Below are 280,323 nucleotides of genomic sequence, written 5' to 3' on the forward strand. Positions count from 1 at the left end.
TCTGGTGATTGGTTAACCCTCCTGTAAAACCACATCTATGCTTTATGCTGCGCTAACCACCTGCTTATTCTGACTTCAGAAAAACAACCTTTCCTAAAATGTTGAACAGTTTCTTCAACTTTTGTGGCAGACATGGAACTAGTTTTGCATTTATTTTTGTTTTGTGACCTGAAAAAATAAAAATCTAACAACTTTGACATTTCCACTTCCTACTCGATACAGCTGAGGTCAAAAGGATTGTGTTTATGGTGCTGACAGTGTTGAAAACTTGCATTTATCAAATCAGCAGCAACATCTTCCTCCAGAAACAGTCTCCCAGTTTCTGGAGAGACACTTAAGTGTTGAATTTTACCAACAAATCACCACAGACGAAATTCCATTGTAATGGGGTGGAGGCAGAAATCTTGGTGACAGCAGATTAAACCAAAACTATTTGAGAAGTGGTACTAGTGGCTTCTGGTGGATTTGGATGAACTAATCCTTCAATGCTTATTTGTGGCAAAGAATTCTCTGCTTCAGTAGTGAGGCTAACACCAGGATATAAGTGTCCAGTAAAACACAGGCTTCCTTTACCTGGAGATTCATGTCTTTTGGCCATATTCAGAAAGTGTGACCTAACAAGGAGACACAGGTTGGATGGTTGTGAAAGACCAGGAATCCCTTCAAGTCAGTGTCATCCACTCTGCCCTGTAGGTAGGTGTGTGAGTGTGAGAAAGAGCAGGAGTGTGTGTGTGTGTGTGTGTGTGTGTGACTATGGAGACTATAGTTATGCTAGGGGGTGTAACTCTGTGACCCATTCATATGGTTAATAAAACATTCATAGAAGCAGAGGAATGTTATGGTTTTTGTGTGACTGTGCATGCATGTGCAGGCAAACATGTATGTGTGTGTGCATGCATGCATGTGTGAGAGATGGAGAATGTGTGTGTGTGTGTCCTTGTGTCTGTGATGTTGGGCCTCCTGCAGTGACCCCACGGAGTGCACCATTCTGTCCACAAACAAAGGGCCGGCTGTTCGCCCCCCACCCCCCCCCCCCCCCCGACTTCAACCGTGGACTGCTCCAACACCGCCGACCATTCGCCGCCAAGCTAACCAAATATTTCCCTTCCTGCTCTGAATTTGTCTCAATAAATAGTTTTGTGTTTTGGGGTTTTCTTTCTCCTCCGGCTCTTTGCCTTTGATAGACGACTCCTGGACAAACAGGTGGCCACGTAATCTCAGAAGACGGACTTATCTTTTAAACCTTAGGTGAAAAACTGGAGGACAGAGCCTGACTTCTACAATTCTCACCTCATGTGACATCCTGACTTTTGTATGGAAAGAAAAACGATCCCACAGTGCACCGAGAGTATTATTACACGCTTAATTGACATCTGACTGATTCATTTTTGGTTCACGTCTGTCCTCACAGCCCGTGGCGAAGTACAGAGAGACATATTGTGCTTAAGATCTCACTGACTGGCTGAGTATTTTCTCTGAGTGTGGCTCAAACCACTTGACAGGAGGGCTGATCGGTGATTAACGAAAATAAATGGAATATGTGTGTCCGTGTGTGTTTCAACCACTAGCAGGATTGATGTCCTTCCCCAGGTCTGACATTCAGCCTTTGTGCTGTGTCTCTCAATGACCACGTTATTCACCGGCTGAAACATCAATGTCTTACTATGTACGTGGACTAATAGCTAATAGCTTATTATTTTTGAGGTTCACACTCATGTCTTGTGTTTCTGTGCCTCCTATAATTGCCCCCATGGCAGCCTGTTTTTAATACCATAAAAATGTTTGTCAGTTATCCATTTATACAAAACAGTCTCCAGTTAGACGCATTTTACAGACAGTAACAAGTGAGCGTCACTGAAGTAACTGAGTGTGCAGTGTTTGCTGGGAATGCAGAATATTCTAAAGAGAGTGTGATTTGAGCCTCGACTGGTGGTGTTGTGTTTACTCTGACGCCCATGATATTCATTACAGGCTGCGCTGTGTGCTGCTACTTCCTGAACATGTCCCATAGGCCCGTGACCTTCACCTCCACAGCCTGCCCTTAAACCCCATTGGGCTGGAGCCAGGATGGAGGAAATTGCACTGGGAGATTGATTGGCTAAATCCTTTAATTATTCGGATTTCACAATGGGGCCTGAGCGCCTGTGCCTTTGGTAGTTGACTGTGTCAAACACAGATGGGAATGTCTGGCCCTCTTGACACACCACACTGTGTTTTTATTTTATTTTATTCTAAAATTCAAGTGAAATTCAAGGTTTTACTTGAGGTATGGGAATTGCTGCCAGTTTCATAATATTGACGGAAAGCAGAGACGAAATACTCGGGAATGAGCTCGAGTGTTTTAACTGTAAAACAAATCAAAGGGCACTTATTTGTCACTTCCTCCTCACTTCACATGTCTTGTGTTTTTTAACTTGAGCTCTAAGACGGGAAGAATGGACAGAGAGTATTTCTTCAGTGGGATGTGATAATTTTGTGCACCCATGCGTGGCTGTTTTACCAGAATGTGATATGCCCACACACATTCAGTACAATATCCTGCTGAGATTTACATGGGGTTTGTTTCTGTTGGGCTGACTTTAACCCAATGGCCTCAAGGTTCCCAAAAAAAAGGGAGAGAGAGAGAGGCTGTTATCCCAGAGCTCCAGCTCTCTAAAGAAAGCAGATATGTAATACGTGTTGGGAATATGATGGCAGGGTCTTTTCATAGCTTGATGGATCTGTCAGATTGACCCTTGCTCTAATTTGCTTCTGTCGCCATCATTTAGCGTGGCGGTGTGTGATATTTCCCAATAAATTTACCCTCCTTGCAGAGTAATAACTGCGATATCTATTTCCCATTAGTGGGGGGTTCAGGCCTCCTTTCGCTCTCCGAGCTCTAATTGGACGTGACCATTGCCCCGGTGATGTCATGTTAGTGTGTTTCAGGAAGAGAAAAGCCCGGTAGTGGTAAGTGACTGATTACTGAAAGTTATGGAAGTGGAGATTGAAAAGGAACGTGTGGTTATATTTCCAAGTCATGTTGAATCTGTTTGATATTTTATGATTTTGGCAATTGTTGACACAAGAACAAACATTTCTATGGGTCTAATGGGGATCTATTGTGTCTGGTGGTGTTACAGGCATGTCAGCCTACAGAATAAACATACAGTATTACAGCCTGAGAGCCGTGTATATTGTTAGCCCTAGAAAGCCTGCTGTAAGGTCAAGGCCAGAGCAGCGGTGGCCAATCTCACAGGAACGCAGATTCAATTAATATCAGCAAAGGCCCTTTGTTGATAACTTCCTGGTTTTATACAAAGTGAACCATCAGGTTTCAGTGTGTTATTGCTGCCATTCTGACATCAGACTGGAAGACATGGGAGAACTTTACTTTTAATTAACACGGAGAACCGGCACTGCAACATGTTAGGGAGAACGCCGAGACGTTTTAGAAAAAGTATTTATAGGGAGAGCTGTGGTGCTGCAGGGATGCTGTTAAATAAAATGAATCATTCTGAAAAATATTAATATTGCACAATGTAAGAACATGGGAAATAATTAGTAAGCCGATATGTGAATTCTTAACTGTCCGTTATGTAAACAAAAACTAATGTCCACATTACAACTGTAGAGGGGAAAGACAAATTAATTAATAATGTCATGATAATAATAAATGTTTAATGATGGTTTGTGTTACTGTTCACTGCCGCACAGTAAATATAGTCTGTTCTTTTAACAGTGGATTGTGTTGTTAACGTGCTAACTGGCTAACTAGCGTCAAGATGGTCTTCCGGTTCCCTGTTTTGAATGAGGATTACAGACTACCACCATCTGCTGGTGTGGAGAGTTATTTCCTCTCACACAGGCACAGAACGTATGTGTCGGTGAACCATCGGCTGTAGCCTTTGCTGTATGTTCATGTGACACTTTTTTAGCCGAGACACGGCGACGTCAGGCAACGCAGTAGAGGACCTTCGTCACCACTAGCTCTCTGAAGTCAGTTCGGTGTGTCTGGGCCTTAAACCTAACCAAACCAACCCAACCAATGAAGGCAACGCCAATCAGAGGGAGAGTAATGCAGGTCATACTCTCGCCATTCTAGGAAAAAGTTTGCCGCTAAGGACCCCGCAAAGGGGTCTGTCTAATGGTGTGAAATCATTTAAGCCGTGCAGACATGTGACCCTTGATGCGTTGAGCATAAATCAAGTTTTTGTTGTTGTTCTATTTGAAGGTCAAAGGTCACTTTCTTTCATTGTTTCAGGATATCCTCAGCATGAAATCCTTTGCAGTTATGAAGTTGTTCCTTTACTTTTTTCTTGTCCACCCTGTATGTTTCATTCTTCCTTACTTTGATTGTCAACTTTTTCTTTTTCTCTCTTTGTCTTTCTCTGGCTCATATCCGCGTTTTTCTATTTCTCTGCAGGTGACTATATTTTACATGTCTCTCAAAACTGGAATCCCACAACAATCTCCTCATTCCTACTCCACCGTGTGTGTGTGTGTGTGTGTGTGTGTGTATGTATGTGTGTGTGTGTGTGTGTATGTGTGTGTGTGTCCATACAACAACAGAAATGTCAATGATAGATTACCTCTGGATGAAGCTCAACTTTGGGTTTGTGAACAGGAAATGCTAAAAGGGTTGTGATAACTGATATGTCTGCTAGTTGTTAGAGAGCCACAAGCTGGAATGCAGCAGACTGTGTAGAGTTAAGACACTGGCTGCTTAAGTTTCTGACGTGGTTAACCCGAACAATGGTAAATTACCTTACCTTACTTTTACGGTTCAGTGGAGCCCACATCGCTCCATGATCGATGGTCCCAGTCCACCTCATCATAGCCTTTGCATATAAAATCTAAATATTATTTATGAATGGTTTCGGACACAAGCTGTTAACATTCAGTCTCCGTGTAAACTGAAACCTCAGTCTTTCTGATTCACAAGGCATTTTTCTGAAATGAATGGACTTCCCCTCCTGACACGGTGGGAGCAGCGGGGGAGCGGTGTCAGATGTTACAGCGCATGTGTACACACTGAGTGTGTGTGTGTGCTTATGTTGCACTCGTGACCACTTCCAAGGCCATTGCCATTGACCATGAGGTCCTCACATTATGCCTGTTGTGTAACCTCTCGTACGGTCAAACACTGACTCCACAATCCTCCCATTCAACTTAAAAACAACCAAACCATGAGAATCAAAGCAGTCCTAGTGACCTTGAGGCTCTACTATGAAAATTTCAATGCCTGAACACTGAAATGCACACTGCTCCCTCTGCACTCCCCTCTACCTGATGTACCTCAGACATTAGGCAGACACAAATGATAGATTTGAATAGGAGACGTCTGATGTCATGCTTGGCAGCTCAATAAGTCTGGAGCGAGAACAATATTCTGTCCAACAAGTTGTTAGAACAGTGATTCGAATGGAATGGGAAATAAGCTAATTTGTTGGAGTTGAAACACTGTGAATCTGTATGGTTTTTACCTTCTGGATTCAATGAGTATAACTCGATGCCCTCACTATTTTTTAGGAGTGTTGCCCTGGAAAAGTCATTAAATATCAATTAAATCATCGTCAAATGAGCATGTGAAAGTGTCAGCTATGATCTCACCAACACATCCCTTTTAATAGAGTTGTGGGGCCACATTAGGGAGATAAAGCTGTAAGGGGAGCGCAGATTGGGTTATGACAGTGTCAGGGGTGAGACATGTGGCACACACCAGAGTATGTCTGCTAACACCCAGACGTCTGCTGTGCCACACAGAGCTGATTGTTCCACAGCCATGGGCTCTTCCATTCAGGATCGAGCCCTTCTCCGGTCCATCACGGGCCCAGGGAAGACTCCCCGCTCCTGGGGTGACTAATGCTGAATGACAGGCAGACACTGATCAAAGCTGCTCCTGGAAGCCCTCCTGTCACAGTTCGGAGGGGGCAGAGAGGAGGACGATAAGTGGAGAGACAAGAGCAGTATGCCCGGTCTGGACCTGGGCCAAATATCAGGGATCAGACAGCGTGGCTGGACTTTATTAGCTTCATCACAAACAATACACTCTCCACAGTGGACCTCCACCATTGCCAGATTATCTCATCTCTCTTTATAGCGCAGTGGCGCAAAGCCACACCACAGTGGAGTTCTGGAACCATGAGGTGAAGAGATGCCTGGTTAATAGATGCTGAATCTGGCCTTTACACTCTTGTCTGCTATCATCTCCTTACTTTGCTGATGCATCAGACTCATGCCTCTCCAGAGTATTTACCATCGTTGCCGAGCCAAAACGTCTTATCCAAGATACGATTTTTTTTTTTATGCTTTCTAAAATATCCATTTTATTGAGCATAAAAACCACAGATTCAACTCAAAATGCAGCTCTCAGATTCCCATGGAGGTTTTTATGTTAGTTTGATGCATCTTGAAGGCAGCAGGCGAGAAAATCTTTCACAAAACGTAAAACATGTTTGAGTTAAGGTCTTTGGCAGTCGCAGGAAAAATATGTTTGTGCTTTTGAATCTATGTGTGTGTGCGCACATGCATGTTGGTCCACTTAATATCCCCCCTGCATGTCTTCTATTCTCCAAGCAACAGATGAAGTAAACTTCTGTTTGTTTTTTTCTTTAAAACATTTACATTTGTAATATAAAGTAATGTGCAACATGTCATGTTATGTCCCAGGAGCATACTTGTCTCCAATGTTATCCATTCTGACAGGAGCCAAGGAAAACACTTTGCTTGTTGGACTGCAACTCTGAGCTTCTCTCTACCTTTCCCTATCAGTGCACTTGGTGAAACCTGCGAGAAAAATGTCAAAAAATCTTTTTTTCCACACAGGAAACATACTGCTAGCCTTTCATTAATCTGCTGGGCAATGTGTTTCTGGTCAAATACCTTTGCAAGATGGTCTGTTTAAAAAGATAAAGTGGGATTTGCCGTAAACTCAGAAAATCTTTGATTGAACTACTCCTCACCTCTGGCTGAGGACATACGAAATTTCTCAGCTGTATGAGGGAAATCTGGGCTTTTGTGCAATCAACGGCTTGCTGGGACACACTGTGAGGAGAAAATCGCTCCAGGGGGGTTTATGAACTCAATAAGAAAGTTTTATCTTGATTTGACACTTGCTTTGATGCCTGTCTGTTGTTTCCACTACAAGGGCGAGGTTAAGGTATAGGAAGTGCTTTGTGACCTCTATGGTCTGCGCCTCAAGGCAGCCTTTACACTGAGCAGCACCCAGCGCTGGAGCTCAGTGGCATTAATTGCTTGTAGGAGCTCTGCGTCCAGAAAGCCCTTGATGTGATGGATGAATGAAGGGCACAGAGCAGCTCTCTGGGCCCGATTGTGTTTCTCTTCAGTCACCACATTGCCAATACAAACCTGGACAGGCAAAGACAAACAGGAGAAAGGCCAATAAGTCACTCTCTCTCTGAAAAGAACAGACTGTGGTCACAAGCAGTTACATATTGCGTGTTCAGCTCCATTCTACAAACTAATACTTATTTTTATCTGAAGAGCTGAACACATCAGTGTTTTAATGTACTACTCAGTGATTAACACTATTAGTAATCATCAGTGGCAACTGTCTATGTTAGCATTTCTCCAAACAATCACCTTTGCAGCAGCTGAGGCATAGTGGATCCATTTAGTGTATAAACAGGAACTAAAACCATCCCTCATATACGTGTATGTGTAAAGTTGTGGCTGCCCCTCCTCCTGGTTGGCTTCATGGACAGAAGGTAAAAACAGTGCAACATTCTGCTTTGCGTCTCTCATCGTTTCTCAGTATATCATTAGGACTATTTATGCTTATGTAATTATTTCATTTTTTTATGGAGCCAGAGGAATAGTTCAATGCTCAGATATTACATTTGATCTGGAGATCTTCAAACGTGTTCCCATAAATCCTGAAATGCAAATCATAGACCCGGAGGATTGCTGTGGTGCCTTGAGGTCTGAGTGCAGTTTTGATGGGGTGAAATTCAAAAGAATAATCATGGTTTTGGGGAATGAAAACTGAAACCGTAGCCAAGCAGGATCCTCTCTGAAGTGCTTCCGTATGCCTCCTGAGTCAAGAGGCCTATGATTTCATTGTTCAGCCAGTGCAGTATGTGTTCTGAATTCATATCGTTCCTATTATTATCCACCCAAATCCACCTCATTAAGTCAGCATCTCCGTGTTCCACTGAAATTGTTTCAGCGAAGCTCAAAAGTGGCTTGTTTAATTTCAAGCTCCATCCACAACAATAAAACACTGTTATTGTGGCCCCCAGGCCTGCTCCTGAAATAGCACTGCGAGTGTCTGCTTTAATAGCAGCCTCTTTGAAAATAGATCTAGTCCGTTGCTCCGCAGACCACAACAACCAGCTTTAAGAGAATGTGGGGGCTGATCCATATGGAACCAAAATGTGTTCAGGGTGCTCATGCTGCTGGAATCCAAATGTCTCTCTGGTTATGATGTCGTACTGTATATTTATTTGCAAAGATAAGGAAAAAAAAAAAAAAAAAAAAAATCTCATGCAGATAGTTCTGGTTTCATTCACTCAGGTTTTGAGATATCAGCCACTGCAGCCCTGTCTCCTGAAACTTACACTAAACCAGTACACAAAATTTTTTTTGTAGTGCTCAACGCAAATCAAACAGAAATCATTGACAGCATGTTCTTAAGACCATCCAGACTTTACGTGTTGTTTTGGAATATTTCAAAGGTATTTTTTTAATGCTCAGAGTGCCACAAATAACATCCCATTATAGATATCACAAAGAATTAAGGCCCAGACACACCAAACGGACATCAAAGAACGGCCAATGTGCGTTCTGCACGTGCATGAGAGGAAATAACTCTCCATACCAGCAGGCGGCAGTCGCCTGTATTTATCATTCAAGAGGGGAAAGTGGCAGATCGACAGAAAGAATTGAAGATGCTAGTTTGCCAGTTAGTACATGGCACATGTCAAAAGAACAAGTGATATTTACCATGCACTAACACAGTGGTTTCCAACCGGTCCAGCCACGGGGTCCAGATTTCTCATTAGTCATTACTTCAAGGTTTAATACACTCAGCGTCATACTTGTGTTTGGCCATGTCATTGAGCTACTTTACTAGCTGTCACTCACTCTACAGCAGGAAACAGCACTTCAGAATAAAAGCTCTGTGTTTCGGAAATTCACAGCACTTAAAAATAAAGTGTGTGTGTGGGTTTTTTTTTATTACAAACGGCATGCTTGTGAGTCACTTGCGGTCCATTCAGAATGGACACGTGACCCACTTCTGGACCACAACCCACCAGTTGTGAACCACTGCACTAACAAACAGTAACACAAACAATTACGGACCATTTCTGCTAAAGAGTGCAGTGGCTAAAAACATAATTTTACCTCATATAGCTAGTTTTGTTTGCTCTCCTCACTTCCGTTTCTCTTCTTATGCACTGAGCTGAACTGCCAATCAAAGCAATTTCATTCACTGATGGGATCTGATGCCAATTCAACATCCTGAATCAGCCGAAAAAGCTCACAAGGGCCAACTGTGCAGGACAAACTAGTGCAACAGACGCTCACCAACGGCCCTGCATTGACCAATGGTAGGCTGTCGGCTTGGTTTGTCAAAGCCAACGGTGAAAAAAAATTGTTTGTCTTATAATTTGGTCAAACAAGCACTTCAAAATTATTTGAAACGTCAAGCTCAAGGCCGTGGAAAGAATTTACATTCTTCATTACCACCTAACACAAAATGCAGCGTCAAATCATGCTGGAGATTGTGTGGAGAGAAGTATGCACTCTGGGTGGGAACACTTCGGAATGATGTATGGGTAGTTTTGAAAGTGATGATAGGTTATGAAATATCCAAGACATGTACCCTCATACTTTTGGGCAGCGGCTGGACATTGCTGAAGAGATATATGAGGATTCAACAATTTAAATGAAACAAACACACAACCAAAAAGAAAAAAGAGAAGACGGAGACATTTTAGGTTGTAAAAGAATGTTGTTTAACTCACTGGGACGACTTTTGGTTTTTGTTTTGTATCAGCTTTATGGAAACCAATAGTGAGAAAAAGCAAATTATTTAGAGAGGATCAGTCAGTTATAAATGTATGTAAATGAAAATGAATGACGGATAATGTAAAGAAGAAGAAACAAAGAAATGAGGAGGGTAACACTGCTGCAACAGAGTTTGGTGACGGGCCAGAGGGACGGGGTCCACTCCCTCTTGAGTCCTTTAATGTATAAACCCACATGGCACATAGCCAGCTGTTTTGACGGCCCTGAAAAAAGTTGTCTGATTGTTTTTGGACATTGTAGCATCAGTAAATGTGTCTTTTGCTGTTAGTTTGGCCACGGTCACATCTCAAGCAGCTCATAGCCTCCGCAGCATTCCAGTACTATTGTGAATAATCATAGGGCTGTGTGATGAGCACCAGAATGTCTTTCTTCTGAAACCTGGCTGCTGCACAACGCCTGGGAGGAAGGAAGTGGACGTCTTTTTTTTTTTGGACTGTGAGACTTTAAGGAAGATGACAGCTGACAGATGCATCGCTCTTGGTGGCCACTGGTGCTGTTTGAGGACTTGGATTGAATCGGAGGGTGATGCTCATCAACCACTTGTCATTGTCTCCTCTGCAGAGTACAGCTGAGCCCTGTCCAGAGGGCGTGTAGCATTTTTATCAAGAAAACAAGTAACTGTGTCCTTCATTTTCACTTGCCCACATCTTTTATGTTATTCCTGCTCTTCTGCTTGAGAACTTGCTTCTTTCGATAAAGGCTTTCACGGTGGGCGGGTCATCGGGACCATGCGAGTTCCCATGGGAATGGCTGATCTGCCCACTGCTCGAGAAAGGTGATGTAGTTCAGCCGCTCCATTTTCTTGCTTTACCGCAGCAAGTCTCTCACATGACATGACCCACAGTTAATTTGGATTCCTGAAACCCCAAAGCCAGCACTTTATTCTTTCTTTGTGTTTTATGTTCTTTTTTTCTTCTGTGGAGCTGCGACTGAGTGGAGGAGCTTTATCGGCCTTGCTTGCCTGCTGGGGAGATAAAAAACCTGCAGTGTTGGGTCTAATGAGTCCAGCTTGTTGATTTATTCCACCTCGAGATCCAAGTCCTTCACGTCTCTCCAAGTCTGTTTCTTTCATTCTCCTCCTCTCTGGTTAGGTCAGCGGCGCAGGGAGGAGTAGATAAAGTCATTATTTTTTTAAATTTTTTTTAAGCACAGACATTTTCTGTTTCTCCCAAACACACACACTTACATTGGACACTCTCACCAGCTGGCAGCCTCGGACTGTGGAAGAAGAGGGCTTTGTGATTGAGGGCGGCCTGCTGGGCATGCTCTAAACACACCCACAGTGCTTCAGGGGAGAGGAGCTGGGAAAGGAGAGGCCTGAGAGCACACAGAGGCCTCAAAACAGCAGCCAGTGACCCGGCCCGCTGCTAACACTTTACATTATCGCCCCGACACCATTACAATACACAAGGGAAGGAAAGATCTCAGTCACAGGCTTGGACTCTCCTAAGTAGGACCTACTGTAAGAAATAAGAGTTATAAATGTTAAAGGAGGGGCCAAACTGGCTGCCGCAGAAATGGGGCCTGCTGCACAAAGTCAACCGAAGAGAGTTCTGTAAATTGTGTGTGTCATGATTGAGAAGAGAGGGAGAGAAAGAAAGAGAGCGGGGGTTTGAGGTTTGACAGACCTCTATATAACGTGTGGGGCACCTCAACATCTAAAAGTAAAGCCAAATAAACTGTGTGTTGGTGCCAAACGTACAACTGGATTTCAAAAAAGGCTTCATGCATTATTCAAAGATAAAAGAGCACATAACATGTCAGAGGAGAAGGAATAATAAACTCGCTGCAGGAGGAGGACTGAGTGAAGCGGAGAAAGGCCTGTCAGTGGCCTCGAGTGTGTGTGTGTGTGTGTGTGTGTGTTTGTTCAAAGACAGCGGAAGATTGATGAGGCTGTCGTCTTTGGTGGTATCGTGGTATCATGGTAACAGCGTAATAGTGTAATGGAGTGGAGATTTGAGCTGGGATGTAATGGCTGTCAGATGTGGATGTGGCAACGTCCAACAGGTGTGCCTAGCTTATCACCACATATTCTTTCTTTTCAAATTCATTAGTGCCAAGTTTAGACCTACTGCATACACAGAGCCCATACTGACCATCTGATGAATACATGGGCAGAGAGAAAGTGATGTTACTGAACAGACTCATGGATAGCAGTCTGAAAAACCTGGACTGACACCTGCCCCTGTTTCCTTTCTTAAAGTGAACGTCAGCTGAGTAACATCTTAGGCATGATATTAACACAAGTCAGTCATTAGTTGTACCTGTATTCAGTGACATTTAAACTGGGAATAGTGTTAATTACTGCACACTATGTCATTTCATGCTAAAAGGAATACTTCACCTACAAAATGACCACTTGTATATCACTTTCTTCCCCAGTGTTACACTGAATTTGTGAAGAAAACTTCTCACATACATCCATGGTGAACGAAGAATCCAAAAACAGCAAGTAGTCTTGAGAGACACAGCAAAACTATATCAAAATACTCAAACTCTTACACAACTTGTTCTGTATTATCAAGTGTAATTTATCTAGCAGTATACTTAGTGCTTCCCAAACACACGAAACCTTACTATTTGAAGTACTTCTGCATACAAGAAGTGCCCCCGGGCATGTGCGTGGGTTTGAGCTCTGCTTGTGTGTTCTGGTGAGTTGCCCAGGCAAGCTGCGTGTTTGTGTGTGTGACTGAAGTGTTTGTGTGAGATTTTGATGCAGTAAACTGATGTTTTGATACAGTTTTGCTGTTGTTAAATACGCCTACCCCTATAACTTTAATTCATCAAGAATGTTCACCGATTTTGGATTCTTCGTTCACTGTTGAGGCATGCAATACAAACTTCAGGAGCTGAAAGGTTAGTAACTGATATTTGATATTTTGTGTGTGAATAATTCCTTTAAAAATATTGTTTGTCCTAGGAAATATCCATTTTAATGCACATATAATGTGTTTATGGAAACATACAAATGTAAATGTATAGTATTATGTAAACACTTGGTCTAATATTACAATAATGGAGCATCATCAGATAAACAGAGTAAAATTTAGCCTCAAACTGGCGGTTACTCACCAAATGAAATCATGACAAAGCATATATCTTAGTTGTTGCATTACCAGGAGCTGTCTTGTTCGTCTGTGTCAATGCTTTAGTCTAATCCTGTTATTTTGTCAAGTGTTAAATGTGAACTGTTTTGTAAACTGTCACAAATGTAAAGATGTGGTGGACCTCAGGAAGAATAGCTTCTTCAGTGTAGTAGCTAATGGGGATCCTAATAAACTAAAGTAAAGAAAAGTAAACTAAACTAAACTAAAAAAAGGTTATTAGAGTATAAATGAACAAAGATAAATCAGATGCTGCCAGTATATATAAGTCCTGTTTAATGTTTCCCACCAAGGGAGCCTAGACAAAACTGATAAAGACAAGTTACAATAATTTAACCCATTCAAACCTGCTTTAAAACAACATTGATATACTGTACAGTGCTATTGCCTAATGAAGTTGATAGGACTAACATGTTAGCAAACAGTTGCCTATTTTGTCAGACATGCAGCAATAACATTCATTTGAGGTCATCTTTCTGGCCAACGGAAAAATATAAGTCCAGTACTGATTCTGGTTTTACCTCTCGTTTGGTCAACCAACCCCTGAAAAAAGTATCTGGCCACTTAGCTGCTAACAGCTGCTAAAATGCTCCATAGAGCTGAGGGGAACTGCAGTTAGGTGTTTCTTGAATGACCCATTTCACATTAAACAGTCTTTTTTTTTTTTATATAAAAGTATTGATTATTGTTGCTTCAAGACTGAACTAAAGCCTAACATTGCTATAAGGAGCCTGTGACTCATTTAAAAGATTACTGCTTTCAGTGGGAGTTTCGTGTCTAATGATGTAAATGTTGTTGTAGTGGGTTTTTCATGCTGCCAAAAACAAAATTCTGAGAACGGCGCTTGTAATTTGGTGGAGTTGTGGGCGTAAGAATCTCATTTAAAGATATTAAATATGAGAGCAAAATATCAGTTACTGGCAGGTTCACTCCAAAAGTGTCTGTTAAATCCCTCTGAGGGTTATAATTATCCAATCCCAGTAGATGAGTCAGAACCTCTTTCTTACATGTATTCAAATCAGGTGAGAAAAATGTTGCTTTTGTGTAGTTACACGTGACACACACTGCCAGACGATCCATGATATTCCATGACACAGTTAATCCTGCCAGCCGAGATCAGCCAGTGTGTTTTCTGGATGTGTGACATTATGGAAAGTATTAGTGCAGAGATGTTGCACTTCAGCTTTAATACACTTCAGTCCAGAATTGGTCTGTTATGAGCAGCGTATGCCAATCTTTCTGTTTATCTAAAATCCCACGTTTGGAATGAAAATCACCAAAATGCTCCCCTCATCGTTGTCTCCTACCCTGCGAGGTCAGAAGCTGTTGTGTTCCACTACCTCTGGTGGTTTCCATATACTTTTTAAGGCCAACTTTTCTTTTGCTGTGATGTTAAAAATCAAACTGCAAAGGCTTTTTTTCCCCGCCTCACTCGTTAAACGGGGTGCGTCGTTTAAGTTTCCAGCCTGTGTTCTCTCTGGGGTCCTTACCTGGTAAACAGAAGAAACATCGAAATCAGTGGAAAAAGTGCCTCATGGTGTTGGGGAGCACTGCTCCCCTTTGGCCTGCAATTCTGCAGAGGTATAAAACATTACAACCACATCAGCTGGAGACCTCAGACTGAACAACAACAATGAAATAAGGAGTAAAATATGGATCTAATGGGAGTGAGGAGGGATTAATAATGGTGCAACCTTGAAAGTTTTATGCAGTATTTAACGTACAGACACTGATTCACCACTATACTTGAATAAACTGCAGTATGAGCTGAGAGAATGTGTCAGGTGTCTCTTGCACTTTCACTCGGGGTCCTCAGAGGGTGAGAAAGAGTGAAGCTCGGTGCAGCCACACTCCTACGCTGCAGCTATTTGATGTCTTAATAACACCAATGAATCCAAACAACCTGCCGACTTCCTGCACGGTTTCATCTTTGTCCAAGAGAAGCAGAAATTAGCATGCCTCACTCTCTCTGCATGTATGCATGTCACTGTCTATTAGCGTGTGTGAGCGTGGGTGCCCGCGCGGGTGGAGGAAAAGGATGTCGAGGAAAGCCCTGGTGAGGTGTTTTCTCATGGAATCCCCCTCCAAACGCTGCAAGCTCGTTAGAGTTTCCAGCCACTTAAGAGAAACGCTGTTATTTTAATACAAACACACATGCATTCCTGCTCAGTCACATAACAGCCTACACGAATACAAACGTGCCAAACCATACACGACCTTTTTGATGAAAACAAGGTATTAATGTTCTCTAATGCTCTCAATTTTGTCTTGGCTTGTAATTGGATTCCGGCTCAACATAGACCAAAAAAACCGTCTACACAGATCAGACTGTTAAATTATTTGTGCTCTAGAATAGGTTGGTTTAAGTGATGTGATAGAAGAATACTGCGAAGAAAGGCAAATAAAAGCCTCCTTATGTGTTTTACAGCCCCTGTTATAAAGTCTCAGGAACTGAGTGGTCACGGCTCAGTAAGAGTTGCATGGCCACGGTTGATTTCAGAGGTCTGATTGATGCTCTCCAGTAATGATCTCAATGTCCCATGCTGTGAGGTTCACTAATTGTTAAATAGACTGAAATATGGGTTTGTACTTTAGCAGCAGCATGACGGTCTTTTGACCCACGACCATCTGTTAGTTTAAGCAAATGTGAGACTTTCGTGGGATTGTTAGCATCAAAGGATTTGTTAAATGTGTCTTTGCAATGTCTCAGAAGCACCTGCACACATGAATGTGTAAGAAGTTGATGTCTACTATAAAGTTTCCCGCCAAAACTGACTTCTAGCCTCGCTGCTAGTCCCTTAACAATCAGAGACCTGTGCCTCAACTGGCTATAAAGATGCTTGATTGATCATGAATGTGGTAGAAAAAGGAAGATGATGAATTTATCAAAGTGTTTTGGGCTGTCAGCTCATATAGCTTCCTTGATGTGTGTGGGAAAGTGTCAGAAAGTTAGGGTAAGGTCACACTCATGCACCCACGCACCCCCACCCACACACTCACACGTATAAGGAAAAAAGCATAAAAATACACACATTATTGTACACAAGATTTCTACTCAATAAACAGTGATTAATGACCGTCTTTATATAATTCTGATAAATGATGCTTTAAGTAAGAATTAATGATCTCCGTTGTTCTTGCGCACATGCACCTTAATGGCAATTTGCATCCGTAATGCCTCATGTGAGAATAAAGATATTTAGCTGTCAACAGATCCCCGGGTATTAGGGAAGCTTTTGTCTTCCCCTGCTTGTGGTCTCACTTCACAACACCAGAAATAAAAAGAAAACCGCCGCTCTCCTGCACAGATTTGTGTCCGCACACAGCTTCAAAGTAAACATGTTTTCAAATTCTATCCTTCATACAAAGCTGTCACTATACACACATCCCACTGGACATTTACTCAATAGGCCGGTATGCGTGCACATGCAGTCATGATACAAACTCGTGAAAAACACACACATTACAATAGCAACCTGCGCTTAGTTATACACATCTCTATCGTCACCAGTGTCTGGCACGGTCCTGCTGCCCTCTCTTTGTGCTCCAAACAACATCTTCCCGTCCTTAAAGAATGCCTCTGATGGGCCTCTTTGACATGCATTGTTTGTGCAAGAGAATTTAGACCCTCAGCCCCTGGCCTTGGCCCTCATCTGCAATCCAACCATAGGCAGGGCTGCCACTGTGACTAATGCCCCATAGACCTGCCTCTCTGAGTGTGTGTGTGCATACATGTTTGTGTGTGTCGGAGAAAGAGAGAAAGTGTGACTAATGCCCACAGAATGGTATTTATACATTAGGGGGCCATTAGTAGTTTAGACTCCTGGGTGGAGCAGCAGGGAGGGAGACAGGCATTGTCGTGGCCCCCGTCACCCCTATCACAGCCAGCCACCGCCGTCCCTGCAGCACACACGGCCATTTTGAGGATGTTGGAGAAACAAACAACAGCTGCCAGTGCAAAGGGATATGCTAAGTGAACATGCTACTTACTTAGCATCCAAATCAGTATCTGATGCTTTTTTTGTCTGATTTTAGGACAGGTAATTACACGTGCTGCCACAAGGAGTACTGGGAAAGTATCTTTCATGTTTTCATGTTTATATCATGCTCACATTTCCAGGTGAAACTTCCTGTCCCACTGCCACATAACTTTTTTTTGTTGTGTGTGTGTTTTGTTTTTTGTTTTTTTTTTCATTTTTTGTCATTTTTGCCCTAATTTGCACAGCGTTTAAGTGGAAAACACAGATATCCTTCTTATCTTGCACACTTTAGTGTTATGTTGAAGATGTTTCACTGTGCTCTCAGTTTTCACTGTGGGCTACTGGTGTTACAAAGGGTCAGGAAATTTCCAAGGAAAGTAAAGCTTGGGAATTTGGGATTTTTACCTTTTAGGGGGAGAAATACATATAAAACAATAGGCCTCTAGGTCATATCGCATGTTTTAGTGAAAAGTATGCCCATTTAATTCAGCAGCAGCATCCAATCAAACAGGAATTCAGTAAAATGATCACCCTCTGCATACACAGTGCATTCTCCCATCACATATGCAGCTCAAGCTATACTGTCTGAGGCAAGGAACTACAGGCTTTCATGTGAGGTTTGATTATGTTACTGCAGTGTATAGATTTGATATTTTCCCATGATATTTCAGTTACCAGCACATAGAAGCCTAAAGCATAGTATGCAGTTTATAACTTGTGAACATCTCTAGTTTTGCTTGCTAACTGTTACAATGTGGGATGTAGGCTAATGTTGCTTGATTGAGCATGGTAACTGAGGAGTTTTAGGTCATCTATTTCCAGTCATTTGACTTGCAGACATGTTTGTCCTGTTATGTTTTTGTGTCAGGTTCCTCAGCCCAGCACAGATCTGCTGTGTGAACTCCTCCCTATAGAGTCTCCTGACACCGGAGGACTTTGTTACACCATCACTTGTCAGGAGCAGGTCTGGAGTTTGATCCCTGAGGCTGAACTTGTGAGGTACAGAAAAATAAACTCTTTTATCTCCAAATTGTACCCTGAGCACCAAAATCTTATAGACAGGGACAATACCTCTGACTCCTTTTACCTCCTCTCAGATCATTTATGGACATCAAAGGGTGTCACCTCTCCAGTGGTGCCTCCAGGATGTTACAGGCACACATACACATACACAACATAAACACTGACGTTCTTAAAATTTCCTCAGATAACACTTCAGACTGATTACAGTTTATAAGAAGGATTTAAATCCACCAACACTGCATTAATTGTAAGTGTGTTTCCATTCTCAGGACTAGACAGTGCGATGCTAATTAAGGTCTTTGGAAATCCATTGGCAGGAGCAGGTATCTGAACTCATCAAATGCTGTGTCAGGGTCTAGTGAATGGATGATGATCATGTCCCATGGCCTGGAACAGCAGCAGGGTTTTACCTCTCAGAAGGAGTTTTACCTTGCCACAATCACTGAAAATCACAAGTCACAGTTCTTATGAGCAGTGATAGGCCAATGAAAATTTGGATTTCAAATTTGGATGTGATGTGGCTTACGCTCTGGGGAAGATAGTAAATTTGATAGTAAATCCCCTAATACACTTGTCAGTTTACTGTCTAACTTAATGCAAATAAAAAAAATCAAATTCACAATTTTTTTTAGTTTTTTGTATTTTATTTAGTCTCAGCATTAGTATGAGTATAGTTGCATCAATATGAATTGTTACAGTAGCTGCAGACTCTACAAAGAAACAGCTGTAAAATGTATGTTTGCACAGGTAAATCATTGGCCACCCATTAAAAATAATAACACTGCTTTACCAGTTTAATGTTTCCCTTGATACACTGAGCTCCTCTCTTCTGCTGTGCTTCTGCACACATTTATGCATGTTAGTAACTTGGCTTCTTCCCTGGAGTCTTTCTGCTTTCCCTGGATTGTGGTTGTGCCCGCTGCCATGGTCCTGCTGGTCCAGTTTCTCCTCCTTTTTCTTCTTCTTTATACATACTATCATACTATCATAATAGTAATAGGATAATAGGATAATACTACTTATTTTATACAGATAATGTTATACATATACTATAATATACATTTCTGGTATCATTATAGTTAGTTATTATGGCTACCGTTGTTGGTGCTGTGCTTGTCTCTCTGCTCAGCTACAGCTTGATTCTGTTCGAGGTTTCTGCCTGTTAAAAGGAAGTTTTTTCTCACCACAGTTGTCAAGTGCTTCCTCCTGGGGGAATTGCTGGCTCTCTGTAAAATTAAAAGGTATAGTGCTAGACCTGCCTCTGTATGAAAAGAGTCCTGCGATAAATTTTATTATGATTTAGCACAGTACAAATGAAATTGACATGACTTGAATTATATCAAACATGTATCCTGACTGTCTACAGTTAGGAAACTGTGTTTATGTTTGTTTAAACTGACTGGGTTTTGGACAGCATCCATATTTTAAGATCTCCATCTCAATCTTTGAATATCAGGCAACACACAGACTGTGATTTCATCAGTTTGAACATGAGTGCTTGCAACCAAACAAACCATTTCATATCAGATCTACTAGAATGGAGCAAATAAGCTCCGTATTTTCCCGGTGGTACAGTGAAGGACCTGACATAACTACATCGAGCCTAAGAAGGAGAGGGCATAACAGAAAGAAAAAGGTGGCACTGAGGAGATACAAGTATTCACATTACCATTTCTATGTCAGACAAGGAAAACAAAACCTTTCAGTGGAGTAAAGGCCATCTATTCACAAAATACACTCGCCTCCAGGAGTGCATCTAGATAAGGTGTTTGTTTAACACAGAGGAAGTCAGGGAGTCCCCAGTGGAGCTCACTAATGGTTCAAGCAGAGAGAAGCTGTTCAGACACCGATAACAGATGACAAACACGCAAAAATGTGGAGCAACACTGTGCAATAACAACCCCAGGTGGAAAATAAAAACTATTTAAACACATAAAGTCATAATGAAATGAATTCAAGTACTATGATTCAAATAAAAGCCTCGTGACATGAAACTCTTTTTCACATTTAAGTAGTGTTACCCATCATTACAGACTCTGGCTCCAATCTTGACATTTAGTTAAACTTTGCAGAGACATGAAAGGATGTCTCAGAGCATAAATGTTCAAGTGTTTTTGTATTTTGTGTTATGCACAGCAAGGTAGCACACCAAGGCCAAGGTTTGCCCTTCATTGGTGGGCAGTGTTGGAAGACCTCTGTGTGTGTGTGCGTGCATGTGTGTGTGGGTGTGTGTGTGAGACAAGCAGTAATGAAAGGTGTAAAAATACCGTACCGCTCCAAGATAAACCCTCTCTCCCACGGTCTGACATTTACAGAGGGCTGGAGCGTGGGAGTATGTGAGGGGGTTGCCCTGTGAGTGTGCACGCTGCGTGCATGTGTGTTTGTGTGTGTGTGTGTATGAGGTTTCCCTCCACCTAAGAGAAAAGCTCCATTGATGTAAGCTGGTGCTCCTGTCCCCCGTGTCAAGTGTGGACCAGGGTCAGAAGGAAACTCTGGGATTTTCCACAGGTATACAGTTGTGTGTGTGTGTGTTTGCATGTTTCCTGTGTTTGCATAGAAATGTATGACGTTTAAAGTGTGTGATTCATGCGTAATTGAGAGGGGAAATCTGTTTTCATGCTGCAGAGCTTTAGGAAGGGGGATGGATGCCCCTCTGTAGGCCCCATGTCGGCTGAGGATGTCTCACAGTAATGATGAATCATAGTGGGTTGTTGTGTGCGTAGGCTGATCTGACGCCCCTTAACACACACAGCTCTGTAAGGCTTCATTGAAAAACTTACAACATCATTACAGCTTCTTGAAGATTTTTTGATGAATACTGCTATTTGTTTGCGAGGAATGCTTTTTACCTCAAACAAAGGTCTCAGGGGAGTCAGAAAAGGTATTGTAATGTAATGAGTCAGGCCTCTTAGCTCCATCTACTGGTATCCCCACCAACTGGAAATGATCATACAGCCATGAATGGCTCTGATTATATGAGGCAGGTAAAGTAACATATATGACAAAGAGGTTAACACAGAAACAGGGATGTGCATATGAAACAGGGGGCTTGGGTGCCCTCTGCTTGAAATTTTTGAGCACTGAAAACTTAATTTTCTGCATTCTGTCTTTTTTTTTCCCCAACACTTTGTGATTTTTCTGCATCAGTTTATGGTTCAAATGTCTTTAAGTTTGTCAAAATAAAAGTCCATTGCTACTTTCATGTTTTTATTGAGGGGGGCAAATGTACATGTTGTAAATATTGAGGGAGATGTGTGCCCTGTGTCACAGTGAAATTTGATAAGGCAGACATTGTTTGAAATCACTCACTTCGCCTTATGTAACACACAGTCAATAGTTGATTCAGTAGAGTGCATTAAATTGGAAGGATGGTAATGTATGGATCATTGTCATCATCTGTGACAGGTGTTGGACAATTGAAATCTTCACATCTGTAAAAGGCAATGCACTTCTGGATTCAGTGTCACGCACACCATAAAATTGTCCTTTCGACTGGTTGAATTACTCTCAAAATAGGTATACTTATTACAATAATTAACAATAAATGTAGTGCATAGTGAATAGGAAATGGTTTTGGACACAGCCAGGGCTGTAATCACCTATTTAATCAGGGAGGGGGTGGATGGATGGGTGGGTGAGTGAGGAGGGAAGAGGTGCAGAGCATGTAATACTAGAACCAGTAGTAATAATAATGGCAATTTCACAATTACAATTTGATGTCTTTATTCATGATAAAGTCTACATTTGCTACTATTTATTTTGGACAGTGGTGTGTGGTTGCCTTTCATAGCATAGCATTTTTTTTATATATATATTTCTTAACAATATGTCCAAGGCAATGTTTCATTCCCATGTGTTTAAATATCTGCACCAAATGGGGACTAAGCTTTTACTAACATAGAATATTTGCATGTCGCTTGTGTTCATAAAAAAAAAAAGCATAGAGAAAAAAAACATTGAAAAATCTAAGCCTCTCTCTCCTCCAAACTGCCGTGTTTGACATTTTCATATCCAACACAAACAGCCCTTAACCATCATCCTTTGCTCCAGCCTTGTCACCCTTTCCAGCAGGTCCCCGCCAGCGACCTGTCAGGTCAATAAAATATGACCTTTGGCAGTGTACATCTGATAAAGTTCCTCACTTTACGTGGTGACAGCCTGTATTGGAGTAATTTACCGGGCTTCAATAAAGGAGCACTCAGCTCCTTTGCCTCCTCTGGCTCAGTGGTTTGTGACAGGCGGGCAAGTGGAGGAGCAGCCCAGTCAGTGACCCGCCATGGTTGATGTTCATCACAGTGACACTGACCTACTTAACTGCCATCTCTTGGATGTCAAAGAAATCACTGCCTGACATTTAGAGAAAAGCTTGGTCAATATTAGTCAGGCATGACAAATAATAACCTGCGCTCCTGCTGATAACAGCGACCACCGGCTAAATAGAAGAGAAAGGAGAAAAATGACTCTTTACTGGGGAGCGCCCACGTCTTACCCTGCATCTGATTGGTGTTGTCTTTCAGAAGGTAGGTTCATTTGCTTACTGAGTGTGCTCAGAGCATACACACACGCCTAAGTAGAGGCCATCAAGGCTAACGTCTCAACTTGAATCAGACACAGATTGATGGTGGTGAGGCAAAGAAGGCTTCTCCGCCACGTACTTAGTAGGAGGCAAATGTGGGAGGCAGTGACCCGGAGCAAAGGTCTCATCAGTGCCTGTCCCTGTCTGAGGCCCCTCTGCCTGTCAAAGTCATATTTTAATCGCAAACATAATTTGAATTTACACTAATGAATACAAATGACTCCCAGGACTCCACAAGCTGAGAGTAATAAATTATTATCGCTGCTAACAATCGCATTTCTGAAGCCCTTTTTCAATTAGCCGCCCCTGTGGAGATGATCATGGAGGGCCCGCTCAAATGAAGATAAACGACACCCCTCGCAACGGCGTGCGTCTGCTCCTCTGATTTAATAGCTTTCTAATTCAGGAACATCTTCGACGTGACGAGGCGTGAGGCTTTTTTTTTCCTGTTTCCAACCAGAGCTTGATGAGAAAGTCACTTAATTGAAAGCAGGTGTTAATCAACCTTGCTCTGATGTGGCGCGTGATTTAGGAGGGAGTTTGACAAAGAGAAGATCGTCCTTGCCACTCAGTGACACAGACCATTCAGTTCACAAAGGGGGCCTTCTGCTGCACTCTGCAATTTCTGTACTGCTGTCCGTCCTCCATTTAATCACAGATCCCTATCACATGACAAACTGTTTATAACAGTTAACCTCAAGAGACGGTTAAAATAGGATTAAGCACATGAGCACCTCATTCATCCTATGTTTAGCAGATTTTGAATTTATTATTTGTTTCTGGTTACTAAAGTAGTCGTGTGTCACATACCGTTGTTCCCTCCTGTACAGAGCATCAGCAAAACCAAAGTTTATGCCCCCTGACAGGTGCTCATTTACTCTGGCTGCTTGGAGAGGTCACATGATAATTACAGCGAATTATGGCCGTGGAAAAAGGCTTTTCCTGAGTTCTGTCGATGGACTCCAGAGCACACAACCAAACCAAACACCCAAAATACAATATTGTTCAACTTCTCCGGTCTTTGAGAGGGATAAATAAATAGCTCGGTTGCTATTTGCCTCTGATGCAGCTGCATGATTAAAAATAAATCAACGGCAGGCTGACATCTTATTATAGAGAAACATGCTCTGCTATGTTCAGCATCCATTTGCAGCATCCTAACATTATCAGGACCTGGATATTACACTACAGTCAGCTAGCACTTAGGGCGATGTCTGTCTGAGCTTACATAAAACAAGGTCTTGACAAGTATTAGCGTTGTCATTGGTCATTATGGCTCTGGCATCACTTGCTATTGGAGTAAAAGCAAATTCTGAGGTATCATTTACATCATATGTGACAGTCTTTTAGCCTGATCATGTTGTCTGTCTTGTATTAGTTGATGTAAAACAGTTTTTATCCTGCCCTCCTGGCCAGTCTCTTGTTGCAATGAGATTTGCAAAGATCTACAGAACTCAACAACTCGTCTCTTAGCAAATAAAGTGAACACAAACTTGACTCTTTGACACAAAAGATCTGTCTGTGTGGCCTTTGGAAAATCCACTGCTGGATTTACTTACTGAATACATGACTGACATATGGACTTCTAAAACAAAACGATTACAGAACAAGCTGTAACGTGTCATGATGCGGTGGTTAGATTGTCTCGTGTTGTATTTTAACCAGACACAGTAGAACAGACCAGAAAATGACACAAAATCACTCGTTATAACAGTCTCTGAAAATTCAGTCCTTTTCACAAAGCACCGCTGGATGTAATTCCAAACCCCACTCGCAGCTCACCGCAGAAAACCCAATGGCGAGCCCAGCTAACCCTTTACATAACCAACTTAAGATAATTACAAGTGAACATACAAGAGGAGACCGTAATCATAATCGGCTTCCTTTGACAAGTCTGTGGTTTCTGAAAGTCTGGAAAGCCACAAAAGTGACATTCTGCTCAGAGAGGGGATGAATGGCTCTCTGTGTCTCTGTCAGTGGGCTGTCATCACAGAGGAGCCGGTGGGGTCGACTTACAAAGGGCACAACAACTCAGAAAAACACATTAATGCTCATTTATTTTACTGCTTGAAACTCAATCAAATACCACATTTTGGAATATAGACAGAGTTCAGTTCAGTTCCCGTAGTGTCATACAGTAAGTATCTGGAGGATGGGGAATCCTTGAGGAGTGCTTTGGGCTCTTTCACTGGGTTGATTCACTCTCACCACTGTTATAGCATCACTTTTGGCAGCAGCAGGCAGCTGTTTTCAGAAAAAGAGCTCTGAAAACTGATTGTGCGCCACCTTTTCAGCACCAAACAGAAGACAGACACAGTAACCAACTAGCTGGTGGACAAAGTGAATCAGTTAGCAGCTAAAGAGTCAGATATTTTCCTCAGATATATGGATTTAAAACAGATGAATGATGTAAAACCCAGTGGGATACATGAAATACTGTTTCACGTGAAGAGTTTCATGTATTACATGTCAAGTTATCATCCCTCAAGAAAACCTTTTCACATGTGATGATACATTTCTAACATGTGAAACTGTGTTACCAATATAACATCTGCTTTACTGGAAGGATATGTTAATAAAGTATTTCTCAATTGTGAGGCCCTCTCAGAGCAACAAAATTGCCAGAATAAATGTTGGCATTGTACCAAAGATTTGTTACATTCGTACATTCAGTAGCAGATATGTTGAAACTTCACGTTTCTTTACATTTCAGTTTTTAGTTTTATGTTTTATGTTTTATTTATTAGGTTTAGGTTCAAAAACCACTTGGTTAGGGTTAAGAAAGCATTATGCCTTGGTTTAAAATACCCGCTTTTGTCCCTACAAACATGGCTGGAAATGTCCCAAACTCTTGTTAGAAATTACTCGATTTTAACTCCACAAACTCGCCTGAAAATGTTCAGAACTTCTTTAGAAAATACCCAGTTTTGATACCACAAAAATGGTTGGAAATGTTCTGACATGTTATCAAAAAGTACCCACTTTTGCTGCCATTAACATGACTGGAAAAGTCCCGAATTCTTGTAAAAAAATATCTGCTCGTGTACCACAAACTTGCCTGAAAATATCTGTAGAAAATACCTGGTTTTGTTGCGTTAAGCACGACTGGAAATGTCCTGATATCTTTTAAAAACATGTCTGCTTTTGTTGCCACAAACACGACTGGAAATGTCGTGATGTGTTGTCAAAAAGTGGCTGCTTTTGTTGCCATAAATATGATAGAAAATGTCCCAATTTCTGGTTAAAAAATATCAGCTTTTGTCACCAAAAACATGGCTGGCAATTATCTTATGTCTCACTGAAAATAAAAATCGTTGTTTGTTAGTCTTCAATAGTGGTCTGCTGCTGTCCGCTGCTTGATGTAAAACTCACATCATCCACCATCCCTTCCTCCTCGTGATGAGAAACTCAGCTCATATAGATGTAATTTGATCACTTTAGAAATGTTGATTTGATACATATAAAACATACACATGTAACATATCCGTCGTTCACAGAAACATACAATGCTAACAATTCATTCTGGCAACTGTGCTGCTCAGCACCAACCCTTACTGTAGCCAACCTTATCATGAATGCTCTCTGGTCTCTGATGGTTCTCTTTTATCAGCTTCAGTTTAATCTTGCTGCTTTATCAGATAACCCAAGCTGGAATTTATCCCTGTGTTTTTCTGAGAATCTAAATGGCCTATGACGGGGCCTGTTTTGCAAGCATCCTGTAGGGTAATAATTCTCAGCCCTCTTGAGGGGGGGGGGGGGGTAATCATGCTTAACCTCTTCAAACCTAAAAGACCTCTCAGGGGAATCATTATGATAAATGTATGGTGTGCACCCAGACCTTATCTTAACCCACAGAACTTTTATCTTAAATTCTAGTCAGGATCCCAAAGTGTGTGTGCAATGTTTCAGCCATAAAATGTTTGGACGTGACTATTTCACCCTGCGTAAGCTGCAGCTTCAGTGAGGTGTTGAAACAAAAAGATATTCAATATATATGTGTGTAAAAGTGTTGTGCTGTGTGAAATGAAACAAAACATTGAGGTTCAAGTGGTTTTTGCTGCATCAGTCACACACAAAACACAGGATCATTCTTAAAGTCTTACCAAGACTTCAAGGTGAAGTCTGACAGTGAAGGAGGATGGGCTCGACATTAGAAGGGGGTGGAGGGTATGTGTGTGTACGCGCGTGTGTGTGTGTGTGTGTGTGTGTGTGTGTGGAGGTAGTTTGCGGCAGCACATAATTTGTGTGCTATTTTTAATCAGTACACAGTGAATAAGAAAACAGGCTTGTGTCTGTGTTGCACTGTGAGCCCAGCAGAGAGCAGGAGGATTTACCGAGAGCATATGAGCTCATTTCTACACGTTCCTCAGGCCTTTAAATCACACTCTCTGACTGAGCGGCCTCCTGTTAATGACTTTACCACCAACTTTGTTCCCATCTCTTGACATCCTCCTGAGGCTGTTGTCAGGCCTTACTGTATAGAAGATATTCCACTCTGGTCCTTGCTTGGATGCCGCTAATACTGCTGTTATCAGCTCAGATATTCAGTTATCACTCTTCCTTCTTTTCAGTATCACCACTGAGTTGTAGAGCCTGTCAGTAATTCTTCCCTGGTCTTGTGGTTTGAAATTCAAAGGACAACTGTTTAATATAATGATACAACCATAAATGGGAATGGCCCTTGAATAACCGAGTTGCTGTCGTTCCTGCCATAACTTACAGCAATAACAAGGTCTGAGTTGGGGAGCGAGGAGAAAGAGGAGGGTGGGTGACTTGGGGTTTGTGTGTGAGGGGGGCGCTTATAGAGATAGTGCCCAAGGGCAGTGGGAGCAGACAGAGAAAGAGAGAGAGAGAAGGTGAGGGAGTAAATCTGCAGCCGTGGCTTCCCCCAGCATCAGGTTTATATGTGTGCGGAGCGTGCAGTGTGTTTCCAGGGGTTTCCATGCTGTCACAAAGACCCCTGTGAGACCAGCTTATTTACCCTGCAGTAAAACCCGAGAGGGAGTATACCCTGCAGTAAAAGTGGAGAGGGGGCTCAGTGGAATTAGATTTAGGGCCGCCTTCGCCTCTCTGTTCTGTGTGTGCCGTCAGGGAAAACCCGCTCTGCTGCTCTTGCTCCGTTGTTCAAGTAGAGTTATGTTGTGTTCAGAGTCAGGGGCAAAACATGCCGTATAACATGCAAACAAGTTTCAGAATAGTTTTTAATTAAAGAGAGAGGTATTACATTGTTCTCAGATATTGGTTACATAGTGGCTGGTACAGTGACAAGATATTAATTCAGCATAAATAAGCAGTTGTGCAATTAAGGGTTATTACATTTCACAATGCTATTGCATAAGCACTTGCTTGACTGTACAAGATGCATTTTCACAGATGAATGCAAAATGTGCTGTTGTTTGTTCTTTCAAGAATATTTTTTGTCCAAGATCTGAGGGAGAAAACATATCAACAGGATCTCAAAGAGAACATGAACTTGCACATAACAGAGGGTTACCTATCACTGGAAACTGACTGACCAGCATTGATGAAAAGGTGTTGCATACACACTACAGAGGCTGATGGCTCTGCATAGCCATCCACATGGCAAAGGTACAGTACTGCATGTGTCTTACCGACATGCTCCAAAACAGTTTGGAAGATGTTATCGGGTAAGAGGTTGACATTCTGATCTCCCCTTGTTCGGAGAGTATTGCTTTGTTACATTCCACATTTTGATCATGTTCAAGTCATTCAGCCAAACTCCAGGCTCAGACTGCTGTACTTTAAGAGTCTGCATGCAATAAGAGAGCTGGTGTGTGAGATAGCAGCTAAAAGAATAAAGCTTACAAGCAGTTACATCCAAAGGTTGAGGTTCAAACCAGCAGCTATAAATCATCTTTGACCTGTGATTTATTTTTCGGAGATGCAGCTCTGTTGCTTTGTACATCATATACATCTAAAGTGGCAAAATGGAAAGTTTGTAAACCTCATAATATTTTTTGCATTTTTGGCTGAGTTTGTATTAAAATAGCTATGGAATACAGATAAAGGATGTTGCCACATAACAAATTACACCGAAAAGCTCATGAACGAATTATTTAAATGACATTCAAATCAGTTTTGTACATTCTACAAAAAGTCTGTATATTTAGTGTTATGGCCTCGTCCAAATTTTATTAAAAGTGTGAATTGAAAATTTATGAATTCATCCAAACATTTGTTATGCTGAACCATTCTTTATCTGTATCAAGATGTGCAAGTTGTGATTATGCGTAGTAAGACTTTCATAGTGATCGTGTTTTGTATAAAATGGGCCCACAAACAAAAAAAGGTTGACAGGCGGTGTGCAAACTTCACACTGTTTCTACGTTACAATGGAACTAAAAGGTGAGATGTAATCCTCCTCTGGTTTGGATCAACCAAACATTCACCTCAGACTACAAACAGACTGAATGCTGCACGTTCAGTCTAACCACCGCCGGCTGCTCTCAAATCAGTTTCTTGCTCTCCGTCCCCGACCGCTTGTGACAAGTGGCTCGGGGTCAATGTGGAGCAAGCGGTGTGAGTCATTCCAAGGCACTTGATTCTTTTCATTTCTGTAGATGATGAACTGAAAAATCAATGGTGTTCCTTTGCTAATGCCCTTTTCTCCAGGGTACAAATGCACTTAATGAAATGATAGTAACACAATGCTTAATCAAATGCTACTCATCAAGGTTACAAACAGATACTCCCTTTGGTATGATGATCATATGTTCACTTGTGCACTTCGATGACATTACTGACTGCCTGATAAAAGATGTGAATATTACCAGATTTTAAATCCCATGCAACATGACTGTGAAAAATAAATGCCATTTGCAAATTAAAGGACATGGAGAAAAACAAATGAGATACATTCAAATAGTGACACAAAATTTAAAAAAAGTTGCTAGAGACAGAAGGCAAATCACTAAGCCTGAAAAGGCAAAACAACCTCAGTGACCTAAATTAAACATATCACAGCACCGAGAGCACATACAAGAACAAAAAACATTAAAGTTGAAGTAACTAAACAATAGGCCTCCTCAACACAAAGTATCAAAACGGAGAACAGGTTTCTTATTATAGCTAACTCAACTAACTACAGCCAAAGAAAAAGGTATCACCAGTCAATGCTGTGATAGACCGCACATGGTGACTGAAACACAGTCTGTGCTTTACAGGTAGGTGAACCGGAGGTGGAAACATTCAAACTACTTTGTGGTCTTGGGGACTTTCCGGTTGCCACTGGTTGCCGTGAAGCTGTAAAATGGCCTGTAAAACCTCCAACCAGACTTTGTAGCAGAAGAAGTACTGTTCCTGAAATGAGAGAGACAAAGGGCACGTCTAGCTTTTCGGGAACGGTCATTTTTTAAAGCTTGGCCTTTGAACTTTAACCCTTCTGTTGGCACTGACCTTGGTTTGAATCATCCCATGCCGCTGAAGTCTCATCTCTTTTACGACATCGCTCACGTTAATCTGAAGACAGAGACAGAAGGTTGTGAGGCACAACTACAACATATGTGTAAATAGATTATGTCTAATATCAATAACAAAGAGTCTGCAGCCTGCTAGCAGCTCTGTGAGGCTATACTCAGACACAGTGGTGCTTTAAGCTAATTGTTAATGACAGCATGCTAATAATGACGATGCTGACGTTCTTATGTTTAGGAGGTATAACGTTTACCATGTTCATCGTCTTACTTTTAGCCTGTTCACATTTACAAATCATCATCACCTGCTATTGACAAGGGGTGGAACAACACAGTCTGTAAGTAGCTGGCCATTTCACCATAACTCATGGGCTATCTGAAAATTTGTTTTAAATTTTGAACAGCATAGTTACGGTGCCTTAAAAATATATTTAAAAAAAGGTGTTTAAAATGTGCAAATTGAATTATTTCGTCCAGTCTGAAGTGACAATGTCATCATGTCAGGTCAAAGAGCAAGGGTCAGGGTCAGCTAAACTTGGGGACAGATTTGTTATAGCAGGAGCTAATCAATAGCGCAGACAGGCTGAACAGACTGAGAGAAACCAGAAAATTGTCAGGACAGTTTCGGATCTGCTTTTTATATCCATAAAATTCCTTGGACACAAGGGATATCTACTGTGAGGGCGTAGAAATTGGGATCGATTTTTATGGCAGCTAAAAATGGAGCTGATGAAAATCATGAGTGGTTTCCGTGCAGAAACAATTGGATGTCCAAAATATTAGAAATTTTGGCACATGCAGTCCAGAGAGAAATTGTATCTGAGGTTAGGGAGCGCACATTCTTTGGACTAACAGCTGATGGAACCACCGATGTAAATACATCTGAGCAGTTTTACAGTAATCATGTGCATACATTTATGCTGTGCGGTGCTTCTCACTGAAAATATATTCCTGTATGCATGCAGACAATCACAAAACACAAAGTACAGTTTAGGCTGAAGGGAATGCCATTAGCTTTTTAGGAATTTGCACTTGACAAAAAAAAAGATCACAAAAGTAATTACAAATCTGTAGTCTGTGGGGAAAGCAAATATTTGTACTTAAATCCATGACAATCCATAAAATAGAGACAGTTGACACATTTCACTAAAAAGCAAAAATGTCAACCTGCCTCTGGCGCAAGAAGAAAAGTCAGAGAATTAACTAAGTTAGTAGGATCCATCCTATGAGGACCATAAAAGTCAAATGTGCAAAACATCATCCATCTGATATTTGCTGAGATATTTCAGTCTGGACCAAAGTGGTGGACCAGCCGACCAACATGCCACTAGCATGGCTAAAAATACAAAAATATGGTAAACTAATTAGCAAACCAAACAAAATGTCTTCCACTTACAGGCAAATCGTTCTCAATGAGGCTGAGGATAACGTCAGTGCAGATGAAAACTCCTGTACGTCCGATGCCGGCGCTGCAGTGCACAGTGACTGGTCCCTTGTGGTGCACCGCCCTCAGGTAGCGGATGAAACGAACCAGCTGCTCGGAGCTTTTGGGCACTCCGTGGTCAGGCCAGTGTGTGAACTTCAGGTGACGGACGAAATGGGTCTCACCGGTCTGCAACAACAATAAGTTTAAGAATTGTTCCAGTAAACCACAATATTAATGACTTTATAGGAAGACACAAATCTCTTACCTCTGCCTCCACCATGCGGATGATCTTGATGTGGAAGTGCTCCAGGTACTGCTGGTTCTCCAGGTGAAGCTGGTACCTGCCGGTGTCCAGAGGCACGCTCAGCCTCTCTGGCCAGTACTTGTGACATTTGATCCTTCCCCGTTCTACTTCCTGAGTCATCATGGCAATGACGTCGGATTTGTTCTCCCAGATCATCTGCCAGAAGGCCGGCACTGTGGAAGGCAGAGGGCCCTGACAGGAGATGTAGAAGAACTGTTCATCGCCTACTTGCATGCGGATGTAGCTGGCGTTGATGTAGTCCTGGTTGTCTCCAATGGCAACACGGGTTTCATCATCTGTGTAGGAAAAAAAGAGAGGAAAGACCTAAACTTTCTGTGTGTGTGCATGCATCACTGCTTTAATTCATAACTGAAATGAACTAATTACAGCAGCGTCCTCCAACAAAGACCACAGGCAGACATTCCTTACGTTTTCTCGATGCTGGATAAATCCATTCATGCCTTGATCATAAACAACAAACACTGCTACCTTGTTGTTCTGCCAAAAGCATGCAATCTAAGTGTACAGTAAATAAAGCCAAGTAAACAGCCCTGAGGTCTGGAGTCGGGCTCAACAAACCAGTGCTGTGAAGAAGTTTGTTGGTGATGAGAGGGGTGATAGACCGAAGGCAGTCAGGAATGTTTTCTGGGTTGGTCCCCCACCTCCTGCTCGTGAGGTCAAAAAAGCCACAGACTGGAAACCAGACTTTCTAAATAAAATAGTTAAAGGCTACAAGCAAAGGGTCAGATTGGTCAAAAACATGATCATCTTTTTTGGGATCTTTGCACAACCAGCAACAAGGCATTGGTGAGGTGTGGCAGCAATCAGCTGGGGGTCACTATCCTTTTCATCATGCTCATTTATTTTAACTCTGACCCTTTTCACCCCGACACACTGAAGGCTAGAGAAGTAAACACTTCTGTTTGTGTGTACTTGAGTGTGTCTATTTTATAGCTTTTTCACATTCTTCAGTATCATCAGTGTTAACCACAGAGCAAGCATCACACCCCAGGGTGCACGCACACACACACACATCTCTTTTTCATCCTGTCTCTCTGTATTCACCCCCTGAAGTTCATATTATTAATACATCCTCTAATATTATTTTCTCCTGATGCAGCTTCCTTTATTAAAAATATAAATCCCAGATAATTACAAGGTTGGTAACAAATGACACCTTCTTCATCATCACATACTTGGCTGACTCCGAGGAGATTATAAGTGCGGCTCCAGTGAATTACTGATGCTAATGTAGGGAATGATTTGTTGCGCAGACATCACTAAAATGCTGTAAACAAACATCTTCTCCACTCCTTTCACTAAAGTCCTTACAGTCAGCAGCTAAGAAAAGTGCTAACAAACAGGCTCTCCTGTAAATGCCAAGTCTGTGAGTATCCAGGTTTTTACAAGCTTTTGCTCGCCAATAAAAAACTCCAATAGGGGAACATAAAATGAAGCGCATGAGTTTGAACAAATGGAGAAAGTAAAAGTTGAGATTCGGCCAGGAGAAAGTAAAAGTTTACACAAGTCCTCTCTCAGACTTACAGGGTAGGATGTCTCTGTAGCGGTTTTTATCTCTGTTCTCAGGGGCTTTTCCAACCAGGCAGTTGTCAGAGGGCTTCAGATGCTCCAGAGCCTGAAATCACCAACATGAGCACAGTAACAAAAAGAAAATGTTAACATTTAAAATAGTGCAGCTGGATTATTGTATGTCTGTCCATAAAAATAGTCTAAAACTGCAGTGTTTTAATAATCACAGTATGGATGTGTGTATCTGTCTACACCGCTAATTTTCTCTCAGTGTGTCAAAGTGTAGTAAATTATAATAAACTCCTCTGTACGGTTCTTATTGCAGGATCAATGTGGTAAACGGTTAAATGGCACATTAACTGGTCAACATGTAATTTTACCATATGTTAGAGCTGTCAATGATAACTTTTATTAAAATAACTTTTAGTCATATTTGCTGAAAGTGTCACTACATCCAGACTGCAGTGCATGAGACAGATAATCTGTATAAAAAATCATGTTGCTCCTCCTTCTCGTAGTGCTTCTAATGGCATGTGAAAGATCCACCGCGGCTGAATGAAAACAACCAATCAGCTGTGTTAGAGAGTCTCTAACGCAGTTGTCAATCACGTCAGTCACTGCTCGTAAACTGTGGTCAACTGTCAAACTAGGCAGCGCTGCTCAGCTGTAAAATGTTAAAGTTTGTGACCCTACTGCCATGTTAAAAACAGTCAAGCCAAAACCAAACACTGCCCACCAGCTGAAGCAAACGTTCTCATTTTACAGCTAAACAGTACACTAAAATATTTTTCTGTGTAAAGTATTAAATACATATTCAAAACCTCTGTATTTAAAAATAGAGCATATCTTTTTGGGAAAACCTCCAGCTACTCTTAGTCAAGAAGAAAAATACCTATTCAGAATCTTGAGAATCACAGTATTATAACAGATAACCAAAAGGTGGGAAAAAAAGCTGACCCACCAAATGTAATAAAATGGAAAAGTATGATTGAAGAGGTAAAGTTCATGGAGAAAGTGACTCACAAAGGAACAGGGAGGATGTGCTTGAGGAAAGGTGGCTTATAGAGGATGAGAGAATGTAACGATGCTGTCATTGTATTCAATGTATAAAAATGTGTACAGTGTATAAGATAGTAATTAGCCCACATCTTTTTTAACGATTTAGTTATTTTTTTTTTCCTTTTTTTCCCTGTATCGCTATTATACTGTGAATGTATTGGTTGTTTATATCTTTCATATTTTCATTATCTATTTTCCTTTTCACCGACTGAATTTTTTTTTACAAGTGTGATGGATTCTGTCATACCATTAGAAACACTACAAGGGGGCGTCAGTGGCTTAGTGGATAGAGCAGGCGCCCCAAGTACAAGGCTGTTGCGGCAGCAGCCCAGGATCGACTCCCTTGGCCCCTTGCTGCATGTCTCTCCCCTTTCACACTTGTCTGTCCTATCAATTAAAGGCTAAAATGCCCCAAAAATATCTTAAAAAAAAAAGAAACACCACAAGGCAGAGAAACATAATGCTTTTCACTGTCTTGTGTACTACTGTCTTGATATAGTGACAGTTTCAGCAAATACGACAAAAACTTATTTTTATAAAAGTTACCTGCCATACCTTGAAGGCAGTTTTACAACTATAACTAACTATTTTGTCCACAACACATACACACCATGAACTCTTTGACCAGTTCCTGCTGGTCGAGTTGATGCTGCAGAATCTGGATGAGAGCTTTGACCCTGGAGCCTGAGTACTGGCTGGTCTTAGAGGGACTAATGAGAGCTAAACTGGCCAGTTCCTCCTCTGACACTATGGGTGGGCCTGAGGAAACAAAAGAATAGGATAAGAGTAGCTAGTATGTCTCAGTATGGACGCAATTTTCCCTCTGACACATCAGCATAGAGGTAAAGGAATAGACACCTGTTTGGGGTGAGGTCATTTCCCGACTGGTGGCCTCAAATACGTCATCTTCCTCTTCGCTGCTCCAGCCGTCTGACTGGGTTTTCCGGATGTCTTTGCAGGACTGGTCCAAAAGTTTGGTCACAATTTGTTTCCTGGGGGAGTCAGGGGGCAGGGGTGAGACCAGACCATTTTTACTCTTCGGTAGGAGCGGCTGAAATCATGCAAGGCTGAGCTTCCTTTCCCTGCGACTTTTCCACCTAAAATACAGTATAGACAAGAGGCTAAAATATTTTCTACCGTACTTCTTGTTCCGAGGCTACAGAGAATAAAACTAAACACTTCCTAACTGTTAAACTAATTTTGTCTCACTGGGGTTCACGGCCCTTAAGCAACAGCACTTCTCCCAGGGTGGTGTTTTATTTATTACTCTCTGCTGCCTCCTTGTGGCCACAACACTGGAATTCCAGCAGACCAAAACAAAAGAAGAAGCAGCAGGAGGAGGAGGAGGAGGAGGTGGAGAAGGGAGGAAGAGGGAGGATATAAGTAGACAATAAAAGAGGAGAGTAGTTTGGGAAGTTACTACCTGTCAGTAGCTCCATGCAACATGTCAGTGACATTGAGGGATGGGCAGCAAGCTTGATGAGACGGGGTGCTGTTACAGCTCTCCTGTTCCACAGACAGGCAGCCAGAGGACGCAACAGACAGGAGGAGCAAGATGTTAGTAGTAGAGGTTAGTAAAGAGGTAAGGAGGGGTAAGTTGACAGAAGTTTACATCATGTACTTGTGTATGTATGCTTTTTAGTGTGCATGTTACCTGTATCGCAGTGTCATCTGTTACAACAGTCAATCGCCGTGGTGGAGGAGGCGGTGAGGTGATGCACACGCCAGCTGGATTGACCACAGGATCCGAAGTTGCCTCTGAGACAAAGACAGAAAGACAAATATATTTAGTAAGGGCCGTTTCTGAGTCCAAGTCTTTATAAGCCAGTTGTAGGTCAAGATGCAAAGTCTCTGAATGCATTTAAACGTCCAGAGTGTAGGATTTAGGGAGATATATTGGCAGGAATTAAATACAATATAATACGTATGTTTTCTTTAGTGTATAATCACCTGGAAATAAAAATGGTGGTATTTTTATTACCTCAGAATGAGATGTTTATATCTTCATAGGGTAATTGTTTGGTGATTAATCAGATCAAAACTTACATTTAAAAATATATGTCAACCCTTTTGCCAGGAAGTTTCAAGTAATATTAATAGCACATGCACAGCCCTGTATTTCAACACTGTTATCCTTCAAAAAATGCATTATCAAAGGAAAGACAGTTGTACCAGGGGGGCGTTCAACCGGCTTATTCAGCACGACGTCAGGTGAGGAGCAGGCATCAGGGCTGGACACCGGAGCCGGCTGCTCGGCTAAAATAGCCTCAGTCTGAGCAGACATGTTGGGCAGTGTAGGTGACTCGGAGTAGGTCAGGGGCAGGATGTCTCTGCAGATGGTGAGCTGTACAGTGCCCTCAGCTTTACGCAGGATATCCACCACCTTACTGTGGCTGAGCCCGGACACTATCACACCGTTTACCTAGAGTACACACAGTGAGGATTAGGTTTTTTTTCCCCCATGAAGGTTATAATAAAACAGTCAAGATGTCATAGATGTGTGATAGGTTGTCACCTCTAATAGAATATCTCCCACTCTGAGCCGACCGTCCTGCTCAGCTACTCCACCAGAGCAGATTTCCTTCACTCTGAGCATGCTGCCATTGGTTCCCCCGATCAAAGCAAAGCCAAGGCCTCCTCCGTCTGGTTTTGTGAACTCCACCTGCATGATGCAACTCTAAAGGGACAAGAGGAGAAAAGGACAAGAGAGAAACTTTGAGGTCAGTTTCTGTCAGTTTTATTCCAGCGTATTTACAGGAAAACTTTGTGTTCTGCAGGGAAAAAATGCCTCTCTATTGTTAAAGCATGAATCAGGTGTAAAAAAACAAAAGCCTGACAGATATACACACATGCAGACAGTGACCCCCAGGAGAGAATGCATTCGCAGATTGACACACAGTAGACTCAAGTTACAGTGTGTGTTTCAACACTTCAAAAGATGTGCAGGTAAAGAGAAAGAATACACAGAGCGAGCAAGAGGTGACAAAAATAAAGGGGTACACGAGAAACAAATAGCTTTCGGACAAAGATGAATATTATGTTTGGAAACTTACATCATGTTCTTGTGCGATAGAGAGACATCTGAAATTTCCACCGGTCCTACACACAGCTTCAACTGAAAAAAGAGAAGAGTCATCAGTGAATCAGCAGCCAGTGCAGACACAACAACTCCAGTTATTGCATAACAAATTATATCCTCAATTAATATTGATCAAGCCTTTAAAAGCGATGTACAAGCTAAATAAGGGGAAACGTCTGGAGTTCGGCACTAAGCTTCCCTTCTGTACCAATTTCCATCCGTGCAGCCATTTTCAGCCAATGAAATTTCCGAAACAGACACACAGAAAACACACCAACCTCCCACCTCTTCGGCCATTTTGAAAGAGAAGTGTTGATTGGTACGTCTCTTCTATGACAGGTGAACAAGGCTGATCTTTTCAGACTGACCCTCTCCACTGTCCCTTACCGCTGCATACACCGTCACCAGGCAACTGAGCTTCCTGCCCTGTGGACCACTGGCTGTATGGCACTGTGTGTGTGTGAGTGTGTGTGTATGATGGCTACAGCCCTGCAGTCCAATACACCAGTGGAGGGCCTGAGGCTTGCTAATTATTAATCCTGCTGTGAGAGCCCAGGATCTGTCTGTCAGCATTCAGATCACACACACACACGGACACACACAGACACACACACACGCAGCTGCAAAGAGAACTATCTTTCAGCACTGAGCTCCGGCTTCACGCAGACAAAGGCGCAACAAGCAAAAGGGTGAAAGGGAACCAGTTATGGCGCTGAAAGAACATGCGAGAGTTCGGAGGAGAAGAAACTTACCATCTTCAGTAGGAGAGACTTTCTCTGGAGAGACGGGCTCTTCGAAACGGGCGAAGAACTTCCTGTCCTTTTTCCAGTCAAACAGACCTACAAGAGAAAAACTTGTTAATAAATGCGCTACCATAGATTGTGCATGGAAACAATTATTTTACGTAACACATGCTCAATCTAAAAAAAAAATAAAAAATCACTAATTACGTGTCTTCCCAGAACTCAGAACACTTTCTGGTAATGATTGAACTTCTCATCATTGTCAGTTCAGCACAAACATATCTGGTTTCTAAGCAATCCATCAGTGTATATAATAACCTAACCCCCCCTGTTTATGGTCCTTGTGTTAACTCAAGCAGGTGAACCATCCCATAAATCCTTCAGAGGCCCTTACCGTTCCACTTCGCCTTGGGGGTCACCGGCTGGTCTTCTCTGTGACAGACAAACAGTAAAGTCATTCAAAGAGACAAACCTATTTCAGTGTCTATCTTTCAAGCCTAAGATGGCACCTACCTGATGATTTTGAGCTTAACTTTACGAGGGGCGATCTCACAGGCTTTCACTGCATCCTCCAGGGACATTCCCAGGGTGCACCTGCCACAGATGTAGAGGATCTTGTCATTGGGTTGGACGCTGCCCTCCTCGCTGGCTGGGGAGCCTGGCACCACCTCCAGACAGTAGATGCCCTGCCATTTGCTGCCAATGCCTCCTGTCAGCTTTATACCTGGAGAGCACACACACAGATATATTAGATACAATCAGATAATAATGGTGATGTATGTGTGTCTTTAAAATGTGTGAAAATATGTACCCAGCTGTCCTGAAGCTGTCTTGTAGAGAACTACATCAGGCAGGCTGTCACAGGAAGGCGGGGCCACCAGGTTGGTAACTGCCCTCCCCAGGGTCATATTCAATCGTCTCGGGGATGACCTGAGAATTGTCATGGCAACATCATCCGCCACACTGGTAACATCATGTCCATTTACCTAGAAACAAATGACAAAGAACGAATCCCTTACAGCACATATTCTAACAAATGTTTAAAAATGTGCAGAAATGTAACCAGATGTGTGTGTTTGTGCGCACTGTGATGAGCCTGTCTCCGGCCCTGAGTCTTCCGTCTGCCTTGGCTGGGTTGTCCAGTATTTCCTGTATGTAGTAGCAGTTGTCAAGCTTGCTTCGAGAGATGGTGAACCCAAAGCTTCCACTCCTGGACTTGGTCAGGACCACTGTCAGCTCAAACTCTTTAACAAATGCCTGACAGGAAAGAAGCAATGATCTTTTATCTTTTGAACAGCTACAGAAATTCTCCAAATAATTTTAACACCAATGCATCATTTTCATCACTTCATGTTTAAACCTAAACACTTCGTCATAACACTCAAGAAAGAGCAAGAGAGTGTAAGATCACTAACTATGGTATAACAATGGTGAAACATATTTTAGGGGAGGCACTACAGGTTAACAGAGTAAAACTTTTAACTAATAGATATCGCAATCAAACTTACCCAGGTCATTACTAACACTGAACAATTATTTTTTGTCTTACAACTGTTCTGGAATGTTATGTTTAAATATGCAAATAACACATTATCTAATTAAATCTGTGCTAATTTGCATAAATTTCCAGAACAAAAATCTGAACACTGGACAAAACCAGGTTCAAAATTCTTTTTTAATCTGTTGACATATTAGAGTCAAAGGGTTTCAAAGAGGGAATTTTGTATATCTCTTTTTATCATTATAATACTGTCGACAGTCATACAAAAAAATCAATTTTCGCCATATTTTTAGGAATAAAATGTTATATAAAATGATATATGAGCAAACCACTCGATAAAAACATTCAGAATAGAGATAGGAACTAAATTGGAAGGTTTGGTGTATGTAAGTGCTACTGACGTGGAGATTTCTGACTCAGAAAATGAGAATAAAAAATTAATTTTGAAAAAATGGACATAGAGATATGTATTGTAAAATTCATTACATTTTTAGATAAAAAATAAAACTCTACAGGTGATTAGGGTAAAGGTTATAACTAAATGTCACAATGAAACTTCCCCAGTTGATTAATTATTTGTTTCACTAAATTTAAAGTGTTCACGTAATGCATTATCTAACTAAGTATGAGCTTTTTGCATACATTTCTAAAACAGAAATCTGAACTAATATAAACTCCTAAATGTGTATTTTGTATTATTTTCTTTCTACCAGTCTGAAATAAGACATGTTATGGAAGAAAAATTGAGCTGCACAAAGTGTAGTATCTAGTAGTAACCAGCTAACTTTGATAACTGGTTCACTGAGCCAAACCCTGAATATTTTAACCAAACTTTATGGAAATGTTTTCTGTTGGGAGAATAATTTACGGGAGTAAAAAAGTATTTATGATGAAAGTACAGGGAGCCAAGAACACAAAACATCCTGAATGTACCTTTCTTCGACTCTCCTCCTCATCCTCTTCATCCTCGTCATCATCATCATCCTTGTATTCCCTTTCTTTCTTCTCTGGTTCTTCCTTCAGCGGTGTGTGGCTCTGGGCAGCAGGGGGCAGCACTGTGGGTGGCAGCGTCAGGGCAGGTGGACTGGCACAGGGAGGCACAGAGGGCACGACCTGGGCTGTGATGGGGGTCACTGGCGGAGGAGGAGGCTGGGGTGGAGGCACCAAAGGCCTACTGTTCTTGGCCATGGCTTTGTAGTGACTCGGGAGAAGCCCCTGCTGGATCGGGTGGTGCTTGGCTTTCGGTGGCTGGGTTGTGAGCGGCAGGGATGGGTGGGCCAGGGAGCAAGTGGTTGGAGTGTCAGACGATAAACCGAGAGGCGTGATGGTGGTAGTGGAGACGTGGGGGCCGAGGCTTGGATTCTGAGAGCTGAGACTAGAGGAGCTGTTGGAGGTTTGAGAGTGGAGGCCTGGGAGGTTGGTTGCTGGAGTGTGACTGGGCAGACTGGAGGGAAGGCTGTGAGGAGGCTCCAGTGTGGAGCTGATGGTCAGGTACTCTTCATCTGCCATGATAGTCAGTCCATTTCCCATCAGGCAGTAGGTCACACTTCCATCTGCCTCCTCTCTGACTCCACTGCAGATAAACAGACATTACATAATGTATATACAGCACATACAATAATACATTTCTATCTCAAGAATGTAGGACTTAAATTTGCTGTAATGTAATATGTAACACTTTTAATATATTACCTTGCATATACAGAGTTTGAACCAGGCTTAGGACAGACATCCATGAGCATCACAGTTGAGCTCGGTGTCGTTACAACCTCCTCTTCCCCTTCCTTGCTCTTCTTTCCTTCTACTTCCTGTTGTTCCTCTGGGTTCGCAGTGGTTGGTAGTGATTCTGCTGGAGCCGTAGGAGAGCTACAGGCAGGTGTGCCAGCTGATGCTGGAGAGGCAGGTGAGGCCGGCGAGACTGGTGACGGAGGTGATGTAGGTGAGGTGGGCGACGGGGGTGAGCGAGGAGGAGATGGGAGTGTCTGGTTGGCCTGCGCTTCCCTGTCCGGACTCTCCTGGGGCTCCGGGAGTGCTGGAGCTGGAGGAGGTTCTGGGCTTTTCTCGGCTGTGTTTGTTAGATCTTCCTCATGGGTGGGGGGCTGCTTCTGAGCAGATATTTTGGAATCATACTGAAACTTAAGGAGCTGGCTGTAGTCCTCTCCTAGTCTGATATCCAGGGACCGAGAACGAACCTCACGGAAGGATGCAGGACTCTACAGAGTTAGAAATGAGGTCAGTCAGGATTACTGGGTCAAACGTAGGTGACTGTTTCTTTTTAAATGTGCCTTTACTTGCATGCAAGTGAGCTTACCAGTGTGTTGTCATCTGCATCATACAGCACTCCAGGACTTGGTCGGCAGATCAGCAGATGAACTTCAGATGGAGCGCCACGCAGCAGGAACAAAACCCTCTGAAACAACACCAGAAGAAAAAGGTCATTGTAACTCCCTGGCAGTACACAAAAGATTAAATGACACATCAAACACCATGACACAACTAGCTTGCTATTTTCAGTGGTATTAAAGGATTAGTGCAGCAATGACGTGGCTGAGATCTTAAGAAAGGGCAAAGCCACTGGTGCTGCTCTTACACTCACCAGCCCATTCACAATTCAGAAATCACCTACTGTGCTGCTGTTTGTGAAGAGTTTGAACACTTTTTAGGCCGTAGTTAGCACCTTGTAAACCTTTATATTCTTTGACATTTTTAACCACATTGCACTCACTTTTTAGTCTCAGTTTAATATTGGAAAAAAGATCAAGCAAAATTACAACCACAATAAAACCACTAACACTTATAAGCAACAAGCAAGCTCTGTTTATGAATGTGGAAATCTGCTGGTTTTAAATTAAGGATAGGATTAATGATCATTTTGAAGGTCCAGTTTTTAGGATTTAAGGGGATATATTGTCAGAAATGGAATATAATATGATAAGTATGTTTTTGTAAGTTTATAATCACCTGAAAATAAGAATTGTCGTGTTTCCCTTACCTTAGAAAGAGACGCTTATATCTACACAGGGAGTGGGTCTGCCATGTTGCACTGCCACGTTTCTACAGTAGCTAAGAACAGACAGACGCTGGCTCTAGACAGCGCCATTCAAGTTTTAATATTGGCCACTGCAGTTAGCAGCCCCCTCGCAACGAGCCGAACGTCTCAAAAACACTGATTGTAAATGTGAAACTGCTTTATTCAGTGTTTTTACTGGATTAAATCACCTGCTCCGTTTGTTTTGGAGAGGATGAGACCACTGCAGATAGCTGCTTAATGTCTTGATCTTAAGTTATCAGAGAAAGAAGGTGAGCACACATTAGCAGGTGCGAGGCTAGCAGCCCGTATGTGATGAGTCAATGAACTGCATCTAAGAAACACTGATTTATAACATGAAACTGCTTTATTCAGTGTTTTCAGCACACATTTCCCATCCAATAAAATAACGCTATAACAAGAGAAATAAAGTGATCACTACACTAAGATATTTGAAAAACTGGAAAAATGCATCAGTGCAGCAGTGATGACTTGGGTCTGTCTCAACCTTCCATCAGCAGAGTGATCACACTAACAATGACAACACTTTCACAGTCAGCAGTGCATTTCATTTCCACTGGGTGTCCACACCTTATAGGATCACAAAAAGGCGTGTGTGTGACAACCAATCACATCTGTTAAATGAATGTATCATACCTAGCAATGGGATCAACTACACCTCCTCACTAAGATAAAAGTTTCTGTCCGATAAAAACCTCCTGAACAATGAACACTGCAAGAATCCTAACCGGGAGTTCAGGCTGGACACACGAGAGAGGTTTCAGCTGGTTGCAATCTATAACTACTAACACCACTAGATGCCACTAAATCCGAGACACTGCTCTTTTAAATACCCCAAACCCTACCTGGTAGGAGAGGTCCTTTACAGGCTCCCTGTTGACAGACAGAATGACGTCTCCCTCTCGCAGCAGGCCACTTTCTAGCGCCGGTTGACCAGGGAAAAGACGTTTGATGCGGACCACGCTGCCACGGTCTGGTCCTGAGTGCAGCTGCGAGATGTTAAAGCTGAAGCCGAGGCCAGACAAACTCTTCCTCAGCACCACTTCAAGCGTGTTTTCTAGGAACAAGAACAGACGGAGGGGAATCTTGGAGCGTTAATGTGTGTTGCGTAATCTTTAATCTGTAATAGTGTGGGCTGCAATTTGGGACAGTGTGATAAAAAAGGGTTTATCAATCCCCCCAGCATACATATCTTCCTGTGATAAGTATTTATTCTTCTCCAATAACAAAATCGGATCAAGCAGACAATCCTTTTTTCACATTAAGCCTCATATTTCTTTCACCATTTCCAGTGAAGAAAAGAGGGCTTTGTAGAGATGAGGAACTGTTCCTTTAACTAAGCCCAGGCAGTGAACAGGCAGCTTCAAGGTTTCAGTGCACGCTGTCTCGAGGGACTGAGGGAGCGTCAGCCCTGGATGACTTTGACAGCAACCACAATGTAGCTGTCAGATGACTCACAGTCACCTCTGGGCCATGTGTGTAAGTGTGTGTGTGTCTGACACTGTCTATCTTTTTTTTTTTTTCTCCTCCTATGTGAGCATTATGTGCCCCTTCCTCTCGCCTCTCACCATCAGTCACAAAGCTGTAGTCCTTGGCTCGACCACTCAAGGTCGTTTCCATGGAGACTTCAGTCCTGGGGGACTGTGTATGTGATGAAATGTGGGCTAAGAGGGGGCAGGGTGAGTCAGGTCTGGGCTCCAGGATTACTGTGGGCTCCCTTTCCAACAGCAGGCTCACCACCTATGGGAAACAGATGCAGATACAACCCTTTATTTGTACAGTGGTTCATACTTTAAGTTGTGTAATGTACAGTATCATGAGCTACTGTGCTTCTTCCAGATCATATTTATATTCAGCCTTGAATACAGTGCATTGCAAATGTTTCTCTAGATTACTCTTGATAAGGTCAAAGTATCTTAAGGTACCAACATGTCCTTGCAACCTAATAATAAGACTGTGTGATCTGTCACCCTTTTATGGTTCAGCTGGGATAGAAAATAGGACCTGAACTCTGGACTAGTAACGCTGACACTGAATATACACATATGTTACAAATGCAATCATATCAGCAAAAGGGAAAGCATGTTTGTGTGTCATTTTGTTTTACTGCATGCCCATGATTGCATGTGTTTGCGTGCATGTGCGTGTGTGCCTGTGTGTGTGTGTGTGTGTGTGTGTGTGTGTGTGTGTGTATACCTCCCCAGTCTTCTTCAGGCACTCGACAGCTTGGTGGTGAGTCACTCCCCTCAGGTTGGACCCATCAACCTCCAGCAGTCTGTCACCTGTCATATGCACAAACACAAATCTCATCATCATTAGCAACATCAATACATAAACGGTTCGTGTGTGTGTGTGTGTGTGTGTGTGTGTGTGTTTGTGTGTGTACAAGTGGTTGACGGGCATGTCAACAAATCTAAAAGTCGTTCTTGCTCACTGAAGCGTGAACCAAGCAGAGACAGACAGAGACACAGCACGGTGGCCTCAGTGGAAAACTCACATCCATACAAGTTTTAGAGCTTTTATCTTATGAAGCCTGGTTCAATACACATTCAGTTATTTAGTATTTAGTTTAAGGAAGTTGACAATCTCTGCCAAGCTAACAAAAAGGGTGATGTATTTCACAATTTTTTCATCATATCTTCTGATGATTATGCAAAGGGAATAGGAAATTTGTCATTCAAAATAAACCACTTCAAAAGAAAAAACTTCACGACTAGTCACTACTTAATCAGAAGTTGAGTAAACATAACCGTTATCGAACATTTTGTGTTTTTGGCAGCCACCTGACCACATATCGAAATGACAAATAAAAAGATTACCAATCTGAATCCGTCCATCCTGCTCTGCAGCTCCTCCGAGCACCAGACTCTTGATGTAGATGCCTCCATATCTAACATTGGTGTTCATTCCTCCCTTTTGGCAAGAGAGAGAAGTAATGAGTCAATGTCTCGGGCCTCAGATAACCTTAGAAACGTACACTGACTCAGCGTAGAGTTACTGTGCACCGTAGCTTGTTACATTTATCAGATTTATTCCAGGACTCTTATTTTAGACTGCATTAGCCTTTAGCTTGGTGTGCCTAATAATCTGGCAACTGAGTGCATGAGGTAATGCTGTGTAACCAAAGGAAAGCAATTCACTCACAGCAACACTGATGCCAAGACTACCATTGCTTTTCTTCAGCTCTACCACAAACCGCTCCTCAGTTTTCAAACTGATGACAGACGGGGATCTGGAACATGCATCCTGAAACAGAGGAACAAAGAGGTAAAAACTGTTTGAGATTCTTTATCACATTAATCAGAGCACTTAATCCATTTGACAGTTAGCACTGGTTGAACTCTTTTATCAGCTTTGACCTCATGACCATGAAAACAAAGTCCCTTATCTCTAACCTGAGCATCATGTATTCGCACAACAGGAATGTGAAGCCTCCTGCTCTGTTTTGGGGTTGCCATGTTGGACAGATTGATGGCCTCCTCCAGCTCCTCCACGACAGGACGGTACTCAATGCCGCTCAGCGTGGTCTGCGACCCAAAGCTCCTCTCCAACGCCAAACCCAGAGTGCTTTGACTCAAGGAGCTCTTGCTGTCCTTCAGAGACTCTGATAGGAAAACAGCCAGGTGGGATAAAGCACCTCAGTACATGTATAAACTGAATCTGAGACTGTGCATGCAGAGAAGAAAGCATTAAGCAGATCTTACGTTTAGGCTGGGACACAATGAGCTCCACCTCATCAGGGCTGCTCTGTAAGATGGCAGCAGCATCACTGAATGTCACTCCTTCCAAACTCGTCTTGTTTAGAGAGATGAGACGTCCACCTGGAGAAAATAAAGTAAGCATCACATAGTCCTTGTCATAGGTTTCGCAGCCCAATTTTGTCTCCAGCAATGTCATGTTTCATGTTGAAGCCAGCGTCTATGTTTCCAATTCCCACTGTTGGTGCTTCATACCAGGTTTGATTCGTCCATCTTTGTCCGCAGGCCCGTCAGGCACAATGGAAGCAATAAAGATCCCAAGGTCAAGTTTACCCGTATTGTCCTCGCCCACTATCACAAAGCCTGAAACAGGACCAGAGAAGGAAGTGAAGACAAAAGTCTCCCGTAAACAATCAGATCCGTGCTCATTAATTTTACATCAAGTTCACAGCTAAGCCTGCCTTAATAAACTCACCGAAGCCCAGTTTGGGATCTTTCTTTAGGGTCACGCAGACTATCTCTCTCTCTGGTGGGGTCCTGGTTGGTGTATCAACTGCAAAGCACATGAGTTAAATTCATTTATATCATTTGAAAAACCTGGTTTTCATGTTCAGGATCACACAGGGGACAGGTCAAAAATCTAGCAAAGGGTTAGTTCACATAAACAGGATAACACATTCACACATATGGGTAATTTCCCAATGACACATCTGCACTTCTTTTTTTTACTTTGGAGCCCCAAACACACAGGGAAAACATTCTTACTTCTTTGCATGACAGTGTTAACCAGTGAGCCACAATGCCATCCAAATCTGACCGTACAGACAGGTGACAAATTAAAGAAAAAGCCTCCATAAATGGGTAGAGAAACAAAACAAATGCAGATGTAGAGTATGAAAATGTGAATCATATGTTAGGGCCTTCACAGTCAAGACAACTAAACACCAGGGGGAGATTTTTTTAGCAACATGTGCTCTCTAACACAGCTATAAAAATTTGAAATATCTTCTACGCCATGGATGATTAAAGCCGCCCAAGAGGCTCATGGTGGCCATACTCAGGGACTGTGTAAAAACAAAAGTCAGCAAACATCCTATTTTTTGTATCTAATTGTTCTCTGACTGTCCTCATCATTCTGAAATCATAACACAACGAATGATGAGGATGATGCTGCCTCCTAAAAAGAGGCAAAAAATGTCTAATGTTGCTATTTTGAAGATACATAACATAGGTAGGGTAAGAGTTTGGCATACATAGCATCACAAATTCTGAAAACTATTTGTGTTATACTATGTTTAAATGGAGTTTACAGAGCGAATGTTTAACTGACAAATCTGCTACATCTAAATCCATGTCATAATCTGGGCTGCTCTGACTGCAAATTAAGGATCCCCGAGTAAATGTGGTCTTCAATAACTGTATATTAGGCCAACAGAAGAGCAATTATCCAATCATATACCATAAAGATGTTGGTTTATCTTTGTCACCACTCTGTGTGTTCACAAAAAAAGTAGGCATATTCACCTCGTATGGAGGAAGAGGCGTCTGAGTCCTGCTTCTGTAGCGACACACTGGACATCATTCTGGGAATCGGCTCTGGAGTGCTACAACACATGTGGACAGTCGTATTACATAGCTGTTTCCTTGATGTTAACATAGACTGTGATTTTGTATGATGAATATGTTAATATCATCACAGACTACCTCCAGCACTGTTGCTCTTTCATGTCCCTGGGGTCTCCTGTGTCAGTGAGCTCCTTGTTCATTTCTCTGCTCATCTCCCTCCTCATCTCCCTCTGCTGGCGCAGCCTCGCTTCCAGTTTGGCAGTCAGGTTGTCACAGGACTTGGAAAGAGAGTCTGGCTGACCGGGTGCTAAACCGACGTGGTTCAGCATGCCCTCTGAGCAGGACATCCGCTTCAGGTTCAAATTACGACCCCGATAGACATCTATGTTTTCGTCTGGAGAAACAGATGTGATATTTATTCTCTATCCTGTTTGACTAAAACCTTTGTGAGCTTTCTTTTAATGGGCATCAGTGTTAGCAAAGTATTAACTCTACATTATCACTAAAACATGCCCACCTGGTATCATGGTGTGGTTTAGCTGTCGTGATGTCATCTCACTGTGAAACTTGTGCTGTGCCGAGCAGAGGTTCAGGAGGTACTGTGCTATTTTTGAGCTCTCTGTTACAAAAGTGTGCTTTTTCCCACTGGGCCCTCCACACTCTATGATCAGCTTACGCCGCTAAAAGGCAGACAGAAGTTAATGTTCATTTACCCTGAGCTTTGTAACAAAATAATCTGCACAAAGTGATACCTCATTTAGCAAAATCTGACTGAATGGCACTTTACCCCAGTGGATATGGTGTCGGTCTCCCTCCAGAGGAAGCGTCTGGTGACAGTGCGGAGGTGGTTCTTCATCTCGTACACAATTATTCCTTTGGAACAGACCCCAAAAACCAGCTCTCCCACCACTGGCCTTTTCTCTCTCCCCACACGGTGGAACATGACCCCATACTCTGATAACTGCTGGGCAATCTAAGTGGGACATCATTTTACAGTTTAAATTGTAGTCATTTATTTTAACAGTCATTTAGACTTAAAAGAAGTGGGACAGTATCATTAAATGTGTGTGAGTGGATAAACTGGTAGTCTGGATACCTTTAGATACTCTGTTTCTGCCTCTTCGGGCAGCATCTGGGCATGACTTGCATGTAGTCTTGGCAACTCCTCCTTGACGTTGGGCAGGGCCAGCTTCTCTAGCATCCTCTTAGACACATAATGTTCTGGCTGGTAGTAATTTTTACCATACAGCTGAAAAGACACACAATAGAACCAACTGCTGTAACACACACTGAGAGATGATGCTGGTATTTACAGACATAAGGTGAATATTTTTCATTTTGCCCTAGGTACCTCTGGCATGTAATCCCCAAACTCAGCCTGCAGAGCGAGAGCAGCCAGAAACAAGCCTGTCTCCTCATTACAGTATAGCCTGTCCTCCAAGATATCCTTACGCAGCTGTAAGTAGTACTGGTGACGGGTCAGTCTGTGCCTAGGAGACAAAAACATTAAGTAACGTTTTTTTAAACAATGTAATACTGTAAATGAATTTTCTACATATCAGGTAAAGCTGCGGTGTGTAGGATTTAGTGACATCTAGTGCTGAAGTTGCAGAACTGAAACTTCTCCTGTGTGTCAAATGTGTAGAACTACAGAGGCTGAGAGGAAATGTGAATGACCCAATCTAGACCCAGTGCTCCCAGAGTACATGGGAGGAAACTCTCTTCAGATGAAGACATAAACGGCTCATCTAAGGTTACGAAAACACAACAATTCTTAATTTCAGGGGCCATATGCACAAAGCTTCCTAGTGCTAAGAGTTTCAGTAGTGATGAAATTCTAAGAAAATTCTTAGAACTGTGATGTTTTCTTAGAATTTCCCCTTAAAGTTAAGACTAGGTCCTTGTAAAGATAAAAGTTATTCACATCTTAGTCCTCAAAAGAGTGCCTAAGGTGAAAAACTGTTAGGAGCAGGCAGGAGGACTTTTAAGAGGTTTAAGAGTTTTTCATTTAGAGGAGAAAATGGTGGAAAGACAGAGGTACGATAAATATTCTCCAAACTCTGCATGACAGTGAGTAAATGAATAAATAAATGCCACATATTAGATCGTGCAGGGATAAATTTGTGGTCGATCTCATTAAGAATATGCACATATTTCCCCACCTAACTCAATAATGTCATAACGCCAGAAATAAAATGATCGCAATACTAAGATATTTGAAAAACTGGAAAAATGCAACAGTGCAGCAGTGATGACTTGTGTCTGTCTCAATCTTCCATCAGCTGAGTGATCACACTAACAATGACAACACTTTCACAGTCAGCAATTCATTTCATTTCCACTGGGTGTCCACATGTTATAGGCTCACAAAAGGGTGTGTCTGTGACAACCAATCGCATTTGGTAAAAGAATACGTCACACCTAGCAACAAGGTCAACTACACCTCCTCACTAAGATACAGGTTTCTGTCCCTTCCTCGCTCAGAGTTGCTCGGAGAACTTTCCTAAATCATTCCTAAGCTCTCTGAGAGTATTCTCAGTTTATGAATACAGCCCCAGGTGTTTACATACTAATAAAATCATAGATATGAATATTATATTCATAACATTTCTGACCATAGAGGACCCCAAAATCTACACACTGGACATTCAAACACCAGCACTGTACTTACAAAATGAAGGACATATCATCAACAAAAAATTTGACTCGAAGAAACACCAAAAAGGATAACGTCTGCCCTTTTTTCCAACTGTCAGGCGCAACTTTGGAGATTTTTGTTTCATGGTCCAAAAAGAAATATTCATCATCTGCAGAATGAGAAAGAAAAGCGAGGGTATAAAATCACAAGTTGGACTATTAATATTTTGAAATCAATTTATATTTTGGATGCTGCAATGCGATTTAAAATCAGTGCATCCTGATAGGTTAGGCCCCATATTACATGTCACTCTTACCGTCTAAAAAGGCAAGACCAAAGTAGAAGTGTTCCACCAAGTTTGCGTGAGCCACCACCATGTCGAACACATCTCTCCCTTTGGACTTAATGTCACAACGAACCACCACGTACTGTCCGTTAGGCAGCACTATAGTCACTTCTCTCTGAGATGAACATGAACGGCCCTTCCTGGACTGTGGCAGACACGCACAAACACACACACACACACACACACACACACACACGGACATAAAAACAGACAGACACGCTCACATGCATGCACGTAAATATACAAATACTGTGCATGCCGATATGCAAACAGACAAAGTTTAGCATGCAAGAAAAGACAAATTCAAATAGAGTGAAAACACAGCAGCTTACATTTATGCTGAGCCGAAGCAGATGAGATGCAAAGAACTTACCACAATAGATCCTGGAAGCTCGAGAACGATGTGCTGTTCGTCTGGCATTCTGACAAATTCAGGACCCAAAGCCTTAAAAAAAAACAAACATTTATAATAATCTCTTTAAGCAGCAACACATCCAACTGACTTTGGTGCTCTGCTGTGTGCTCTCAACTAAATACTGTATACCACCCTCTCCATGATATTGTGGCAAAGCTGCTCGTAGTACAGATACACAACACACACCTTTAGCTAATGTTCTACAAAACATTTCCCTTGCATTTATGCCACTAAACATACATTTTTAAAAATCCCCGATCTTACCTTAGCCTTCCTCTGGCTCAGGCTGAGCGAGGACTCACTGAAGGTAATGGAAGGACTGTGAGACCTGCCGGATGTCTTGGGAGAGATGTCGTGGAGGGGGCTCCTACCAAGCCAACTGCAGTTGCTGTCCCTGTGACGGACCCCACGAGGGAGTCTGAAGGGGGAGAGAGAGGGAGCGGGGAAGGACAGGTTGTGTAATAGTTGTGCGGACAAGTTGGAAAAGTCAAACTCCGAGACAATGTCATGTCCCTCCCAAAGTCACTGCAGACAATGAAGGAGCATGAAAGGAGGAGGATTTATTTGTGTTGACAAGCATGCAAAGCTAGGTCTAATAGTTGAAGAATCTTTTTCCTGACTGCGGTATTAGTGGTGATGATGTGTGTGCATGCATGCATATAGCTCATACCTGTCTAAAGAAGATTGATACAACGGTGTGGGAGAGCTCCTTGGTCTTTGCCTCCACGGTCTCTGAGGTAAACTCCCTATAAAACAGACATAAAAGAGCACTTGCTTTGTCACAACAGGCATCTCACTGCTGGAAAACACATTAAAGAAAAGCTAGTGATGAATTTTGCATCTGCACACCAATGTTAGGGATTTTGACAGTAGGTCAGAATTCCTGCTTTCTACCATATGACTTCTTTTTCAATACCTGACTTGGAGTCCGAGTCCGTTGAGTATCTTCTCCCTTCAGGACTGCCTTCGCTGAAGTCTGAATGTGGCCCTCTCTTTCCTGTCAACCAGGTAAGAAATGAAAGATGACAGCAATGTATGATTCCTGTCCGTCTCTGCTCTGGGCTCCCAGGAGACTCTGAGACGTTGGGACAGAAATGAGGCTAGCGGAGGGTTTAGCCTGAAAGCATCCACGCTCTGTATTTGATTATTGGCTCTCACTGGAGCCTAATCCAGGGTTTGCTTTAGGTTAAGATTTTAATCCTGTTTATCCACAGAACCTATTTTACACCACAAAGACTCCATAAGGTAAATGAATCCATTTCAGATCTTTGCTGTAGATGCAAAACTGAGACAAGTAATTACTCACATGTTCTGGAAATGTAATAAACTAAACATTAATGGGGTTCAATATTGGAGATTCTTAAAAAGGTTACTCGGTTTGAGATTCCCTTTTCACCTAAACTAGCTTTAAAAAGCGACAGATCTGACATTCCTCTTCCCAGAAAAAAAACAAGGTGTGGTTTATCAAAGTGGCCATGACTGCTGGTAATGAATGTATTGTTTATTTATAGAAAAGTGCAGATCCTCCCCTATCTCCATGTGGCTTAAAGAAATTTGCTCATACACGGCATCAGAAAAAAATATGTTCAATCATAAAAGGAAACCACATGTCTTTGATAAATGCTGGTCTTGTTTAGGAGCTGCATGGGAAATATTTCAGTCTTTGTGGGTTGATGACAGGATATGTTTGACATATGCATCTGTATAGACATATAGTTGGATTTCTGTGTATCAATGTGTGTATATTTTGTTGTTGTCTGGGGATGGGGTGCGGGGCTGGTCTTGTGGGATTATTACATTATTGTATTTTCTTTATCTTTGATATTTCAACTCAGCGTTTTCACCTGCAGACTGCACTGTTAGAGGGAAAAAAATCCATAAATTGTATAAAATAAATCCTTTTAATCTTGTGGGCCTGTGTACCATCTTGAGTCAAAATAGCAATGACTGAAAATACACACTGTAAATATGTTCACATAGGGTCAAAGGTCAGCTTGATTTATGATGTCAAAATGAATAGCAGCAATATGATACTCCCCTACAATACACATATTTTATTTTGCCACAGAACCCCAGACATTTTAAATCAGCTGCATTTAAAACTTAAGACACAGTTCTGATTTTTTGAAGTGGGGTTGTACGGGGGACTCAGTCATAGTCAGTGTATTGCATACAGCAGATGTCAGTCGGCACGCTGCCCATTTGGAGAAGCAGGCCGGAGTCCAACATGGACACTAAGCAATGTACTGCTGTTGATGGTTCAGCAACAAAACATATTATAGCCACCCAAAAAAAGTCCCACCTAAAAAAAAAAATCAGTATCAGTTTAAGTGTGTGCCATATTGAGAGTATTTTTAATTCTTTAAATTTTTGTCAGACAGCCCGTTCTGACAGGAAAGCTGTCAACAGCTTCAGTTCCCCATCTATACTCTTGTCAAAGCCACCAGACTCCACTGACAAAAACAGTCATTTTAGATCGCTGGACACGGGAGCTGCTAGTCTACCAATGCTTCAGTCAGTTAGTTAGTTTGTCTTATTTTATGACATGGTGAATCCAAACTAACTCTTTCAAATGCCGAAGTCACCCAATAATACAAACTAAATGACTGATTGAGGTGGACGTTGAGGCAGAGATACACCAGCAGCTCCTGTGTTCCGCAATGTTAAATCACTGTTATTCTCAATGGAGTCTGGCTTTGAAGAGAGCAATATAACAGCTTCATTTTCCCGTTGGAAATCACTGTCTGACATAAATGTAAAGCATGTTTTTTGTTGGCTAAATTACATTTTATTGCTGACCACTCCACAGAAAGTAGATTGCTTTGCGTTCATGTTGGACTCCTGCCTGCTTCTTCAAGCTGGGAGCGTGCCGACTGACATCTACTGTCTCTGGATAAGTACCCCGTACAACCCCACTTCAAAAAATCTGAAGTATCGCTTTACTGATGCATAGGTCAGTAATACAAGATCTGCATGTTTGTCAAAGGCCCTTTTTCCTGTTTATTTCATGCTTATGTTCAGCAAGATTTCATGTCTGCTTTATCCTCTGTTATGCGATGGTTTGGCTGCATTTATAGCCCAGCTTGTTTAATAAGACTCTAGTTTATCAGGACTCTAACATGCATGCTCACCATGAAGTCTCTCTCTTATCATCTGGCTCCTGCCACTCAAAGGGACATGACTGTCTGGCAGAGAGCCGTGATCCATCTGGAGGAAAAAAAAACCCTACCACGGTCAGTATGCAGATTGTGCTTTAAAAATTGTGACACATGTACAATGAAATGGCCTGCAGAGAAGCTAAGAAGCTTACAGACAGGTACATGCTGTAGATATATATCTAGACTCACTGATTCGTGAAAAACCTCCTCCACCAGCTGTTGGATCACTTTAGTGGGCGATGGCAGGATGGTGGCTTTATGCTGAGATTCGCAGGCCTCCAGGATGGAGTTGAGAGTCACCCTGCGGTGGGCCAGGTCCTCACACATGCTGAGCAGGAGGCTGTTTAGATGGTCACTCAACTGGACTGGCTGAGTGATGAGAGTGGAAAGTCATTACAATAGCTGCGGTGCGAGAGTGTGATGATACTGAATCAAAAATGACAGCGTTGTATCAGAGGCTCCCACCTGATTTTGAGGTAGGTGAAAATCAACTGACCAGTAGAGAGTCATACCCAGTGAATACACCAGCATCTGTGCAACAAAATGAAATGGTTAATGACAAGATAGGTTGGACTTGCCAACCAAATCTCACCATAACTAAACCACCTAACTGAGCGTCAATCATTACCATTGCATAAACAGAAATTATACAAACTACATGTGGGATTTGGGATTTAAAATGCATGACTAAGCTGACACACAACACCTTGGGGTCGAGCAAAGACAGCCATATGCTAAATTATATATCATCTGATAAAATGAAAGGGAATGGACATAGGACGCAATAATCAAATTATGATGAAAAACTTAATTAATAATATGTCTTCACTTCATTCTTCTTTCAAATAATTTACAGAGGTTGTCTTAGGAATTTCTAAACAAACAATCTAAGCATAATTTAAAGGAGCTCTGCATGATATTTAGAACGTAGGTTGTCTGTACACAGCTCTCAACATGGAGGTGGCTGTGCTGGCGGCTAGTGGCTAACAGTGCTAACAGTGACAACAGAGCTGACTGGGGTTGAACCGCAGGGCCGGCGGTACTCTTCTGCAACAACGCCACCCCAATATCAGGTGTAACTGCCGTATGAGTGCAGGGTAGAATGGCAGTGTTTAGCTAGCCATTGGGATACACACACAGGAGTCACATGCACTTAAATGCATGCACGTTTAAACCATCTAACTACAACAACTTCAGTCTCTGCTCAGGATTCCATCACTCCACTGTTTTCTTCTTCTTCTTTCATTACAAATGGTTGTTTGCTGCTATTTTAATACTCTGAATATCATATTGAGCTCCTTTAATATGTCAATCATGTAAAATACTCTTTGAACAGACTGTAAATGACCAATCAGTTAAGATAAAAGCAACAATGGTTTTGATTTACATAATGGCTGAGGATACAGCATGTTGTTTTGTACTATGCAGGGAGTGACAATTCCTGCTGCTTTCAAACATTACCATAAGACACATTGTGATAGGGGATATGAAGCATTTATTAAGTCAGATTACTTATGCCCTAAACTTAATTTGTTTATTTATGAGTTACTTCAGAGTCTTTTCAGCTCAGTGTTAACAAATCAGGACTTTAAGTGCAAACTTCAGAGCAGTTGTTCCTTTGCTCAGCCACTAGATGGCGTGCTGGCACCTCAGTCGTCCTTCAACTCTTGACATCCTGAGATTTTACACTCCAAGGAAAGAGACACATGAGGAAATGACTGCAGAGTTTAAAGTTACAGATAATATATATTTTTAGAAAGGGCAAAATGAACTAATACTATTCAGTGTTCTGCCATCAATGTCCATGTATAGCTGTTAGGACAGGTCTGAGGATGTATGCACTGACCCTCTCTATGGCAGGTTTGGTTGAGCTGGCACGGCCCTGCAGCATCTCTGGAGCAGTGAAGGTGGATACCTCATCTGATAGGCCACAATTCTTAAATGCTAAGGTACCAGTGGCTGACAGCAGCAAGGAGGTGGGGCTTATGATGTTACACATATTGTTGTGACCTGAAAAAAAAAAAAAAAAAGTGGGAAGTCAGTAATATGTATGATGATGCTGCTGCTGATACATTTCTATAGTAAAGTCAGAGTGAAACAGAAATACTGCAGGATACATTCACGTGTTTGTTACATGTACACTGCAGTAACATAACAGTATGGTGATAGCATTAAGACAGGATGAATGTGCACCTACAATGAGAGGAGGTTATCTAAAATGCTTTACCCTCATAAGAGACATCCACTAAAGACTCTGCAGTGCCCAGCAGCAGGGACCAGACCTCCTCCTCCAGCAGAGGTCCCCCTCGTGCCTCCAGTACTTCAGCTAATGTAACAAATGTGCTGCTCATCCTGCACACATTCCAAGCACGCACCTGAGGAGGTGCACACACACATACATAGAAAACACACACATACAAACCAGAAACACTTGTTAGAGCTTTTGTTCAAGGTCATTCTGAAGAGAGGTTTCATTTTTCTGGCTTTTGCTCTGTATTCAAATCAAACATCTACATCTGAATATCTTACATGTCTTTCAACACTCATTAAAACTATAAACTGCATTAGTAGGATGATTTTCTTTGCTGGCTGTCAAGCTAGTTATCCTCTGAATTATTCCCCCACCACCCTCACTGCACATTCGCCTTCACATCCCTCCGTGAGGGTATTACTGTGGTTGTCAAAGCCTGTCACCAGTATTTTGTCTTCAGAGACAGTTATGAGAGATAGATCTGAGGAAAAAGACAGTTCTCTGCACTGGACTGCGATTAGATTATCTTACTCCATTAGACTCACTGCTTCTCGCTCTGTCTCTGCCCCTCCCCATTTCCTAATAAGCTTTCTTCTGACCAGAGGGCTGTTCTGAGGGAGCTGTGTTTCTGGCACCAAAGCAACTGTGTCATCATGATGCCATGTTAGTTTGTTGTCACCTGCTGTGTTGGTATTACTACAACTATATACAGCTGAGAATGTGGTAGAAACCAGGCAGACAGACAGACAGGGGATGCTGTAGGAAATACAAAGATGCTTTCTCACTTTGAACATTACTCACAGTCATTTCATGCATCAATTATATAAAATGTTTAATTCATATTATTTTGACTACATTATGGATTTAGTTCTTTCTTTTCTCTTTAGACACACATTAGATGAGGTAGATACATTAAAACTGAATAAACTACACAGTTAAGTATCAATGCTTTCCAATAAAGTGCCTTATTTTTAAATAAATTGTACATTGCTTTAAATCTGGGTGGATCAAAACACCCGATTAGACTTGACCTGAAAGTGCCATCATTTTTGGAAGATTCCAGTAAAAACTAGCACACATATTTCCATTTGTATCTGTCCCAAAGGGCAGAAATCACTGCAACACACTGATGTTTAAAAAGTCTGAGAAAGCTTTTACTGCACGCCCAACCTCAGAGAAAAGTGTTGACATGAGAATATACTGTAAGTAAAAACTGAAATGCTGTTTTCTTCCAGGTTTAACTGCATCTTCTCAAACAAATTTTAAAAAATCAAATCATTATTGATGCATGGTAACATTTTTTTCCTCTAAATGTTTCAGAGCAGTGACACAAGAGGCTACTCACACAGCTAACCACACAGTGCACTGAACGAAGCAACATGCCTCCACTAACACAAACCAACCCAATTACTCTAGGCCTGATTATCCCGCACTTAAACTGAATTTATCCTCGGCTTGTGACACCCACTGTCGACTGAATTCAAGGAAAGTTGCACAAGATTAAACGTGTGGCTAAAAACAAAAACACCAATGCAACCGTGACGTCACGAGGTCACCTAAAAAATGCACAAGGTCATTTAAATCAGTGTTTAAACTATAGTATTGAAGAGAAGTATAAAATAATCCTACTGCATCCCTGCATGCCGGTTTGTCGTTATGATGAAGGGATTGAAGAGGAAAGTAGGAACCCTGCCAGGTGCACCCACCCGTCCACTGTAGAGCACAAACTTTCACAGCTGTACTCCCTCAAAGTGGTCTGTCTACAGGTGTAAAGCTACTGTTGTGACTGCTGCAGGGACCAACACAGCAACCTGGCTATTGCTTGCTACTTAAATGAACACCATTGTCATGTGTTGCTAGATTTCTGGGGGGAAAACATAAAGAAACTGTGCTTTGCATATAACAACATGGCTTTTACCTGAACCATGTTGACTGGCGAGACCATGTGTGACCTCTCCTGCCCTCTCTCCACATTAACATCAAACTTTTGCATCCTATTACAGCATCTGCATCTGAAGATCTCTCTTCTGCAATTGCAGGATATGTTTTGCTGTCCAAATCCAGCTCCTTTAGTATCTAATAATCTGATAACATGTCCAGCTCACACAGTTTTTTCCTCCTGAGTGTAAAGGCATCTTTATTCTCCTATTGATTATGTTCGACTATTATCCTGTTACATACAAACCACTCCAGTGATCCATTAAGCAGACACCCACATGATGTAGGCACAGACAGAGGAGAAGCTGTACTGTATCCTTGGGAATTTGGGACAACATGCTTCATCAGGATCTAGGTCTCTTACAGCCTTCTTTCTCACTACACTGACAATGAATTCCCACGCTTATGTGCCATGACAAAGTATGATAGTGTGCACCTACAGTGCTCAGAGTCCTGGTTATGTAGCCACAGCATAAGCAGCCAAACAACACCTTTCACCAAGATGATTTTGTCGTCACAGGCCTGAATATGAAGGCTATACTATGCATTACTCTTAAAGGTAAATCTCATTACAGCCCTGTGGATGTATAGCAAGGGCTGGTGCCTAAAGTGAATGACTTTACATGTGAAATCTGAGAAGAAATGTCTGTAAACATGAAGACAAGCACATCATTTCAGCAAAGTGTCAAACAGCAGCACTGTAGGAAGGAGGGAGATGATACAGAATAGCTCCACATTACCTGGTACCATATGTAACCTATGTCAGCGGTCTGATCCTTTGTATTATCTTCAGTGCTGCCACCGCGGATCCAAAATAATCCCTGTGATCATCGCATTGCTGTTTTGACGTCCTCTCGGTAAACGCTGCTCCGCTCTGGCAGGTAAATCATCAATGACATTAACTATACATGGTGCCCCATTCATTTGCTCTATCGCCACCAGCACCACGCTGAAGATCTGAAAAGTTTTTTGCTGTAATTGGGGCTATTCTTAGCGTCTCGCCTTTAAACACATAATTGGATTAGCCTCGCGGTTTGACAGCGACAGGTCAGAGCCACCAATAGCGGGTGGCGTGAGATCAGCTACACCGATTTAACTAAATCCGTCTGACGCCCAAAGGTGCGGTGGATCCCCGGCGGTAGGTGCGCTACAGAGAAGCCTGGAAAAGACGAACGACCTCGGCCAGACGAGTGGATTGTAGCCTGCTGCTGTCGGGCTGCTCCCCCACGATGATCATAACACTGCGGGCTCTCTTCGAACAAGGGGTAAGAAACCGTAGTAGCCGTGTGTTGCAGCGGGAGTCGGTGCTGGGACGTGTATCCATGCCGCTTATTGCGCGCAGCTTGTCTCTGCAGGCCCCGGGGTATCTGCGCAGGGACAAGGATAAATAGCAAGCATCCCGGGCTGTCAGGTGGGTGCAGGGAGAATTTAAACTACTCAGCGCTAAGTTAACGTAATTTTACCTAATGTCCTTACTCAGTCACATGCCTTCGCAGAGCATGGCTCCGTGCATACAGCCGTTGTTGTAGTGTGTAGAAACTGATGCATGAACTCCAGACGGTACCCTGAATACTATGCTACAGACTCCTGCAGAGCCTGTGTATGTCATAGTCCACAAATGATCCCACAGTTTCATATGGAAAGGAGATAAGATCCACGGGCTGACAGAAGATACCTATTGTCTGATGACAGTGATCATGCAAATAATATCCTTCAGTTGTTGTATAGGTGTGTATGATCACTGCAGCATCACTGTTTACCATGGAAACAGACAAAACCTGGCCTATGTGCCCATTGGATCCTGCACGAACACAAACTAACCAGCTGACTAACTAACTTACTAACTTATTTACTTACTTACCTTCTTTGTTAGGACATGGGACTGTTAAAGGGGAACTACACCCATTTTCAAAAGTCATACATGTTATTCCTATGGTCTAAGACAGTCCAAAAACATGTGTAAAGATGAATAACTCTCTTCCAAATCCAAAAACTAGAGTGCTAGAACTTAAATTTGTCATGTCATTGGATATAATGTCTGAAGCTGCTCTGTAGATGATGAATTGAGAAAGATGTTCTAGATGACACTGACTATATGGGTACATTTTCTGTTTCAGATCTGACAACACTACAATAGAATAAAGCTCATTCGGGTCTAAAAAAGAAAACAAACTTTGTGTTGGTCCAAAAAATCAGTCTTGTCTGTAGAGCCACCCCAGATGTTATACTCTATGACATAACAAGTTTAAGACTTACTTCTTTTCAGGGATGCATGATAATATCGTATGTCATTGGTATTGGCTGATATCGGCTTTAAAATGAACAGAATTGGCCAACATGTTTTTTCTTATTTTGTACAATGAATATATGATATATGCATTGGAAAGTATTTCATGTCTTCATGTGCCGGTGGGCAATCACAATAAAAATGTGCATGCATGCTACTTCCATATCCTAGAGAACACAGTGTAGCTCCAACCACTGTCACATTTTATTGTCAGCTGTAATGGAACAGAATACAGCAAACTTAACAGCAACTACAAACTACTCAGTCCAGCATGCTGGGAAATGTGGGCGTCACTACAATATAATAATAATTCCTCTACAGAAGAAACTTGATGATCATTAAAATTAGGTAAAAAAGTGGATATATTGATATCTGTATCAGTCATCGGCCAGATAAGATGTTACATATCGGCATTGGATATTGGCAAAAAATCCAATATCATGCATCCCTACTTCTCTTGTTTTTGGCTGTGAGAGTAGCTAATGTATTGTAAAGTATTGATGGAGCTTTCCTGGCCATGGATATAACATGTTGGAATTCTTACTTTAGGTGAAGTTCCCCTTTAATACCACTCAAGATTTATGCATGGTATTTTGTCTGTTCACCAAGTGATCAAAGCCTGATTAAAACGCTCCTGATGTAAGAAACCTCTTCAGAAGACAGTGATAACTCAGATCATCTGTTAGTCCGCAAATATACAGAAGACCTGTCAGTCATAAAAACAGGTTTCTAACACCAAGACTATTTGTTTCCAAATTCTAAAAGGCATTCAAATACTCATGTACACCAACCTACTGGCCTAATTTAAGTAGACCTGAAGAGGAAAGACTAATTTAACCATTGACTCTTCTGCTTGAAGCTGTGTGCCTGTGTTTCACTGTATGCCCTTTATGTGGACATTAGACTGTCCTTCCATTTACCTACGTGAAGGACTTTGCAGTAAGGACAGTTTGTGGGGCGACATGGGCATCAGTTTTCAAAGCATTCAAGTGTTAGTTACAGAAAAAAAATGTGAATAACGTTTTCACCTGCAGTGACCCATAAACCATTCAGCCTGGCACTTCCTTTCAGCATACTCTTTATTGTCACCAGAAAAAGACATTTTATGAAATATAAAGCAAGAAAATAATGCAGTCTTGTATTCCACTCTTCATTACAGCAGTATTGGAAATGCCCTTTTCATTTAACAGAACTTGTAATGTGCTGTTGGACTGAAAATGGCCAATATCTCAGTATCTGTCATGTAGTATGGAGTTTTTATTTTCAGTGAAGCCAGTGTCAGCCCTCTACAGTACAAATAACCTATACTGCAGACATAAAGAGCATTAAATAACATCTAATTCATCATGTTTTAAACGGAAGTGGGCCAGTTTATGTATGTACATAGATAGATAGATAGATAGATAGATAGATAGATAGATAGATAGATAGATAGATCAAGCAAGCAAAAGAGGCCTGAGTACAGCTGGTATGAGAAAAACAAACACGCATAACTAAAGGACACACCATCAGAGACAATAACAGGCATAATTAAATAGATTTGGAGATGGTTTGTATTATATCAGTTGGTCTTATTATATTGATAAAGGTGGAGAGCATTGTTTTACACATTGGTAAATAAAAATCCTCCATAGGTGTTCAGCTGGGTTTATGACTGTAAACGCCTCAGTGTTTTATTCATGTAGTTTTCATACTCACCAAACCATTCAGTGAGATCCGGTGCACAGACGCATCCGCATCTGAATTCTTCCTCCACTCTTTTATTCAGCTTTTTTCCTTTAATTCGCCCCCATATCTGTAGATAGACAGGCGGAAGGATGGATAGATGGAGGAGGTGGTGAAGTGGTGGGTGTGTCTCTGTGGATGAGTGACGTACTGCTGGGACGCATGCCCCGTGCGCACTGCGCGTCCTGGCCCTGTCAGTAGTAGCCAGATGGAAACGTAGGCAAGTGAATTTGGTGAGGTCATGTATTTTTAAGCCGCACAACGGAATAAATCATCCTTCACCGGCGGCATAAACAAATAGTGCGGAACATCTCGCCGCCGATCGGACCGCGGGGGGATCGATAGGTTCATTTGATGACAGAGGTAAGATGAGGATTCGCACCTCTGCTCCTCAGACGTGCTTATTGTTTGGCCGTGGGGGAGGGTCGTATGTCGCTATGTGCATACTGCTTTACCGACTAGACTATTGTTAAAGGGTGTTAAAATGTACCTCCGTGTGTTACTCACCGAAACACTCCCTGTTCTTGTCGTTACAAAGCGATACGTCCTTACATGGCGTATAGATCGCTCATAGATAGCGGCAGCGGCTCGTATCCACACCGACTGCGCACTGTGTTTCACAAACAGGCCCTGTCATATTACGATACGGCTGTCATGATCGCTGCTATAATGTCTTCTCCTGTTGTGTCCGGCGTATTGTGGCGACGATTTCAGCGAGCATGCACGGATCTGTTCTGATGCAGCGCGTCTTTACAGTCAGCCAGCTGCCTTTGGTTTCGGCAAGACAAGACGAGGGGTCGTGTGGCCAAGGTTAACACGCTGACATGGAGTTAAAATAAATAACGGGTCGATAGTGGTCTTCCACTCAGTCTCTGCTGTCAATCTGAGCCTGAGAGATGGAGGAAGGTCTTCTGTGTCTCTGTCTGTCTCCATCCTGCTGACAGTTTGCATGTATGGAGTAGGGAAAAGGTCAGTTTAGGATTGGGCATATATGAGGACATAATGTGGCAGAAGGTGTCTTATCCATGAGGTGTAAAGGACATTATAATGCATATGTGCAGGGGTGTAGGTTTAGGGGGGTTTAGGGGTCCTCTGACAGCAAATTTGAGCATCAAACACTTACGTTCCTGCATTCTGGTGAATTACTATGCACCAATTTATGGCTTTTCTGCATCAATTTCTGCTGTTAATGTATTTTTTCATGTTTTTATTTGGGTACACAAATGCACATGTTCTAAATATTGAGGGGAACATGTCCCTTGCGCCCCCCGAAATCTACACCCATGCATGTATATGGCTGAGATTGCATTTTTCTCATCTGCTTGAGAACATGCAATGGTATTCCACCCATGGAAACAATATACAGTATTACTGTTTAGCGTGTTTATATTAGTTGTGTGACCTTAGTATAATATGTGTTATCTGCCGTTGCTAGGAAATGATCTGTCCTTTAAGTATGTGCTTCAGAAGCCGTTCATTAAATCATTACGCTGAAGCAGCTTGTTTAGAGAAAACAGAGGTTAAGTCATTAGAGGGCAGTGCGCTCGAGGAATGACCCCCGCTAAAGTTTCTGCTTTTGCAGGATTCACAGGACATCTAGATGTGTTACTGCTCCCTGCCTTCAAATCCATCCACGAGGTCCAGACCTCTTAGGTGCTGCTGAGACTACTGATGTGGCCGCTGCTGCATTCCCTGTAAATACTGCAGCCGACACATAACTGCAATCTAATAGTGTGCCATTGATTTCAGAGGTATTTGTCGATGCAGCATGTAGTTGTGAGCATCAATACTAGTTATTTCACAGTGGGAGCAGTAATATTAACACTGTGTGTGACTAAATGGGAGTTTAGGGGATCAAATCAGACTGAGAATCTCTCCCTGCACCAACTTGACCCTAATTATCCTCATGGATTGCCATTATTGCTATAATGACCTTATCTCAGAGCAAGAGATAACTGAATATACCACCGACAGCACCGCTCACACACTGCAATGCCATTCATAACTGAGACAAGCATAATTGTCTTCCCTGTCTGAAATATAAAAAGAGGCGGCAAGTCTATTTCCATGTTGTGAGGGAGGTGGATGTTATGTACGTCTTTGTGACGTTGGAGGAACAGAAGGAGAGCTGACTCATTTTATTCTGGCAATTATATCCCTCATATGGACAGTGTGTCGGCAGAGTGGAAGAACGGGGAGGGTGATTATGTTGCTTATATAAGAATTGAGGGACGGGAGAGGAAGCCGATGTTTGCCTTTTTTAGATTTGAGGTGGTTTTGTTCTAATGAAACATGTTCCGGAACATCATGCACACAAATTGGCGTCTCGGTGTTGAGTCTTATCTGGGCTCACAGCCGCGTGGTGCAACTTGACCCAGTTAACATGTGCCTGTGGAAGACCCACTTGTAGAACTGGGCTGGAGTCCTGGGCTGGGCTACAAACTCACAGGAATTATCACCGGGCTTGGTTTTCCAGTGTGACAGAGTCAGTGTGAGCGTCAGGTTTCATATGATGGAGTAGACCTCGCCATGGCCTGCTGTTCTGCCACCACTGCTGATGATATCAAATCTTCCATCCTGGTGTGTTTGCTGGGTTGCTGAGATAAGGAACTGCAGTGCTTACCTCAAGTGTGAAATTCAGCAGTGTCTTTTCTCCCATACTCCTAATCTGCTTTCCGGGGAGCAGGGATTTTCATTTGGCTTCATAACTTTTGGCCGGTCTGCTGGTATCTGTGGTGTCTAGTCCTGGCACTACAAAATATTTAAACGTGTGCCCGTCTTTGTTTACACAGAGGACATTTTTGGATGCACAGAGAGCAGTAATTGAAGATTTCGCCATGAACAAAAACAAGAGAGAAAGAGAGTTCTACAGCATAGACGTTGGGGACTCGACGTTCACAGTACTGAAGCGATACCAGAATCTAAGACCCATCGGCTCAGGAGCACAGGGAATCGTCTGGTGAGTGTTGAAACGGCTTCTTGCTGAAATATGGGTCACTGATTCCAATACGTCACCAGAAATTTCATGACAAGGAAAGAATATTTCATTCAAAGACATTACAGTATAAATCCATAAAAACTGTATTTTTTTCTGATAACAAAAGCAGAGGAGTTTAGACTACTGAGGTGACACATCCCTAATCTGTAATGTCTCATACTTATTAAGATACATTTGTGACCATATTTTGAAACGATTTGCTGACTCTCTTCCTCAGCTCTGCTTACGACCAAATCCTTGAACGAAATGTTGCCATCAAGAAGCTGAGTCGGCCGTTTCAAAATCAAACCCATGCCAAGAGGGCCTTCAGAGAGCTAGTCCTAATGAAATGTGTCAATCACAAAAATGTAAGTATGCAAATATATTTCAGTCACATGAGCAGTGGGTGATGTGGCATTTTAGAATGGCAGAATGTTAATGGCGTTTGTGTTCTTAAACGTGTGTGTGACTCAAATTGAGCTTTGATGTGACGTGTAAACGACATGCCAACATAATTGTGATGCCTATCATTTTATACTCGCAGATCATCGGCCTATTAAATGTATTCACACCACAAAAATCATTAGAAGAATTCCAAGATGTGTAAGTAACTACATGTGAAGTGTGGATGTACATTTATGAAATCATAATACTCCCTCCTGTGTGTTTGCTAAAATGCTTTTTCGTCCACTTGTTCCTGCTCCGTCAGATACTTGGTGATGGAGTTGATGGATGCCAACCTGTGCCAGGTCATTCAGATGGAGCTTGACCACGAGAGGCTGTCCTATCTGCTGTATCAGATGCTGTGTGGTATCAAACACCTCCATGCTGCCGGCATCATTCACAGGGTAAGCAGCTGGCTGTGACTGCACAGGGTAATGCCAGGCCAGTGTACTGAAGAGGAACTGTTAAACCCTCTGTGACACCTGACACTAAAGTGTAAGGGCAAATGGTCAACTGGCACAATATTAGATGATGAATATAGTCTTTTAATTACCAACAAACCCTCTTGAAAATATATTGGAGATATAAAACATCTATAAAAAGATATTGATGGGAAAATATTAACATTTATGTCAGTTCTTTGACTGCAAAATCCAAATCCTTAATGAAATGTCCTTGAGCTAGGTAATTAATTTTTAGCGGCTCTTCTGAAGCTGACCTCTGACCTCCATCTTGAATATTATTTTCCCACACTGATCAAGCAGGTGTAAAGTGTGTGCATGGGCTGTAATTTATAATCCCAGAGAGACTGTGACAGGTGAAAACTGCAGTAGCATTAGAAACACGCAGCCCGGTGTGGCTGTCACGACAAATGATATTATGGCAATAAAGTTTTTAATCGCTGATAGTAACTCGATAACTGCTACTTAAAAATATTAAAGGAATACTTCACCCCTCAAATGACCATTTTCCCTTTTAGTTACTCACCCTGTGTTATGTTTAATATGTGAAGAAGAGTCAGGGTTTTTTTTTTTTTTTTGCATGCCTGCATAGAACGAAGAATCCAAAAACAGAAAATTCTTGATGAATTTAAGTTATAGGGGTCCAAATTTAACAACAGCAAAACTATATTAAATTGTCCATTTACAAATTCTCACACAACTAATTTATGTAGTCGTATGCTCAGTACTTCCCAAACAGACAGCCCTTTATTAACACAGAACTAAACTAAAGATGAAACTTGTCTATGCTGCCTTCAAAGCCCGACTCCTTTGATAAAAACAGTAAATTTAGATGGCTGAACACGGGAGCTGCTGGTCTACCGCTGCCTCAGTTGTTCATTTGTTTGTGTTATTGTATGACTTTGGTGTTTAAAAGGTCAGTTTGCAATGACCAAAGTCAAATAATAACAAGATCTTTTTCAGTTTTTGGATTCTTTGTTTCCTGGATGCTTGCGAGAAAAAAGTTTTCCTCACACAAGGGGGATAATTGGTACACAAATGCTCGTTTTGGGGAGTGACGTATTCTTTTAAGCAAAGGCCTTTTAAGGGAATGTTACATCTTCAACAAGACATTATTCCTCGTTAGAACGAAGAAGCAGCAAACCCCCCAAAAATCAATATTGTTAAATGCCACTGCCTGATTCATCTGAAATCTGTAAACTTAAAATGCTTTGCTACTCTCAAACAAAGCACCTCAATAAGCAATTTGTACTGCAGAGATTCGTGACATGGACAAAAAGTAGTTTTTAAAAAAATAGCTGCTGCAGGCTGTCAGCTGGATTTTAGTCTCAATGGATAATTTAGTACACTATAAGTGTGTGAAGGTGTATTTATCTGCAGAGGCTCTGCTATCTGCCTGTATTTATGCCTCTGCTGCAGGGATAGCTGTAGCCAGAGGCATTAAGTTTTCATGTGTGTCCGTCCATCTATGTGATTTCATTTATACACATCTGTCCCATTCTTGTGAACGCCATATCTCAAGAACGCCTTGAGGGAATTTCTTCAAATTTGGCACAAATGTCCACTTGACTCAACAATGAACTGATTACATTTTGGTGGTCATAGCTTAAAGGTCAAGGTCACTGTGACTTTGCATCTGTCTCATTTTTGTGAACGTGATATCTCAAGAAGACCTTGAGGGAGCTAACTGAAATTTGGCACACACGTCCACTTGGTCTCAAGAATCAAACAGATTAAAATTTGGTGGTCAGAGGTCAAAGGCCAAGGTCACTGTGACTTCACAAAACATGTTTTTGGCCGTAACTCAGTAATTCATGTGCTACTAATGACAACATTTCTCACAAACATCTAATAAGATAAATGATGAAGGGATAACATTTCATATCCCAAAGGTCCAAGGTCAACTTCACTTTTACTTAATAATACTTTGCAAAAACACTTTTCTGGCTATTACTCCGTGTCATATCTCAGGAACAGAAGGGGAGACATTTGGTCAGATACTGAACTGATGTGTGTGAAGCATCCATGTTTTCACAGACATTAAAGTAAACTGTAACTTGACTAGTTCACAGAGACATACAACCACAGGGTGGTAATTCTGGTTTCTTCTTATATTGCTGTGTTTGGGTCATTCCTTGGCACAGTGTGCAGATGAAATCGGGACTTTATAAAAAGGTAGTGACCTTGAGAAGCCTGCATCCATGAGGAAGCTATGAAAGTTAGGGACCCAGCGCCCGAAAAACGCAAATATAGCGAGGAGAAAGCTCAAAATTAATCTCAAAGTTAATCTGGGGTTTGCCCTCTCTTTCATTTTGGTGATGATACTGTCCACAAACAATGAGCTTTAAATTCCTGCATAGTGTACTTCTAAAGAGAAATTTATGTCATTGGGTCTTACTGACAAAATTAACATTTAAAAAAAAATAACATTTTGGTTTGTGTTCCCCTTTAGGACCTCAAGCCCAGTAACATAGTTGTGAAGTCAGATTGTACACTGAAGATTTTGGACTTTGGCTTGGCTCGAACAGCTGCCACGGGCCTCCTGATGACACCATATGTGGTTACACGCTACTACAGAGCACCTGAGGTTATCCTGGGAATGGGCTACCAAGCCAATGGTTAGTAATTATCTATACACTCTATCTGTCAACCCTTGGTAATTTTAGTGTTAAACTGTAGAGCACCATACACTGTTTCCCTTTAAAGCATTTGTGTTAGATCTATTATAAGCTGTATACAGGGACCTGAAGATAAATCTTGCTGTTAACACTGTGTAAGCCGCATGGTGCTTCTGCACATGATGAGACTTTGTTGTAAGAAACTGCTCGCTAACTGGCCTCCTCCGTGTAACTAACCTGTTGTTGTGCATTCCTCTCACCTTTTGTCGGCTTTGTTCCACTTCGCTAGTGGACATATGGTCTGTGGGCTGCATACTGGCGGAAATGGTTCGCCATAAAATCCTCTTCCCAGGAAGGGACTGTATCCTTGGTTCTTTTTAAAATTCTCCCTCACGCTGTTAATCTTAACAGTCTTTGTGAAGTGTTTGTGCTTCATGCTGTGCAGACTGTCAGATTTTTCCCTGGTCGATTGTTTGCTTGAATGCAGTATTGTGTGCCAGGCTGTGGGGGTTTCTTAAAAAACCCCAGTGTAACATGCTTTATGTGAAGCTTTCTGGCTGTCATGGGCAGTAATGATGTCAGTTTTCATTTTTATCTGCTGGCTGCATTGCTTTCTCTGTCTCTCATATATCTGGCTGATGCTGCATGTTCTTCATTTTCATTCCACACATCATCACACCACTGTCATTCTGCCTGCATTCTTCTCACTTTGTTTGTGCTTTTGTTTTTTTTTTCATCTCACCATTGTGTTTGCACGTCCACCTCCCTGTCATCTAAACGTCCACCTCCAGTGGATGTATGGTCTGTGGGATGCATAGTGGCCGAGATGATCAGGGGAAGCGTGTTGTTCCCCGGCACTGATCGTATCCTTCCCCATCATCGATTGATCACTGTGTCATCACTTCATTCTGCGTGAAGAGATCCAACACCGTTCTGAGAGTTCCCCTCTGTCACTTTGCTATCCATTTTTATATTTTCCACCCGACAACATGAACTCCATCATCGCTCTGCTGCACCCACCTATTGTGAGAATGTCAAGCCAAACCAGACAGTGAAGGGCAGTAGTTACAGAGATTATGTGTAATAGTTATGCATTAGCTGCGCTGAAAGGGAGTGAGAGGCATCATCATGATAGATGATGTGATCTCAGTATGTGCGTGTGTGTGGAATATGTAAGTAGAGCTATTGGTGTGTGCACCTCTGAATAAAGTTAAATGTCACTCTGCCCTCATGGTGTGTTACCGTATGTGTGTGGGAGTGAATGGTGTGTGTTTCCTTAACATTTACACTTCAGACATCGACCAGTGGAACAAGGTAATCGAGCAGCTAGGCACTCCATCTCAGGACTTTCTAATGAAGCTGAACCAGTCAGTAAGAACGTATGTAGAAAACAGGCCACGCTATGCCGGGTACAGCTTTGAGAAGCTCTTCCCAGACGTGCTCTTCCCTGCCGACTCTGACCACAACAAACTGAAAGGTAGTGTTTGGGTGTGCTGTCATATCATACAAAATTCCCTTATCAAACCACATCTGTAGACTTGTGATTAATAGCCGAGCATCTTATCTATCAGTTGTCTCTCCCCTCAGCGAGCCAAGCCAGAGATCTCTTATCCAAGATGTTGGTGATTGATGCCTCCAAGCGCATCTCTGTAGACGAGGCCCTGCAGCACCCCTACATAAACGTTTGGTACGACCCGGCTGAAGTGGAAGCGGTAAGTCGATCGCTGATCGCAGCACATGATTCTTAAATGGGTCACATTAGATTTTAATTACATCACTTGAAGTGGAAAGTTGGCATGGCTCTTGGACCACCAGTGTGCCATTCAAGCCATTTTCTCTTTCTCAGCCGCCTCCGAAGGTCCTGGACAAACAGCTGGATGAGAGGGAGCATACCGTGGAAGAGTGGAAAGGTTAGACAGCATACTAAGATTCTCAACAGCACACGCAACACTTTGCTTTTAGGTTTCAGTGTATTATCTATCCTCTGGTTCCTGAGGCAGCACAGCAGTTTCCTAAGTGGTTTCATTTAGTAATGTTAAATGAATAGTCTGAGAATTTTTTTTAAAATTTAGTTCGATGTCCATATTGTTTTACCACTTTAAAAAACTACACCTTAAAGATCAAGAAGTTAAACAGCTGTTTAATTTAGCATCTAATCTAATTTTGTGCAAATCTGTGTTTACACTGAAATAGAACTGGTCAGCTGGTCAGAGTCTATGATTAGCAGTTCACCGGTGATGACATGATTATTTTCTATTCATGGAAAGCACAAAAATAAACCATGTCTAAAGAAATCCAGCGGGGCAGCCAGTGAATGTGTAAATACGCAGACCATCGGTAACAGACATTGTTGCCTGAGGAACTCTGTGTCTCCACTGTAGCTGCCAGAGGGTGCATTGCATTTACTTGAAATCCCCTTTTAAAGCCTCCCAGTTAGTGTTTTCCACTGTGGGCAACCTGATTCGGAGGAGCATGGGAGGACTTCAGATTGTGTGTAAATATCACTTTCAGTTGTGCAGCAGGATGAGCTCATCCTAACCCCTGCCAGGTGATAATGACCCCTCACTCATTTTTAGAAGGGTCACACCAGCACAGCCTGCCCAAGTTAGAAACACGATGCTGTTTGGACTGTACAGTATGCAATACACTCTGACTGTACAGAAAAAGTGCATCGCATACCAAGATACATGCATCGGTGGTTTCTCTCTGTATCTTCTGCCTGACTTAACCGTCTTCTCTTCTTCCACTTGAAGGGCTAATTTATAAGGAAGTGAGTGAATGGGAGGAGTGGACAAGAAATGGAGTGATAAGAGGACAGCCGCCTCCTTTAGGTGAGTAATCATTATAACTCAGGGAGATAAGAAGAGGTGGGAAGGATGAATTGCAGTGAATCAATAGACACATGATGGGTATTTATGAAAAACATCACAAGGTTTTGTTTCACGAGATCTGATGCATAATCATACAGTATCATATGACTCTATAATGTAAAACTGCTAATGTTTATTTTTTTTTAAATCCCTTTATTCACCATTCAGTGCAAACACATTTAGACAATGTGGATGAACTAACAAATACAAAAATGTAAAACAGATGCACAGATTTTACTGATTTACAAAACATAAACATAAAAGGACACATGTAAGTATCGAGACAGAATGTGAAGAAAGAACATGGAAATAAAATAATTTAAAACAAGAAACTAAATTGAAAATAAAGAAGAAGACAAGGAGAAGGCGAACGGAAAAGCTAAACTGCTAATCCTTTGTATTTTATACAATATTCACTGAATACTTCATATATGCATGTATGATTTAGGGCTGCACAATTGTCTTTTTTATTGTCATTTCGATATCAACTGGCACTTTAAACACATTGGGAAAGAGTTTGAATATAGTAACAAGGTATTAAAATACTGTTTTGTCTGATATGTACAATGCTGTTAACTCTCTGGCCAATCAGACAGAACCCTTGCTGTAAGGCATTTTTTTATTGGGCAGGATCTGCATGCATGCCAGTGAGATTTTTTTAGACTAGTGCTGCAGTCCTACAGGAGGAGAGTGTGACAAGCTGAGTACAGATGAAAGTGTGAATGCCAGACAGGAAGTGAAATAGCACATCCACCGTCTAGCAATATTTTGGAGATGATGTGGCACGAGCACAAGTAATGTGCAAGTCTGAGTCAAGAACTGATTGCACTTTAATACCTGTTTTTATATAGCAAGTGATATCATTATATTGATATTCAACAGTGTTTTTGCATATCATATATTTTCCTCATATTGTGCAGCCCTAATATGACTGCAAGTTTAAGGAAGACATCTACAGTAGGTTAAATCTGGGAAAAATGTGGTTTTAATATGTCATTTTAAGCAATGTAAGCAGTGTATTAGGGTCATAATGAGACATGAGAACAAAGATAAAATGTTTTATTAAGTAGAATTATTGTAAGAGTGCAGTGTTTTCACAGCGAAAAAAAATTATAAAGTTACACTAAAATTATGTATAACAGAGCTTTCATACAGCTCTGCACACACATTACTCTTGGATGGATTACTCGCGAATGCAGCATCGCACAGAAATGCCACGCATATCACATGAAAGCAGAGCTTTCCAGTGATACCACACACATCATTGTGCTGTCATCCCATCATGCTATAAATCCAGATTAATTGTCTACAAAATAAAAACCTGACAAATTTCTTTACAATCCATTATACAGATCTTGTTATCAGTCACTTCATATAGTGAGGAATATCGTATCTTACCACGTCTTAGGCTTGCGTGTGTTTCTCCCTGTCTATCCACATTTGTAGTCCGGCTTTCAAGATGCAAATATCTCCATATTGTCCAGTTGACACTCCATCAAACTTTGTATGACAAGATCAGCCACTTCACCTTTGCGCACCCAGACAACTGTAGCCTAATTTTGCATGCTGACAGGGCCGTAGTCACCCTATACATTGAGGGGGACACTTGCCCCCCGCCCCCGCCCCCCCCCCCCCCCCCCCCCCAATATATAACTGAAACTGAAAAACAAATATTGTCTTGGAGGACATCATTGCACTTGGTTGACTATTTTCCTATGATCTTAGATGTAAATATTGCATGTTTCTTTCAAATAAAACACATTTTTGACTTGTGAATGAGTCAATGGAATTTCTTGCAATAATGAAAAAATGCTGGCAATCATGTCCGCCTGGCACAAACCACATGTTTTGGACAGCTATGAAGTGACAGAATGCCCCACCATCATGGTTCTTATATTGCCAGATTCCAGAGAGTCCCCCCTCTTCATATATGGCAGAATATGTCAACTTCCAACTTGCTATGGTGAGATACATGTAAAAATGTAAGAATTTAGTCACACGGATTTGTTTTTTTCATTGATATAAAAATTTATATAAAATACAGGCACATAGTAGGACATGAAATGATGGCAAATCTGGTTAGCCCAGATTGTCCTGAAAAAAACAAGATATAGCATGTGTATGTAGCCTTTACAATGACTGTGATATGAGCTTAAAAGTAAAGGCAGTAAAAATACCCCAAAAACGCCTAGGGCCCATAGGGTTAACTAGACATCTTTTGATCTGAAAATGACCAAATCTGGAAGTTTAAAGTTTAAAGGGATGGTTCAGATTTTTTGAAGTGGGGCACTTATCTGTAGTCAGTGTATTACTTGCAGTAGATGGCAGCTGGCACGCCCCCAGTTTGGAGAAACACGCAGGAGTTGTGACACACAAGCTGAGCTATGTACTGCTATGGATGGGGGGAAGCAGAAAAACTTATTTTAGCCACCAAAAAAAAAAAAAAAAAAAAAAAAAGTATCAGTCTAAGTTGAAGCTATATTGAGAATATTTTCACTTCTTTACTCTGCCAGACAGCCTTTTCCTTTGGCGCTACATTTTCTCAACCACAGAACTTCCATATTCCTGCGCATAAGCATAACTGTGCCGCAGACTGTGTGACACAGTAGGTCAGCTGTATGAGTCAGACTTTTAGCGGTTTATTGAGGAGACAACACATACAAGAAAATTTAAAAAATGAGTCTTTATGACAGGGATGGCGAAATGCCTTCACAGTAACAAGAGAATACCATTGTGAACCAGAGCATTCAGAGGAAGACATTTTGCAGAGGGACACTGAATGCACCGAAAGAGAGAAATGTGTAAAGATATGAAAGTTCCACAGTTGAGAAAAGGTAGTGCCTTTAAAAAATGCCAACTATCGTTTTAAGGCACTGACTCAGCAGCTAACCCAGGCAGTATCTGTGTATTTGAATGAAACCTATGCGTTGACGTGTGTTTTTCGCAGCACAGGTGCAGCAGTGATCGACAGCCCCCCTCAGCCCACGTCCTCCTCCTCTTCGGCCAACGATGTCTCGTCCATGTCCACAGAGCCCACTGACCCGAGCAGTGACCCCACCATGACCTCTGAAACAGACAGCAGCTTGGACAGCCACACCTCTCTGGGTGCGCTGGCCTGCTGCAGATAACGCACACATACAATACACACACGCCGGCACACAAAAAGCAAACCTTTCCTCATCAGTGTGTGTGTGATGGGAGAGGGGTTTAAGGCCAACCGAACTTCTCATGTTAGTTTGTAGAGCCGCGCTTTTAATGTACAGTTTGTTTTTATTTCCCCTCCCCCCTCTACTGCTGTAAATGATTGTGGTTTGAAAATGTATCATTATTACTGTATTTTTGCTGCAAAGAATCAGAGTATGTTTTGATGTGAATCTGTGATGTATGTTATGAAAGAGAGGGATTTGACTGTACTTTACACATTGCTGTTTTTTTAGCTACTGCTACACAGTGGAAGACCACACTGTCGGCACTGCAATATTATGTTGAGTATATTTTTTGAATTGTTCATTTGGCATTTTTGTATTGTTTTTGGGACATTTGAATGACTCTACACCAACTCTCTTTTTAACTGTAGACTTTTAGCGCACTTCATCTTGGATCCAATTGAAAATGATTTTATTTTGATATCATCTTTCTTGTAGAAAGCGTCCCTTGGTGTATCCAAGTTTCTTAGTATTACGTCACCTCTGATTGTGTGCATCTTGACAAGCAGTCAAATGGTCTGTTGCCCTGACACTGACTTTCTTTTTTACTATAGCATACTGTAAACTGACTGTATTTTAACTTTAGTTACTTAGATGTAATTTGTAGGCGATGGTCTGTTGGATGAGGAAGAACAGGGTGAATGTAAGAGAACTGAGATGTGAGGAGCCAGTGACTCTTAGCGCTGTAACAATTTCATAGAGGCCACTCCACTGGCTAGAATGAGTTCTGTATGTGGGGACTGTCACCAGAGACTAAGTCTAAATTAGTCACTTTACCCTTTTGTCAGGTTCGTTCAGACGTTATTCACAGCTGTCTGATATTTAACATGTTTAATTTAAGTGCCCTTAACTCAGTTCAGTGATTTTCAGTCCTCTCCGTTGCAGATGCTCCTCTCTCCTGTGGTGCGTCTTTCTGAGTTCTACCTCACACGTGCACACACACTCAAACACACGTTTTTTGAAGATACGGTATCATGGCACACATTATTTGAAAGAAATGCGAAAAAGAAGATCCATTTTTTAATTGTATTTGCATTATTTATTTATTTATTTCAAGCTAGGAGGCGTCTATTGTATGTAATGTACATTTCATTCAGAATTACTATTTATATGCATTTTGTTTCATTTTTTTTTTGTTTTCTGTGCAATATAATTCATAGATTAGTATAGTCAGTGATTGATCTGTACATTTTACTGTAGATGTATGTATGTTTTCTGAGAGTCAGGAAAAAGGCATTTGCTACCTGCCATGGTAACCTTTGGATGTATTTGATGGCTCAAATTCCCAACCTGTCCCTTTGCCCTTTTCATGGTTGGGCACTCCAGGCAGTAACCCCCCCCCCCCAGCATCAGCTCCCAGAATGCACTTTGGAGATTGTGACGCATATCCTGACCCTCTCTGGGCCACGCCTCAACTGACTGTTGTGGCTTCCTCTTTTAGTCGTTTTCCTCTCCTCCCATCTCCTCAAAAATAGAAACGATAGAATAGACTACGCATGAGTTTTCTCTGAGCACATCTGGTTTTAGTGCAGGTATATTTAGAGGAAAGACGGGAAAGCCATTCAGCACTACTGGGGTGATGCTGCAGTCTTCTGATGGTTTGACAGCGAACACTGGCAGCAAAGAGTTAAACCTGTTGTGGTGTGATTTGATCAAGCCAGTTGTGTGAAGTTTAGCCTTTGGATCTGAAATTGCCTCACTAACAGACCAATTATATACATCAGAAATGGAAACTGTCTACCTTCAACTCCAGCAAATAAAAGAGTTGAATTTTAATGTCTCATTGTTCTTTTTTTCCTGTCAAGTCAACATTTTTTTCAAGACTATGAGTTTTAAGGGGGACTGAACAGGGTGTGTATGGGAAAACTATACCTCATATCATCAATAAGGCTTTTTCTGCTTTCTTAAAGAGGAATTTAGTCAATAAATAATCAGCTACATGACCTATGATTTAACATGGTAAGGAATGGTAAAATGCTTGCTTGGTCCAGAGGAGTTCTCGTTTGGCACCGGCACTGGTCAGTGTAGGCACAAGACGGCTGTACTAAAGAGGACACGATGGCAAATAGTACTGCACTAGAGGTATTTGGTCTTAAAAGCTTTGGGGCTGGCTGGTCTTCCCAGTATTCAAGCTCCTCCTCCTCTGATGGACCAGATGAAGGCAGGTTGGTCTGGTCTAGTTGGTCTGTGTTCCCCCTGTGGTCAGATCTCCGAGGGTTTTGAAGAACTCCTCCATCTCTTTCTGGAGGAGAACGTTTCGGTTCTCTGCGTCTTGATGTGCCCGCTCCGAGTTCCTGAGTCGGATCTCCAGCATGTGGAACTTCTTCTTCTCCTGGTCCAGCTCCTCCTCGAGGCGGTTTACCTGGAACTGGTACTTAGAACAGGATTCCTCCAACCTCAAAAAAGAGAAGAGGAGGTTATAAATAACAACTTGTGGTGATTTTAATGAGTGATTTGACAGGAAATGATGAGTGACTCATACTTACTTGCGAATGCAAGTTTCGTAGCTCATCCTCTGCTTCTTCAGCTCCTGCTTGAGCTCAGTCAGCATGTTGGAGAGACCTTCATTTGTTCCTGTGAGATCATCCTCAGCACCGCTTGGACTTTGATCCAGAGTACTTGTACTGTCCCTGGCCTCTGTGGGTTTCTCTTGACCCTGCTCTAATTTTACTGCCTTGTCGGTTCCCTCTGGCTCGGCCAGCGAGATCTCAAAGGACGTCCAGATGGAGGAGGTGTCAGCAGGCAGGCTTAGACTAGATGGGGCAACATTGTCATAGGCAGACAGTCTGTGGGATTGGAGGAGGGCTCTATGAGACAGAGGCATTTGAGAGGAGTCGTCATCAGAGTCTCTCTGTGTGTCCTTAAGAGTGGTCTCTTTAAGGGAAAGGGTCGAATCCTTTAGATTAGAGTCTTTAAGTCTTTCACCAGATGAGGTTGTACGCCTGTGAACTCGGAGGGACGACAAGCCGTTCATCAACCAGTTACTTCCACCAGCTGCCGACACATCACCTGCCGACCCCCCTATTTTCCCCCTGGGCCCCCCAGATGCTGTACCACCTTTGAAGGAGCACCTCCAGGAGGGCAGGGCTTTAGACTGTTTACTGGGGCTAACAGCTACTTCACTTCCACCTTTCCCTTCAGTTTTGCTATCTGCTTTTCCATCCACTTCTGACTGACCTTTGCCCTTCCCTTCAATTTGACCATCCTCAACCTTCTCCGAGGTTGTAACAGGGCTTGGTGCAATCAGCTTACTGTCGGAAGAAGGGGTGGAAGGTTGGGGCTCTTCTTTGGGGGTTTTGGAGCCTGTACCTGAGGAAGGTGGGGTGTCAGTGTCTTCCTGTGAGACCCATTCCACTTTGCACCGCTGAATAGGGCTCAGCTGCTGCTGCGGAGGAATATTGGCCTCAGTTTCTGGCTCCTCCCGTTGGTAAAGTCGGGCGTGCTCACTGATCAACACAGTCATGAGGTGCTGCACCTGTGAACTTCCTGTGGAAGACATATACACATAAGTATTTACCTGCCTGAAATGTTTCATGGCATTGTACATTGAACTATATTGGAAAGCAAATATAGTCTGCAGGTCAAGGAGACAATTCACCCCAAATCAGAAATACATATTTTTCCTCTCCTCTTATGTGCTATTTATCAGTCTAGATTGTTTTGGTTTGAGTGTCTGAATGTTGGAGACATCAGCCGTAGAGAAGTCTGCTGTCTCTTGAATATATTGAAACCAGATGGCACTCAGCTTGTGGTAGTTAAAGTGCCAAAAAAAAGACATTAAAACAAACTCAACAGCAATGTCTCATTCCAGAAATTATGACCTGGTTACTCAACATAATCCACAGATGCAGATCTATTTTCTTTCTATGGAACTACAGCTGCCCACCATATCACTTCACAGAGGGAAGTGTGGATCTACTTATGGATGAGAGGCTCGAAACAGCGCAAGATATAAATATTAATGCCATCCTCTTCAGCTGAGCTGTAATGTTAGCTAGCTCAGTGGTGCTAGCTAGTCTAGCAGTAGATGCATGCTTTCTTCTGCAAGATGAAACAGTTGACAGGGTTGATCGGTAGACAGGAAATAGTTCCTACATTAAACTGCTCACAACACAATCTGTGGATTATATGAAGTAACCAGGTTATGATTTCTGTAAAGACACATTGCTGTTGAGTTTTTCGAATGTATTTTTTGGTGCTTTGAGCACCTCAAGCAGAGTGCCATCTAGTTCCATTGTATTCAAGAGAAGGAAGACATCTGTATGGCCAATATCTTCAACTCAAACCAAAACTAGATTAATAAATAGCAGGTAAGAGGATAAAAATATATAATATATATTTTATTTTGGGGTGGCCTGTCTCACTAACATATGTTGACATTGTCACCAACCCTCCATCATGGTTACTGGATCCTCAACTCTGGGTCGAAGGATATTGGGTCCAAACACAGTAGCCAGATTCTGAACACTCATCTTATTCTCATTGGAGTGAGATTGAACCTCATCCAGAAACCTGACAAGAAAGTAGCAAAAGCAGAACTTGTGTAAAATCATCCCTCGTTCTGTTCCTGTCTAGTAAAATTCAAACTAATGAAAAGGAGGACTGAATCATGATTCTGGCTGGTGTGTGGGTTCAGCTGATGATATTTAAATAGATGCAGAAGGCAGAGAAGACATGCAATTATACACACTCAGAGTCTATCAATGTGATGTCACTTCCCCTGATGACGAGGGTGTGGGTGTAATGAATGTTATTTCTCTTGTGTGACAGGCCGACAAATCCTCAATCATCAAACAGTGAATGTGACATAGCAGCAACAAAAAACCCCATCACAGTCATATCTGTGGGCTCAGCAACCACTGAAATATACAGCAGACAACAGGGCGGTGATGACTTACTTGCAGATGTATGTGAGGAGGTTGTAGTTGACCTGAGGAAGGGATTTCACCTGTTTGCCAAGCTCTACAATACCCTTGAAGAAAAATAAGACATGTTTATTGTCAAGGCAATAGGAACAGGAAATACACAAGTGAAATGTTAAGCAGACATGTAATTACCATTGCTTTGTCCTTGGTAAGAAGTGGAGCACAGGAGAGAAACTGTGTGTATTTGGAGAATGGGATTATAGGCTCCGGCAGCTCCCGTATGTACAGCTTTAGTAGCGATGCCACTGTGTGGACATCTGTGGTACTGTAAGAAACAAAGAGTAGACATACAGTTACGAACAGATGATTGCTTGGCATGCTATTGTAGATAAAATGCCCCCTCCCATTGCATCACCTGTCAAATACTGGCTTCTCGCCACGGTCAAATGCATCCTGCAGCTCTCGAACATGATTGGTCTGTCCAGGGGCCCTGAAAAGACCCTCCTCCTGGAGCCCATGTTCGCGTATGAAACACACGCACTGTTCGACCAACACAGGGACCAGCCGCTGAGGGCCACACTGGGCCTCGTATAACATTGTCTCCTCTAGGTGCTGCCCAAAGACACCTGCAGCCATACAGAAAATTAAATCAGGTCATTAGTAGCACAAAATGTTTCCTTGTGTGTACCCAAGAAGTTTACGTCCCCTCTTTAAAGCATTAATAATATATTTGCTCAATTTTTGTTGTGTTTGCGTGAATGTTTAATAATCACACCTCCTCCAAGCGGAGCCCATATGACTCTACGTATAGCTCTGACCCACTCCTCCATGTCACTCTGAGAGTTGGCCATCAGCAGGAATGATTCGTGGCTTATGCCTGTTCGATCCTTTTCTCCAGCTCCCCCTGAAAACACAAACATATTTCATTACTTTCTGGATCAATAGGACAAAATGACTAACACACCTCAAAGCCACTGTGCTTCAAATATGTGAATACACTCACAGAGCAGATATCACTTTTAAAGACACTTTGCTGATCACACAAACTGTATCATCTGCGAAGAAGTCGCTTTTACCAACTAGAACTCTCAGTATTTCCAGTGCAACCTTATTAGCTCCAGCACCCCTGTAAAGTACAAAGAGGCAGCCATGCAGCTCTGCCTCCCTGCCTCTCCTTCCTCTGGCTGCACACAGCTTGATACCACCCGCTTTGACATTTTAGTTTGACATTCTAGTTTATTTTCAGTTTAGCTTTGATTACACTTTGTGAAATTCTCTCCCTTTCAGTGACTTTTTAATCGCTTGCTTCTGAAGAGGTGGAAGCATTACTCAGTTACAGATGGAGATAAAAGCAGCAAAGCCACCATTCATAAAAATGTTTTTAGTGATGAAATCCTTCCTATAAATGCAATCCAAAAGACACAGATTTTTGCGAGTGGGTTTGGTAGGGGTTGCTATCAGTACCTGCATTCATTACTACGTCCTGCATTGTGGTGCATAGTGTGTTGTGTGTGAGAGAAATGACCCAGAAAGCGTAGTGTTCCCTGTGGACACCAGCAAATGCACCATGCCTCTCACCATGTCTCTTTTGTCTTTCTGTCCAGGACCTTTTCCTCAGCAACTGTTATGAGACCATACTGGTGTGTTTGCATGTTTTACCTCATTTGCTACAAATTACACATCGTTTGCATGACTGCCAACCATTTTCCAAAGCACAGTGTTGTCTTTTAGATTCTGAATGGGTTTTTCTTAATTTACAAGCAGCTATTGGTCTCCATTTTATTGTATGGTGACGGCCTTATGGTGAACTGAGGGTAATATATCAGAATAAGCATCATATCTTTTTTCACGACCATCAAAATTGAGTTTAATGCTGCTGTGAGATGATTTGAAACCAGCAGCTGCCTGGGATGAGGAAAACATTCATGTTCCAGATCATTGCACATCACTGCATGTGTTAGTCAACAATTCTGCATAGTTCATTATTTAAAAAGTGATCACAGATCAATATCAAACTGCAGAATTGCAGAGCTGCAATACGTTTAAAATGTGCTGCCTGAATTATCAATATAATATTGACTCAGGTAGCCCCCTGTCTACATAGTAAATGAGTTAAAACATCTGTAAACACTGGAATGGTCCTTAAAGATGCATAAACATACAAAAACACAGAAAGGCCACATGCATAATTAAAAACACTAAACTGCTACAGCCTAAATGTTTTACACCCACAGCAGAGAACACATGTGATAATGATGCAGTGTGTTCCATTTGGCCCGACGCAGCCCTGCAGTAGCTGCTAAATCTGCTGACATTCATGTAATTCTAAACACAGGTAATGTGCTGTACATTCAGTGAGGAAGAGCTTACTTTACTTTTTATGCTCCACCAAAAGCTGAGACAATGCAGCAGAACAGAGAGAGAGATGACATACCAGTGTTGTCAGACATGATAGGTGAAAATGTCACAAGTGTGTTTCTATTAATTTTTTTTTTGTTTTCTCTACAGGACCTTTGATACAATACACAAAGACCCTGTTAATCTGGGCAACACAGAGAGTCGCAGAGGGAGACTTGTGGCGTTACAGTATTTCTACAATACATCCCCCTCATTGATGATCAAAGTTTAAAAAATGTACTTACTACAATCATTAATGGAAACATCCCCAGGATAAATTCTCAGGATGTTACTCAACCTGCTGCAGTAATCACCCATGTTGAACTTCTGCCCTCAGTAGAACTGAGCAGTGGTGACCCTTACGAAGACCGGGTGCTTGCACGTGAACCTATGCTGATACAACCCAAGATGCTAGTCCATGAGATTCATACAGAGACACTACCATCACAGCCAGTAACTAAGCAAATTGTATCATGTCTTCCAACTTCTTTCTTTCTTTCTTTCTTTCTTTCTTTCTTCTTCTGATCTCTCTACTGTACATACTGTCCACTGTTCGGACTGTAATCATGCCAACCCCACGCTGTCAACAGCAGAAATGAATGAAGCTGTTGTTGTACCCTCGGACACACGACCGTGGAAATCACATCCTTTATGCTGTTCTGCATATTTCATGCATGCGTTGCGGCCTGTGACTCATATGTAGCTATTGGTTTACTTCTGTTTTCCATCCATCACTTTGATTCTGTGGCGGCGAGGTTTACGCAGTAGAAATTACCTGCTGTGTGTATGGTATGATCATAATTTCAAGCAACACAGAGAGATGCCATTTTGGATTAACAACAAACCTGGTATCAGGTTAACGTTCTAGTGGTTGTGGTATATGCCCTGATGTTGATGATTTAGGTTTCATCACCCTCTGTGGCACTCTTAGTCAGACTCCAGCTTTAATCTTGATGTCTTTTTTGCAAAACAACATTATAAGTTTTGGTACTGGTGAGAAGTTATATCAGATGTGCTTCATCACCTCAGGATTTAGTCTAACATACAGCTTTTAAAAAAAATCTTGTCTTGGATGACACTTAGTAATAAACAGATGGCTCAGCATCACTTGAACAAGCCTTACTTACTGACTCGCTTCCTTGCACACCAAGTCGTCTGTGCCAACTCACCTGGAACGATTTCAAACGGGTGACGACCAGGCTCATCCTGATTGGCAGGCAGCTCATTGACCTGACTGCCCTGAAGAGGAATACAACCCTGCGAGAGAAAGGAGAGGAAGGTGTGAGACAGACAGATAGAAAGAAAGACTGACAGGCGGCCAGGCATGAGGAAAACACCTGTACTAACGGTATTCAAGGGCCAAACAAGAAATCAATTAGTGGTTCTGGACTTGGACGTGTAGTGCATGTTAAACATTATAGAGTTCTGAGTACACTGAGCTCTGGGCATCTGTCCAACAGAGGGAGGTAATGATGATGGAGGGAGGGATGACTCAGGGAAACATCTCTTCATCTATTTATCCCTGTGGAGCTTCCTGTACTGTGCATTTCTGATCCTTCCAGCATAGATAGGCTCAAAGGTCATCTACTAAGTGCTTACAGCAGAACCACAGGGCAGCTAGTTACCACATTATCGGTGTGTGTCAGGGCAATAACAACACACTATAACATTAATGGAGAGTATGGGGTTGTCTTAAAGGAACACTCCACCCACAAAATGATCATTTGTATATCAGTTACTCACCTCATGTTATCTTAAATTCATGACGAAAACTTTGTTTTTCTCGCATTCCTCCATGGTGAACGAAGAATCAAAATACAGAGAAAATTCTTGATGAATTGGAGTGAATGGGGGCCACAATTAACAACAGCAAAACTATATTAAAAAATCTGTTTACAAACTCTTGTACAATTTGTGCAGTATCATTCAAATCTCATTTATCCAGTTGTATGCTGAGTACTTCCCAAACCCATGCATTTACGCCAAAACCTTCTGATTTAAAACATTACTGCATGAGTATTCTGCTCGTAAATTCCATTATTGGAGTTAAAACACACACACACACACTTGCCCAGGTGGGTTACTTTTCCATGTGAGACTGATGCTTAAATGTGAGAGTTTGTTAACGTATGTTTGGATATAGCTTTGTTGTCCCGATCCAACCCGAATTTCAATAATTTTCTCCATTTTTGGATTCCTTGTTTACCTTAGAGGCTTGTGAGAAAAACATTGTCCTCAGTGTAACCCGAGGTAAGTAATTCATATACAAATGATAATTTTGTGTGTTTTCCTTCAAAAAAAAAAAAAAAAAGATAACAGCATGTAGCTTTAAAAGTCACTGTCACATAATGCAGAGAAGTGCTACATTTTACTAGAGGGCTACAACATGTATTTTACTGCCTGATTTAAAGGAATCAATAAGCCGTTTACACAGTTGGATAGCACAATGGATCGACTGGCCCGGAGGGAAAACACTAACCAGACAAATTCATGAAGCTTGAATATGTATCAGGCTTCCAACCAGAATTAATCCGAGCGCACAGCAGTGCAGCCTCCTGGGGCACCAGGTGACATCTGGTAACTGTCTTGTACATGTGTTATTCTGTGAGCGTCACCTGTGCCTTAGTTTCATCCTGGTCCTTGTAGAAATACAGAGCTTCGGTCCTCAGGACAAACCATCGCAGCTGCCAGTTTTTCATGATACTCCGCTGTCTCTTCAGCCAGCCTGCCTTCAGTGCTTTCTCCTGATCCAGAGGAGAGCAGGGCCTGGAGACCCGAGACAACTCTCCGAGCACCATGCTCTTGGACCGTGCTACATGAGCATAAGAATAAAAGAAAGACAGAGTGAGATAAAGGCATACAGTTACATGAAGACAGAGGATTCATGTTATTTTAGGATTTTCTGTCTATGTTGTTTTGCCATTATTCTAAAAATTCACCCACAGACGATCCTGAATCATTATTCACAGAAGTCTCTCTTGGGTTCAGCTAAGCCCACAGGCTTGACCATGCATCCAGATTTCCTCATAAGTCAATCTACCAAGGCATGTCCTCCATTTTGCAGCGCAGACATCCTGCTTTAACATGAAATCTATCTCTCTATTCCATTACATTTTATTATGTGCTTCAGATATTAATGAGGGCATTTATCATTTCTAATTTCATTGCGGTGCAGAGAAGAGTTTTGCTTTGGATCAGGTTGCATTTTAACTGCTACAGACCGATTACAAGCCTGGATTATAGTATATTAGCATAGGTATGCCAAAGGTATAGAGCAAAAACAGCGACAGTAGAGTGATCCCTGGGGAGTCAGGGAGAGGGAGAGAGAGGGAGAGAGATAAACAGACGGCAGATGGAGAGGAGAGAGAAATCAATGGCGTCTTTTTTTCCTGTTAATTGCATCTTGCTTTCTGCTGAGGACAGCAGTGAAGGTATCTGCAAGGGCCTGGACTGAAATCTCTCTCCTGCTTCCTCTCTTTCTCTCTCGCTTATCAGCTCTCTGTCTGGACTCCTCTTTTCATTTCTCCCCTTTCTGGATGTCCTTCATTTGCAGAGTCATGATTGCTGGGAAGGGACAAGACCAGAGACCACGTGAAACAGTCATTAACAAAACTGTACGCTGACAGCAGGAGCAGGCAGAGCAGGAGCTATAAATACAGCGGACGTGGCCGTGTCTTGTACAAAAAGAGGCAGGAAATCTCAAAGAGGAACTGCTTTGTTTTTTTAAATCTACTGTCAGCAAAGAACTGTTAGTGTACACGGATCAAAGTGTTGCCCTTTCAGGAAATAATGTTACTCAAAGTGCATCACCTCATATTTAATAACATAATAAACTATGACATTATTAGTGATAATCAGTGTTGGAAGAAGTATTCAGATCTTGTACTTACAACCCATATAATGCCACACTTTGAAAATTACAGGTAAAAGCTCTGCATTCAAAATTTTAGATTAGTAAAATATTAAAATATTATCAAGAGAATGTATTTTAAGGGACAGTTCACCCAAAAATCAAAAATGCATATTTTCCTCTCACCTGTAGTGCTGTTTATCAGTCTAGATTGTGTGGTGTAAGTGTCTGAGTGTTGGAGATATCAGCTGTAGAGATGTCTGCCTTCTCTTGAATATAATGGAACTAGATGGCACTCGGCTTGTGGTGCTCAAAGCACCAAAAAACACATCTGAAAAACTCAACATCAATGTCTCTTTCCAGAAATCATGACCTGGTTACTCAAAATAATCATCAAAATTTGTTGTAAGCAATTTCATGTAGTAACTATTTTCTTTCTATTGAACTACACCCACCCACTGTATCACAGAAGGAAGTGTGCATCTACTGCTAGCTCACCTAGCACCACTGAGCTAGCTAACATCACAGCTCAGCCGAGGACGATGCCATTAATGTTTACATCTTGTGCTGCCACAATGCAAACCTCTCATCCATGAGTTGAAGCATGCCTTATTAAAATACATGAAAAAAACCTATACAGCAGTGGCTACGGTTACATGATAGCTTCTCATTTGGAATGAAATAAATCTGAATGAAATCATTCGGAATTAAAGTCTTTCCAGGTAGTTTACATGGGAAATATTCATTTCGAATGAGGGTTTACATGGGAAATCAGTTCAATCGCCTTTATTCAGGTCTGCGCAAGGTTTGGGGCAGGGAAGGTTTCTGATTGGATAGGGGGCGGGGTAGATGTTACGTGTTTACGTTTACCGGAAGAAAACACTGTATAGTCCTCGCTCCGGATAACAAGATGCTTGACGACGCCATTCTTAGTGCCTTTTTCGGGCGTGTTTTGCTTATATTCTTGAAGCAGCAGTACGACAACAACCTTGTTCTGCTAATACTTTGTCTGTTGAGGAGGAGAAGGGAGGTAGAAGACCGTGCTGTGGCGAATGGAAACCGGTGAGTGCAACAAGTCCGACTGCTCTATCTCAGCCTGTTGCTATGCAGCCCGTTGCTATGCGCGCTATATACGTCATCGCGCCAGAAGGGCAAGGAAACGAGCATGCGCAGAAAGACCGGAATGAACTTAAAGAGGAATGAGTGTATACATGTACACACAATTCTTTCATTCGGAATGACAAACGGAATAAACCACCCCCTTTAATCGGATTTAATTTTCAATCGGAATGACAGTTTTTCAATCGGAATGACCGTTTACATGACCACTTTTAATCGGAATGGCCTTTCATTCCGATTAAAAGTGGAATTAAACTGTGCATGTAAACGTACTGATTGTCTCTTTCCAGAAATCATGACCTGCTTAGTTGACATAATCCACAGACCTTGTTGTGAGCAGTTTCATGTAGGAACTATTTAATTTCTACTGAACTACACTCCCCCAGCCTTATCACTTTGCAGAAGGAAGTGTGCGTCAACTCATGGACGAGAAGTAAATATTTTCATGTAAACATTAATGGCAGCGTCCTCAGCTAGCTCAGTGGTGCTAGGTAGACTAGCAGTAGATGCATGCAGTCCATATCTCCAACACTCAGCAACTCACACCAAAACAATCTAGATAAATAAACACAGGTAAAAGGAAAAATATGTTTTTGGATTTTGGGGTGAACTGTCCCTTTAAAGTAGCCTCTCAAAAGTAAAAGTACTAATAATGCAAAGAAAAGCACCTGTGACCATTTCATGAGTGTATATTATATCAATGAGTTATTTATATTGATTCAATGTGTACACATCATATTACTGTTGTAGTCGGGTAACGTGGAGCTAATTTTCACCATCATGTGTGCTTTTGGGTAGATTAATCTCTAACAGTGCATAATGTTTTATAAACTGATCATATATTTTGAATGCAATATCTTAATCTATAAAGAAAGTAGTGAATAAAGTTGTAAAATGAATGTAGTGGAGTAAGAAGTACAATATTACCCTCTGAACTGTACTGTGGTAGAGGCATACAGTACAGAACAGTACCTCAAATGTGTACTTAGTAATATTCCAGCACTTGTTATGTACAGTATGAAAATGGCCCCAGTCAGTGTTACATTACATCATAACCACATTAATTATTAACGATGCATTACTGTAGCATTTGGCTGTTATGTTTGGTCGCAGTGGAGCAAATTTTAACTACATTATTTACTGTTGGGTAATTTAATCTAACAGAGTGCATCACATTTACAATATTAATCTGTAAAGTAGTTATAGCTGTCAAATGAAAAGGAATAAAAAGCAGTTTTTCCATCTGAAATGTAGTGATGTACAACATTTAAAACACAATGACTTGGACATAATAACCTACTGTACACTACAAGTTTGTACTGTACTTGACTACATGTACTAAGGTCCTTTCCATCACCACTAGTAAAACTTTTAGATATTAAATTCTGCAATTTACTTCATATTAAGAATTAAATTATTCAGCTAATATCTGTATGATTTATCATTGATCATTCATAATCACACACATATTCATGGGCTTTTTTTTTACTATCATATAAATGAGATCATGTTTATATTTTCTGATGAATATGGTGCAGCATCAAACCTTCAGATTGGACAAAGTCTCATTAGTAAAATCTTTAGGAAATTATAAAATGTCATGAAGTCTTAATGGTAATTTTGCGCCTATGGTGTCTCAACATAATCATTTCTTGACAAAAGCACTGTATTATTCATTCAAACGTCCTCATATTGGCAGTTTTTCAGCCACACGGATAATGACAGAAGCCTCAACCACATCCGAGGTTTACCAGTAACTTCCTGTAAGTCCCTACACCACTTAACTACTTTAGGATTCTGCTCCGATATCTCGGCTTCTGAGTGCAGATCCAGCTCTGTGATGCTGTATGATGCTGCATAAAAGGGTCAGAGGCGAGCAGAGCTGGGAATCTAATCAAAGGAGAATACCATTACAGCAAATGAGAGATGGCAAGCGCACAAAACGTGGCAAGCAAAGTGAAGTGGCTACTGCATTCTCCAACTGTGCTCAAGGAGAAGGACGAGGCACCTCTCCTTCCCATCATCTTTTATGGCCTTACTTTTACTGCTGGTTTAGAATAAGACGGCTGCCAGGTGAGAAATAAAACAACAGCATGCCTAAACACACACACAAGGAAGGATTCTTGGAGCTGCTGCTAGCCAATACATTACTCTGGGATGTCCATTTTCATAGAAAGATGTGAAAGACACTCTCCTGTCAGGGTGGAAATGCCACTGTAACAGCAATTTTGTGGATAATCTTCCCTATAACCCAATACTAATCCATTTCTTTGAGATAAGCTGGCAACTGTCACAACTCCCCAGGTCACCTGACACAGCGTGTGTCGGTTGTCTATAGCAACCACCTGCTACGAGAAGTATTTATACTCCGCATCATGATGATCTGCAGTGCCAGGGGTTGTTCCTGTGATTTACAGCTTCCTTATTCATCTTCACGCAGTCATGTGAGAGGCATGTATGTGCGGCATCCCGACTTCACTGGTCACAAGTGGGTTTTACCCAGTGTTAGAGGAACTATGTTTGACAGTCAGCTGTTGTGATTTACAGGAGCGGAGAGCCCTGCATTCCTTTCGCCACCTCTGATCTAGAGTCACCTGTCAAAACCACGCCAACCCAGAACTAACCCAATAAACCCTGAGCAAATAGAGATGTGGTCATGTGCTCAGGTGTGAACATGTCAGGATGCGGGCCATTGTTGGAGGGTGGATTATCCTACCAGCAGCCATGTTCACTACAACCCACAGTATCTCCACCAGGATCAAATCTTCCAGGAATGAGGAGAGTATAATCAGGAGACATGAGGGATTACATCACTCCGTAGTAGAGCCTGTTAACTCTCAATGAGCATTGGACACAGAAGATAAAGCCTCAACGCTTGAAATCATGCAAGAAAACTCAGGTCATTGCTGATTGTCACAGGGATGCAGAATGACACCGGTGCTACTAACATGGCGCTGTTCCCCCCTTTTTGATGTCATTATCAATGAAAGCACTGACAACAATATTGATGTTACATTATTGCAAAGACAGCAGGACAAATGGAGCTCTGCAGAGACAGCAAGAGAAAAAGACAGAAAAGAGAGAAGGCTGCAGAGAGAAAGAAGCAAGAAAGCATGGAAAGGCAGAAAAGAGATGAAGGGATGGAGGAAAGGGGAGTGTGCTTACCCCGGCGTGCCTGTTTTATCTTGGGGCTCAGCATGGTTACCGTTGCTGTGCTGCTCCCTCTCACAGAGACATGACTGCATCCCTCTGTTCACACACTATTCCTCAAACACACACACACTCACACTCAGAGGCTCTCGCTGCTGCCTCGCCCTGTTACTCCTCATCCTCTCCGAGCATCTCTCTCCCCGGCTCACTGTCTAGCACTTGGACACTGTCTCTGTCTGATTTCACACACGCACACTTACAAGCACTTAACCACACACTCTCCTCTGCCTCCCCTCCTTTCTTTCGTCTCACTCCCCCTGTCTGTCCCACTGGCCCGGCGTGCTGTTGTTCTCACATACCTAGAGCCCTGCCCACTCCCTCTCTCTCTCCCCTCTCCTCTCCTGTCTGTCTCTCTGCCTCCTGCTGCACACTCTCAGTATCAATTTCTCACCGTCTATAAATATGTCTGGCTGTGTGTCCTCTGTCTTGTCACCCATTTCTTTACATTGGCTCCTGCATCGCTCCACAGTCTTCACAATCCCTCCAGCTGTTTGCTCATGGAGATTTGATTATGGTCTCCTCTGTACCTGAAGTACAACCTCAGATCAATACATTTGATTTAACTGACACCATCCTGGCCATTAAATGTTTGATGCAGAGCACATATTGTCTGCACCTATAAGCCATTGCAGATGTGTAATACATTTGGGTGGACACGTGTGAAAAACTGACAAAACTCCACTGCACAGCGCTCATATTGAGTAACCCGAGTCATTCAGGCTCAGGATTTATAGTCCGAGGGGAAATGCCACATCGCTCAGTCACTCAGCAATCTGTAGGATGAAAGCCACAACACTCAAGGGTGTGATGTTCTTGTTTCTATTCAGCCTGGTTGGGTTGTGTTGGGTGTGATAAAGCAGATAAATGCTGGATGAGAGTAAAATGCAGTACAGGGACACTGCTGACTGAGCTTTCTCATAGGGAAAAATAACCTACTTCGCTCACACGTAACAATCAATGAAAAAGGTTCCTGCCATACACTGCTTTAATAAAGGCTTTATAAAGGAGTGACAGTAGAGGCATAACTATGGGGATTTAATTCTTTACATTTTCAAAACTACCCTGACTCCTAGATATGGTAGAGAAATGGTGTGGGGCCAGATAAATACCCTAAAATTAGAGCTTAACTTTATATGAGAGCTCAGATAGCCAGGAAGTTGGACTCTATGAAAGGGTGTTGCGAGATCCATTTCATGATCCATTAAATGTAATTTTCACGCTTTTGTTCATTTATGGTTACATCCTCTCTCCCCTTCTCCCTACACTCATATTTCGAGTGTACAAGTAATTAATTCCCCTAAAAGGGACAAAATACACAATAAACAAAGCTAAATTTGACTTTGACTGATAGAATTATTCCTTCTTTTTTCCCCAAATTTCAAGAAATACTGCGATAATATCATTATTGTGAACTCTTTTGGCCATGCTATAATCGTGTAGTAAAACTCTGATATCATGCCAGTCCTAATCGTACACGACACAATAGGTCATCACCTTTCTTGATAAAATGATCATTGCTCTAAAACATAAAAAGACAGAGCTTTACCTGCCAATTCCTTTGGTTTGTCACTGGCGAGAGGAGTCCTGGATGATCTCATGACAGTGAACCCGTCTGCACAGTGTGTCCCTCTGCACTGGGGCCATCTCTAGAGCCACAACACACACACACACACACACACACACACACACACAGGCACACACACAAGCACACTCCGAGTCTAAACAACGGCAATACTGAAATCTCAGTCCTCTGCTTAATTGATAATCACCAAGAACCAAATCAAATGACATTCACATACCCAAAGAGAAGGAACTACTATAGCTGCCATCAGTAACACAGCAATGACGTGAGCCTGAAGAATGCTGATGTGAACAGACTCTGATAGAAGGAAGGAAATAAAGACAGTCATGCGAGTATTACTTGCCATGTCATCTCAGATGGGCAGACCAGACGACTCTGAGTCTGGAGCCTGACTCTCCGTGCTGCATAAGAACGCATCAAACAGTCCCAAGCAGCTGCTGTGATAGAAGCGGCTTTACACAGAAATAAAACACAGCTGTGCGATGCTCTCCTGCTGTCCTGCTCTTTTGAATTTTTTTTAAGTCTGTCTCTTTCTAAGGAAGTGAGCTGCCCTGATGGAGAAGTGAAAACTGCTGACTTCTATGTAAAAAATATTATGGGTTTCTCCCTCAGCTTTTTTTACTGTACATTTTTCCCACTCACAACGGAGTAAAAATCAGTGCTCTGGCTGTTAGTGATCCGACTATGTAAATTGAGAGGGAAGGGCACAAGCTTTGAATTTAAAAAGCTTTTCAATGCCAGTCTCTCTCCAGCTACACAGTCAGTGATGGAAAGTATCTAAAGACATTTACTCTAGTACTCAAGCATGATTTTAACACATATGGACTTGAGTATTTCAATTTTATGCTACTTTACACTTCTACCCTCCTAATGACGCAGGCCCGTCGTTAGGAGGGGTCAAAGGGCACAGATGACCCCAGCCCAAGGCCCAGGGGCGTCCATGCAAAAGTCTATGCACCACTGGTGTGGGTGTGGCTGAATTTTGAAAATTTAGTCCCCCTGTTCTGTAATGAATTGCTTTTAAAAGTCCTTTTACGATGCATTTCTTTTGCATCTTGTCTTGATGCTTTTGATGTTTTATGTGAAGTACTTTGAAATGCTTTGTTGCTGAAATGTGCAGTATAAGTACATTTGATTTGCCATGCCTTGTTCATATTTCCTAGTGGCTGGCCTGGCAATGAGGTTGCAGAACTGAAATTTCTCCCGTGTGCAAAACTTTTCGGAGAACTACGGTGGCCGACACAAAAACTCGAATGACTCTATCTAGAACCAGTGTTTGATTTGTCAATTCTGGGCCACTGTGGAAACAACATGGCCGACTCCAGAAGAGGCCCCACTCCATATATGGATATAAATGGCTCATTCTAAGGTGACGAAAACAAATCTTAGTTTCAAGTAATCCAAACATAATTATGAATATTATGTTCCATTCCTGCCAATAGATCCTACAAGTCCTACATGCTGGGCCTTTAAAAGTCCAGTGTGAAGAATAGTTCTATCTTCATTACCTTAGAATGAGCCATTTATATCTACATACGGAGCAGGTCCTCCTCCGTTCGACCTGCCATTTTGCACATTAGCCCAGAGTAGACAAACCAAACACTGGCTCTGGAGAGGGCCTTCTGTGTTTTCACGCTACCTGTAGGCCACCGTAGTTCTGAAAAGGGAGGGGTGTGCAGAGGGGAATTCAGTTGATTGCAATAAGCAACCTCATTGCTAGATGTCACTAAATGCTGCTAACTATCTCAGTTCTTCGTCTTCCACTGTACAGTTAGATAAAAAGAGAGTCTCTATCCAGTCTTCTTAAATGGCAGATTTCTGTGATGTTTTTTATTAAGCATATTTTTCCTACAGCATAAAAAACATTACGGCACACATGAGGTATCATCCTGGAAACAAAAAAAGATAAAATACATTAGTACATCTTAAAATATATTTAAATATCGACAAGTGGCAGCCATTAAATACAATAACACTGACCCAGAGATGGAGAAGTACAGTAAAAGCACTCACACCACTCCATATGCATGACAGGCAGTTCAGTAGACACTAAATAATACCATGTGATGTAGCCGCTCACATAGTCCAGACACACCAGCCTCTGAGGGGTGTGGGGAACATCATCTACAATCGAGAAATATGGTCCTGAGGGACACAAAGGAAATGAGTCTGTTTAATTGAAGGCATGAAAAGAGCATGTCTCATTAGTGAGAGCAGAGGAAGTGTCATGGCCCGAATGACTGGGAGCAGGTCGGAGAGGTAATGTCATTATGTTAGGAACAAAGTCTTGCAGTGTGCCTGCTCTTAACCATTATCATACTAATGCTAATGTTAAATGGGTACACAAATCTTCACAGCTTTGAGCAATGCTTTACATCATGACACTTTTATTCAGAACAATGGTGTTAAAAAAAGCACGCTGATGTGGAATATAAAAACAGATAGGAATGTAAGCTTTCACTCAGAGGCATTCCCTGCTAAAACACAGTTTTGGAAATATCCAACACTTAACACAGAACAATGTAAACCAACAAGTTAATTATTAGAACATTGTTACCTTAAAAGTATTCAGTGAGGTCTCTAAAAACTAGTTGAACATTTAAACTCTTAGTGGTAGTTATCCTGCTAGCCACTGCTGACGAATCAACACTACAGCCTACTGTATATTAAAATAGAATATTGAGATATCACCAAATTCTACATTCAAGTACAACATGTTATATGGCATTAGAGAGTTATTGAATCTAAGGACATTATCACAAGGTTGAGTGCACACCAAAGACTCTGTAAACTGGGAAGGAAGTGAGCGATGAAACAACAGCCGGACACAAGACAGTTTTAAATGTCTATGGCAGTTTTGTCCTCTCTTGTTTGTACGCTGCCAACCCGTCTGCGACCCTCCAGCAGAAACGACAGCACGATAACCCATCGCTGTATTAGTGACCTCTGCCGCACTGAGCTCTCACACTGTCTGAAGTAGGTGGTCGTTCCCGTTGCAACGGCATCAAACTGCTCGGTCAGTAGCCACACCTCCCAAAGTAGTGTCAACGCATTCATAACCATCATGACCACGACCCAGAACTCCTCCCCCAACAACGTGAGCCATGATGACAAGCTGTGACTGCCCGCAGACATCTTGTCATACAAGGAATTTGCTGCCGTGAAAACAAAAAGAATGTGGGCAATCACCATGGAGAGAATGAAGAGGAGGAAGAGGCGGTGGTTACCCCGGCCGACACACCGGTTGAGGAAAAGGCAGTGGTGGTCATAGTCTTTAATGCACACGTCACATAACTTGCAGTGTTTTGTGTAGTCGGGCTGAAACAACTACGAGGAAAGCAAAGACAGGGTGGGGAGAAGAGCAACATTCTTGTTATATGATGTAGCCCATCAACGAGAAAATGTGCATCTTTAAAGTCTGAGTAGGTAACTTTACTGGGCTGACTGCCGGCAACGTTTACGATGGAACGGTAACTTGTAATGTAACTCAATGCATGAGTTGATGACCTGAATCCATCAACACACCTTAAAAACCAATGTGACAACTTTGACCATCATTTAAATTTTTATTGTCTCTCTTGGATGACATATCCTTTTACTAATGAGTGGATTTTCAAGTGTTTATGTATTTTAATTTTGACTGGATTATGTGAACTGCATTTATTCTAATCCTCACTTGGAGAAAAAAACAGCATCACAGAGCATCACTCCTGTGGATTCCTGCAACACTAAACCCCTGAGCTTGCCTGAGAAGGATTAATGCACAAATCCACTATTTTAAAATATCCCACGGAGAGAGACTCTCACTGCAACCTGTTTAATATTGTTCTGGAAATGTTGGTGTGCAATCTCATTCAGTGGACGATAAACAAGGTGCAGACTTTGCTGTGTGTCACTGGAGATGAGGAAGACGGAGGAGTGAGTGACAACAACCCCGCCCACATTAAAGGGTACTGTTTGCAGTGGAAACGGTATACTGTAGGTACTATGTCTGAAAGGTTACTTTTGGTTCCAAAGGTACCATACCGAAAGTGTTCAGTGGAGATGGGGCTATAGTGACAGTGATAGCAAGCTTTTGGTCGCCTACGCTGTTGTTGGCAGTGCAGTGTGTGCACAACCAGTTACTGACACTGCATTAGAGACTCCTCTTGGCTCTGATTGGTTGTTTTCATTCAGGCTCAGTGAATTCTTGCAGATCAAGCATTAAGAGGAACCTTTTTTTTTCACAGAGGATCAGTCTCATGTACTACTGTCAGAATATAGTAATGCTTCAGCAAATGTAAAAGGTTTTTTTTTGTTAGAAAAATTACCTACTGTGGCTTTAACTTTACCAGCAGCTTCTTTAGAAGCATACTGTGGGTTCTGTGTTTTATTTTCTACCTTTCAGAGACCTACTGCATTTGCATTACTGCTTTTAATTTCACTATTAGATGAAAATCAACTGGCAGAGAATTAATTACACATGAAATTATCACATTCATTGTGACATGTGAGATTTTGAAGGGGAGGACCATGTAAAGGGACGCACCGAGAGGAGAAGGGCTATACTTACATTTATCTAGATTCAGAAACTTATAACCAGATAGATAACAAGATACATTAGGTAGACGTGGGGGTATGCCAAACACTAGTATAAATGTCTTACCTCACAGTATGGACAGAACCTGTGAGGGCTCTGGTTGTTCTCCACCAGGTCAGCGATACAGGAGAACCGAGGGTTTGCATCTGCTCTGTGCAGTGTCCCAGGGTCCTGAGTTAGAACCTTACAGAACAAACCGAGCACTAGGGAGAAATGGACCATGGACACCTGGACCAGAGCACTGGTTGGCCACACACATTCAAAAGGTTAAGGATGAACCCTTGTCATTTAATATACTGAATCTTAGAGTACCCTTGCCTTTACTGTGTATGTCTGAGTGAGCAGGACAAATAGGAGAGCACTGGCCAGTTTAAAATGTTCATAAGAAAGCTTGAGGCGAGTCCAAAATACTAATGTATTCTTAAGGGCGCATTAATGTGCTTATCAAATGTCACTGCACTATGCCCTTTAAAGTCTGATATTCATGGAGTACAAGTGGAAATTGGTGAAACTGGAGGAAAGGTCAAAGGGAAACAACCTCTACGGACTAATCAGAAGTCATTTCCTGAAAATCCAACATTACTTTTAAAACACCTTATCTTATTAATGGATAGTGAAAAGGCAACCAGATGGCGTTGGTGGAGGGAGACAAAGCAAGAATAGAAAGAAACGGAAATTATTTAATAGGTGATTAATTATTCACACAATATTATCACATGTGTATATTTTATTCTATCGATATTTCATTTTTAAATATCACGTTCACGTTAATATTGATATATCACTACACCTCAAAATATGGCCTTTTGTTGAGATACTATTCTCCGAACCAGAGTGACCAACCAACATTGAGGTTCTTATGCCATACTGCTAACAGGGCAAAAAAAGCCAGATGATACAAAAGCATGCATGGACATTAGACTTAACGTGTGCTACATTCGTGAAGGATATTAGGCATTATTTTCCCATAGAAGCAGAGCAGAGAGTGGAACAAACCTGCTATGAGGGTTCCCAAGTAGACCGGGTTAGGTAACCTGAGAGGAAGACAGATGAGATTTAACAAACAGTGAAATATGCTGACTTACTAATAAATATTTCACATGTACAACATTTTTTATACAACCTTTGATATGTGGTCATGCGGTGGTACTGCGTAAAGATGCTTCTGGCCAGCCAGGGGAAGAGCAAACCACAGGTTAGCCCCCCATAGCCTCCCAACATGGCTGCTATGAGCAGGATGGCAGCCCCGCTCAGGGTCGGAAAAAACAGTGTCCAGTAATACAAAACTAGAGAAAAAGACAAACACACAAAGATGTGTGAGAATCTCAACACATAAATGCACATTCAGCATTTGTTACAGCTCTGTTATGATCATCGCCATTGTCGTCATCATAATCATTACCCTTGTTTTCATCCCTATATGAATGATCATAACTCCAGAGTAATATTCACCATGAGACTCTCTGGGCTTGTGGTGTATAGGCTCATTAATGTACCGACTCAGTAGCTTGGTGAGTTGCTGATGTCTGGAGAAAAACACACAGTATAGCAATGTTTTAATCAGCATCAGGATCCCAAGAGACAAAAGTAATCATGAAATGTGAACATACTGGATATCTATAGGTACTGAGGGGTGTGACTGTCTCCATGCAGTGCTCTGCTAGTCAGTGTTTTTTTCCAGAGATTTCTAAACACAGCAGAATCACCTAAATGTTTTCCCCTGTTTGCTGAGGTCCAGTGGTGTGAGGCCGCTGTGGTTCTTCACATAGAGCATCCCGCACCCTGTTCTCTGCAGCAGTGTCCAGCACACCTCCACTCCGCCCCTCTCTGCTGCAACGTGAAGCGCTGTTGCTCCCTGCTGGTCGGCTGCATCCACAGCACATCTCTGAAACAAAAAAAAACACAACATCTTGAAGCAGCTGTACACCACAAGCCGGTCACATCTGCACTGGGCATGATAAGATTTAACTGATCTTTTGCCCAAGTACGGATGCAAATCTTGTAACTGTAAATGTTGTGTTGGGTGTGCACTGAGCTTATTTGCTGAAAATGTCTTCCTACAGTTTTTGAGTGGTTAATAATAGTGACCATATTGTAAATGTGTGGGATTATGACCCAAAACAGTGGGCTAAAAGAGCTACATGCAGCTAAAAGTTAAGTTGCAGTACACTGTTGCTTGTTAATTCTCAGTGGGTGCAGCAGTAATAGCTACACTTTCAAATCCTCTTCATTAGACTCAGTATTAACATCAAAAACATTTTAATGTAGATTTAAAACTTAAAGATAAAGTTTAATCCTACTGTGGGCCAACTGGAGCGAGTCAGTAAGTAAGTGAGTGAGAATAAAGATTGTATCATACCTGGTCTCTGAGCAAATACCGGACCACCTCTGTGTTGCCCGTGGATGCAGCCAGGTGAAGCGGTGTCACCTGGTGCATATCTGTATCTGTGAACCGGAACATTCCTGTCTCCCACAAATAGTGCACTGCAACACTGGCAAAGATAACTAACAGTTAGTGCATGCGTTGTATATTAGGTGTGACTGTGCAGCCAAACAAATACAAGACAAAAACAACTTTCATCCCTCTGTCAGTGAGTCTCCTGAACCCAGGACATAAGGAGGATGTGCATTAGACATGTATGAATGCAATGTATGTTTGCACTTTATGCCGCATTTTATGTCTGTTCCTGCACTATGCACTATTTTTATGTGGCAACCTTTAACTCCAAGACAAATTGCCCTGGGGACAAATAATCTTGAACTATTTGTGATGTGTTCCTCCACTCACATGCTGCCCCCACTGACTGCATGATGCAGCGATGTTTTCTGCTGCAGGTCTATGAGGCGCAAATCAGCTCCATACTGCATCATCTGGTGTATGATATAGATGTTCCCCTGCCTGATGGGAAAAGCACAAACTGTTATCACACAAGATGAAGCGCAGAGCAAAATGAATCATCCTCACATCTTGGCATTGTCACCTCAAGAATCCAGGCATGTTGGAGACCTAAATATACACCAACTGCTCACCTGCAGGCAAAATGAAAGGCTGTCTGTCCTGCATCACACGTCAGGTTAGGGTCAGCTCCATTAGTGAGGAAAAGGTCAACCAGGCCGCGGTTCCCATGGAGGGCAGCGTAGTGGAGCGGGCTGAAGCCACCCCAGCCTGTGTGAAGACAAACACACGCACATCACAGTCAGATCTGCAGTTTTTGTGACTAACAATATAAGCCTGACGTAAATGCACGGTCTGTCAGCCTGTTGATCGCTGAAACTCTCTGGAGCTGGGGTTTGGGTTCCCTTTGGCACAATGTGACTTTGTGCTGTGTTGTCACAGGATCTGTCCATCTCGATCTGTGCCAGAGGAGCTGCAGCAGGGTTCGGTTTCCCTTTGGCATTGTAACAAAATCACAGGAGACACTGGAGCACCATAAAGTGTAAAGTGGTCCTTTGAGGATAACATAATGTCAAACTGGAAAACTATGTGCACAGACAGATTTCATAAGGCAAAGTGTGAATTACACATATATGACATGTTGTATGTAACAGGTTTGTTCACTTGGAGAACAATATCCATCAGCAGTTTTCTGGCTTTAACTGAGAAAAACAGGAAATAGCATCACTGACAGTTAAAGGCTCAAAACTGTGCATGCAGTCAGGAAGTGGTGACCTGTGGTTTCACAAATATGCTGCAAATAAAAGAGCAACACTGACCAGATCAATATTCTTATTGCATCTTATTCCACCTTACCTTTTTGCTTGAGAACTGATCGGTCATTTTGCACGAACTGTATACACTGTTCAATATTTCCTCTCTGTATACAGTCAAATATGTCTCCACCGCTGACGGCGCACACAGGCATCGGATGCATGATCATGGGTGCACAGCTTCGGCCTGCCTGCTGTCACTCCCACTGACACAAACTGCAGCGGAAACAAAAATCACCTCCCCGGACGAAGCGCTACAACATCATAATGTAAGGTGAGACGGGGGATCATCTTTCGCTGCAGAGTAACGGGCAGCTTTCATTGTGCTAAACTGATTGAGGAGGCAGACCACGCCCTGGACACCTGATTGGCTGCGTTGAGTCACATGACCGCTGATGCGACTCGCGTCAACAAAACACGTGGTGCCTATAAATAAGGTAACACCTTAGAAATGAATTAGCAGTGTGTCATCATACAGTCAGAAAAATAAGGGGTTGGGATTTTAAAAAAAACATTTATTCATAAAGACCTCTGAAATGGGAGCTGTTGTGGCTCGCGCGGGATAAACGTCACTGTATCCACTGCACGTGCTGTCAGCTTATAAAGTTAGTTGACACTGCGGAAACAATGAGAGCACCATAGTGACGTTATCAGCTCCAGGCAACACCGAGCAGGCCTGCACATGCAGAGGGAATAAAGTGGCTTGACAATTGGGTTAACGTGCCATGGAGCTCGTGAGTTGTTTGACTTAAGGTGATGGTGTTTCCTGGTGGAGGTAAAGGTGAAACAGAAGGTGTAACGTTACAGAAACTTGTGTTTACTTCTTGTTATTTAATTCTACAGTCTCTTTTCTTTGTGGACATTTTGATATTTCACACTAGGTGAAGATGAATGATAGCTGTGTTCAATTTCAGTGCCCAAATAAGCCACTGAGATAACATGCACTATACAAACACAGGAAATCCAGTTAGGGACTGTGCTTAACTTATCAGGGGAGGGGGGTGGCTCAGGTTTGACCTTGACTCTCTCCTAAGCTACAAATAGTTTTCTTTAAACTCTCCAGATTGACAGGGGAAAAATACACGACCCTCCCTCCACCACAACTAACTATATTTTTTCATCACCAAATGTAGGCAGCCTACAAGACTACATCATGTGTGAGGCGTTCAAGGACCATCAGAATTTGAAAACCTGACAATAATTTCTGTTTTTACGGTATCTAGCTATGATATAAATTGTGCAACTCTGTTGATTCTTAAATAAAACATGCCTTTAAAGCCTGCCAGTAGATTTCTGGTTCAGAGGCCTTTTAAAATAAATAAAAAAATACAACCATTTAAAGTTGTATGTCCCTCCCCAAAGTCAAAATAAAAAACACAAGTCCCTCCCCAGTGCTTAAACATAATTTGACATGCCTCCCCAATTTGGCACCACCCCTCCGCCCTAACAAGTAATGAACAGTCCCTTAACAACTAGCATGGCTGCATCATCTATGTCACTGGTTACACCTCTACTTTTCCTGCTGAAATGTTTTAAGGTTGTCTGTTTCTGGAACATTTTTGTCTCTCAGTATCTGGCTGTTGTTATATTTCTATATCATTAAAATCCACAAGATGGCGCTGTTTAGCTAAATTATGTTAGCACTGCTTTGATGGTTCTATGTTACCAGTACAAATCAGTGACTCTAATCAATGAAACAAGCAGTAGTTTTCCAGTTTCATTGCATTTACACTTAGTGGTGTACTGGATGTCATATTGGGTATACCTACCTCTTCTTTCTGGCCATTTACAGTATACCCACCTATCAGCCGAAAGCCATTGGAAGACATAGGAGAGTACCTACTTTTCCTCTGAAACCTACCATCTAGCTCATAATACCCCACCTCATCAACTACTACTACTACACCACTGGTTACACTCCATAGGCATTTAAACAACACTCACCCACTCTTTATGACTGAAGGCCTAATACCTGTACCAAATGTAAAAAACAGAAAACAATTTAAAAAAAAAAATCAACTAAATATATTTCCACTAAATTGATCAGTTTTTCATTACATACTAACCAAATCAGTTTGTTTCCTGATTCTGTGAAAGGTTTGTTTACCTCTTAGACGCAGTAAAACTGCCTGTCTTTCTAGTTATTTTCAGCAGACAAGCACAAACACAATTTGTTCTTAATCATTTCACCGACAAGTCAAAACCTCTCTCTCTCCACCTAAACCTGTTATTACATGCCGTGTTTGCCAGCTTCTTTGGTTAATCATGGGATCGTGTCACTGTGATTCATATTATTCCAGTCCAACATGACACGTCTATAAAAAGCAAAGGGACTCTTCTTTGAGCCATTGTGGGAGGGCCTCATCCAACCAGCTAAACAACAGTTTTTCACTTCTGCTTCTCTAAGGAAGTAAGAAGGCACATGACCTGGGCCAGCTGATTTGAGTTGCTCTGCTTGTTCAAAGTTCAGTCTGCCTGATGCAGATTAGTGAGGGGTGGGTAGTTGTACAGAGAGGGTCGGCACAGTGGGTGCTAGTCATATCTTAGCAGGTCTCCACTTGTCACTCCTCATGACATGGGAATGGAGACAGACCACTTATTCAGTTCAGAATAACACAGCACAGATGACAGCTTCCTCTTAGCTTGGAAAATCCCAGATGGCTCTCACACAAGTACAGGTAAGAGGACTAAACTGTGTGTTGCATGAATAATTCTTCTGTGTAAATGTGGCAGAACTTCACTTTAACATACTTGATTGTATGTCACTGTCAGCAGAGGGGTGAGGTATGTGTTGCTTGCATTTCACAAGTAAATAATGACTTTGTGTGCCCTTGCGCCTTCTTGCTATCTCACACACTGCACACAGCACACTCACATGAGGAAAACATCAAAGTATTGTATAAGAATTTCTAAGGAATGTGAGCAGCCTTTCCCGTCACTTACCATCATAACTGATTCTACTGGCCCTGGCTTATCAGTTTAGCAATCCGCCTCTTCCAACGCCCCTCATTGTACACCATGAATGTGTGACACTAAAACAAAGTGCTAAAAATAATACCACTGTAATGAGGAAACAATGTTCTAGTCAAAGCCCCAGTCGTACAGTAACGTGTGCTTGAAGCAGTGTGACACTTATTAGTAGCCTACTGTGTGAAGGAGGTAGAGGAATTTTATTTCACATGATGCATAACGTTTGCAATATTTGCAAGACTGAAAGGGACAGAACACACTGGGGTTTTGATTTTGTCAGGACAAAAGGTCACTATGTTTTGCATATGTGCACCTCCGGTTGTCACATACTTTCACTTATAAGTGCGAGGACTGATTTGGTATTCTCAAAGTGCTTCACAATTACTGTTGAGTAAGTATTGCACAGGAGAAGAGGAAGGAATGCGAACAAAAGGTGTAAATCATCAGTGGTAACCTGTTGCAATAGTGGATTTACAGCATGAAAAGCTTTTAACATTTCCTTCTGTTATGTGCTTCTGATTACTGAAAATTGGGCATGAGTTAAACTGCTCAGATCACTCACAGGGGTTGGTAACCAGTTAATAAAATGGCACATGACGGCCTGTGGTCTGCTCTTCTATCTGATGATTTCTCAATGCAGACAGTGTGCTGTGTGGCTAAACGGAGGAGGGCTTGGATAAATTTGTTTGAGGAAGTGAGGCAATCTTAGGAAATGTGATTAAACAGTATTTGGGATGTTATGTAAACTCAGAGTATCTATAAAAAGATGGAACAATCTGAGGATTTCTCACTTCTGGCTCTTTTTTTTTTTACCCTCCAGGACCAGCTTGCTAAAGGGGAAAGGATCAATAAGGAAACTGGAGAGCTGAGTGCTTCAGGGGAGTTATCTGTCTCTGTGGAGTTGAAGGTGGAGAAAGTGGAGGGCTCTTGTGGGAACCCTCAACTCTCACAAGTGCTCAGAGAACAACTCCAAGCACTGGGAGTTCATGCATGCTCAAGCCCTGACCACAGGACTGACCATGTTCCTTTGGAGCAGAGAGAGGAGCATCTCATCAAAGTCCTGCCTCTCTACATACAGGTATGGACCACTGGGACAAGAATATGTGCCGATGGTATTTATCTCTGTTCATCTTATTCATCTGTTCATCATTTTCAGACTTACATTAGCAGTTTATTAATCAGTATTTTGGTTAAAGCTTTTCTATTGTAAATCTCTTCCATCAAATAAATAGAGACCAAAAACTTGGGAATCATTAAAGGGATACTTTGCCGATTTTCAGCACGCTTTGTATATATAAATGAACTATGGAACTTCCCTCCATCTTGCAGTGACCAGATCTCCCTGCTCACTTGCCAGTAAAAATGTGCTGGATGTTGAGTTTCGGGATTTTCGCTGGCTCTAAGACTGTGGCTCAAGCTATAGATTGTACTTCCTCATTTTTGTACGCCTGCCGCCACCATGGATACAAAGTGTATAGAAGTGGATCGAGAGAGAGGGGAAGACCAAACTCAAATTAAACTGCAAAACTTGGCAGTGCTAGTCAAATATAAACCACGATTCTGTTACTGTATTGCCTGTTTTGTGCCCTAAAATGTTCTCATAAGCATGTTTTAGTGTGCTGTTTAGCTGAGAGTTTATGAAGAGGGAGTGGGTGCCATACTGTTTCCTGTATTGTGAAAAAACAAAGGCTGAAAAACTGAGATTAAACGGTAAAACTAAGCAGCACTGATCAAATACAGTCTGTTTCTTGGCCATTTTTTTTAGAAACATAGTTTAGCTAACTGTTTAACTGTAATAAGAGATCGTTTGTTACCAGCCGGCTGCCATATGGCTTTTGGACGCAATATGGCAGCAGCGGGAGTGTTTATTGGTCCGATGTGGCACAATGCATTCTGGTAATTGTAGGTTTTCTACCTCTTGAGCAAAAGGTTCCACAGCCCTTTTTCCTCTGTTTTCTGTGGTCATGTAGCACCAGTTTTAAAAGTATTACCATCTTTCTCCTGCATAGACAACCCAGCATTGTGAAAAGACCATGTTTCCACCAGCAAACTACTTCTTTAATGGATCACGACAGGATAATTTAAAGTGGAGCCACAGTCTGAATTAATACCCATCCATGAAAAAAGGTTAAATGGATACCTCAAGACACTGTGGTTTCCAAAACTGCTTCAGACCACTTGAGTGAAACAACATGAGTCGGCAGTCAGATGTTTGGCCCTCAGCTGCATCACTGTCCTTTGAATGAATGTGTGTGTGGTTTCCTAGTAAAACAATACGGTTTGCTGAACTGTCCCATGAAATACAAAAGCGCTTCAGATTCGCCGCTTCGGGCATCGATTTGATTAAGTGGAAGAAGAGGAATTTCTCATTCTCAGTGCCTGAATTGCATCACAGTTATGAAAGGAAAAAAAACTCTGCACTATTTTGACCCGTGCACACTCGGTGTAAATTCCGTCACTGATCTGTGTGTGTGTAACACCATTGATCGGGCTCACAGCTGCAGACGTAATCACTCTTTGGTTTGTGTGTGGTGCTGGTGTATGTATAAGCCTCATGACCAGAGATTTGAACAGAATGTAGGGCCTCACTAAAGAACAGCAAACTCAGTGAAATGTGATATCCTCTTATGGAACTGGAAAGAGCAGACAGTATGCGCTGGCTTCTATTATTTATAGTGTAGTGAACTCAAAGCAGTATATTTTCACCTATAGTATGGTTATATTCTTTTACTGCATCTCATAAGTATTTCCACGCCAAAACTGTTTAAAATTCATATTACAAACACATTCAGACACCATTTTCACTCACAAATGCCCTTTGCAGTACATCATCACATTTCGTTTTGTCAGTATACCACTACAGGCAGTATCTTAATCTGATGGACTCTCCTCTCTGATCCCAGGTCTGTGAGGATGGTGGAAGACTCGAAGATCTGAACATGAAGGGGCTTGCAGCTCTCACCGCCGATACTGTCATCCATGACATCCACGACAGACTGACAGAAAGGCCTGCAGGTATGAACAACTGCTCATATCACTGCGAATACTGCAAAAGATTTTTTTCCCAGGTGGTGGGACTTTCTACCTCCTCTATCTACTTCTGCATTTTCAGGGTGCTGTTCCAGTAGTTTTTAAAAATGTTACTCGTGTCAGGTTACTGAAAACAGAACACTGAAGCACATACAATCTGTTCACAAAAATGTGGAAACAAGCAATATGTAGTTCCTTTCTTGAGGCTTGGATGCCTTATCGGGTGTATTTATTTTTCTGAAGGTATAAAAGAGAAAGCTTTTTTTTTTTAGGGAAGTAGATGCTTCTGGTTTTTGATGCAGCTCTGGTTTGGGTTTAGGTTTAATAAGTGGGACTTTTCTTTCTTGTTTTAAGGCTCAGTTGGTCTTTTTAGGGGTGCACCACTGTCATATTAAAATCATTTTCCAGGAACACTTGCATAGCACATAAATTTACACATGCCAAAAAAGAAACAGAATGTAAATGAACTTCCTGAAAATAGAAATGAAACTTTCATACAACTACTGTCCGCCCTAATTCTATTTAGGGATACACTTTGCTTTCTATGTGAATTCTGGTGCACTTGACTGAGATGTGAATTAAGATTTGTACTGATTTCTGTGACAGTAAATGCTGAAAAGAAGCAGCTACAGTATGTTGACAGTGTTGTTCTTTGGTTGACTTCGGCTTTTTTTTCTGTTTTCAGAGCAAGCTCGTGGCGAGGTGGTGCGGTTCTTCCAAAGGCATGATACGAAGGAGACAAACTGTGAAGCGAAAGACAATAAAGGATGGCTGCTGTTAAAGTCTCTGCTGCTGCTGACAGCAGACAGCTCAGTGAGTGAGGATTAAGTTTTGAAGTCAAAGTCAAAGTTGTAAAATCGACAGCCTCTCTATATTTAATGGGAGTCACTCATTCGTGGGGAACTTACCCTTGTGTATGTGAAGTCCTTGACTGCCGTAGGATGTTGGAAAATACCACGTTATGTTTGTGATATTGATAATCACCAGTGGTTAGTATTGTTGAATCACAGCAAGAGGGTTCCAGGTTTGAGTTTTCATGTTCTCTCCGTCTCAGCGTGGGTTTTCTCTGCTTCTCTTTTTCTTTACTCCGGCTTCTTCCGCAGTCCAAAGACATGCAGATTAGGTTAATTAGTGGCTCTAAATTGCCCGTAGGTGTGATTGTGAGTGTGAGTGGTTGTCTGTCTCTGTGTGTCAACCCTGTGATAGTCTGGCTGTCATAAAATATGCTTTTCTAGATTCATGTCATTTTTAAATGAAAAACACTAATGTGTGTGTGTGTGTGTGTGTGTGTGTGTGTGTGTGTGTGTTTGTAGGATATATTATCCTGCATAAACCCAGGGCTCCCTGCTGCTTTGGTGAAATGTCTGTACCTGCTAGTGTGCCTTCCAGCACAAAAGGAGAACGTGGCCATAGAGGAGACCTTTCAGGAGCCACTAACGCAGGTCAGTTGAGACTATGGCCTCATTTTATGCTTTTGTTTACCCTTTTTCTCCTCGTCATCATGCAAGCTCTACTTGCCTTTTTCATTGTATTTTGGTCTCACTCTAAACTTCTTCCTTATGCTTGTTTCCAGGTGCTCCTACAGCTCTGCAGGCAGCCAGTCAATGTGGAGAGCCTGGTGGAAACTCAGGAGCTGCAGTGTCTTATCATTGGCCTCACATCACTATGGGACCAGACCAGCGCCACATGGAGACACCAGGCCTCCCGTGTCCTCAAGGCGGTCTCTGCTGTAGCAACAAGCAACACTGTCCCATGCTTGCAAGGTGAGGTAACTCAAAACTAATGGGATGAGTAACATTTCTCTGTATCTCATAGTCATTTCATTGTTCTGATTTCTAGTTAGAATAGACTATTTTCCAACACATAAAGTTAAATACAACAGAAAATGGGCTGCACAGAAATTGGATGATTAGATTTTATTAGGGGAAGTTATTTCTGCAGACAGACAGACATCTTTATTCCAGTAATGGGTTGATTACACAGAGACACAGGAGCATACATTCCAGCAGAGAGACATACTGCAAGTATGTCACATGATGCCTCTTTCAGCACGGATAATTCACTTAAATGTTCCGGTACACACAAGTTTACTTTGATTTGTTCTGGACACCAAGAAATTATCAGTATTTCCAGCATGATTTTTTTATGCCTCTGTGCCAGTGACAGCTATAGCTGGAGGCGTTATGTTTTTGGGTTGTCTGTCTGTTCCATTCTCGTGAATGTGATTGTCAGGTACACTTTGAGGGGGTTTCTTCAAATTTGGCACAAACTTCCAATTGGACTTAACAAATAGCTCATCAGAGTTTGATGGTCAAAGGTCACTGTGACCTCAGAACACACATTTGTAGCCATAACTCAAGAATTCATAGACTAATTATAAAAGTTGGATAGAATTATGAAGTGATTACATTTTATAATCAAAAGGCCAAATGTCAGCTTCACTGTTCATCACAAAACACTTTCCTGGTCTCTATTCAACATTATAACTCAGGAACAGGAGGGAAAACATTTGGTCAGATACTGAAGTGGTGACATTAATCTTGATGTGTGTGTGTGAAGCATCCACATGTTGGAATTTGTAGCTTCTTTGCAGCAACATCCACATTTGAAGCACTGTGTACTGTCATGGTGACAACGTTGTGTTCCTTCCTGTTCCCCTGGTAGTCCACCACAAGCTCATTGGCTGATATTGAGTGTCAGGTGATTGTTGTTGCACCATGTGACAAAGCTCCTCTGTACTCCTCTGTAGAAATAATCTCTAAGTGAAGACAGCTGGAAATAATTAATTGTAATCATACTAACTTCCATTTCACCAAAAAATACACTTTATACATTTTATTAAATTCCTTAACCACCACCATTTACTATGAGTCCGAACACACATGGATGTAAACTGCATCTTAACTAGTTGGCGGAGGCATACAATGTTGAGGATGAGAGTGAAAAGTCTTTAGAGGAGTGTTCTTGAAGCAATACTTCATTGAGAGAATACATAAAACTTTGAGTGTGCGGACACATTCTACTTCACTAACCAAGAACACTGTCTTTTCCTCATAAGGCAAGAACTGTGTGCGCATCTGCATCCAGAACCTTTTGCACATCAGTGCTGATGTCTCAGGACAGCTGCTAGCTGAGGTGGCCGTTGCTGTGTTCAGCTTCATCAGAGACACCTATCCTCTCAACCCAGCCCTCTTCGTGGAGTTTGACACCAACAACGGCTACAAGGCCTTTGAGAACATCCTGAAACGGTGAGATTAAAGGACAGGAGCGGAAGAAGAATCACATGAATCAAAGAGTATGCTTAGAGATGATGTACTTGATTAAAGAAATGAAAAGGCATCAAAAGAATTAGATTTTTGTCCTCATGGTCTTTTTAAGGGCAATAATAAAAAGACATTCTTTGAAATTAAGTGGAATTTAATGATGTGAATATACAGCCCCTTCAAAGGGAGTCATTATTTATCAAAATGTAATTTGTCTGCTTTTAGATCTCTGTTATTAATTTAACTTTACCTCTTTTTTGCCTCTCATCATGATACCATCACAAGCTGTGAGGACGGTATTCCTGTGGATCAGTTCCAGCCTGTGGAGGAGTTGCTAGCTCTCATTGCGTCTTTCACCCTGCTTGGCAAAACTGAGCTGAAAGTAGCTCTTTGTGTCACAAACCCCCAGCCTCCAGCCTTTAAGTTTGACCCACCACTCACCAAAGGTAGGTCAGCTCCTCACTGACCACCCCTCCCTAATTATCTCTTAACAGTTAATTGTACCATGAGGATACACTCTGAAACATCCCCTCCAAATTCATACTCCAAACTATCTAATTATCACCACATGCATGGCTCAGCAAAGATAAGTTTAGCGAGGGGAATAGGCCCCCCAAATGACCACACAGTTCATCCCTCCTTTGCACTTTTGCCCTCATATAACCCGCCCGAACCGCTCCACTCCCTTTTCCCTGATTTCCCACACACCCTGACTCCCCATTCCCCCACTGCTACCCCGCTGCAGTGCACAACACCCCTCAGGTTAACAGGAAGCTGAGGTGATTATGTCTGGGATGATGAAGTGGAGGCTTCCCCTCTAACTCTGTTAGGATGCTCCACATCCATTCACCACTGGCCTACAGCAACCAGCCATCTATCATAGATGCACACACACCTCCATCCAACACTCATAAATAGAGTGTCCATAATAAACACACACACACCCATCCAATTATACACACAGAGACACACTCAGCACCCATCCATCACATCAAGGAGTAGATCTCTTTCCAGCAGAGGGACCAGGGACTGTTTTGTGCTGATCTTATTTGGTTCTGATGCAATTTTGATTATGCGTGAAAATGAATCCTATTACTAACCAGGTATATATTTATTCACAACAAACACAAGCGTGTTTTTACTCTCACATCTAAGACCACCTCTAAATGTTTTGACAATGCAGCAAACAAACTCTATCAAGGCGGATTATGCTGCTTTTCTTTTGCCTTCATGCATGTTGTGTTGTTTGTTTTCAATCTATCTATGTACGCATAACTCGATTGGCTTATGGGATTCAGCCTCTGATCTGTGTTAAAGGTTGTTTATAATTTATTGGTTTTCCTTTTCCTATGAAATTGACTGTCTGACCTTGCTAGAGCAAAATCTGATAAATTGAGCTTTAAATTTTAAAACATCTTTTGGCTAAATTGACCTCAGGCTGATATTGTTTTGTAGTATGTCATAGACTGTTACACAAATACATTGTCTCCCAGTTCAACAAACATGCATACTATATTCTTTTCAATATGACTCATTTTAAAGGACTGAAACTTCCTTTGACAAGTTAAGTGTACTGACACTTTTTCTCCGTCTCCAGGTTCAGCAGTTAAAAACCTGCCTGCCTTCCACCTGCTGCAGGCCTCCTTGCTGCGTTCTCAGGATTCTCTGTTGTGCTGCCAGCTTCTTCGAACCGTGCAGACGATATGGGAGAGGGATCCAGCCAATTTCTTCCTGTTGGAGTGGACTGTCCAGTCGATGGCCCAGCTGGCTGCCTGTGTGTGTTGTAAGCCAAGACCTGTCCAAAAACTGTTCTTCTCACTGCTAGAGATGGTACGGACTTTTAACGCTGACCCTTGTGCAAACTTTTTCTTTGATACAACATGCATTCAAGGTCTGATTAAATGTTGTGTTACAGGTGATATTTAAGCTGAACTACATCCCCCATGAGACCTTGCGGGCACTGCTGGGTGTGCTGAAGCAGAGCTGGGCTGGGACACTAGCTGGAAGAGTGGCGGGGGTAGAGTTTGCAGTGGTGGCGCTCAAGTGTTTTCACAGGTGAGCAGGTACAAGTTGATACACATATTACTCAGGATTGTTCAGGTTTCCTTCTCAATTCACAGCAAACTTATAAAGATACATTTTCAAGTCCCCCTCCAGATATGTTTTCAAAGTATGTGAAAATACTCTGCTGTGATTAGTATTTTGTTTGAAGTAGGTTTTCCCACATAAAGAAATTTAAAAACCCCTGAAAAGGGGCTGAAGGCAGATCCACTCTTTCTCCCTCATTGAGATATTCTGGATCTGGCCTCCACCCTGCCCAACACTGCTGCTTGCAGTAAGTTTTGCTTTCTGCTTTTTTCCATTGCTGCCTGCACCAGGTTGAGTGGTGACAGAGCAGCGTACATCAAAATGTCAAGTGTTAGCATTAGAGGAAACATTAAGATTCAGCCATTCATGTTTGAGCCTTAGTCAGACAGACTCAGATGAGACACAGCCTTAATGGTTGTGAAACCAACAATAATATCTGCTATGATGGTTCACTTTTGGTAGATTGAGGAAGGAAGCTTCAGGGTTTACATCCAAAAACTGCACAATCTACCACATTTGCTGTCAAAACTTTCACTATGTGACTCTGCTCTCTGTTCCGACAGTCTTCTCTGCGCTGGAAGTTTCAAGTTTCTTTACTGTTTGTTGTATTGAAGTCTGTTCCCCTGTGGATTTGTGTTTCCTGTATTAGACGGCGATTAGCTTTTGTATTAGTGACACACCTAATTTAGTTTGCCTGGAGTACATTTCAGTCTCAGATTTGAGGAAATTTCACCCCCTTCAGTTGAGGAATGTTAAAAACACCTCCCCAGTGACAAATTTAACAGATACAAGTCAGTAATTGTAGGGGACAGAAGCATAAGTGTGAGTGGAGGCGGTCTTTAAATAACAAGTAGTTAAAAATATGCCCTTCTCCAAATGTCGTTACAACAGCTCGGTTAATCTTATCAGATGCACACAGAACAGGTAAGACAGGATCAAGTTGGCATTTTGTGTTTTTTTTTTTCAAAAGTAATGACAAACGCCACAGGTGACAAGTGCTAGAACAGCAGTGCTTTGTGCGTCCTCCATGTAGGCTGAATCAGGTCTATTTTCTCTGCACTGCAGGTTGACAGCGCACAGTGGCATGCTATCTGAGGTGCTGAGTGACTTGGGCCTGCTGGAGCTGCTGCTCAACGAACTTCGCCGGAGAGCTAAAATCCTCAGGAAGGCTGGAGTTGTCTCTTCCCTTCAAAAAAGTATGAACCAACATATTGATTTCCTCAACCTCTGATGTAATCATGATTATACAACTCCTAAATACAGCACTGAGCAGCACATTCAGTCATGACTCAGTGCTTTAAATTTCAAAATGAGTCATTTTGAAATGAAACTGTTGCAGACCTTTGTGCTTTGGGCCTGCAAGTATAGATCAGAAGCCAGATTTCAATCTTGTACCTTTACTCTGTAATTTGCATCTTAAGTTGTCGTGCTCCTTAGATCCCCAGCAGCTGCCAAGTGTGGAGGACAGTGAGAGACTGCTCACTACCTGTATGCTTCAAGTTGTGTCGACCCTAACTTTGCGTTCAATTAAAAACACAGGTATACACATTCACTTCTTTTCATGTCAATTTTTTAAAATTGAATTTCTTACTCTTTCACCAACTGCAGTCTTTATTTGTTTAAGGCTATAAACTGCTGTTTTACACCTCATTGTTGCACGTGTGTTACAGTTTCAGTGCGAGACCTTGGTATGGTTCCCTACATAAAAATCTTCTTGGATGAGGATCAGTATCGAGGTCCCACTCTGAGCATTTTGGAGCAGCTAGCTGAAATTAATCCTGAGGAGTTTATGAGCACCGCCATTGGAGCCCTCTGCTCCTCTACACAGCAGGAACTTGGTTTGAAGCGGGATCTTTTGCAGGTACTTACATTTTACACGCTCCCACAGACACAGACATCAGCACACACACACACACAGGTGCAGAAACACTCTGATATGCGGTGATATCAGCCGAAGAAAACGTGGCCTCCACTCTCCATCAAATCATAACAAATTGTAATGCACTTAAAATATAATAAGCTAGTGAATTTATTTTCTTAGCATGTGGGACCCTGATTACATTATAGACAAATGCAGATTGATTTGCTAAAACAGGTTTAGCTGTTAACTCTGGACCGATTCGATTAGGCCAGCAGCCTTGTGCTGTGGCACTCTGAAGATTACCACCTCTATCAGATCAGTGAATGGGACACAGATCTGATTAAGTCTAACTAAGTTACACACCCACTGTATGTGTCCGTTTTTATAGATGGCAGCAAGAGGAGCACTTACTTGCAGATATTGTGTGTGTTCAGTGTGCGTGTACACTTGTGATTGTTTGTGAATGCATGCAGAAGCTTTGTGTGTGTGTGTGGGTGTGTGTGTGCGCACGTGCAAGTGTGTGTGTTCTTTGTACTAACATGGTTAAAGCAGGTGGCAATCAGATTGGGTACGACCTGGGTTGGCAAGTGTTAAGAGCCATTGTGATTACTCCAGTTTCAGTTAATCACATTTCCCTCTGCGTTCTGCCTCACACATTACCTACCTGATGGATTAGGTCTCCAAATTGAATAAAGTTAATGTGATTTTGTTCACCTCCAAAAACTAGTTACCAGAAATGATTTATGATATATCTATACATTTCATCTATTTTTCATGACATTGTTTTAATTGACTAGGGAGATGCTTTTAAACACTGCGACTCCGAGCAAAGCTTAGTGTCTATCAAAATATAATCTTGCTAAGAAACTGCTTTGTCATATGTGTGATTAGACTTACATGTGTTTGGTGATTCCACATGCTTACTGTCTGTCTGACCCCTCACTTCTACATTTCAGTCCATGTTGAAGGTGCTGGAGAGCCCCAACAGCTGGGACGCCTTCAGGAGAGCAGGAGGCTTCACAGGGCTGCTGTCTCTGGTGATCGACATGGAGGGAGCTCTGTCTGACCCTCCTCAGGGAGAACTATGGAAGTCCCTTGGGCACCAACCGCTGCTGGACCTCCTCCTCCTCACTCTCCACATTCTGGCCTTGGCTGTGCATCTTCACACAGTGAATGCACACCATTTTGAGACTGGTGGTTTTTATGAAAGGCTGGCAGAGGCTCTGCTCCAGCTGGGCTGTTTCCACACAGAAGGTCCAGAGATGGACAGGTTCGATGGAGAAGAGGGCTCCTGTCTCAAGACCGCAGAGGACAACCAGTCTCCTGGGAAGACTTTCCACCAGTTTGTTGAGTTAGCAGGGGCCCCTGGAGCTCCCTCCTCTCCCTTCACCACGTCACAGCCCAATCTGCCTGTCAATCTTCGGACTTGTATAAGGCTGCTCTCCTATCTCGACCAGTTTGCCACAGGGACCTACTCTTCTTTGGAGTTAAACTTAGGACAAGAGCCCAAGGATGGGTGTGACAGAGATAAAGAGAAAGTGTATTCAGGGTCCTCTGCTGTCCACTTGGGATCAGGTCCGCAGTCTCTGGAGGACACACCGGGAAGATCCAGAACCACAGCACCCAGTATTTCCACAGTCTGCTCAGAGTCTCAGTACAGGTGGATATTTGTAAATATTTCGAGGTGGTGGAAACAATATTCCTGCCAGAAGAATTTCCTCTCCATTCATATCTTTTTCCCCACAATGTGTTTATTGATTTTTTTAAAGAGACCAGATGGACAACACATTAACATTTGGTCAATACAATATTGATAAAGTGAAGGTGCAAGTAGTAAGCAAGGTAGAAATGATACAAAACCAAGACTAAGGACATAAAAGTAATTAATAAAATATAGAAATATATTATATATTGGTCATTTAGGAATATTTGGGAAGTCCAGCTCTTGTATGTACTCAAAAAGAGGGGTCCCATAGCTTGCAAAATGTTCTCAGGTAGCCCTGTATCATGCATTTAATTCTTTCCAGTTTGACAAAATTAAGTACTTCCCTTAATTTATATAGTATGTGAAGCAGGATTTGGAGATTTTCACTTAAACAATACCAAGCGTCTGGCCCACAGGGTGCAAATGTCTGCCTCTAGGCACAAAAGTGGTACTGTGGGTGGAGTTACTGCATTCATATCTAAACTGTGGTGAATGAATGGGGTCTATATTTGATCTCCAAAGTATATGTTTTTGTTTTTCCCTTTGCTTACAGTAGGTTCACCAGCGACCATATTATTCTTCATCCAGGAGCAATCCGCGTTATTATGACTCTCCTTCCATCTGTGTTTACTCCCAAGGACCCACAGGTACCTTTCTATGCTGAACATGTTACACTCCCTACTGTTACACAGTTGTTAATACATGAGTGATATGAGACACATTTCTTTCCCTTTTTTCTAGCTCTCAATGGAGGTCCAGTTCTCACTGGCGCACCACATCCAGGCCATGGTTAAATCTGAGCGAAACCGCCAGATAGTGTGCGAGGGAGGGCTGGTCTCTACACTCCTAGCCCACTGTCGGAGCATGTTGATGGCTCCAAACCACCCGTTACATCTACCTGTTACTCGTATCCTGGAGAAGCTCTCCTCGCAGGCCATCTCACACTCAGATTTCAGGTAAAACATACTCAGTCTTTGAGGTTCACGTGCGTTTCTTTATTGCACTGAAGATGAAAAGACTTTTAACTTTAAATATTTGTGCTACAATTTTTCTGTTCTGTGTTTTTTACTTTTTTTCCCCTCTCAGAGCATTCCTGTGTTTAGGGGACCCGCTCATGTGCTTGGCAGAAAAGACAGCCATGCAATCACAACTAGAATGTCCCCCTCTGATCAAAGCTCCTGTTTCAAATGGTATGGACTTTTAGTATTGTTTTTATATTTGTTCTTTACTGATGCTTGTTAGTTTCAGTCCTCTTGAGGTTTAATTTGGTCTTTGTCTACACCAGGTCACAGTACAGAGACAGATGCCTCATCGGGATCTTCGGTAAAGACACTGAAGCGGACCTTCAGCTTGTTACAGTCTTCGGCTCGCAGTGAATCCTCAGTTGGTACAGCAATACCTGTCCACCAGATCATCAGTCTGGTTTCCATGACATCACCACGCACTTTCAGGCCGCACAGAGTCTCGTCTTCGCCAGCCTTTGTAGAGTTCGACATGAGTGAGAGTGGATATGGGTGAGTCCTTGTTTTCCTGGATCTCTGTGTAGCCCTGCAGTATCAAGACTAGACGAGATGGAACTTAATTATGTAACATATAGGACTGCAACTAAGGATTATTTTCATTGTCGGTTACCCAGTCGATTATTTTTTCCAATTAGTTGATAGTTGTTTGATTTATAAAATGTCAGAAAAAGGTGAAAATGTGTGTTTCCTAAGATCAAGATGACGTCCTCAAATGTCTTGTTTCATCCAAAACCTTAATATATTCAGTTTACTTTCATAGAGGAGTAAAGAAACAGAAAACTGTCACATTTAAGAAGCTGGAATCAGAGATTTTTGACCTTTTCACTTAAAAATTTCCTCAAACCGACGAATCGATCATCAATTTAGTTGGTAATTAGTTTAAAAGTTGTCAACTAATGGGTTAATCGTTGCAACTTTAATACTGTTTGTGCTGCAGAAATGATGATGTGACGATATGCTTTGCAGCTGCCTGTTCCTGCCGTCTCTGGCCACGGTGAAAGGAGTCACCGCTGATTCAATCGCAACAGGTGGAATTGGAGGAGGTAAACGATGAGTTTAGATATTTGATGCTCACATATTTGATGCTAAATAAAGCTGAATAAAATATCTCATCATCTCTATCTCATGTTCTAGACTGCCGGGGTTTCCCCCCTACAGCTGGTCTCTCATTTTCCTGCTGGTTCCAGATCAACCGGTTCAGCTCAGCCTGTGATTCCCACCCAATCCGTCTACTGTCAGTGGTCCGCCACATGTCCCGGACTGAACAACAATACATCTGTCTGTCTGTTACCTTATCAGCATATGATGGCTGTCTGGTCATCTCCACAGAGGAGGAAGCATTTACGTACCTGGGTGAGAGCAATAAAAGTTTGGTCAATATTTGCCAATATTTGGTTGAAGACAGTGGGTGAGTTTGTTTAGCCAAGTAGTTTTCTTTCTAGCTCTCAAAAGTGTCAGCTACTGCACAAAGCATCACACCATGAGTTTATACTGCAGAGATTGACTGGATGTTTTCCTCCATGTTTGTTGAACAGATATGATGGAGCCAGAAGTGTGCACTCCTACTTCTTTAGCCACATCACTGAGGTTCCGCTGCTCCAGCATGCTGGTCCCGGGTCAGTGGCACCACCTGGCTGTGGTCATGGCCAAAGACGTGAAGAAGAGCTGTCTGGCTTCAGCCTACTTCAACGGCAAGGCAGTGGGGACAGGAAAGGTATGACAGGAGGAGGGAAACTGAGGAGTTGATGATAAATAGGATTTTAAGTCCAATGTGGCGTTTATGTATTCATGCATCATAGCCTCTGCATTCTCTGTCAGATGAAGTACATTCAGCCGTTCCCCGGTCAGTACGTCTCCATGGACCCTGCAGCTGTGATCGATGTGTACGGTCTGATAGGAACACCGCCTCTCTGGAAGGAACATGCTGCTCTAGTGTGGCGAGTGGGTCCATCGTACCTGTTTGAGGAAGCTTTGAGCCCTGAAGCTGTGGGTGTCATATACACACAAGGCACCGCCTACCAGGGCAACTTCCTGGCTCTGTGCAACACAGGTGAGTCAAGATCTTGTGCAAGAATTCCACAACATTTCTACAGTATGTATTTCGTTTACTTACAGTAGGTCATCCTGGATAAGAGCACACATGCCCAATCTGTAATTATATTTTGTCATGGTTTGAGTATGACCCAAGAATGAGGTTGTTTCTAGATGTCTTGGAATGTAGCTTTGATCAGTCAGTGTTTTGGTTAGCTTTTTTTTCTGTCATTTTGTCCTCCCAACATGCCATGGCATGCAGTAAATCATATTGTCACGGAGCTCAAGCATGCATGCATGATTTTCTCTGCAAAACAGGAAATTTGCTTTGATACAGGGGACTTTATATACTGACGCAGAACAACTATGCTTATGTGTTATGTGAGGTCAGTGTTGACAGAAATATTTTGTAATTAATACACCAATTACTTGCAGTCTTCTTAATAGATAGTGATGATTATGGTTGAACATTACATTTGACTTTTGTAAGGCAGTTCTGCTTTACCTACTTGCATTGTCTCACCTCTCTGTTTGTGTCCAGGTCATGATCCAGATGCTGAGTCTGTCCCTCTCAGGCTGGTTCCTGAGGAGAGGATCTCATTTGGCATCAACCCAGCAATTTCCACACTAACAACTGTGGTGCAGATAAGAGGGGATTACAATGAGGTGGACTGCAGACTGATTGCTAAAGAGGTAAGAGCAGTCCATGTTGAACTTATGTGTTTGTTGTTTTGATACAGAGTAGCAATCCTTGTGTGTAATTACAGATGGGGATAACATCTCGGGATCAATTCACCCCTGTGTTCTTGGCTCGAAACATCAGCCAGCACCTGAGCGGTACGGCTCGCACCATAGGAGCAGCCCTGGTTGGACATTTTGGTGAATGAAGTATTATTTTTACAAAGTTTTTGTGCTTTAGTCGATTCTTGCAGGCACATTTGGTAAGCTCATGACTCTTGTCCTGTAAGGTGTGCGTACATTCACCCCCAGAAGTGCATCCAATGGCTTCCTGTACGTCGGTGGGCCTGCAGTTGTTCTCAGTTTAGTTGCAATGGCGCCAGATGATAGCTCTCTGTATGCAGCTGTAAAAGTTCTTCTCTCCGTGCTGGAGACCAACTCTGCCATGCAGCAGGAAATGAACCGCATCAACGGATACAAGGTGTGTTTGACCTTGTAAAATCACTGGAGTTGCTACACAAACATCAAAATCTGCTGCCTTACTGTTGTGACCTGTCCTTATATAATTTGCTCTCCTTGTAGCTGCTAGCTTTCCTGCTGAAGATGAAGCACAATCTAGTCAGCTACAGAACCTTTCAGTTGGTTCTGTATCTGTCGAAGTCAGTGGAGCTGTGCTGCGGGTCGGGTTGCCTACAGAACACACCGGCTTTCCAGGCCCTGTTGTGTGACCTGGAGGTAAGCATCCAAATTGTAGCATAGAAATTCAGTAGATCATTTTTTTGTCCACCTGGTATTTATTTGGAAAGTTTTTAAAAGAATCCATCACACAAAAACATTAACGTTTGTATGTTAATTACCCACCCTGTTAAATTGATAAAGAAAACTTTGCCCCAGTGAACGAAGAATCCAAAAACAAAGAAAATTCATGACAAGTTGAAGTCATGAAAACAACAGAACTATATCAAATCATACATTTACACTACAACTCTTATATAACTTGTTCAATATAATCCAAGCCTCATTTACACAGTCGTATGCTCAGTACTTCCCAAACACATGCGTTTTCACAACATTAACAACATTACTATTTAAAACACTTCCACATAATCAATCTGATGCAGAGATGAGAGTGTGCCTGCACTGTTTATGCTCAAGTTTTTTAAATACTCACATTTTTTTTTAAAATGAATGTGTTTGGGAAGCACTGAGCATACAACTAGATAAATCGGACTTGGATTAAACTGCACGAGTTGTGTGAAAACTTGTAAACAGATGTTTTGATATTGTTTTACTGCTGTTGAACGCGGCCCTCAATGACTTCAATTCATCAAAATTTTACTCAGTTTGTGGATTCTTTGTTCACCATGGAAGAATGTGAGAAAAGTTTTCTTTAGAAATTCAGCGTAACGCGGGGTGAGTAATTGATACACAACAATCCTTTGTGAGCTAAAGTATTTCTTGAAGTGTATCTGGAGGCAAATTGTAAACATTGTGTTGCTCTCTGTGTTTTCAGGTGTGGCAGAACACATCAGACAATCTGGACCTTTCAGTTCTGAACCACTTTGCTGAAATCCTGACCTCCTCGAGGTAATTTCCACAGCTATCAGCGTGTGACCAGACATGTTGTTTTAATCCAATTCATTATTAACTCACATGGCCAACGAGCGAGATTACACAACAAAGGGGGTCTTGTTCAGGACTGGCAACAGACTTTATCGGCTGCTCTGTCAACATCTGCAGCAGCCTGTCATCAATATCACAGAAGTGTACGACTGAAATAGTCGAGGGAGTGTTCAAGAGAATCAGTCACAGAGGCTGAAGAGAAGAGCATGACTGAACGTGTGCATGGATTGTTGAATTAGATTTTCTGTCCGTGGGAACAGATTGTGATTGATATTAATGCTCTCTCTGTTTCTCTCTCTGTGTTCTCAGCAGTGACAGCAGTGACAGCAGGAATGCAGCGGTCATGCACAGTATGGGCCTGCTACCAAAGCTGCTGTTTGAGCTTTCTGATCCTGCGGTGACTGTTCAGAAGGTTAAAATCATTGCTTGTGTCATCACATTGCTCCTAAAAGCTCAGTTCACCCCTCTGGACATAAGCAGGTACAGTCATGGAGTATAGTTTCCACATAGATATATGACATCAGTTAAGTTTTTAGGAATGCTTTTAGGAAAAATATGTCCTTTTATTTGGTCAGACTTGGGCTGTTCCTGGTCTACACACTCCCTCCTCTCAGTGACATGAAAGAAGGCAGTGAGACATTTGACAGTGATCTTTCACAGGATACGCCAGGTACACCATTTAACACACAGCCATATCTTTCACAGCACATGACATGTCTCATGAATGACACAAGTTGTTACCCGCGCTGACCCACAGTTGTCTTATCTGCTCTGTAGCTCAGAGCTCTGATCCAGCCAGCCTCATCTGGATCCGCAACCAGCTGTTGCTCTCTGTTTGCGAAATCCTCGACTCAGACAGCCTTCTAATAAACGAGTGAGTGGCATCTGTTACTACTTAGCTGAACCAAAACTGGAATGAAAACATATTTCCACAGTATTTCATGTGCCATAACTAGTTTACTAAATGAGTCTGTCATGTTCTTATTCCCCACTAGCGGGCAGAAGGCCATATTCGATGTTCTGGGCAGTGACTGGTTCCTGCTCTTCCTTCAGCCCCACCTTCACCCCTCCACCTTGAGACTGGGTCTCATCCTGCTCACACACTTTCTGTCGAGTCCCAGTCAGCAGCGCAGCTTCAGAGAGGGGGTAATCCCAGCGACATTCATAGAGGGCATGGAGGAGCCATTTGCTGTCTTGGGTACATTAAGTTGATTATTTTCACACATTGGAACAAGGATTTAATTCAATGTAGTTATTTTGCCTGTTTCATTGACATTATATTGGGATTATATGAAGTTATTTTGATACACTGATGTAATGTGAACATTTATTAGGCCAGATAAAGTGATTATATAAGTGATTAAGTACTTTTTAATTTTTAGGAAATATTTGGGTTTTTTGTTTGACATCTACATGCAGTTTAGTGCAATGAAAAACAGTTAGCAGTTAACATCATGATTTGCATACATAAACTTGTTCATGACTGAAATTAAAATGATAGTTTTAGTGATGTGATGCTGATATTAGACATATTGAACATTTTAAAATTACAGTTATTTAAGATTAAAAGTAATAATCTTGAATATTTTGATTAAAATAAACGTCTGACGCCGAATTAGGTAACACAATGGTGACTGAGCCGATGGTCCACTTATGAATGCCCTTACATTTACAGTAATACACACTGGCTGTCTGGGGCAACATTCCTGGGAAAAATCACAAGCAGTGCACAGTCATTAATAATCCACTCTCTCACACATGCACGCACACACCCTATCTATGCTGTGGTAACTCTTTCATCTCGCCAGCTGCAGGTCTCATAAAACGAGCTGATAGAAATAAATTCACCAGCCTGGTTTCCAGCCTTTTAGTCTGCCGACAATCACGCAGTGAAATTTCCGCTTATCGCCATAGGTGCTGCCAAAGAGAATGAAATGGAGATCTTCAAGATTATAACTTAAAAGTTATTAGGATATTACGAGTCTTTTACTTTCATCTAAAATCAACTTCTCTTTTTGATTTCTTACCTCCTCATCAGACAACCTTCGAGCCCATTCCTGGTCTTACGAGTGCCTCAGCACCACGTGTCCAGGCTTTGATGTTCTGCAGGGGCTGCTGATCAGACACACTCACCTGCCTCAGGTATTTGAAGCCGTGGCTGCTCTGCTGCTGGGGAAGAAGGCCAGTTACTCTGCAAAGGGAAAGGTGGGTGATTATTCATCTTGTAAATCATCTCCGTCATCATCCCTGTCACAGTGCTCTCATCATGTTGCTGTCTACAGGTGCATGTGGATGATGTCCTGCAGTCACTGATTGACAGCCAAGCAGAGTCTCCTGCTCAGCAGCTCTGTGTCGAAGCTGCAGCTATACTGCTGGAATTAGTCAAAGTCATCATCACTCAGGTAAGGACGCAATCACCTTACATACTCAGTATTTGTCACAACAAATTGATAATGCATAACGCCTATTTTAATGTCTATTTTTCAACAGCCTGTTCCTCCAGCAAAGCACATGTCAGGCACTGATGCATCATGGGAGTTGCAGCTCCCATCAAGTGTGATGCAGTTCCTTTGTCTTCTCCATAACCTCCAGCCCAGAGACCCACTGTGGGTCTCACCAGAGTTCCTTCACACACTCGCTGGAGTTGTGTACCCTGTGGATGTTTCAGAGGTTTGTGTGTTACTTTTTATTTATAAAACTGTAACATTTCTCATATCTCTGGTCTCATTCACTGGTTTGTTCACTTCTGTCAGGGCGGGGTTGAGCCTTGCGTAACGAGTAAAGGTGAGGACACATTCAAGGGTCATCCGAACAGGAAGCCGGTGTGCGACTTCATCCGTATTCTGCTGATGGACAGTCTTCTTAATGTGTCTGCCAGCACCAACATACATCCTCTCGTTCTGCTGCTGGAGGTGAATGCACACACATGCATAAAGATAAACAATTATTTACTGCATTTTGTTATTTTACAGATCACACTCATATATAGACTTACATGCAACACATACACAATATTGCCCAAATGCATTTCCTCTGATAAAAGGCTCTTCAGTATTCTATAATACTGCAAAACTCTTGTTTCTCCAGAAGGTGCCACTCTTTGCTCAGCTACCAAAAAAGGCAGACTCAGGGTACTGTCTATAATATGATTCACCACTAGGAGGGAGAGAACAGCAGTAGGCCCACAGATCCACAGATTTTTGTTAAGGTGTTTCCAGCTACACAATCTTAACCTGCATGCACACACACCAGCACCAACACTTATACTTGAGACAACATTAGACAAGGTGTTCCCCTCACTGTCAAGCATAACTGAAGTAAGCGCGGCCACGTATCAAAATATTCATCCATTTGTTGTTTATCAGTTTGAATCATGTTTTTCTCTTTAACTAATAAAATGCTTACATGTCACAGTTTTCCCCTGACGGTGCGTCACTGGAGCAGAGACAGAGTTTCCAGACTGAGCTGCTGGAGTTGATCATGGACATCATCCACATGCTCAGCAACGAGGAGGAAAACAATACTCATCTCAACACGCAAGGTAGAATTACTCATAGCTCAAAGAAGCCAGATAGTGCAGATGCAAAATAAATAAGTAAATAAAAATAATTTTAAAAAGTAAATGAATAAATGAATCTCACCTGAATGTACACCTTTTTATTTGATCACTCAGACTGCAAGGGTCAGACGCCTGAGGGACAGATGGGCACATTGATGGAGAATGTGGTGCTCTTCAGTAAGACTCTGCTGCAGAAACTTTACGGCGGAACGTTCATGGGAGACTCTGAGAGTTTGATCAACTTCCTTGCAGATCAGATTGTGGTGGTGAGATGAACACACAGAGAGACATGTACACAAACTAACATACACACACACACCTAATATAGATATTTAAAATAGGAAAAAAGTAGTTTCACCATTAATATTGAAATTCAAAAACCTCCGATTTCTGTAAATTGAAGCATTGTAGTCTTGTAGTCGTGACCACCAAATCAAAACCAAGAGTGTATCAAGTTCGAGACCAGAGCAAGACTTTAAGGGGTTAAGACAAAACCAAGACCAAAGAAAAGCAAGGTCGAGCTGAGAGTAAGACCAGACCAGTATGAGTCCCAACTGTATGACACACAATAAAATGTGGAACACGTGAAACCGTAGGCGCTACTCAAATTGATCTGAAAGATCCACATTTTGATAAAAACAGCCACAGAAAACAAATTAAGATTCCTTTTCATTCACCTTTTGATTGCCATACTGTGTGTCTTAGTGTACCATAAGAAATGTCTTGATAAAATAATGAGAAGGCATTGCAGAGGTAAACTTTATGCATGGGGAGAGAGAGAACAAATACAAATGGTAAGGAGCTGAAATCATCAACACATCTTTATTGCACAGCCAATTTAGTGATATCCCTGCATTTCTGGTTTTGAAATAAAATCCTGAGTCGTCTTTGTCTGAGACAGAGACAAGACAGAGTAAAAAGACCTTCAAAGAGCGGTCTACAGATTGTTCTTGAGCACTACAACACTGAACTGAAGCTAAAAATAATCTTTTAATTGTCAGGGTAGGAGATGAATAAAAAACTGCCCACTGGTCGCTCATTTATTCCAGTTTTACACTAACTGATGCACTCCTGTACACTTCCAGGCTCTGGAGAAGGGCCAGACTCAGAAAGAGAGGACGGTGTCGGCCCTCTACTCGTGCACCAATAAAGCCCTGCTTTATCTCCTGTCTCAACCAAGACACTCCCAAGAAGAAAAGGATGGAGTTGTCAGGACGTTACAGGCTATCATGGAACGCTGGGATGTTGTCATGGCAACTTACAACTCAAACGTGAACTTCATCACATGCCTTCTTCATTGTCTGTTACTGATACGATCGGGCAGGTAATTGTGAAACCAAAACACACACACAAACATGTTGAAACCAGGATTTATCTGTAATTTAAGCAATTACACTATTTTTTGTAGCTACCCTGAAGGTTTTGGATATGGGGCCCAAAAAGCGGCCCCCAGGAAAGGTTCATCCCCTCAGTTTGCTCCAAGAAACAAGCATTCTGCAAGCCTCAGCAATGGAGCAGACGTTACCAAAGGTATGTGGGCTAGTATGTGAGGGTTTATTTACATTAATCACTTTAGCTGATATTTTTACCGAAGTCTGTGGAGGTTTACTGGGTCACTAGAGAGTTCAAATGTGTGTCTGTGTTCCAGATGACAAAGAGCTAGTGTCCTTAGCGGAGGCCTGCTGGTCAAAGGTCATGACGGAGAGGCAGCACACACTTGAAGAAACCTATAAGATAGAGATCTCAGCGAGCCCCACAGCGGAGACAGGGCCTGTCAGCATGACTGACATCAGCCCTCTGTGGGAGGAGACGGCACACAAAACCTGGCTGCTGCACATAGGTTAGCTCTCCCATGCTAATAACTGCAGGAGAAGAAGATGCCTGAATGTTAGCTGTGTGTTCTAAAATTTTGTTTGCCTTGTCAGAGTCTCAGAGGAAGAAGTTAGCCTGTGGCTCTCCGAAGAAGTTTGATATGATCAGTAACGCTGTTCGCTCAGCTTTGGGCAGACTGGGCAAAGAGTCAGGAACAGTAGAGGTAAATACACACTCACGTTCCCTTAATGTTTGTTTTTCTGGCACAGGACAGGATAGACAAATTTGTACGATTGTGACTGCAGTCCCCTTTGAGGAGTGTGGGGTTGTTACCTTTTCCCAGATGCCCCAGCATCCCAGAGCGCTGTGCCCAAAAACTCGTCCCAAAGTCACTGCTGTGTTTGTGCTGTGGGCCGTCCAGCCCTGTGGGGGTGTTTGATTATTTCTTTAAATGGATTTGGATTATCACAGCTGATTGCCCCTGAGTGGGCATAGTAATTGATATCTGTTAGGCCTATCCATGGGAACACTCACTACAACACACTGTTTGCTGCTGAAGGTTAAAGACGCGTTTATTGTTGTTTTTCCCCCCGAAACACGTGGCCCACATCATTAGTTCCCCCACAACGCTTAAGACGTCGAGCCATCTGGAGCAGGGAGCGGGGACATATTACTCAGGCACACAGGCATGAAATTACCGCGTCTGTGTGTCTGTCTCACCCCCACAAAGAGTGTGCGTTCTTGTTTGTGCACTCCGCTTGCCGACAGAAATCGGGTTGGCAATTATAGTGGTACCAATCTGATGAAAACATTATTCATTTGATGTTATTCTTTATCATATCAGTCTTTGACAGGCTATCAGAGAGGGTGATGAATTGTTTTTTCCGTCTGAGAGGCAGGGAAGAAGAGGGAGGGATGTTTGGCTTCTCCCACTCTGCCGTGTGTTGCACCACTTCGCTCTGAGTAGGTTGCAGCATGCAGTGAGCGTTCGAAAAATGATACTCAAATCATCAGTAGTGGTCAGCCAGTCCGTTCACTGTCCATTCATCTTCATGAAGAAACAAGTGAGTCATTAATTAATTTCTGGATCATCAACTTATGACCTTTAGCTGGCAAGTCATGAGCTTATGGGGAGTCTCTTCTCAGTCACTGGATCCATAGTAATGCATTTCTACAGAGCATAGTTTCCAAGTCTCAGATAACTACTTTTATGAAACCAAAAAAAGAGTTTTAAAGCCGACTGTAGGTAATGAATGAGAATACAGAGACTGATAGTCAGACTGTGTCCTCAGTCAAGCTTCAGTGCAATTCTTCTAGAGATTTATTTCATCAGCGAATGCAGTTTCCATAATCATATCTGTGTCCTCATATTAGAAAGATAATTAACAGCACTAATGATCACGTTAAGTTCATTACACATTCACTGCCAGCCCAGAATGAAGTTGACATTATGTTGCCTTATCATCAAAGGTGGCGTATTGTTGGGAAGTCATTAAAATGGAAATGAGTGTGATGTTCTGATGTTAATTGCAGAGGGAAGAGATGAGTTATGTATTTAATGCAGCATTTAAAAAGCCAATGAGGTTCCTATCTGCTAAATAGGGTAATTAATGCTATATATTACTTATGTTTGTCCAAATGAAGGAATGAAATTAGGAGATGATGACGCCGACTTGCTGTTTATCTGTCGCAACACGGCTCTAGTTCGCAAACTTCATTATTACACTCTTTTTTGTCTGTAATATTTCTATAATCTCCCCTCAAATTACTCCTTTATTTCTTTCGCTGCACAACTTCTCATTTGGATAGGCAGTCAGTCATTTAGAGAAACAGTTTTCATTCTCCAGAGGGCTTGTCAAAGTTTGTTGTCAACTTTTACGCATGGGTTTATTCTGAAATAATGCAGAAATTTTGCATCTCTTGTATTACAGAAGTAGTTGTGTTTTTTTTATTGTACTTGAAATCAATTATTGCATTAATGGGGTTATTGCGCAAAACACAGAATTAGCATCTGTAAATAAGACTAGATATAAAGAGTTACTGCATGTTCATTCAGTCAATTAAATGGCTTTCCTGGGTCAGCTGTGAGGATGGACACATGTTGTTTCACTAGTCTCTCAGCGAGCACTGCTGTGATGATGGGCTTAATGAAGCAGTTAACAGTCAGAATATGATCCCAGTGTGTCTGCTGAACATGAGCATCCTGCAGTGTCAACACGGCTCTGTTTTGGGTTTTTCTATTTTTTCTTTCCTTTTCTCTTTTAATCGACATGCACTCACACACAGTAAAGGCGCACACACACTAGCCTTGCCCTTGACTGTGGCATGGCTCAGTGATATTAATGTTTATGTTAATTAGATCACACCAACAAATGATTACATTTCCAGACAGGGTTATTGTAAGACTGTAGCCACTAGCTTATTTTGCCCAGTGAATGCAATTTAGAACAGATGTAATTGTATGAATGCATTGTAATTGCATGAGGAAACAACAATACCATTATGAATATACAATCTCTGTGAACATGATGTGTGTTGTGTGTTTACAATATGAGCTAGAGGAAGAGCGATTGTGCTGTCCGCTCTTTTCATTTGCACCCATCAGGTTACTCTCCTTTTGTTGCAGGAGTTTTTGTCCTACATGGAGTCACATCGGCAGAGGGGCCACGGCATGTTTGAGAATATGAGGACAAACCACTTACAGGTTTGACAGAAATGTGACCGTGAAAGGACTGAAATAAATGTAATTAAAAAGCCAAAATTGGATCTGTAATAATGTTTATCTCGGTCTCATCTATTCCCTCTGCCCGGGCCTGTTTCTGCATCCCAGTTAAGAGCCAGCGAGTGGGAGCGAGTGAGCTCCAAGTGGCTGCATGTGGAGGCCGAGCTGCTGAGGGAGAGAGCTGTGTTCGGACCCGGCCCTGGGGTGCTGATCAGCCGAGACTGGGTGCAAGATGCTGCTGAAGGACCCAACAGGACTAGATCACGCATCCGCAGGAAGGCTCTGAGACGATCCAAATGGGTATAGCCTCTTAAGTTAGAGTGGGATCTGTGGAGCAGGGTCCTATATAGTGTTCAACTTTAATAATGCTTTATGTTGTTACAACAGGTGCTGGGAACGCTGTGTCTGGGTTTAAGGACTGGCATGTCTGAGGAGAACAAAACAAGAACAGAAAGTGACGCAGGTATAGAACAGTGTTTCTGATTATTTCTTAAATTGTACTTTTGCCAGAATAGAGATCTGCAGGAATGAGTCCTGAAATATGTAAATGAGTTTGCATTTTTGCACTTCCAGTTCCCTCGTCTCAATGTCAGTGGGTTTTTTGAATTAGTTTTTGGTTAGATGCCTGAAATAAGGTCTGTGGTTAACACAAGCTTTTAGATGTCTTTAAAAAAGGCTGTTGCTAACAAGTGGCTAAATTACACGACAGAACAGCATCACACTGCTTTGTCGTGGCGATGCTGAAGTGGTGCGACTGTAGTATAGTTCGTTAGCCTAATACTAGCTCTTTACTTCTGGTTATTGCATTTAGGCTTCAAAAATCATAAAATTGGAGTTCATCTGTGAGGCTTATCTTGCTGAATAAAACTTATAAGGACTGTAAACCAGTGTACCCTTGGTGGGTCCTGAGTCCATTCTGAATCGACCACAAGTGACTCGCAAATGTGTCAATTTTGTAAAAACGTATTTTGAAGTACAGTGAATTTCTGGAAGTGAAGTACCATTTCCTGCTACAGAGTATGTGACTAATGGACAGCTATATAACACAGACAACAAGCTAACCCAGTGACTTGGCCAAAAGCAAGTATGACGATGAGTCCATTAAACTGTGTGGACCTTGAACAAATATGAGAAATCTGCACCCCGTGGCTGGACTAGTTGGGAATCACTGTCATAAACTTTTGTTTGCCACAGAGCGTATTTTCTGCAATTAAACAAAACTCAATGGAAAAATTCCATTACCCTTTTCCACCAACATGGAACAGGTTTTGTTCCGATTCCTGCACCTAATTATGAACAGTTTGGAGCATTTCGACCAACAGGTGAATTGGTTCGCAACCTCAAAAGTTGGTTCCCAGCTGGAACCAAAAAATAGCAGGTTTTCCTTGACCCAAAGTGTGAACCGTGATGACATCAGTGGGTGTGTCATATTCCACAGGTTAGAAAGAGAGGACGGAGTCTTGCACGTAATACTGTTCTATGTCTTCTCATCATTAATAGTTGGTCCACACACTATCTGTAATAACAGGGCAAAAGCTCACAGGTAGAATGTGATCTGCCATATTAGTACTGCTGTTTACTCATATTGTGCATTGTGCAGCGGCCTCCATTGACGACACATCCTTGATTACAATGGTTCAGCTCAAACAGGTGGAAACACTGGCTGGTTTGTTAGATAGCACCAAAGTTCCAAGAATCCTGAATGAAACTTGAGCTCATATGGTGTAAAACGGTGTATATGTGGGTGTTGGATGTAAGATCAGTAGGAAAATTTGTCTCCAATGTAACAGAGCCAAAGATCCTGTGTGAAGTCGGAGCAGAGGCAAAAGAGGATGAAGAGGAGGGAGGAAAGGACTGTGACCATCTGACGTTCTTCCCTGTCCTGAATGAGACAACTGCTGTCACCGAGGGTGCACTTGACCCCATCACCCCCGACCCCTGCTCCCACACACGCGACTGCCACGACATATGTATCATCCTGCAGGAGCTGTGCCCTGGAGAGGAGGTACTGTAGTGCAGGACGGTGTGTTGGTATGCTGGGTTAAAAACAACATGCCTCCTTCTCACCCTGCTAATATTCACAATCATAATTATCTGATGTAGACTAAGGGATTCCAATAGCCCAGCGCTGCTATCAGAATTTCATCTTTCCTCATTAGTGTAATGTTTTAATGTCGAGGCCCAGCTCAGCTCTTCTCATTCTTCCAGCGAGTTAGAAACCAAGGCACATGTTGACAGGGACTCTCATCACTCCGGCAACCAGCCGCGGCTTTTAATGTTTCTGACAGAAGTATTAATAAAAACAGTAGGAGGTGATGCAAGCTGTCTTACATCCGCTTAGTAAGTGTGTGATGTGTGCAAGTGTGTCCTGTTGTCTTGCAGTGGTTCAGTGTGTGAGTCCTGCTGAGCTTCCTGTCAAATGAACACAGTCATTAGCTCTGAAAAATGCACACACACACACTCATCGGACTAACACACACACGCAGAAACACACAAAGGGAGACCCACTCATAATTAGCTTGCCAGCGCCAATAGTGTGATTATGACAGTAATGTGTGTGGGGAGAAATCAATGGTCTGACATTAGGCTCTCAGTCAATAAAAGTCCTCCTTTTCTCTCCTTCTTCCCATCATCAGCTAAATCACCCACAGACTGATAACGCATATCTGTCCATTGCACAGTAAGAAGATAAGGAAACAAGTTTATTGTTATGTATTTAATCTTTGATAACAATAAATGTGTTTTTTTTCTGAAATCTAGTCATTGTTAGGGACAGTCAGCCTGACGCCAGTTTGTATTCACTGGTGGAATACTGCCATAAAATCTGACCATGATATAGCTCAATGCAAGATTTCTGTGCCACGTAGCTGAGACTCACCTTCTTAAATGCTTTCACGTGACAAGTGATATTATCCATCATTGCGTCGCTCTATGTGTCCATTCATACAAGAGGTTCTGATCACTTAGCAGGTTTCCCATTGTGTGTTTGGCAGTGATTAATTCTCCTAATAATGGCCAGGCAATGCTTCCTCCTCCTCCACCAAGTGTGTGACTGTGTCTGGGGGTAGGGAATCTGATTTGATTAGTATAAATTGTGAGGGGCCTGCGGGTATGTTGGGGGGCCCCATATGGTTTTTGGGCGCCGTGTCCCAGAGGGCCTGCGGAGGGGCCAACACAGGGAGACGGCCAGGTGCACACACTCACTGTGAAATGAGGGGAGACAATAGAATTAGCCACACATTATCACAATGCAGTTAGCATTAGCTACAACCGGCGCTGAAAGCAGCATGTGGGTCCATTTTGGCGCAGGATGAAACACACAGTCACACCGCTCCCCATCAATCAGCTCTGATAATGAAGTGTTCAACTGTGTCTTTTTAATAATGATTAGAATATGTGATTAAAATGATCAATCAAGTCAAGCCTGAAGTGCCTGCGTGGCTGCCATGTCATGTCCCGGGAGAGAGGAGTGCTGATGTGTATGGCGCCGCTCACAATGGGCTTAATGTATCTCTCTCTCTGTCTCTGTAGGTAAAGGCTAAGATGTGTGTAGTGACAGTGAGTGGCCTCAGAGTGACGGAGGGGGTGTTGTTGTTTGGGAAGGAGAGCCTGCTCTTGTGTGAGGGATTCACTCTGAGTCCTGGTGGAGATGTTTGCTGCAGGAAACACCACCCCAGCAGGTACAGCTGTGTGTGCCGTACAGTCGTGTGCACTGCAGTTACAGCAAAACGTAATGAGTATACATTAGCTTCTCAGTTGCCCCAGTCAGTCATTTGTCATCCCCTGTGTCCCTTTCTTTCTCTGACAGTGTGAGGGATTCCTTTATGTCCACTGTGCTGAGCAAAGAGCTGCCACCAGCCCGCTGCAGACGCTGGGCCTATGAGGACATCAAGGATGCCCGCTTCATGCGATTCCTTTTAGAGGTCAGACACCCTAATGCTCCCACAGAAGCCTTGAATTAACATGCATCTGACATTTAGATTGTGTCTACACAGGCTTTAGTTGGAATACATTCACACTGGATGTAAATGTTTGTCTCTGAGCACTTGCATGTGCATTTTAGTTGCTCTTGCAGTTGTTTTCAACTAGTTGTGTCTCTCTGTTTCTATCAGGACAATGCTATCGAGGTCTTCATGAAAAACGGACTCTCAGCCTTTCTGGTATTCCTGAATAAAGACCATGTCTCTGCATATAAAAGGTACGACATCTAAACAAACTAAATGTTAAACAATGCATTTTTATTTTCAGCTTTATGATGACTCTGATTCTTGCTTTTTCCTCTCTCTTTCTCCCTGCAGGTTGTGTTCGGTAGTGTCAGCATTAAAAGGCAGAGGGGTTGCTGAGGTCATTGCTAATGCCAGGTAAGTGTCATACGCTACGCTAGAATGGAGCCGATTTTGGGCTCAGTTCCCCTCTCCTGACAAACGTTAGCACAGCCCCATTTTTTTGACGGTTCTAAAGATGATCTTTCTTCTAGTGTGAGATATGATAAAGAGCTATCTTGGCAGAAAGAAATATTATGCAATAAGTATGTTTTCTTTGGTGTACAATCACCAAAAAACGAGAACCATTGTGTTTTCGTTACCTTAGAATGAGATGTTTCTATTTACATAGGGAGTGGGTCCTTGTCCATGGAGATTGGCGTGTCTCTACAGTAGCCCAGAACGGACAAACCAAACATTGCCTCAAGATATGGCTGTTTGCGTTTTTGCATCAGACGCCATAGTTAGCAGCCCCTCCATGACAAGCAGTGTTACAAAAACACAGATTTTTTTTAACGTGAAACTGCTTTATTCAGTGTTTATACTGGTTTAAATCACCTGGTCCACTTGTTTTGGAGAGGAAGAGACCTTTTGAACAATTACTGGGTAATTCAGCTCCCAGTAAAAACCTCCTGAGCAATTAACACTGAAGGAATTCTAACCGGGAGAAGTTTCAGCTGGTTGCAATCTGCAATCCTTACCACTTCAAGCCACTAAATCCCCTTAAATTTACACACCAGACCTTTAAGAGTGTTTTCTACATCACCCAATCTTCTCCGTAGTTCATCCTGGGCACACTAATTTCAAATTGCAAATATTCAACATGTTCAGTATTTAATATTTATATATATTTTTTTTAATAATTGTTTTGGCTTTTTGCCTTTATTAGATATGATAGATAGACATTAAGTGGGGAGATAGAGAGGGGACAACATGCAGCAAAGGGCCACAGGTCAGACTCTGAGCTGGGCTGCTGCTAAGGACTCCTGCAAAGGACTCCTGCTAAGGCTCACTCTCTATCAAGTGAACTATCGGTGCCCCAGGTCTCAGACGGCTATAATACAATATGAAATGGGATTCAACTCAGAACAAATCTCTTGCAATAATGTTTGATTGTGAGAGATTTGCAAATTTTCACGTTTTGAGAGTAGGGACTATGGCTGTGGGTGAAAGGAATCTGTCAGTGTGTGGTGTGCTGTTTTGGCCAAATCATAGCTGTCCACACACTATAAGAACAAAGGGGTAAATTTATTATTACGTGTCGTTATGTAAAGGGTCTCACATTTTCAACATCAGTCAGGATTTGAAAAATCTTTTATTGTGGGCCACTTTTTATGCACAGTCATCCAAGAGCAACAGTTACAAGTAATTACTCATTTTGTTTCACCAACTGAGACAAAATACATCAAGGAAATAGCTGCGTGGACATACAGTAATGTATTATGCAGATATTATTAAAGTTTTAGAGCTGCCTAAAAGTGGCATTCATTCTATTTGTTCTGTAGTTAAGAACACTTTTGTGGCTCTGTTTGGTCATTTGATTAGCTTGTGTTCCACCTTCCTTACTCTCCACACGTCTTGACTGACTATAGCCACTGAGTTTGGCGCCATCAGGCCTTGATAAGTCCTTATCCTTTTTTCCTCAAATCTGTCACCACCTCCCTCTCCTCCTCCTCCTCCTCCTCCTCTTGTAGGCCTTTCCCTCTGCTCTTTACATCTCTTGAGGCATGTCCTACACAGGCTGCTTTCATGGACCAAATAGCCATCTTCCTCTGATTTTGATTTTCCCTGCTGCATCCCCTCGACATCCCCCTGAACATACGATAGAGGATTTCGTGTGATGTTCAGCTTGGTGAGGTTGCGCAGGACTTTCAGGAACTCTGGTAGACTGATGAAGAGGTTATCAAACAGACCTAATTCTTGGAGACTATCCAGAGCCATCATAGTGGAGGGCAGGGTGTCCAGCTGGTTCATCCCCAGATTGAGACTCTTCAGGCTGGTGAGAAGACCCAGTGTGGAGGGCAAACCTGCAGAGATTAGCCTGTTGTTTGAGAGGTTGAGGTAGGTCAGTCCCACCAGGTTGCCAATGGATTCGGGCAGAGACTCCAGCTTGTTGCTGTGTAGATCCAGCCATCTGAGTGACGCAAAGTTGCCGATGTTATCTGGGAGTTTCTGTATCAGGTTGCGGCTGAGATCCAGCTCGTCCACATTGGTCAGTTTTAGGAGACACTTTGGGAAGATGGTTATCCCCATGTTACTAAGGGTGAGTCGGCGCCGTCCATCTGGGGTCATTCGTATTGCCTTTTTGGCAATCTTGAGGGTCAGCTTTGTCCCTTTGGCTCCCTTCCCCTTGGGCATGGTACTGCAACACAGAGAATTACTGAACGGCACAATTTAAAATTTCAGATCAGTGTCACTTTTGCCCCCAAGAGGCTGATTTCTAATAATTTATCTAATCTACACCAACACGTAGTACTATAGCAAATAAATGTGTTGTGTGTATGTTTACGTGTAAGTATGTGTGTGTAAGGCTGATGTGATTTATTCAGATACACGGGCTTATGTATGGCCTGGGGCAGGAGGGAAAGCATGCTCTCTGAAGTATGAGAGCTTGAGCTGTGTGTGTGTGTGTGTATATGTGCGTGTGTGTGTGTGTGTGTATGTCTCTGTGAGTGCACGTGCGTGTGTCTGCAGTGTTATGTCTGCACTAGTGCGTGCTCACCCAGTGTTGCCCATGGGGGTATTTAAGAGCACGACTCTCTAATTAAGGCTAATGCAGGGGAACAATAGGAGAGAGGCGACACTGGGTAATACAGCAAAAACAAATGAGTGCTGATGCTCCCTCACCATTCAACTGATTGAGCTGTTTGGCTCCTTTCAGGCAAGGAAGGTGTGTGTGTGTGTCTGTGTGTGTGTTCGGTACATTCACATGCAAGTGTATTGACAGACATGAATGTACTAAAATACAGTACATGTGCGCGTGCACAAAGAGTCAAATCAGGACTTTGATAAATGATAGTTGGGGAGTGTTGGGAGTGTGATGAGGGCTCCGCTCTTCTCCCCTCCCTGTCTAAAAGAGCAAGGTGTGTGTCTGTTTGTGTCTGTGTTACACCCCAAGGCCCTCTCTCGCCTCATTCATCATCCTCAGGATGAGAGAGGTTATCCACTGGTGCTTGTTCCCATTATAACCTCCTATAGAAAACTATTGCATGAAATTATTGCCTGCAATTAGATAACACATACTGGGCCAAATGCAATGATTGATTTAGTGTAGTTTTACAAAATAATTTGGTCAGGAGTTATTGGACGAGGGGAGGAGTTATTGGATACACTTCAAGTAGCCCCTCGTTCTCTGAACCCAGTTACTGTTTGCATCATTATTTCATTTTTCAGTGGGTATCCTGCTGGGTTCTTGTTTGTATTTTTAACAGAAATGAAAATATATGTACTCACCATTTTTTATTTCCTTTTTTCCTGAGTTGATGTTAATTGATTGATGAGATTGTCTTCAGTTTTAAAAACACACCAACAGCTTTAGCTCCTGTGAACCAGCCATTCAGCTCGAAGCCTCTTGCCCTTGTAACAAAAAACTCTCCTTCGGTGAAGTTATAACGTTATAGCACAGCAACAAAGCATAAAAACTCTTTAAAACATTTCTGATGTAGTCAGCATGTACAAGTTGTTCTGATAATACTTGGTAATCCTAGCGCCAAATCCAGAGGAAAGATCAGGAATGCACCGCTTGTGTATATCAGCATTTCCCAAGCCTCCCTACACCGAACAGGGAAAGTCAAGGTTCCTTGTTTAATGTCGTTACTAAGCAACTGGGGTGCTTGGCGCCAGGACTTTATTGCCATGTTACTGGCCACAGAGGGAAAAGAGATTTCAGGAGCAGTTGAATGCTTTCTTAATTTAGATTAAACAAGTTTAGATAGGTGAAACATGACTAAAATATGTGAAAACAAATGTTCAGCAACGTTGCCGTTTAGTATAAATGTTTATATGTTTACCCAAACACATGCTTGTAAATTTATTGAAAACTAGGTATTTTAATTGAGCAGTTTTTGTACTTAGCAGATTGTTAGAAACAAGACTTTAAAGTCTGTTTGAATGTCCTGGTAAAAGATGACCTTACAACAGTCTTTGAACAAACACCTAACACCGACTAAATGAAAAAACAGCTGGAGGAGAAAGTGTTTGTCTTAGCTATGAAGCAGGAAGTCTTTACATTTTTCTTGGACATCAGCAAACCGCTATGTGACAAAAATTCGAAAGACAGGTGTTCCTTGTTTAACCAGTAATCATTAACTTCATCATGTCTTTTCAAAACACTGCACAAAGAAAACATTACTTCCTCGTTTAGATGTCTCACTCTGCTGTTGGAGTCAGTCAGACAAGTTACACTTTTACTCAAAGTAAATTTCCACACAACCTACAGATGGCAACATGTGCTACTTCCTCCACATCTACACTCACTATTTATGCTACAAACTGTAGCTCACCTCGGTCCCATAACGGCTCCTACAGCTATGTACACACTCACTTACCTCTGCTTTGCTGCTTAATCTCTGCTGTGCTACATTTCAACATGGGTTGCTAGGCAACAGAGCAAGCAAAGAACTTTGTGCTGGTAGGCACTGCTCAGCGATCAGACTCTGATGCTAATTCAAGTTTTTTTTTTTTTATTGTGCTTTAGGAAGACTCCTGTGGTTGAAAAGGCAGCCCTTGTTAAATGGCAGGTAACGTAATAAACACAACCATTTGTCAGAGTTGTTTTCAGATTAGCTTTTTTCTCCTTTGATATCAATGCAAACTGCCGAAATGTTGATTTCAACTATATTCCTGTGTTGTGAAAGGTGGTTATCTACTTCATATTACTCTTCTCTGTCCTCCAGAGAGGGGAAATAAGTAACTTTGAGTATCTGATGCATCTGAACACCATCGCTGGGAGGACATACAATGACCTGATGCAGTATCCAGTCTTCCCCTGGGTCTTAGCTGACTACCAGTCAGATGTAAGCCCACACACAGGGACATCTTTTTCTTTAAAATCCATATTGTAGGTGATAAACGTGGTTTGATTAATCCCTGTCCTTGATAGACGCTCGATCTGTCGAATCCTGCGACCTTCCGTGACCTGTCTAAGCCGATGGGAGCTCAGACAGAAAAAAGGAGACAGATGTTCATCCAAAGATATGAAGAAGTTGAGAACATTGAGGGTGAAGGTAAATGTATTCAGCTCTTCACTTTTAATTCTTATTTTTTGCTGGTCACTGTACTTTTTATTAAAACATTTTTGCTCTACAGGAGATTTGTCAACACAGTGTCACTACTGTACTCACTACTCCTCAGCCATCATCGTCGCCTCTTTCCTTGTCAGGATGGAGCCGTTTTCACACACCTTCCAGACACTGCAGGTTGGTTATTGTTGGTCATTTTTATGCCCTTAAAATGAATGAGCTGGTATCAGATAAAATTCGATGGCCCACAGTGAGGACGCTGGGAGGAAAAATGTGCCCAAGAAACATTCAGTTGCTAGACAAAAAATACTTCACTGCAAGGCACAAAGGAGGTCTGAACAGTGAAGGCTCCAAATCTCTTTTTAAGGCAATATTTCAATTCCTCAGGCTGCTGTTATTGACCAGTTTCCACAAAAAAATTCTTAAGTTCAGAATAGCATAGCATCAAAATGGAAGATTTTTTCAAGGTGAACCCTTTCTAATGGTTTGTACCATGACATTAAATGTATCTATCACAAAAGCAAAAGTATAATACTCATATGTGTAGATTTTGCCAGTGACACGTCCCCCTCAGTATTAAAAGCTTTCATTTGGCCCTCCCAATAACAACATGAAAGTAGTAGCAGAGGACTTTTATTTTGATGACATTAAAGACATTGAAAACATTTATGCATTAAAAAAAATCAAGTGTTTGATGCTCAAAATTGCCTGGGGAGGAACCCCCAAACCCTCAGTTTCATATGTGTCCCCTCTAATATTGATGCAAACCCCACACCCTTGATAATACTAAACAGTTAGGCTGTATAACTACTCATTCTGATGTCACCATATCACAGTAAATGTCTTATCAGGACATCAGAAGGTCAGTCATTAAAGCAGAATGATAGAGATGAATACAGTAAGTTGCAGTGATAGCAAACAGGATGAAGCGTTTTCGAATCCATAGCCTTTAATCAGATCTTGAAGTTGTGTGTTGATGCATCAAAGAAAATCTGAACCACAAATCTGCAGCACAAGATTTCAGTGCTACCCACATCTTAGTGGCTCAAATACAAGGCTTATCTAGCAGATTGGAGTCTCACACACATGAATACATGCATATAAATTACACGGAGACACTTTACAGTAAATGATAAATGTATAAAGTTATAATGTCGGTCAGATTCTGAGTGTAACCCCTGCTGATCACTGCAGGTGTGGTGTGGATTTTTCTAAAGAAATGGAAGTTCAGTTTGTTGTGTATCAGTCTGTTTCCACTAATCCACAGGCCCTGCAAACCCACTGCTCCAGATGCCCATCCACATTCATCATTTTTACTCTCAAACATTATCTTGCTAATAATCTGACTCTAACAGGAGCTATTTTCAGCACTCCAGATCCTGTTTAAATGCTGTTTTTGGTATGAAAGCAGATTATAGGGAAATTTCAATATATATGCAAATAATTACAGAAAGCATCCAAAAAAACCCAATGCAAATAGCCACACATGTTACCAATTTACAATACAGCGTCCAATTGATTATAATGAAAAGGCATGCATATTTGATAGTCAGAATAAAGCAATGAAGATGTTAGTCTGGTGAATTACAGTGCCTTTTTGTCTTCTGAAGCGAATAACGGGCGTGTGGTAATATCCATAACTGGATTTACATCTCTAACCGAGTTTACCAGTATATATGTTATTTTCATTCATTGAGGTAATTGTTTTACTCTAAATTACATTCTCTCTCGTGAGATTTCCATCATAGATTATGGAATTTTACAGAAAGATGAAAAGCTTCCTTCAAATAGTAGCAAATATTTCCTGCTTACATAACACAATGAAGAATATAAAATGTGGTTCACTGCACTGAATCGAGCAGACTACTGTATTAATAATGCCTGGTACAAAGTTTGGTTGAATGATGTGCCGAGGGGTGTGACAGTGCTGCTTCTCTCGTCCCCGCAGGGAGGGTTTGATATCGCAGAGCGGATGTTTTACAGTGTAAAGAAGGAGTGGGAGTCGGCCTCCAGAGACAACACAGGGGACGTCAGAGAGCTGATCCCAGAGTTCTTCTACCTGCCGGACTTCCTGCTCAACTCCAACCACATCCAGCTGGGTCAGCTTAAAGATTATCCTCTGTGTAGCTAAATGAATGACTATGAATCTGAAGATATTTGCCTTGTACAAGCACTATTGTTAGTTTCTTATTGTCAACAAATCCCATCAAAAGACCCAAACCAACAATGCTTTAATTTATCTCTCAGCACTGTCCGACTTCCCTGCCCTTCCCTGTCTGTAGCTTTAAATCTCAGGTCCATTTGTTTCCAGAAGACATAAATCTTTAAAACCTGATGTTTATTGCAACAAGGGAACAAATCACCCAGTGCAATAGTGTGACTCACTGATGTGTTTTTAATAGTTTTTGGACAACAATAGAGGTGTGATGCACAAAGGAACAAGCTATATTTTCCTCTGGCTACATAGTCAATATTTGCTGGCACAATCAATTTATTTTGGTTTTGTTCTTTGAAAGTAATGTGGTGGCAATAAATGATACAATAGCCTTATTCTTTAAAGGAACACGGTTGAGTTTCCTTATAAAAAAGTCACAAAATACACAAAAATATTCTATGTTTTTTAAATTACCAAAACACACTGTGTTTATTGTAGAACCCTAACAAATGTGTGGAATTCATAGACTTAAAAAAAAATGGATGTAGGCACTGTGACTTCACCTTTTGGCTTGTGGACTCCTGTTTTGAAGTGTCAAGTTCGGCATTTTGACCATTGCCATCTTTGATTTTTGGAGATAGAAGTTACCATATTCAGACGAAATGCTGGACCTGTGGAGGGGTCCGCAGTCCATCGCCAGCCTGCCTCTCAAAGCAGCCACTCCCCTAATTATGCATAGTCATAAGCCTTAATAAAATTTAAACAAGTGAGTTATATAAAATGATCCCATTATACATTTGTTATGAACGGGTAAATTAGCTACAGAGACCAAAACTGTTTTTTGAGCCAGGCTGTTTATTTCTGCTGTCAAGTTGGGCATTTCAACATGAATGTCTATAAGGATTGACTCTCTTTTGGAGCCAGCCTCAAGTAGCACTTGTGTGTTGACTTTCAGCCCCAGCAGTTGCTGCTGCTCGTTGCAATGCATTTCCTTTTACAGAAAACATTTGAGTGTGAACCTGCATTGTTTACATCAGGTAGTGGGGTGTTGATTGAATTACTCAGGTGCCTGTTGGGCACACAAATGACAAACAAAACAGGGAACCACAAATCAAAACATTGCTCCATAGTGTCACCAGTGGCAAAAAAGAAACTCCGCAGGGTGTCTTTAAACTCCTGTTAAGGATGAAACACAGTGATGTGTGATGTGACCCAGCATGCTGTATGTCCTGTATATCCATATCTCTATAGGCTATATGGAGGATGGTACCGCTCTGGGAGATGTGGAGCTGCCTCCATGGGCGAAAGGTGACCCGCAAGAGTTCATTAGAATCCATCGAGAGGTCAGTGACCCCCGACCTTACCAGGCTTGTCTGTTGCAATCGGCCGGTCTGGCCTATTACATTCAGCAACTTTTCCCATGAGACCTAATAATGTTTGCCAATACCAGCTGATGTATATACACAGAAGATGCACTGTTTTAGTATCTCAAACAAGTATCTGCTGTAATCCTCGCACTGTAATAGTGTTGGTTGCAGTCAGTCTGTTTGGCTTCATTCTTTCTGCCACAGTATAAGAGACAGATCTTATTCATAACAGCCATTCATTATGTTCTCTAAAGGCCATCTCGTCACACTGAGTCTGGTTCAGTTAACGTCTTTTAGTACTGACTGTTTTCTAATATAATGACCAGTTGTTGTTCTTATCAATAAAATCTATGACAAGGCGTTTATCTGAAGTTTAGATGACAGACAGTGAAGGACAACAAGCCTATTTAACATCATTCAGGGCAGGAACAAGACTCTATTTTTCATAATGGCATTATTTCTGCCAGCTGTTTATGGGCTGAATATGTTCTCTCTTTTCCCTGTGTGGGGTTATTGTATATCTCCGTTCTTTTTTCTCTCTGTTGGTCTGATTTCTTCAGTGTGACCCTCCCTTTTCCCATTCCTGGGGCATCTATGATGGTTATCACTCTGTAATCTACTGAACTACTCATATTGCCCACCATTCTCATAAAATTAGTGACTTTAGAAGATTGTTTTTTTTCTCTTCCATAGACAAATTAACTCAGGACAATATATCCTTGTTATGATGTTTTTTTTTTTTTTTCAGGTTTCTGTTGTTCCGGGATGGGTTTATTAAGATTGCAAGGATACACATGCTGGTCATAATGCCCACTTTTCCTTATTAACTCTTCAAAACCAATCTCCGGCTAATTCTACCCAAATCATTCTTTAATTCAAACATGAAGATATGCTCATAACACAGCTGTGCAGCTTCCTGCTCTTCTAGTTCTCTAAATTGACTTTTGGAAGAAATCACACTGTACCTGGGTAATTTGATTGGTTGTGCATTCCTGTAGAAGTTTCCTGTGTTTCTAAACTCATATTAACAGTTTGACTGATGGTTTTGGTCCCACTGTAATAACAATGAGCACTGCACAGCGCTGTATTTTCAGACTGCACAGTGCATGTAGAGTAGTTTTGTAATATTACTTGACGAGGTGGTCGTAGTTTATACTACAATCTTCTGTCTCCCTTAGGCTTTGGAAAGTGACTATGTGAGTGCAAACCTCCACCTGTGGATTGACCTGATTTTCGGGTATCGGCAACAAGGCCCTGCTGCTGTAGAGAGTGTGAACACGTTCCACCCTTACTTCTACGCTAACAGAAGCCACCAGGATGCTAAGGACCCCCTCATCAAGAGCACGATCTTGGGATACATCAGCAACTTTGGCCAGGTTCCCAAACAGGTAGAAAGAGTGAGCTAAGTGGGGAAGTGCAAAAAGTATATAATTTCATGTAAGTGCATCATATTGTTTTGGAAAATAATCTTTGCTTGTGAATTCTCTTTGTCTTTCCCATAGCTCTTCACCAAGCCACATCCGCCTCGCAGTGGAACTAAGAAGGAAGGATCATCACCAGCTCATCCGACTCCATTTTTCTTCAAACTGGACAAAGTGAAGACCACCGTGCAGCCGTTCAGAGGTACAACTACACAATAAAAGAGGAGCTCAGACAGCAAATAAGAACTTCATTTTTAAGAAACAGTTCACCTCAAAAACAAAAATTCATAATTTCCTATTAGCTGTAGTGCTATTTTCCAATCTAACTTGTTTTGGTGTGAGTTGTCAAGTTTCGGAGATATCAGCCACACAGATGTCTGCCTTCTGTATTATGATGGAAGAAGATGATATTTGGCTTGTGGTGCTCTAAATGCCATGACAATATATTTGAAAAACTCAACAGCAATATTAATGGTAAATGGACCTGCACTTGTACGCCACCTTTCTAGTTTTCCAATCACTCAAAGCGCTGTAACACTTCATGTCACATTCACCCATTCACACACTGGTGGCCGAGGCTACCATACAAGATGCCGCCTGCTACTCATCTTAAACACACTCGCACACTGATGAAACAGCCATCGAGACCACCTTTCCAGAAAACATAACCTGGTTACTCAAGATAATCCACAGACCTTGTTGTTAGATGTTTCATGTAGGAACTTTTTTCTTTCTACAGAACTACACCAACCAACCATATAATCACACGGATAAAGTGTGCATCTATTTATTGACGAGAGGCTAGTGCTCATAATAGTGGGATATGTAAACATTAATTGTGTCCTCCTCAGCAGAGCTGTTGGTGGGTGTAGTTCAGAAGAATGCAGATAGTTCCTTCATGAAACTGCTCACAAGGTCTGTGGATTAGCTTGAGTAACTGGGTCATGATTTCTGGAGAGAGACATTGCTGTTGAGTTTTTCAAAGGTATTTTTTGGGGCTTTGAGCACCACAAGCTGAGTGCCATCTAGTTCCATCATATTCAAGAGAAGCAGACATCTCTACAAACGATGTCTCCAACACTTGGCAACTCGTACGTTAGACAGAAAAAGTGTACTTTCGATTTTGGGGTGGACTGTCCCTTTAAGGAATCGTTCACCATTTTGGGAAATACCCTTTTTTTTTTGCTTTCTTTCCAAAAGTTAAAAGGAAAGATTCAAACGCTAAATATGAACCCATTTTTCTTTTTTTACACATTAAACAAGTGAGCTACAGCATGTTAATTCGTGAGCTTTTTTTTTTTTAACCTCTGGACAAAGGCAGGCTAGCTGTGTCCACCTACTTCCAGTCTTTATGCTGAGCTAAGCTAATCAGCTGCTGACTATATATTTAGCATACTCTCAGCCAAAGTGACTATTCCTTATATGAAGGTATAAAAATAAAGCAAATCATAGTATAGCCTTACAACAGATATTTCCAAATAACTAAATAAACATATATATATTTCTGCTGAGTAAACTAAATTCATCCATACACGTAATAGTCATCTGCATTTTGTCACCTTTTTTATTGTTCCCCCTTTATATTGTTTCACACCATTTGGTGTCAATTATTATATACAAGATGTGGCCAGGTCTCAGGGGGATCGTTGAAACAGAGCGAGAATGTCCATAGATTAATTTACAGTATGGAGTAGAAAGAGCTATCTGTTAGAGCTACAATATGGAGATGACTCTTCCGCTGAGCCCTACTTAATAATCTGAATATCCCTACAGGCCCACTGAGGGAGAGGAGATGAATCTGCGAATGCTCAGGGAGAGATTCCTGCATATTACATTTCATATTAAATCTTAGAGTGTCTGATCTGATCAATAAGCAGATAGAGATGAATAGGAGGAAGAATGCTAAGACTGGTGCAGACACAACCTCTTTCTGGGGATTTTAGAAGCAGAACGGCCAATAGGATATAATGATTTCTGCCTGTTCCTTCATGAATAGGTCAATTACAGGCACAATTACAGCCCCTCTCTCTCACTGCCTCACCCTCACACACACACACACACACACACACACACACACACACACAGACACACGGACAACTTGTGCTGTCCAGGATGCAGGTGTCCCCCCAGGACGGAGCCTTGGCTTGTTTTAACCTGGGAATAGCTGTTTTAATTGCCCAGTTTTCTGTGGTCAATTTAATGAAATTCTTTACAAGTTTACTGAGCTACCAAACTCTTTAATGTGATGTTTCTGAAGAGCCATTACCTTTATTTGGCCGGGCGAGTTTATTCAGGTACACAAAAGGCAGAATGAGGTCACTTTCTCTCGCTTTTACACCATAACTTTTTTATGGTTTAACAGACAATTTAAAAAAAACTCCCTCTTACTTTCTTACACAACTTCTTCCTGATGGTGCCCCGCTCTCAGTAACACTGTAAAACTTCCTGCAGAGCTGCCAAGGGGCCCCGTAGGTCAGATACTGTGTCTGGAAAAAGAGGTCATGGTCCTGGAGAGAAACCGTCTCCTCTTGTCACCTCTGCTGGGCTGCTTCTTCAGCTGGGGCTTCCCTGACAACAGCTGTGCCTTTGGAAACTATTCTACAGAAAAGGTACGTATGTCACTCTGTACAGTAGATCAGATTTACATTGTTTGTTTGCTGCACAACCTTCCAGCTCCAACCAGATGCATGAATCAAACTGCAGTGAGACAACTGCAAATCCTATGCAGGTCCACAAAGTATGGATTTGTTTTTAGAATAAAGAATTGGATTGATAAATTAATAAAACTTAAACAATGCACATTTCACTCCCTTTTATTAATTAGGTAGTGCTCAGTATCAGTGTTACACACACTTATAGAGACTGAATTTTCCCAATTCAATCACATGCATGTGAAGCGTCTAACTGGATGTGGGTCGAGCCACACACACAGTCAGCTAATCAGTATCAGCTGGCTCTTACATCACTAGTCACGCTCAATCAAAACAATGAGGCGATCTTTATGATCTGCCAAGCTTTCACCCACTTCAGAGTGCCACACACCGCTGTGTTTGCTGTGTCAACTGATTTCTTGACAACTATTTAAAACCCCGTACTTCCCATGCCTGGCAATGCCATCTCTTGCCCTACACACTCTGTGTATCTGATATCACAGTGATGTCTTGGATTCTGTTTTGTATGGCCTTTTTTTCAGGCCCATTTCCAGAATTCATACACATTATTCCAATGGTCTAAGACAGTCCAACAATATTAATTAACATGAACAACTCCCAAATCCAAAACTGGCGTGCTGAAACTCAAATTTATGATGTCATCAAGTATAAAGTCCTGGAAAACACCAGAGACAATGAAGTGGAAAGATGTTTTTCTCATTTAGTGTTTCAAAGAACTGTTTCATTTCATGCTTGAAGTGGCGAATATTGTGTTTCCTTTCAGACAATTTACAGACCATTAGGATATAAAACTGACCTTATAAAATGAGGAGATTTAAAATAAAAAAACACGATCTCTGTCCAGATCATTCTGCCCATACTTAAGAAAACATGGGTCGCGGGTTTGCTGGAGCCTATCCCAGCTGACACTGGGCGGGAGGCAGGATACACCCTGGACAGGGCTGACACATAGAGACAGACAACCATTCACGCTCAGATTCACACCTCGGGCAATTTAGAGTCACCAGTTAACCTAATGTGCATGTTTTTCGACTGTTGGAGGAAGCCGGAGAACCCAGAGAAAACCAATGCTGACATGGGGACAACATGCAGACTGTGACATGGGGGGTCCCGGCCAGCCGGTGGATTCAAACCTGGAACCCTCTTGCTGTGAGGCAACAGTGCTAACCACTGCCCCACAGTGCCGCCCCTGTATCAAAAACATGCTCTGGATTGATCCAGAAGAATTTAACATGAATGTATTCATAAAATAAATGTATAATTGTATTTGTGGCACCATTACAGAATACACAGGAGTCAGAAAGATCAATTGTGAAAGATGTTGACGCTCCAAACTCTTGATGACATCACAAGTTTTAGACTTCTTTTCTTGGGTTTCCGGCCTTTAAAGTGAAAAATTAATATTAAAATAATCTAACACATTAAAAGATAGTATTTAAACTACCATCAAAATTACCTTTACAACTACGAGTCTACATTATGAAAGCATTAAATATGCTAAACTGCTAAAGCGTATCCATAAACTCAGTCCATCATATACACAAAGTAATAATTGTCTACTTATGTATGTCTGTCACCAGACCTTTGCTGTATGTGAGAGTTTGTGTGACTGGGGGGAGACGTTGTGCGCTGCCTGTCCCAACCCTGCAACCATCGTCACTGCAGGAACCAGCACTGTGGTGTGTGTGTGGGATGTAGCTGTCAGCAAGGACAAACTCACTCACATGAAGCTCCGACAGGTTTGGCTACATGTCTGTTTGCAACAGAGATTTAACAATAACATCCAGAATGTAATTGCTCACACATAAACACACAATAACACTGGTCCAAATTTTCTTCACAGCCGTTATACGGCCACACAGATTCAGTGACGTGCCTAGCTGTGTCCGAGGTCCACAGCATGATAGTGAGTGGCTCCCGTGACCTCACCTGTATCCTGTGGGATATGGAGGAGCTCAGCTACGTCACCCAGTTAACAGGACACACGAACAGTGTCTCTGCACTGGCTGTCAATGAACTTACTGTAAGTCCACCTTCTTTATTTCCTTCTTTGTAATTCTCTACCTTAACTACTTTCAAAATCTCACTTTCTTTCTCTCTGTATCATTTCTGGCCCGCTGTCATTATGTTGTTCCCCATAATTCAGCTCACAGCATGAGGAAGAGAGGACTCTGCCTGCTGACAGCATGCATATCCTCTTTGTGTGTGTTTTGCCTTTTTTGTGCTTTGTGTGTATCTTTGCCAATCATGGGCGTCAACATCATGTTACTCTGTCCAAGGGCGAGATTGCGTCATGTGCGGGACCTCTGCTCTACCTGTGGACCATGAAGGGTCAGCTGCTGACCTGCACTGACACTTCCTGCGGGCCTCGGGCAGACATCCTGTGTGTCAGCTTCACACAGCGAGACCAGTGGGATGCCAGGAATGTAATCATCACGGGCTGTGCAGACGGCATCATACGGGTGAGTTTTTTTATGCATGTAATAATGTGTGTATGAGAGTGAATGTGTGGCATGACCAAATCATCTCGAAACAGAAGCACCAAATCATGACGTAATTAGACCAAAAACCTTCTGTGTCTATTGTTCGTGAATGTTTTACCATGACCCAAATTTTTCACAGAGGTCTCCTCCTCTCCAAAAGAAATAAACCAGGTGATTAAAACCAATAAAAACACTTACACGTTACAAATTACGGTTCATCCTACAATGTTTGGCATGTTGCAGACTTGCCAGTAGCCCAGCACCCACTAATGTGTGACAACCTTTTTTTCTCTGATAAATTAAGATCCAGAAGTCCAGGAGGTTTATACCGGGAACCAAATTATCTGCACAGGTCTCTTCCCCTCCAAAACCAACAGACCCGGTGATTTAAACTTGTAAAAGTCTGTTTTTTGCTGACGCTCTTGATGCGGAGGGGCCTTGAACGACAGTGGCCGACACAAAAACACAAATGGTTTGTCTTTACCAGGCTACTGTAGAAACATGGCGGTGCAACATGGCAATCTCCTTAGACAAGGACCAGCTCCCTATGTAGATGTAAATAGCTGATTGTAAGGTAACAAAAACACAACTAATTCTTATTTTCAGGTGATTATACTCTGAGGAAAACATACTTATTATATTATATTCCATTTCTGCCGATATAGCCTCCTAAGTCATACACACTGGACCTTTAAATTAGTTTTTTTTTTTTTTTTTAAATAAACGTTTATTCTGAGTGTATTCATCTCCACAATCTTCAGAAACTGCCCTATCTGGGAGAAAATTCAATGTGCAGTATTAGCTGCAAAATATGTTGACTGTTCCCATAAATTAAGATAAATCTCTGTGGTAAATGTCGCTGGAGGTTACATCTGTTAAAAAAAAAAAAAAGTGTATTTAGAATATATTTTTTATCTCCTAATTATCTATTTGATACTCTTGTATAAAGTGTTAATCAGTAATAGGTCATTTAGCTTTTGGTGCCAATAAATTGAATTTAAATGTCGGTCCGTAAAGTCACTGTCCGGCAGCTCTTTGTAGGACTAATGGATCAGCGGGAGGCTTTGGTTTTATACAGTATACTGTATTCAAATATGGCAGTCATTACTTTGGTATTAGCCTCGCAGGTAGCAGCTTAGATGTCCATCAAGGTATTAATAACAGCATATGGGTTGTGTGTGTCACTGTTGTTGTGTAGGATTAATATAAGCACATACTGCCTCTCTGCAATCAAAGCTGCAAACTCTAAATTGGGCTTCACTTGGGAGTGGGTGCCCGTGCCACATGCACAGCACACACACACACACACACACAAATGGTATTATTACTTTATTATTACCTTGAGTTATGGGGTGTGTGCGCGCACGCTGGTGCTTATGTGAGTGTGTTTGTTATTATGTTGAATTATGTCTGATTTTGCTACTCGTTATGTGTCTCTCATACAGATATGGAAGACAGAGTACACCAGAACACAATTACCTGGCCCTCCAGAAGAGCCTGTGTCCCCAGGGCAAGACCGAGCTGAGAGAGACGGTAATGTTACTGGCAGTAGGATGGGATATGCATATAGGTATTGTATTTCTAACAACACGGATGATGGGAGTGGCTGACAGTAGCAAAACTGTGAGTCTGACTAAGATGCAGCTGCACCAAAGGAAATGATTCTTGTGTTTTGTGTTTCAAAAAGAAAAACCCATCGCTATCTAATTAGATAAATCCTTAAGTGTGAGATGATTATTTTTAACCGCTCATCTCGGAGCTAGACAGTGTTGTTTCCAGATGAGAGCTTGTAATGCTTACCCCATCCCTCACTAGCATTAGGGCTAGCAGGAATTATGTTGTTATAAAGTTATTAAACATAGAGGCAGTAAACACTGATGAGTAATTCTGCTGACGTGTGTGTGCGTGTATAATTTAGAAAGCAATAATACCCAGATCCAATTTGGCATACGTTGGTTACAGCCTCGCGTCACCTCATAGGAGTATTATGCCTGGCAAATTACATTGAGACGAGTCTTTACGTAACATTGAAGCATTTATATTCGAGGGATTTTTCTCCCTTTAACGGCCTGCTGACCGCAGATAAACACTGCGTTAATGCACATTTTCATTTTTCGTGGGGAGCGCTGGGTCAGGGTTACAGACAGGCTGGACACCTGCCCTGTGATTTAGTAATAAATGGGGGTTGATGTACTCTTGTGATGTATCCACAGTGAGCAGCTCATGCGAGGTTAAAGGCTGGAAGAGACATCTGGTATTGTGTCAAGAGCTGGACAGAAGTCAGGCTGTGTCGCAACGCCGCAGCAAGAATAATCCGGCCATCACAGCGCTGGCCATGTCCAGGTACAGTAAATACAATGCACCTGCTCACAGCACAGAGAGGAGGGACTGAGTTTACATTTGCACACTACAATTAATTAATTGTTCTTAAGATAAACATTTCATTCTATTTTAAAACTAATATATTTGTGGAACTAACTGATTGGAAATCAGCTCACCCACTCTGACTCACATCATATATGTATTATATTGTGCTTTATAGCTTCACTGATTGATTTTCACATAACCTAAACACACTGTGTTCTGTGTAGGAGCCATGCTACTCTGTTGGCGGGCGATGCCTGGGGCAGAGTTTTCACCTGGACGTGTGAATGAGAAATGGCAGACTTTAAACACAATCGTGCCTCCAGCCATCATTTCCACACAGCCCTTATCCTCCCAAAGAGACTCTGACACAGAAAATCCATCAGTGTCTCAGGTCTGACACCAGCTGAGCATTGACACCTGATGTATTTCAGATCAGGTGTGTGTGTGCATTAAGGGCAAACTGTTACAATATTTGGTACATTCAAGCCTCAGACAATATAGATTATTCTGTCTCCTACATAGATATTTAATTCTGTATGTTACATTGTAAATACTGAATTTCAATGACTTTGAATAAAACTATTGAGAGTTATTTGTAAAAATCTTCTCATGAGTGTCTGTGATTTGGATTAAGACTAAAATCTTGGGTGGCCAGGATTTTATTTTATTGCATTATCATGTGTGCGGTCGTGTGTGTGCATGTGTGTTATGTGTTTTGTGTGTCTGCAGCTGATCTAGCAAACTACTGAGCCAAATAGCCTAATATTTTGTGTGCATGTGTATGACTGTATGCTCGAGGATTTCTTGTGGATGTGGTGATTCATCGATTTTTATTAAAAAATCCTCTTTTTTTTAAAAATTATTTTATACTGTCATTAACTGCTGACTTCTTGCTCCTCTTAAGCAGCAGGTAGGGGCCAAAAGATTTCCAGAAATCATCTTGCTAAATACAACAAGCCTTACCTTCTGTTGCAGGCTACATTTTGGCCTTCGTCACGGCTCAAAAACTGACACGTATAGAAAAGTTTGGTCTCATTTTGAGTCAGAGCTTCTGGAGATTAATTCCATACCTGATGTGATCCACTAGGCACATTAGGAGATGAATAAATCACGTTTTTTTTTGTTGTTGTGTTTGCTGCCATGGTGATTATAATGGAGCCAGGAGGGACCATTGCACCAGCCGCAGTTCTCAGTGGTCAGGCAGTGGGTTTGTTCGTCCACCACACAGCGTCATACCACACCAGGAGCATTTGAGAAGCAGAGCGTTTTGCCTGCTCAATTTTGTAGACATGCAGGTTTTGTTGATTTAGTCATTTTTCATAATATTTGTTCTTTTACCACAAGTAAGTAAGCAGGCTGTGTAGTTAAATGGTTTCTTTTCTGCCTTTATTTTAACTGTTTATTGTTGTTATTTCCTACTTGTGCTGTAGCCTACAGACAAAGTAACTGTCGTTAGCAGTCCAGTTATGAACGACAGGGATCAAAGATTCGTGGCTGTGTTAGATTATTAACAGCATTCATTCTCTTCATTCTCATAATTACATGATAGACTTTATATTTTACATACAGTGCCTGTTAGTAAGAGAAATTGATCTGCTCTGTACAACGCACTGCAGCTCTGTGAAAATCAGACAAGGTGTGTATTTTTATTAGCGTCTGGATACTTCTGAAACATACTGCACTGCTTCTGATGGAATTAAAAGAATTGTCTAGAGTGACCACGAACAGCTCAGGGGGGGCCGCCTGGCAGAACTCTGCACTCAACTGAGTGTACTTTTCTACTTTCATCTGGGATTCATAAAGGTGAAACCAGGAGAACACTGGCTGAAATTCCCCAGAACTGCTGGGTAATTTTTGCCTTAGGAATGTGATGGGGAAAACAAGCATCTAAATACTCGCCTCAAAACAATCTTTTAAATTGACCCTTGCTGCTCCAGCATAGCTAACAAGGGGCCGCAGCAGAAGCTTGTGTTTAAACTAGGTAGCTTCAAACTGAAAGCGGGGGAAATTGTGTGAACGCGGCTCTTTAATAGTATTGCAGAGCTGGAGCCGTTCATTTCTCACAAGCTGCACAACATCCATGATCATAAAAAGCACAGTGTGCAGACGTCAGCATTTTGTGCTATGAGGGTCACAGTGTTTTGCTTTGGTACATGTCTGTGGTATGAATAATTCCGGATGTTTTGCTGGTCGTGAATCGTTTACTGAGCTATCTTTGTTGTTTTACACAATGTGTTTTCAATCTCCTTTGTAATGTGGTATTTATGAGTAGTTGAACATTTGGCTGCTTTGCCATTTGTTGGACGTTATCCTCCTCAAGTTTACTGTGACCATGTCAAATGTGTGTGTGTTGTGGGTGATGTTAAATGTGTCTGGGCCTTGTTGAGGTATCCTTTCTGCTTGTCACAGCTTTTTGTGTGTGTTTATGGTTAACTGAGGACAAATGCCTTTTTAGCCTCATCAAACTGTTCAATCTCTGTGTAATCACTGTAGGGCCCCGACAACACACTCCTGGGTATATCTGACCTATTTGTAGAGAGACGTTATGAAATTTAACCCCTTCTAAACATTGATCTTAATCTAATCAATGGAAAAATGCAATGCTGACTGTCTTGCATCCATGCACTGATATTCCGATAAATAAGCTAGCTTTTAAAAAGATGTTAGATTGCCAAGATTGTGGAGACTTGCTCTCTTTCTGTGTCTGCCTTTCCTGCTTGTTCTCTCATGCACACGCACCACTCCTCTCTATCATAAAGGAAGAGGTCTCTCTCTTTAACCTTTGTGTGTGTGGCTAATTGTGCTAAGTGGAGTAGCTTAATAGAGTGGAAAATAGTCCTCATAATTTTCCCAGAGAGCGAGCAATGACCTTCTCTAAAGCTAACGGCCATCTCCATTCTCTCTACACCGCTGGTTTTATGATATGAAATGTCAAACCACTGGGTTCCTCAGAATAATTAAATCAAATAAATTATTGCACCTAGGCAGAACCATCTTGTAGCCTAACCCAATTATAATGCACTGTAAAGCTAATTATTAACCATGATTACAATTAGTCTAATTTGAATAAATGTAGTCATTAGCGGGTTCATCCTAGTCAGTGAGTCTGAACTGTGGGGGATGATGGTCTCTCTCTCTCTCCATCTCTCCCACTCACAGAGAGAAGGGTGTGTGGATGTGCATCATTCTCTTTCTCCATGCACCTCTATCTTCATCCCATTTTTCACACACTGACCTTCACAAAATGGCCCACACCCTTCACCTTTCTTGGGTACTTGAGCATAATGTGTGCTGCTTCCAGGATTCATATTTGCTGTTTATGTCTGTGCCGTGTTGATTGGACTTTGAAAGCAGAAACAGAAGTCTCACTGTTCTGTTGCTTTTTTGTATGTTCTTGTTAGAAAAGCTAAATCTGGTCTAAACAGTGACATTACAGCAGACCCTTCTTAGGGTAGATACGAAGCAATAATTATATTTTGAGAAACAGGCTTATTTGCTTACTTAGCGAGAGTTAGATGAGAGATTGATGGCACTTTCAAGCCTGTCTGGAAAATATGAAGCTACAACCATGGACTATATTTAAAAAATGGACATATCCCACGTGACATCATTTCATTGGTTTGTGGACTCCCGTTTTAAAGCCTCAAGTTTGGAGTTTTGGCCATCGCCTTCTTGGATTTTTGGAGCCAGAAGTGACCATATTTAGATGAGTGGCTGGATCTGTGGAGGAGTGAGGACAGATCTGACTTAGAGCCCTAAGACAATGTCCACAGACAGCCTGTCACTCAAAGCAGCCACGCCCTTTGTTATGCCTTAATGAATTTAAAAGGTTGGTTTATATAGAAATTAAGCCCCTTAATTTGTCATGAAGGAGGAAATTAGCTTTGGAGATCAAACTGTTTTTGTACCAAGCTGTAAACATGTTTATTTCTGCTGTAAAGTTTGGCACCAGAACTGGGGACTGACTTCCTTTTTGGAGCCACACTCAAGTGGCCATTAGGGGCGCAAAAGTTTTTGGCACTTCCGTGTTGGCCTTATTTTTCAGCCCTGGACATTGCCACTTGGCTACAACCTGCAGCTGGTTAGCTTATCTTAGCATAAAGACTGGAGACAGGGGGAAACAACTAGTCTAGCTCTGTTCAAAAGTAACCAAATCCCTCTACCAGCACCACTGAAACCACTGCAGCTGTTTGTAATAATGTGCTGGTTTCATCTTTTGTTGTGTAAAACAGATTTTTCTTGTGACCCCAGACAGCTCTGACAAATGCAGTCCTCTCCACTTTGAAGAACATTTATATGACTCAAAGACAGTCAGACCCGGGCATATATTTATTATTTGGTGTATTAGTACTGTAAATATAAATGCAGTTGAAGAGTGTTACAGTGCCTTACGATACTGCAGTAAGAGAGCCTGTACAACAGTTTCTTTCCACACAGTCTCCTGAGTTTATACAGAATAGTTAACAGTAAGAGCGTTCTTATAAACATCTGGCTCACAGGCCGACGATGCCAACAAACAAAACAACAGAATTATAAGACCCAAAAACTGCTGTGCTGGAATGGAACTGCGCTGAGGAAACAAAACCCTCATTTACCGACAGTTGTAGCGTACTTACAGCCAAAAAACAAATGCTAAATGCCATACTGATAGTTCATAAATATAGTCCTTTGGTTGCCACTTAGTTCAGTTGCCCTCACCGGGAGGTACCATGACATCCATGTGTCCAGAGCTGCTGTGTTTACAGCTGTTTTTCCTGGAAGAGGATCTGAGCGTACACAGTGTCTGGGCTGGAGGGAGTGGGGTCAGGGCTGGTGGTGGCTGGGGACTCTGGCCTCGGTCTGACCAGCTCCAGTTCTGCATATGTCAGACTATCATCCTGTGGTACTCGAGGCTGAAGGAGGGAGGGAAAGAGCAGGAGAAACTTGAAGGAATTTAACCCAGAGATAAGGCAGAAGAGGAAATATGCTCTATGTATAAAAATGTATAGTGAGCACAGATATCTCTGTGTATCGGGAGCAAATGCATCCCGCCTGCATTTAATCTTTTTCAGCAAACAGTAGTACTACTCTGCTTTCCACGGTAAACATGCCCTAAGTGCTGTTCAGCTGCAGAAAGTATGTGTTTACAGGACCTCTTGGAACATCCAGTTTATTCTGCAAATATTTTCTACAATAGGAGTCCTATCCAACATCCTCAGATCCTCCTAGTTGCGCTAATCTAATCAACATGTTCATGTAAAAGAAGCGCTCACATCTCCAGAGCTTCCTCTCACGACACAATCGCAAGAACGGCGCCAGTAGAAATACTGATGATCCTTAGTTTGAGTAGTTTTCTTCTGTATGTACTTGTTTGACATTTTTATTGTAGATATAAAACCAATGGAGCACTCTAAATAAATAATTGTGTTTGAGAAGCAATAAAGCTAAATAGAATTATCAAGCTCATAACTGAATGAAGAGACGGCAATAAACTCCTGTAGACAATCATGCAGTCGTGAAACAAATTCCCTCTTGCATGTATCTCAATAACAACTCTGCGCTTGAAAAAAACACCTTTTGAGAATGTTAATAAATACATTTTAACAGATATATTAAATGCATGTGTTTTAGAAATGTAGGAGAAGTAGACAGAGGTGTTTGTATGATGGGTGAGAATGAGGGCACTCACAGGGGCAGAGCTCCTGAGTTGAGTCTTTAACCTTCTGGGCTTCTGAGGTCTCTTTGCAGCAACAGGCACTGAAAAGCAGACACAACCTTAACTGACTGGGAACAACAGCCAAGAGGAATAAACTCACAAACATGACTGTGGTCGAAGGAAGTAATCGTCCCTCACAACCACTTCATATTAAACCCACGGAAGAGATTGATACATCATTTTCAGCATCAGTGTTGATTTGACCTCAGACAATACACTCAGCAGGATCTAACCCAAATACAGTATAAAGTTTCACTCTGTAGTCTCCCAGTCTCTTTCACGCTGTGCTGTTTTTGTCCTGGAAATTGAATCACGCCAGAGATATCATTTTCTGCTTTTGTGCTTGCTGGACACCTTCATTTACTGTTTTCTTTACCCACTAACTCCTGTTCTTGGGGCTGGAGCCTCTCTCCGCCCCCCTGCGACTCTGATGACTCCAGTGTGTTTGAAACTTGAGAGGAAAGACAAGGACTGCCACTCTGTCTGCCCCTGACAAAATAGATTAGACTGTGGAAAAATATCTGATGTTTCAATTCAGAATAAAGTTTACTGTGTGAGATAACAGCCCAATAAATTGGCCACCGGATACTTTAACCTCTCCAGGCCTATGAAAATCTTTTACATGAAGGTACTATTTTGGTTAAACTGCTCATAAGTCATGTCCACACTGAGGCCATAACCTGTGATGTGGGGTCACAAGTAGACTTTATTTTAAAAGGTCACAAGCCAAAAAGGTGAGATCCACTGAAGGATTTAATTTCTCCCAGAGGTTACATCCTGCCCTCAATGTGTCACGTTACCTTTGGCTGGTATGTGTGGTGGTGGCTCCTCGGGTAGTTTAGGTGGTGTTATTATTGCACGTCGGTCAGTTTTCTGTCTTGTGTCTTTCCTTTGGGCTCGTGGGGAGGAACTGGAGGAGCTGCTGGAGCTGGTGACAGTTTCTCCCGAGCTGCAGGGAACAGAGGAGAGTTTTTAAAGTTTTAATTACAGCTGCACCCAGTGGTAATTTAGATTATCAGTTAATCTTTTGATCATTTCTGCAATTTATCAATTGATAATATAGTGTATTGAAAATAGCTTGTTTTTTTTCAATCAGCAATCCATAACCAAATGATTTTAACTGAAAATTATATAAAACTGAGCAAAGTAGCAAACACTCACTTCTGAGAAGGTAGAACCAGCATGTGAATCTTTAAAGATTCAGTTATCAAAAGTATTGATTGATTTTATGTCAGCTGACTGACTAACCATTTATTTGTTTCAACACTAGCTTTATTGTCATCTTTTGTTTTGAATTTGTCACATGAAAATTGTTGCACACGAGTCATTTACGATACGGATTCTTGCATATACACAGCTGTATATAGTATCTAGGTTGACGCAGGTGACACTTCCACCTCAATATTTAGACTGTGCATTTGTCCACCCTAAGTAGCAGAGGACATTTATTTTGACAAAAGTAAAGACATTAACACCATAAGCTGATGCAGAAAAGGCATGTATCGGTGCATTAAAAATGATCAGAGTGCAGGAAATTAAGTGTTTGATACTCTGATACTCCAAATTTTCTGGTGGAGGACCCTTAACCCCCCTGTTTCATATGTGTTTTCCCCTTTGTTGAAACAAAACCTACACCCTTGCATATACAAACGGCAGTTAACCAAACTATATACACATCACCGTTGTCATGCAAATAAATAAATACATAAATAAATAAATTTTAGAAAAGGAAAAAAAGAAAAAGGGTGTATAGGTGACACGTGTAAGAAAATGTGGGTTTAAAAGAGAACCAACAAGGGTGTCTCTCACCTCTGTCTACCATACTTGCCTGCGCATTATGAAGTACAGCTGATGATCGTTCTATGAGAGCAATATCCTTAAAATAATTCAGTCATTCTTTTATCGATGGAGGCTCAGGGGAGGGCAGTGAGTGTATTATGGTCTTCTCGGCAGCAGTTAAACCTGCAAATATGACTTTTCAGAGGGCTAACAGGGTGTTACATTGAGGTCGGAGTCAGAGTTGAATGAAAGCAATGTGGACTGTTTAGGAAATGGGAATTCCAGGTTATTTTCAAGGCACTTGGCCACATTAGCATTCCCATAAAACATGAAGGTATGTGACAACAGTATCCTGACTACATTTAAGTTTGAACTATCAATGAGCTTTATTTTTACGAGATCAAATGGTGGGAAATTTCTGCACAAACTTATAGTGAATGAGCTTATGTGCTTTTTTTAATGATGAATTAGATAGATATGCTGGCCCAAATATTGTCTCAGTAAAGTTCAAGGCCATATCCTTCAAGGTCATGATTTCAGTCACCCCCATAGTTTTTCAACACTAGTTTTATTATTAAAATAATTAAATACATTAAAGATCTTTACCTGCTTTCTGGACACTTGACCAGAAGGTAACTCGCTGTGGAGGAAGTAGCAGAAGAAAAATTATGTTGATTTAACAGCAAAGTCGTCTGGTTATGTTTTGAACAGGAAAACTGAAACATAAAGTTTTAAGTGTGAAGTTACTGTAGGACAACCAATGATGCTTTTACCTTTGAGCCTGTGTCTTCTGTGAAAGTACTGGCCGATGAGAACCAGAGTGAACAGGAAGATGGAGAGCAGGCCCAGTGAGCAAATCAGCACAGCGCACAGATACACATCTATAAAACAAACAGGAAAAAGCATCAGAATGGTGGCATTATCAAAGTAAGACTTGTATGGTGAAGTGAAAACAGAGGAGATGGAAACAGTACCTGCAAATAAACGCCACAGTCCTGCACTGCTACCATCATCAGGAGTGAAGTGCACTGGAAAAAAATGTAAAAAAAAGTCAGCAGAAATAGTAAGTTGAGGGTAGAAAACTGCCCAGACTGAGAATCTTTATAAATTGCTGTTGTCTGAGGGCAAAGACCCAACGCAGCAGACAGCCTCAGTGGTTTCCAGAAATATCAAAACTGCTCTCATGAAGGGAGATTCTGCAGCAGCATCAGCCAAACCCACCACACACACACACACACACACACACACACACACACACACACACCACAAACACACACACACCACAAACACACACGCACACACAGGCCCGGTTGTATTGCTGTTCTTGGACTGTGTTTGGGGGGTTCCCCATCCCACTGCTCTGCATCTCCACTTCCTTTTGTTGGTCGCTTCACAATCGTTTCATGTTGCAATTTCCTTTGTGAGCTTATTAGTGTGAAAAGAGAAGGAATAAGGAAGTTGTTGTCAGTGTGTGTCAATGAATGATGGGTTGTGTGTAGGTCAGGGGTATTTAGCAAGAGGTTGAGGAGAGTGAACAGAGGTTATGTACATAAATTACTTAGTCTCTGCTCCCCGTAATGAGTTTTTAATATGTCTTTTAAACACCAGTTGATAAACATATTAATAAGAAATGATAAGATATTAACTCTAATTGACTTCTAGCCTGTTTCCAGACCGCTGAACTGCCTGCAAAAATTGTCACGTGGTCTCGGCCGCTCAGTCTGAATATCACGTTAATTAATGTCAGGGAGCAACATGATGGCTTTTGTGTTGCCAGTGAACATGAAAAACTGTATCAGATGAAGGTGATCAGTTTTATAACACAGCATGACATGTATTTTTCAAAATACTGCTCTAATTGATTACATCTTTACACAATATTTTTTCTCTAGAGAACGTACACAGTCCAAGAAACAAGACTTAAAAAAAATAGTTTGATTATAGACGTAACAGTGAGGCTTTAAGGCTGTTTTTTCTAAATCTTTTGTTTGACACTTGCTAATTCACTGCTATTGTAATTACAAAGGGCCAATCTATGCTGTTTCATTGGACTGGATCAAATTGTATGGTGTCCCTGTTATTTTGTCCACCCACACTTCTTACCACTAAATTAAAAGTAATGACAGACTTCTAGAGTAGACACACTGTAGTTGAAACTCATCTGACGAGGTGACAGGCTACATCCAACAGGCATCTCTTGACAATGTGAGCAATTAACAGTCAATGCAAGTAAACCACATATGTGACCTTTACACTGTGGTTAACCACATGCTAAGCCTCACATCTGATGGGTTCACGCAGCCTAGGGTTAACAGGGCTGGGAGCTGTTAAACACTCTCTACAGATGTGTGTATACAAGCTCAAGTTTGTGCACAAAATGTATACCGCACATGTATTCATGAAAAGCTGAAAACATAAGGTACGGATTTAAAATCATCTGCTTTCCCCCATCAGTCCAGCTGTGAAGACAGGACGCAGGGTGGGGGGGTCCGCCACAACTTCACCTTCTTCCAAGGTGCATGCAGAAGGGAAATAAGTCCAAAGAGGTTGGTATAAAGACTGCAAGACCAACGTGTGTTCGGACTGTGGCCAGAATCAGGACGCTGAAACATGAACCATCTGTTAAAACCAGCAGGATTAGAGACCTGAAGTCAGAGAGCAGGGCTTAAAAAGATTTACTTTAATTTAACCGTGCAGACTGTCTGCTCCTTTTTCCAGTTTAGAAAAGCATCAGAATTCACTCGACCATGATGTCTGAAGATCTGAAGTTGGGATTTAGAGATGTAGGAGAAGACAAACCATCTTCTCTCCGTGCAAAATCTTCTGAATAAAATGATCTGAGTGGGGTGTGGCCTTTGCCCTGCAGACTGAAATCTGCAGACTGAGGGGTTCCCTGGATTACAGTTACAACTCTGTCGTTTTCTCTTTGTTTACCCTTATAATGTCAGCTCTTGTGTTTCTGGTTCTGTGGTCAATGCATGTCGGAGATGCCTGAGGTTGTGTGGCTTCCTTAGTGGGACATTGCCCTGAATATAGGGCAGGGCGTTGTCTGATGGCTCCGTCCGATTCAAGCCTCGACAGTTTTCTGGCATAAAATTAGTGAAAGGTAAACTGTGCAACTGTGTCAGGTGTCGTCGCACTTGTAGCACAGTACATCAGCATCTAAACTTTCTATTGAACCCCTTTATCCAGTGCATCCCACAGAGACAGACATCTTCCCTGCAGATCAATCGTTAAAAAGTTAAATCAGATTAAGGATCGTTCTGCAAAAGAAATATTTATTACTGCATGTGATTTAAATTAGTTCCTAACCTGATTTGTTCAAGTTGTTTGTTACATATTGGCACCGATTAAATAAGTTCCACCGCAGCCGAGTTCTCCAGTGAATTTTCTCCTGAGGCTTGCATAAAAGTAAACCCAGAATGCTGACGTCATGTATTTCAGAGTTTTTGAACGTACGTAGCCAGCTCAGCAACACTCTCCTTTTTACTCCTCACACTCATACACAGAGAGTGATATTGTTAAGTGTGGTTTGGCTGTGTGAGCTCATTGTTTTGAGATGGAAATGCCAGAGGATTGGGGTCACACTCAAACACACATACAGGCACCACTTACAGCAAAGCGCAGCTAGAGTCAGAAAATACATGCTACACATTTCTATCTGGCCTTTGTCCTTTAATAAAAACTGTTGCTCCTCCTTTGTTTGGTCATTTCCATTGCCAGATAACATGGACAGCATGTCTCAGCTGAGTTTGTGCGGCTGTAAGGGAATTCCTCGGAAAGGAATATTCCATGGAAAACATTTTCAGGGTAATTACACCAGAAGTCCCCTTTGTGTTTAATCCTCTTTTGTCAGTTACCAGGGTTGCACAAAGGTATGAAAAAAAGTAAAAAAGTAAAAGACTTTGTTCATTTCATGTCAAAGGCCAAATAGTGACAACACAATGCACAGTTTTACTGTTTTGCCAGGTGGTCATGAGAGATAGATTTGGTTTTTTTTTTAACCACCTGCTTCAACCAAGAGGAGGTTAAATTGGTGTTAAATAAATTCCCTCACATTTGATCTGGAAAAGGTGAAGAAGTTAATGCAATCAGACTCCCTATTGTGCAAGAAATTGTGCAATACTTTATTTTGTTTCACAGCCTAATTCACCTCTGGCTTGCCTTATATCAGGGGACACCACCCTAACGCTTTAACATCTTGTTCAAGAACACACACAGAGAGAGAAAGGGTCTCAAACTCCTGCCCGCTCGGCTAACATGCTTAATTTGAAAAAGCAAATAAAGAAAAACAGCACTTTAACCCGCAGTCAGCCAAAATTGGGGCCTGGACCCATGGAAGAATTACTGAGCAAGCCTACAGGGCACAGGCCCAGGGGCCCAATGTGTAAGGGGGACCTCCTGCCCCTAACCTGCAAAATTTCACTTAAATTATCACATGCTGACCAAGGAGGGATTCAAAATGACCACAAAGCAATGCAAAGGAGCTGCAGAGAGGCACAACATCACTACAAAAAGGGGCAAAACAACCACAAAGAGACACAAAACAACCAAATAAGACTCAAAAGTACTTGAGAGGCACAAAACCACAAAAAAGATGCATTATGACAACAAAGAGATGCAAAACAGTGACACAAAAAGAAGATTAACAGCTATACAGTGTATGTACTCCCATACAGGAGATATGGGGGGCCTTTTGCATGCCTGTGCCCAGGGGCCCATTATCTGATAATCCAGCCCGGCCCTGCCAACGAACAAATGTGAAATTGAGAGAAGGCCATCTTTAATTACCTGTCACTTGTGTGGTGCTGGTGCCATTGGATGATGCCCTCCATGTGTTTCTGTGTTTGCGAATCTCTTGAACTCTGCAGGTGTAGAAACCCTGGTCAGTCCCCGTCATATTGAGAATCCGCAGCCGGTACACCTCTCCCTCCGTTTCCTCATACAGACGGAACTTCATCTGGGGGAAGCGACGAGTGTAGTTCCCATACATCTTCATTTTCTTGATGCCAATCTTTGCAATGAGAAACTGAGGGGGCTCCAGTGCAGGAGGAGAGGGGGATGGAGGGGAGGGAGGAGGCGCCAGAGTCGGAGCAGCAAGAGGAGAAAAGAACCAGCGTAGGATGAGGACACTGCCGCTCCTCTTCCTCTGAGATACCAGGCAGGAGAGCGTCAAGTTGTCTTTCTGTGTTACCATGACAACAGGCCCAGGGGTCACTGTCACATTCAGGCCATGACATACCTCTGTTGACAAAAGACATAAGCAGAACAAGTGGTTAGTGCAGTCATTTTTGGTTATGTTGAATTTGAAACACAGCACATATGTGTTCTTGTTGTGTTGTTAACATTTTTGTATGTTATCCATGTTCTGTTTTATGGCAGAATAAAATGAAACCAAACCATAAAACATTTGCTTTTCCAAACATAAGGACACTCTGTGATCTGGTAGCTTGTGTGACCCCTCCCTGCAGTTAAATTAGTAATTAACTAGAGCTGCTAATGAGCCCCACATGGGAGAAAGTCTGAGTTCATTTTTGCAAGATGTTTGATTTCCTGCCAATTAAACATAATTGTAGCATTTAGACAAAGTACGTTTATGTGCACACCCACAAAGGCTGCTTGGATTTATGGTGTTATAGCTCAAACTATCACTGGTTCTACTTATATATGTCATTTCATCACTGAAGGAGAATTCAGTCTGCAACAGCTAGAAACCTAAGAGGACTGAGAATCAGAAAACATAGTCTGTGTGCCCCATTTTTACTTCCCTGGAGGTACTTTTATTCTGCTGCCAGCTGGGTCAAGCCTTTTTAGGAGAGACACTGAGTCTGGACACAATATGTATGATCAGACAGGCAAGGAGAATCTACAGGTGGGAAACATTCATCTTCAGTACGGCACAGCCCGAAACAGGCAAGGAGAAACACGACAAGATAACAGGGACCATCTGGGCCCCAGTGCTGTCTTCTTTTTTTGTTGTTTTGTTTGTTGCTGTGTTAGTTGGGGAATCTCCCTCAGGGTCTGTCCTACACTATTTAATGTGACAACAAAAGCAGCGACAGTGACTCAAGCCAAACACAAATCTCAACATAACCAAAAGATTATAGGGCAGGAAATATGAGTTGTAGGTCCACTGTATGGCAGTTTGTAGAATGCAAAATATACTGAGGTTTTCTCTAATCACAGGGAACAAACTTTCTTAACTCCACAGCTGGTGTAATTTTAAACAAAGCTATAGTCAACCAGTTTGCAAAAGCAACGTCAATATTGCCAATAATGTAATATAACTTAATGCACTTGCAACTTTTGGTCATTTTCGAGACAGTGACTATTAGGAGGTGTCTTTCCTGTATGTTTGACATTATTTTCACACTCCATAATAAACTCAAAATGCATGGTTTCACAGTGGTGCATGTTAGATGATCGATCAAATTACTCCTTTTGACACACTCTCCTTCTTTCTTGCCTGCTTGATCGCTTTCTCACTGGTTTATATTGTTGTAAACAAGGTGAACTTACCTGTGACCAGAGCCTTAGTCAGGACAAGGACCACTATAGAGAAGTACATTTTCCACAGTCAGCGAATCCATAAACCCAGACAACTACACAGCACTTACACAAGCAGCTACATTCAAAACAGAGCCTGACTGGACAACCCACCAGAGCCCTTACCCACCATTAACTCTTCTCCTCTTTCTCCTCTTTTCTGTGTAATATGAAACAGTAAATGCTCTGTTTCCACTTAGAAACTCCCACTCACTCTCCCAGTACTCTCCCTCTCTCTCTCTCTCTCTCTGTTTCTCTCTCTCTCTGACTGTCTCTCCCTAGCTCTCTCTTTTTCTCTGTGTGTCCTGCAAAACGTAGGAAATGTCATTTCCTGTGTTCCTGTGAGGAGTCTTGGACTGAAGCCCAAAGCCCCAGAACTCGAAAGCGATGGTCAGGTCTCGTTGTTTGTGTGTGTGCGTCTGCGTGCGCCTGTCACATTGTGTGTCATTTGAAGGAGCATACACAGCAAAGCGCTGAACATGCATTTCCATCACCCAAGTTACTCTCAGAGTCCTGGGGTACTCCTCATCTGACGTCTTTCAATAAACTTTCAAGTGTTGATGTTCATAAATGTGATGTTTTTGTCTGCATGCATGCGTACATGCATTTATGTGTGCATGTGTTGCGTGCGTGTGTGTGTGGGACCTCTCCCTGTCTGGCTGCTGGACAGAGTGGCATGGGCTTGTCTCTGGCTGTGGTTGTCAGACTGTCCCAGTGGTATGAAGCCTGCTGCTTTATTGGGCAGGCTAAACTGCTGAGGCAGGGCTTCTGCTGGCGCTTCGAGCTCTGCCAAAGCCAAATGGATTTACACAACAGATTTAACCCTTCAGATTGTATGTAGGATTCTCTGGAAAAGCCTGGATTCTTCAGAAAACGGACGTACTGGGTTGAAACGGTGGTTACATCTACTCTAACCTTGACAAAATAATTTGTTTTGAAAAGATAGTAATTGCAAGCTGTTGTAAAAGTTGTAACAATTAAGGGTCATGTGTAAAAGTGCCAGAATTATAGTTGGTGACTGTGTGAGAAACATTATGACTTCTAAACTAGATCTTTTATTTGGGGTTTCCCCTCAAGTTTTCCTTTACATAAGTCTCAAGTTCAAGTCTTTGCTCTAGTAGAGGAATCGCTCTCCTCTGCCCTGCAGTGGTCAAAGCAGGTTACTGCTTCTCAGGGGATCAACAATATTTACAATGAACTGATGAGTATATGAAGGCAGACCGTGTATGTTATATCTGTATTGGTGAATCAAGGCAAATCAAAGCAAAGACACTTTCATACCATTATTCCTATCATTGGATCCCATAGGTGCACTAGACAAAGACATGCACACAAATGTCATTAACAAAATGTTATTTTCTCTTTTGTGTTCATTAACTCTCTCAGGACATATAACTGTGCTCTTTCAATAACACTTTGTAATTGCCTTATACACTCAGTAAAAAGACTCTTCATTTTGAGTCATTCAGACCCAGGGTACATTTCAAGAGTGGGAACAGGATGACAGTGGCAGTAATATTATATTGTTATTACAGCCCTCTGAGTAGTAAAATGAAATCAACCTGGGGCAGCAGTCTTTTATATTTCCTTTTTTATTTATTTATAACCTTTACAGTGTGAAGACAGTCATCGTGGTGAGAAATTATTTGGCTGATTGAACGAAGTGTGTTTTTATTGCCTGAAGAAGTCCATGTCACACAATTCTGAATCACAGCAACACAGAAACATTCTCACAAACTTCCAACTTTAAAAATGGACTACTGTATGAAATTAAACCTTAAAAACAGCAATGATCACATCACCATGTTTTCACTTTGACACAGTGGTTGAATACACAAACTATGCTTTACACCATCTGCAGATATTTGATTGACGCTGTGGGTTTAACAATATTTCATGCATCACAAAATGCCAAAAGAAGGATTTCTCCTAAAGAAAAAAGAATGAAAACTTAAGCAGGCCTGCCAGTGTTCATAGTAGAAACCAGTGTTTCTCTAAACTACTAAACACCACAGACACACTGTTGCCATTTATATAATAACATATTTCTAGGTTTAGGAGGCAACGGGATACTGATCATACTGTATACACAAGAAACATACCTTAGCTTCTCACATTCAAAAGTCAAATGGAATGGTGAACTTCTCCGTAACACAAAAAAAAATAGCTCAACAGTTAATCTTCAAAATCAACAGCAGTAATTTAACAGCATCTCAGTGGGGCTTTTTAAAACTACAAACCAAAAACATTCTGAGACTATTCTCATTTACAAACACTTAAAATACTGCATATCATCATCCATTCATACTGTGCTTTTGGGTATCTTTATTTTATCAAACACTTTATTTGTCTACTCGTCTGTTTTAGAACATCAACCCCGTTTGAGTAAAAGCTACCAGTCTCACCAGTCAGACACCTCCATAAAGTCCTCCAGTTCACCCATGGTTATTATATCACGGGACTGATATCGTGAGTGGGCTGAGCTTTCATTTTCATAAATGGAGCTTCCTGCAAGCTGGCTGTTTGTGTCACACTCTGGGAACGACTCATATGTGCCATGTGTGTTGTAAACTCTGTTATATGTTTTGTCCTTATCATTAACTGTGTCCATGTATGGAGTCTTCTCCGGGCTGTAGCGATGCACTTCAGAGTTCTGTCCCGTTTCAGGGGCTGGATATCCGTAGATGTGGCTCTCCCTGACAGGCTGTTGGTCCTGGTGGGGAGTCACTGGGGCTGATGACCTGTGGTGGGGCACAGAGTTGATAGCAGGAGGTTGGTAGCCTTGGGGATAGCCATGGTTGCCTTGATAAAGCACGAGGGGCTTGCCAGCTGGAGATGCCTGGGATTGTTGCTGAAGCTTGACCTGCATGTGGGGTTGGAGCTGAGGTTGTGGGTACGTCTGCTGCGGCTGGGGTCGGGAGGTGCTCTGGCCAGACTCGCGTACATTCAGCTGAACATACTTTCCTGTCTCTGGGTCAAAGAAAGTCTTTGTTTTCACTTGAACTGGCACGTCCACCACGAAATACTGACCAGAGCCGAGGTCCTGCAGCACCTTACGCTGGGTCAGTGGGTAGGCCTGGGGATAGCTTGTCTCTACATGGTACTGTGTCACTGGAGCTGGGTGGTTGGCATGATGGAGAGTGGGAGAAGAGGGAATATGAGCAACTGTTTTAGGTGCAGCAGCGTGGGAAGCAGGGCCAGCAGCATTAGCCGGGGCAACAGGGAGGGAAACAGGAGCAGTAGCATGAGGTGAAGCAACTGCGAGTGAGATAGGGCCAGTGGCGTGAGGGGAAGCATAGAAAGAGCTGTGAGAAGATTGGTGCTCTGTGTGTGATGAAGGCAAGCTAGACCCCAATGTTGGAGCATGAGCGAGGGAGACAGGTGAGGAAAAATGGGGGGAAGCCACAGCTTGGCGGCTAGAGGAGCGTACCTCAGTGGAGGAAGAGGAGGAGGAAGGAATACTGGAGCCTTCTTGAGGAGATTTCTCAACTCCAGCAGGGCTGTCTGCAGCAGTTTTGGATAACTCCTTTCTGATTCTCCGAGTAGTCAGCCTTTGAGCCCTGCGCAGGGCTTTCTCACTTTTTGGAGGAACAGTTGGAGGCTTGCCCAAAGAACGGGAGACATCACTGCTGAAGCTACAGGCTGATTCTGGCCTGTCATAATCATACATGCCTCGTACATCTGCCAGGTCTGCTGCACTGGTGGCAAAACTCTCCACATCCTCCGACATGTTGCTGATGACAGAGCGGGAGTCATCTTCATCAAAAACGATGCTCCTCCTGGAGTAAGGCCTGTGCTGCAGGAGAGGGGCCAAGTTATCCTGTGATGAGTATGTTGGCTGAAACGTAGAAGACTCTTTGATAGCAGCAAGTCTATTCAGCCCTGTGTCAGGATACACAGGAGTTCCAGCGCTGCGTCTCATTATCTCTTGCTCCTCCTCTCCTCTCTCAGACCCCCTGTCCATGGGTGAACCAACCCGGAAATCCTCTCCGAAGTTCTTGTGGAAGCGTGGTTTGACTGATTTGGTGAAAGAGGAACCTCTGAAGGTGTTATCCTTCACCCTGAACATTGAGGGCTTGACTCCCAGAGCAGGAGAGGAGGTGTTGGAGCGGGGCAGAGATGGAGCTGGAGATGCTGGGGCATGTGGCCGATGAGGCCTTGTGTAGGATCCCGAGTCTTCAGTTGATCCAGGCCCTGATGGATTGTGTCTTTGTTGGGAGGGTAAAGGGGAACATAGCTGTCTCTCTCTGGGTTTCCTCTCTGATTCTGTCGAGGTGATGGCATAGTACTGGAGAGCATCTGTCCCCTGTGCTGCTCGTTTTTGCTCTTCCAACTGAATGGCTTTCTCCTTTTCTCTGTGAATTGCTAACTTTTCCTCTTCTCTCTTTTTCGCCCTGATCTCATCCTCTCTTTGAGCTGACATTTGTTCTCGTGCCACTCTCTTCTCCTCCGCTTTAAGTGCTGCCTTGTTCTTCTCTAGGAGTATGTTCCTCTCCTCTTTGACTTGTTTTTCTTCTAGTTGTTTTAGAATTGTCTTTTCTTTTTCAGCAGCTCTCCTCTCCTCCTCCTCCTTCTGAGTTTTCATCCGTTCCTTTCTCTGTCTCTGCTCTTCAATCTTCTGCTCCTGGATCTTTCTGATCATTTCCCTCTCTGAACTTTGAGCAGCTTTCTCCTCCTCTCTCTGTTTCTTTTTCTCCTCAACATCAGCAAGGATCTTCTCTTCTATCTGTTTAGCACGCCTTTGCACCTCAATCAGAGCAGCTTGCCTTTGTTCCTCGGTCAGAGCTGCCCTGCTTTGCTTCTCCTCCTTAGCAGCTCTCCTTTGCTGCTCCTCTTGAGCTCTCCGTTGCTTCTCCTCTTGAGCAGCTCTCCTCTGTTGCTCCTCTTGTGCTGCTCTCCTTTGTTGCGCTTCCTGTGCTGCTATTCTTTGCTGCCCCTCTTGTGCAGCTCTCCTCTGCTGCTCTTGTGCAGCTCTCCTTTGTTGTTCCTCCTGTGCAATTCTCCTCTGTCGCTCCTCTTGTGCAGCTCTCCTCTTCTGCTCCTCTTGTGCAGCTCTCCTTTGTTGTTCCTCTTGTGCAACTCTCCTCTTCTGCTCCTCTTGTGCAGCTCTCTTCTGCTGCTCCTCCTGGGCAACTCTCCTCTGTTGCTCCTCTTGTGCAGCTCTTCTCTGTTGCTCCTCTTGTGCAACCCTCCTCTGCTGCTCTTGTGCAGCTCTCCTCTGCTGCTCCTCTTGTGCAGCTTTCCTCTGTTGCTCCTCTTGTGCAGCTTTCCTCTGCTGCTCCTCTTGCGCAGCTTTCCTCTGTTGCTCCTCTTGTGCAGCTCTCCTCTGCTCCTCTTGTGCAGCTCTTCTCTGTTGCTCCTCTTGTGCAACCCTCCTCTGTTGCTCCTCTTGTGCAGCTTTCCTCTGTTGCTCCTCTTGTGCAACTCTCTTTTGCTCCTCTTGTGCAGCTCTTCTCTGTTGCTCCTCTTGTGCAGCTTTCCTCTGCTGCTCCTCTTGTGCAGCTCTCTCCTGCTCTCGCTGTTTCACCCTCTTCCTTTCTTCATTCACTTTTATCCGCTCCTCTTCCTCTCTCAGTTTTGCTCTACACTCCTCCTCAATCTTTATTCTCTTCTTCTCCTCGGTTTCTTTCATTCTCCTTTCTTGTTCTCTTTGCTTTGCTCTCATCTCCTCTTCTTTTTGAGCAGCTCTTTCTTCCTCTGCTCTTCTTTCTGCTTCTCTCTGTTTTTCCCGCCTCTCCTTGATCTTAATAGCAATAGCCTCTCGCTCTTTTGCTCTCCTCTCTTCTTCTCTCTGAGCGGCTCTCCTCTCTTCTTCAGCCAGGGAAGCTCTCCTCTCCTCTATCATCTGTTTTACTCTCAGATCCTCTGCTCTTTTCTCCTCTTCTATCTTAGAAACTTGTTTTTTCTCCACCTGCTTTGCTCTACGTTGCTGTTTTGCTCCTGTTTCTTCATGCTGACTTGCAGTCCTTTCTTGTCTCTGCTTCTCTGTTTTCTCTTCTCCTATCTTAGTTGCTGTGCTCTCCTCTGTGTTACTCACTTGCCCTACGAGTTTTTCATGTGGATTGGAGTTATCAAGTGGCTTTAGGTGTTGTGTCACAGAAGTGCCTCTTGGCGTGTTGACTGCAGAAGATGAAGTTGTTGCTTGCAGGGGAGGATTGTTTGGCTGATGAATACTTTGTTCTACCTGACAAACTTTGTGGGTATCAGTTTGAAGCACTTGCTCTTCATGTCTCTGGGTCTTAAGATGATTTGTTGGTGACTTGTGTCTTTCTTTGACATGTTGTGCATGTTTTGCCCCAGTGTCTAATACACCTTCATTGGCTTTGGCATCTAACAGCATTTTCTCTTGTCTTTCTTTGTCTCCCAGTTTGAACATCCCCGTCCGCTGGTGTTCTTTGTCCGTAATAGGAAATACTAAGGGCTTGGGCTCTTTGTTCACTTTGGAGCTGACCTCTGTCTTAGTTGGCAAACTTTTCTCTTTCACAGAGAGGTCTGGTGGGTCAACAGTGAATACTGGACGTCTGCTATGACGAGTCTTTATTAGTGGAAAGAATCCCTCCTTTTTGTTAGGTGGGAATTCCTGAATTGTGTTTGCCTCATCCTCTGAAACAATTACTTTTAACCTGGCATAGTCTGCAATAGCTGATATCTCCGGTATTGTGGATACCCTTTCTTTGGGTTTTGTTTTAACTTCAGCTTTTTCTTTAACTGTATTTTCTCTTGTCGGGTGTGAATTTCGGTCTTTCTGTCTTTCCCTTGCTGATAAACTGGAATGGTTCTCTGTGTGATGTTTTCTGATAAGAATAGCTTGACCTGCCTCCGTCTTCTCATTTTTATTACTCTGTCTCTCACTGGGACCATCACTCTGTTTTGAAGCCAGATTATCATCTGTTTCCCTGTTTTTCCTTTTCATGTTCTCTTCTTGAACGCCTACTGAGCCTGATTCCAGTGTTTTCCTTATACTTTCATCCAAAATAAAGACTTCATTTTTTCCCACAGTGCATGATTCATTGCTGATAGCTGCCTTGTTTGGTAGTAATCCTGGAAGTTCCCTTTCCTTTGAAACAGCATCTGGCTTATCGCCTACATTTGTACGATTGGATGGTTCATCAATTGTTTCTTCTACCCCTTGCACTTGAAAGTAGTCTCCCTCCATTGGTCGTATCTTCGATTCATCCACTGATTTCCTGCTTTTAGTTACTTTTTCAGGCTTTCTATTTTCAGCTTGAGTGTTCTCACTGGTTGCGCTCATGCTGCTCTGTTGACTGCTGGTTTTCAGTGAATCTGACAGATTTCTCACACTGGACAACATGCCTTGCACCCCCAAGTTGTCTTCCAAACTGTCTTTCATCGCCTTCTCCCTGCTGGATGAAGTGAGATCTTTGCTTCTGTCTTCATTGTTTAAAGTGCTCACCTTTTCTTCATGACTAGGTGATGCAACTTGTTTAGGTTCATTTGCTGCAGCTACATCAGAAGGGACAGTGGTGACATGATGTTTTCCCGCCATCTTCAGGTCATCCTTCTCTGTCACTGTTGGCACAACTCTGATGGCAATGCCACCTATATGCATCTCACCGTCCACTGGATCATTTTCTCCACTGTGTGTTTCGTTATACTGATGTTTTGGAGATTCGTGTGTGTTTTCATTCTCAGTTATATGGGTAGATGGACTGGGTGTATCAAATGGCTTTGGTGGTCTTAAATCACATCTCTTTTCTTCCACTAGGGGTGCACTCTTGTCATCTGTGTTCCTGCTATTGGATGGATTTATGACTGTTGACATATCTTCTTTCACTGATGGCTGGATGTCATGTTTTATCAGAGTTCTAGCATCAGCTCTGTTTGGATTATTCATGTCGTTGATTGCTGTGTTCACCACTTTGGCCATAAAGTTCTCATTGGTTTCTGCTGCTGGTCTTGTTTGTGGGTTTTTCTCTTTGGTAGTGGTCTTTATTTCATCTGTCTTTATGCCATTTGCTGGGATTTCTTTTGGTGTTTCATTTGAGCAGTCTTTCGTTTCACATTCTATTATGTCCTCTTTGTAGAGAAGGGGTTGAGTTTCAGCCAACACTTTATTTTTAGCAGGTACAGTGACTGTGGGGGGCACACCTTTTTCAGCCAGTGGCTCTTGGAGTTGTGTTACCCTTTGGGGTCTTGCATTTATAGAAAAACTCCCCTGCTGGAGATCAGTCCTTTTGACAGTGACATTTTCAGACACATTGTTCTGTGTTGCCTCTGGTGTTGACATTTCTTGTATGTTTTCAGGAGGATCATTCACACCACCTTCAGTTTGATCTTCCTTCACTGTAGAATAAGTGTTCTGCACAGCTATATCCTTTGGCTGTACAATGCCAGCTTCCCTTGAAGACGTATTTACTTTACTTACATCCAAGCTTGAGCTGGGATGATGTTTATCTGGCTCTGAGTTACTGCACTCCTTCTCTTTTGCATTCATTTGTTCTTGAGTGCTGTTATTCCCCTGACCAGTGTTGACAGATGTCTTTCTTTCTCGTACAGTTACCATTATTCCTGTGATTTGCAAGCTGTCATCATCCACCGGGGTATCATTCTGACTTAAGACCAGATTTAGTGAAGGTGCTGACTCCTCGTGAACTGTGTCATCTTTACTTGCACCCTTTTCTGCTGTCATTTGTTTGGAGCTTTCAGCTTTGTCCAGAGCTGTAGCTTGTGATGGAGCCTCTTTCCTTTTGTTGAGATGGTCAGTGTTTACAGCAGGATTGTCTTTAAGTTCCTCTTTCTGCTTTCCAGAGTTTTCGACATGATTTGCTTCCTGTTTGTCTTGCATGTTCTTGGTCGCCTTCTCTTTACTTTGTATTGGCGAATTAATTCCAGATTGATTCTGTTTCTTTTGATTTCCTGCCATTTCGTCTGAGCTCATTGTATGACTTCCTGTCTGTTTTGTTTCTGCGGGTGGTTTTGGCACCTTGTCATTGCTCTTCATTTGTTCTTTGGGAACTTGCTTCTGTGGATGATCTACTAACTGAGTTGTGGTTGCTACAGACTTGACTGGTATTGTAGCAGAACTGGGAGGTATGACAGACTTGACTGGTTCCATCTGTATTCCTGAAGGCTCTGTCTGGTGCTTTGGTGTTATATTACTTGACATTGTGCTTTCATGTTTTTTAGACACTTCCTGTGATGGTGGCCTTTGTCGTATATTACTGCTCTGACTACCTGCTAACATCTTGGTAGAATTTTTGGACATAAACCCATCTCGAACAGCAAAGCCCTTTTCTTTAATAGCTGAAATCTCTTTTTCAGCATGAGCTTTTATCTTGGAAGTCAGAATCTCCTGCTTGGTCTGTGCTCTCTCTTTATGGGACAATGCTTTGGGAGGAGTAAAATGCTGCTCTTTACCTGGACCTACGCTGTGCTCAGTTGACTTGGGTTTTCTTTCAAGGGAGATAGGTTTGGGCAAATCAGAGTCCCTTTGCTGTGTCACATCAGTGTGTTTCAGAGGGTCACGTTTTTCCAACTTTTCAACCCTGTCATCCTTCAGTTTGTCAGTGACAGGGTCACTATTTGCTCTTTTATCTACATTGGTAGATAAATCATTACCACTGGATAATTTGAATTCTTTTAATGATTCACTGTAAACATACTGACTTTCTGTCACTTCATTGAATTTAAAGTTGCCTACTTCCTCCTTATTTTCTGTGTTAGTTATTGCAGATTTGCTTGTAAGACTAGATTTATCTTTTGATTTTTCATTATTCATTGTCTCAACTTTATCTAGAGATAAAGCCGGTGTTTCACTGCCATCATTTGACGAAACATTTCCTGCAGCTGATGCTTTGTTTCCTTTTGGCGAAGTTGTATCAATAAAACCATATTTCTCTCTAAGATGCTCATAATCATCAGCCCCTCTGTTAGCTTGATCTGTACTTTGCCTGCTAACAACTGATTCTTCCCTCTGTTGATGGATTTGCTTTGCCTGGTCTTGATCTTTGTGCTCTTCATTTTTACTGGCATTTACCTTTGAAGGAACATCTGTCTTACTCGCATTCTCTTTTGTGAGAACTATATTTCTGATTTTGTCTTTTTGCTCTCCTTTCATTTTCTCCTTTATTTTAGCCAGTTCTGCTTTAGCTTTAGCTAACTCTGTCTTGACTCTCTCAACTTTATCTGGCTCACTTTTGACCTGTTGTGTCATTGTGAGTTTTGCTGCAGGTTTAGCTGCCCTGTCCAGCATGTTCTCTGTTTTTGTTAGCTGTCCTTTAGCTAACTGCAATTTGGTTTGTTCCCACTTTGCTTGCTCTGCCTGTCTCTCTTTGGCTTTACTCAGCAGTGTTGATAGTTGCTCTTCATTAACTCGACCCGCATGAATTGAATCTTTCTCAGCTTTCTCTTGTTTAACATGCTCGGCTTGAATGTGGTTTGCTTTGACCTTTCCCACCTCTAGTATCTTAGCTTTTTCCTGTTCTGCTTTAGCTTGTTGCTCTTGTATCTGCTCTAATTTTGCTTGTTCTGCTTTTCTGCGCTCTGCTTCAGCCTGTTCTGCTTTAACCTTTTCTGTTCTGATTTGTTCGGCCTTCATCCTCTCCCTTTCAACTTGTTCTGCTCGAACCTGTTCTTCCTCAGTTTGCTCTGCTTTGATCCCTTCTCTTCTTGCCTGTTCGGTTTTAACTTGCCCTGTTCTTGCCTGCCCAGCCTGCTCAGTCTTTGCCTGTTTAGTTTTTATGTTTTCTTCTTTTGGCCTCTGGTCTGCAGCTTGTTCTGCTTTGACCTGCTCACCCTGCTCCTCTTTCAAGTGCTTGACTCCCGTTTCCTCTGTATTGTTTCTTTGCTCTTCTGTTACTCTCTGTTCTCTGATTTGCTTTGCCTGTGTCTCTTCCTCTCTGGCGTGTTCTGGTTGTTTTTCTGTGGACTTTTCTGTCCGTTCCTCTTTTATTTTCTCCTCTTTAATGTGTTCTGCTTCGGCCTGGTTTACTCTCTCGTGCTCTGTTAGTTCTTCTTTGGCCTGTTCTGGTTTGACTTTCTCTGAGCCAGTCTGCCCTGCTAAAATTAACCTAGCCGACTCTCCTTTGGGCTGCTCCACTTGAGCCCAGTGCTGACCCTTTGCCAGCTCTGCTTGGGCGTGTTGTGCTTTTATATGCTCTGCCATGGCTGGTTCAGTTCTGGCCATGACCTCAGCAGACTGTCTGTCTTTTACCTGATTTGCCAGTGAGGGGCCAGACGTATTATCAGGGTTGGATAATGAACTTTTCTGCATATTATGTTCAAACAGTGGTTTAACTTCTACTGGTTGCAGACTTTGCGTTTCACACATCTTTGGAATTGGCGTATGTTGTTTTCTCTGGCTTGTTTCTTGTGTGATCATACTTTTGTCTTTATTAGAGTACAACATGTGTTGATTTCTGTACTCTTGATCAGTATATCTGTTATAGTTCTGTGTCAAATAGTTATCTTTCATTTCATTTTCCTTATTGAGTCTGTAATACTGTTGAAGGACATGTTTGTCCTGAAAAGCTCCAGGTTGCTGTTGTCCATAATATGCTGGATTGTCTGTAGCGTCATTACTAAATGGAGGATATTGTGGGATTTGGTTTGACATGTTGGGATTGACCACCCCAGCTGTTTTATGAGAAGATGTTCCAACTCCAAAACTCTCCCTTGACTCTATTTTCTCAAGCTCTGTATTTATACTTTGCTGATTTCCCCCTCTGTATTTGTCTCTCTGTAAATTTAGTTCCTCCTTTATCATAGCTGCTCTTTGGTAAGCCTGTGCATGTTGGTCTTTTTCCGCTAAGGCTGTTATCTCTTGTTTCCATGGAGAGGCAGCTGCTTTCAGACTGAGATTTTCTGTGTCTTGACTGTTAGTCTGTCTCCACCTATCCTGTGAGGACAAATTACTGTAATCATGTTTGTTGTCTTTGAGCTGCTGATATCTATCCACCTTTGTGAATTCCCTTCCCACTGTTTCATTAAAATGTTGCTCAGCATTTGCCTTACTTATTAAATATTCTCTGGGTTGATTGTTGTCAGCATTTAGCCGCTGTGTTTCTGCCACTGTGTAAGACGGTTTAAGCCAGTATGCATCTCCTCCCAGAGTCTCTGCATTATCGATCATGCCTTGCTTATAGGGAGTAAATGACGATAGGTCTTCATGGAGGTTATGTCCATTAGCCAGCTGATTGCCAGCATAATTTTCAGGTATGAAACCAGTGAACCCAGGTTGATGAACCATCTCACTTTGCATGTGAGCTGTCTGGTAATCACTTGAAGGGTATTCTGAATATTGGCCTACATGTGCAGGATAAGAATTTGGTGCTGTAAGTGCCAATCCAGGGCTTTGATACTGGTTCACATACTGATGTGAAGCCGCATTTGTCCTGTTGAATTCCTCCACGTGGGGAAACTGAAAGTCTGGATCTGGAAAGTCAGGGATGTCTATTACAGTGTCTCTTGGCTCCTGGATAGACGGCTGCTTGTTCTTCTCCAGTGTTTCCAAGCCTTTAAATTTAGTAGGACTGTAGGTGCTTTTCACTCTTTTCCTATTGTCTTTGAGATTGAAGAGTAGGCTTGTGGCTCTGGATTTGTAGTTTGACATCCTGACATCAGGAGTGGCTCCCCTGCTTTCTGCTCGCACTGGAGCATGTTCTACAGGTTGAGGGGAGGCTGCATACTGCCGGACCTCTGATGTCTCTACTTCCTGTTGTGGATGGACTAATGGTGTGAGCAACTGGCTGATGCTGAAGGGAGTTGTGTTATTGCTGACAACATTCGGTGCCACTGTTTCTGCATTGTTGCCAAAGGGAATAAAATTATCATTGCTACAAAACACTCCTTGTTGATTTTCTATCATCCCTGTTGTGATACCTTGCTCTGTCATCATTTTGAGTTTTTGCTGGAGGGCTTTGACGGAGCTGATGGTGTCCTGGACATGTCGAGACATGTCGCTGGAAGGTGATGCAGTTGATGGCCGTTGAGAGTGGAGCCTGTTAGATCCCAAGCTCTGCGTCCGCTTCCTGTGGGGGTAATGTCCTGTTAATTCTGACTCACAACGCTTCTCCACGGCTGCAGCTCTCTGCAGCACTGTGGATGTTGAGGTGGGGCGCGGAAGAGAGGGAGGGACCGCAGGGGCCAAGTTATTCCTTTGGTGTCTGATGCCTCTCTCATCAAACCTATAGGGAGCCTGTGGTTGGGCCTCCAGTGAAAGCTCCCTGTACATTGGTGTCTCATACCATTTAGGGAACTCTGAACAGTGCATAAACCCTGAGACTTCTCCTCTGTGAAAGGGAAAATGGTTATGGTCCCTCCATACCTTGAAGGGACTAAACTCACTGTGAATAAAGAAGTTAGAGTTACAGTTGACCTGCGCGGACATGCTGTGTTTACTGTGGGAAGATCTCATGAAGGAAGATGCAGAATTCATGTGAGGTACTGCTGCTACTTCAGAGGAGTAGAAGTTGGTGTCTTGAGATGAGAATGGGCCAGCTGGGGGGAAATGACCACTGTTAAAGTTCTGCTGGTAAGATGTAGAGAACTCAGAAAGTTCCCTTTGGATACTCATCAGAGCTGATTTGTCCCAGCTTGGTTCATCATTCCACTCTCTGAGTTTACCATCCATCCCTGCTCCATCCCTTTGTCCCTCTGAGTTAAAAGCTCTGATCAGAGAGGAAACTCTGGAGCGGCTTCTGCGTTGCTGCGAACTCAACTCTGTGGCTCCATTGCTGAGGAAAGACAGCTGTTCTTCCCTCAGAGATGCCTCATTTTGAGAGGTTTCCACAAAGGAGTGCTGGAATGTGGCAGAAACCCTCCCCTGTGTCCTTTCCCCATAAACCTCCCACTGTGGATCTCTCTGGATCTCAGCCCCATACATTCCTCCATGGATCCAGTCCTGTCCGTACTGCTGCATCCTGAGACTGAAGCTCTCATGTGCTGCTCTCTTAAGTTCCTCCCTCTCCCTGTCCTCTCTGTCTCTGTCCATGCCACTCTGGCCAAAGGCCAGCTGTCTGTCTCTCTGGATGCAGGGAGAAGATGAACCCAGGTCTGAGTCATTGTAAACAGCCTCATCTCCAATGCAGAGACTCCTGAATGCTCGATCTGTCAGACTGCTGACCTCACGGTCAGTCTCATCCAGAAAGGACCCACCGCTGGAGGTGTCACTGTAGCCTCCATCACTGTGCTTTCGATGTCCGCCACTCTTTCGGCCTGAGCGGCGCTTCTCAACTGATGTCATGATGCAGGATGGCTAGCAAAGAGCACTGTGCTCAGTTGTTCAGTCATTCATGCAATCCCAGATCTCAAAATTATACACTGTCTGCTGCTGGAGCTACAGGACCCAGAGTTTGGGGCCCTCAGTCAGGATCTTCTACAGCAAGTAGCTCCTAAGACATGGTGCCTTTTAGTTGGCCTCTGTCCAAAAATATCCTGGAATTTCTTCTTTTCCTGCAGGAGAAAAGAAAGGAGAATTAGCCTGGACCTGAACATGCACTCACACAACCATTCATCTTAAAATAAAGAGCTTTATAATAGTGTTTGCATGATGTGTGCGATGTATTTCAACCTTGATCAAAGGCCTTGCTCTGATGTGAGATCATTTAAAAACCTGTAACTCATTTGGTGTTGTACTTATTTTATGATAGCTGGCCTTGATAAGAAGCTTTTTTCCCTTTGCATTAAGCAACAATGTACTGTATGTGGTTCTTAAAACAGCTCTGCAAATCCTTCTACTCAGTCACTATGACCTTCAGAGACATGTTGTGAATAAAACTACACTGTTGCTAGGCACAGTAAAGACAGCCTCACGTGAGTTATTTTGGGAAAGCAGGGCGCATCGGTACCAACTTAGATGACCACACACACAGACACACGCACACACACTCATGGACACAATTGACATTGGTTTAACCATAATCAGAGGTTTTAAGTAACGAACACAAAATGTCACATTATCATAGTGTTAATTATAATCGGAAGTTAGACAAGTCAGACCAGCAGGTTCGACTTCCACCAAGTTGTTTCTCTTTTGAACAGAAGAGTCAGTAAGTCTGGTGACGACCAGTAAGCTGACACATTACACTGAAAACTAATCTTGTGGTGAAACCCCTTTGGTTTTACTACAGTACAGACAGCAGGTGAAAAGCAGTTTAAATATCCTTACGTAGAAGCGCAGCTAAATTAAGATTTCAGAGGTAAAATTAGAAAGTTTATTGCTGGTATAAGTACATAATCTCTCATCGTAAATGTTCCAGTGTGACATTTAAATTAGTAAAAGCCAACTGTGTTTAAAGGTCTAGTGTGTGGGATTTAGTGGCATCTAGTGTCTGAAGTTGCAGATTGCAGCCAACTGAAACTTCTCCTGCGTGCCAAGTGTGTATAGGAGAACTTGGTGGCGGATGAAAATGTGAATGGCCCTGTGTAGAGACAGTGTTTGATTAGTTCAACCTGGGCTAATGTAGAAACATGGTGGTCTCTGTGGAAGAGGACCCACCTGATATAAATGGCTCATTCTGAGGGACTGAAAACACAGTTCTTATTTTCTGGTGATTGTACACTAAAGAAAACATGCTTATTATATGATATTTCTGCCCCTAAATTATACACACTGGACCTTTAAATTAGACTACTTGAAAACATTGTCATTACCAAAATGACCAATGTATAAAATAAAAATTATATAAAGTATAAAACAATTAGCAGAGTTAAATAATAAGGTAATTTCTGTGCAAATCTTTTTTTTTTTTTCATAAATAAAATCCGTGTTTTCTGGTCTGTAAATCTGATACAGCAAAGGTCATGGGTGAGTGCTGTGACATGTGTGTATCTGTTGACGTCATAGCTTTTTCTAGCCTTGTTTCTCTCACTCATCACCAGTAAGCTGGCTGCGCATTGCTCATGGAGGGCCTTCAAAACTACACTTGTAATAAACTGGATTTAAAATGTAAAAATGATACAATGCAAAACATACTTAAAAAATAAAACTTGTGATTAAAAATAATGCTCAACATCTCAGTAATAAAATGTTCTTTCATCCAACCTAGGGCCCTCTTATAGCCTTCTCATCACACACTCCCTCCGTTGTGCTTTTAAATAAAAAGTTTGCACATTTAAATGCAACAAGGTGACGTCATGGGTATTTTCTGGTTAAATTAACTGCAGCTGCCGGGCAGCCGTCACCTTGCTCAAAATATCCAGTAGTTCATTAATATCTTCTGACCTGGAGGCTGTCCATGTCATATGAATCTACAGAACAGTTACACACCGCACCTCTGTACTGCTCGGATAAGTCACTATCACGTGAAACTGGTGCAGAAATGAAAGGAAGTTTAAATATGTCATGCAACACCTTTCTCCTGAAACAAAACAACAACTTAGGTAAGGGCATGCCTTTTATGATAACATTCACTTTCAGCATCCTAAGAAAATGTTCAAAAGACAAGAATCTTCAAACATCAGAAAGTAGCATTCAAAACTCATGCATGGTTAAGAGTAACTGACCCTAATTTGAGTCCTTTTCTGCAGCACTAATCTCATGTCAAACTGTCAGGGTGATTTCTGTTAATTCTTGCATGTGACAGGTTTATTTTTGTCCAGTGACGGGCCTCCAACTCTAAAACCTGACACCAAAGAGGCCTCATTTTCCGAGGCACTGTGGCCCAAACCAAGACTGACCGGCAGCAAATGTGTCAAATCTGAGAGCAGAGGGGGTATGACTAAATGTTTATAAATGTCAGCAACTGTCAGTGGAATAAAATAAAATTCTGCCAGTCAATACCTTTAAAGCAGAGATTTTTTTTCATATGTTTTCATTTATCTACATGAAAATGTCCACTCTTACACTTAAATTCACTAAAAAATGACAGTGCATGCATGTGTGAAAGGTTAAGTATATCTCTTGTTTCTGAGGTTTTTATTCTATATCATTCTTAAAGTGTCCCTTCTTCAGCACGAACAAGAATATAGAGTGAGCTGTTGTCTTACCTTCCAGTTTTATAATCCATAACGTGGGCCTTATCGTAAAACGCTCCCCAAAAAGGCCTTGCTGATCTGATCCTGCCCTCTCACCCCACACAAGCCCTCTCTGGCACCTCTGACTCTTCCTATTGACAACAATCCAAAGCAAAAACCTCTATGTAGTCCACAGTCAGGTCTTTGAGCATCTGACCAGAGGCGGGCAGCGGGGCTTGGGGCTGGTGACCAGACAGAAATAGAGGAGTTGTCCCAAAGAGAGTGTCCACCATGGGGGGACAGAATGAGGGCTTGAGCTCGCATGCAGATCTGTGAGATCCTTTGGTGTCGAGTGTCACACGGATGAAACAAACAGCCTCTCAACTATTTATAAATCTGGACGGCTAACTGTCGACCATTAGCAGCGAGAGTTAATAGTCACAAAGTGTTACAACTGGCTGAGGAGGTTGTGGGGTCAAAACCAGGAGAAAAACCTAATATCCTAAAGGTGTGTTATTATTGTGGGTGTTGGGTAGAGGCGGGAATGTAGTTTGGGTGCCCCTCTGGGAGATATAAATAGCTCATTTGCCTCACGCTAGAGTGCCACCCTCTTCGTTGAACAGACCTGCCAAGTACTATATGGAGTGTCAACAAGTGGCTTCTGGTCACCACCTGCTATCATCACCATAGGCTCAAATATAGCCCTCTATTGACCATGAGACCATATGACAGAGAGGTTTCAGCAGATTTATTTTTCATTTTTAAGAAGTTTTTTCATTTAAGGTTAAAGTTTTTTTATTCAATGGCACACATCTGAGATGTTTGTGGATTTCACACTCAACTATGGAAGTCTAATCTCCCTCGCTACAGCCTCACTCACCCCCCAGCTGAAAAGGCCATAAGGCAGAGGAAGGGGAGGAACTGTACCTCCCCCTTTCACCCCCGATTCTCCCTCCCCTCCGACAGCCCGCTGCTATAATAGGAGATTGCTGTAGCAGATAGTTTCCTGGGATTCTTGGCGGGTGCAGGGCTGGTCTGGCGGGATGATGGACACACACACATGGGCCCTAATGGAGACGCACTCCTCCATGTATGCCCACCCACACACACACACACACACAGATGGTTTTGCATACAGCTCACTAAACTTCGGGAAAGGCTGAAGTAATCCCTTTTTACCTAATCTCTTTCCTCCCCTCTAAACAATCCCTGTGGCAGATCTTCCCATAAGTGACATAGGCATTTTTTATTTTCATTTTTTTTGACATTCAAAAAAATTTAACATAAGAGTAATGGAGTGTATGTGGAGAGCATTAAAGAGAAAACGAAAAGCCTTCCAGGGTGCAGTACAAAAACAAGAAGATGAAATTTGCTAATTAGCACATACAGTATGCTCTTATTGTTTATTGTTCATTATCATTGTTTGTAGCTATGTTGTTTATTTGTTTTGATTTCTCATAAAACTCTTGTTCTTCTTAGTAATAAATACAATTAATATAGAAGATATAATAATAAAAATGATAATGATAATAGGCCTAATTCATTCATTCATTCATTATCCATAGCCGCTTATCCTGGCAAAGGGTTGTGGGGAGCTAACCCTAGCCCTAAACCTAACCCTTGTTGTATGGTCTTTTTTTTGGGGGGGGGGGGGGGGGGGAGCTCACCAAGGACACCAAATGTGCTAGGTCCAGCACTGCCACATCCACCTACATCACACATTTTGACTTGTGGAGGCAGGAAAAGCGCAGGTGGAATTAATAACAGTAACAATAGCCCCATCCCATTTAGGTGAGCCAGTTCTATGATGCTTATTGTGCACACTCACTCACTGACATTGGCTTACTAAGACTTCATGGAATGGAGCCATAAAACTGCTTTGCATGACAAGTCAAAATGTCTATCTCATCCACCATTTTCCTCTCCACCCTGAACTCCATGTCAGTCAGTTACATCCATAAAACTACCATAAGATAATCAGTTTCACATATCTGAAAAATTCTCATCCAGAATTTTCAACTTTCTGCTATCTTATCTTGTTGTGCTTCTTACTTTTGGGCCTTCATATTCAGCACTTGTTGAAAAAATTGTTTTGATTAGTAAAATTCAATTTACAAGAACGTCCATCAGCAAAAATGACTCAGTGTGTGTTTATCTAAAATGTTCAATTTCCCCACTGAAGTTTGAAATGAAGGCTGCTGTGGAGTCTGGACAAGTTCCCTGCTCACTCAGTCCCTCTAGTGGACAAACCGAGAACAGGCGTCCAGTCCCATTTTGGTCTGTGATGTTTGATACATATCTTTTGTTTTCTTTTGCACAGTGAAACTCTCCAACTTTACTTCAACAAATAGTTTCATTGTGGAGCTACTGAGGACTGTAAGCATTGATCACAAACGCTGAGGATGCTCTTCCCTGTGCTGAGTAAGGAGGAGTGGATCTGTGGTTGTGTGGCAGACAGCAGACAGGCACATTACTTGCTGCATTAAGATATGCTTTGTTTGTATTATCTCCATTCAGAAATGAGCTTAATTGATTCTAATTGATTGGGTTATTGATCAGGTCTGTTGCAGGAATGAAAAGCAGAGATGATACAGTAGTGGGGTGTTTTTGGCCCCTCAGTGGACCGGCCCTGAATGCACCGTATGTCTGATTTTGGAAGCTGGGTCCTTGAATAGTAAAAATTTTAGGTGCTGCACCCAATGTCAAGCAAAAGAATTGTATGTATGTGCCAGTCGTTCTTAAGCACACTGTCTCTTTCTGTGTGCCTTATATTGTCTGTGGATGGGTGCATGTGCACAACGTTTCCCTGTTTCAGGACATATTTCCCCACATCCCTGCAAAAATATTTCATTACTGCAACAAAAGAAGCCCATTAACTGCACTGTAAGAACAGAGTTCAACTGCTGTCCCCCATATTCACCATGTTTGTCTGCTTTTCTGGCCGCTCTCCAGCTAATTTGATATAACAATGCTCCACAAAACCGCCTCGGGACTTTTTTTAGGTGACAGAAAATTATCAATGATGCCACATGCACAGCTGAATGTCAACACCAACTTGACTTGTTTATGAAATATTAAAGCAGTGAATTATGGGCACCATGCAGAACTTAATGATGATCGGAGTCATTATAACTTCAGCATCCTTTGTTTTGGCTAATGATTAAATTCCACAACTACTGTATTCAATTTTGGAGAAATTGAATGTGTTTTTCACGTCTTTTGTATGAGTTGGCTGGATTGTGTTGTACATATTGGTACATTTTTGGAAAAAGAGCTGATTTGTATAAGGATATTGTGTTATCATTAGCTGCCATGTCAGGGGGCTTAACATCTTTGCTCTGGAGCTCTCTTAAAGAAAATCATTATATTAGGACATGATGTTTTTGGTAATATTATTTGTGCCATGAATAGATACAACAGAGTACCTGCTATATAATATTATAATACCAAATATATAAAAATAAGCCATAATAGGTTCTGATTTTGAACCTTTATTTTAGCTGCATTTTGTCATTTCTGTTTCAAAAGCATGAATTTATTTGTATGGGTGGTGTGTGTTGTTTTCTCATAGGGAAATATAGTGTTCCAATAAAAAAAAAAAAATCAAATCTTAAAAAGTGTAAATGTCACAAGAAGGTGACTCACAGTGAGTGAAAGCGTCACTTTATTGGAATATTTGCAGGGTACTTACAACATGCACACATAATGGTGTTAAAAAAAAAAAAAAAAAAGAGGACGTGAGTGCTCTGTACTCTGTGTACAACCTGGCACGACTTCTGACATTATCTCCCTCTTCCATGTCACCAGGGTGTCGCCTCATCAATTATTGAACCAGTACTTCATGGTAATACATAATTTCTTATCAATTATTCATGATAATGTGTGTGTAGTTTACTTAATTGTGTTATTGACTATCAAAAGTAATTTCCTGAAAATCCTCAAGGACGCAAATTGAATCAGCCCAACTACTGGTTGTGAGCTCTGCGGTTAAGTATTCGCAATCTGATCAGCTGATCCTTTATTCAAGAGTCATCCTGGTGAAGAGATATTTAGGAATAATAAATCAACACATGTATTGCCTGTGATAAACTACTGTGCGAAGAGCCCTGAGGTGATGAGAGATGATATTTTTTCAAAATGTAAATCCAACATTAATAAATAGCATATATCATGTTTAATGGGGTTTATTAAAAAAATGCTCACAGAGAGGAAGAGAGGGAGGAAGAGGGTGAGCGTTCCTAAAAGTAAATAAATAATAAGAGTCACGATTGCTCTCCTCTCCCGGCTTTAAGGGAAACTGATAAATAATGTATCACAACAGATGGCTGGAGCGCGAGGCAACAGGAGAGGAACATGAGCGACTACATCTTTAATTGTTTTAAAGAACATGTCACAACAGGACTGGTGTGTTCCCTGTCTGCTGGCGCCACAGATGTGCTAACAGAGTGGAGGGGACAACTACCGCTCTGTCACTGGGTCTGCCTCAGCCTACGTGAGCATACTGTATTCTGGCACATGTACACATTTACACTGAAAATGGCTGATTATTATTAAAGTGCACTTTCACTTTAAAAATCAAAAGAATGAGAGATTGTTTGAGCCCGTTAATGAGCTGATGGCATAAACATTATATTGCCAAAATCCGCCCAAATCCTCACTGTCCTGCCATCAGTTCTACACTTACAGTTTACATGCATTAACATTCACAATGTAAGCATCCGTCCTCTTTATGAAAATGAGAGGAACTGTACCAGGATTACTTAAATTCACATTATCAAATAGGTTTTAGTTGCACACATGTTGTATCTATGTTAGTCCATCAAATAGAGTCCAAGAGTGTGTGACGACAGATATAGATCCAAAACCACACTTGTGCTTCTATGGGGATAACAAGGCCCCAAATATTCAGCATTTCTCACAAACAATAATAATTTACTGTCAAATAAATATTTCAATGTTTGCATCCACACACTGTGATATCAGTAAAGTCTTTCCCAGGCTGTTTCTGGAGTCAGTCAGTAGTTGTGCTTGGTTGTTCGTAGGACCAGAGTAGAGTAATAACAGGCACGATCACACAGATTTAGAGTATCAGTACGTCCACGTTTAAGTCCAGCGCTTCACTTTTTCTCCAGTGATTCCTTGGAGCAGTGAGGGTTTTTGTCAGGACTGCTTCCCAGGACTGAGACCTTGGCAGCCGGGCTGGGACTGGAGGTGTCCCCCCCTCTCCCCACGGTGACGGGCACCTCGATGGCAGAGCCCACCGTGGGCCTCGCCACCCCAGCTGCGCCCATGCCGACTCCAGACAGGACTCCCACGCCGGAGCTGGGCCCTGTCGCCGTGCCGAGCAGGTTGGCAGACTGCAGCACGGCCTCCGAGTGCTCGCGGGCCTTCATGCGGAGGGCGGCCACGCTGGCTGTGCGGTTGCCCTGACAACCGTAGGGCGGCAGGAAGGACAAGCCCATGGGGTCAGAGACACAGCAGGAGCACAAGCCATTACCTGAAAGATAACCACAGTAGGAGATGTGTTGAAGACTACTAGAAATCTCATTTTCATCATCACATCATCATCATCATCACCATCTCTATTTGCCAGGTAATGAGAACCATATTTACCTTTCAGTGTGGCGACCTGCGAGAGGGCCTGGGCGTAGGTGGCAGAGTTGAGGAGTGTGCCTGGTATACATGATGGGAAGAACGGACCACTTGGACCCACTGTCCTGTTGATACTGGAGAAAACAGATTTTGAGTGACAAATTGTTCTACTGATCCTGCATTTCTGGAAGTATGTTCAGCTTTTCTGACAACAATGTGCACTGCAGAGCTGCTTTTCTCTGTGGCTTTGATTGTTTCATAATCAATCTAATTGGAAGAGTTTATTAAGGCTGCCGTGTAATCTACAGAAATGATCTGGATGGCTGTCAGAGTTTTGTGGTGGCAGTTATCGATGGAAAGGATATTGCCTCTTATTCATTTCAATCATCCACCAGCCTGCAAATCTGGACCAGCAACCTTTCTGCCACCATTAGGACACTGTTTCCCTACAATAAAAGCTACAACAGTCATCTGTCTTTTCTCACCTCTGTTGCATCTCCAGTGGTTCTTTCTGCTTCCTGCTGTGGTCCACTGGGGACTGAGAGTTGATGCTGCGAGATGGAGGAGTGCCGTCACTCATCTGCTCTTTCCCTCCTTCAGGGTCTGCGCTCCCTCGCTCCGTCTTCCTCCACTTTGCTCTGCGGTTCTGAAACCAAACCTGCATTAAAAAAAAAACAACAACGAGAAGACAATTAAATTAAATCACCAATTAAAGCTGGAAAATGGCTGCATTTCCTGACACATTAGCAGTTGGCATCCATTTATTTTATTTATTGAATTTAGCTTCATACCCATGCTAAATTGATTCTAACCAAGTTCTTAATATCTTCTTTTCACAGACAGACAAATGCAAACTTAAAGCATGCATGTGACATTTTCCTAAATGCTCTATTTGCTTTGATTTGTCTTGTACATCAAGAGGTGTTTGAATGTGTCACATGAGCGCTCTAATTTCCCACAGTCCCTATACTTATCCCCAAAACTTCACCATCCACACAGCTGAGAACATATAGCCAAGTTCTGGTATCTTAATCGAATGAAGGTCACTGCCTATAACAACATTTAATTGAGCAATTTTTCATTATCATATTTTAATGACTTCCCACTGACAGTTGTGCTGCCCGAGAGAGAGGCAGCTATGATGAAGTCGTTTATTTCCCTATTTAGTGATTGTTTGACAACATCAGATTCGATTAGGACTTGGTTCTAGCAGGCATTAATCATGATGTGTGAATGGAGGTTAGAGTCGGTGTGCATGTGCTCTGCATCCCTCCTATTGTAGCGGAGGTATAAATGATGTCAACAGCCAAACAAAACACTTGCATTCATTCGGCATAAAGAAAGGACAACATTTTGGTGGCAGGACAACAATACAACCAATGGACTTATCTCACCCCTGCACCTTCCAGCTAGAAGTCGCGCCCCCCCCACACACACACCCGTCTCTGAATGGGCTATAATTGCTCCATTAATCTCAATTTGCAGCGTGCTCTTAATGCGGGGGAGGCCCATTGACACTTTACAAAAAGGGGGGCAATAACACTACAACAGAAAGGAAATTTATTTTCTAATAATAATGTAAGTTTAATATCCCTGCATACTGCGGCGGATTCATGTTCAGATTTAATAATAGGAATGTGGTAATCGGATTAGGAGGGGAATAATTTGTTTACAATCCCTAATTTACAGCGCTGGATTCCATTATCAACCCCGCCATTGGGTTTAAGCGATAGTAAGATGACCCTGGGGAACAAAAGGCAAACTATTATATTTCCCACAATTAGATCTGTGCGCACAACAAAACCCAAAAGCAAATCTGGAATGCAGGAAATTACATACAGGACACATAACTTAATTACATCTGGCCAAGTTTATAACCGCGCATATGTGCAGGGCAGGACCGGAATATAAATTGCCAAATTTAAGGTGCGTGTGTGAGGTTTTTTTGGTGTGTGTTTGTGCTTTAAAGTGTGTGTGTATGACAGAGAGAGAGAGAGAGAGAAGGAGAGTTTTGGAGGCTGCAGGCTTTGCCCTCTTTTTTTAAAGCACACACCGTTTTCTGTCTGCGTAACTGGGAAAGGATCTGCATGGATGATGTATTCCTACCTTTGAGACGCGGACAAATTAGTGAGGAACATTATCGCTGGTTAATTATGAATGACCGATTAATCAAGCTAATCTAATATTCACCATTATGTTGATGTTATTAAAGTACATCGCCGGAATGACAGAGTGGCTTAATTTACCCTCTCTTGCATGGTCAAACGTGCGCAGGACACATTACGCTGCTGCAGCCTACCTGCACCCTGGCCTCGGTCAGGTTGATCTTCATGGCCAGCTCCTCCCGGGTGAACACGTCCGGGTAGTGAGTCTGGGCGAAGACGGCCTCCAGTGCCTCCAACTGCATGGACACAAAACACAAGATTGAGTTTTAATAACTTTATTTTCTATTGATCTATTTATTTGTATCTGTTTATTCATGCTTCTCTTTCTTTCTCTTCCTTTATATTATCATCAGATATGCTGGTTAAAACCCCCCTCGCTTGTACACTGACAGAGATAACAGACTATCAGCTGTAAAAAGACGAAAATAATCTTACATATTAGCCTAACATCTAATTGCCTGCAAAGAGAGGGCAATTTACAGTTATGCCCACGCATGATCTTCAAAAGGACAGATAGGAAATTCTTGCATATTTATTTTCATATGTGTGAAGCAATGTTGATTTTTTCTTCTTATAGGTCGTTATCGCATCAGACCAATTATAAAAGTTTTATTTTTGTGTCTGTGATAAAAACATTCAAGTCCTTCATTTTGAAAACTTTGCAAAGTGTTTTATTCTTTATCTGGTTTTAGTTTAGTAGCCCTATCTGTTTCTCTTTAAGTGAAGCTCAATTTTATTTCATATAACTGATATTTTTGTCCTGGAAAATAATTACCTGTTGCAAAGTAAATGTTGTTCTGTTTCTGCGCTGTTTTCTACGTAGAAATCCATCATCAAAATCAGCCGGGGCGTGGTTCCCAAAGCCGCTTGAATTCACTGTAAAAAAAAAGAAAGTTTATTAGAGAGAATTCAGTCACTCAATAAAATTAGATAAATTCAATATTTGTGTTTAATTTAGTTCATTAAATGTGTTTTATAAAAGGAAAGCTTACATCTTAAAAAAGGAAACGCAGAAACAAACTATAATTTTTGGCCAAAGCAGACAAGATCTCTGGCACATTTTGTATTTCCATTAGTTGCATGAAACATTGATGCTGGGTGTCTGAGGGGAACCATGACGGACTAAGAGCCATGACACCCAACATCTGTGCCCGGGACAAAACGCCCCCTCTGCCCCGGGGCCAAACCACCAGCGCTTTTCACCAAAACAGCCAGCAGACTGACATAGCAGAGGGAAAATCAGACTTAACCCTTTAAATCCACCTTTGAATTTGTGTGTAAGAGAAATAAATCGCTCGTTTAGATGCTGTTGGAGATGCATAATGCAGCCAACTCAATTTTGGAACATGGAAAATATCTGTTTTTATCGTCTTGTTAAGGCGATCACGAACTGCGGGTTTAAATCTTTTTATTCATAACTGCATAAAATTAACTTTTTTCTTTTATAAGCATGTGTCATTTTCATTATTAATTAATAATGATCATAAAAAAAGAAAAAAGAAAACAGTTCAGGCCTATATTCTCGGTCCTCCTCCAACAACAACACACACTTTGTGCGCGCAAGTGCGCGTCACAAAAACTTTTCACACTCTGGCTTTAAGAACATATCAAAAATAACTCGCAGCTGAATGAAATCAGGTGAAAACGATGCTGTAAACACACAAGAGAGGAAACTTACATGTGTTGGAGCGACAGCACTCTCCGTCCAGCTGAGGCGGACAGTGAAAGTAGAACATTCTGGCGCGTCTCCGAGCTGCGAACCTGGAACAGAGACAAAAGTTTCAGCCCAAAGCCTCTACACCGTGTGCGATTCAGATCTGTGTTGGAAAAATTAACACGTTAAATGGTCCTGAGGAAAGGCGGAGCCGTGCGAGACTTAGAAAGATTCAAAGTTGATGTGAGAGAGCATCCTACCTGCAGTGAGGATGCTGATGTGAGTGACTTCCCGCTCTGGAGAGAAGTGGCTGCTGCACTTCCACTGACTCTCTGACTCTCTGTCTGGGAGTGTCCACACTCGCTCCCCCCCCCCCCCCCCCCTCTTTCTCCCTGCCACACACACACACACACACACACACACACACACTGTCTCTCTCTGGGAGTGTCCAGATGTCTCTATAACTGTATAACTGTCTACAGAGTGTTAAGGCTTTCAGCTAGTGTCGCAGAATCTCACGCCTAATTGGTCCTAATCGGATTATCACGGCTTTGTCTCTCTCACCCCCAACCCCTGGTGTGTGTGTGTGTGTGTGTGTGTGTGTGTGTGTGTGTGTGTGTGTGTGTGTGTGGCAAAGAAAGACAGAGAGAGAGAGGCAGAGAGGGGAGATGTACCGAGGGTGGCAAACGGCAGCTCTGCTCTGGTGCCAAAAAAATTCATCACAAGTGATTGTTATTCCAGAGTCAAGCATATTCCCTAACCATAAACATGCACACATACCCGCTGCACTTTTTATTTGGTTCTTTCATATATTAAAAAAAGGAGGATGACTGCTTTTGGGTTTTAGATTGACTGTCGGGTGGGTTAATTGCTCGTCAGGGTGTGTTAGGGGGTCCACTTTACAAGGGGTTGCGCATGTAGAACACTCACAAGGCCAAATTTTTGATTTTGTTCACAGCAAGGGGTCCTGCGATTTATTTCGCTTCCTCAGATAAATGATCTGCTGCGGGACCCTTTCAATTAGTTTTAAAGCGCATCTGGGACGGCAGAGCGCAGACGCCATGCGTCTCTGAGGTGGAGGCAAAATGAGGCTTCGAGAAGCAGCTGAAATTTAGAAGAGGAGTGCGGGATTGGACTAAACCACATAAAGTGCAGAAAATCCCTTCTAATGGCGCGTAATTGGTTCTGTAATATCATTACAGGCGGATAATGGCCAGTTACAGGGCCCCGCGCTATTAAGGGTTTCCCTGGCGTGCAGCGTTTATGTTATTAAAGGGGGAATATAATGATATTTTAGTTATTAAATGCGCGTAATTAATTTATGCACCACTGAAAATAAAGTTGTTATTATGACCTCGGCGAGGTGCGTGGAGAAAATTGAAATCAAATAACGGTTGATAACTTTATCCCAATATTTGGTCTAGACAACTCTGACAAGAGTGCAGGCCTGAAGTGTGTGTGTGTGTGTGTGTGTGTGTGTGTGTGTGTGTCTGCTTCCTGTCAGCGGCTTTCCCCTCCATCCTCTGATGGTTGCTTAAGTGACTTAATGAAATCACACTCATCTTCCTCGGTTAGAAACACTTTTACAAGTTAACTTTAAACAGGTTTGGCAGATTTTGGGCTCCCATGTTTCGATGATTTCTACGGTCATGTACCAGATTTCATTTCAGGACCCTGGTCAGCACCAAACCTTCACAGGCAAATAAAACTGCAAAAAACAAATTAAATTCAAATGTCAGTATCTACCATTACTGATCATCTCCTTTAAAATATCATTATTTTTTACATTGTCTCAGATTAATTCAATAAATCTTCCTTTAATCCTGTTTAAATAACCAAACTAGGAAAAAAAACAATCAGCTTAAGAGGTTTATTTCTTACAATTAATGCAAGACAGCATCAATATTTTTTTATTTATATAAAACAAAGCAGATAAATTGCTGCTTTTGCCATTTTTTCCACAAATAATCAGAGGTAGGTCACAGTTTAAGAAAAGTTAGTCATCACAAAACCAACCAAACCCGGTGGTGATTTGGTCATATTTACAAAATGACACACTTACTCCCCTATTAAATTTCATAGAAATGTGACAAGTGAGACAAACTGAAAGCATAAAACACATCTCAGAGTAAGTCATTACTCGGGGTTATACAGTTTTAACTTTCTGGCAAATACAAAACCAGTGAATTCAAGTATAACCAGGGACAATCAATCAACAGGACAGAAGCAACAACACGTGGACAAGCCCAAATCTCAAACAAACAGTGCGACAGATTAGACTTCTTTAACTGATAATAATATGAGTTTATCTGCTAAAATGGCATTCCTACAGTATGGGCTTTCAATAGCTGATGCAATCTACCGTCTAGCTCTGACAGATAGATATCTCAATTTGACAGAATAAACTAAGAATAAAGAAAGACAAGTAAACAATAAGAAGTTGTTGGCTTAATCTCAACAGACTCATAACTGACAAGTATTAAAATCTGCATCACAGTTAAGTCTTTGTTCCGCTTTCAACTGTGCTTCACTCAGCGGAAGCTCTCCTTCAGTCTCCACATGCCCTCCTGACCAGATGTCCTCTGGAAGTCACAGATGCTCCTGAGCAGCTCTCTGAAAACAGGCGCCTGACTCTCAGTCAGTCTTGGTTTGAAATACTCCAGCACTTCCTGGGTGGTGGCCTGTCCGTCCACATTGGCCTGGAAGGCTATGAAGTTGCGCACATCCACCAACAGCTCATCATGCTCCGTGGGCGGAGCCGGGGGGGAGCTCCTTACTGGAGCCCCGGAGCCGTCCTCCTCTTCTTCTGCGTCTTCTCTCTGGCTGGAGGGTGTGCTGAAGTGATTCCGGGCTTTCATCTTGGCCAGCAGGGAGGAGGAGGAGAGCGGGGCGGAGGCTGAGTCACCTTCCATCCCTTCTCCGCTGAAATGAGCGCCCGAACCAGGCTTCTTTGACACAGACTTCTTTACAATAGCAGCATCCTAAAGAGAGAAGCAGATGACACAAAATTTCATCACAAATTCATAACATATGCCAAACCATCTATCTGTTCATAATAACACTGCTGTTACCTTGCATTTGCATGGATTGGGGGCAGATTGAACAGAAGGTGCAACCAGGAGAGAATTATTCTTTTGTCCAAACCGTTTCCTGAAAGAGCGGACAAGGGAAAGACTGAGATGTTTGGTTCACATAGGTGGAGCTCTAAACAAACCTAAGTGTGTCAGTGAGACTGTGTACCTTGCAGGTGGAGGAGGGGGTCTATTTAAGGCCAGCCTACACTGCTGGCGAGAAACCTTAAGCGCTTTCAGGGCATCTTTAGCCACCCTATTAGCTTCTGCCTCCACTAGAACATAGTCAGGGTTAGAGGACTCCATGATGGTGTCATGCTGCATCACGCTGTGGATACCTGAAGGAAAAAAAGAGTCAACAAAGCAGTTTATTGTTTTGCAAGAATTTCTAAATAAACTATGTCTGACAAGGCTGATGGGGTTTATGCACAAAAAGCCTACCAGATTTTTTGAAGAGCTTTGCCAAAACGTAATCGTCTGATTTCTTCTGTGCCTCATCTTCATCCTCCGCTTTCTCATAGGTCTTTTTCTTCACCAAATGAGAGATGCGATGGCCTTCAAACCGAGAATCTTTGGAGTGTTTACGCCTCTTATGTTTGTGTTTGTCCGAGTCAGCTGAGTCGCAGTGCTTCCTCTTTTCCCTGTGTTTCTGTGGGCTTGTCAGGGCAGAGTCTTTGTCTGTGTGTTGGTGAGAACTGGATGAGTTTGAGTTTTTAACTGCTGGCTTGGCTGCGTCCCAGTCTCTGTTATTTTGTCCTGTACGCTGTGTATTTGCTGAAATATTTGGCTGTGCATCCAGGCCATTTCGGTCGGTGCTTTGACTGTCTGTTAGGCCATTTGGTTTACCCGGAGAGTTTTTACTGCACTGAGAAGTGTTTCCATCTCTTAATGCAGGAATGTTTGCTGCAGACTGTCGGCTGTCTGCACTGGTTTCATTCTGGTTTGCCGAGGAGTGTTTGTGTTTATTACTGCTATGGTTTACCGTGTGTGATGGCCTTGGCCTCTGAGGCTTCTTAGGTGCCTTGACATCAGAGCCTGTACCTGTATGACAATCAAAACAATACCTGTTAGGTCAATTATTACAAACTTATTTTTAAAAAGAGATTCAGATAATCTAATAATTGGACAATAAAACATTTCAAAATAAAAGACAAACAAGAAAAATGTGCAGACCTGCAAATATGGCACTGGTCTCTGTTCCCTGAGCTCCATCGGGGTCAGCCAGAGTGAAGAGCTCATAAATGTCATTCGACTTGAAGAACCGTCTTTGTTTGGGGTCCTTCAGAACGCGGTTGGTCAGAAACTGTTTGAAGATTTGCCTGAATTACAAAATACAGAATTAGATATGCGTGTGTAATTTGTTATTTTACCTCAGCAGGCAACCCCCGATCATCTGTCACCACAGAGTAGTCTGGCTGATGGATGAGAAAATTAGTTAACCGCACTACTGTATGTATCAAAATAGAATCCCTGCAGTTCTTCCAACTTGCTTTTTTAGAGCACTTTGCAGACCCAAGCCAAACAGAGCAACAGTTTAGAAGTCCTAGATTGGCCATTTAATAATGCAGGAAAGCTTTTCAATTACTGAGAACTGGGATAGTGCAGGTAGTAATACAGCAGTGATGTGAGCAATTAGTCATGTCATTACCACTATTCACGAACATGTGAAAGATAACTAAAATGCGAGACTGCGTTAAAGAAAACACAAAAGCCAGTGTGTTTTTTTAAAACCTCTTTTTAATTGAGTTCTGTGATTAAATATTGCGTGTGTGTGAAGTGCTTAGGGCCGAACATAAAAAGAAAAACGGCAATCTGACCTGTGGTAGATTTTCTCCTCGATGGTCCCTGCAGTCAGCAGTCTGTAGACTGTCACTTGCTGCGTCTGACCGATCCTCCATGCTCGCTCCCGAGCCTATGAAAAAACACAATATATTCAAATTAATGATTAAGTAAATAATCTGAAACACACAGTCAAGGTTTTTAGACTTAAAGTACACAAGGACAAAATAGGGAGACACAGGAAAAGCTGCAACTGGAAATGTAGGTAATTTAAAGATGCAAATAACACATGTAGAATAATAAATCCCCTGAGAAATAATGCGCCGTGTAAATGTTTTATTTTGTACTACTGAGTGTGTGTATCTGTCTAACCTGTGTGTCGGTACTGGGGTTCCAGTCTGGGTCATAGATGATGACTCTGTTGGCTCCAGTCAGATTGACTCCCAGACCTCCAACTTTAGTGGTCAACAAGAAGATAAAAATGGATTTGTCCTGTAAGAAAATAATGTCAGTGATTAACAAACATCTTGTCCACATTTTAAACTTGGGGTATAATCATATAAACAAATTACATTAGATAATTCTGAGGCCATAACATCCTGTTCTCTTAAACTAAAGCCTATTTAAAGAGAATCAAACAGCTTAATCTAAACTTGGCTTTCGTAACTGGTAATCTGAGCACACTTCTTTATTAGTTATAATTTAAAAATCTATTTGCTGACAGAAACAATAAGGTACATCCATTCCGAACAACAGATTGTCATCAATTAGCTTTTCCACCTCAGGGTGCGCAGGGTTCAACTGAAGCATCCCGTCCCTCAGGACAGGATTTTCATGGGAAACACTTAGAGCCATTAGGGATGAATAATCCTTACCTCGTTGTAGCGAGCGATGAGGGGCTGTCGGGAAGCTATTGTGGTAGTGCCGTCCATTTTCAGGTATGAGTAGTTATTCTCCATCGTGAATACCTCCAAGATGTCCAACATCTGGAGAGGAGATAAAGACGGCAAAGAGACAGTGAGAAAAAGGCAGACGAGGAGAGAAACATAAAGAGGAAAAGAAGGGCTGAGGGTTGGATTATCTCTAAAAGGATTAGAGAGATTAATATTACATGGACAGAGATACCGACAGGGAGGGTCTCAGGTTCCCTCTGAGGTATAATCTCATTGGTATTGACTACAACAGCTGGGGCCTCGCTTACATACACACTCTCTCTCTCTCTCTCACACACATACACACACACCGCTAGCCAGCAGCAAATAAAGAGACAACATTTACAAGTGGCATGACAATTTAGGATATTAATTTGAAGTAGGAGTGGGTGAAAATCAGTAATTACAATATTTCTGACCAAATACCTTTATCAATACTGTGAATATATTTAGTTTACTATTTGTGCTTCCACCAAATATTTACACAACAGTAATGTGGATATTAAAACTAAATAAGTAAAGACAAAACAGCAGAGCAGCTAGAACAGTCTGCTAAGTTCAGTAAATGACATCACTTTAATGCAGGTTTTAAAAGCAGGAACAGCAGTAATGATATATTGGTGTACAAAATCTAATACAATATCTAGTCTCATATCACGAAGTCTATTTAATATTGATATATTGCCCAGCCCTAATTTAAAGCAGGAAAGAAATGGCATGTGTAGCCTAAACAAAAATTAATCAGAGTGCATTTATAGCTTTTTTGCATATGATGTAAGACACAGGTATGCTGTCCAAATAGTGGGTAGGCAACTGGAGGCAAGGACCACCAACACTGCACAAATGCCTATGATTTGCGCTCTTTATGGCTGTTCCTATCGATTAAACTGGGGAAAAACAAAGGCTACTTTGAGTCCAAAAAATAGTAGGGGTAATGGGGAAAAGGAAAAAACATGTCACTGAAAAACAGCGGCAGATGACGTTCAAAAACCCCCATCTTCGGTCTAGAAGAGCAGAGTCAACTAATCTCAAACATAAACATGAAGTGTTGTGTTAAACATGCCTCGAGTAAGATGCAGTTACAATGTACTGTGACAACTTCCCCATGTTTTTAGCCACAACCCAGATTTTTAACAGCATTTCACCAGACCACTGGAAATGGTTGATCCGTTAGGTAGAAAACAGCACCGAAAAGTTAGCTAACATTACCTTGTAACATTAGTCTGACAGCAGTGCATCCATGCACAGGGTTAAAATATAAAAGACAGGTATACTCAAGCAATTACTAAACCAGCCAAAAAGAGAGCAGTTGTTTCAGTTGTGGCACACTATTTAGTTACAGTTACAGTTACTTGACTCTTGTACATTTCATCAGCTCACTGTGTAATGTTAGTAACGTTAGGAGGTCTAGAAGACGAGGTCATCCAGACCTTTTATGTAGTCCCTTTCCTGTATATCCAGTTCACACGGTTTACAGATTCATCAGTTCCTGTCCCCCATCTGAATTTTGTGGGTAATTACAGTTACGCGACTGTAAAGAAGCTATACAAGCCATGCACAAGAAATATCCGTTTCATTGCTATCTGTTGCTTGGACAACAGCATTTGTCCCTGTTTACTTCCTGTCAGCTGCTGCCTTAACAAACACTCCCAATAGAAAATACAAAGGGACTTTGTTTATGTTGTCAGGTTTGAAACAGTCTACATATTAACAGCTATTTTAGCAAAGGGATTGATGGGCAAACAAAAAGCCAGAACAACTTGTTCCTCACCTGTCTTGACTGAGTGAAGAGCAGGACTCTGTGGCCCTGTTTGAACCAGAGGCGCAGCAGAGACTCCACCACGATCAGCTTGCCCGAGCGTTTCCAATAGCCAAAGTGTTCCTCCTTAGTTAGCTGGTCCTCTGGGACTCCCCTCAGTATCCGAGGGCCGCCCGAGAAAAGGTCGGGGTGGTTACAGATCTTGCGTAGAGCTATCAAACCAGAGAACACCTAAACAGCACAAAAAAGAGGAACATTTTTAAATACCGTTAGTTTCATGAGCGAAGAGTTGGTGCCAGGTGACAAACCTGGTAAAAAAAACACAAAGCTTGGTATATTTACAACATTTTACAGCGTTGCCCCTTTAAACAAATAAACAAATTTACTTTAGTCTACAAGAATTAGTTACATAATTTATTTACGGACAATAAAGGCCGTGTTTCTTGATGAAGGCCGAACGGTCACTGCATTAGTAATGGTGGTTAATGGACCAAGAGTGACCACTGAATATGTCTATAAGAGCGTGTGTGTGTGTGTGTGTGTGTGCGCGCGCACAATCTGCTGTGGTCACCCCTGGCTCTCCAACCACGTCCATTTGGTCAGTGGTGATAAATGGTCGAGTCTCTCTCTCTCAAGGGTCTAGCTAATGTGAGAAGACACTGCACAGCTTCCTTAAAGAGAGCATCTTAAAGAATACTAAAGTCAAGCTATTAGGGGTTTAACAAAATTTACATTTAATTCCACCGATGCTACTTCAAGGTGTTCTTTAAGTGTAAAGGAGTGCATAAAAATACACACAAATGCCTGTGAGTGAGAGAGGTGAACTGATATTCATCAATTAGGAGGTTAAATAATGAATAAGGCAAGTCCGGTTCCTGGAAGTCTTCTCCTTGACTGAGAGTTTTGCTCTTCTTGTCCTTATAATGTAGCATGGGTCAACGCAAAGAGCCCAAATGGAGGAAGCATAAAACAAACACCGTGAACCCACTTTAACTATGAAAGAGAGGCTTACCTGCATGTCCCCGTTAAGTATCTGGTAGACCTCTTTGGAATCTAGGAAGGTCTGATAAACCTGCCGCTGGTCCTCTGTTAATCTGCAAAACAGAACCTACACACACACACACACACACAAACATACAAAAACACACACACACAGAGAAGTGTAAGAGTGTGTACTAAGCAGTGAACATCCGCTTTAAAGCCCCTTGATGAAGTGCAGTGTGTGTGAAGAGAAATTAGAGGGAAGCAACGTGTTTTTGGAGCCACTGCTGTCCCCAGGGACTGACTTAATGAGCTGAAGTGGACTGAGGAGTCAACCAGCGTCAGCCGCATGGACAGACCAGGGACCAGCCACCTTAATGAATACCTGCTCCTTTTACTTTACCAGGACTTTATTAGCTGGCTTCACCTGACAAGGGCCATGCACATTCATCAAATACTCCTTAGACGTGGCACATACAGTCACATCCAATCAGATAAACACCTCCCCAGTTAAGAGAAGCAGGCGTGAGAGGCTGTTCAATACTTAGACAGAACAGGGTCAAATGTCTTAGTATGATGAATACCTGTTCATTTTTGTCAGGTAAGGAGAGGTTGGCCTTGACGTCTGCTTTCATTCTTCTGAGCAGGTAAGGATTTATGGTGTCTCTCAGCACGCATGCACACTTAAATGCTGTTTGGACCTGAAAAACAACACAAACAAACTGCTTTAAAACAATAGCAACAGAGTGTCAGGCAACCGCATCCACGATCCCACCTGTCACTGTGGATGTTTCCTGAGGCATGATTGTTGTTTTAGCGCTCTCTCATCACCTCCCTTGCATTGCTGTCCCTTTCAGTAGTACGAGCCATTAAGCATTGATCAGAGTGCTGTTGGTCTCGAGGGACAGAGCCCTCTTCTTTCATCAGTACTACTCGCCAGCTCCATTGGAAGCAGAGGGGGAGCTTCGGTCCCACCCTGCACTACGAGCCCCGCTGCAAAATGCCCTGCTACACTTCATCCAGAGTCAGTGCTAAAGGCCATTTAGCCTTTTAAACATTAACTCAGTGGGGGTCCGCAGAGGGATCAAAGACACCCTCGGCAAAGCCGGAGGGGACAATATCATGGAGAGATTTAAGGCTCAATGGAGGTCAGAGTGGAAAAGAAGAAGAGCAGGGCAGCAGATGATCCAGTGATCTCTGCACAAGCTGCTGAGTGGATTCACATGGGGATGCAAACGCATGCTTCAGTAATGGATCCTGCATCCACATCCAGCCCCACCCCATTCTGCATACGTTGTTACATACATCTAGTTGTGCATGCACATGAACATCAGCCGAGGGCCTGATCTGCTGTTCTGAGAATTTCGAGAGGAGGATAAGGCAGCAGAGCTTAGCCCTCTCTGACCATTTAATAACATTAATAATTAGTAAAGGTTTTTATTATCGACAGCGGAAGAAGCATCAATAGCCAGCTTAAATAATTAAATCCATACAGTCAGTGGGTTATTAACGATTGAGCACTAATGACAAAGGGCTACAATTTAGCTCACTGGCTCTCCACTTTAGCCCTTCCCTCTCTCTCACACACACTAGGGATGTACTGAAGTTCCTTTGCATGGACCTACATTATCCTGCTCTGCACTTAATGGCTCTGTTGCTCTATAATCTCTCCTTCTGACTTGCCTTCATCTAGCTCTCCAAAATTGGGCCTACATGCGTGTGTTGCTAGTGCTGTCAAGTGACACTTTAGCCGTCCATTGCTCCCTCACTATGCTACAGTTATAGGTTTGCTTATCGGGTTGTTGTATGTATGCTATGCATCCTTGTCTTCTCTTTTCATTAAATTCAATCCATAAATTAAATAAGCATTATAACCTTTTGTGCTATCCTATTCTATTTTTTAATCATTGTTAATCTACTTTGTTTTAATTTGAAATGAAAATGGTCAATTATAGAATTATAAAACCCAAAGTACACGATAAAGCACAATGACAGCTTCATGCTCAGTCTTTGCACCTGCTTCTGCTTTGCTCTTAACTTTTAAAAATGTGTCCCAAGTCTAAAATAGCAGGACATTTCTTAATGGATTTATCATATAACTAGTCTTTGTAGTTCAAAAATGAGATGCAGAGTCTAACAAATCCTGACTGTGCATTTGTGTGTGTTCCAGTACCTGTACAGGCGAGGCATTGCTGTATCCTCCCATGGTGATCGGCACAGAGAACTGCTCCATAAAGACGGGTAATGTCCCCAGTTTGCCGGGGAAGACAAAGTCAAACAGAGACCACAGCTCCTTCAAGTTGTTCTGCATGGGAGAGCCTGACAGGATGAACCTGTGGGGAGTGCGAAACTAGAGAGAAGGAGGAAACAATGTATGTTATATATTCCTAATGATGTCCTAGCATACTTGTTATTGTTCTAAGTATAAATGGAGTAAACGACATATTCTAATGGTAGGAGTGTGGAAAGGGCGGACCTTGATAACTGATACAAATGAAAAGGCATGTATTACTTTTTCAACTTTAAATGTATTTACATGTAAAGGTCGTTACTGTTTGCATGCTCTAAGTGTTGTGGTAAAAATGTGTGTGCTCATGAATGTGTCTGTGTTTGAAACAATACCTGTTTGCAGGCAGTGGTAACTCCAGCATTTGGATTCCTGATCTTATGGCCCTCATCCAGTATAATATAGTGCCAGTCATAGCGCTGCAAGATGTCTTGCATATTCCTCACAGCTGAATATGAGGTTATCAAGATCCCATGACACGCCGCTATCTCTGGAATAAGCTTTTGCTGCAACAGAGGACAAAAAAACATGATCAGTACAGGTTTTTGTCAGTGCAATTCCTAACTATCTCTGGTAGCTTGAGTGTCGAAGTAGGGCATCTACTTTAATATGGTTTGAGGAGAGAGGTGAAGAGGGGAGAAGGTTAGGAGATAATGCTGCATAAACAGACCTCTAGTGCCCCCCAGAGGAAAAATAGACCCTGTAGAAAACTTTCTAACTAAATTAGGAATATGAAAATCACACACACATGAACACATAATTACCTTGTTGCTGGTGAACGAGCCGGTTTCATGCAGAACAGCCACTCTGAAAGGAGGCCACCAGGTGTGGAACTCCTTTACCCACTGGTGCATGACTGTGGCCGGGCACACGATGACTGTCGGACCAAGACCAACATACCTACAACCAAACACACAGTACAGAGGTGTTTAACTGCAAACCTGTGATAAAGATAGGTAACAAGGGAAGTCAGGGTTCATTTAAATTTGGATAACCTCAGCAAATTTCATTAGCAAATTAAAGTCATCATTTCTACACCAAATTCTAGAACATTGTCAAATGTGTCATGGATGTGTCAAATGTGTCATGCATTCAAGCATAAGGTAAACAGAGAGAGCCGAATGCCTGTGTACAATAATGTACATTTACCTCCACTGCCCCATAAACTCTCTGTGAATGAATCTAAGAAGGTGCATGGACACACGCTCAGCTTCTCTGTGAAGATTTACAAGTGCTTTGTCAAACACAGACGTACACACGCACGCATAAAGATACACTAATGGGCTGGTATGAACCTCTGCCTGGTGGAAGCTATTGATACTTGGCCATAATTGAGTTTGCAAGCAATCAATTTGTGGGCGTCTATAGTAGACAGAGTATTGACCATCCACCTCCTAAATGCATGTGTGTCGTTTGTGCAGTAAAACCAGATTATCACTTCCACTGCGTCACGTTTTCCATGGTTGATTTGTTGTGACACAGCTGCTCATGAGTCTGAAATTCATTATAAGAGTTCATGAAAATGCTCACTTTACTCTAACACACTCTCTCTCTCAAGCACGCAAACACACACACACAAACAGAGTGTCAGTGTTCTCTCTGATGTCTGCAGTAAGAAAGTGAAGAGTCTGATAATTGAAACATGTTTAATAATTCAGATGAACACTCTCAAGCAGAAATCCCCCTAATCAAATATTCATACCATACAGACACACAGTCTCTGGTCACAGTTTGTTGTTGTTGTGTGTGTGTGTGTGTGTGTGTGTGTGTTTACCTGTAGTTGGATCCTCTCGTCCTCAGTTTGCTGTAGCTCAGTCCAGCCAGGAAGCTGATGATCTGGATGGTTTTGCCCAATCCCATCTCATCTCCCAGGATGCCACCTGCCTGCTGACAGTGGAGTTCCCACATCCACCGCACACCTGTCTGCTGGTACCTGATGATGTGATATACACACATGTAAAAACTAACAACACCTGTGCATGACGGCAACTGTGGACACTGAAGTGCTCACATGACAGGGTGGTCTGGTATTTACGCTGTATTTCAATTGAAATCTGGTTCAATTGTGCTTGCCAGTAAGTGTCAATCCCTGCTAGTTAACGCTTAAAAGTCTTATGAAAGAACAAATGACTTTCCAATGAAAGCTTTTGAGCTATAGCAGCACTAAGTGTATCACTTTTATAATGTCTTGATCCAATAATCTTTGATTAATCATTAAATTTCTGGGCAAAGGTTCCTGGAAGCAGAGGGTGCGTCATAGACCAAGACACCAGAGAAAGTACACAGATATTTTTCATACACAAATTGTTTTACAGCTATTAGTCACATCCTATCACTTTGTTAATTGGCAGTTATAAACATCTGTGACCGACAGCGAGGATAATAGATAATTCCCAATGTTGGACATTGAACTTACTTGTAAAGTTTTTTCCAGAGGAAACCAGGCACTTTGAAGCCTTCATCAAATTCTTCATCACTGTCGTCTGTAAACTCGCCTCTTTCTCTCTTCTCCTCTCTTTCTCGAAGACGCTGTCGCTTCCACCTCCTGGCGGGAGAATGAGTACATAATAATAGAGTAAAACTAGCGGTTAAAAAATGATTCTCTATTTTACTGTGAAGCTCTTGGGTGGGCTTCAGTCAATACTAGTGAACACAACTCGCTGAAGGAGAAGTCAAAGAACAAAGACCTGCCTCATCTTCAAGCTGACATTGTTCGCTGTCAGTTCTTCAGCGTTGAGTGACAATATTTTAGTCTTAACTTCAAGTGATTGACATTGTGCTATACATGCGAACATTGACATTATTTGGTAATCCAAGCTTGATAAAGTGAGAGATATTTCAAATGAATTCAGTTTCATGATGGATCTGCCTCTGGCATTAGCCCTGTGATAGACTAGTGACCTGTGTACCCCACAGCTCGAACCCAGAAACAGGGTGAGCAGGTATACCGAATGTATGGATATGCCATTTGCACCTCTTGCACCCACTGATTTATTTTAAGACTTGCCTACACAGGTGTATGGATAGCAAATGTTTTGAGTTGTGGGTATTTCCCTTGAGCGGTGAAACATCTACAGCAAAAAGGGAAATGTAAAGGAGAACAATTTTAATGGTGCAGGAGAGAGGGCAGTTAGAGGCACAGTCGTCGCGCAGCAAATGAAGATTGATACAGACAATTAGTAGTGCGAGTTCCCCAGAAAGGTGTGAGGTGGAGAGGATAAGAATCCATCTTCATTTGGGCCTGGTCCTGTCACCCTGCCACGAAACTGGTCCTTTAGCTGGGCCTGGGAGACCACACTCTCTAATTAAGTCAAGACTAAGCATTGGTTCAGTTAATTACACTTTTCTGCCCCCACTCCACCCCCCCCCCCCACCCAACTACAAATACCGCCTGCTCTAATAATATCATTCCTCATATAAGCTAGCCTCACCATCCATGCCGTGTCTATGCTGTTGAATTGACATTCAATCACTGTAGTGTAGAAAAAGGACACATGCCAACACAATTTATTTGGCAGCTATAAATATGAAATCTCATTAGGGCTGCTCTTCCATTAATTTGAGCATTAGAGTGAGTGAGTGTATAAAACCATGTGCAGGAGGATAATTAGGCCAGTGTGAGAGCAGAGAGAGAAGAAGAGCAGGGAGTGAATTTGCTTAGTCAAGAAACAGCTGCCAATCTCATCTGGGATTAACTCTCCTTCTGCACTATGGAGCCAGCAGAAAGCGACTGCTTTTCTCCTTAACTAAAGGGAATAACAATAGCACATTTGCACCACTGCCATTGCAAATATGATGCAAAGTTAAAGGCTAAATCTGGTGTTTGTTGAGCATGTCATTTACAGGCGCCGATGTATGCATTCTCTTTAGAAGAAGACTTCCTGATGAAAACTTTCGGCACCTTTGCATCCAACCATAACTCCAAGAAGAAATCTACTGTTCACACACTGTAAACAAATAACAAAACTGGGGGGCAACATAACCAATCATTTATATAAGTTTACAGCAGGAAGTAGATGATCATACCTTATTCTCTGTCTGTAGTACTTCACATCTCCATCATCTTTGTTTTTCTTGTTTTTGCCCTTCACGCCCTCCTCTCCATCTGAACTCTCAGGGTAGTATTCTTCCTCGCTCTCCTCTCTTTTCTTTATTTTCTTCCTCGCTTTCTTCTCACTTTTTTGCTTGTATGGTTTCAACTCATATTCCTCATCATCATCCTCCCCAAAGCCCTCCTCCATGGCTTCTCTTTCCTCCTGGTCAGGATCTATGCCTTCGTCACTGGGCAGGTACTCTGATGCCTCGCTGTCTGTCTCCTCTCCCTCAATGTGACGCTTCTTCTTTGGCTTAGGGAGCTGTGGCTCAGCCTTGGGCCGAGCCTTCGGATGGGCCTTCAGAGCAGTTATCTGGAGTTTTCGCATGCGCTTCTTCATTTTTTTATCCTTGGAAGAGGAAACTTTTTTGTTGGTTTTCCCCCTGGCCTCTACACCAGGGCTGAGTCCAGAGCTCATCTTCTTCTTAAGAAGAGGGAGTCTCTTCCTCTCAGTAGCAATCTTGGCCTGGTCCGCCAAGTACAGGTCAAAGGCAGAGTTCTCAGCAAGCATAACTTTTCGAGGTTCCTTTTTTTCCTCCTTCTGCGGGATTCGGGTTCCAAAAGGAGTCATGTGACCTTTCCGGATTAACTCCTCCCATTCGGTCTCCTGAGCGGGCATGAGCATGCTGCCCAGTGTGGACGGCCCGGCTTCTGGTACAACACACACATCCGGCAGGGTTAGAACTGTTGAGATAACCACTAGCAGCATTATGGAGCAGTGCTTTTATCAGCAGGTCCCTGTTTTGTTTGTGTCTTGTGCACACATGTGTATGAAGACTCATATGTGCAATCAAGTTTGAACAGACTTTTTTTTTTTTGTCTTTTTTTTTGTTTCAAGTGTTTGAGCTGAAAGGAAGGAAATATAATGATCACATTTATTAGGCCTTAAGGATGCACACAATACACTTTGGAAAAAAAACACTACATGTAAAACCTAACTGCTTTTGTTTACACGAAAACTCCACAGTGTGGAGTTTACTTCATATGTGCAGCTATATCAACATTTGTTTGATGAACAATGAACTGATCAGGAATTTTCTTAAGAAGGTTAAATCAGCACTGAATGGCATTTGGCTGCAAAACTGCTTTTCAGCTACATAGCCACAACCATCTGTGTTGTCGAGTTGGTTTCTATACAGTACATGTTCAGCTCTACCAAAACATAGCATAATGTCCGTGTCAAACAGAACTGGTTATGTGTTAGACATCATGAAGCAAAGTGTGAGTAAAAATTATTACAGTAACAAATTAATGCAGTTCTGTATCCTTTTTTAGACAACATTACACAAATGTCAAATGTCTATTGACAGCTGTTTGGGAGAGATTAGTGTTGTATATTATGGGTCTCTTAGATTTAGACAATAGGTGTACTGGTAGTCACTTCTGACACACCCATCAATGAGGAGCCAGCAGCTGTTGCAAGAAAAACACCAAAGGAGAGTTAAGTGTAAAAATATTTTTGCACAAATTTGTGACAGTCTTCCTATTACAGCTCATCTTTCAAAATGTTTGACATATAAATTGGTGGGTGTGTCAGGGTGATATCTGCTGAAGATATAACATATATGAACATCGACAGCCATCACGGCACTGTAGAGTTTATTTTTAAACACCCGATATTTATTCAAGCCTTTGCTTACAATCATCTCTGACAATTCCTTAAATAAGAAATGCCACAGAATAGCCTTCTTGGCCACCGTAACTGCAATTGGTATGAATGCTTTGCATTGTTTCCATTTCTGCTTTGTTTTGTTACACTTTGGGCAGTGATGAACATGACCCTGGTTTCACATCATCTATAAAAAGCAGGGGACCGCCACATTTACGCCTCATGTGACTCAGTATTAAATCCCCTCATTAATGAGTGGAAACTGCTTTCTGTAAGTACACTGAAGGGAGTCACAGGTTAAAAGACACCTTACCTTCCTCTTCATCATCACCCTCTGCCAGAAGCTCAGCCTCCACCCTTGCAACATCCTCTCCTCCCAGAATGGCCTGAAGTCGCTTTTGTTTGGCTTTGACTTTCTTTAGCTGTTTCTCCTGAATTAAAAGGTGTTGTCATCATTTTGACAGTCACTATCAATGTTATGTTAATGTGACATTATCATGTAAATCTACAAGTTTAATCAAAAAGTTTGTCATATTTAGTATTTTACCTTATTTTCTTTCTGTCGTTTGACAGATTCAATCTTCCTACTGATATCTTTACTGGAGGCAGCATAGGGAGACAGCTGCTCAATAATCTTGTTTATTTGTTTCAGAGATGCTGTGACGGACCTGAAACACAAACCACAAAAAAAAGGAAGATCAATCAACGGCTTCAAGGTTTGTTGTTATTTTGAAATCAAAAGACATTTGTGAAGATACTGTAGATTTGAATGTGCTTGTTAAACTTTATATGCTTTGTTTTATAGTTTCTTTATCAGAGCTTAATGATTAATTGGCATCTGATCAGAAGTCAAAAGTGCTACAGCTGGTAAGTCCCACTACTAAGCAAAAATTATTTTTAAAGCCAAAAGAAAAACATGTATCTCAGTATGATTTTAACATTTTATCAAACACAAAACTAAATGATACTTATATCATTCAGACTGTGTAGTCTTAAATTGTAAGACATTTACAGGAACACTCCAACACAGCACACATATTTGCTAAAAGGGAAACCATCTTAGGGCTTTATATTAATGCAGTTATTGTCCTTTACCTGACATCATCGAGCACAGACTGGTACTCCTTCTCTGCCTCTGCTTTAGCAGCAGCATGACTGGCCTCCTGGATTGCCTCGTCCACTTGCTGCAAGACACCTTGCTCAAGGACATCCTGGTCATACACAGCCACACCAAGGCCCTGGAGTTCATCAGCTCCAGAACTGGCAGATGCTGCTTGGATACGCTGTCGGTCAATCTGCAGCAAGGCTCCAGACCTCTTACCACCTGCACCACACCACAGACGACAATACAATGTTATGTTAATCAGGAATCAGTTTGACAGCTCAAACCTTTTCATGAAGTTCAGCATGAGTCTCTTTTGGGGCAAGAATTGCATTGCTTACCACTGCTGCCCTCCCCAGGTCCAGTGTTGACAGGATAGGCTGAAGCAGCCTCGGAGCCCTGACTGTTATCAGGGAAAGAGTTGACAGCTGAGCCCCCTGTGGCCCCATCTTCCTCAGACCCTCCCGGGGTGAGGGCGGCACTGGCAGGGCTGGAGAGAGAGGAGGGCACCTGGTCCTCTGAACCGTCTACAGGCATTGCGATACAGCTGTAAACAGAGTCAGTCAAGTGTGTCATTCAAATGTCAATCTGCTGATGTATGTCTCTTCTAAGCCCTGGCTTTACTTTAATTGTTGTGGGTTAACTTAATACTGAATCCAAAGAAATCTCGTTCACTGTTGACTAAATTAACTATGTCGTTAGCAATAACGTTAGCTGTTATCTTAACGGTTATATGACTTCAAGCTAATTATCCTATAAGAGTTAACTTAAGTTTAGAAAGGGGAAATTAATATTTATAATACCTGGTCTATGTGAAGAATATACTACATGACGTAAGGCAAACCGTTATAACATTGACATAAAGTTGAGTTGGGGACATTTAAAGTCTCCCACAGCTGTCCATTGTTTACGTGGCTAGGCTAGCATGCTAAGCTAACAGTGAGCCGAACATCATCAGCTGTGTTGGCAACCGGCAGCGAGTCGGTTTGTATTAAACCACCAAGAAATACACATTCACACGACGGAAGTTAACGCTACTATGTTGTTGGCTGTCTGGTACATTAAACCGTGAGTAGAAGAGATATTGACAGACATTACTTACAAAACGTGCAGTTACACAACACAACTGCTTTGGTTTATGTCATGTTGCTGTGAAAGCTTCCTGGTTTCCGGTGCCAGAGAAGGCTTTGTGCTGTTTGTTCAATGGCTACCTTGTTGGACAGCGCCCTCTGCTGGTGCATAGCTGCGCACTGCTCTGGTCCTCTAGGTGGCGCCATAACACCACTTATTTCAGTGGAGACTAGAGGCGCTCACTGAGCCACCCCCAGTCCACAGAAACAATTTGACATGTAACCAAGGGCGAAGATTTCTTTCAAACATTGGTGGGAACACATGAAGCTGGGGTCCTCTCAGCGTCAAACAATCCATTTCCTGCATTCTGGTGAAGTGTTATGCACCAATTTATGGTGGAAATGTCTTCATTTATGGAAAGGAAATCACAACATTCAGGTGATAGGTGACAATTCAGTTCTAGGCTATAATGGAATATGATGCAGTAAGGCTTTCTGTATTGTTCAAATATATATTTCAGCATCATCCCACATATCTGTGCTCTGAGAAGTTGAGAATTCAGTCACAGTAGGCTATTTAAGAAAAAGTTGTAATGCCCCATAGTCCATGGTGCATTATATTATTGGTCTGCAGCTTTGGCAGTATTCCTTTCAAACCGTCTGACAGACACAGAACCCTGTTTGGGACTCTCTCTGGATGAGGCAAAGTTTAAGCGGCACTGCGTTGCTCTTCATCAGAGGTGGGATACTGATACTTACTGAAAATACTACTGATCAGGTATCATATGTGATCATTCCGCATTCAAGAATAAAATGCACTTTCCCCAAGTGAATCAATACGAGATGCCATTTGTCCCGTTATTTTTGTGCACAGAACTGTTAGAATGGCAATAATGGAAACTAGTTTGCTCAGTTATTGGTAGGGACAAGTATGTCCTCCCAAAATATTGATAGGGACATACACTGTCCATATGCAAACCTATGCCCTTGCATGTAACCTGTTGTGTTTGCAGTGTTAGGGAGTAGTTCAATCACTAGTTTGGCTACAATTTGCAGTAGTTGGGCTGCAGTTACACCACATTCAAATCTCAGGAGCTTTTTCAGGAGATACCTACTTTGGGACTTGTAGTTTTTTGTAGTTAATTACAGACTACATATTCATGTTATTCTCACAATGTGTTTTTTTTTTTCATGCAGTATGGCACAATGCCACAGCTCATTGGCCATGGTTATCATTTAATGACAGTCACCAGCAATTTCACTGAAGCCACCTCTGGTTTGCAACCTATATGTCTAATTGAATACTATGAATTTCCCTTAAAGTTTATTATTTTCCTTATTCCACCCTAACAATCCCCCCTTACTCTCTTCTTTAAACACATCCCTGTGCTGCCTAGGTGAGGACTGGCCTGCTCTCATCCCTAAATCAAACACCTATGCTTTATTCAGTGCCAGTTCAGTTCTACCCATGACAATATGAGAAGTCAGGATGTCATTGTGATCACTTCCCATTTTGTAATTTGATGGTGGTTTAACTACATTTTAGTACATTGGCAAACTAGTTTTTAATGTTGTTTCCCCAACACTGTGTGTTTGTGTTTTGCATAATCAGTTGGGGAACCACTTAGATGTTATGTGTTAAAGAGGGAGCAAGAGAGTTTCTATGTTGCAATCAGTGTGCAGTCTAGCCAGACCTTGCATAATGGCAACATCCAATAAGCCACTTCAAAAAACGTCTATTCCACAGCAAGACATGAATCCCTTTTTAATGTAGTTTGGTTCAGACAGGAAAGCCAGGGCTTCATGGATGTCACAAACATTAGCAGTGCCAACTCTATGCATCTCAGAGGAAGTTTGTTTCCAGTGTCTTGCAACAATAAACGAAGGGCTTAATTAAAATATCTCCCCCGTCTTGCACTGCTGTGCCTGAGCAAAGGCCGGCAATCTTTCCAAACACTGCTATTTGTATAAGCAGACATATCTATATTGGGGCGGATACTGCTGTCAGTCTTGGCTCAGAAAGTGTAGGAAGATGGAGACACTGGTCTATTTTATTTGCTTAACTAGTAAATGTGGGTCACCTTCAGTGTAACGTCTCCAAAGACACTGGAGAGGATTCGAATTTAAAAAGTACTGAACTAAAAGGAAAGTGTGTCACTGTAAAACGTAGGCCCTGACTATGGTTTAATCAAAACCTGCAGTGTGCAGAGCTCTGATCAGGTAGCCAACACACACAATGTTTTCTTTGTTGGTTTTGGTCTGGCGAGCAGATACAAAGGCCCACAGACAGGAGTTAAAATAAGTCAAATAAACTATATCAAGCTGTTGACGAATCACCTATGGTGGGAAATAAACTGATACATTCACATGATGTTGTGACTGTGAGGTTGAGCTGCAGAGAGGAATGTAAACCTTTCGTCTGTCTTCGCCCTCCATCTTTTGCTTATTCAAGTAATTCTTGACAACTTTTATCACAGGAGAGGAGGAGGAGATAATATGCATGTATAAGGCTGTGTTTTCTGCACATCATAATTTAAAGAAAAGTAGTTGTTGGACCACACCAGGTTCACAGGATTTAGTGGGTGGCAAAGCTGTCCATCTTAACTTAATGTGTGAGCAGGCATTCACGCGCTCATATGAGACAAATCCTGCTTCTTTGTATGCAAGGGGTGAGTAGATTTATGGGGTGTAGGAGGGCAGATTGCAAATCACAGTGGGTGCCGTGGTGTGATGTTAACACTGCTGCTCTGTGCTGCTTAGCATCCTGACAGTGGAATAACAAATGGAGCGAGATTTAAAGAGAGAACATTATGTGTTTAGTTAGCATGTGCAAAGCATGGTGGGTTCTTTTCAGAGACTTTCTGTAGAGTTATGGACCTACAACAGGCTGAGTGTTTATGTGCATAGAGGGGGAAGTGAGGTAACACAAGACATAGTAGCACACGTCCACAGGTACATGCTGTAGACTTCTCTGTGTGGTGATGGAGTGGGAAGTTGTTTTATTATCCATTATCTCCATGCTACGATAAAGGGTGTTTTAGTCTGAGTGGCCTTCAGCAGATGCCTTGAACATGACAAATGTCTCAAGGATGAAATCATTTTACTAGGAATTTTGTAAGAGAGGAGTTTTATTTCTTACATCCATGGTCTACAACAGGGTTGTTCTTTTTTCACCTCAGATGTGCCAGTTACTTATTAGGTCTTGGATGTTTCTCAAAACATGATTCGCCTTGTTACTGAAATGAATTATGATAAATTGTTTGAGGATGGTCTTCAGGCTCTACTCTGTCCTTGTTAACAGCACTGTTGAATCTCATTTGGACCTCATCCTTGCACTTTTACATTTTAAACATTCCAACTATGACGTTTTGTTTTTTTTGTACTGAAATCTCCTGTGTTTTGTGGTGTGTGCCCCAGTGAAAAGTGAAACATAAGTATTTCTTATGTGGTCATTTTCCGCCTCAAAATTTAGACATGCAATTTGATTCTTTTCAGAGCAGTTGCATGGATTTGATGTTTTTCTGGCTTTTAACTCCACTCCAGTAAAATTCCACCGCTGACGGGCATTTTGTTTCCCTCACAGTTCACACACAAGCAAATTAAGAAAGTTGTTATTGAGCTGGGGTTTTCTTCTTGTTTTTGAAATATTAAATTTGTTGGATTTTTTTCATTACAAAATGATTGAATTACAAAATGTGGTTCGCCAACAACTTATTGTTTCTTTTGTAACGGATCATAACAGTCCAGGTCTAGCAGCAGTGGAAAGGTATGAGTGTCTTATTAATATTAAATTGTTTTTGCCTGTGGTTAGACTGAAATTACCATAAGCTGTTTTCAATTCACAGGTTAAGTGTTGGTTGCTGTTTACTTTACACTGTTTTATCTGTGTTTTAGTAGATTAAAAATAGTTTTTCCTTTTTTAGTGCTGCAGCTGGTGTTGGTCTCGGGTCATGTGAGCGACTGGTGCAGTGGGAGTTCACCTGTTGAGGTTTGGTGATGTCATTTAATTTTTACTGTTGCACTGATTGTAGTTTGGGTGTTTTTCTATTGGAGGAAAAAAAAAAAGGTTTGTCTTGTGTTTAGTGTCACTTGCAGTGCATGAGCCTGCTGATTGGTGCACCACACCCTTGCAGCAAGAGGCTTCAACATTTAACTGCTTTTATAGAACTGCTGCTAGTGACCCTCAGTGTCATAAACCAGCCTATTATGGCACTTTGACACTTTTGTCGGGTGTCACATTCTCAAGGAACTTCTTTTTACATGCAAAAATGTGTTTTTTCCAAATATATAATTAGATGGAAAGCTGGCGAGGGAATGCATGACTTTGTGGAATACAGTAATGTGGGTATGCAAACATGCATGCATACGTTATGGGCCGCAGAGAGGAGGGGGTACTGTATACCCTGCTGCCACATGTAATAGTAAACACATTGTTTAATCATTGCATTTCTACCTGTGATGTCTGCAATTTTGTGCAGTTAAGCAGAACACTTGGTTTTTATATTGGGTTGAGTGAAAGCCTTCAGGGTTTAAGTGGGAAGAGACAAGAAGTTTTTCATAAGCCGCAGACTGGTTAATAAATTAACATGAGTAAAGCACCATCATGTCTATATTATGTCAATTCAAGCCATGTTGTAATTTACATGTGTGTGGCCATAGTGACAGTGCTAATGTCTCCCATGTGTTCCCCCTGTCCCATTTAGTATACGTTTGTGTGTGTGTGTGTGTGTGTGTGTGTGTGTGTGTATCTGATAGTAATTAGGGGTGGGCTGGGTTCTTATCCGGGTGCACGAGACCTCTGACATGCTACAGTAGATGCGTAATGCATCTGTTTGTGATTTCACTCAGCAGCAGGTGTGTGTTTATGTATGTTTGTGCACACATAACCACACAGCAACCATTTACTACTGTGCTCGTATAAACATCTTGACGTAAATTAGCTTCCGAGGTGGACCGTCCAAAATGTGGAGGGCAAGGAAATGAGTTTTAATCGTTATCCTTCTATAAAAGGTTTTAAAGCGATTCTTAGAGTGCACAGGAAAACACCTGCGTGCAACCCGGTGTTGACCAGGATGGAGCTTGTTTTTCACACATCTACCTCCTCCAGGTCAGGTTTTGTCGACACATTACTGGGTTCACACAGAACTGTGTATTTAGCAGCCCTCAAACACAGCTTGAACAAACCCCATCAGACAGAATCAGGACGAGGCCTGTGTGGTACAGTGACACGTCACATGAAACCACCAGAACCACAATGTGGATTCAGTTTACTGTATGTGCACATGCGTGTTTATGTGTGTGTGTGTTTGTGTTTCAGTGTGTGAGAGCCAGCCTCCAGTGATAAATATAGTCTTTTCTAAGATGTGGCTTGGAGGACTCCAGCCAGTGATAGCTGTAGACCACAACAATGGGATCAGGACTGTTTGGGAGATACACAGTGGCAGCAGTGCCTTGACACAGAGCACAGCCTGAAACACGAGCTGACACAGGCAGAGAGAATACAGTGCAACAGATGTACAAATGGCGACATTGGTGACTTTCCATCCAAAGTCCCAGTGGTTTTTTTTCCACTTTTAATGGGATCTGTTTTCCAGTGTTGGTTCACAAATTGTTAGAACATTAAATATGCAGTTGCCAAGATGACAATAGATGCACTCTAGATCAAGGTTATGATAGTTCACCAAAACTAAACTGAAGAATCAAAACATCTGTGATAAAAAAGGGGAAAAGATGATAAAAAAAATGGATGTGAAAAATAATAGAATAAAATTAAATTCAGGTAAAACTGCAGGCTCAGGCAAGATACAGATATCTCCTATCTTCTATTATCTCCTATGTAGAGATATTTTTCTGGGAATTACTATCTCTTACGTAAACAAATTCTCCTATGTAGGAGATAATATCCCCTAGATGCAGAAATGACTGGGAGATAATATATGCTTAAACCTAGGTTTTGGCTAACATTGCCCACAAAAATAAATAAATATATTAATAAATAAAAATTCACATAGCCTCTTAGGGCCTCTGTAGTATACACCCAAATAAATAAATAAATAAATACATTTTAAAAAAAATCACTTCTGTAGTATACCACCTATATTGTTAAAAATAAATACATATAAATAAATAAATAAAAATTCACATGGCCTCTTAGGACTTCTGTAGTATACCACCCATATTATTGAATTAATAAATAAATAAATAACTGAAACAAGCAAACCTACTCTGGAAACTATCTGAAACAAAAACTGAACTGAAAAACGGAATTAAACATTGACAAAACTGAAGAACTGAAAAAAAAAAAGAAGTTTGATTCTGTAAGGGAATCAACATAGTACTCAAACATGTTTCCAGTTTTGTGTGTTTGAATGTGTGTAATCACACTCAAACTGGTGTATGGCCACTTGCTGTGCTTCCCTCCGATGTTTGTCTGCAAATACAGTGAAGTTATCATCCTCTCCCTCTCCACCTCTCATCCCACTTCTCTTGAGGCCTTTTTCTGTCGTTACACTGTTTGATATCTTCATTCTAACAATAAATTGTAGAAGTGTGTGAAGGGCTTTCTCTTAAACCACACAAAAATCAAGACTCAAGGTAAATGAATACTGACAACTTCCATCATCCGAGTTTGGACCTATAATATTCACTTATTCACTGCCACAGCTAAAATGTTTCCAAATGTCAAATGCAATAGTGCTCAGTTTCTCTGACTTATTTGGCTGTAAGCAGTGATTTTCCATGCCTTTCAACGCTAGCAGTCAGAGTCAGATTCCTCACATTTCTCTGTGCCGCTACCCTGTAGTGCTATATAGGTTTGATGCTTTTTTGGCCCACATGGGTTAGATCTTTAGAGAACATTTGAACAGCTCTATTGTTTGTTGTGTGTTTGTTCTTTCCGTATAATTAGAAACATGTGTACCATCTTCGGAAATGTGCGCTGAACACACAAAACTTTAACCAGGGGACCTCTGCACACCAGGGACCTTGCCCACTGGGCAATTAGCTTTATGGGCATATAACAGATTTGCAGTAAACTCAAGTAGTAGAGAAGGAATCAGTGGTGATGACGTGCTGAAATAAATTGCTGAAGTAATCATACTAAGGCTCAAAAGGGGACAGACAATAATGCGGAGAGATAAACTTGTTATTTAAAATCTGGCGTGTCAAAGCTTATTTCAGGGAAGATGATGAAAAGATTATGATTTATAGAGTGAATCAAAGTTTAGACAAGAGGGTCAAGGCCGAGAGAGTCAGCGAGTAACACAAAGCCGGGTGTTAAAGGTTATGTCAAGATCCAAGTTCAAAACTCTCTCTTCCTGTCAGAATATTGAGAAATACTTTGGATGTTCTGGGAACAGGAAGCAACTCAACACTTCTTGCCAACTCTACACTTACATGATGTACAGTAGGTTGAACCCCCGCAGTGTTTAATGATGGTGTCAAGTAAAGTGGGTAAGTAAAAGGATGTTGCCGATGACATAAATAAATCACTTACAGAAAAAAATGGCCGTTTCACAGAAATGTGGTATTTCACAGCTAATACATTTTGAGTATCCCACTGCCAAACATTTGTCTTTTATTTTACCAACACGTTTAGGGAGCTTTCATGCAGTTCACTTGAATTTTTTAAGTTATTTTTTTACAGCTTTTTTGCCTTTAATTGATAGGACAGTTGTTTTAGTGCAAAAGGGGGAGAAAGAAGGAAGAATGACATGCTGCAAAGGGCCGTAGTCGAACTCGCAGCCGCTGCAGCGTGGACAAATCTCTCAGTTGAAAATTTAGTTGTTGATGATGCTGTTTGGTGAAAACATGCCCAAATACTCACTCTTTATGAGCTACATAAGATGGCCCGGTCTTGTTTATTGTTGTAAAACAGTGAAGATCATGCATGTGTGTTTGTTTAAACACATTTAAAGGGACATTGTGTAACATTTTCAGTTGTTTATTGGCAAAAATTGATGTCTGCATTCATAAATATGTAATCATTGGTGCACTATTACCTCCACCAATAATCTGACTTATTCTCGTAAAAGAAGATGTAGTCGGCTGGGGGGGCTCCATAACGTTTTGCCATCTTGAGAATACATCCACCAGCAAGGGACATACGTTTTCGTTGAGAGCCAGGCCAGCGCTGGGTGATTGAGAAGCCAAAGAAGAGGAGCAAGAGGTGTTTTGCTACTACCCCGGCACTACTGCAGCTTAACAAAGTCCCACTCTTTGAGCATAATGCAGGATCGTGCATATACAGCATCACGGGAGACGGAATCCTCGTTGCCAAGAAAGCACAAAAGGGAATCAAAAAGGCAGCGTGACCGGCGAATTCAAAAAACAAGGGTCAACATCGAGGTAGCCTTTCCCAGGTGGAAAGACCTGCTGAAGGAGAAAGGCAATGCAATCACAGGCCAGCGCTGTTAGCGTCGCTGGCTGCTAACAGCTGTTAGCCGCTGTCAGCGGTGCAGTGATGTGAGGAGAGGGATGAGGTGTGTGAGGTTGAGCCACTTGTCAGTTGTCAGAAGACAAGATGTGATTGGTTTGTTTTGATTTACACCCGCCCCAACAGTCCTACGTTGTAAACATAGCCAGCATGGTGAGGAGGGGGTTTGTCAGCTCGAGTCACGTGCGTCTGTGTAGGAGCCTGAATGAATACTCCATGAAGTATCGGATGACATGGTTTCATCAATGTTATCATAGCTTTTTGGTACACAGCGGCTACCGTTTAAATGCAATATAATGATTTCAATGTTAGATGGAAGAAATTCCTACACACTGTGGCTGTAATGGGTTTCACAAGATCAGAAGTTAAGGGATAACAGTTAACACTTAAGCAATAACGAGAGCAATATATAACATTACATTTATTTGGTAGATGCAATTTGAAATTCAGTGTCTTTCTCAAGAACATGTGGACTGAAGGAGCTGGGGATCAAACCACAAACCCTGTGATTAGACAAAAAGACAGACAGTTATTGGACATGAAGAATGTCAGATGTCATGATTATTTTAATCTAATAGAAACTGGTATTTTGATTTTATTGTCCAGTTGTAAGATGATTTGTGGGCGTGCAGTACATTTTTATGTCTGCCAGTGTGTCTGCCGGAGAAAACTCAACTAAAGCCACACACTGATAAGAGGCAGAGGGCTTTGTGTGTCTCGGGACCTTGGCCTCAAGGGAACCCTTTGTCCACCATTCCCTCCGTCTGCCTCTCTTTGACACTCGGCTGATTTACCACAGACCTATGGAGTGTGGTGCGGGGACGATAGGCTGCTCGGGCAGTCAGAGTTTTGAGCGGTTGATTTACTCCAGGGTAGGATCACAGGGTGTTGAGCCCTGGCAGGGCGCCCCTCATGGTGGAGGAGCTGCGACCAGGCCCCCATCTGCTCTGCCCTGGGAGTCATAAATTAGCCAAAAGCTTTGTTAACCGCTCACTCTGCTGCTCCCGCTCTTGTGCCACACTTATCCTTTATCCCTATCGGCTTGGCCCCTGTCCTCACTCAGCATGATTAGAAACACACCGCACGCCACGCAGCCAGGAGCAAACAGTGCTACAGGGTATGTACTGTAGCAGTGGCTGCACTCAGGGCGATAACAGGAAGGCCTAACCGGCTTCCTGGCTGTTCCCAACGGACTGAGAAGCAGAGAAACTGCATCACTCTTCACACTTGCAGCACGCAGCTCGACTTTAAAATAATGGACTCCAGATACCTTCAATTTAATCTCTAAAACATATATAATTGTATGTGAATAATCCATTTTTTAATCTGCTGTTAGAGCGATCTGATGAAAAAACTGACCAGGGAAACAAAATGCAAGAACAAGATTATCTGATTTCTTTAGTAGACCAAATCAAACATGCTGACGTCTTCTGAGACCCATTTTTAATCGAGCAGTCAGAAGTATTTCCAGCTGAACAAAGATATCATGTGTGGGAGGCAATGACCAATCTTGTTAAACAACCCAGTGCGTAGAAGAATACATGAAGTGCTACTCCAAATCCTTTTTCACAGAACATCAAATCCCAGCTCAGTGGTGACTTACTAGGGTTGTTAATGAGTATTTTCTCTCAGTTTCTTATGAAGTCCTTCCTCTGGCGTGCTAGTTGTGGTTTCTAGACTTTCGACAGAGACTTGGCATATCTACTGCACACCAGGCTCTCATTACAAATGTTATGTGTCTCATCAATGCATAAAAAGTACATTGGATCAGTCTGCTGCTGTTTTAAGATTGAGAGGAATTGAGGTTGTGACCATCACATGACCCTTTATTGAAGAGACTGAGGCAACTGCACACCTCTTGCCAGGTTTGCACATGACTTCAGCACAGCAGATTTATGTATATACACCAAAGACGTATCCAGATAAATGAGCGGTATTGCTGGGAAAGTGAAAGGCCAACTCTGGAATAGATAAAGTGCCATGCCTGAGAGCCAAGAGTCTATTAGCTGCCCTGCAACCCAATCTGATATCAGCTCTGGGCCGACATATCAGCAGAGGAGTTGTGTCAGTGAGGAGAAATAAATGATTTCTGTGTTTTACAGGTCAGCAGGGAGCATTCAGACCTGGAGGAGAGAAAGGGAATGAACAAATATAGAAACCATAAAATGCCTACTATTCTTCTCCATCTTATTGTGTCTTTGTGCATCCTCTTTCTTCCACCACATCCTCTGTACCGCCAGTTCACACTTAAATACAAAGAAGTGATCCAACCATGGAAAATACAGTTCCCTGCTGCTGCCAGCCATGTCCCCTTCCTCTCTTTACCCACAACTGTCCTTCCTTCCTGGATCCTTTCACTCAGCTCTGTTGGCTTCCTGTAACAGAGAAGGATTAATTGAAAAAGTGGGCAGCTCATTGACTGCAGAAGCTGGGGACCCAGGGGCTGCGGCCTGGGTGACTTTTGGAGTATATTTTTCTGAATGAAAACCTGAATCGTATAACTGCATTTTTTTCTCAAAAGTTGTACTCGAAACGAGCCAAACGATATTGGTTGCCAACTCCCACTGAATTTTGATCTCAGTGTGCTTGTCTCAAGTGTGTACGTGCATGGCTCTGCACACCTGTCTTTGTCTGTATAAGATATTTATCTCTGAGTGCTGACTCTTGACAAAAATGAATATGATGTTGATTTACATGTAGACTTGTGGCAGTCTGTATTTGATTGTGAACTGGATTTTTGTCATTCATTATTGTTTCATCTTTACATTTATGTGTAAATAAGATTGCTGTAAGATTGTGTAAATTTTAGTGCTGGATCAGAGGGGTTAATCTGAGCATGTGTATGCTAATATATGTGTGTGTTCATCATGTGTGTGTCAGACTAAAAAAAGTGTTCTGTGACATTACTTAATACTCATCAGTAATGTCTGTTTCAATACATAAACCCACCACCTCAGCAGCCACAGTAATTTTCACAGCCAGCACCCACATTGTGTAAGTAGCAAATGTACTTGCACCCATCTGTGTGCCTATGGGTGTGTCGGTCTTAAAGTGTGAAAGGGAGAGAGAGAGAAAGGGGATGACATGCAGCAAAGGGCCATGGGCTGGACTCGAACCCAGACCGCTGCGGCAACAGCCTTATACATGGGGCGCCAGCTCTATCCACTAAACCACCGACACACCGCATGACATTTGTTTATTTATTAATTTGCAAATATAAATATAAATCAAAACAAATACATTTACATATCTCTCTTGGTAGAGAGGAAGATAAGGAAATGTGCAGGTGAGGTTAGAACCCCAAAAGGCTTATAGAGTGACCTCACCTTGACCTAACAATAATTTAAGCAAAGAAAATAAATAATATTAGCATACCTTGTGTGAGGTAGTGAGATAGTATTTGTGCAGTGACATTACTGCTCTTACTGCATTACTCTCAACAGAAAACTGCTAGCCTCTCCAATTTGCCGAATATGCCATGTAAATAGCAGGAAGGAATATGGGAGATGACGCTATAGCCCATTTTAGACAGGAATTGTGCAAATTTGCAGGAAGCCCAATCAGTCTTTTTTCAGCATTGGCAGTATAAAAACAAAATTGGGGAGTGCAGCGAAATGCCGCTAGCCTACTTTTGATACAGAATGCGCCTTTTTCGGGGCAACGGGGGGCATGAACAAGTAAGAAAACATGTAGCTCAGCATGTGACGTAAACAGCCTTGATCCAAGGGAAGCCGCGGCTAGTCAATCCTTCAGCGATTCTCTCATAAGTTGGCCGGTTATTTGACAATTAATGGCCTCTTCGTTTGCGAGGACAAGGAGGGCGCGCAGTTCTTTGTCTCCCCAGTTGCTCATCTTTACAGTGTCTGTCAGGTTTGTGTTTCCCTCTTGCTACTAGTACTAGCTGCTCATTCCTGCTATCAGCTGTTTCCTGTTTATCCATCGCCATTGGGTCGCACGTGCGGCGTCATCAACAGCTCCTCCCACAAGTCATCAACAGCCCCTCCCGTTGTGGAGGGCCGCCTCGGTCTGTTTAAACCAAAAAGGTCTCGCCAATATGGGCACCTCGGATCAACTTGCCAATCCGGCTCTGTGTGTCTAAACGCTCGCAGCTTGCCGGCAAAATGGCCCAACATTCGCCGAAAATCTGGCAGTGTACTGAATTCATGTTATGCCCAAAACACCCTTGTGATTAAATAAGGGACTAAATACAACCCCTTTGCCCTTTTTGCTTTACTTTGCATCCACATTATACGCTGTTTAACTACCAAAAGTGGAGTTGAGCACGCCCTAAATGCACTTGCGCTATGCACTTCAAATCATGTGATATAGATCATTTAAACAGAGCCCCAAGTGGGAAATAAGTGATGACTGAAAGGGAATACTTTTGCTGTAAAAGCCTATACATTGTTTTTTTAGGAAAATCCCACACATGCCTTTAACACACAGAGAGTGGTATCAGTCTTCTCTTTTAACTTGACGTCAACAAGAGCCTTAGGGTCACATGTAAGCTCCTCCATTGTTCATCATCAGAAGAACCCTGCTTGTTTATTGTTCTGTAAGGAATCATTATTTTTGCCACTGTTGAGATTAATGATGTTATTTAGTTGTTTTCTGTCATCTTAGTTATCTTTAATCTCAGTTTTTAAGAGAGTGCTGAACTTTCTCATGTCAGACTCCACGACTCCAGCACCCACTCACTATTGGCCTGAAGTCTAAGTTTAGTGACGAGTGCTTAAGGTCAGTCCATTTTTATTGTCACTTTTCAGCACAGGGCATTGTGTTTCCTGTCAGGGCTTTTTTTTATTGTCTAGAGCGAGGTTTGCCTCGCTGTGTAATATCCTGAGGGGAGCAATGATCCAGGTTAATGGAGATCTTGTTATCTTGCCACATGTTTGTGATGACCTGGGGTCTGTTCAGAGTGGACATGTAGGGGAACTCCTCGCCGAGGACAGCGATACATGGTGTCTCGAAAAACAGGAAATTTGGGCCCAAAGGAAGAATGCAACACATCTTCATAAACTGTAAACAAAGTGATTATTGGAAGATGTTGGCAAGATTTCTGCTGCATTTCAATACTTCAGGAACTGAATGACTAATGACTTAAGTGTTTTGATACATTGGGAAACTGTTTTTGCTTTTTGTGAAACGCAACTTTGGTATTGAAGGTAACACTTCCTTTGTCTTTATGCATTTTCTTTGATATTTCTATCATGGCAGATATTTGGAAAGCCCACAGTGATGAACTTTACAGACCTCCTGGTCTCAATCACTGTGGTTTACCTGCTGATGTGATTTTGATAAAAGGAAACAGTGAGGGTGATACTGAGAAGAGGAAATGTTCTAGGCATTTTCATTCAGCAAAGTCAGCTTATTTCATTACAAATAAATGGTCTAATGTCATCCAAATGTTCCCTGCACTGTCAGGTGGATGTAAACGAGAGTGCAGACTTCCATAGAAGGAAACAGAGAGGAACAAGCTCGTCAAGCTTAAAGTGAGAGTGAAGCCAAGAACTAAAATAGTTTTGGACACAATCCGAAAACTAGAAAAGTGCACTTAATGCAGGTCTCCACCAGGTGTTTCTGGGGGCATGTGGCTGGGGAGCAGGGAGTGCAGGTAAGACTGTGTGTCCTGCGCGTATGCATGAGAGTGGTATGAAGGGGAGACAACATGCAGGTTACATTATCGAGGTGTAACCAGAGTAGACTGGCTATATGGAGATGGATGTATTGTCCAATAAAACCCTTTCCAACTCCCTCTCCTCTCCCAAACAATGAAGACCTAAATTTCACTCTTGTCACTCCCAGCTCCCTTACAGTCAAGATGGCGGTTAGGATAAACAAAAACAGGGATTTATTTATTTGTTTAAACCCCCAGGAACAGCACCGGGTTTTGAAGCCAATTTGGCATGGTGGTTAAACCGTGGAATTACAACTTCTGAGTCCCTCCTGTGATGTAACTGGGCCCAAAAAGTTTTTTTTCCCCACATAGACTCACATTGTAAGAGATGTCTGCAGTGGATATTTCTTATTTCAAAGGGCACAAACCCCACAAAATAATTTGTTTCACTATCTGGATTTGATCCATTGAATCAGACAATATTTCGAAAGTCTGGCATTATTAAATCACTTTATTCCCAAACAGGTTAGAAGAGAGCTGAACGGGAGGTTAGATGCTCGGCCAAGGGAAGTCCCTACTGTGCTAGCTCTATGGCTCCAGTGATGCCTAATATCCGGGCAATTTTATACCCTGGAAGTTTAACTGCTATGGCTCCTCAGGCCACTGAGCAACTTTCACAGGAATAACCAGGGATCCTCTACAACTCTATCCAGTTGTTTATACATCTATGGTATATTGCCTAACTTAAGTGGATCAAAACGTATCAGATGCAGATGCTCGGGTTCATCAGAGACCAAATTTTGCTTCGGTTGTCAGTTTTTGAGCCAAGACAAAAGCCAAAATGTGGCCTGCAACAGACAAGGTATGGCTTATTTTCAGTCTAACTGATTGCTGGAAATGTTTCTTGCTATGTGACTTTGTTGATCACTTTTGGCCCCTTTTAGCCAGTTGAGAGGAGTCAGGTGTCAGCAGTCAATAAAGATACAAAAGTCAATCAAATAGATCTTTTTCAAATAATTGTAAACCCCTGCAACCATGAGAGGTCCTTGAGCATACAGTCATGAATGAATACCAAAAATATTAGGCTGTTGGGTCCAGTAGTGTGTGAGATTTGCTGCGGACCGACAGATACACACACATACCAAACGCATCAATTCCTCTAGGCTGATGCTCGACGACAATAGTTAAACTTTTAGCTATTTGGGTAACCATCCTTAAGTCGTACAAGTTTGGTTTCATCCATCAACACTGATGCAAATTATAAAGAATCAGGTTCAGAATGAAGAACAGAAACCACCCTTCATCTCACCTAAAAATGACTGGATACTTATTCAGCATAATCTTCAATTACCATTAAGTTTGTTTATGTTATAAAATGCTGGTACATCAATTAAAATGACTCAGGACAATGTTCATTTAACATGTCAGTTTATAAAATTGTATTCTATTTAGCTCAATTTATAATTTTTAACAATTTGTCAGTATTTTCCCCTTGATCATATGAACCCTTTTATCTAAATAATTAATGATAACAGTTGTGTCAGCCTAAAAACTCAAGTCACAGATGTTTCCTTACTGTTCCCAACATATCTTGTTCTTTTTGTTAAAAGATTTAAAAAGTCTGTACTCACACAACAAGAGTCAAAGGCGCTGTCATCAAAAAGCGAAGCACTGCAGGGGGGAAGGCTTTGTAGAGAGGCTGTGTTGCTTTATTTATTTTCTGTATCCTCTTGTTGATGCCTTCAACATCTGCAAACAGAGAATCTGATATTCAAGAAGGATGGCACAGTTTGAGAGTACTCTGTCAATGTCATTTGTTGTTGTTTTCTATGTCTTCATAGAGGGCACATGCCAGAGCGTTCAAACAAACTGCCTCAAATAAGGAACACTTCAAGCACGTTTCTATTTGTAGCTCAGTTAGGTAGCAACCATACAATAAATTAATAAATAAATGGCTACCGATTCCATTGAGTCAGTGCTCATGCAGCCCCCTTTCAGAAAACATTTATTATCATTACTTGATCTGTGTTACTCACAGTTGCCCTGCATCAACATAACTGTGTGAGGTCTCACCTGTTCATCAGCTCGGATGCTTTGCTTCACATGGAAATGTGCTTAACTGACAATCACCAGTAAAAAGCAGCTGATTTAACATTACTAACATCTGTTGTTTGGATGCAAAACATTTTAGTAAAGATAACCACTTTTTGGCTCCCAGAGAAATGAAACACAGATGTTCCATTTCTACTTTGTGTTTTTGTCCAGTATGATCTAACACATCCTTTTCATTGTGTTTGTCAGTTAATAACAGAAAGCAATCCTCTGCTGGCGCATTGCTTCAGAGAGCTGGCACAAAGACTTCATGTGTCGTCCAACATCAACTTCCTCCCTCAAGGGAAACACTGCCACTGCTTGATGCCCATTGAAAAACCACACCCGAAAACATGTCATAATGAAAAAATGCTGATGCTGAATTAGTGACATGTCAAATAAGTTGGAAATTTGCCATTTGGGATAGAATGCAATTAGGCCTGGAAAAAAAAAGACTGTGTGGGATAAGCATGTAGAACGCATTTTGAATCAAAACTTTTAAAAGAATAGTTCAGCTTTTTAGCTTTATTTGTTTTCTGGCAGAGAGTTAGATGAGACTTTCACAGTTGTCTATTAAAGATTATTTTGCATTACATTTACCTCTTATAAGTCAGAGGTTGCATGATGTCACACCCAAGTTGATTGCATTCCAGTACACCAAGTCAGAAAACCAAGATGCTGTTAGCAATACTAGGTTAGCCATAGCTAACAATATCAGCTGATAACAGTGCATTATGCTGTATTCTGAGCATATAAACACCGTTGCAACATGTCCAAAGATGGCTGTATTTAATGGGGCACAAATAAGACAGAAGTACTAATAAACAGTAAATCACTGCAGCTTTCACTACTGTTGATGCACTGAGCAGCCATTTTGGATTTTGAGGTTGGGATCAGTGAGGACCCTTCAACTTCGAGTTGGAAATCCGACTCCAGGGGGCATTCTAGTTGAAATTTCTGACAGAGAACTCAGAAATTCCAGCTTCCCAGTGCAATTGAATGCACCACGAGGCTACAGCAGCCAGTTAGCTTAGCTTAGCACAAAGACTTGAAAATAGGGGAAATGACTGGCCTGCCTACCAGGACCTCACAGGCTCTGAAATTAACATGGTTTGTCTAATCTGCACAAAAACCAAAGTGTAAAAATAATAATTCACCGCTTTATGGGGGGTAATGTGCCTGAGACTTCAGGAAGTTACTGCTTTCTGCCAAAAAATAGTCTGACATGCTCCCTTTTAGAAAAACTTAAGCACCATTTTAAAAATGTCAGTACTCTGAAATGTGGGATAAAAAAACTACATCATGATCTCTCAAATTAAAATATAGCATCACTGACATATCACTGTTACATCATCGCTCACATTCATGTATAATAAACATAGATAAGGATAATATATGAAATTGCATCAGTGACAGTGTCTTCTCATTAATACCTCCCTCTTAAAGGATTAACGTTATCTATGATGAGGAATTTTCACACTTGTGGGGCAGCAACAACCTCCTCTCGCTCCCCTCCCCTCCAGGTATTCAGATTTCCCGTGGCAATGTTGTTGACTCAGCTGGGGTCAGTCAAGTGCTGCTGTTAGAAAGGCCCTCTCATTTGTCCTGCTGTTATCCACCAACAGCTTTTAAACCCTCTTAAACCCTGCTTTATTATCCTTAACACTCACTGAGGGCCACACTGTGCCTTCCTGTCTTGCTCCCTCTTCTCCTCCAATGCCCTCTCCCTCGGGCTCCTGCTGCGTCTCCTTCTCAGCTTCCCTTCTTCTCTTTTTCTCTCTTCAAATATATAAAGTCTATCTTTTTTGCTTGAATGCACAAGTGTCTGTGATTTCAGAGCCCCTCTGAGAGGTTAGAGGTCAGTGGGGTTTTCAGGGTCCTGCTTTGCCAGGTTTCTCCGAAGGGGCTGATGGTCCTGAGACTAAACATCTAAACATCCTCTCTAATGCAAACGGCTTGTACCAGCCTCAAGGTTCAAGTAGTGTTTGTGTTCATTATAACAAGCCAGGCATAATGCTAATAAGGTTGCAATGTGCCATGCAGTCCAGCTGTCAGAGGAAAATGTTGGCAATGTGTGTTTCTGCAAACCACAGATACGTTACCATCGTAGGTTAAGTAGGCTACATATCATATCAACATTTGATATGAGCTGACTTTGTAACTGGGAGGGTTAGGGAATGGTGGATGGCGTGACACCTAGGCGAGATGGCTACCAAGCTGCAGACCTCTCCTCATTGTGTTTTAGCAACACATTGGCATCATTGTCAGCCATGATTTTGGCACCAAAACCAAGTGTTTTAAGCCAAAACATCATCTTTTCCTAACCATAACCAAGTGTTTTTTGTGCCTAAACATAACCACATATGAACTATAGTGTTGTTGAAACATAAAGAAACATAAACATAGTAATGTATAAATATATCAGTGATTTGCAGAAACGGACAATGCCAACATTTATTCTGGCAATTCGTTATGTGTTATCATGACACAACTCTTTACTTTTTATGATGGGTTTCACTAGCACCCCATATCCCACAATATATATTGATTCTGCAATTTATTGAGCTGAAATCATCTTCTAAAAACCAGATGTAGCAGGACCCTGCCAATGTAACTCTCAGACCACAGCTACATGCTTGTTTAAACAGTCCCCAAACCCTGCAATGAAATCTATTTTCAATGCAAATCTAGTTTCCCTTCCTCCGGAGTGGTTGGTCACTCTGCATGCATGAGCTGTCGACACATCAAGCAAATTAAATTTAGTCTAAGTGGAGCATTTTTGTGTGACATGATCTAAATGCTTCAGAATTTCCTTTAGGAGCAGGATGATGTATGTTAAGTGTTATTTTAATTGGCACAGTTATGAAACTGACCTTCAAAAGTATTGTTGGTCAAACCATAGCTCCCGCAGTGCCATGTGATCCACTGTGACTGGTAGTTATCACTTCTCATGGGAGTTTACTGGTTGTCTTAATATGATCACAGTTTATATTTGTTTCACCAGCATCAGTGACTGACCGCCATCTGCAGGTGATGTTCAATTGAGTTATGATCAGTGGCTGCTGGTGATTCTTCAAGAATGAGACTTTAGTGACTGATAACAGCTTCTGTCATTGAGAAAGACAAATAAACATCCACCCCAGCAACCCCGTGGGTGCATCTGAAAACAGATCCTCTCTCCCACCCGGAGCTAAAATAACAAACTCAATATCTGTTTTAACAGATACCGCGCTTCCCCCCGAGAGCTCATTCCTCTGGAGGAACGGTGAGTCCTGTTCCTGTGTTCTCCACAGTCATAACTGCAGATATCACAGACTACATGAGGAGTTAGCACAATACAACACATATGGACATGTGGCTTTGTAATGTGGCTTTAATGGGCGACAGCATGTTACACTTTGAAGTTGTGCAGGTCATTTGCGGAGCAGGAACATATATGTTTCAGAGATCTGTCAGCTTCAATTTTGGCACCTGATTTTCATTTAGTTTGAGTCTCACTGTCTGAATGAAGCTTGAGACAAGCAATGAAAACATCTGATGGCAATTAATGCAACAGTATTCCTCTAGTGAACATCTAGGTCCATAGTAAACATGCATCACAGCCTTTGGTGAACAGTAGATGGTCAACAGCCTAACATCACAGTAATCCTGTACCTATTCAAACCAAGGCCCTGAAAAGCCTCATATGATTTTGAAATTACACCCCCCTGTATTTTGTGTGGGTACATTCACATGAGATACAAGAAGTCTGTATCTTACTCAAATTTACAGGTATTATCCCCCAGATATGATGCACACAGTCATTTTACTACCTGGCGCACAGTGTTAACCTTTTTTTTCTTTCTTCTTTCTCAAATTAACAGAAATTATTCTGGCACACATTGTCACATGTCATCCATCTCATCATCTTTGGAGATTGGAGACTCATCAGATAGATTTGAGCAGAAAAAAGATGTGGAGAAAACAACAACAAAAAAAAACTTGCACTAATATTATCACATGACTTCTTTGTTTGGTAAAACATAATAGGTAATTTGTGGAGGAAATTTTACTTGACCAGTTACGGACATGACAGATTTGTTCAGGAATTATTACTGGTCCCCAGATAAATATGGCTATAATTATGTTTTCAGGGATTAATTTTTTATTTCTCTTTCAACTGCAGAATATGGTTGCCATTTTACATACATTTTTTTTAAGTTTTTATAATGAAATCAACACTGGTGTGTGTTGACGAATATGGAGCTCAGTGTTAGCCATTGATATATAGCCAGAGATATCTGCTGATCCATGCCGACAAACTGATTAAGTGAAACAAAAACATAACCTCTCTGGTGGAGGTACAAATATTTTCCCAGAACATGAGAAACCTAAACAGGTTCCTATCCCTTGGACGTAAGCCTCTGCAGTGCAGTCTTTCACTTGCACTTCCTCCAAGTTAGACTTTGGTTTTCATGCTGACTGTGGTGTAAATGCATTCCTTTTTTACGGTGTGCCTTAATCCTCAGGGTCTGTGGTTGTCTACTGGCCCACTGCTGTGTGTGTGGGTGGTGGGTGGATGGGTGCTGGGTATTTCCAGCACAAAATGAAACAAGGACAATTCTGAAAAAGTCTGCCAAATACTCATCCTTTAACACCGCTCTCAATTTCCAGTAACACTGACAATGTTTTCATTCACAGCATCTCTTATCCGTATCAGTTTTGAACATGATAACACACTGTATCTACATTTCTGATACGGCTAAATTTCCCAAGTACTGTATTTCAGAAACTACATTTGTTCTTGTAAAAGATAGAGGTCATACTAAAAATGTTTTGCAATCTAATCATCTTGAGCAGAAGACCAAACAGAAAGTAGCTGGAATTCAGTTTGAGGAGCATCACTGATAAAATTTGTCTGAGAGCCAATTACACCATTTGTGTTTCTGTAAACATTTACTCTATAGTAATGTTCTGTGATGAAAGTATCCTTAGTCACACATATGATCTTCATTTCCTTTGCTTATGTATACATGTTCATGTTGTTTGATAGAATCCTAATATTTACATATGAATACGGAAATGAGATGGCTGCATCTTATTTTCAGCCATGCACGCTGCTCTATAATGGCAGTGCTCATCTGTCAGTCCTCTCTGGTCCAGAGGATGAATCCTAGTAGTGACTTTGGTGATCCTCTGACTTTTCCTCACATGCCAACATGATGTTCACACCTGCTATTTTAAGTGAAATATCTCCACATCTGTTGGCTTGATTACCATTAAATGTATTACACACATACATGTTTGCATCAGTATGAATCAAAAAAAGCTTTGGTGCACCCCAGCCTCTTCATCTCTTTGCATCATGCAGGCAAAATTCATCCAGCACCTTGGTTTATGACCAAATACTTGCACAAATTTTAACATTCCCCTCAGCCCCTGCTGTACTTTGTGTTTCAACCCAATCAGCAGAATAAATGTAGGTATTGTAAGTGCAAACCATGGATATGTTACATTTGTACTTTTCATATGTGGTGGATATGTTGAAACTTTGCGTTTCTTAATGTTTCAATTTTCAGTTTTAGTTTCAGTTGTGACTATGGTTAATGCATAGTTAGGTTCAGACACAAAGTTTGGCTGCGACAAACAAGGCTGGAAATGTCCCGACATGTTGTTAAAAATTACCGTTTTTTGTTGTTTGTTGACCTTGATCAGTGGTCTGCTGCTGTGTCACACCATCCACCATCCCCTCCTCCTCCTGGTGAGAAAATCAGCTTGTGTAATCTTAACTCCATCACTTTTGAAACATTGATATGATACTTATTAAACATACAGATGTGATATTTCTATGGTAAACCTGTCAACCTGTGACACACTTCTTACAAGCAACTCGCAAAAAGAGCATGCTCAGACTTGCAAACATAATTTCTGCTAACCCCTTGCATGTTTTAAATGGAAAATACTAACTATTTGCAACGGGCTGAAAAATTCATATATACATCAGTCTATCCTGTTGCTAAACCAAAATCAGTGTGCTACTAATTAAGATCTGAATGTGAGGATATTATATGATGTGTTTTGTGGGTATGTGTTTGTGTAATTGTATGTCTATCTGTGTGTGAACTTCTTGAGCAGAGCTGTCTGCAAAATGAATTTCAGTGCAAACTGACAAAGTTGTGTTTTATCGTTGTGGCGACAGGGCTGTGTGTCTAGTGCCAAATGTTAAGGTGCTAACACTAAGATGGTGAACATAACAAACAGTATACCTGCTAAACATCAGCATATTAGCATTGTTGTTTTGAGCATGTCTGCATGCTGACATTAGCATTTAGCTCAAAGCATCTCTGTGCCTGCAGCCTCACAGAGCTGCTAGGATATCTATAGACATAGGCCTCTCCATGTAGTTTGAGACACAACATGCTAATTATTGTGCATTTTTATCTCTAGATCAGCAACAAACATTTTCAAAATGCACCAGCCTGAGAACTATGATGACTTTCTCTAAGCTATGTGAGAAATGCCATGCTTTACTGGACACAAAGTGCTGGGAAAAAATCCATAACAGTAAGACTTGGATTGGCTTTCACACGGGTCTACTAAAACAACTTTTTTTCCAGAGCTAAAAAGATTTATGAGCAAAAAGAATCCGGACAAAATCAGTCTTAATGATGCAATCAGACACATGTCCCTGATGAGCCATCAGAATTTAGGTAAACTTGTAGATTTGGTCTGTTTACAGTTCCTGTTTGTGCAACACCAATTGGAATCGGTTTCACATTCATAAGCACTACCGTATGTACACTGAGAGCCTGAGTAATGAGTTTGTAAGAAATAGCACTGAGAGCAATTTTCAGGTCCATCCCAGGGGCTGGACAGGCAGAATAACGTGGATGTAACCTTAAGCATTTTTCTGGACCGCAGTGTAATTACTGAATGGGACTGCAATAACTGCTTCAATCTCTGGAGTGAAATTAACAGACCTGAGAAGGTGTGAGATGCTCTTTCACCCCAGAGGAAATTACACACAATGCAGCCACTCATCGCTCTCTGACACAAACACACACACATGCACACACCATTAGTTACACTGTATTTTCCATATACAGTGTAGGAAAAGGAAGCATGATTCTTCTTCTCTGTCACTGTCCTTGTAGCTCTAAGTCTGTCGGCTGCATTGTTTCATTCCCTGATTCTTTTTCCTCTTTTCTCTCATTTATTCTCTCTTTACTTTAAAGTCTAATTCTGTCTGTCATATATGATGAAAAGAAGGACAGATGCTCGCTCCTTGCCTTCCTCCACGTCTCACGTACTTCTGCCCTACATCTTTAAATTATTAGGCTGGTTTTCTCTGTTTTCATTACTGACACTGACATCTTTTCAATGTCTTTTAACATTAATGTTAAAGGAGGTATGTTTCGCCCGAGAACTCAATGTTCTTTTATATCCATTAAAAAATGTTGGAGGTGATTCTTGTGTGAAGGACGAGCATGTGAATCATGTGATGAGCTGCCCTGATCCACATTGTAAATGAACCCATCTTTTCTCAGCAGCTATGCTCTTTAACTTTGCAGGACAGGGGTGGCGACAAAGATATGCAATAAAATCTGTCAGCTCATTTTTTTATATGCACATAAAAAGAGTTTTTGTCGCTTTTGGCTCTTTTGTTTTCAATTATGTTTTGATAAATATTAACCACAGCTTTCTCTGTTGTGTCAGGGGTATTGTGTTTGAAATTTCATTCATGGCATGTTGACAACAGACATTTTCTTATTAACTCTTGATGGTTGGATGCAAGTAATAAAAACCCTACAGGGGGGTCGGTGGCTCAGATGAGCGATTGTGTATTGAGCTAACCATCAAACACGGGTGCAGAGATGTATGTCACTGCAGTGCTTTTTACAAGGCTCAATGGAACTCCTACTGCTCTGCGAGAACAGAGAGATTTGTCCGCAACTGTGAAAACTACAGACCATCTGATGGTGGGAGGGTCTCTGTTAGCATGCATGTGGGTGTATGTGTGTATGTCAGGAAACGAGATTGTCATTGCTGGCATGATTGTTTTTGTAAGTGACCTTGGAAAGCAGGCAGTGAGTTTGCAGAAGCATGGTGGTAGTTTTGACGGAGATACAAACAGGACATTGCTTCACTTGGACAGAGGAAAGCTGCAGATTTAGCTCAACAAGAAATGTTGTTTTCTGTCATTTGCAAAATGTATTTATAACAATGATCTGCGTAGTAGCTAGAGTCAGAAGCCAATTAGCTTAGCTTAATATAAAGGCTGGAAACAGGGCGAAACAGCTGGCAGGGCCGTGTCCGGGGGGCATAAATATAGACACACAGGCAGTGCAGTTGCACTGGGGTCCATGGGGTTGGCAGGGGCCCTTGCGAATGATTCAGATTGCCACCTCGGAACAACACATGCATGTTGATGATGTTGATGTTGCCTAACGTCTAGTCTCAATTTGATTATGTGACGATACAATACAATAGCTATTTTAGGTGCAAAATCTGTCAAGACTGACAAGCTGAGCAGCAAGCAGTCCAGCAAGCAGTCATGCCTTTTAAACATAAAAGCAGCAGTGAGAAAGGAAAAGAGAGAAATGAACAGGAGGGAAAAAGTAGCAAAGCGCCCTTAATTAAATTCCTTTGGCTTTTTTATAAACAGTTGCCAGTGGTGTGTGTGTGTGCACCTTAGTAACTAGTGTACACTAGGGCCCGTCACAATAGCATGCCCTGGGGCCCTTGGTAACTACCTTATGCCACTGCTGTGTCCAAAGGTAGCAAAATCCTCTGACTAAGCCCCTTTGAGCTCACTAGTTAAGACTGTATCTTTTATTAACTGTACAAAAACTGAAGTGCAAAAATTACAAGTTTTATAGGAGGTAATGTGCCTGACATTTTTTTGGGGCAGGACTAGTAACTTCCAGCTTGTTCTCATTACCAGGGCATCAAATACTGACGCTGATATCAAAGCCAAAGGCACCATTTGGCGTCTTTATGAGACACACCAGGCTTTCAGCTAACACATATGTAAACCCATCCACAGCAGTCCTTGATGATAAGAGCAATGGACATAGTATAGAGTGAGAAAGTCAGCTTAGGATGGATGTAAGAAAGTCCATGTAGAGCAGGAGGGAGTTGGACTGGATGGGTCAAAGAAAACAGGACTTTCACCAAGACGACTACAGTTTGTGTTCCTTGGTGTGGACTGCTGGTCCTGCTGCCTCTCACTGTAGGATTTTTGTTGTCTTGTCTGCTTGTTTTCATTGAAATAAATCCCATGGATTTGATTGTTTTAAAGGTGTTTATGTGGTTATTATTGGGTCAGTGATGGAGTTTTGTTAACCCCATAAGGCCGCCTAAGGGTGGGGCGTAACACTTGGGAAACCAAAAGTCACTGCTGAAGTTATGATATTTACGTGTGGGTGTCGCGCACTGATGATTCCTGTTAAACTATGTAAAACTATTCCTGTAAGAGACTATTGCGAACAACAGCAAAGTGCTCTGTGACTCATGAGATAGATTCATAAGTAAAATTGTCACATGCTGTGAAAGATTTGGTATTTCTCCAGAGGTTCTTCAGTTGTTTAGATCTTGGGTCCCACCACTTGTACTTTGCGTCTACTGTGCAATTTTTGCAACTGAGTCTCCAAATTAGGCCAACACTCCAGGCTCAGATCACAAGAAACACTCAGCACCACTGTGGCTTCTTCAGCTGTGGTTTGTAGAGAAAAGGACACTAAAGAAAGGACACTGCGGCTCATTTTAAATACATGTGACAGTTTGAGTTTGAGAGGGAACAGAAACATCACAATTCAACCTCATGTTGCAGGTGCAGAGACATCTTCAGTTACACCCAGAGAGTCAGGATTCACTGAATGGGATTCACATGTTGGCTGCTTTGTCAGCTATGTTCAAGTTTCAGGCTAGAAAGCATGGGGTCACTGCGTGAGTGTGTCTGGGGGAGTAAATGTAGTAAAAACAAAAGCACTATGATCTACGAGGGTTATCTGATGCCAGCATTAAAACAGACTTTATGACTGTTATATGTGAACCACTTTATGGAAGCTGAAGATCGAAATTTACCCTTTAAGGTTTGGTTCAGATCAATCAAAAATGAATTTTCATTTATAACAAAACAATAATTTTATATGACCTATGTTCCCCCGCTGTGCTTTGTTAGATTTTATTTATTTTAAAACAATAATATTTTTATGGGACCTTTTTCCTTGGTAGAAAGTTCGTCCATTGAAAACTTCTCCTACTGTGCTTTGTGGATCATTCAGAGTAACAGAAACACTAATTCTGGAAGACATGCTGCTGTTGAATTTTTCTAACATTATTTCTTAGTGCTGTAATCACCACAAAATAGATTCCATTCGCCTACATTGTACTGGAACAGAGAAATCTCAGAGACAATCATCTCAAAACCAGGACAAAGGAAACCAAAACTGTGTAAATACAATGAGAAGTGCCTTGAGTGATAAAAAATATTGTTGTATTTAACCTAAACTACCTTTCCAGCATATTTCATGCTAAATAAAGTATTTAGAGAACCAGCATTAATTCAAACCATGTGTGAGTAAGAGACACAAACACACAAACCAGAAAGTAACCTCTAGACAAAGAGAACTGTAACTCCTTTAAACTTCAAGTTAAAACTGATTAAATGTATCCAAACCCATTGTTGTAGTGACAGAGTCTTGGTTATATCTGTATAAATAGCCTCTTAACTAATTATTAAAGTTCAAGAGAGGATTTTTTCAGCTCTAAATGTGTCAAGTGTCTGTAGCTTGTTAACAAAGCTCCAGCTGCAGCTGTCAGATGTCACAGATTTTTCCTTTTATGGGTTTTGCATTATCTCCCAGCTTGTTTCTTTCCTCTTTTTTGGTATCACTGCATGTATGGTTTTTGTTTGGTCTCTGTGCCAATGTACACAATCTTGATACATGGGGACAAAAATGGAAATATTTATTTTGAGGAGGCAGTGATGTTCCATACATTTAAGATTAGTCCTGTAGAAACAGTGAAAAACTGCAGGCTGATTTGTGAGCTTTCTATAAAGAGGCCAAAGGAAGAAAAACACTCCTCTGCAGCCTCTTTAAGACAAGAGCCATAGCAGATTAGTCTCTGTCGTATCCAGCTTCTTTTCGCTGGCCTGCAAGGCAGTGTTGTAATACTAAAGTTCAGGCTCTCAACTAAACTTGGACGCAGTTTTCATAAGCTGTACAACCTGGACTTGTCACAAAGACGCCCAGTGGAATATTATTACCTAAGCCAAGGAGGTTATGTTTTCGCCTCAGTTTGTTTGTCTGTCTGTCTTTCAGCAGAATTACAGAAAAACTATTGGCAAAACTTTCATGAAACTTGGATAAAGGGTGTAGCCTAGGCCAAAAAAGAAACCATTACATTTTGAAGTGGAACTGAACCACAGAGCAGAAACAAACATTTTTTTTCCACGTTTGTTAACATTGCAAGATAGGGCATTTGGCCTTGGCGAAGGTGGCGCTCTCCAAGTGCCCTTCTATTAACCTCCACCGAGGAGGTTATGTTCTTGGTTCAGTTTGTTTGTTTTATTTTTGTCATTGGACAAAATTAAATTTGTTATGGTCATGACAGTAATATTTTTATTCTGCTATTAACAGGCAGTAGCCAAACACTATTCCTCTGTACTGGAGCCAACTGTAAACGGCTGACTTACAAGACCTCCTCTATGTATCACACAATTCATACCAGATTGATAGAGAATTCCTTTCAGTCTGCGTATTAGAAAGCCTTTGTTCTAGTGGCTTTGATGTGTTTTATGTAAACTGCAGCAGACAACTGGTTTGTCTGCGAGGTTGCACTCTCCTGTAACAATAGATGGGATTCCAGGAAGGCTTTGTTAAGTTGGCCAGATGGAGGGAAACAAATGCACTGGGCAGACTGCAAGGTGGATGGTGTTTAAATAGTCCTCAGTGCTCATGACTTCAGCTTCACAGCTTTACTTCACTTCCTTGGTGTAATTGGATTTCCGACAAACTGAGCGGAGGGCACTCCAGGGCACATTGTGAAACACCGGAGAGAAGCTGGAGCTGGGATCCATTTGATGTGAGATCATGTTTGAATGTTGCACCTCTGGTCCTTCAGCCAGAGTGGGCCAGGATTCCTCTGGATAAGCACTGGCAAGGCCTGAGATATAAATGGCGATAGAAATACTGAACTTCTGGCATAGATGTACTGTGAAGAATATTGTGAAATGTAAATATTATGCTCTATTATTTACTGATGTCCTCTTATCAGTACTTAAGGTTGGATTTATTGTTTCTTCACAACTGTTAAATATATTAAAAGCTGCCTTTCTCCTCTCAGAAAATAATTTTCATGGTCATAACTAACCACACTTGTCATATTAAAGGATCATTTTATGATAGATATGACAGACAAATCACATATTTAAAATCTCGCCAAAACAAACCTTTATTTGGACCAGGGCTGGCCAAATTACGTACAGTGCAGTGTATTAGAAATATGCTAAAGCCATATTCAAGTTTATTTTTAAAAATTTGCTGAGGGCAATTTAAAAACAGGCAGCACTGTATGTACATTGTACAGCCTAATTTAAACATGTTTCGGTCATCTAAAAAGAAATAAAAAAAAACATTTACTTCAGTAACCATGGCAGCAGACCTGAAATGTAATATGTGGACTCACCATTAAACTACTGTAATGTCTAACCATAAACTGTTTAGTAGTGTTGCATAACAAGAAAGTGAATTTTCTCTGGTAAATTGGCTTTTCTGGTCCAGAAACACTGATTTTCTTGCCATGTAAGTGGTTGAAAACTATGCATTTACTGTTGTTTGGTTTCGTGATAATTTTATGTATATGGCCCACAATCAAAGAAGTCTGGCCACACCTGATTTAGTCCATTCTCAGGCTGTTCTAATGCACTGGGCGTATGCTTTCTTAGGGAAAGTAATGCCCCAAAATTTGTACATATCCAACATAATCATGAACCAGTAATGTGTGTATAACCTACATATCTGGGAAGGCCGCGATCACGTGACCAATGCGCTGATAGGAGTAAAGAAGGAAGTGGTCCCCAAGGAGCCAGGCTGGGGTGGTGGATGGGTCACAAAACACAGGACTTTACCCAGGAGACCTGTGTTAGAAACTGTGTAAACTGTGAGTAAACTGCGAGTCATTTTAAGTTACGTTGTCACCATGTTTCTTTTCCTAAACCTAACCTACGTAACTTTATGTTAAGTACTTAATATCATTCATGGGGCACAAATTTGTAGGATGTCATACAAACTGCTGTATATGGATACGTTGCCAATCTACACATGCACAGGTCAAATATATTCACCACAGAGCCATGTCTTTTGGATTACATACTGAGCTTTCTTTATAATACCATAGGTTTTGTGTAAATTGAATTTGTGCCTGTACCATAGCACTATGTTGGGAAAATGTACTTTTCACATGGTTAAGTTCTTTTAAGATTAAAATCTTTGTCAAATTTGAAATAAGGTCAAAGCAACATGACTAACTTCCTGATCAAAAACACACAATCCCAAATATTTGTGTATCAGTTACATTAAAATGCTACTCATGTATTGTGGGTGAAATTACCGTTTCTACGCTTTGTTTAAATGTTTGAGGATGAACAATGTTTGTGGATGGTATTAGGGCATCAGACCTCCATGTCAGTCGCATCTGGACAGCGTGCTCAGGCACTGAGTCACGCTGCAGCCCAACAGAAGGGTCTCTATAGTGATCGGCCTCATGGTAAAAAAAAACACACTCTGTGGTACTGGAGATGAGGCGAGTACAGTATATCAGTTTCATCTCCAGATAATGGTGTAATTGTCTCTTTCTTCTTATGGTTAGTCACATCCTTAATGGAGGGTCTTTTTTCCCTCTCTTTGGGTGTCACATGGCACTCAGAGCTACATATGGGGAGACATTAAACACAGCCTTCATGGGGACACCCGGGTGGATCAACCAGTTAGGATGTGGGTGATAATCCTGAGAGGAATGGAGATGAAGGGAAACAGTGTGTGATATGCGGGTGAGGTTTAAAGATGGTGGAGTTTCAGCTTCTCTGGGCCCCACAGACCGAGGCCTCCTACTGTCCCCTGAGAGTGTGACTCCTTTGTGTCTCAGCCATACCTAAGATCCAGAGTCTGCCGCAGTTCTCCTGAGCTTGAAAACAGAATCACACTAAAGGAATTTGAACCATAGCTGGTATTATCGTGCGGATGAGGGCCCCTATGTCCATGTAAACATCTGTGTGAAGATGGATGGTGTTGGGACTCATAACCTTGGCAAAATTAGCACATGAAAGGTAGAGAGACTGCAGGAGGGCTATTTTAACCGCTCATATGGGCCCCTCTATTAGTCTCCCATTCACTCTCAAACAGACACACGCATGCTGCTGTTATTACACACTGCATGTTGGTTACTTTCAACATCCGTCGCAGTGACTAACTCTTCCGAGACAATCGGCTGAGTAATTTTGTCATAATTGTGATTAATGTTCTGGCGGGTCACTGGCAGTGTTAAGGCAATTAACAACACTCAGTGCCCCCCTTCACACAATCAACAAGTCATTTGCAAATCATTACTTGGGATTTTTCGAAGCGAGAGTGTGCACTCGTGGAAATGTGCTACAGGTCATCTGATACAAGAACAGCTACGACTCTGCTAATGTCTCCCCTGGGGAGTGTGATTTTGGTCCACACGATGCCCCAGGGCAGTGGCCTGGTCCGGGACAGGGGGGTAAATAAGCAGCAGGAGGGGAGCTGTGGTTGAGAGAGAGCAGGAGCTGTGGATACACACACGCACACACACACACACAAACACACACACACACTAATGCACATTTCAAACCATCTTTTTTCCCATCTTTATTTTCTTGACTCGCTTCAGAGTCTAAAGCTGGGTGCCAAGGAATTTGGGACAACCCTTCAACCGGAAAAACTGAAGATCAATCCCACATGACAACCAAGTGTCTGCCCTGCAGTAGCTGACCCTGTGCTCAGAGCTAATTGCTGAGAGGGCGAAACAGAAGATGTTAAGTTTTCCTTTAGGGGATTAAAAGTGGATGCAAAACTAGTCCATTCCCTGTTATCAGTAGGCTTTAAAAAGATACACGGATGTCAGAGAGTTTACCACAACAATAAATATGTTTTTCCTCAAGTGTGGATGTACATTCGACCAGATAACAGAGGTGTGGACATGAGTCACATGACTTGATGACTTTAGACTTGATTTGACAAAATCAAAAAAGACTAGCAACTCAAGAGGATTCTAACACCAATGATTTGTGACTTCACATGGACTTAAGCCTTTTGACTTGAAATACTTGATACCTTCTCCAAAGCCCAAAGATTAAGAAGTATATTATTTAAAAAGTTTGCCGCAAATCAATTCATTTCCCTTTATTTCTTGAATCAACAAACGTTAAAGCTATTCATTCCAAGCAAGGTGACACTTAATTCCCCAGATGATCCACTTTGGTTGAACCAATCCAACAGCATCCAGTTGAGTTGCAGGAGAGAACCATGAAGAGCTTAGTTAAGTTACTGAGTACAATTGGAAAAATTGATACCGAAGATAATGACAAAAACTGTGATTGGTGGTTGAAAAATGAATTGCAGTATTTAAAACGTTCAGGTTTAAAATTACAGGCAGACACACAACAACTTCCAACAAAACCTTTTAACATATCAATACGAATTTTAAAAAGCATTCATTCTGTGAATAGGGAATTATGACTTGTTTAAGACTCGAAACTCAAAATTTAGGACTTCGTACTTGTCAGTGTTGTGTTTGGACTTCACTCAGGAAAGCTTGTCTTGACTCAGGACTTGAATACAAAGACTTGATACTAACATGTGGCTTGCAAAATGCTGGCTTGGTCCCACCTCGGCCAAATAAGACATACAAACCAGAGAGCATTCTCATGGTTCACAAGCAAACATAATCAGACCTCCAGTGGATCACAAAGCACTGAGGAACACCAGATCTGTGTGCACTCACATCGTCACCCTGCCAGTTCAAACAATTCCAAAATTTCAGATCACAGCTGCTCAGTAACAGACCTGATAGTTTTCATTTCCATCGAGGAGATTATTGTTGTTTTGTAACATTTTACTCCTCCGTGGTCAAAACCACACTGACAAAGGAGTGTCTGCGTTTTGACCACCTAAAATGCTCCGGAGGGCAATTTTCATGATCCCTTGACATTGCGGGTGGTGACAAACTATATGGGCCTTTAAATTGCTGTGTTCAGCTGCCAGCATGGCTGGAGGTACTGAGCCAAGTTAATAGTCTTGGAGCAGAGTTAGGAAGTGACATCACACATGTGTACATACTCACTGATACACACACATATACACACCGACTAACATTAAAACTGACCCTAGGTTAACTTTACCACCTTGTAGTTTTTATTAAAAACTGGCCTGACCGGGGAGAGGAATGTCCGCTGGGACCTTCTTGAAGTGGCTTTACATGACCCCTGTTACCTTCTCATGCACACGTGTACGCACACACAGACACAAAAAAATCATATTTTCATGCTCAGCATTTCATGATGAATAACCACTAAGTGGAGTTTCACTGGCTGCACATCTGGGAGCCCTTACAGCTAAAGATGGAGGGAACATACTGTAAGTTAAATGAGCACATACGTCCTGCGCATCCCTTATTTCGATGTCACTCTTTGCATTTCACATGACAATTCTTTATTCGTCTGTCAAGGTGTCAGTTTTTTGTCTGACATTGCGGTTGAACTCCAAACCCCAGCAGGGTTTTGAAGGCGATGCTGCATATAATTTTCATATGTCCTCTTGTGTTTTGTACATTCCCCGGCCTCTGAATGAATCAGTCCAGCGCTGGCTGTACAGTTCATACCAAGGTGCTGAGTAGCCTTCTGGTTTAATTTTTTTTCTGAATATTTCACAATATCATAAAACACAGACCTGAATCAACCTTTTAAACTCAGTTTTTGAATTAAAAGGGATTTTCTTCTCCTCCAGAGGGACAGTGAGTCACAGCCATTTAGTTCTCTTAGGTTTGGTGATGAATGTGTGAAACACGTTGGGGGAGCAGATGTGTGGTGTGTTGATTTAGGCTTGGTGCCCAGCTTGCCTCAAGTACCAACATGACACTGAGGAAGATCTGTCATGTATATGTGCTAATAATTCATTTAATCATGTTGTTCTGTTACACACAAGTAAACTTGAAGTGCAGCGCCATTAGTGCTTTTACACACCTCATTTACTTTCCAAGGCCTCTTGTTTAATCTACACTTTGTTCTCTCTATATATTTAAATGAGCTGTTGTGATTCTCAGACACATTTTACATGAATGAGCTAATCTTATAAGCAGTGTAATGTTTTCAGACATTTCTTGCATTTTTACCCCACGTTTTCCTTTAACAGGTAAATGTAATATGCACATAAAACACAACTTAAACTACACCTCAGGCTTCATGGCACCAGTTACAGTCCCTGCATGGTTTAACTGGTGGGTGTTGGCAGTGATCCCAAGAACACATTGACTTAACTATAACAAACAACTGCTTTTCATTAGAGGACATGTCATACTTGTATGTTTTTGAACAACCCACATAGAGCAGTGACAATGTAGATAATTACTAACCTGGTCTTATAGAACTATGTGAAATGACCATGACCTCTGAACACTACTTTATGTAGTGGTGGCACATATTGTGTTGAAATTACATGTGGCACCATGGAAACAATGCCACTGGAAAGTCAAGGAGGATCCTTCCCAGAAATTCAACGACAGAAATCCCCAGGTTCAACGACATGATGAATATTATGACTCCAAGAGCAAGAAAGTCCACATAGGGAGGGGATCAGGGTGGGTGGTTTTGGATGGATGAAAGAAACACCCAACATTCACCTGGGAGACTGTTGCTTGTTTTCCTTGTGAAACTAAAAGTCAGTTGACTTCTTGTAACTTGACATTCTTTTTGTAGTTATGTCATGCACATGACATACATTTATGGCGTTCTTACATCCCGTATGTAACAAAGCACGTTATTATAATCAAAAACAGTCTCTTTCTAAACCTAACCAAGCAGTATTGGTGCTTAAAACCTTACATGCAGCCACCACATACAATACGCGCCACAACCACATAATGCAGTGTTCAGAGGTCATCGTCATTTCAAATATATCTGTGAGATCACACTGATAAGTAAATGATAAAATATTGATGATTGAAGGCAAATGACTTGTGAGCAATTTTAAGTTTAATTGAAATATGCTCAGTGCACAAATGGTTTACTCAGAGTACAAATAGTTCACACTTAAAGATATGAGGATGTGTCCTCTGTGTGATAAAAATGTCACATGAGACAAGCTGCCCAATCTTCACATTGCACGGGAGGAAAATACTTGTTGCTACCTGCTGATGCCTGCAGTGATATCAGGTTAACACAATCAGTCCATACAGTGATTTAATCTTAGTAATTTCCACTCCGAATTTGCACACCAGAGCTAAATCAATGGCTTTATCTCACACGAGCAGTGCTGCTGATTCCGCTTTAATCCCGCTTTAACTGGAGTTCAAAGCTAATCAGCAAACACAGCGAAAAGGGTCGAGGACTGCCACTCACAGGCCTTTATCTCTCCCTGATGTTTCAATCAGCGGACCACTCTCATCACAGAAACTACTGTGCTCCGCATCACATAATGCCCTCAGAGGGAAGTGAAAAGTTCATCCCTTTTAGCCCTAATGTTTTCCTAATGGTCGCTTGTTGAGTTAATAGTTAAATAACAGGCAGAATCATTGTCCTTGCCTTTTATTTGCCCTTGTGAGTAAAGCTAAACACATGTTCACACATCAAAGTCTTTAGACAGACCTTCTGACCTACTCATACAGTAAGAGCTGTGTGTGTTGGCTCTGGAAAACCTTGATTTACACCAAATACAAAGAGTCACTCAACTGAACTGTGTGTACATGTGCATCTGTGGCTGCATATTTACGACGATAAAGGCTTGTAACATGTTGAGGAAAGCATATATTAAAAATAATAACCATAACATTTTAAAGATTTCCTTTTTTACTGACCAGCTTCACAATAAAACACTGACTGGATGACCCAATTGTGAGAGTACAGTTCCTTCATTTAAATGTTTAGATTTAATATATAAATGCATACAAGAGTACAAAAATAAAACATTTGTATAATATTAATTTTACACGTGACAAGGAGATTTAAATGGATAGGTGGAGAGATTTCCCAGGCGTTAAATGCAGTTACACATTCAATGATCAGAGATAACAGAATGGAAACAGCCTGATTAACATAGAAAAGGCAAAAGACAGAATTTAATGATCAGACTTAGTGAGTAATAGTAAATGTCGTTAAAATACATCAGATATAAAGTGCATTGCTATCTGCATGACAGTTGTAGGTAGTCCCATCTATGTACATCTATTTATTGTCAGTAATACTACTTCTACATTTTCTACTGTGGCTCTCAGTTTAACATAGTGTGGTAACAAACTGCAATACACCCTTCATTGAAATGGACATTCATACTATGGGTTTATTTTAATCAGAATCCCGCTGACATAAGTTCTTTTTTTCAGTTCGAAAAGACATCTAACTGTAATTTGTGAGTGCCACCATTTAGTTCCTAACATCTCTTGCTAAGCGTCATAGCTTTATGATTCCAGTAAATTTCGTCTCATTGGTCGCCCAATTAAAACAGTTTGGTATCCAGATGTTCAGCTTTTTCTCTACGAACGGAAAAAAGCAGGCATGTTTGGTAACACACGGTCGCATAATCACAGCCACAGAACAGCTCAGGAAATGCTCGAGCTCTTCTGGCATCCTAATTTCCATCACAAAAACATTGTAATAGCCATTTTTACTAGGATCTTTTATACATCTTATATTCAGTCTGGGGGTAGCTGGCAGCCATTGAAATTCCACGGTGCCAATTAACTTGAAACATGAGTTACGACCTGGCAAAGTCTGCGACTCGGCTTGTTTTTGAGAGGAGACGCGACACATTGTTGTTCATTTTATACAATTTAAAATCAGAGATGGTGAGGATATGCAGATCCCATGATTGGGATTAGATGTAATGAATCTGTATTCTGCTGTCTTAGCAGAAAACACAACTCTGCGACTCGCAAGTGGGATGTTAACTCCTGTTTGTTGTGAAGAAAATCCACTCGCTGACCTACATCCCCCCTTAAACACTTTGACCCCGGGGTCGATCCTTTCTCCTAAATGACAGAGAGGCCAGAGGGACAAGAGAATCTCCAAAAATAGCTCTCTACTGTTGATGCCCATTAACAAAAAAAAGTATATACATTATAGTTAGAAAAACATACACTCACAGATATAATTGCACTTTGCACTAATAACGTCTACATCTCTATAAGTGATGAGAGCGGTGACGGTGAAGACTGCGACAGGGCTGGTGAGCTGGTGTTCACGGTGAAAAGTTGTAGATTCATTCCATGCAAAAGGCCGCAGCGTAGCGGCCGGGATAAGTGCTGTTCAACATACCAGATGATCTCATATCACATGTTACATAGCTGTGATGGTTCAAACCCTCAGTGATGGCTCAGGAGGATATCTGCAGGAGATTTTAGTTGCTCTGTTTGGATTTCTTCATCCTGGTGGAAAAAAAGCAAATTCATTGTGTGTTTTATACCACAACATTTTCCCACCAAAATTTACATTCATTTGGACAAACATTTGACTGTGAAGACATAACTAGTTAACACCATGTTGAAAATGAATGAGTATTTGTTCAGGCATGATTAGATGTCAGGATTATAAAGAGAAGGTGCCAAATTCAGGACACATTTGGTCCCAGCATTCTCAGCAAAAACAAAAACAGCTGCTTCAACTTTACTGGGCCAAAATGTTTTTTGACCTCTAATCAAGAACTTAACAACTTGAATTAATCCTGCGTTCAGTTTCAGCTGGTTAATCAGCCCCCTTTAAGCCCATAAGCCAGTTGGAAATCTCTGACTCCAAACCTTTGAGTCAATTACTTGTTGACAGGTTGAGTTTTTCTTTCCAAGAAAATTGTTTTGTAATTTTTGGCTTCATTGCTAGTAAATGAGAAACGTAACCCTGTCATCGTTCATCTAAAGATGTAATTTTTGCAGAACATTAATTTGCAGCAGCTACAGAGTGATAAACACATACCCCTGCACGTACTGTATATTACCAGGATAAACACTTGAACTTGGGTGGGCAGTTTAATTATTGACATTGGAATAACATTCTGTAAATACTGAGCCACATTTCAACTGGTGAAAACAGTAATCACGGTCTCATTTACTTGACTAAAGAGTAGCATAATGCATGACTTACAATGGTGTGTCTTTAGACACATTGTAAATAGGTTTGTCCCTCTATGTGTAATTGGAAACACATTAGGTCTGATCCATTTTAAACGACCGCTGTCTACTCTTTACATTGGGCTGTTTTGTTATGCAGAGGACCGTTCACACCTTGACGAGTCAAGAGCTCTGCAATCATGCTCGAGACAGACAGTCTCCCAGGGTGTGGGAGGGTATTGAGTGTGTATGTCACAGGATGGAGCATCAACATCCTCAGTGATAGCAGCAGGCTATTTAGTTTTCTTCATGGGGAAAGAAAGGAAATTCACTTTTCTTTTGCATCCCCAAACTCTTTATCGGTCTCCATAGTGCAGAAGAGTTTGTTTCATGCAACCTCTACAGGGGTGCTTCATCCTTAGAAGCATATGACTGCACAGAGTTCAGGATGGCAACTTGATCCCTTCTACAAACTCTATGGTGCCAACGTTTTTCAGAGAAGTGTCTCCTTCCTCTGGGCAGGAAGCAGACAGTTGATGTTGGCAGTGATTTTTAGCCCTCTCAGTCTGAGACAAACTATGCATGTTGTTGCATTAAAGTCACATTAAGTGACCAAAAAGCACTTCTATTATATTAAACCCATACTGAGCTGAAAACACATTAAAACTGTGTCTTGCATAAACAGTAATGATCAGGGATTAACTCATAACAACAGTCTTGTTAGAGCAGATTAAACATGGTTTTGAAGTTTGTGTTTTATCTGACATCAAACCCGCAGTTTGTGTGTGAAAGTAGAAACAGTTTCTACTCGCACTTTGTCATGTTTCAGCATGTCTCAAGTTTGCGCTCCAGTATAAATTGAGCAATTAAAAGCTGTCACTTTCACAATAGTCCATTGATCGATGTCCAAATGGGCCTTTTGCCTCCCTACTTTCAATTTCAATAGTGTGGAACTGATTTTACAGTGCTGCCGATGAGTTATTTGTTAAAGTTTGACAACTGACAGCAGCTGACAGACCCACATATTGCAGCAAACACACAATCCACAACCAAAATCAGTCTGATTTGATGCAGCTTACTTGTTAATGGCGTTCTTCAGGTACTGCTGCAGCCACCGGATCTCCGGGTTCACACACACCTCTTTGTTTGTCTTCAGCTTGGCACTGATAGAAAAAGGGAGATTTCAGCATGTGTCAGTTATGCCTCAGTTGAAGATGAAAGGTTGAATTATGCAAAGCCAGTGACATCAGGTGTCTTCACACATTCTCATTAAACAGAATGAATTAACACGGCTTTGTCGGTTTTTCACAGTGGTGACCAATCAGCCTCATATGTGATGCTGCTGCAGCTTAAGAACATGTGCATTCATGCAGCCCAAAGTTGAGTTTTGTGTTTCACCCTTGACTGAACTGCCTAATTAATGTGTTGTAAAGATTTGAGTACATAAGAGTGGAGCAGTCAATCCGTCAACATGTGGCTACGTTCTAAATCCAGCATAACCTTGTGGTTATTTACAGAATGGGTCAAGACTGGATCATATGTCTCTATGTGGGAGATCATGCCTCCTTTGGCGCACACGTCCTGTTTTTATGTAACAGAAATCTGTTTTTCTCTCTTCCTGTTGTGGATTTCTTGAACCTGCCAATTATAATTCCCCTGCATTTAATTGTTCCTGAAGTTTTCCTGTCTATTGTAACCGACTGCACCATGCTTGTGTTTCTCCTCACTTTAACTCGTAAATTCACTCCACACGAGGCCGTAAGAATGAATGAGATCAAACCCAAAAGGTTGTACGCACAGCACAAGGAGGCACAGCTGCGTGACAAGCAAATGAGAAGAAAACCCATTTACAAAACCCACAATTATTGCTTTCCTGTCGAAAACAAAACTGCATCCAATTTCCACCTCGCTTTCACGTTCACTCATACTCAACTGGAGCACTTCCTGTGGATGCGTCAGCGAGGCCTGTGGTAAATGCTTTTCTGTGCATGTGTGTGAAAGCGAGTGGCAGAGGGGCGTGTGTGTACACACGCATGCACAACTCTTTTCTCTGGCCTGCCACCTCTCTGAGATTGATGGTGAGAAATGTCCAACAAGGAGGAAACCTGTCTGACGTTTTAAGGACAGGGTGGAAAACACGTGATTCTCTGAGGTTGTGAGGGTGTGCATTGAAAAAGAGAATACTCACATCACTTGGAAGGGGCAGTTGGGCGTGTGGATGAATCTGAGCTCCCTGATGTAGCTTCGTGGGAGGCTGTTGACTGTTGAGCGGCAGTGGCATCTCTCCACCAGACTGATGGGCTTTGCTGAGGAAGAGAAGGAGAGATGAGTATCACTTACCAACCCAGCAATACGTGTTTAAAAAGAGCAATAAAAAAAAGATTAGATAAAGGTGTTGATCTCCTGTGGAAGCTGGGGTGCTGCTAGATATATTTTTTTTGAATATAAAGAAAATTAAACATCATCACAACAGTCAAATGAGCTGAAAATGATGGGAAACTCATAAATCCATGTATAACATCCTCTTTGACGGTTCAACAAGTTAAAGCAGCATGCAAAGCAGCTAAAGCTTCTGAAATCTGCAAAACGCCCATGCAGTGTACTGTACATCCTCCAATATCATTCATCTTTTGCAGGGTTGCAGGAGGATGGAGCAAAAATGTACCAACATTAAATCAAGATTTCATGTTTAAGCTTTACATGTTTTTCTTGCTTGCCCCACAGAACACACACAGAGGTTGGAGACATTTACATCAGCACTTCTACACCCACCAACACTAAGCTCTTTCAGTCATACACATGTGTACTGTGTGGTCCTGATGGATGTGCATAGCTACTTTCCATTACAGCCTCAGCTTTCAGAAGATTTTTGCAGTAGATAAATGTGGAAAAATAAATAGGACTGTGTTTGCTTTTTTATCATGAAAGCTACATGACATAACTCAGAGTTAATCAGGCTTCCAGCAGTGTTGAAAAAATGCATGGAGTTATTATCTTAAGGTGGAAGTACACTCAGAATAAATAAGGACATGAGCAAAACAAAATAATGACTTTTTTAAAAAGGGAAACTGAGGTCACACAAACAGATGGTGAGAAACACCGCTATAGATTAAACTCTATGCTAATTATTTTTTACACATGATCCCGCGGTATTACCATGATAAAGGGCGCAACACCTTCAAGTTGGGTGACTGATGTCGCCATGTAGACTAGCTGTGGCTTTGTCTTATAGCTGCCTCATTTGGGCGTAATTAAACGAAAACAAAAGAGCAGAACAAATACACACTCTGAACGGTGATCCGACTGGGAATGTCTACTGCTGGAGCCACATGTGTTGCCTGTTGGTGCTTTACGCACGGCGGAAATGTTTTCCCCAACTCCAAATCAAGCCCATGCATCCAATAAACTACATTTGTGCAATGAAAACTATATTTTTTATAAGAATTAAGAGGCTGGCATTTAATTTAGGCAACATTTGCACATTAATTGTATGTAATTGGAATTTTGCACTTGAATGAAATTATTTCAGTTTAATTAGATTTGTTGTGAAAAATTAGACTTAACCATGACATTTCAGGAATGATTAGTATAAACATGACATAATAAATGCAAGCATTTACCAGGGTTATATCTGCGGTCTACTATTATGTATTATATTGCGAAAAGATAGGCTAATTGTGGAATGGAAAGGCGCTTATTTAAACATTCTTCTCTCCTGATGCACTTTTAAAATGAAACTTTCTAGATAACAATATGATGCATCCTGGCAATTAAAAAGCTCTTATAACTTGCAGATAACCACTCAATTTTACACAGATCGCTGCAGATCGCTGCAGGGAAAAGTCTAGTTAAACTGAATCAACAACACACAGTAAACCACAAAATAGCTTCATACCTTGTGCTGGAGGCGTATATGTCACCACCATGAGCGCAGCCACGACTGCCAGCAGCTTCATATCCATTGTACGATAATGCCACAAAGATTTTTTGATCCTGCTCTGAGTAAAGTCCAGAGAATCTGTGACAGACGGGACCGCGCCGGAGTGTTAAATTGCGCACCAGTGTCAAGCCAGCAAGAAAAAACAGATGATACTTCCGGTCATGCATAGCAAAATAAAAGCGATAAAGGGCACATGCTTCTTTTCAACGACTATTTAACAAGTGATATCATGACCAAATTACAAACGAACCAAAAAAGTAAGATTTGTATTTCTAAAAAATATACTTTTCGCAATATGTAAGTGATTGAGAACTCACAATGTTTGTTTTATGATTTTAGGTTTGTTTTTTTATGCTTTTATTTTGTATATCGTTTCCTGTGTCAGTGGGATGATCAGGGTTGACAGCCAAATTACGCACGGAGCTCAATAGAGACGCATCACGACCCCCCACCACACGCACACACAACTACCGCCTCCTTTATCATGCGTGTAACCCAACATTTAAAAAGTCAGATTACACTCTGTAATTTAGCAGTAGTGTGTTATGGAAGATTTTTTGGCATGCCCTGCAAACTTCATAAGAAGTTAATCTGGTTCCCGTTTAGTCATCTAATAAGAAACAAAATGTGCCCACCAGGCAAACACTTGATACACTCCTCAGCTCCTTCTAGCTGTTACTGAGGCTACGAAAAGAAACAGGGGACAATTTTGCGCACGTGTTTGTTTTTAGTCACGGTTTGTCTTCTCGGGGACTTCATTGGCCCAAATTAATTAAAAGCCAAAAAGTGTAACTGGAGAGGGTTCAGTTGAGCGAAAAGTTTTGTGTTACATTGATGGTTCTAATAAATAGACAGGAGGGGTATAGAAACAACGCACACACACACACACCTCCCAGCTTGTGTTCGGAAAGGAGTAAAACTACTCTCAGTGTAAGTGACTCCCTAAACAATTCACTTTATACAACCCGCTAAAAATGTCAGATCTGTTTGTGTGTGCTCATACACACACACACTCTCTGTTGTGTTTGGTATTATTAGCGTGTTTAACGGGATGCAGATGTGAAGTCAGTTGCCAGACATTTGGCTTTCATCTTACAGAGAAAACACCCCAGTGGATAAGTGTGCATGTGTGAGTAAATGTGTATTTTTGGCGTGTGTGTGTATCAGAGGTGTATTCTTAGAGCTTTGAGATGATAACATAAATGAGCCTTGTCTCTTGCTCTGATCACACACTGCTGCTTTAATGCTTTAATACCTGGACTACTTAAACAGACATGTTTAATCCAAATACACACAACTGAACTAAATGCACCTCCACAGTATAAATATATCCGGAAATCCATTACTCTGCAAACAAAAAGCTTATACACACAGACTAAAGATGTGTTTTGTCATTTTCCTTCTCACAGAAACATGAATAACATGAATAAGTGGTTGGTTTTGTGTTTTCTATTCTTTCTTTTCCATTTATTAGAGACATATCCTCTCATCACACAGCTGTGGGAAAGCAAACCATCTGCTGACAACACACTTTATCATGAAAATGAGCGAGGAATAGAAAAGGCCAGTTCAAGGTGAATAACAGTGTTTTAAGCTTGTGATTTACTGCGTCGAGCCTTCATCATAAGCAAAGAGCAAATCCTGTGGGAAATATCTATATTAAGCATTGAATGTAAGAAAATAATGACTGCAAAGTGTTTTCACAGCCTCTTGCTTGTGCTTACTTATATGTAAATCTATGCGTGTTTATCATTTTGCGTCTGTCAGGGCCGTTTTGCTCCACACGGTGCAGACTGTCTGTGTTTTGGATCTCAAACAGTCCTTATAGATGATGCCATGGAGACCAGACAGTCAAGAGGAGAGGCACAGGGCGGAATCAGCTGACAGCTGAAAGGACACATATTGACTTATCTCACAAGCCACAAAGGCTAACTTCATGTGTGTGTCTGTGTGAGTGTGTGTGAGTGTGTGTGTGTGTGTGTGACAGAGAGACAGAGAGAGAAATAAAAAGACAGAACAAGCAGAGAGTAAAAAGAGTGCAGTATGAAAGCCAGAGTATTTGAGTAAGGTTCTCTCAGCTTGGATTGAAAGGTGACATCAGAGGGTCTCACATCAAAGTGCCCCGATCACAACAGCTCACCAACCTGCTCGCCCTCACACAGGACGCCTGACATGTCATTACAATACACACTTTACACTTGCTGCTCTGCTACTTCCCAAACCTGTGTGAGCCTGCACAAACACCAACCGTGTGCAGTGTGGTTTACGCAAGCACAAACACAAATGAAAGTAATTTGTCTTGAACATACACACACACACACATACACGAAAGTCATAAATAGGGGCCAATCTGTGACATGTCATGGGAGAGAAGCCAAAGCACATCCAGATATTTCAACATTTCTGCCACATCCGGGAGATTTACTTTCTTCTGCCGAGGTGAATGGACTGTAGTAGTATGGTTACATAAGCAGACTTGGCAGCACATCCTCTTGCCCAATTGTTTAATTCTTTCTTGCATTAACAAGTTCGGGGTCTGCATCTTCCCGAAAATAACACTCAGCTCTTTTCCCACAGGGAATTGTTTATATAAATGGTTTATCTTCCATAAAACAGAAACTGGAAGAAAGCGTTGACACCCACGCTCACATTTTAGGGAGTTTTAGGGTCAGATGGTAATAGTTTTGTGATGAACATGTGTGCTTGCATGATGCGTTATGGGGGATTTAAGCTGATTAGAGTACTGGACATTAATGCTACCTGCTCTTCTTACACCTGTGCAGTATATACTGTATGTCTGAGCTGACAAGAGTTGGTGTTCTGTGGCCCATCTGTGTGTCTCAGAGGTCTTCACTCCAGGGGTCCATCTCCTGCTCTCTGCATGAGTCATTTCTAACTGTACTCTCAAAGAAGATGGTAAGTACTTTTTTGACTGCAACTGTAAATCACGTCAGGTTGTTCTCTGATGATCCAAAGGCATAGCAGGTGTCCTCAGGGGTTTTTCAAGAACTTTGACAACCGTGAGAACATTTACGACTGCCAAGTTTGATCGACTTTTTTTTTTATTGTTGTTGTGTTATCTGTCTTTCTTTCGATTTCACCTTTTTTTTCACTTTTGTTTTTCTGTTTTATTGGCACCACATTTAAATTCAATTGTGTTGTCAAAGCAATTAGAGGAAGAAAATGGTCAATAAAGCAAATGTGATACAGAGTAGGTTATACAAATGGAAAAATTAGAATACATTCTGTGTATGCTGTCTTCTGGTGTTATGTTTCCAAGCCATGTCAGAATGTGGACTTTGTCTTTCTAGTGGATTCTGCTCTATAATTTTCATGTTTCTGTCTTACACGTGCATGCACACAAATAAAATCAGACAGATCCTGACAGGCAAAATCTACACACTTCAAGCTTTCTCATCATAGTAACACTTTAATAAATCTGTTTTTCTGTTTTCTATCTAAATATTTACGAAGCGCACTTTACATCATGCTGCTCAATAACGTCCCTCTTCAAACACAGGGACATTCCCCAAGAACTAGGAACCTTTTGAGGAACTCAGTGCATCTCAACCACAGGGACCAGGGTCTAAATAAACTTCTGGCAACATTATCTTACCCCCCAGAAAGTCCCTGATGAAGAGATAATACTTTCCGAAAATACAGGAACTTTGAGGGTGAGGCTTGCGGTGCTGAATGTTTCTGACTGGTTCATATGACAACATCAACCACCATTTCAAAGGCAGGCCTAGTCCAGGTCCAAGCCCTATTGAACAATTATGCTGAGGATGAAACGGAATTGGGAACAGCGACCTGCAATGATAAGGTGTATGTGAAAATCTCCTCCAAGTTAAGGAAGCTGAACACTGGAATAGAGTGCCAGGAAAAGCCTTAAAATCTAAACAGGATTTCAATAAACTTAAAAAATCGTAAATGAGTCTCCATGCTGTCGTCGATGAGTCACATGCCAATAGAGTGTTAAACATTCCTCAATTACTATTCACCTATAAAGAGAGAGCACGTGACCCAGGAGACAGGAGTATGGATGGCTGAACGTATTATGTTGAAGTGGCCAGTTTCCATAGATCAGACTTTGGTTTGAGAATGTACAGGCAACTGGCCCCAGTAGGGGATCTGCTGCAGCTCCATTGAGGCTCTGAGAGGCTGAGGGCCTGCTGGCTGAGCCTTTGTCTGCTTTTCCCTACATCCTCCAGAGAGTCACGAGCCCTGCGCCTTTACACCACCATATGGACCACCTCAATGGCCTGTCAACAAAGTCTTTAGCCATAGATGTTGAATCAAAGGATAGACAATGCTAAACAATGGCTTCATAATCACTTGTAGGTTTCAAGAAGATTGTCTGCCTTAATGTATTACTTCTAACAAAACTTCCAAGTCAGATAAAATGGCACATTTTCACATTTTTCCGGTCCCCATATTTGTTGCAGTTCTTTCTAGCAGGCACTGTTAACAGATTTCCCTCACTGTCCTTGATAATTAGCACTCTCTCTTTTCTTATATTCACTAAGATGCAATCAGCATCATGTTTTCATCTTCATCAACCTTCAAAAGGTTTGTGAGCCACACAACATCCTCCTTGTGCCACAATACTGTCATCACATAGATGCTTTAATCAGATTTAATTTTTGCAACAAATTGCACATGACAGAAGATTCTGTTTCTTGTAGATGCAGTGCACAAAACATATTACTGCAGGCAAGAAACTTAAGCTGGAATCATACTGATAACAGTGAGTTTCAATAAACGTTCAACTCACTTTACATTGCACCATAAAGTCAATTCAAAGTGAACGACACTTGTGCTAGTTTTTATGGTTTCAGCTGTGAGTTTATGCCAGAATGAGCCACATGAAGTACAGCTGCTGGTGCTGGTAAGGTTGGTTGTGGATCTATAGAGTTTGACACCTGGCACTGTCTGGCCACGGGAACAAAAACTCTTCAGCTGCTTCTGTGATGTTGCCCAGGAGGAGCCCAGAAGCAGCTCAGAGACGCATTAAAGTTCATGCAACTCTGCCGAATCGGCTTTTTGATGTCAAGACTGATGATATACTGTTGTCATGCAGTTACGGGTTTTGTAAATCGAAGGAATGCTATTGCAGTATAGCATCTTGGTTCTTTCCCGAAAGCCGCGTTTTTCAATGGGTCACAGATAGCTGTGATTTACTCTCACAATATTTGGAAAAGATAAGTTATTAAACTGAAAAATTGGAGCAGAAGTTTGCAGAAAACATCCCGATTTCAGTCTGATCTGTAAAAGATTGATTTGGATTTGTTCTATTTTTGCAGTTTCTCAATTCTGCATAAGCTGGAAGCAGTGAACCATGAACCTGTGTGTATACATGTTTCACCGCGAGTGTGTGTGTATTACTATTTTGCAACTGTACATAAACACACAGTAAATACCAGGGCAGACACACATATGCAAACACAATATTTCTCACAAGCAAAAACTCCTGCTGTTTATTTTGTCACTGGAAATGAAAACCACAACACAAACAATATGCCTCATGCTTTAGTGCCAACCACATGTTTAATCCTTGACAAAGGCACTGTCACACAATCCCTCTCCATTTACCCCCCCCCCCCCTTTCTTTTTCCTATTTCTTTTAGCCTCTTTGGCTCTTACATTAGTCAGAGCGTCCTCACACAGTTGATGTTTTTGGCCATCCCTTAAACCTGATCCATTTGTGTGATAAAAAGCTCCAAAGGCACATGGAGGCTGTTAATATTTCATTATTCATTCATTCCTGTGTGTCAGACAGCACAAGTGTTATCCACTACACTGATTCTGTCTGTCATCAAGCTAGTATGTGGCCACGTTTTGGAGTGCTGTAAGAGATGCTGAAAGCAGGTAAGGAAGTGCCAGAAACAGCTGAAAGCCACTCAGACATAAATCACTATGTAGTGTGTCTAGTTTAGGTTGAGCCACAGCAAAAAATAACCCTGCTGCCTGATGGAATTATCATTGAATATAGAATTGATTTGTTTCAGAGATATAGGTAATTGTCTTTTTAATGTAAATGCTCCTGAGTAATTGTAGCACTTGAAAGTAGCAGTCTACATTTAGGGGGATTTAGTGGCATCAACAGCGAGGACTGCAGATTGCAACCAGCTGAAATATCTCCTGGTTAGAATTCCTTCGGTGTTCATTGTTCAGGAGGTTTTTACTGAGAGACAAATTATCCACAGAGGTCTCTTTATTTCAAAACAGTAAAAACCCTGAATAAAGCAATTGCACATTACAAACCAGTGTTGCTCCTTTGCTGTTCGGCACATTGCCACAAGCCCAGCACCTGCTAATGTGTGGTCACCTTTATTCTCTGAATCCACAGAGGTGTCTTACTTTTCAAAGCAAACAGACCTGATGATTTAAACTGGTGAAAATGCTAAATAAAGCAGTTTCATGTAACAAAATCAAAACCAGTGTTTGGTTTGTCCTTTCTTGGTGACTGTAGAAACATAGTGGTGCAACCATCTCCATGGACAAGGACCTGTTCCCCATGTAGATATAAACGGCTCAATCTAAGGTAATGAAGACACAAAGATTCTTGTTTTCAGGTGATTATATACTAATGAAAACATTATATTATATTCCATTTCTGCCAATATATTGGACCTTTAGATTGAACTGATAAGGCATCAGTTCTCTATCCACAGTTTTTTCCCTCTTATTTCTGGCAGAAATAACGAGCAGTTAATATTCAGTAATACAATCATAATAATATATGAACTGTCCCAAGCCGTTAAAACATCCAGTTAATTTAATTTTTCAGTATTCTAATGTTCCTGTGACAGTATAAAGCCATCTACTAGGCTCATGCTCAGGCTCTCAGAGAGATGTGTTTACATTTTGGAGTTCATATCAGAGACTCATCAAAGGCTAATGAGAAAGGCTGAGAAAAATTATATTTGCTGAGAAAAAGAAAACATACTTCTGCTGATGTGTGTTGAAAATCCAGCCAAACCTGCATATTGTCTAGCCTGAAAATAATTGCAGTAAAAGCTTAACATGGAGCCATCATTACAGCGTCCAGTCTCTGGTGTATGAATTTGCTAAGTGCACTGGACATATCGTGTTTCTTAGACTGATCAGTTATCGTGGAAACATAGCGTAATTGTACAGAAAGCACTTTCCCCCAATTTAGCCCCATCTTGCCCCTTTGCCTTTGCCACCCCACCACCCCCTTTTTAGGACAACCCCCCAGGTCTTTCTATTCTCAGTCCTCCGCTGAGCCGTAACACCACAGCTGCCGTCTCTTTACTGCTTTTCCATGCCCAGGTCACTACATAAAACACTTAAGGAGCATTTAAAGAGAGAGTTAAAGCTACAGCTGTCAGTCAGAATGATAGAGCAGCTTAACGTGACTGTCACTTTTATGTGCCCTCTTTGTAACTTAGCAGGCTATGATCGTAGGCGGCCATGCAGCTATGGTGCGCTTGGGCACAGGTCTGTAGCTGCAATCAAAGGCTTATTAATCAGAGTGAGGAAACAGCACCAGCAGAGAAGCGAAGACAGAGTATCTTGTCCTGTTTCACATGAACAAATACAAGATATTGTTACATGCTATTCATCCTGCATGGCGCCTTTGAAGTAATTCCCCAGCTGGGACACAGAGGGTGATTTTTCACCACAGCATAAATGAACATGAAGGGGATTATGTGTATATAGACCCACTTGCATGTGCACCGACACACGCTAACATGTGCATATTCATACAAACACACACAAAGACACAAAAACAAACATGGATTTCAAAGTCATAAAAATGTGTTTCATGGGGCATTAAAATATTGCTTTGTAGTATGGAAACTAAGTTGTGAAGTTTGGAAATTGTAAATGTGTGTGTGTGTTTGTGCGTGTGTGTATACTTGCTACATAGTGAGGACCACATTAAGTTTTTAACCAACATAGCGAGGACACTTTGGAAAGTGAGGACGTTTTGGCTGGTCTTCACTTCTTTAAAAGCCTATGTTAGTGTTAAAACTTGATTTTAAGGTTCAGATTAGAATAAGGGTTAGGGTGGGGGTTGGGGTTAGGCATTTAGTTGTGATGGTTTCGGTTAGGGCATGAGGGAATGCATTATGTGAGGGTGTTCAAAAAGAAAGAAGTACATGGATGCGTGTGTGTATGTGTGCGACGTGTGTTGACGTGGTGGTTGGTTGGCCTCGAGTTATTTGCCTCTGCTCTGCTATTCTTAATGGGCCGTGTGATCCTAGAGGCCTCCCGTAGGCTCGCTATTGGCAACATACGTACATCACCAGTGTTCTCTGAGGAGCAGAGTAGATGACAAATGAGCAGAGGACATTAAGGGAAAGACTGGCGGGGGACGGAAAAAACAGGAAGCAGAATCACTGACAGGTACATGGAGAGGACAGGAGGAGGGATGATGTAGGGGAAAGACAAAGTAACAAGAGGTGAGGGAGAGAAATGAGCAGCCAGCTAAAGGTCTGTTTCCAGAGCTGGCTTTGATTAGTGACTGTAACCACGCTCTGTTCCTCATTAACTCACAACAGCATGGAGGTGTAGCAGAGAGGGGGAGCTAACTCTCTCTGGGAGTTTAGACTATGACGAGTGAGTCAAAGACCCGTCCCGCTCTAAATTCATCCTCTGCATATACCCCCCTTCAAACTAAGGTTACCATAATTCAACAACAGCTTCTGATCTTATTGGTGCTTCCTCTCTGGGATTCACGCCATTTACTGGTGTGAAATATATGTGTTAGAATAAAGTGATCTTCACAGGAGAGCAAAAGGCCTCACCTGCTATAAAATGTGTTAGTATCTTCATCAATGAGGCAAAGCTGCAGGAGGAGAGGGGAGAAATCTTTATTGTCTCTGCTCAGCGCTCGACAAGTTTTTCTGCATGGAAACATTTACATTGTTTTTGTCTTGTTAGCTGCATGGCAATGTTGCTCTGTGGGTTAGTTCACCACTTTGGTCCAAACTGAAATAACTATTAGGTGATTGCCAATAAATCTTGTAAAGACATTCATGGTCCCCAGAGGATGAATCCCAATGACTTGTAGCTCCACAAGGAGACATTTGTGGTTCTGAGTGAAATGTCTCATGAGTTATTGGATTGATTGCCATTTAATCTGGTACAGACACTGTTCCCCAGAGGATGAATTAAAAACATTTTGATCCATTTTCAAATGTTATCATACTTACACACAAAACAATGACAATGTTGATGTTATTAGCTTAAAGCACTGATATGCTGTGATTCCTACAGCTGCTAGCATAGCTGACTCTCAGGCCAGAGATATACTATGCAGTCTTTGGTGCATGATGGATGCCTTGTGTACCCTGCATCCGTTTGAAACAATGGTTGTGCACATCCTCAGAAATTAACATGACGCATTGGCACATTGCAACACACAGGGGAAGTGTTGGCAGAATGAGAGAAGCACACTAGCCATTGTCAAGATGTGCCTGATACAAACCAAGACTTTCCTCCTCAACACTTTCATGAGAAGAAATTACAACCAACGTTAAGGGTTTTTTGTTGGGCAGTAACCTCTAGTGGCCATAGTAATTATTATGAGGGCAAAGGAGGAAGTCAGGCGACATAGTATAAAGCATGAGAAAGTCCACTTAGGGTAGGTAGGTGGGAGGGGAGTCAGACAAGCACCAGACTTTTATCCAGAAGGCTGATGTTCATGTCCCATGTGAACCAAAAGTCAATGTTGAGTTAGTTTACCAGTGTGACATAGTGTCATGTGACAGATGTCACAATGATTTCATATGCCATTTCTCACATGAGATACAGTACGTTACCCTCATAACAAACATACTTGTTTTAAGCTAAACCATGATACTTTTTCCAAACCTAACCATGGAGTTTTGGTGCATCTGCAACAGTTTCACAATGTTAAAAACTGAGACTTTCAACCGAAAATTAGTCAAAAGCATCTCCCAAAAGACCGGGAACCGAGTCATCCATCCAGCAGCCAAGAATCACCAGTGTTACTGAATGTCACAATGTGACATGTGACTTAAGGACAAGACGCCTTATGTTCAGGCCAATACATTAGGCTATATACATGAAGTCCAATTATGGGTGGTCTTTGAAGTAACCACATGAACCACTACAAGTGCTCTTTTCAACTTTCTTTACATGTGGTCTGACCGCCTGTGCAAGTCTGACCAAGGGTTTATGCTTTAAAGGTCATAAACCTCCAACATGTCACACACACACACACACACACACACACACACACACACACACACACACGCACACGAACACACATACCTGCCCTGGCTGACACACCAAGGAGTCAGAGTTCTGCTCATATAGGCAGGTGTTGCTAAACACTGTAATGAAGTGCAACAGAAACCACTGAACCTTCATAGGGAGCAAATTTGTTACTGCTGTAGCAAAAATAGCTGCAAGATTGAGTGCATACTTGCAGGATCCTACACCACTCTTGAATGAAAACAGAAATAAATGACTCTAAAGTGGTAGTGAAACGAGATCTGTTTGTCCTATACTTCAGAGGACAAAAATGACAGATGAAAAATCGTCAAATTTATGCTTGTGACTCTCCAAACCCACAGTGGGTCATTCCAAAGGGCTCTAACTTCTTTGGTGTTCTGCTCACTCTTTGCCAAACTGGACTATTTTTCACGGGGGGACGAAATAGGACCATTGTAGTGAGGTTTACAGGATTTAGCATGCTCACAAGTTTACCTCTGCCCCTCTCTTCTCTTCTCCTCTCTTCTTCCCATCGATCTTCTCTACACTTTTCTCGTGCAACAATGACTTCACATTGCTGTCATGTGCTTTTCACCACACAGAGCTGGGGGACGGCTGTGCTCATTGCAAAAGGACTCATGAAAGTGTCTATTTGTAATAGTTGTAATTCAGGTTTGAGGTTAAGTTTAAAATTAAAATTAGTTGTAGACCATGTCGATATAATGTAGATAACTTTATGTTGCTTCAGGGTATTTCTTTCAAAAGTTGTTTCTATTGGCATATTCTGCTGCTTCTGTTGTGAGACAACAACATACATATGAATGATTTGATCAAGAGCGGCCATGCAGCGTTGCCAAAGTTGTCGTTAGCCTTGAGGTACAGGCACTATTTAATAAATCTGTATTTCATACTCGCTGACAGAAAGAGAGGAAGAGCAGAGTTTTACCAAAGCAAAATGCGAGTATCTGTTTATGTTTGTCACAGCACCCAATCTGTTTAGCCGTGGTCCTCACCATTTGTTAGTGATAATGCCTCATCCCAGCATTTTCCAACCGCAAATGAACCAAAAGAATAGGAAAAAGAAGAGACTTTACCGCATGCTTTTGAGTGTGTGTGGATGGAAAACGGTTAGGAAACAATCTGAAAAGGCTAGTGCAGACACAAAACCTCAACCACATTTACACTTTATTTTTCATATTTATCCACATTAATATTGACATGGCCTGTAGTTAACAGTTTAAGATACCTTACTAATAAGTGTTAGGTGAATGTAACCAAACAAGATTAGCTATAACGGTGAAGGACTAGTGTTTTATGTTATAGTTAGTTGGAATGCAACGCACCATAGTTTTTAATTAGGCTATTTTACAGTAGTTCATAGGTGTAAATTTCAAGGGGGAGCATGGGGTATACATCTCCCTCAATAGTTTGAACATGTGCAATTGCCCCCCGGCCCAATAACAACATGAAACTAGCAGAGGACTTTTATTTTGACAAAGTTAAAGACATTTGCACCATAAATCTTTGGTCTTCAACAGGGGGTCCACAACCAAAAAGGTGTTTAGCCCCTAGCTCCTTGGCAAGGGCTTGACCTCTTCCATAAACTGATGCAGAAAAGGCATACATTGGTGCATAAAAGTCACCAGAATGCAGGAAATAAGTGTTTGATGCTTAAAATTTCCTGAGGGAGGACCCCTAAACCCCTCGTTACATATGTGTCACGCTCGATTTTGAAACAAAGCCGATGCCCTTGCAATAGTTTATACATTTAATATAAGCATTTCTGTGTAGGTATCTGTATCAGTGTGTGTGGGAGAAGCCATGGAGGTTCCCAGTGGCCTTGTCTCTGGACCTTAACTGGACTTTTTTTAACCCCAGCCTCCGCAGACAAAAGCATCTTTGTGTCTGAGAGCTGTGTGCGCAGTGAAAAGGTTTCAGGAGGTGAATGTGAAATCAGGTTTTCTCTTTTCTTCCTTTGCAACCATTTCTTTTACTTCCTCGCTTTACAAATGCATGGATGCCATTAACAGGGAATCAAGACCATTCAAGAGGTGTATAATGGTCAAGAAGCTGTGATAATCCGCTGTTCAGATGTTGGCTGGCCGTTGAAATCTGAGCTGGCTTTAACTGGAACTGTATGTCTGTCTGTGGGTCTGTGTGGCGGCTATTCAGCTACTGTGGCTTTCACTTGAATCCCATTAAAGAGGACATGCAGAATAAAAGTACAGAGACCAATCAGAGAAGCAAACCTTTGCTTTTCCATCAACCTCTCTCTCTCTTTCAGAAAGCTCATTCCCTTTGTTTTTCTTGGTCATAACACTTAATAACAGTCAAACAGGCAACCGCCATTCCTGCATTTAGTGTGTGACAACTGCAGAGAACTGGAGAACTGCATATTTTCTGAATTTTCATTGAGACACTTGAGTAAAAAAAATTGAGGCGCAGAGCTACATGGACGTCACGTCAGTAAGGTTTTTGTGTAAATCTTAAGTGGGCTGTAATAGTGTGGGCCAGTGATGATATTGAGGGTTTACTACAAGGAACCCTGTGGTGAGCATACACACATTAAAACCGTCTGCCTTCCAGACATCCCTAACAATCACAGCAGGCCTCCATATGCCATGTTTTCATTTTAAGAAACAAGAGCAGTATTCAGTTTGTTTCATCGGACAAGCTGTGGTGACAGCTGAAAGCCTTTACTTGCATCGTTAACACCTGGTAATTAATGAAATTGTGGTCAGAATTAAGCACCAAGATAAAACCCTCTGTGGTAATCTCCCTCTTTGATGTACCCCTTCCTCTCCATATTTTACTGTTCCTTGCATCTCCTTTTTATACCCTCTTCCTCTGCTTGTTCTGCATCCCTGTTATCAGGTGAGGGTGGTTAGCAGGTCTGTGTCGCGCTGTGATATTTGATAAGAGATGTTTTGTTCCCAGGCCTGCACAGGGCAATGCTAGGTAACCCCCAATTGGCTGCCTGCTGTCAATCTGCCTGACCAGACCTCAGGACCCACAGGGGGCTTCTGGAAAGCATCTGAGCTTTAAGGCGTTATCTCGGACCTTTTAAAACTTGATAACGTGAGAGAAAGGGCAGAGGAAGAAGGGGAGAGGAACACATTTCTTGCAGTCACATTTTACCACTTATAGCAGCTATAAAGGGGTTAAAAGTAGATAAAAGGACTTGAATTTGCATTGTGGAACGGGGCTGACTCTGTGACCCTCTGTGTGACTGGTCACAAGAGGATACAGAGGAACCGTGGCTGCATGGCTGAACGGTTTGTTGGCTATACTGTCTGCTGTGGCTTTTTAAAACAGAGCAAAGGACGATTAAGGGATGTCTGCTATTCGCTGAAGTCTGTGATGATTATTCATCTTAATCAGATTTGAATTACGACTCTTTCAAGGGTAAAAAGTTAAAATTTTAATCAGCCCAGTCACCAGAAGAAAATGTTCACATTGTGCATTTCTACAAACCATGAATACATAACATTTGCACACTTCATATTATATCATCTGGGAAGGCACCATATGACCTGACTGTCATTGAGAGGTGAAGAGGATGATGGATGGCACATCACCTAGGCAAGGTTGACCTTGTTCGAAACCAACAAACAGCCAACACCACTTGTCTTTTGGGACCTTTCACAAAGCTCCCAGCAGAGTTTGTGGCACCAAACCTGGGTGCTTTTTACCAACACATCTTGGAGTATCCTAGCAGCTTTTGAGCCACAGAGACCGACTCATTACAGCATTTCCCAGTGACGTTTGAGCCACAGAACTTTGGTGTTTTTTCTGACACATCAGTGTTTCTTAGCGGCATTGAGCCACCATGCCTAGGTGTACATCACTGACCCTTTGCAACACATTCTCAGTCCGACCTCATCACATATTGACGTTTTGGTCATGGACTTTCCACGTCCACATACGACGTGCAAGGTACCCTGGGTGTGTTTGTTGTTGACGTTCTGGGACATCTTCTTTCAAGATACTCTTCCACTTTCACAGGAAATTTAACATTTACATACAGTGTCTTTCAAAATAAACACACTACATCGGTACAACGCTATAAATTCACGTTATTTTTCCTTCAACAACAAACACACATGGTTGGGTTTAAGCAACAAAAGGAAGTGGTTTAGGGAAATAGATTAGGGTTTGGCTTTAGAATCTTACAGGAAGCAAACACTGCACTCCTTCAGGGTCAAAGTCGGTATTTGTTAGACCCATCCACCAACCCTACCACCTGTCCCACTCAGACTGTCGCTGCCTTAACTTTCGTCCCTGTCCTGCCGCGTTTACCCCTAACACCTAACGGCAACCGGTCTCGTATCATGCAGACGTTAAAGGACGGCTTTTTTCATTGGTTTCTGACACCGCAAGTCACTGCTCAAGGGCTGGATTTCGGAGTGAGAGCGTGCTCCCCTTTCCTGCTTTTCCAGTGGCTTTTTGTGCCATCAAATGTGTTTTTTATGCCAAAACATGATCTTTTCCTAACCATAACTAAGTGTTTTTTTTTTGCCTAAACCTAACCACACCTTCACCACAGCATTGTTGAGAAAGGTAAAGTTTCAGTGTATCCGCTACAAAATAATTCATTCAACATATTTGTGGTTTGCAGAAACGTTTATTTCGAACATTTTTTTTCTGGCATTTGGTTTGATTTTAAAACGCATCACTGAGGAATTGGCTTATTTTCATTCTTGCAAAGAGTCAGAGGAGAAGATTGATACCACCTTCACATATATGAATGGTACCAATCTTCTGGTCTAACTCTCAGCAATAAGCATTTTTTGTGTAATGTAAAGTTCTTCCTTCAAAGCGCTTCAATAAAGCATAAAAAAGTGGTTACCCTCCAGTCTTCAGGACATTTGGTAAAGAAATGCAGTTATCTTTACATTGAAAACCTTGAAGACAGAAAGGCTGTTACCATATCCACATCTCTCTCATCTCACTCCAAAATAAGCAACAAATGTCGATTTGAAGGCCTGACAGCTACCTCTGGAAGAGATTATAGAGCTTCTGCTGGTTCCATGTCTGTGGTCGAGGCTCTACTTGGCAGTTTCTATTGTCCTGATATATTAGGTGTCCCCCTCTACATATTTTATTTTTAAGGTTTGAACTCTATCTGCATTGGCTTGTCTGTTGGTGTCTGCCACAGGGCTCTTGCATGAAATGAAACTTATACTCCCTGTGGGTAAATCATTCATATTTGCTCAGCTGGTGGAGGCTGCGTCGAAAGACTTAGAAGTGTTTGGACAACTAAACAATGTTAATTTGAAACCTATTAACATTCTACTTCAGTTCAGGTTGAGGAAGATATTTTCAACACTTAACAAGCATGTAGGGCAGCATTTGTTTTCTGTCAAGGAGACTTGCTTTACATTTTTATCCGTGAAATCAAAATCACCATGTAGGACCCTACCGCATGGTCCTGAGGAAGAGGAAAAGAGAAAAGAAGAAGAAAAACAACAATCGAACTTCAGTTTGTTCTGTCATGCTCAGATATTTGCTTGCATGTCAAGCTGTGAGTGGTTTAGTGTCCGAGACAGTATTGTGTGTGTTTTTGCTGTGTTATGTTATTGTGGCAGAGGTAATTATTTTTTCCTTTAATTGAATCTGTCTGGGGCTTAATGGACTGATCCTGATGGATTAGGCAGGTTTCCTGTCCTCCCCTGCCCCCCTAAACACATACACTGGTAAGCGTTCCAGCAGTTATGACTTGTAAAGACAGCCCGAGGCCATTTTCTCCAGCCATAATCCAACGTGTGCTTTTGGGCAAACACCATCAAATGCAGCTTTCACACACATGCAGCAGTCTCGGGCTACTGGGATCACACTCCGGCCTCACGACTACAGCTCAGGGCTGGGCGGTGGTTAAATGGGCTCAGTCCCCTGATGTCTGATTTATGGTGAGCCTCCTAAATAAAAAGTAAGATCCCTCTCATGTAACTATGTTCTGCCAGAGTAAGTTTACAACAAACACTTGTATCACCTTGATCCTTTGGATGTAGCCTCTCTGGAAATAAACATGGCTCCACGTGGTGGTCTGAACAATACAGATAAACAGTTGAAAATTGTTTATGTAGACAGTTAAACTGTTTTTCTAACAAAGGAAAAACAACTTATGTCAGAGATAAATGCCAAAAAATCAGTGATGCTATGATGATTTTGTAATCAGTGTTATTTGTATACTGGTTAAGATAATGAGTATTATTTATTTCCATCCACTGTAACACTGTTTAGAAAGATATTTTGAAACAAATGCAGTATTGTAAATAAAGATACAATATGTTTTTTTCAGGAACTAAAAGAGGACTGTTACTGTCTCTTTAATTTACTGTGAAAGTCACAATGCCTGTATTATACATCTTTTGGTTTGTTTGAATTAATAATATGATCAGTTGTACAGCTAATAACTTTCCTTGTGTTCATTGTGCTGCTCATTTGTGCAGTTGTGTGCTGTATTTTATGTATTGTGTATTGTGCAGCAAATGCATGTGTTTGTGTGTGTACAGTGTGTCTGCAGTTGCATTTGTGACAGCGAGAGATGCTCACTGCAGGTTTATCTGTCTGGCATTTGTTTAGACTGTGGTCAGGCTTGTTTCATGGCGTCCGCAGGGAAACATCTCAAACGCAGACTCAATTTGTGAAGCAATTCTGGTCTTTTTCACATAAAAGAGAATTGTTTGTCTCTCTGTGCATTTGGTCTTTGTCAAGCGTGGGTGATGGTCTACATCAAGCGTGCAGACTTATAAAGAAAACATGGGTGTAAACAGTTGCTCGGTGCATCGATGAATAAACCAGGAGCAGATTGAAAATTAAATAGGTGTTTTTCATAAGCATTCCTGCTGTTCACTTGTCTTTTACTTTTCAGTCAAAACTTCCCCTCCACACACCCTCATGCCAGCTGCAGTAAGTACTCAAACTATACTGACGTATATTCAAAAGAAAACAAACATCTATTTTGCCAAAACTCCCATTAGAACTATTACGAACCAATTTTTTTATTTGTTCAACAGAAAATATAAACACTCATACGTGAGCATTAACAAAGACAAGCACTGTTTATAATGCTGACGTGAAACAGTGAACCGTTTTCAAGCTTGCATCATTTGTTTGTGTAATGATACAGATAACACAACTGATTTTCCTCTTGGAACAAAAAACAGGTCAGAAACTTACTGACTGAAAACCTCGGTTTATTTTAATCATTGCTTTTTTGTTTTGTTTTTTCCCCACATGTGACAAATGGTATGATGCATATACCAATTAGTACATGTGTTTTTACAAGAAATTATGACCTCTGCATCAGTTAGCACAGGTCTGGCACATGTTGGTGTGTGTAGGAGGAGAGGAGGGGCTCTATGTGTGTCTATATGTGCGTATTCAGCCTTATGCATGTGTCTACGTGTTGAATATGATGTATACGACTATGATGAAATTTGTGAAAGGTGTCATTTGTTCTCTCTTTGCTTTCTTTTCCCCTCCAGGTCTGCCTATGATTAACAATAATGTCTGTATCATTGTGGTTATTCAACTGTGAACATATATTGTGGTGTTTGTATTGCAATTGTAAATGTATGAAGTAAGATATATAATGCATTATTCCAATTTAAAGCCAGGCCTCCTGTCGTGACACACACAAGAGCGACAGCATTGAGTCACGATGTGTCGACAGCAAACCTCCCGCTGTAATCCCACATCATGTTTGGATCACTCTTTCACAGATTGTGTGCGGTCGACAGAGGCCACAGTGTGAGAGGTCAGGACTGTAGGTATATATCACACTGTGACCTCCATCAAATAAAGTGACCATGAAATCTGGACAAGATGCAGTGTCAGGCATCACCGGCCAGCTAATCGACAAATTTTTTCGCAGAGTGTGGTATGTGGAGATTGAATGAAGCGAGCTGGATCTCCCTGAGGTCATGGGAAGTATTCTCCTGAGCATTTCGAGGAAATCTTTGGTGTTTAGATTGAAGATTTGAATTATGTTTATGCTGCAACCCAGAGATTCATATGATTATAGATGTGTAGACTGCAGAATGAAATACACATACTGAAAAGTAGTTGGATGCACAGATAGAAGACAGTATTCAAAAAAATGTTCTTAAGAAAAAGTAGCAATAAAACACTATGAATATATTTCTTTACAAGTAGAAGTCCTGTACAGAAGTAATAGCAACACAATTTACTTTAAGTATCAGAAGTAAAATTACTCATAATGCAAAATGGCCCTTGTCGGTGTTATTGTTGTTTGTGGGTCTCAAACAGCAGTCTGCAGTTTGGAAGACTTCTTACTTAGGTGTGAGACCATCCACCATGTCCTCCACCTCCAGATGATTAAATCAGCTAATACTATGTCACTTTAGAGATGCTGATATGAAATGTAGAAATGTAATGTATTTGTGGTTTACAGAAACATATACCAACATTTTCTTCTGGCAACTGGGCTGCACATCTCACTGTACTACTGGAAGCAGCTGACACATGGACTCTAAGTAGAATGTGAGTCTTTATATACCTGTTGGCCTTTACTCGGTTATTGCTCTTAGCTTTTAGTCAGGTTGACATGTCGTGGAGCAGATGCAAGGGTTAATGGCTATGCTGAATCACCCTAACCTGCCCTGACCCTTACCCTTGGAAGAGCAGGTTGGGAAGAGGACAAACTATAAAGTCATCAGGTGTTCATGCGGCTTGAAAAACTGCCTTTTGATTTCTGGCAGTGAGGACTTTGGTCAGTGCAGGTGGATCCCAGAGGTGATGAAATTTGTAATTTTTGGGAAATCATGACTCTTTGTCTGGATGAAAACCAGAGCTGCTTTAATCAGAAGCTGATATTTCAATACTGAAGAGTTGCGCCACAGATTCATATTGAAGCTGAACAAATGATTATATTTTTCTACTTCGTTCCAACTAAATCTACTTTTGGTTTCAGGAAATGTCATCCACCCCCAGTGAATAACACCTACCCAATTTCGATTTCTTGGGAAACAATTATCATCATTACCACTCATGTTGTTACAGTATCAGAATTGTGTTTCTTCATATTTATGTAACCGTTTGCATAAAGTACATGTTAAACTTGTGTTTTGTTGCTGTGTCTTGTTAAGTTAATACACACATTTCATGCATGACTTATTACTGTGCTGAGTTTCTCCATTTAAACAAATGACCCTGGCCTGAAAGAGACCCTTGGGATCTCACACCTCATATTCACCACTTCCACTAAAACCTAGAACTGAGAGCTTTGCATTTTCATACTTTTCACTCTGCATTATTAAATTCCATTGACCTTGCAGTTAGCCTTTCACCAATCACTTAAATCACTTAAATTGATCTTTTCCTTTTCCACTTTTCTATATCCAATCATGTCTCCCCACGCCTGTGCTTTGACATTAAAGTATACAATATTAGAGTCATCTGGCTGTTTAAATCATTGCCCCTTTTCATGAACTCTTGTTGCCCAAGCAACGGGCCAGAGCGAGGATGACCCATGATGTCAGGGTCACAAGGAGACTGTTGAGTGTTAAGGGCGTCCTTGCACTTCCATGTATGTCTTCCAGCACTGAGGCCGGAGCAGCAGAGAGGGTTAAAGTGCGGCCGTGACCCTGCTGATGGAGAGCTTCTGTGTGGTCAAACAGGGGTCACAGGTTCACAGAGGAGCAAAGAGGGGTCGGGCAGGAGTGACAGGAGACCAGCATGCTGGCAACACATCTTTCCAACTTCAGAGCAAAATACGTCACTCTGACAGCGGTCACGTTCTCATCCGTCTTGTCACAATGGCCCAGTTAATCTCTCCTCTTTACGGTTCCCCTTATTCACCACTTCCTTTGCCTCTCTATGTGACGCTCAGTGGCTGCATCAAGACACATGAAACATCTTAAGAAGCATTTTTCTTGTCTTGTGGAATTGGATCTTTGAAAAGCAGTTTGGATAGATTAGACACAGATTGAAGATACTTTACATTTACCTCTTTTCTGTTACTAAGATCATAACGTTCTCTCAATTTTAGAGCCCATCTGTTGTCACTTATAGCGTGTTAACACAGCTAACTATGAAAACAGAATAATTAGGGAGCATTCTTCCTGTGCGTCCTCTCATGAGTCATATGTGATTTATGTATGTGACAGGTGTTCACACACACACACATACACACACACACTCTGGACATGCTTTAGCTGTTATTACCGTAAACGCCAACTCTTATTCATACCAAGAAAAACCTTTGCTCCCCTCTCATTAGGTCAACAAGTTTGTGGAGGCCAAAATAAACAAATTCTGATTTTCTGTCATCAGATCTGTCTATAACACTGCAGAGAGTTACTTTTGTTATGAAGTTATTTAAATTCATGTTGCGGGAATAAAAATGTTGGCCAATATTTAGAGGACCCTGAGAGGATTCAGCTGAACTGCAGTTCGTTGGCCGCATGATGTTTATTCAGTTTTGCTAAAAAAAACCTGATTTGATAATAAAGTTAACAAATCTGTCTCATTATGATATTTGACTTCGCTCCCGCTACCTCACAAATTGAGTAAAAACATTGAATTTGCTATCTGGATGTTATTCTAACAATCAACCTTCTTTCAGGACATGTACCCATGTACACATAAATGCATCCGTTTGCACGTACGCATGAAGCATGTGCATGCAAACTGCGAACTATCAGCCGGAGCGATCTTCCTGGCAGGCTGTCCTTGATCGAGGCCTCCACTTATTGGTACAATTGGGCAAGCAGCTGCGGTTAGCAAAACATGGCAGCATGGAAACATTTAACCATGCTGAAGGATGGCCGTCACCCTGACCACCGCACACACTCGTTAAACACAGCCATATGTAAGGGATTGGGAGGATGATGGGTTCTCTTCTGACATTAAGTATGAGGGCAGTTGGCATGACTAATGACATGGTGTTTATAATGTGGCGTATAATAAGACATAATACCACTCTCTTAACCTGGATCTTGAACTTAATCATCCAATTTACCAGCTGTCTCTGGGCAGAACTGGGCAACTGTAAAAGTCAGCCGCAGGATCCGGGGATGTGCTTTCAGAGAAGACTATACGGTCATCAAGAATTGTCTGGATTCCGTAACTTTTCCAAACATGCGTCCGTCCAAATCCCTGCTGACCAGTCAAACAGGAGCTGCACTTTCTCGGTCTGGTTTCCAGTGGCCAAGAAATGTAGCAACGCAGACCAATCAGCATCTGTGTGGGCTTCAGAGGATATGAAACTCAGTCAAGATTTGTAGCCTTGACAAACACACAGAGGGGATAGACAAACATACATAAAAACATCATTGTACAGTAACAATCGATGGGTTGCATGCCAGTTTGTTATATTTGTATTGTGTTCTGTATGTGTTTATTGTATCCCTGATGGTTAAGTTCAACATCCTACTGTTTCTGGAAAGATTTTGTCTCTGTCTCTGTCTCTCTCATGATATTCATGATTTCCTTGGTTTTTACCTTCATTTTATTACATTTATTTTGACCAACACACTTGCAATTTTGGCCTGTGCATTGTTATTTCTAAAAAAGTTGTTAACTGCAACCCAAATCTCTCTTAAGAAAGTTGGTATATTATTTGGTCTATGTCCTGACATCTGTACTACACATCTGTGAGGAGCTTCAGTAACAACATTCATTCCTTTAACCCCCCCAAAACTCTTTTTTTCATGTCTAACCTCAACCCTAAACTCAACTCTGAACTCTAAATAAACCCTTAAAGAAAAGAGACAGGAGGGGCAAGGTGAGGTCCTCAATTTGGTTGATGTTCCTCATATTTGTATTCTTTCTGTCTTACTCATCCACACACACACACACTCATGCACAGAAATACACACAAACATAGAGTGTATGTGTGCGACCTTAAAACTCCTTACTCTGTGAAAACAACTTTTTGTTTGCTCAAACTGTCCCTGCATCCACAAAGTATTATTGAAGACAGATAGTCTATGGAGAAATGATGTCCCTTCTCCTCCTACTGCCTCTAATGGCATTAGCTAGAATCAGATTGTGGCGCACTGAAAACAACCAATCAGAACCAAGGAGTCTTTAACACAGTTGTCAATCATGTCAATCACTGCTTGTAAACTTCGGTCAGCTGTCAAACAAGGCAGCGCTGGTCATTTCTCTCCTCAAATGTTTTCAGAAACATATTTTAGTGTACTGTTTAGCTGCCATATGGAAAATAGTTGAGCGCTGCCATCCAGTTGGAGCAAAGTTTCTCATTTTACAGCTAAACAGTACACTGAAATATGTTTCTGAAAACATTTTAGGAGAGAAACACACAATGTAGTTAAAGAATCTTGATTCATATTTGATAAGCGCTGACTTGTTTAACAGCGTGACCACAGCTCACAAGCAGAGATTGACTGACAGCTGCATTACAGACTTCTCAGCTCTGATTGGTTGTTTTTGTTCATGAGCATTAATGCTATTAGAGCACTAACAGGAGGCAAAGGAATACGATTTTTGTTGCTGTTGTTGTCTATCTGTCTCGTGCACCGCTATTAGGATATAGTGACAGTGTCAGCAAACCTAATAAAAGTTATTTCCATAAAAGTTACCAACAGTAGCTTTAAGCTGTGGTCCTTGATGCCTCCAAAAATGTTTGTAGCATTGAAATTAAAGTTTCAGTAACTGGTCTGGCTGCAAGTAATAATGCACACAGTGTTATAGGTAAAACACATGTACATGCAACCAGTTATATATTGGGTTATTCAAGAGGGTTTTTGCAGTGTAACTGTGGCCTTTATTTTTACTAAATTTACCTTATTTGGTCATGATATATATGGACCATGACTGTATTTTATTGCTCCCAAATGGACGATACAGTAACAGGATTTTCCACTTAATTTCAAACAGATCCTCAGTATGCGCAGTGACAGGAGGTCATCCAAAACCTGGCGTTTAGCTTTGTCCATCACCGTACATGCACACACTACATTATGATATACAACAGCACTTCCTCAGGAAGGAAAAACCTCCCATATCCACTGTCATGCTCTTAAAGTCTACCGCACTCAGTGGTGTATTTGGGATTGTTAACTTCAGCTTCTCTTCTTCTCTCTTTTCTACGTTCTTCAAAGTCGGACTTCTGTCTCTGAGGACCTCTTCAGAAAATCTTTACAGCCAGGCCAGATTACCATGAAAGCTTTTCTTCCACTCCTGAGTTAGAACCAGGAAGAAATGAAGAGCAGATTTTTTATGACTAAGGTTTGGATGTCATTAAAATGATGCTGAACTATGTTACAGTATGAATCCTTCTTTCTGTTTAAAATGAAACACTGCACCATCTCAGATATTATCAGGAGGGAGATGATGCTACACAGCTATATGTTAAAGAGTCTGTGGGTTTTGTTGAATGTTTTATTCATATTGTTAAATCATTTTAGATCCACTTCCTTCTGTCGTATTTGAATCGCTGAGGAAGGCATGTGTAGCTAAGTCAGTATGGGCCAAGAGGGCCATATGGGAGGCTGCCATCAGTCTGGAGGGAACGGTGGGGCCTGGGACTGTGCTGCAACCTCTTGGTTACAGGGCAAATACTCCATCTTTAAAGACTTTGCACAAACCACAGAATAAGTACTCAGGGGACAGAAATGTTGTTTCATACAGAAAGAAAAATTAAAGAAAAAAAATATCAGAACCCCTTAGTACCAAGGCCAAACTCTGAATTGCTTACAGTTCTCTTCTCTGTTCACTATCAGTAAATCTGTGTGTGCACATGTGTGTGTTTGTGGGAACAATCGAGAGGGATTGCCCTCGCACTTTGTACTGCATTCCTTAACCTTGCATCTGCTAGACAATGTATAAGAACAGTACATCCCTGTAAGTGCTTAAGATTATGGCCTGGTATATAAACATCAGACTGGTCTGACAGGTTGCTGTTTATCATCCTCTCATTGGCTGCAAAGAAATGCTTCACTCATCTCAGCAGCTCATCCGAAGGCATTTGTCAGAAAAGAGTGAAGTTGTTTCTGTTAATTAGGCTTGTCTGACAGCTGGTGAGAAGACAAACCTCAGAGTGAGAGGCTTTACATTAAGGAGGAGGCAGGTCATGAGCCACGGGTTTCTGGGAAAATGAGGAAACACTGTTTTGGCTCATCATAATATGCTGTCATGTAAAGTGAAAGGACAGAGAGTGATCCGCCAACACAATCACCACAAAAAGCAGCCGATGACCTCAGTGGTATGTGATGAATACACACAGCAGATCAAAGTCACATTCTCTTATTGCTGACGATGTAAATCTCCTGACTCAGCACCGCCTAAATCAAAACCTGACACAGAAAAGACATGACAGTTTAACATTAGCTTTGGAAGAGAGACTGGGGGTAATTATTTATTTGACCATGCGTTAGTAAAGCTGGCCTCAGATTCATAACTGAGATGCCAGAGATTAGCACTTACAGCAGAACATGCTCACATATACTGGTATGTGAGAATGTGGATTTGTTGGATGGATGTTTCCATGTTGTCTTTAGCCAGCTCATTTGCATCCTGTGTGAATGGGAATCAAGATTTCTCACACTTCACAGCCAAGTCACACTCTGCCAATCAAAATTAAGCACATATGTGAGCACATGGTAGTACCTTACCATGCTGCTGCTCGCCTTCTGCTCACTGTGCCTAAACTAGCAGTCTGACGGCCAATACCAAGTGGGTCACTGACCACATGGATGTGACAGCTGTCGCTCGTAGTGATGAAACAATCACAAGTCATCACGCAACTCAATGTTACAGTGTTTTACTGTCTTTCAGCAAATTTTTTGTTTTGTTTTGTTTTCTGACCCGTCACTTAACTGTTTTGGTTCACTCTCACTATTCTTATAACGAAAACATTTTTAAAACAAGGTGCTTTATGTGCATACTAAATTTGTTTTTTTAAAAGATTGTATATGACAAGAAGAAACTGTTCACTTCCTGTGATTGTGGCTCAGAGGTAGAGCAGGTGGTTCGATCCCCGGCTTCTCCAGTCTGTATGTCAAAGTATCCTTGAACAAGATACCAAACTCCAAATTGCTCCCGATGGCTGTTCCATTGGTGTGTGAGTAGCAGATGGCACCATGTATAGTAGCCTTGGCCATCAGTGTGTGACTGTGCGTGTGAATGGGTGAATGTGGCATGTAGTGTAAAAGCACTTTGAGCGATTGGAAGACTATAAAAGCTCTATACAAGTGCAGTCCATTTACCATTTTACCAAAAGACAACTGACATGCCTTCACAGAACGTCCTAAACTGACGCAGGGGGGTATCTAGCATAGTCATATTTTGACATTTAGGTCTGATAAGGGGACGTTATTTAACAAGTTGGGATGAGAACGTATTGGACTTTCAGGGAGGTGTGAAGGGAGGGTTTTTTTTTTTAAGTTATTTGAGCACCCAAAGAACAGTTCTGACATTTTCTGAACAAACGTAAATAGTCAGCTACTTGCTAGGTTTGGCAACCTCTGGGGTTGAAAAATCATGCTTGAGGCTGACTTCAAAAGTGAGTCAATCCTCATAGACCTCTGTGTTGAAGGCCTTGACACACCAAGCTGATGGTCAGCCATTGGTGAAAGTTGGGCCATTGGTGAGCGTCTGCCGCCCTTGTCAGTGTAGTGTGTCCGACACCATTGCAACTCATCAGCCCCCATTGGCTTTTTTTTTTTTTTTTTTTTTTGGACCGATTCAACGGCCAAAAACAGCAGACCAGTTCATCAGCTGTAGTCTTTGCGATGTGTTCAAGTGCAACTTTTTGGGTCAAGACTCTGCCTCAACCAAATATGGTCACCTTGGTTCACTTCTGGCTCCAAAAATCCAAGCTTTCAACTGCCAAAACAGGAGCTCACGAACCAATGGGTGACATTATGGTGAATACGTCCATTATTTTTAATACAGTATATCAACTTAAACAATAAGTGTTGTGTGTTGGTGAATATTCTCAGTCATCCAGGACATCTAGGTCATGGTAATCTTAAGTGCCATATCATAGGCAACTCAAGCAAGTCCAGATGCTTACGATATACTGTAGCACTTAAGACAAGTGTTGTATTTACTGCGGTCCTCAAGTGGTCAAACAAGTTGTTGCAATTTCAAGTTGTGCATAAATTGTGTGCTTAAAAACGTTACGCACGCCTTAGTACTGCACCAGGTTGTTGCTACAGAGACTTTAAAGCATAGCAAATATGCAACATGATCACGTAAACCTGATTTCATTTATATAGTTTCCCACAAACTATGATTATTTGTTAAATCTGTGGGGGGTCTGAACACAGAGAAATACACTTCACCACTCTGTGATGATGTATTTAATCTGTGCTGACTATTAGACACTAAACAGGCAGACATTAAACATCCTCTCTGTCTTCCCAAAAACTCCTCCATGATTCATATCTGTTTCACAACCGCATATTTGTCTTGCTCCTTCCCATGTCTGCGCCTCTTCTGTCTGGGGGATGCTCCTGACCCTTTGGTATTGTAATAAATGATATTTGAGAAAAAAGAGCAAGAAAAGAGAGTCTTTTTTTTCCTGATGAATGTCAGCATATGAATATCTCATGTCACTTCAATGTATGAACACATTTTAACCACCAGGTGGCTCCCTGCATTTGCAAATCTAGTAATTAGGCTCCAGCATGGCAGAGTACCTGGTGTTACCTACAGACTGCAGTGAGGCGTAATAGTCACAGTGTGGCCAGTTAGGTTTATGTCTTCATATTTTAAGAAATATTCAAGTATTCTGCTGAAATTAGTGAAGTCTTTCAGGGATCTTTCACAGCCCTCCCTCGGCCTCTAGATGAAACAGCCTGCAAGAAGTGATTATGGAGATATTACCTGAGCAAAGCAACAGAGCGGGGTAATAAAGCTGCTGGTGTAATTAAGATTAGAGCTGTTTTCACTGGTTCTGACAGGCACCAGACACCCACGCCGGACTAAGAAAGAAAATGTGGAGGAAGGGAGGGAGGGGAGAAAGTTGAGAGAAAGAGAGGCATGGCTAATCTCTATAGTCTCATGCCCATGGGCACAGAGTGTGGGGGAGAAGGATGTGAAGCCGTGATAAGGAGGAGGGTGAGGAGGCGTAACACCGGGATGATTACAGGGTGAGAGAACATGTGAGCAGGCGAGTGAAAGTTTGAGAAGATGGGGAGGGGTCGTAGGTCAGGCTGGGTGAAGCTGAGCACTGAGAGGAGGCACGTCTGTAAAGCTGCACAGAGCATATGAAAACATAAGACTGTATTTATACTGTAACATAAGATTTACAGTCTCACTAGATGGCAATCACTCACAATTACTTAACTACTCCACCCCTTGGCATATCCTGACAACTGCCATAAAACTCACAATGTACAGTAAATGTCAGCAGCGATCCCCTAACAATAAACAATGATTTATTACCATAAATTATGTTTTTATAAGGCTGTTTTGGGGGCTGAGGATGTCATATAAACATAAACAAACAGCCTGCTGTGGCTGGGCTCAGTTAACATACACATTCCTATCTCATGCATGTCAGGTTTATGTTCAATAGTGAACTGCAGTCTAAATATACATATGATTTAATTTAGATTGCTTTAGAGTCTTTTTCTCTTTTATCAATTCAATCACATGAAGTGGGTGGCCAAACAGTTCTGTTTGTTCCTTGCATTTCTTTTTTCTTACAGTATGTGTACCGGCATTGCGCATGTGTACAGGCATAAACATTGTGTATGTGTGGTTCAGAAACCACTGCATGATTTGTGGGTTAAACTCTGACTCATTCTGTCCATATATTGAAGTGTCCCTGAGCAAGACACTGAACCCCATCAGTGTGTAAGTGTGTATACATGGGTTCATAAGAGGCACATTCTGAAGCACAAAAGATGGGGGACAAATTAAAGGAAAAACCTGAGTAAAAGGAAAGCATTAAATGCAGATGCTTCCATGCACCAGAGCTCACTGAATCATTTGGGGATTATGAAAATGATGTGAATAAAATGCTACAGCCTTTACATTCACCAGACAGCAACCTAATTTCACACCTATGGAAGATTTTGAACCAACCTATAAGAAAATCACCTTCACCAAAATCAACATAACACCTAATCATATAAGATAAACTTTCATCTTAAATGATTCAGCTATGTGTGTGAATGTCTCTGAGGCTATATGTCATTTTGTTTTTTTTCTTTGTGTGTCAGCATGGGTTTTCTCCGTGTACTCCAGCTTCCTTCCACAATCCAAAAGACATGCAGGTTAGGTTGATTGGTGAATGTGAATGTGAATGTGAATGTGAATGTGAGTGTGAATGGTTGTCTGTCTCTATGTATCAGCCCTGCTATAGTCTGGCACCATGTCCAGGGTGTACCCTGCTTCTCGCCCAGTGTCAGCTGGGATAGACTACAACACCCCTGCGACCGGTTACGGAAGCGCATGTAATGTATATAAATGAGGGAATACCTTGTGGAGAAATGGTGTTCATCCCTCCAGTAAAGTTTCACAGATTTGGCAAGGAGCACTTTAGCTGTTCTGGAGGCCCATGGTGGCCTGACTCCATACTTACATAATTAATGTTGGTTCTTACTTTAATTTGTCCTCTATCTGCCAATATTAAAATGCAGTCCATTCACCAAAATGAA

General features: G+C 41.7%; 11 protein-coding genes across 30 annotated transcripts; 2 read left to right on the forward strand and 9 right to left on the reverse strand.

Moving 5' to 3' along the window:
* Positions 1-27,905: 27,905 nt before the first annotated feature.
* ptpn20 (protein tyrosine phosphatase non-receptor type 20) lies at positions 27,906-62,958 on the reverse strand. 5 transcript variants are annotated; one of them, XM_078160680.1, is made up of 47 exons: positions 62,838-62,958; positions 56,891-57,038; positions 56,510-56,673; positions 55,129-55,194; positions 54,853-55,032; positions 54,637-54,712; positions 52,422-52,502; positions 52,176-52,251; positions 51,770-51,923; positions 51,464-51,535; positions 51,061-51,235; positions 50,778-50,913; positions 49,458-49,596; positions 49,203-49,355; positions 48,894-49,079; positions 48,624-48,786; positions 48,245-48,500; positions 48,065-48,144; positions 47,016-47,093; positions 46,796-46,903; positions 46,547-46,663; positions 46,238-46,446; positions 45,987-46,088; positions 45,662-45,755; positions 45,039-45,124; positions 44,411-44,582; positions 43,688-43,899; positions 42,105-42,203; positions 41,486-42,006; positions 40,727-41,366; positions 39,379-39,549; positions 39,104-39,278; positions 38,806-39,016; positions 38,687-38,724; positions 38,302-38,388; positions 37,524-37,585; positions 36,986-37,147; positions 36,643-36,892; positions 36,125-36,228; positions 35,894-35,976; positions 35,329-35,462; positions 35,081-35,229; positions 33,427-33,517; positions 31,843-32,177; positions 31,548-31,763; positions 30,135-30,197; positions 27,906-30,038 (listed from the first exon to the last, which is right to left on the reverse strand). In XM_078160680.1, the coding sequence occupies exons 2-47, from the start codon at positions 57,012-57,014 to the stop codon at positions 29,928-29,930; spliced, it is 7,161 nt and encodes a 2,386-aa protein (XP_078016806.1). In that variant the 5' UTR covers positions 57,015-57,038; positions 62,838-62,958; the 3' UTR covers positions 27,906-29,927. The 5 variants fall into 5 exon arrangements, with proteins under 5 accessions (XP_078016806.1, XP_033469212.2, XP_078016807.1 ...); XM_033613321.2 differs by lacking the exon at positions 62,838-62,958 and adding an exon at positions 59,593-59,785; XM_078160683.1 differs by lacking the exons at positions 27,906-30,038; positions 30,135-30,197; positions 31,548-31,763; ... (2 more) ...; positions 35,894-35,976; positions 62,838-62,958 and adding an exon at positions 59,593-59,785 and having other exon boundaries at positions 35,095-35,229.
* mapk8a (mitogen-activated protein kinase 8a) lies at positions 59,985-77,216 on the forward strand. Of its 5 annotated transcripts, none has more exons than XM_078160689.1 (12): positions 59,985-60,117; positions 65,657-65,823; positions 66,080-66,209; positions 66,386-66,444; positions 66,551-66,689; positions 69,199-69,364; positions 69,654-69,725; positions 70,659-70,841; positions 70,952-71,076; positions 71,211-71,274; positions 72,118-72,195; positions 75,182-77,216. In XM_078160689.1, the coding sequence occupies exons 1-12, from the start codon at positions 60,082-60,084 to the stop codon at positions 75,196-75,198; spliced, it is 1,236 nt and encodes a 411-aa protein (XP_078016815.1). In that variant the 5' UTR covers positions 59,985-60,081; the 3' UTR covers positions 75,199-77,216. The 5 variants fall into 5 exon arrangements, with proteins under 5 accessions (XP_078016815.1, XP_033469219.1, XP_078016814.1 ...); XM_033613328.2 differs by having other exon boundaries at positions 75,187-77,216; XM_078160688.1 differs by lacking the exon at positions 69,654-69,725 and adding an exon at positions 70,156-70,227 and having other exon boundaries at positions 75,187-77,216.
* Positions 76,457-93,042, reverse strand: arhgap22a (Rho GTPase activating protein 22a). Of its 7 annotated transcripts, none has more exons than XM_078160686.1 (12): positions 92,807-93,042; positions 92,428-92,527; positions 91,273-91,408; positions 85,318-85,514; positions 83,872-83,959; positions 81,081-81,209; positions 80,721-80,931; positions 80,498-80,630; positions 80,339-80,412; positions 79,831-79,952; positions 77,927-78,926; positions 76,457-77,836 (listed from the first exon to the last, which is right to left on the reverse strand). In XM_078160686.1, exons 3-12 carry the CDS (start codon positions 91,316-91,318, stop codon positions 77,617-77,619), a joined length of 2,220 nt encoding a protein of 739 aa, XP_078016812.1. In that variant the 5' UTR covers positions 91,319-91,408; positions 92,428-92,527; positions 92,807-93,042; the 3' UTR covers positions 76,457-77,616. The 7 variants fall into 7 exon arrangements, with proteins under 7 accessions (XP_078016812.1, XP_078016813.1, XP_078016811.1 ...); XM_078160687.1 differs by lacking the exon at positions 92,807-93,042 and adding an exon at positions 92,681-92,713; XM_078160685.1 differs by lacking the exon at positions 91,273-91,408.
* Positions 93,043-94,266: 1,224 nt separating this feature from the next.
* On the reverse strand, positions 94,267-101,115 carry LOC117247907 (uncharacterized). Its single transcript, XM_033612563.2, has 10 exons — positions 100,794-101,115; positions 100,073-100,208; positions 99,831-99,941; positions 99,402-99,534; positions 98,749-98,927; positions 98,495-98,568; positions 98,166-98,328; positions 97,994-98,076; positions 97,109-97,299; positions 94,267-95,790 (listed from the first exon to the last, which is right to left on the reverse strand). Exons 1-10 carry the CDS (start codon positions 100,918-100,920, stop codon positions 95,302-95,304), a joined length of 1,686 nt encoding a protein of 561 aa, XP_033468454.1. The 5' UTR covers positions 100,921-101,115; the 3' UTR covers positions 94,267-95,301.
* Positions 101,116-103,160: 2,045 nt separating this feature from the next.
* Positions 103,161-151,683, forward strand: wdfy4 (WDFY family member 4). 4 transcript variants are annotated; one of them, XM_033613353.2, is made up of 64 exons: positions 103,161-103,428; positions 104,541-104,798; positions 106,624-106,735; positions 107,436-107,563; positions 108,064-108,192; positions 108,324-108,513; positions 109,809-109,998; positions 110,299-110,459; positions 111,611-111,843; positions 111,929-112,068; positions 113,167-113,297; positions 113,539-113,640; positions 113,772-113,962; positions 114,919-115,622; positions 116,221-116,314; positions 116,409-116,623; positions 116,754-116,857; positions 116,953-117,181; positions 117,656-117,732; positions 117,824-118,042; positions 118,225-118,403; positions 118,508-118,739; positions 119,262-119,413; positions 119,488-119,599; positions 119,689-119,879; positions 119,981-120,133; positions 120,912-120,985; positions 121,331-121,501; positions 121,597-121,691; positions 121,799-121,895; positions 122,017-122,219; positions 123,060-123,226; positions 123,304-123,423; positions 123,512-123,691; positions 123,775-123,933; positions 124,436-124,562; positions 124,695-124,846; positions 125,666-125,904; positions 125,989-126,110; positions 126,229-126,420; positions 126,506-126,615; positions 129,019-129,096; positions 129,223-129,414; positions 129,502-129,577; positions 130,905-131,119; positions 132,646-132,794; positions 132,923-133,037; positions 133,227-133,312; positions 133,413-133,475; positions 138,073-138,115; positions 138,272-138,391; positions 138,478-138,601; positions 138,684-138,793; positions 140,565-140,715; positions 142,023-142,114; positions 143,317-143,526; positions 143,641-143,761; positions 146,011-146,168; positions 147,812-147,970; positions 148,075-148,254; positions 148,511-148,693; positions 150,160-150,247; positions 150,928-151,057; positions 151,306-151,683. In XM_033613353.2, exons 1-64 carry the CDS (start codon positions 103,408-103,410, stop codon positions 151,367-151,369), a joined length of 9,762 nt encoding a protein of 3,253 aa, XP_033469244.2. In that variant the 5' UTR covers positions 103,161-103,407; the 3' UTR covers positions 151,370-151,683. The 4 variants fall into 4 exon arrangements, with proteins under 4 accessions (XP_033469244.2, XP_078016804.1, XP_078016803.1 ...); XM_078160678.1 differs by having other exon boundaries at positions 121,340-121,501; XM_078160677.1 differs by having other exon boundaries at positions 116,224-116,314.
* On the reverse strand, positions 134,876-137,991 carry lrrc18a (leucine rich repeat containing 18a). The gene is made up of 3 exons (XM_033613354.2): positions 137,924-137,991; positions 136,830-136,952; positions 134,876-135,738 (listed from the first exon to the last, which is right to left on the reverse strand). Exon 3 carries the CDS (start codon positions 135,732-135,734, stop codon positions 134,910-134,912), a length of 825 nt encoding a protein of 274 aa, XP_033469245.1. The 5' UTR covers positions 135,735-135,738; positions 136,830-136,952; positions 137,924-137,991; the 3' UTR covers positions 134,876-134,909.
* A 3,705-nt stretch (positions 151,684-155,388) lies between the features above and the next one.
* On the reverse strand, positions 155,389-165,264 carry vstm4a (V-set and transmembrane domain containing 4a). The gene is made up of 8 exons (XM_033612838.2): positions 165,075-165,264; positions 163,347-163,799; positions 159,530-159,583; positions 159,329-159,436; positions 159,162-159,195; positions 157,577-157,725; positions 156,750-156,817; positions 155,389-155,973 (listed from the first exon to the last, which is right to left on the reverse strand). The coding sequence occupies exons 1-8, from the start codon at positions 165,121-165,123 to the stop codon at positions 155,821-155,823; spliced, it is 1,068 nt and encodes a 355-aa protein (XP_033468729.2). The 5' UTR covers positions 165,124-165,264; the 3' UTR covers positions 155,389-155,820.
* A 1,411-nt stretch (positions 165,265-166,675) lies between these two features.
* Positions 166,676-182,494, reverse strand: c17h10orf71 (chromosome 17 C10orf71 homolog). Of its 2 annotated transcripts, XM_033612992.2 has the most exons (3): positions 182,049-182,494; positions 168,532-179,513; positions 168,082-168,218 (listed from the first exon to the last, which is right to left on the reverse strand). In XM_033612992.2, the coding sequence occupies exons 2-3, from the start codon at positions 179,302-179,304 to the stop codon at positions 168,210-168,212; spliced, it is 10,782 nt and encodes a 3,593-aa protein (XP_033468883.2). In that variant the 5' UTR covers positions 179,305-179,513; positions 182,049-182,494; the 3' UTR covers positions 168,082-168,209. The 2 variants fall into 2 exon arrangements, with proteins under 2 accessions (XP_033468880.2, XP_033468883.2); XM_033612989.2 differs by having other exon boundaries at positions 166,676-179,513; positions 182,049-182,492.
* A 3,875-nt stretch (positions 182,495-186,369) lies between these two features.
* drgx (dorsal root ganglia homeobox) lies at positions 186,370-191,749 on the reverse strand. The gene is made up of 7 exons (XM_033612876.2): positions 191,687-191,749; positions 191,451-191,533; positions 190,548-190,648; positions 189,907-190,008; positions 188,093-188,265; positions 187,629-187,741; positions 186,370-187,512 (listed from the first exon to the last, which is right to left on the reverse strand). The coding sequence occupies exons 2-7, from the start codon at positions 191,506-191,508 to the stop codon at positions 187,133-187,135; spliced, it is 927 nt and encodes a 308-aa protein (XP_033468767.1). The 5' UTR covers positions 191,509-191,533; positions 191,687-191,749; the 3' UTR covers positions 186,370-187,132.
* A 1,535-nt stretch (positions 191,750-193,284) lies between these two features.
* On the reverse strand, positions 193,285-210,238 carry ercc6 (excision repair cross-complementation group 6). 2 transcript variants are annotated; one of them, XM_033613573.2, is made up of 22 exons: positions 210,142-210,238; positions 209,381-209,586; positions 209,033-209,261; positions 208,485-208,605; positions 208,251-208,368; positions 206,262-206,976; positions 204,652-204,780; positions 204,010-204,168; positions 203,000-203,135; positions 202,571-202,741; positions 202,122-202,298; positions 200,533-200,649; positions 199,980-200,075; positions 198,980-199,198; positions 197,152-197,262; positions 196,649-196,768; positions 196,315-196,409; positions 195,671-195,816; positions 194,939-195,538; positions 194,667-194,835; positions 194,498-194,576; positions 193,285-194,407 (listed from the first exon to the last, which is right to left on the reverse strand). In XM_033613573.2, the coding sequence occupies exons 2-22, from the start codon at positions 209,574-209,576 to the stop codon at positions 193,958-193,960; spliced, it is 4,353 nt and encodes a 1,450-aa protein (XP_033469464.2). In that variant the 5' UTR covers positions 209,577-209,586; positions 210,142-210,238; the 3' UTR covers positions 193,285-193,957. The 2 variants fall into 2 exon arrangements, with proteins under 2 accessions (XP_033469464.2, XP_033469463.2); XM_033613572.2 differs by having other exon boundaries at positions 206,262-206,979.
* A 34,248-nt stretch (positions 210,239-244,486) lies between these two features.
* On the reverse strand, positions 244,487-251,614 carry cxcl12a (chemokine (C-X-C motif) ligand 12a (stromal cell-derived factor 1)). The gene is made up of 4 exons (XM_033612409.2): positions 251,462-251,614; positions 249,755-249,872; positions 248,646-248,729; positions 244,487-246,891 (listed from the first exon to the last, which is right to left on the reverse strand). The coding sequence occupies exons 1-4, from the start codon at positions 251,526-251,528 to the stop codon at positions 246,864-246,866; spliced, it is 297 nt and encodes a 98-aa protein (XP_033468300.1). The 5' UTR covers positions 251,529-251,614; the 3' UTR covers positions 244,487-246,863.
* Positions 251,615-280,323: the final 28,709 nt, after the last annotated feature.

Source organism: Epinephelus lanceolatus, chromosome 17, assembly GCF_041903045.1.
Source record: "Epinephelus lanceolatus isolate andai-2023 chromosome 17, ASM4190304v1, whole genome shotgun sequence".
Taxonomy (NCBI): Eukaryota; Metazoa; Chordata; class Actinopteri; order Perciformes; family Serranidae; genus Epinephelus; species Epinephelus lanceolatus.

Bases quoted from the DNA above. Each gene is read 5' to 3' on its own strand.
- wdfy4 (XM_033613353.2), top strand. From the start codon at position 103,408: ATGGCTCTCACACAAGTACAG. The intron at 113,298-113,538 runs GTATGAACCAAC...CGTGCTCCTTAG, and splicing joins TGTCTCTTCCCTTCAAAAAA to ATCCCCAGCAGCTGCCAAGT. The intron at 121,692-121,798 runs GTACACCATTTA...TCTGCTCTGTAG, and splicing joins TCTTTCACAGGATACGCCAG to CTCAGAGCTCTGATCCAGCC.
- arhgap22a (XM_078160684.1), bottom strand. From the start codon at position 92,791: ATGACTGTCTTTATTTCCTTCCTTCTATCAGAGTCTGTTCACATCAGC. The intron at 80,631-80,720 runs GTGATGCAATGG...TGTTTCTTACAG, and splicing joins GAGAAGCCAGTATTTGACAG to TACCACAGATGTCCACACAG. The intron at 80,413-80,497 runs GTAATTACATGT...TTTTTCTTCAAG, and splicing joins TTACCAAGGACAAAGCAATG to GGTATTGTAGAGCTTGGCAA.
- ptpn20 (XM_078160680.1), bottom strand. From the start codon at position 57,014: ATGAGCAGCACATTTGTTACATTAGCTGAAGTACTGGAGGCACGAGGG. The intron at 35,977-36,124 runs GTAACATGCACA...TCTGTGGAACAG, and splicing joins CAGATGACACTGCGATACAG to GAGAGCTGTAACAGCACCCC. The intron at 30,198-31,547 runs GTAAGTGGAAGA...CTCTGTCTTCAG, and splicing joins TCATTGAGAACGATTTGCCT to ATTAACGTGAGCGATGTCGT.
- vstm4a (XM_033612838.2), bottom strand. From the start codon at position 165,123: ATGTACTTCTCTATAGTGGTCCTTGTCCTGACTAAGGCTCTGGTCACA. The intron at 159,437-159,529 runs GTACTGTTTCCA...TTTGTTTTATAG, and splicing joins ACTGTGGCGTTTATTTGCAG to ATGTGTATCTGTGCGCTGTG. The intron at 157,726-159,161 runs GTAAAGATCTTT...TGTTCCCTGCAG, and splicing joins GTCAAGTGTCCAGAAAGCAG to CTCGGGAGAAACTGTCACCA.
- lrrc18a (XM_033613354.2), bottom strand. From the start codon at position 135,734: ATGCCCAAGGGGAAGGGAGCCAAAGGGACAAAGCTGACCCTCAAGATT.
- cxcl12a (XM_033612409.2), bottom strand. From the start codon at position 251,528: ATGGATATGAAGCTGCTGGCAGTCGTGGCTGCGCTCATGGTGGTGACA. The intron at 249,873-251,461 runs GTATGAAGCTAT...TCTCTTCCTCAG, and splicing joins ATATACGCCTCCAGCACAAG to CAAAGCCCATCAGTCTGGTG. The intron at 246,892-248,645 runs GTAAGCTGCATC...TTTTTCCACCAG, and splicing joins CTGAAGAACGCCATTAACAA to GATGAAGAAATCCAAACAGA.
- mapk8a (XM_033613328.2), top strand. From the start codon at position 60,082: ATGATCATAACACTGCGGGCTCTCTTCGAACAAGGG. The intron at 60,118-65,656 runs GTAAGAAACCGT...TTGTTTACACAG, and splicing joins GGGCTCTCTTCGAACAAGGG to AGGACATTTTTGGATGCACA. The intron at 69,726-70,658 runs GTATCCTTGGTT...TTTACACTTCAG, and splicing joins CCTCTTCCCAGGAAGGGACT to ACATCGACCAGTGGAACAAG.
- ercc6 (XM_033613572.2), bottom strand. From the start codon at position 209,576: ATGCCTGTAGACGGTTCAGAGGACCAGGTGCCCTCCTCTCTCTCCAGC. The intron at 208,606-209,032 runs GTAAAGGACAAT...TTTGTGTTTCAG, and splicing joins TCTGTGCTCGATGATGTCAG to GTCCGTCACAGCATCTCTGA. The intron at 194,836-194,938 runs GTAGGCTTTTTG...TTTTTCCTTCAG, and splicing joins AAAGCTCTTCAAAAAATCTG to GTATCCACAGCGTGATGCAG.
- LOC117247907 (XM_033612563.2), bottom strand. From the start codon at position 100,920: ATGATCATGCATCCGATGCCTGTGTGCGCCGTCAGCGGTGGAGACATA. The intron at 98,077-98,165 runs GTTGTATAAAAA...TCTTCCTCTCAG, and splicing joins CGCATGACCACATATCAAAG to GTTACCTAACCCGGTCTACT. The intron at 97,300-97,993 runs ATATCCTTCACG...AACCTTTTGAAT, and splicing joins CTATGGGAAAATAATGCCTA to GTGTGTGGCCAACCAGTGCT.
- drgx (XM_033612876.2), bottom strand. From the start codon at position 191,508: ATGTTCTACTTTCACTGTCCGCCTCAGCTGGACGGAGAGTGCTGTCGC. The intron at 188,266-189,906 runs GTAGGCTGCAGC...TTTTTAATGCAG, and splicing joins TGACCGAGGCCAGGGTGCAG to GTTTGGTTTCAGAACCGCAG. The intron at 187,513-187,628 runs GTAAATATGGTT...GTTATCTTTCAG, and splicing joins GCAGGTCGCCACACTGAAAG to GTAATGGCTTGTGCTCCTGC.
- c17h10orf71 (XM_033612989.2), bottom strand. From the start codon at position 179,304: ATGACATCAGTTGAGAAGCGCCGCTCAGGCCGAAAGAGTGGCGGACAT.